This window comes from Sarcophilus harrisii, chromosome 6, assembly GCF_902635505.1.
Source record: "Sarcophilus harrisii chromosome 6, mSarHar1.11, whole genome shotgun sequence".
Classification (NCBI taxonomy): Eukaryota; Metazoa; Chordata; class Mammalia; order Dasyuromorphia; family Dasyuridae; genus Sarcophilus; species Sarcophilus harrisii.
This window is the reverse complement of record NC_045431.1, coordinates 209,538,518-209,826,875: the sequence shown is the minus strand read 5'-3', so window position 1 is coordinate 209,826,875 and position 288,358 is coordinate 209,538,518.

Sequence of the window (288,358 nt, the reverse complement as noted above, 5' to 3'; positions counted from 1 at the left end):
CTGCCCTCTTCTTTCAGCCATTCCCCCTTCTCTTTTTCTTTTCCTTTCCACTCCAGCTTTCATACAGGGTAAGATAGATTTCTCTACCAAACTAAGTATGCATGTTATTCCTTCTTGAGTCAAATTCAATAAGGTAAGGTTCAAACAATATTCACACTCTCTCTCCTTTCTCTCTATTGTAACTGGTCTTTCATGCCTCTTTATGTAATTTACTCCATGCTGCCCTCCCTCCTTTTTTCTTCTTTTAGTACAATCCTTTTTTTAACCCTTTAATTAATTTTTTATTATTAATTTATTTTATTATCACATCAAAGTCAAATTATATTCACATTTTCTGTCCAAGTATATACTCCTTCTAATTGTCCTAATAAAGATACAGTTGTTGAGTTACATGTATCATCTTTCCATGTAGGAATTTAATGGATACCATTTTTTCTTTTTTTCTTTCCTTTTTGCCTTTTTATCTTCTCTTGAATCTTGTATATTCAGCTCTGGTCTTTTCATTAGGAAAGTCTAAAAGTCCCTTATTTCACTAAATGCTCACTTTCCCCCCTGAAAGATTATGCTCAGTTTTGCTGAATAGTTAAGTCTTGTTTGTAATCCCAGTGCTTTTGCTTTCTGGAATATCATATCCCAAGTCCTTTGCTCCTTTAACATAGAAGCTGCTAAATCTTATGTAATCCTGATTGTGACTCCTTGATATTTGAATTATTTCTTCCTATCTGCTTGCAATATTTTCTCCATGATCTGATAATTCAAAATTTGGTTGCAATATTATTTGGAATTTTCATTTTGAGATCTCTTGGGTAGGAGATGATTCATGATTTTTTTCTCTTTTTTATCCTCTGGTTCTAGGATATCAGGACAATTTTCCTTAATAATTTCTTGAAAGATGCTGTAGACAGGCTCCTTTTTTGATCATGGCTTCAGGTAGTTCAATAATTTGTAAATCATGTCTCCTGGATCTGTTTTCCAGGTTTATTGTTTTTCTGTTGAGATGTTTTACATCTTCATCTATTTTTTCATTCTTTTGACATTGAGGGATTCTTGAGGTTTCTTAGAATTATTACCTTCTGCTTGTCCAATTCTACTTTTCAAGGAATTATTTTTTTATTATTATTACAGCTTTTTATTTACAAGATATATGCATAGGTAATTTTTCAGCATTGACAGTTGCAAATCCTTTTGTTCCAACTTTTTCCCTCCTTCCTCCCACCCCTTCCCCCAGATGGCAGGTTGACCAATACATGTTAAATAAGGATTACATATTTTGTGATCAGATAGCCAGAGACAAAATGTAGTTGATATACTTTTAGCTCTCTTAGTAGTAATCAACATCCTCACTCAAGAGTCTTTTAAAAGGATCTCTCAGAAAGTCAAAAATTCCTTCTTCTTTTACTCATTTCCACTGGGAATCTTTAACCATTATTTTTAACTGGGTATGAGTTGTTGAATTTCCTTCACTTCCCCTACTCTGATATAAGTCCTGTGACCCCATCATCTACTATTGAATCTTTTTGAGGTGAGGAAAAAGATAAAACTTGAACTCCCTTCCATTTCACTTTTAGATATTTATTGTTCCTTCTTCAATTAATTCCCCTTGACCTCCCCCTACTCCTCCTTGTCTAGGGTCAGGCTATGGAAATTACTCCGAAGGTCAGAGATGTGAAAAATAACCAAAAATGTTTAAGAAGAACTAAGCTACTGGTGCTTTTCATTAATCCTGCTGCATGGTAAAGGTCCCCATCCCTATTTCATTCATCCATCAGTGAAAGGAATTTGCAGTTGTCAATTGGAAGGGTTAGAGGCTGCATGTGTGACTTCACTGACACAGGGAACTCACAGGTAAGGAAACTCTTCCAATGAATATTAGTACCTTATGTGCAGCTTATAGGCTTAAAGGATTGTCTAGAACCCTTAGAAAATAAATGACTTGGCCAGGACCAGGCAGTTAGTATGTGTCAGAGTTGGACTTAAATCTCATGATTTCCTTTATCCCAAAGCTGGCACTTTATTTATTTTATTTGGCTGTTGCTTCTTGTCACTTGTAATGGGGAGATGCCATCAATGAAAGCTTGATATAATATTGCTAGAAAGAACTGCATTGAGGTGATGTATAATCAGAGAAGGAAATGGACTAGTAATCTTTTTTTCCCCCTAGGTTTGAACCCAGCCTTATCATTTACTAAATATGTGACTTTGATTAAGGCATTTAATCTTTTTGAGACTCAGTTCCTCTTTCAGCTTCCTTGTCATGTAACTGATGTATAATGTTAATATATGAAAATCCTATCTTTTCATCAGTGTGAGAACTCTCTGTCCCTATCTATCTATAATTTAGTAGATAAATCAAAGGAAGGTATTGTAAAAACTGTCTTTCTCAGGATTACAGAGCAAGGATGTGTCAATGGTAGCATTTGAATCAAGACCTTACTAACTCAGGCTTGATGTAGCTTATGTGATAGCTCTCTAAATATCTTAGGAAAATGTCAGCCTTTCTGCTTCCTGAAGAACCATTGGTTAATACAAATGCTCTGGAAAGAGTCATATAGTTGGTATTTTGTCCCTTCCAGGTCACCTTTAAAACTTCCTAATAATGGTAATGTGGGACGAGAAATTCTGGACGGCAAAGCCATCCATTATTCCCCTGGACATATTGCCATGGCTGCCTCTAATGATCCCTGAGCACGGCTATTAAAGGCAAGATATTACTCTGCAAAGTTTATGGTTGCAGTCTTGCTGAAACAAGCAAATACCTTCTATTACATTAATGCTCTATTTAAATAACAAATGGCTGACCTCTTTGTGGATTTTCTTCTCCCACATGTGTTTGGGTAGTTGGGGATGTGTGCGTGTGAATATTTTTAGGCTCCTCTAAGCACCTGGGACAACACAGTTAACAAAAGATCATTCTGACAGTCCCCTTTAGATTCTATCACTTGCCTCCTATTCTGGAAGCTTTGCAGAAGCAATGTTTATCATTGTTCTGTGTAATACAGTAATAAAGATTTGCTGTTCTCTTTGCTGTGGAAGCCTCATCTATAAAAAAAGGAAAATGGAAGTGAATTAGGTCAAGAATACTTTCAGGTCCGCTTGTGAAATGCTGGATGCAATGGTGACATTTCAACCTGTACTTGGAGCTGAAACCCATCAATTGAGCTGATGATGTGTTTCTATAGAGAAGCAAGGATGCAGAACTAGTCAAATGCCTTTCTGAGCAGTTTGCCTTAAAGCAGTCTATTTGACCAAGCACCCAATCAAGACCATTCATGTGCCTGTGAATCTTGGAAAATGAAATTATCAGTGGAGAGCAATCAGCCCTGAGAACACATTTGCTTCAGAGACAGGCACAATGCAGAGATCTCAAACTCCATCCATTCATGAATGAAAGAACGCATTATCCTGAAGTCAATTCCTTCCTAGTTGAAAGTTCTTTCAATTAAATTTCCTCATTTCTTCTTTGGGATGGAAGAAGGATTCACTAGAGTGGATAAAGGAAAACTCAGAGTATGCATTATAATTGTTAACTAGACACTCAGTGATATCTAATTTGAGAAGAGTCATTTGTTGATTTTATGTGGTCTGGGGGAAAGAACTCTGAGTTTGGGATCAACTCTCTCTGATGATTACTGGTTATGTGACTTTCTGATCCTCCGCACCATTATTTGTAAAATGGAGATAATAATACTATCAGCTTCACAAGGTTTGGGGGAAGATAAATGGAGGGAATGTATGTGTTCTATAAGTTACCAAAAAAATGCTCTTTTAAAATATTTTATTTTATATTTTTTAATTTATGGAATAAAACAAACATTTCCATTATAATATAATAAAAAAAGACTGCACATGAAATTGCAAATATATTATATCTAACTTGCTATTCCCTTTAAATATATGATGAGGTTATTGTGTAAATTTCTTTTTTTTTCCTTCCTTCACCTTCTGTCCCCATTAGACACAATATGTATATATGTGCAAAATCAAGGAATACTCAAAGCTTTAAAAAAAATTCCTGGAATGATCCAATTTTCTGCAGACTTTCACTAGCTTGTCAGAGGTAAGTATAAGGTTTCTGGTCTAATGCAAATAACTAAATTATTCATGTATCTCCACTTTAAGTAAATCCTGTTATCTTGGGTGAAGATGGTTTTGGAAGGACAAGCTGCATTCTAAGCCATCCCCAGTCATGGGAAAATAGCAATGATTAGACATTTGTCTTTATTTAAAGACAGTTTGGTTTTTGACACTCACTTCAAATGATATTGGGAGTTAGAAGCCTTGAATACTGGCACAGCAATGTTACTACTAAGACAACCTTAGAGAAGTCATTTATCCTCTCTCAGGGTTATCTGCCTCACCTGAAAAATTAGAGATTAGGATAAGATGATTTCTAAAGGTCCTTTCAATTTTAAATTTATGAAACTATGATCCTTCATATCTTAAGATATAGAATGGAATTCACAAGCAGAGGGAAAAGGAACTTACATGAACTCCTTCATGAAATACATTTTCCTTGGGGGATCAAGTTTTGGAAGGTCTGATTATGCCTTTGGGTAAGAGTTAGCTTGGGAAGAGAAACTACAACTAGGTGTTCTTTAGTGACATTTCTCTACTAAGTCTCACTTTTCAGAGTGGATGGACCTATGCCATTCCATCCAATGAACTCACTATCTTTCTGTCTCTATAGCTCAGTATATCTTGAGGAGAATCTATATATCGGGATATAAAGATTCTGGTTATCACCTAGATGTAGGGTTACTCATAAAATCTGTCTATTCAAAATAAAAGGAAAGAAAATCACATAACAAATTGGATATTCACCAAATTAGACCTTTGGCCAATATCCAAGGTAGTCCAGAAAGAAGTAGGAAATAAATGGTAAAGTCTTCTAAGCCTCCGTGGCCTGTGCAAATACTGAGTGATTCATTTAATTTTATAAAATGTCCCTGAAGTTTTCCAATTATCTTTGAATTTAGTATAAAATTATTTCAAGATCTGCTTGCCTATCTTGATTATATATTTATTTACTCTTAGGATCCTGTTTAGTATCCTGAAACAGTCTAGTCTAATGCTATTAACCCCAATCAAGTGATTAGACTAGGGTTGATTGTTTGCTGAGTTGGAGATGTGTCAATTCTAAAGGTAGGCTATGAATTTCTGGGACATGAGCTTTGGCAGAATAATAAACATTTATATCATATGGAGAATGTTCTATGATTTTATTGTTGTTCAGTCATTTCAGTCACGCCCAATTTTTTGTATCCCCATTTGAGATTTTCTTGGCAAAGATACTGAATTGGCTTGCCATTTCCTTCTCTAATTCATTTTACGGATTAGGAAACTGAGGCAAATAGAGTTGGGTTACTTGCCCAGAGTCACACAGCTAGTAAGTATCTGAGGCCAGACTTGAATTTAGGTCTTTCTGATTCTAGACCCAGCACTCTATCTATGGTGTCACTTAGCTTCTTTTATGATGCTCCCTATATGATGGGAAACTCAAATTTACAAGAAGCTTACTGTGGTTCCCTAATCTGAGGGATATGATTACTTGTTTGGTTTTTATTTCTTCTTTGACTATAGATCTGAAAAGTAAATTTTTCTTTGTTTTTCCTAATTTATATTATTACCTTTTTTATTTAAGGCCCATATCTCAGTGCTTATCCTAGTCCATGGTTCTTTGTAGATACTTAGTAAATGTTTAATGAATTGAATTGAATAGTGGGACTGATGAGAAACTCATTTTGGGGACATATTCAATATGGAGACTGCACTTAGATGATACAATTACCTCTCATTTGCTTTCACTCTCATTATTCCTTTGAAATCTTGGTTAGTCTTTAGCTTATTAGAGTCCTCAATTCTTTCAATATTGTCTTTATCATATCATAATGATATAAATTATGGTTTTCAGTCACTATATGTCAGTTCATGTAAATCTTCTCAGGTTTCACTGAAATCTTCTTCATACTTTGTGATAACACAATAGTATTCTATCACATTTAACCTGTTTCCCAATTTATGGGGCTTTCTCAGTTTCCCATTCTTTGTCACCTCAAAAAGAGCTACAGATATCATACATCATTATAATTTGTTTTGCTTAGGACTAAAGGCTCCAATTCCTTTCTTCCTCCCCCCTTTCCCTTCTATTTTTCTACCTTTCTTCAGAACACTTATTCAGTTCATTTCAGAAAAATGTTAGAATTTAGCAAATGAAAAGGTCCTTCAATATGATACTGACTTGGTAAAGTTTTTCTCCAAATACTTTCTAACTATGCATCAACTTAACATTCTAGGGAATTGCTCCAGGGAAGAGATGTTTTCTGGGATCATGTCAATGCAAACATGTTGGAAAAAAGAAAGTGCATAGTAACGTTTTGTCTTGTGCAGTTTCTTAGTCCAAAATCTCTTTTTTCTCAATAGTATTTTATTTTTCCAAATACGTGTTTTCAAAAACCATGATAGTTTTCAGCATTTATTTTTGTAAGAATTTATGTTCTGATTTTTCCCCCTCTCTTCCTTACCTGCTCCTTCCTAAGACAATATGATATAAGTTAAACATGTGAAGTCCTTTTAAACGTTTCTATGTTTCTCATGTTGTACAAGAAAAATCAGATCAAAAGGGGAAAAACATGAGAAAGGAAAAAACTAAACAACAAACTAAAAACAAAAAAATAAAGTAAAAATGCTGTGCTTTGATCCAAATTCAGTTATCATAGCTCTTTCTCTGGATGCAGATGAAATTTTCCATCCCAAATCTAAAATAAACAAACACACACATATGTATACATATACACATACATCTAACACCATGACCAAATTACATACACACAATATGTATGTATATATGTATATAAAATATATGTATACATAGATAAATAGATCATGGTAGTATATCTATCTATCTGTCTTTCTATCTATCTATCTATCTAACTACTTATCTATCTATCTGTTATGGTGGTGTGATCTATCCACATGTATTTTAGAGATCAGAGATGAAAGTAGTGGCAAGAAAAAATCCCAAGGTTAAATATGGGATGTTATTTAAAACTCATTGGTATACTTTTTTGTTATAGTTGTGCCAACAAATCCTCAAACAACTGCAAGATTTCCAGCCATGTATTATTGTTTACATGTAAAAAGAAGTCCACGATTGAAATGCTATTTCTAAAGATTCACTCCCCAAGCTAGCTAGTGGTTGAGACTTTTTCTTTATTGCATGATCTATATAATTGCCTTAATTATTCACACTTATAAATATAGGTATGTAGAGCATTTTATAAGACTCCCTTCTATTGCAGCATCATCAACAAATCAATTGCTCATGATCCAGAACGGATAAATCAATGGCTATCTACACTGACCACATTCCAGGCATCTACTACTGAACCTTGCCTTGGTTATGGTTAATTTCAGAGCCATCAGGTACATTCCTAGTGCATCTGCTTTTAGCTAAAGTTGAACTCAAAGATCAAATGGGTGGGGGATAATAAGAAAAATCTGATGGAATCTAAAGGGATTTTCATTGACAATAAAGAGCATTTTCTTCCATTAGCATCACTTAGCACACTGTATATTGGATTTTTAAAAAATTTTTAGATTTGGAGAGCATTTTTTGAAATGACATAGAATTATCAAGAATGGAAAAAAACCCCCATCACAGATCTAATCTTCTATCTAAGTAACACTAATTACCTATAAGGAAGCAAACATGTTCTCCCTCTTGCCTGTCCTTAGCACATCTAATTATACCATTTGGAAACAGATACACATTTTGGAAACTAGCATACATCAAAAGACCATTTTATTTACATTTTTTTTCCTATTAAGCTTTGTTAAGAGCTTTGCACATTAGAAGAAAAAACTGATGTGTTCCACGGGAAAGTTGAGTAAAAAAATATTGCCACTAGAACAGTGCAATTAAATAAATGTGGGTTGCATTATTTTTATTTTAACAGGTACTTAAGGAGGAAGGAAGCATGGCTTAGGAGAAAGATTTTGCAACTGCAGGCAAAAAACCCTGATTGGAGTCTTAGTTCTGATACTTAAGATTGACATTGGATGAATCACTTCCTTTTTTGAGCTGGTGTGCAGGGGTCCTCAAACTATGGCTCGAGGGCCAGATGTGGCAGCTGAGGGGGCATGATTATCCCCCTCATCCAGGGCTATGAAGTTTCTTTATTTAAAGGTCCACAAAACAAAGTTTTTGTTTTTACTGTAGTCCGGCCCTCCAACAGTCTGAGGGACAATGAACTGGCCCCCTATTTAAAAAGTTTGAGGACCCCTGGGAGGGTCAACAATTACTCTTATCTTTCACAAAATAAACAAACATATAATAAAACATAGATAATATTAATTTGTAGTTTTCATTTGGGTTTGATCCTGCTGATCTATAACATGTCTACTAATTGAATACAAAGCATCTGTTTAAAATCCAGTGAGAGGGAGAGGCTCATGAATGAAATAGCATATAGGAAATGTGTTATAAATTTTAAAGATCACTCTATTTTCTTATCTCTGATTGGTAGGAAGTTTTTCCTTGGAATAATGGAGAAAGAGCCCTGGCTCTGGATTCAGAAAAGCTGGGTTCAAATCTTGCCTAAGAAAGACATGTTATGACAGTTAATGCCTGTGTATCATTAACCAAGTCCCTTGACCTCCTTTGAGTTCATTTCCTTTATTCAAAAAATACTAAAGTTGGGTTTAAAAGTCTCTGAAGTCCCTTCCAGCATTACACTTCTAATTCTCATGTTAAATCAAAAGTTACCTGAATACTTCTGTGACCTGATCTTTATCTCCAAAGGAAAGCCAAGCTTCAAGAATTTGAAGACAGCTATTTTCTTTCCTAAGGAACAGTTTTCTCCTTTTATTACTGGGTTAGTGAGGTATATTTTTAATTTTACTGATCATCTAATTTCATCCTTTAATTAATTTTTGTTTCTCATGGTCAAGAGAAATCAATGCTTGATTCAGCCATGTAAAGATATTTGCAAAATCATTTCCCCAAAAAATGAAATTGAAGAGTTGTATATTTTTAATATGAGTTCTTAAAAATCAATAAAAGTGAAAAATGTGATCATGAAAAAGCAGCCTGTGGATGCCAAAAAAAATATGATCTTTGGTGCCATTATTAGAAACATAGTATACAGAATGAAGAAGATAAACAGTCTGTGCTCTTTGCTCCAATCAGACTAATTCTAGGGAGCTGTATCTAGTTCCTGGTGTCCTTAGGAAGCTATTTGCAGCTTTTCCAGGAGAGGCTCACTGTGATGTGGGATGTGTGCTACAAAAATTAGTTAAAGAAAGTGGCAATATATAGCCCAGTGAAGAATTGACTTGTGTGTGTGTGTGTGTGTGTGTGTGTGTGTGTGTGTGTTTGAACTTCTTTTAGGCATCTAGAGGATTTTATCATTTAATGGTCAAGAGAAATCCATGCTTGATTTTTTCAGGTAAATATAGCAAAGATATTTTCTCCAAAATATGAAATTGAAGAATTGTAGAAAAAGCTACAGTTTTCCCCCCTCATTCAGAACCAAAAAGCAGAATTAGGACTTATAAATGGAATTTATAGGCAGGAATATATTGACATAATAATCACTTGACAATCCTATGATATATGTAGCATAAATAGTAATATCTTTATTTTGTAGATAATGAAATTCAGAAATGTGATTCTGGGAAGTTAAATAGTTCATCAATGATCACACCCTTAGTAAATGTAAAAGAGTAAATGTCTACTCTTAGCAAGAATAGATTCCAGTTTGAATGCTGTCCCTATTGTATCAGACTGTGTAGAAAATATCTAATGTGTGAATACATACACAAACATATATGTGTACAAGTATGGATATACACATGTATATGTACACATGTATATGAAGAAACTCAATCACTTGCTGTTCCAACTGCTCATTATCTAATTTGAATACTAGACCTTCTAAAAATAATTGAGAGTTTTCTTTCATGAGAGTTTTTTATGAATGTTTTAGGGCTATTTGTAGGTATAAAAATTAACAAGGTATAAGTTCATTTTATGATTCCAAAAGCAATCATTTAGAGACAATTTTTTTCTGAGTAATTATTTCTAATATGATAATTTCTGACCTCACTGGAAATCCATTGTGAACTTCAAAGAAAGAAACCTTCTTTCATTTTATATTGTGAGTAACTCTGAAGTATGAGATCAATAAAAATTTCAGGTATACAAATAAATTACATGATTTGATAGGACTTCCAGACCTTTTTTTTTTTTTTTTTAGCTTGTTAAGATAATTAATTAAAAAAAACACTACAGATGCATATATGCAGTATTATTAATGAAAACAACACTAAAGAAAAAGCATTACCATCAGCCTTGATGCTGCACATTAAGAGCCATGAATTATTTTCATATTTGACTTACAGCTAAACTTCTGGTATATCATCTTCCCCTTTTATTTTAATATTAATTTCTTGAGATCTTTTCTATTCGTATTCTAAAAGCTTTACACATGGGAAGCACTTTTCAAAGCTAATGTCCTTTTCCTGATCCTGGTACTTCTTGACCTCTTTGCTGTATTCTATGCTTCTGATTATCCATTACCCCTACATACTTTCTCCTTCTAGGATTTCATGATATTACTCTCTTCCTAGTTCTTTTTCTCTCTGTATAGTCACTTATTCTTTTTTTAAAATTTATTTTTAATACACATTGCTATTTGAATCATGTTGAGAGAGAAAAATCACAGCAAAAAGGGAAAAACCAAGGGAGAGATTAAAAAAAGAAAAGAAAAAAAAGAAGTGAACATAGTATATGTTGATTTATATTCAATCTCCATAGTTCTTTTTCTGGCTAGAGATTGCGTTTTCTGTCCAAAGTCTATTGGGATTGCTTTGGATCGCTGAAGTACTGAAAAGAACCAAATCTTTCATAGGCGATCATTGCGAATTCTTGCTGTTATTGTGTACAATTTATTCCTGGTCCTGCTTGTTTGGCCCTGCATCAGTTTGTGTAAATCTTTCCAGACCTTTCTAAAATCAGCTTGTTCATCATTTTTATTGTTCTATAAAAATTTCATTATCTTCATATATCACAGATCATTCAGCTATTCCCCAATTGATGGGCATCTACTCATTTTCCAATTTTTTGTTGGGGCAAAAATAGCTGCTACAAACATTTTTGCACATGTGGGTCCTTTTTCTTCCTTAATGATCTCCTTGGGATGCAGACCCAATAATGACACTGTTGAATCAAAGGGTATGCACAGTTTTATAGTCCTTTGCACACAGTTCCAAATTGCTCTCCAGAATGGTTGGATCATTTCACAACCTCCAACATGCATCATTATCTTTTCCTGGTATCTTAGACAATCTGAGAGGTGTGAAATGGTACCTCAGAGTTGTTTTAATTTGTATTTCTCTAATCAAGAGTGATTTATAGAATTTTTTCATATAACTACAGATGGCTTTAATTTCATCATCTGTACAATCACTTCTAATTCTCTCATTCTGGTTTTTTATCCACCTTACACTTTCTGATTATGTCTATCCCCCAAGTCTTTATGCTTTTCGATATTATTTTGTTTGGTGAACTCATACACTTTCATGGGTTTAATTATCTTTAGGCAGCTAGTCCTTAATCTATACACTTAGCCCTTGTTCTCTTTTAATATTCATTCCTACATTAATAACTGCTTCTTGGACATCTCAAAGGCACCTATTCAAAATAAAAGTAATTCTCTCTCTCCTTGAGCCCTCTTCCTAACTCCTCAGTCACAGTCCGGGGGCCAGCATCCTCCCCAGTCATCTAGACTTGAAATGTCTATGTCATTCTAGATTCCTCACTCTCATTCATCTCAGATGGCCAATATGTTGCTCTTTCTGATTTTACATAATATGTGCTGAAAGTTCTAAATTCAGTAAATTTGCATCACAAATTCGTCACTCAACTTGAGTAAAGAATTCTGAAAGAAATCCATATTCCAAAAAAAAAAAATAAAAAAATAAAAGCACAATCCTGACCTTTGTTAAGCCTGCTCCTACTCCACAGCCTCCTACTCCTCCCCATCCTAAATAAATAAATAAATAAATAAAAACAACCTAACCCTAATCCCTCTAAGTGTAAGATGCATGGACACACCACCAGGATCCCTCTCCCTCCGCAGGATCTGGGCCATGGGTTGAGATCTCTTGACAGTGAGAGAGGGGAGACCTTTTACCTCTCTCCCTTCCTCATGGACCCCCATGAATCTGGCCCCACCCTCGTATTATTCACCTTGATTTCCTTCTCTATCCTTGGCTCCCACGTGTTTTTCAGCTGCTTTTCTTCACCCATCTCCACGGGCTAGACATTTGTCCCTTCATCAGGCAAATTCACGTTTTAGCTAAAAAACCTTATTTAGTAGTCTGTGAAAGGGACTTTGTAATTACTCATCTCTCCTCAGACTACAAAGTCTTCTAACTAACTGGTCTTTCTCCACTCCAATCCATCTTTCAACTAAGGTACCAAGGTTCTTTTATTTTATTTTTATTTATTTATTTTGCTGAGGCAATTGGGGTTGATAAGTAACTTGCCCAAAGTCACACAGCTAATAAGTGTTAAGTGTCTGAGACCTGATTTGAACGCAGGTCTTCCTGACTTCAGGACAGGTGCTCTATCCATTGCACCAACTAGCCGCCCTCAAGGTTTTTTTTTTAAAAGCAGTTTTTTTTTTTTGCAACTCTTTGGGTTCATCACGATACACTCTTAAAACTTTATTGAGGATCCTCAAAATGTTTTTGCTCATGGGAGTTAGCTATTGATATTTCCTAGATTAGAAATTAAAATAGTATTATTATGAAATTTGTTTTACTTAATAGATTTTCAGAACCCCCAATTTTCTATATAAAATTTTGAGAATGCCTTTTCTACAATTCAGGGTTTTTAAAAACTTTTCCAACTCCTGACCATTTTTCGCTGGAGAAATTTTTAAATCACTCTCTATGTAGGTATTCAAACCAAACATTCATTATAAATCATAATTTCCCAACCCCCCCACATTCAGTGATCTCATATGGGGTCCTGATCCACAGTTTAAGAAGTTTTGTTCTAAATTATACATCTGACCTTGTAACATCTAATTTTCTAAAACATTCCTTTGATAGTTTGATTGACATGTAAAAAAATAAATTAATTGGGGTACTATTGTCATTTTTATTAAATTAGCTCAGACCAGCCATGAGCAGTGAATATGCCTTCAGGTTTTTCAGTTATCTTTATTGCACCAAGGAGGATTTTGTTACTGAATCTGTACAAGTATTTTGTATGTACTCTTTGGCAGAAGTTTATCTAAATATTTAATATATTGTAAAATTATTTGGAATGTGATTTTTTTCTCTTTTTGCCTCATATTTTATCATTGCTATTATAATGAAATTCTATTGATTTTTAAGAAAATATCGCTTAATTTGTAGCCCATAACTTTGCTGATACTATTAATTCTAATCCCTTAGCATTTCCCAAATAAGTGATCATTGTATTAGAGAATGGGGCAGTTATCTCCTCTTTGCCATCTTTATACATTTAATTTCCTGCTCTTTTTGTATTGCTATCATTTTAAGAAATTTATGAAATAATAGTTGGGGGGATGTTATATATTGTTATTTTCCTCCTTTACTGGGAAAGCTTTTAGTGTATTCCCAGTACATATGATTCTTGCATATAGATTTACATAGGCATTTTTGCTGATATTAAAAAGTCTCTTAGTGTTTATTTTGTAGGGTTTTTATTAACATAAATGTCTTGTACTTTGTCAGTCCTTTTCTGCATCAATGATAATCATATGATTTTGGATATTTTAGTTTTTTATTTGACTAATAATGTTTATTGTTCTGTTAATGTTGAACATACTTGCCTCCATGGTATAACTCCAATTTGATAATAATGAATGATTTTTTGAATTAATTGCTATAATCTGATTATTTTTTGAATTTCTTGAATGAATATTCATTAATTATATTGATATATAATTCTTTGCTTTATTCTTCCTGGGTTTAGGCACCAAGCGTAAAGTCTTAAAGAAGCAACTTAGTGGAGTGTTTTCTTTCTCAATTTTTGAGAAAAATTTGTGTAATAATTATTCTTTAAAAGTTTGATAGAAAGCTTCTGTGAATCCATCAAAATCAGAAATTTTTGTGTTTGATGGTACATTAAAGTGAATTCAATTTCCTTTTATGAGAGTAAATTATATGAGCTTTCTATTTGACTTACTGTTATTTGGAGTGTTTTGGAAGCTAAAATTCTATTTATTTTGTATTTTCAGTTTGGGAAGCATATGGTTATGCACATTAGATTCTGGTATTTCCATTTCTTCTGGTTTTGTATTTCACCTTGTTTGTCTGCTATTGTGTTGATTTTGTTTTCTATAATCTTTTAAATCAGATTGTCTAAAGGTTTACTACTTTCGTAAGTCTTTTCAAAGAACATTTAGTTTATCATTTTTATGTGTATGCTTTTTATCTACTTTTCCTTTATTTTTTTTAATAACTTCTCTTTGTGCTTATTTTACATTTGTTTATTTGTAGACTTTCTAATTTTTATAATGCATATTCACTTTATTAATCCTATTCTTTCTTATTTTTGTTAATGTATATTTTTAGATATAATTCCTTCCCCAAGGCTGACTTAGTTGCAACTTAGAAATAATGATTTTTTTACCATTATCATTTTTTTCCTGTAATTATTCTTTGGCTTACTCTTCATTTAGAAATTCATTATAAAGTTTCTATTTCAATTTGTGCTTTTGTTTGTGCTTGATGAAACTTATTATTATTTGCACTGTGATCTATCAGGGATATGTTTACCATATCTGCTTTTTCACAACTATTTGAAATCACTCCATGCCTTATTCCATGGTCAAATTTGTAAAAAACCAATGTGGTACTGTGAGGAGTGTGTATTCTTTAGGAGTCCCATTTAAAAAATTACATATTTTTTTTTAGTTCTAGTTCCTCTAGCAATTGGCTCTTTTTTCTATTTTTCCTGTTTATTTTTTGTTAGATTTATCCAAAACAGAGAGAAGAATATTGAAATAGACTGCCACTTTGTGTTATTGAGTCTTAAGTCAATTAATGTTACCTTCATGAATTTAAATATTGATGCTTTTGGAGCATATTCATTTTATATTAAAATTGATTTGTTGTATATAGTTCCTTTCATACTTGTTTACCTCTACTTGTATTTTGAATATTTTGTGTTCATCTGATAGAATACTTGATACATCAGCCTTTTGGATTTACCTGATGGACAGTAAATTTTGTCTCAGGTCCTCCTGCTTTTTTACATTTTTTTCTTTATAGGTGTGTTTCTTATAAGCAATAGATGTGGAGTTTCATTTTCTAATATAATACCCAATTCTATATTTATTAGATTATTTAATTCATATTTTAAAGTTATAATTGCGTTTGTATTTTCCTCCAGTTGTTCTAATAATGATTAGGTTTTTTTTCTGACTTAGGATTTTAAAAATTCCTTTTTCTATTTAAAGACAGTACTTTTTCCTCTTCTATTATTTTTTAATTAATCTATTTGAAGTCAATTGTTTTCCTAAAAGCTCTCTTCTCTTCATTAAGCCCTTTCTCATTTGTTACCATTTTACTTAATTTTAGGGATTTACTTAGCTTATTAATTCATTTGCTTCTATATAATTATCTAATTGTCCCCCTTTTTAAAATCTCAGTTAAATAGTTAATTAAAATCCTCCTTCTTCCATTCAATTTCTTTTTTGTTACTTTTTAATTTTTCTTTGCCTTTTCCCAAAATAAACACAAAAAGATTATTTAATTCTTGTCATTAATTCTATTCCAGACTTTTACTTTGTTTCATGGTCTTTATGCTTATTTATTTTCAGAAGTACAATGGGTTGGTCTATCAGTTACTAGGGCCAAAAAGATTCTGATATTATCAAACACATTTATAGTTACTAATTTGAAGTCATCACTGCAGTCTGTTGGCTAGAATATCTATTCATTTATCTAAGAAACATTTACTGTGTATCTATGGAATCAAGTGCTTTGCTCTGAGCAGTGGTAAAACTTTTGAAAAAATGTGATACTTGCTCTCTTGAAGATTACTGCCTCTAGTAGAATGAGGAAGAAATACAGATGAAGTAACGCTCAATCATTTATAATCAATACATTGGTCTTAATCCTTTTTTTCTTGAGTCAGTCATAGTATATAAACCAAAGCTAAAGAGTTCCTACCTTCAAGGAACTTAAATGCTAATGGGAGAGATACTATGCATATGCTTTCTATAATAAAGATTTATTAAGTATCTACAGTGGGCCAGAGACTGTTTTACTTTCCTGAGATTTAAAGACAAAATGGAAAAATGTCATTCTGTAAAGAGCTTACTTTTGAGTTATGGAAGGGTTACAGGGGCAGCTAGGTAGTGTGGTAGATAGAACACAGGACTTGAAATCAGAGATTCAGGTTTATGAGTTCAGATCTGATCTTTGACACTGACTATGTGACTCCAAATAAGTCACTTATCCCTGTTTGCCTCAGTTTCCTCATTTGTAAAATTAGTTGGAGAAGGAAATGGCAAACTACTTGCCAAGAACGTTCCAAATAGGATCACAAGGAGTCGGACATGACTGAAAATGAGCAATCAAGATGGCACAGTGGATAGGATACTAGTTACTATTCAAAACAGCTACAAGGTAACCTTGTAGGGAAGAGCATTAAGAGTTGGTGTATGTGTGGGGAATGGAGAAAAGCCCCATAGGGAAGGGAGGTGACACACTCTCTTTCTGGCTTCTTAGATGCTCATTATCTTCTACTCTGACTTTTCTTCTAGATGCCCCTTGAATGACCAGGGTCACTAAAAGGGTGATGTGCACTTCATCCCTTGGACTGTGGTAATTACCTGAACACTACTGCAGCTCTGAAGCCATTGCTGAGTAGAGAGAGTCTCTGGGGAGCTTGCTGGCCTTATGTGCCTGTTGGTTGTGGGGATGAATTTGTGAGCCTGACCTGAGGCAGAATTGTCACTATGGGAACTGCTTATGATGATGAACAGTCTGGGCTGACTAGCACGGACCTAAGTGTCTTCTGAGGCATTTCCTTCCCCCCTCATTAAAGTATAGTCTCTGGGGAAGGAAGCAGGTGTTCATAGCTTTTAAAATACTAAAGGGAAATTGTTTTCCTTTGGATTATCTAAGTAATTACCTCAATCTTCAAGACTGCTTTGATTAAACAGATAGGGGGTTATGCCCAGTGCTTTGTATATAGAAGACCAACGTTATTGTAATAATATTTTTTCTCTGGTTTCATTGGTACAGTAAACTCCCCGTTGAAGGGAAATTCCTCTACCAATTCAGTAAAAGTAGCTACTTACAGTTTCTGTGATTTTTGCCTAGGGCATCCTGCCACTGTGAATTAGAACTTATATGTGAAAGTCGATCTCATTTTTCTGAGGCTGGCTTTCTATTGATGGGTTATAGGTATGTTTATCCTCATTTTCAAGTGAGGAACTGAGGTTAAGAGAGATTAAATGACTTGCTTAGGATCCCACAATTTGTAAGGATCAGAGAAGGATGCAGTTTCCCATTTTTGAGTCCAAATCCTGGGTTCTCTGTACTATGCCATTATTGTTTGGTCATGTCTGACTCTTCATGACCCTTTCTTGGCAAAGGTACTAGAGTGATTTTTCATTTCCTTCTCAAGTTCATTTTACAGATAAGGAAACTAAGATAAACAGACTTGCCCAGGGTGATACAACTAGTATCAGAGGTCAGATTTGAAATCATGAACATGAGACTGTCTGATTCCAAGCCCACTGGCTCTATCTAATGCATCACCTAGCTCCCTTTACTATATGATGCTATTTTTTTCTAAAATATTTGCTTGTTGAATGAATGGACAGATGCATAGATGAAATTTAAAATTTAAAGACTGAAGATGTTATCTGGTCTTTTGCTTTTGGCCCCTTATTTCTATCAAATAAGATCCTCTCACCTCGAGATGATGACATGACAAATGTCTCCACTGGACTAAGGAACATCAATGACATACCCTATGAGGCTAATTCAGATTTACTGTAGCTGGTAGATGGAGCAGCTCCTAAGTAAGCAGAAAATGTCAATATCATTGACCTCAACAGGTGATTTGTGACTTAGGCTCAGTGTAGCTCAGCAGCCAGAAGGGACCCAGCAGCACCACGCGCTTATCTCCTGACCAGAATGAGAAGCATTGCTCCATCGATCCAAGTGTAGGCAGCTCCCTGTTAGCTCAGAGACTGAGCAGGAAGTAAGAGCTTGACAAGGAACCAGGAGTCTGGGGTACCAGTCCTGAGCCTCTCGCTGACAGTCAGGCCAAATTGCTTAACCACTTCCAATCTTGGATTCCTCATCTATATAACAGAACGTCAATAATTGTTCTCATGATACTGAAAAACTGCCTTTATTGTTGGCTTAAGAGGTTCTGCTGTAAAAATAGTACTCAGAATTCTTGCTGGTTTGTACAATGCTTTACATATACTATCTCATTTGATAATACTATCGTCTTATAATTGCCCTTAATGAGTAGCATTTATTAAGTGCCTACTGTATGTGAAACATATATAATTAGGTGCTTATTATATAAAGTTAAAACCAAACTGTGTGTGCCCTCAGAGACCTTATGTTTGCCTTCTTTTTGACTCCCATTAAGTTTTATTGAGATATAATCATCTAACAGTTGAGGCAACAACGTTCATAGGTTTTTATGAGACAGTTTCAACTATGACCATTTAACTAATACTGAAATTGTAGTTTGATACACAATTTTTTGGTTTGTTGAGTGAGGTTTCTTTTCTATAAGAGAAGGCAACATACCCACACATACACAAACATAATACAAACACATTTGTATTAAAGACAAAGCAATTTTTTTTCCTTAAGGAGATGTCCTAGTAAATGCACCAGGGGAAGGGCTAAGGAAAAAAATCTCCTGCTAAAAGTGGCATTTGAACTTAGCTTTGAAGACAGGAATTTTTCATAGCTTTTATCTCATTTGCTTCTTGCTGCAAAACTAAGAGTAAAGTATTTTTTTAAAATCAATTTAGAGCTGAGGAAATGAAGTGGGAGGCCAGGTGGTAAATGACTCATTCAAAGGCATAAGGAAAATGAATAATAGGTCTTCACTCTCCTGACTTAGGAGATGGGCTGGGCTGTATATATCTCTCCCATCCTCTTTTTTGGCTGCCTTTTTCTGAGAGCAAACAGCTAAGTGGTGCCAAAGTGCACAAAGTGCCAGACTTGGAGTCAGGAAGGCTCATTATTTCTCGTTCAAATTCAGCCTCATACATTTACTAGCTGTGTTATGTTGGGCAAAGTCACTTAAGTCCATTTGCCTCAGTTTCTTATCTGTAAAATGGTCTGAAGAGGGAAACGACAAACCACTCTGTTATCTTCACCAAGAAAACCACAAACGGGGACATGAAGAATTGGACACAACTGAAAAATGATTGAATGACAACACTCTGGAGGCAGACTTTCTTTTTAACTTAAAACTGATTGTTAGTGCCTTCACTAACAATAATAATAATAATATATCAAAAGTCATTTTGTATTTATTTCATCTATAGTTTATATTTGCTTATTTGTGAATAGGCTCTCTTTTTTAGTTTTAATGCAATGGCTGTGAAGTTTTCAAAATTTATATATTTCATTTGATTCTCATAACAACCTGTGACATAGGTGCTATTATTTTATTATATCCACTTGACAGATTAAGAATTGAGGCTAAGAGATGTTAAATGAGTTGTTCAGGATGACATAAAGACTAAAAAGACTGAGGAGGATTCAGATCAGATCTTTCTAGATACATCAAATAGAAGTTCTTTAGGGGATGACATTTCTCCCTTTTGTCTTTGAATCTCTAGTGAATAGCGTAGTCCCTGGTATGGCATAGATATTTAATAAATGTTTGTTGATTGGTAGAGAGGAATTTCTTCCTTTCCTTCTTCAATAACCCATGGTTGTATCATCTTTTCTTATTCCTCAAAACAGATGAACCCAATTCAGTGAAGGAGAAAGAAACCAGGAATAACAAAAACTAAAAATAGTACTGATTGTGGAGGCAGCTAACTTTGGTTCAAAGAATGCTTTCAAGACTTTCTATGTGACCTTTGAAAATTCACCTAACTTACGTTAACATATATAATCCTCACCTGCAAAATTCTAGAGTTGGGCTAGATGTACTTTGAGTTTTCTTCCAGTGCTAAGTCTCTTCACTTGCAAAATTATAAAGTTGGGTTAGATGTAGTTTGAGTTTCCTTCCAGTGCTAAATCTACAGTTGGTTGAAACTTGATATATACTGTCAAATGCAATTGCCCTTTTGGTTAGTTTTATTTGGCAATTCAATAAAATTGTTTATTTTTATTATTTTTTATATAATGATAATTATAACAAAAAACAATAAAAATAAAAACCAGTCTTTTTTTTAGTCATGGTCCCCTCTTTGTGTGATCCCAATTTGGGTTTTCTTGGCAAAAGTACAAGAGTGGCTTATCATTTCCTTCTCCAGCTTATTTTAAAGATGAATAAACTGAAGCAGAATTAAGTGACTTGGCCAGGGTCACATGCCTAGGAAATATATGAGGCTGGATTTGAACTCAGGAAGATGTTTTCCCGACTTTAGGTCCAGCTCTCTGTTCACTATGACGCTACCTAACTGCTGTGTTATTTTGGCTATTTTATTTTCAGACAAGAGAATGTATGTGTGTGTCTGTGTCTGTGTCAGAAAAAAAAACATTTATATATTTCCTACTATACCAGACATTGTACCAAGTACTTTTTTCCTTTTTTTTTTCTTTACAAATATTATCTTATTTAATCCTCATGGCAACTTTGGAAGGTTACTGTTTGTCCTTTGTTTACAAAGAAGACCAATGATATCATAAATGTCTGTCCTTGGAGACTGATGCTATTATTCTCCCCATTATTCAGTTGAGAAGCTTGAGGCAAACAGAAGTCAAATCACACAGCTCGTGAGTGTCTGAGGTTTGAACTTAAGACTTGCTGACTGTAGGCTGGGCGCTGTATCCATGTTCTAACATCTGCCTCTAGAGAGACAGACAGAGACAGAGATTGAGAAATTACAGCTGTTTTGTGAAAAAGAGAAGGAATCAATGTTATTTTTAACATTGTTATTGTTAACAATGTTATTTAAAAATAATTTAACGAGTATGAATTTATACAACAGAGACCTGTGTTTTCCTTCTGTCCATTTAAACTCATTACAAGGACACTCCTGACTTTCAAAATTTCTTTGTCCATAGAAGAGAAATACAAATGCCAATGGTTTCTCCGATGACTTTATTTCATAAAAGACCAAGGCAGAAGTGCAATTGAGCCAAATTCGGGTCTCCCTTGGGTTAATGGCATCAGTGACATGGATCCCTCAAGCTGGCATCTGAGGGAATGGCTGAAATCCATGAGAGGATAGAGGCTTGGTTACAGAGACCCAGCTTTCCAGTCAAGGGGGAGAGAGCCCATTCATCTCTCAGACTTGCCCTGGGGTAAAACTGCCAGGGATTGGAGAGTTAATAAGTTAATTTTCATTTCATGTCATCTCTCTCTATATCTAGCTTATCTCAGACCATTCTTCCTCATTTCTTGCTATCCACTAGGATTCTAGGGTCTACCAATTTAAACGAGCTTGTCTTCTGCCTCGTTGCTTATTTACCACCTTCCTTACCCAGTGTTAGTCATGTCTGTTTTATGTTTAATAAACCCTAGACCAAAGCTCCCTTTCCTGTCTTTTTGTCTTGTCAAACTTTTATGACCCCATTTAGGGTTTTATTGGCAGAGTTACTGAAGGGGTTTGCCATTTCCTTTTCCAGCTCATTTTACAGAGGAGGAAACTGAGGCAAATTGGATTAAGTGAGTTGCCCAGGATCACACAGCTACTAAGTGTCTGAGGCTGATTTGAACTCACGAAAATGAGTCTTCTGGACTCCAGGTCTGGCACTCTATCTGCTGTGCTACTTTTTTCATTGTCCTGTCTATTCTCCACTGAATATTTTACCTTCTAATAGAATTCACTCTTCTGGAAATTCACATTTGTTTCACTTTTGAATTTCTATTTCCAGTGCCTAGCACCATTCCTGGCACATAATAGCTACTTAGTAAATTCTTGTCTAATGGTTGAATGTGTGGCCCAGATTTTTATGGATTCTTTAGGTCCATAAACTTAGCTTATTTTCATTTTGCCCATAAAGACCCGTTCTTTCTTTTTATAAATAATAACTTTTTATTTTTCAAAATACATGCAAAGATAGTTTTTAACATTCCCTTTTGCAAAACCTTGTGTTGCCCATTTTTCTCGCTCCTTTCTCAATTTCCCCCTTCCCTAGATAGCAAGTAATCTAATATAGATTAAGCATGTGCAATTCTTCTAAACATATTTCTGCATTTATCATGCTACACAAGAAAAATCAGATCAAAAAGATAAAAATGAGAGGAAAAAAAGCAAGCAAATAACAACAACAAAAAAGTGAAAATACTGTGTTATCCATATTTAATCCTCATAACCCTCTGTCTGGATACAAATGACTCTCTCCATCACAAGTCTATTGAAATTATAGGAATTATGTAAGATAAGTTTCTTTATGATTATTTCTGAATGTAACCTCTCCCCCCAATATAAAATCCACGAGGGAAGGAATTATATCTTACATAAACTTTGATAATCTACCCAATGCCTAGTGTAAAGGAGGCAAGTAGATCAAGGAAGCCATAATGAAGAGAAATGTTGTTCAAATTCTGACTCTAATACCTTGCATCTGTTTGGAAAATCATCTAACCTCTCTATAATTCAGTTTCTCATTTTTAAAAATGAGGGATTTGAAATAGATGATCTTTAAAGCCCCTTCTAAACTCTAAATCTATGGACTACCTGTGGAAATTATTTGTATTTCTATGGTATAAATCCACAGCCAAACTTCCTAAATGTTTTGTTTTTTGACCTTAGGATCCCCAGTCAATACTCGGCTTATCCAAGTGTGTCTTCCTTCTGAAAACTGAATATTAGTTTGCTCTTGTGCAATTTTCAAATTTCCCTACTTAGAGAAAATAGGGGAACCAGTCTGATCAAAGAGCTATTCATCTTTATTCCTCACTGTTTATATCTGGTGACAAGACAAATTTATGTAAGTAAAAAGCAAGTACTCCCCTTTGGGCAAGAGGAAAGCGCCTTATCCCCTACAAAGATTTCATTATCCATTGGGTTGGCTCCTATCAAAATCTGTCCTGACTCAGACTACCCAAGCCCCCAACCATGCTAGTCACAGAACTGATTTCCCATGTTGGGCAAGGAATCTGGCTTAGACCATGATTAAAAATGACATTGCTCTTGAACCCGAGGTTCATCATCCCAGGACAAATAGCGATTTTACTATTCTTGGCTTGAATCACTGAACCCCTCCCTTGCTCACTTCCTCCTTGATGTGATTGCAGAGACTATTGGCCGTGTCTGTTCATGTCCATCTGCCACAATGGCATTGTGCCTCCTTGCTTGCTGTTTGGACCCTTGCCTTGGAGATATAGGTGCCAGGCAGTGATAGGCAGGCTGCATAACAATGCAAATGTCAGATCTTCTCAAGGCACTTCTCCTCTCCGGCCATCTTGATGGGCTGCCACCATGTGCCTCCTAAGACACAACTGCACCTGTTGGAAGTCATCTGCCAAATATATGAAGCATTGGGGAGAGGGGTTTGTGGGCTGTGGCTGCCAGGGGGATGACTAGCAGTGTATGGGAAAACTCATCAATGCCATTCGTGGGACTCAAAACTCATGTACAATAGTCACCCAGTGACTCTCAAGTGCTGCCAGTGCCAGAGGGCATTGAATGGGCTGGGATAGCCAGGACCCCACGGGGCACCAGGTGGCTGATTAAAGCACAGAGAAATACAGACAGCATCATAGCCAGCATGACTATAGACCTTCTAAGAAATGGGTTGCTTCCCAGAGACAGCAGCAAGAAAGATTCGGAAGGGATTTTTTGTAATTCATTCCTTGAACTTTATAATGGAGAATATCAGACCGATTTAGGATTTTCCTCTGTGACCCAAAGGCTCCTGAGTGGGAATTTGAACATTAAGATGAATAAGTTTATCAAATGATTCCTTTTCTCTGTTCTCATTGAACACTGGACTTGAGTGTGGGACAAATGGGTTTGAATCCCATCTTTTAGCTAAGGGAAAGCATGGAAACGTTGCTTAGTTTCTCTAAAGCTTAGTTTTCTCCTCTATTAAATGGAGATAATGAAGGCTGTAATACTTTTCTCCCATCGTACCATGAGGCTAAAAGAGAGAGTGAACACGAAGCACTTTGCAAAAGTGTCTCTTACCATCATCATCATCACCGGCCTACAAGATTGTAGATTGTTTGGAAGTGAGTCCATATATATACACACATACATACAAACACACATATATTTATGTATATTCCCCAAACTCCATCAAGGCAGATCAACACTTTCTCTGTAAATGATAGTTTTAGAGAACTGTCTAGGGCCATAAGAAATTAAGGGATTTTCTCAGGGTCTCTCACCCAGTGTGTAATAGAAGAAGGACTTAAATTGAGATCTTTTCTTGCTGTGCCCGTCTCCTTATTGGGCTGCAGTGTTTTTTAAGTCTATAAGTTCTCTTCAGTATAGACTCTCATCATTATTTTCATCATGATTTTGTATTTTGTCACCTGCAATAGCTCATGCTATGCATGAGTCAACCTGTTTCTCCAGTGGGTCATGTCTTTCTGAGGGCTACTTAAGCCAGTTAGAGGAGACCGAGTTAGAAACAGGGAATTCTTACTAGACACCCAATAATCGATACCAGCCCCATCAAATTTCCATGGATCCCTCAGGCATGGGAATAAGGTTATGCTTTCTTCCAGTGACCCACAGAGCCACAGAATTTCCCGGGAAGTGCTGGAGTGATTAATCATTTTCCTAATGCTCAGATCAACTGCCTATAACCTCCCGGGTAGCATTACCCCTTCCCACTCCCCGTTTCTCCTCTGTTCCACTGGTTCTTGTAACCTCAATTCTGATCTACAGTCATTGAATCTCTTCTGACCCCTAGTTACTAGTTGTGAATAAGCAACAAAAATGCACAGCATCTCATTAGAGTCAGTGGTTAAATGAAAAGAGATTTGAACTTGGAATAACTGGACTTCAGCATGACTCGACTGTGCCATTTATTGTTCCGGGCAAGTTCCTTCACCATTCTGGACCTCAGTTTCCTCATCTGGCTCTTTGACAAAATTACTTCAAAGGTTCTTGCAGTTCTAAAGCTGTGATATTATAACATTTCCCTCTTCCGACCCATTGCTATTTTAAAGATCAGTAAACTGAGACTTAGAGAAGTAAATTGACTTGTTCACCATAAAACTAGTCAATGGAAACACTGCTAATTAAGCCCAGATCTCTCCACTTTAATTTCAGTTCAATTCAGTTCAGTTTCACTTTAGGGCACATGCATGTGTGCTGTGGGAGGAGGACATTTTGTTCAGTGGAATCAAAACCAAATAGAATATCAGAATATGTTTTCTTCTTCAGGGTAGTTTAATCATGAATTCTAAAGCAGAGAAGGAGCTCTTAGATCTATGGGATTTCTAGCACTTTAGAAATTACAGATTATGAATATAAAGTAAAAATCAAAGTCTAACATCATAACTTTGAAAGGAAAGTGCAGCTACAGTTTTGAAGATTCATAGTTTAGGATATAAGTATTAATATCTAAATATAGAGATGATTCATAATTGAAAGTATAGGTAATTGTACTTGTTATCATGGAGGGGTAAGGGAATAGAAAAAAAGGAAATTTGCACCATAACTTTGTTGTCTGTTTAGAAGAATAAGCAACTTGTGCATGGTAGATTTGCAGTTTCATGGGCAATCATTCTTTTTTATTGTAGTGTTATTGGAATGCTTGTTTTATTTTGTAAATTAAAAAGAAAATGATTTTTTTAAAAAGGAAAATATAACAAGGCATAAAATTAAAAGTCATGTCTCAACTAGCAGGGTCACACAGCAGAATAAAAAGCTTGACCATGTTAGGGATTTCTTAGAAAAACTTAAAATCCTGGGACTGAAAGTTGTTTTTTAAAACTAAGAATGAATAAGGATATGAATTACAGAATATTGGAGCTGAAAGAAAGAGATCTTAGGGATCATCTAGTTCAACCATCTCATCTTCTGATAGGGAAACTGAGGGCCAGAAAGAAGTGATTTGTCCAATTTACACAGCTTACAGTCTTCCAATGTAAGATTTAAAGGCATGATTCAGAGCCATGTTATTTGTTGCCTAGTTCAGTGATCATAGTTATCTATAAAATATCAGAGAGAGATTTAAATTCTGTGGACACATGACATTTCCCTGGCAGCTTTATATTAAATTTAGGCCTTGGTCATTTTATTTTATCACTGAGTTAGAAATGATCACATTGTAAACAACAGTTTTTTTTTTTGAGCAAACTCCTTACCCAAAAAGAATGATTGATCCCTTGGCTTATTTCAAGTTATTCAGACAATATTCTCTCATATTATTTACATTTTCTCAATAATTAATGAAGCTGTTTTTAATGAAAGGGTTTTATTTTTTTAAATAATATCCTTAATTGAGCTTTGATAAATATTTCCTTCCAGATCTTTTTCTTTTTCTCTCTCTAATTTTAATTGTTTAACAATTAATTTAGTCTACATTTACTGAACACCTATAGGACATGTGGCAGTGTATTCTAGGTATACTGAGATGAATAAAAGTTATTGTAAAGTACGAGTCATCTTCCTTATCTTTAAGGAACTAATCATTTACTTTGCTGTTCCAAAGGATGGATAATATCATTAAATATAAAGAAAAGACTTAGCCAGATAGGTCCCATATCTGTTTCTTAAACATCAATGTTTTCCTCATCTCCTTTATCCCTTGGCTCATATCTCTTCCCAGTCTTGCAGTTCTTCACCCTATCTATTCTTAAGGACCACATTGGATTCCATCAATTCCATGCAATATTTTCTGACTTTCCTAATCCACCTATCCTATCCTATCTAATGTTAAGGACCACATTGGATTCCATCAGTTACATGTAATATTTTCTGACTTTTCTAATCCACCTATTCTATCCTATTGCTTATTTTCCTAAAGTTTTGTTGTTTAGCCATTTCAGTTATGTCTGACTCTCCATGATCCCATTTGGGGTTTCCTTGGCAAATATATTGGAGTGGTTCACCATTTCCTTCTCTAGATTATTTTACCAATGAGAAAAATGGAGGCAAAATGGATGTGATATGTTTAGATCACACAGCTAGTAAGTATCTGAGACCAGATTTGAACAAATGAAGATGAGTTGTCCTGATTCCAGATCCAACACTCTACTATACCACCTTATCATCTTTACTATTCTTTATTTACTAGTTGGCATTGTGTTTGAAAATCCTTCTGTGTAGTCATTGTAGGAAATTTACAGTTTTCTATTTTTTCTACTGATTACCTGTTCTCTACTAGTTTCATGATTTGACTCCTCACACTATAGGTATCTTCGGGTTATATATATTAAGAACATATCCTTCTCTTGGGTGCCTGATTGAGTTGTGCCAGTTGAAGACATTTCAGAGTATTGTATCACAAGAAAAGTGTATTGAGTAGGGGATGGACCTAGGATAATTATCTTTAAAGGAAATTTGATATTTGGATGGTGGCAGTGGGATGTTAAGTATGAGGGGGTATAAATTGACAAGAAGTCATTTGTTTGGGGATTATCCTGTATTCTTCTTGGGAGTGTTTGCATTTAATCAATAAGATCCAAAAATAAAGGGATGAATATTGAATGATGGAATATCAGGTAATAGTTTGGGGAGATAACTTTAGGCAAAGAGAGCCTTCCCAAAGACGAAGAAATCATCAAGTGGGTGTTCATTTCACTAGGTCCCTTTGAAGATTTTCTCCAGGCCTTTCAGTGTTACAGGAGTCACTAAAGTGCCCTCGTTTACAAATTTTTAGTTTGGAGGTATGTCTAGAATGGAATTGAGAGAATTCAACCTCAGGCAAGGAACTAGACCTTATGACCTTTTATAGTGCCTTCGGTACCTGTGGTTCCGTGAAAAATGAGTTGTGTAATTTAAAATGACCGTGTATCTCCTCCTAAGAGAATTCTGCTAAATCAGGGTCAGCCACTGGAAGAAGAACAAGAATACATACTCAGTAAACTGAAACAAAGAACAAAGAACCAGGGAAAACACATATGGGAAAGAGGGACTGAAAAAAGTATTAGGAGCTGGGGAGATTGCCAAGCCTGGAAAAGGAAAGAGGAAGATTTATATTTAGCAGGATTTTTCTTTCCTTTTTTTTTTTTTTAAATCTACCAAGGAAAGTAATTAAAACTCTTAATTTTAATGGGAATTAATTGGATTGGTAGTGGATTGAATTGGGAATGAGAGTATTTCCTGTCAATCCAAATATGTTAATGGATGATGAAAAGGAAGCAGTCAACCATTTATTTGTATATTTGAAAGCAGAGTGTGATAATTCAACTCCGAGATCATCCAGTTTAGCACTCTCTTCTTAAAAGTGAGGAAACTGAGGTACATGGAAAGAAAATGCCTTGTCTGAGACTATGGAGCAAGTCTGGGAGCAGATATGGGATAAGAAACATGTGTTCCAACTTTCAGTCCAGGATTCTTTTAGTACAGCATACATTACTGGGTGCTTTGAGGAAGTGTCATAGAGGACACTGTGTCTGCCCTGGGGGGATAATTTAAATTTATTGTAGGAGCAAGTGTGCTACAGTGGTTAAAGTTTTAACTCAGGTTAGAGGACCTGGATTCTAGTTCTGCTCTAATGTATAATAGATAATTCATAATGCATAATTCTAATGGAATAACTGTGAGTGGAACTGTGAGTGGAAAAAATTAACCACACGGAGGTCTTTTTAACACACTATCTGGCACTGTATCTGCTGCTATAAGTATACCTAGAGAAGAAGTTTTTCATTAGGAGTTTCCTACATGAGCACAGATCCAATGTGTATACACACACATGCACGTAGACAAAATATTGATGTGAGGATATTAATGCAAGGAAGAAGGAGGAAATTGAAAGTGGTATTTAATAAAATGCTTTCCTTCAAAATGAAGGTGTTTTGGTGTGCAAAATGCCTGACAGAGACTAATTTAGCCATCTCACTTGAGTAGTTTTTTTCACTGGTTAATATTATAGGAAGACCTTGAGATTATTATTATTATTAATGTTTGGCCTGTGGTTTTATTCACATGGTTAACTCTGGTTTGTACCCATGGATTACTGATATGAAATTTGAGGACTATGAGTCTTGAGGAGTTTCCTGAGACCCATGGGAGCTTAAATTTATTGTTCAGTACTATTCTCTCTGTCTCCCCATTTCTGTCTCTATCTCTCTGACCCTGTCTTCCTATCTTTCTCTGTCTCTTTCTCTGCCTTTCTATCTAAATGTCTCTTACTTTTTCCTTTCTTTCCTCTTCATTCCTCTTTTCTTTCTATCTTTCTTCTCTGTTTCTTTTTCCCTTTCTACCTCCCCAAATCTGTATACACATACACACACATGCATATATATAGATTTATAGATGTGTGTATCTATACTTGAACCCATCTTCCTGATTTTCAGACTGACTTTTTATTCTATATATCAAGAGAAAAGAACTATTGAGAGTCTCAAATAAAATGAATTTATATATATATATATATATATATATATATATATATATATAGCAAATCTTAAAATGCTATATAAATGTTAGCTAGCATTATTTTTTAAAGTGGAGATTTGTAGGTAAAAATCCTAATGTCAGCAGTCAGATGTGGCTGAACTTCTGAAACCCAGAATGCCCATGTAATATGTTTAAGGTCACAGTAGTAAGTAGAGAGCCAGGATTCAGACTTACGTTTTATCTGAATTCAGAGTTCTTTTTAATGGATTACAAGATCTTCCTAAAGACTGAGATTCACATTAGAAACTCTGTAAAAGGAACAATAGGATAAAAACTGACCATTTGAGAATAGTGGAGGATGAGAAGATTTATGTCAACCATTCTTGGCTTCATCTTTTTGGATAAAGAAATGTTATTGAGATGAAAAAAGTGAAAATTATACCTGAAATCATATTGCTATTGAATGCTTTTTTAAAAAGGATTTTTAAGTATAAATTATACTTAAGTGATCAGAGGAGATAGAGCACTCGAGCTAAGAATAGAATAGCTGGGATAGAGTGGAAACAGTGTGGGAATTGAGACTTGAGTTCTAGTCACTGTTCTGGCATCCTTTATTTAGTCTTGTCTCTAAATTGGATTGCTTCTATATATCCTCCTGTTAGCAGGAGTCTAAACATGAACCAAATGTGCTTATGCCTTTTAATATTTGTGAAGCTTTCTTTGCAATAAATAGATATAGTGAAAAAGCGTGGGTAGTATATCCATTTCATAGAATAGGAATGTGAGCAAAAGCTTAACTTTGGGTTTTGGATCAGACTACTGTTTCTTACCAAAGACAAGCCTAATGTCCTAAGCAGTGTTAGGGGCCTGTGTTTGCCTATGTCCACAAAAAAAATGAATGAAACAATAAACTTTTAAGGGAAATGGCATAGCAGCCCTATTAAACTAGTATCTCAAAAGACAGAATGATGTTATTTATTAAAGAACATCTGGCAGAGGCTTGTGTGTGCTGCCTTTTATATATGATATATAGATTTGTATACAATTTATATATTCATAATATGTATATATATATATATATATATATATATATAAAATACTCCTTTTAGGTATTTGTTAAGGCCCTATAAAATTGTTGGTATCCCCCAAAGAGAAAATTCTCCTTAGATCTGGTCAACATAATAAATGAACCTAGTATCATCAACCAGCAAAATTAGACGAGGTCCTACCTTTAATCGATTGTTTTTCAGCCATGTCTGACTCTTTGTGACCCCATTTGGGAGTTTCTTGATAGAGAAACTGGAATGGTTTCCCGTATCCTTCTTAAATTTATTTTATAGATGAGGAAACATTGAGTGGTTGAACAGAGTCACATTGCTAGTAAATGTCTGAGGCTGGACTTGAACTCAGGAAGATGAATCTTTCTGACTGGCATTCTACCTGCTGTACCACCTATCTGGTCCCAGACCCTAACTGCCGACGTCAGATTTGATTAGTAAATTATTGGTCTACTTGAGATTATGTACTCTTAAAAAATTTACTTGACAATTCCCCTAAGGAAACACACATTCATTCCATGAGTTTTGGGTCTTAAAATTGCTTTATTTCAGTTTCCTAGTGGAAGCAACACCAATGTCATGAGCAGAGTTAGGGGCCTGCATTTGCCTACATCTGCATAACGAGAATTAATGAAACTGTAAACTTTTAAGGGAGATGACATAGCAGGAGGCCGAGTACAGCCCCATTAATCTAGTCTCCCAAAAGACTGAGTGAAGTTATTATTAAACAACATCTGGTGGAGGCCTGTGACTGCTGCACCCCCTTTTAGGTATTCATTAAGGCCCCATGAAATTCTTAGAGAGCTGCGGGAGAAAAAATAATCTCCCCATGCACAAATTAGAGTAGAAAGTGCCAACTTGATGGAATTATACTGATCCCATGCTGGGCTGACTGGCAAAGCTACTGGGTCTGCACATCCTTGGCTATTAATGCTGTGGCCACAACAGCAAAGTTGTGGGTTATATGAGGAAAGTGAAGAGTTCCTTTGCTTTGTCCAGTCAGAAGTGTCTCAATTAAAATCCTGCTTTGCACAGGAAGTCTTTCTCAATCCCTCTTAGTTCTCATGTCTTCCCTTTGTTCATTAACTCCAATCTGTCCTGTATCTAGCTTGCTTGTAAGTATTTATTTGCATGTCATCCCTTCCATTGAACTGTGAGCTCCTGGAGAGCAGGGATTGTATTTTGCTTTTCTTTGTAGCCCCAGTGCTTAGTACAGTGCCTGACATAAAGTAGATGCCTAATAAGTGTTTATTGACTGACTGAAATGCTAATTCTGGTGCTACCTATATCTGACAATAATGTTTGTTATATTCTTGGAAAACTCTTTATATAAGTATACACATGCAAATACATGCATGTGCATATACACGTATACACAACAAATAGTTGAATAAATAAATAAACAAAAATTAAGCAAAAGGAAAGCAGCTAGATCATCAGTCATAAAACTTAGATTCACATCCTGGCATATTTATAAATAACCACGGTAGGGTGATTAAAACTCTGCTTCAGGGTGCCTGAAATTAGACATCTCTGACAAGCTTTGGCGTTCTTCAGGAGGTAGAATAACCAAGTTTTTTATTTTGTTTATATGAAAACATATTTAAAATTGGTACATACCACATAGTGCTCTTTTGCTTTGGCTGCTCTTCAGGAGATCACTTTCTGGTTCATCATTGCCCTGCTTTTCCCCTCACAGCCACTCTGCCTGTGCCCTAAGGTCTTGCACTTCCATTAATGCTTAATATTTATTTCATTGAAATCTGCTATACTAGTGCAGGTCTTTGGACTTTATATGAAATAATAAGCATTGTTCCTCTGAGTCATATTTGTCCCATTGCCACAAAACATCCAATTCAGCAGAACTTGAGCTTCCATCACTTCTATGCTCTGGTCTGACTTCTGTGGCAGAATCCCTTCCTTTGCAAGGCAGGTAGAAGAGTAAACTAAATGCTGATGGATTTAGAGATAGAGGACTTGACTTCTAATCCCACCTGTCCTATTTAACACCTAGGTGCTTTCAGATAACTTTATGTCATATCTCTGGGTCTGTTTTCTCACCTGTAAAATGAGGGTTTGGAATAAATGACCCCTAAGATTATCTCAAGATGCAGCCAGACAGCATAATGGGATAGAGTGCCAGGATAGCCTTGTTTTCCTCAGTTTCCTCATTTGTAAAATAAGCTAGAGAAGGAAATAATAAACCATTTCATTGTCTTTGTCAAGAAAAGCCCAAATGGATTGTAGAGACTGAATGTGGATCACAGTATTTTTACCTTTTTTGTTGTGGTTTGCTTGCTTTTTTTTTTATCATTTTTTCTTTTTGATTTGATTATTTTTCATACAGCATGATAATTGTGGAAATATGTATAGAAGAATTGCACATATTTAACATATATTGAATTACTTGCCATTTAGGGGAGGAGGTTTCCTCTCCCCTAGGGTTTCTTTCCCCTTAAAACATAAGGAAAAAAATTGGAACACAGGATTTGTAAGGGTGAATGTTGAAAACTTTATATATATATATATATATATATATATATATATATATATATTAAAAATAAAAAAGTTATAAAAAAAAACCCAAATGAGGTCATGAAGAAGGATACAACTTTAACAACATAATAACAAGAACAAGAACAAAGATTATTTCATGTCCTAAGTATTTTCTTTGTAATTTAACACCTGGCACATAATAGGTGGTTGATAAATACTTCTTGAATGGATGAATGAATAATTACAGCACTTTTCCTTTTACAAAATACTTTCCTTACAACAACCATCTGAAAAAGGCAGTATAAATATGATTATTCTCATTTTAATGATGGAGGGGGAGGAAATAAGCATTTACATATCCCTTACTCTGTTCCAAATGATGCCAAAAGCTGTGTAAATATTATCTCGTTTGATCCTCAAAATAAATCTTTATGGCAGGTGCCATTATCTTCCTTTCAAAATCTGACAAAACTTAAGATAGGAATTAGGTGACTTGCCAAAGGTTACACAGAAAGTATTTGAGGCAGAATTTGAGTCCAGGTTTCCTGACTCTAGTCTCAGGGCTTTATGTATCATACCACCTAACTGTGAAATGAGTGGCTTACCCAAGATTACAGTGCTGACAAGTCACAGAGTTGGGACCTGAAGCCAAGTCATATATTCTAAGTCCAAAGCTCTTATGAAAATTTCATTTCTATAAAAATCTGAACTTGTTCAACTTTAGGAGAAATGCCTTGGAAATATATAGAAGAATTGCAATGTCTAAAACTTATTGGATGACCTGTGGTCTAGGAGAAGGGATGGGGAGAAAGGGAGGAAGAAAAAAATTTGGAATATAAGGTTTTGCAAGGGTGAATGTTGAAAACTATCTTTGCATCTGTTTTGAACATAAATCTCTCTCTCTCTCTCTCTCTCTCTCTCTCTCTCTTTCTCTCTGTATATATATATATATATATATATATATATATATATATATATACACACACACATACATACATACACATACACGAACAGAGAGAGAAAGAGAGGGAAGGAGAGAGAGATAGAGGGAGAGGAAGAAGAATATAAGGAGAGAAAGGGGAAGTGGGGGGAAGAAGAGAGGGAGAGGGAAGATGAAGGAGGGAAAATGAATACCTTTTTGATGCTTCCAAAGGAAGACTTGCTTTCAGGAATGGAGCTGATAAGCTCATTCACACAGAAGTTTATAATCTGATAATCATCATTGTGAACTCTCCTGGGGCAATGACATTTTAAAGAGGGGATTTAAAAAAATGTCTACATGCAAAATTTCAAGCATCTGGGAACTCTGAAAAGGCTGTTTTTGTTTTTGTTTTCCTTCTTATGTGGGGAAACCATTCTGATACTCTGAGGTCTCGCTATCTATTGTGTCTGGCAGAGAATCCTCAAAGACTGGATGAAGGCTTGGATCCGCACTGTGAGCTGAGCCAGGGAAATCAGGAGAATGAGACTTTCCTTTGAAAGTCCTGATTGCTCTCCCATTTACTTTCTTTAAAAATTGATTTAGTTGGTTTTTATATACCCTTCATTTCTAAATCCATGCTTCCTGCCTCACTACTCAGAGTCATCTCTTATAACAAAGAATAAAAAGAGAAAAACAGCAGTTCATTAAAACTGAATCACACACTATTCAAAGCTGGCAGTATGAGCCAACCAACCAATCAATCCATGGGCACTTCTTTAGCACTTACTATGTGCTAGGGATTGTGTAAGATCTGGGGAATATAAAGAGCGGCAAAATGACACAAAACTAGCACCTATTCACATGGAGCTTGCACACTAAGGGGGAAGTAACATATAAATAAATAACTTTATACAAAATAAACACATGTCAAGAGTTATTTCTCTCTGCAAAAAGGGAACATTTTTCTCGTCTCTAGCATGATACCATACTAGGTTCTAGGCTAGAAATACAAAATAACATGGTCTTTGCCTTCAGAGGGGCTTTAATTCTACTGGGGAACAGGATTTGGTCTGTCTGGAATGCTTACTGTCCACTCTGACTGCTGACCTCCCTGACTTCCTTGAAGTCCAGCCAATTTCCCACTTTTTAAAGGAAGCCTTCCCCAATCTCTCAACTCATGAGCTTTCCCTCTTTTAATTTATTCTGCTTTTAGCTTGAGTTGTATATATTTGTTTTTATGTTGCTTCCCCCATTAGATTGTAAGTTCCTTTCATATATATACCCCATGATTAGTACTTTAGTTTGGTGTCTGATACATAGTAAATCACTTAAATGTTGATTGATTAATTCTATACAAATTAGCAAATTATAATTTAAGGGAAAAAGAGCATTAACAACTGGTACAATAAGGGTAAGGAAAGGCTTTAAAGAGGAGGGAATACTTGGGTTAAATCTTAAAGGAAGCTAGGGATCCCAAGTATTTGAGATTAAAAAAGAGTGAATTCAAGGTATGAGAATGAAGGGGACAGAGATATAGAGATGGGAAATGGGATATGGGATATGCAGTTAGAAAAAAAGCTAGCAGGCTGGCCTTCAAATTCTGTGAAAGGGAATTATGCAGATTGAATTTCAAAAGCCAAATTATGGTTGATGAGTTTGTATTTTATCCTAGAGGCAATAGGGAGCCAGTGAAGACTTTTGAGGAGAGGTGTAGTATCATTAAATTTGTGCTTTAGGAAAAATTGTGTAGAAACAGTTGTTTGGAGAATGAATTGGAGAAGAGATTAGAAGGTGAGAGGAGGCAATTTTAAATGAGAAGTAGTAAGGGCCTGAATTAGGTAATGGCTATATAAATAGAAAGGTGAGTATGAAAGATATTCTGTGAAGGTACAATTAACAACTGATGGAATATGGAACACGAGGAGACAGAAGAGTCATGGATGACTTTAAATTTGGGTCTCTGGATTACCAAAAGAATGGTAGTGTATTAAGGAGAAGTAAATATTTTAGGAGAGATGCATTGTGGATGGGGGAGATGTGTCTTGTTTTGGATTTTTTGAATTTGAGATGCTTAAAGTACAGAAAGTTGGAAATATCATTGACCATAGAGAATCTAAAATTGAGGATTGTAGGACCGTCAAAACAGCAATATCCAAGCTATCATAGCAAAATAAATTATTTCAAAGCAATAGAAAAGGGTGTGTGTGTGTGTGTGCGCACGCGCGCGCGTGTGTGTGTGTGTGTGTGTGTGAATAAGGTAGGGAAAATTGAAAAATTGAGAATCATAATATGTCATGGATAGAGTGCTTCTCTTGAAGTCAGGAACACTTAACAGTTAACTTCTACTGTAGTTCCTCTTTACCAGCTGTAGATTCTGGACAAATCATTTAATATTTCTGTCCCTCAGTTTCTTTATCTGTGAAATATAGCAGTGGGATTTGATGGCTTCTAAATTCCTTCTAGGTCTAAGTCTTTGTTCAGTCTGTGGAAGTGGTCTGACTGTATAGGGACTTTCCAGCATCATGAGTTTGAATTGGGTAGAAGTCTCACTGAACTAATTAAACAGCACTTTTTAATTTGAAACTAAGTTCTTTGTTTAAACACTGACCCAGTGATTGGATCAGAAACAAGAAGTTGTCATACAACAGCTCAACACATTGACTTTATAGAAATAGTAAAGGCAAATTAAGGCAATCCCACTGAACAGATTCAAGCAGTCACAACACAGCTGGAAGCTGGAAACCTTCTTTTACTAACCTGTCTTTCTGCTATGAATTCCTTATCTCCTACAGATGTCTAGGAGGTAGACTGTGATGTGGGAATTGAGTTGTGATAAGAGAGATTAGGAACAAATTTACAGCCATGCTGGTCAGTAGAACACAAGCTCTGGAATCTGAAAAAGGTCTTTAAAAGAAGCAACCTAATTATTGCTGGAGAGGCTACTTGTTGGATCGTTAATCACTAAGTGATGGAAGTTTTCAACTACATAATCGCACAAAGATCATTTTCTAAGGCAATGGGGGTTATATGGTTCCATACTTATGCAATTACTAGTACAGCTGGACAATGTGTGAAAATGCTAGATATTTAATCAGAAAGATTTGAATTCTACACTTCCTAATTCTGGTTTTCTAGTCATCACTTATTTTTCCTAAGCCTTAGTTTTTTCATCTGTAGAATGAAAATAATCATTAACAGCTACCTTAAAAGGTTGTTGTCAAGATCAATAAAATAATATTTGTAAATGACTCTGAAAAACTTAAAATGACATCAAAATCTGGGTGCTATCATAATCACCATCATTCTCATCATCTTGGTGCTCTTGGCGATTGACTCTTAAGTTGCAGAAAAGTCACCATCTTTTATTAGTAGACGAGAATTCTCATCTGAAAGTTTTCTAGTGATATTTCCAATTTAGTCTCAATCCCAATCACTGTTTCTGTCTACTTAAAAAGTTTTTTTCCCCTGTTTTAAGCATAATTTCCTGTAACTACAACTAATTCTGCCTAGAATGTGTCTACCTGGTGTACTCAGTTCTTTCCCATAGATCCCTTGACATTTCACTTTGAAAGATATGAGCATTGCTCTTACTAAATGACCAGAACAACTGCTTTTCTCATCATTCCTTTTTCTGTTGATATCATTTATACTCTCCTGCATAAAGCTCCACTGCCAATATATAGTGCCTATCCAAACTCATCAAATAACTCTCCAATATTTGTTAGTATCCAAAATTTTAAAAGTTTTGAGACTGTAACATTCCTTGATTCATTGGGAGAATGGGAAACTAGCCAAGACATAGATAGTACCAATTACACTCCAATAGCTTGGGGAGGGGGGAAGTCTTAAACGTGGTTCTCCTAGAGTTGAGTCTGACAACTCTATGGAATAAGTGACATCCTTCATGATTTACCTAAATCTGATGACAAGGAAATTGTCAACGATGCGACACTGAGTCTTGAAAATGTGTTCTGTATTGGAGAGATCATAACACACCCATAGAAAATATATGAGACGGATTCTTTACACTGTCATCTATTCTATTCCACTCCAAGCAAGATAATGACATCATGAAATTGGGTTAGATATAGCATCCGTGGAGGAGATACAAATCTTCACATTATAATATGAATAGGTTTATTTGAACCCATTTATCATTCCCATTACAATCATTGTAATGAGGAAAGAGCTCAGTTCTAGTTATAATCTTTGTCACTGTAATATAATGTACAGCATTGTTCAGATGAGCGATTCAGCACAGCCACATATCCCCTGTGATGGGGTGTCTTTTTTTCCTGCTTGCTTGCATTTTCTTGCATCCTCTCATTGCTCTGTGGAGGAGAGTCTGGGCAAATAAAAGAAAAGAATAAAAAGGAAAAAATGAAATCAGCAAGGCAGAAGGGGCTAGAAAATGTGATAAGAGGGATCAACTGATACAGAGTGTTGTGTCAGGAGCTCCTGGGGGACTAGTAGGATGTGAGTCAGTCACATGTAGGCTCCTTCACTGTCCTTGGAAAGTTCCACTTTGGGGGATTTGGTGGTTTTATGAGTGAATGGACTTGTGGCAAAGACTTGGGCTTCAAATGACTTTGTGGATTAGAATACATGTCTGGTAATCAAACTCCCATGATCAAGAAAGAAGCTTTATTAGTTCCCCATCTCCTCTTTGGTAAAATACCAACACCTCTTATGATATTAGCACCTTCTCTCTGAGTTACAATGTACTCTGTATATGTGTGTTTGTGTACCTATTTACCCCTGAACACATTGTCTCTTCATCAGATTCAGACTTGCTCAAGAGCACTAACTCTCCTTTACCTTTTGGTACACTCTCTGTCATGTAGTAAGTGAGCCATAAATGTTTATTGACTGACTAGCATTGAAAATCCTTCTCAACTTCACTCCAGCTTACCTTGGCAGACTTAGTATACAGTATTCTCCTTAAGTCATTCTTTGTCTCCTCAAATTGGTATGCCTTCCTTTTCCTTATGCATGTGTAGGGACTAATCTGATCACATTCCCAAATCCACATTTCTCCTTCAGAGTTTTAGCATTAATCCAAGTGTTTGGGACAGCTCGTACCACCATTCCAGTATTGTTCTCCTCCCACTTAGCTGCCAGTGACTGTTCCTCTAGTTTTATTTATTCAATGAACACCAATTAGGTTTTTACAAATGGATTTTTACTTTAGTTATTTCAAAACTTTCCACTTCTAGAATCAGTGATGCATTATTCTTCCTTATACTATTTTAGTCTCTGAGGAGAATGGACTCAGATTTAAAGAAAAATTTAAATAGCATTGGTCTTTCCAAGTTCATATCCAAATGCAGAAACAAATGCTAGCTGAGTCCTGTCTCATCTGAAAGTAATTGGTTCTCTAATATTGTTGTTCACTTTTTAAAGACTGAGCAAGATGGCTGATTGCAGCCCTGGAGTGTCTTCTCTTGGACATCACATGGTTTACTCTCTTGATCTCTTGACACTCAAAGGTTGTCATCATCTCTGATGTTCCCTCAAAATTAAAACAAACAAACAGTCAAGGTATTGTATTAATTATATTCTGACTAATGAGCCATATTATTAATTTATATTAATTATATGTATACAACTTATGTGTATATGGGACATGTCTGTATCTATATCTAAATGCATACATATATGTTTATAATTTGTATTAATGGATAATGCCTTAGATGAGGAGGACCTAAAGCCCTTCCTCTTATAGTCTTGGCTCTCTGGTTAAGGCAAGAAAAAGTTACCTGGAAGAGAAGGGCTGAAATCAACTTGTGACTTTTGAATAATTTCCTTCCCCCCAATTCTGATTACATAGCTGTAAGTAGTCAAAGAAGCTTCCATTTGCTATATTGTTAGCAGATGGGAACAAATTATGGAATGTCTTTTTGTATTCCAAATCTCTCCAAGTAATATCCATTATCTATTTTCATTGAATTTTCCAGGGTCATCATGACACTCCCCAAAGTAGGCTCCCTAATATTTTCATAGGGGAAATTGCATTAGTAGCCGCTGTGCTCATGCTTATAAGAAATATACTTAGTGGTCACTTTTCATTATGCATGGAAATTCTGTCTCTGGGCCTTGTAAATGCTCTCCTTCTTGCCTAGAAGGCATTACCTTCTTACCATACTTCATAAAATCTCTAGATTTGTTCAAATCTCAGCTCAATAGTTGTCTCCAATAGGAAACATATCCCAATTTCCCAGAGGCTTGTGTAGTCCTTACCGAAAATTACTTTGTGTCTAATTTTATATATTTTAAATTTAATTTTCTGTAAACATGTACATCTTATTTTCATCACTAGAATGAAAAATCCTGGAGGGCAGAGAATGTTTCATATTGTCTTTGTGCATTGAATAATACCCTTACCGTCTATTACACTAACAACAAGGCACTTGACTAAATGCTTGTTGGATGAATATGTGTCTTATTCGAACGTAAAACTCAATAGATCCTAAACTTCATCATTTCTCCACCTTCCCTTCCATCTTATATCTGTTGGTGATAACCATCATTGTCTTATCCTTTGATTCTCCACTTTCCAGTAGTCCTACCATTCCCATCCAACTAGGTACCAATTCCAGTTGATCTTATCTCCTTAATCTTTGCATCCCTCCCTTCTGATAAGTTGACACCCTAGTTTAAATCCCCATAATCCTGCTACTGGATTATTATAAGAAAATCTTTTAATAGGATACTCTTTCTTTCCCTATTTCTCCTACAAAATACTCTTCCAAATGTACCAGACTAACTGTGGTTTCCCTGCTGGAAACCCCCTCGCCTTGTTTTTTTGCCTATCCAATAAAACATAGTCTAGAGAATGGCATTGAATGACCCCCACAATCAGGTTACACTCTTCCTTTGGAGCTTAGTAATAACAGTAGCTTACATTTATAAAATGCTTCAAGGTTTGCAAAGTGGTTTGACATATTATTTCATTTATTTATTTCATTTATTATTCAAAACAATCTTGTGAGGTAGAAGTTACTGTTATCCCCCTTTCTAAAAGGGGAATAGGTATTCTGTGTTCTGTGGATATGCAGGGATTGGTATGATACATGCTTATAAAGTAATACATGTAATAGATCTCTGATCACTCTAGCAGTCAAATAAACAATGCTTTGCATGACATTATGTCTATACAAGTATTGCACGACATATCTACTCTGCATGATAATCTGAGGTCACTATCTGGGATACCGGGTTAATTAATTATCCTGTGTACCATTTTATGTACTAATGCATTTTTGATACTGTGCTATATTGTTACATATGGCAATTGTACTGCTGCTGATGTTGCAAGGAACTGAAAAATTACAAACTCCAGGGAAGTAAGAGCTTCCTAGCATTAATAATATCACTCTCTAAAAGAAGTGGTAGGTTTTCTTATTTATATGGGCTCCACAGGGTTTGATTCCAGAAGGGATGAGACTTAGAAATAGAAGGAAGTTTGCGGATACTGTGAGACAGGCTAAATAGAAAGATGAGAAGTTGTTTGAATAAAATTAGGTGTGTATTGCAGGGACACTGGGATGAGAAAACCACATCCAGAGAGATGCTCAAGCAAGAGTATGTTTTATTTTTTTTCTTCTATTGACTGTGAAAGAAAGAAGCCATTTTCTCTGCTCTCCCTTTTCCCCCTTTATCTCTGCACCTGAATATGACCCAATAACAAGATTGCCTAATTTTGATTTCAGGGAATCCAAAATTCACCATTATTTTCACTAATGTTTGGTTCCCTGTATGATCCTCTGAATTTTGCTCTGCGTATTTAAAAAATATTTTGAGGAGTCCATAGCTTTGCCAGGCTGCCAACTAAACTACTAAAAAAGTGAAGAACTCTCCCTCTCTGGATCTTTGGTAATGTAATGATCTTATTTTGTAAATTTTGATTCATTTAGAGAGTTCATTCTCTACTGCTTCAATGAGTATGACTATAAATATCACCCAGGTTTATAGGAAGTTTGAGAAACTCAGTTTTGAGAAATTTTTACATTTCATCAAATATTTGAGCTCACTCCTGATTTGTTGGTCAAGGAGACCACTTGGAGGCATGTTTTGTGAGTTGTTTATCTTATATGTTTTCCAGTTTAATTTGAAAGGAGAGAACGGGAAGGGAATCTAGAACTTTTTTTTGGTTCCTCAAGACAGGAATCTGGGTTTTTTTAAAATTTCTGGTGGTTGTAAAATCACCATTGCCAAAGGGCTTCTGATGCTGGATTTTTCTTCTTCTTACTCTTCTTACCTCCCCCAGTCTCTGAGAAAGAGAGGGGAAAGGTAGGGATGAAGGGTGCAGAGAAGAAATTCCTCACCTATCTATCCAAGGAGGTTGAAACTAGGTAATCTCATGAGATTTCTGGCCTTTCCCTTTCTAAGAATACAAACACAAAGTCAGTGGCACCTAGGTGATATCCCTGGCATTTAGCATGGTACCTTGATATAGTGAGTGATTCAATTCAATTCAATGAGTAATTACTGAACAACTCATCTGCACTGTTTGGTGCCAGGCATTAAGGCTATAGGACAGAATGATGTGGGGAGGATGTTGGAGCTGGAAACATGAGAGCCTGGGCTTAAATCCTGCCTGTGACACAAACTAGCTTTGTGACTAGGGGCAAGTCACTTAATTACTCTGAGCATCATTCTCCTTGTTTGCAAAATGAAGAGATTGGAATAGATTGTCCCTAAGGTCCCTTCCAGGAGATGATGAAAAATGAATTGATGAAAATAGTCTTTTCCTTAAATGAATTTTCATTTATAAGAGGTACAGAAAATATTACAGCAGGAAAGTATGAGAGACAGAGAGAGATATACACAAACACACAGACAGACAGAGACAGTATAGGAGATGCCATTTTAGCTGTTCTTTGAAGCAATGTAGGATTTGTAAATGGCACAAGTGAAGTAGGAACATGATTCAGCCTGTGAATCAGCCTGTGTGAAGGAATATGGGTAGAAGATGGAATACTACATAGGAGGAACAGCACTTAGACATCAGTGACTGAAATGGAAAGTATCTGGACACAAATAATATTAAATTGGACTAAAAGGCAAGTGGAATCCATATTATTAATGACTTTTAATGTTGGACTGAAGATGTATTTTATCCCAGAAACATCAGAAACCTCTTAAAGTTTTTTTTTAATGGAATATTATATGGTCAGATCTATGTTTTACGAGTGTCAACTTAGCAGCAGTGGAGAGGATGGACTAGAGAAGGAAGAGATTAGAGGTAAGGAGACCAATTAGAAGATTTATAATATTCCAGTTGAGGTATGATGAAAGCTTGAACTAGTGTACTAACCATATGAATTAAAAGAAGAATAGAGATATTGGGGACATAAAATCAATAAGTCTAGGTAACTGATTGGAGATAGAGGATGAGAAAGAGGGAAGAATCAAAGATGCCTCCAAAAATGTATATCTGTGTTACTGGGAATGTGGTGGTGACCTCAAGGAAACCAGAAAGTTCAGGCCAGGTGTAGATTTTGTTTTGGAGGGAAATATATTAATTAATTATGATTTAGACATATTTGGGTTATGTTATGCTTAATAAACTTTTGTTGATTTATATATATATATAATCTATATCTCCTATGTATAAGGTAATATTTATTACATATTTATAGATAATATTTATAAATATTTATTTATAGATATTTAAAGATATAAAGTAATGATACAGATTCATTTTGGTTATCTCCCAGGAAGTTCTCTTATAAAGAAATTAAAGAATGTCCTAAAAACCAGTAAAAGTAACTCTTGGTTGTGAAAGAAAATTGAAAAAAGGGATAAAAGGGAAAGGAATGGAAGGGCTTTATGTTGGTTGAAAGGGTAAAAGATCATCTTTCTTGATCTCTTTGACAGTGCTCTCCCCATTATTTAGTATTTATGTTTTTTTTTTTTTAACAATTTGTTTCCTCTCTAGAGAGAACATGAGGACATATCCCTGCTCCTTGAGAACAGAGATAACTTTTTTATCTTAGTATCCCCAGTGCTTAGCCTCATACCTGGCACCTAGACACTTAATAAATGTGCATTGATACATTGGTTGGTAGATGACTTATAGAAGAACTTGCTTGACCCCTCTGCCCAGGGAGGTAAATTACCTAGCACTTAGAAATGCTTCCCTCAACTTTCTCAAGCTGAGGCAGACAATCAGACTTTCTAAGTTGCACAATTAAAAGTTTCAGTCCCTATATGATAACTTACACCTGCTATGAGATGTGATAGAGGTCAAAATTGGAGTAAAGGGTTGAGGGTTAATAGTATGGACATCATGCAGTTAATCGGATTACTATATCTCAGGCGTTTGTCCCAAAAGGTGGCCTAATCATGGGATATTCTTGCACTGGACATTTCTAAGTAGAACTATGGCTTCTCCTTGGAGAAACAAATAAAGTCATTGGGTTTCATGAATCTAAGGGCAACAAAAACTATAATTTCATGACACGTATTTACAAAATGCTCACCAAGGGAACTGTTAATTGCACATACACCAAAATCTATGTTAGAGATAAGAAAGTAGATAATTTCTAGTAAGAACTTGACAAGATTGACAAAATTAAATCAATTTCTGCTTTGACATTAGGTGATTTTTATGCCAAGGAAGGAGTAGGGGAGAGAAGCAAGGAAAGAATATGAAACTTAAAATTTAACAAATAAATGTTAAAATGTTTGTTTAATTGCAATTGGGAAAAATAAAATACAAAAAAGTTAGCATATAAGATCTTTTCTTCTTCAATAACTATGGAAAGATAGCATCTGTACTATAAAAATATAGTATCCATAAGATGAGGAAGTAGAAATGATGCTAAAGAAAACAAAGATTCAAAAAGCACCTAGACTTAACCACATATACAAGAAAATCTATGGGGGAAGTATCAACGTTTGGAGAGTTTTGTGGGATCAGTTGTTTTCTGAAGGAGACAATGCCAGATATTTAGAAAAATCCTGAACTTTATAATTATCAAAAATATCAATAACTGTTGATCCATATGTATACTTCTCTATCCCTAAAAAATTCATTATGAAAGTAAGCTACACACTTATCAATGACGTCCTTAATGAAGGTATGCTTTATCAAACTGTATTCTGCCTTTAGAATCATTCAAATGCATGAAGAATTTAGAGAACACAAATCAATACAGTTAAAAAGCACCTTAAATACTTCTTTAGCAAAGTCTAAAAAATCCTGAAATCATACACAAAAGATGTAGCTGCAGATATAATTGTGTTTAATTGGCCTCCTATCATTAGCACTGGAGACATAAAATAAAGTGTTACATATGCATTAAAGTCTTTGACATTGTCAGAGGAAATGACCAGTACAGAGTTCACATAGAGGATGAATTCAGTAAAAATGTCAAGGTCCTTCTGATGCTCCTATTTGCAAATGGCATAGTGATGATTATATCAAGCTATAGAATATTGTAGAACTTTTTAAGTAAGATATATAGTTACTCAAATGAAATCTAACCATTTAAAAGAGAAAAGTAAGAGGATGAAAATTATCTATTGTTTGGACTTTGTTGTACATTTTGATGGACAGCAGCATATTGATCTGTTCCATCAGAACATATTGCTTGGGCAGATGCTGCCAATGGAAAATGAACTGATCTCAAAATTAAATATAAGGGAAAGAGCGGTTTTGATTTAATTTGTGAAATTATTTAATATTTTTGATGACTCCAGTTCTTTTCTTGGATAAAGGGAGGGGTGTATGTGTGTGTGTGTGTGTGTGTGTGTGTGTGTGTGTGTGTGAACATCAATATCTTCCAATGGTGTTCTATGCCAGTGAGTCTTGAATAAAACCACCCTTTCTGGGAATTAAAGTTTTGGGGCAATCTAAGGGGCAATGAAAGGGTCTGTTATGTGTGGGGGTGAACTGCAACAGATTACAAATGATGAATTGTATAGGAAAAATGGTAAAAATAATATTTTAGAGAGATATAAAAGGAAAATAATCATGTTTTGAGATTAAGGGATAACTGATAGAAAGCCTTTGTGATCCACTGTTATATGAAGGCAATGTCAACAAAATTAGAGGAAGCCCTCCCCATTTTTTAGTATTGATCCTTTGTGGAGAAATTAGAGAACATAGAAAAGAGTTATCAAACAGGGTGAGAAGTCAGGACTAAGTTATGATCTGTGCTGTTGGAGAGAGCATTCACATCAATGAGATCATGGTTCATAGTATCAGTAATCCCATAGAGAGCTTTCAAAATAAGAGTAATATCAAACTTACTAGTTTCTTGGCTGTAACTCTCCCATTGGAATAGTGTGTATGTGTGTTTGTGTGCATGCATGAGTGTGTGTATGTGTGTGTGTGTGTGTGTGTGTGTATGTGTGTATGTACAAAAGGGAAAAACCAATCATTTCTAGGTTGTTGACAGATAAAAAATCGTGTGCATCCTAGAACATTTAAGAAGAAAACAGATGATAAGTTTTCAGGGGATTTTCTTTGGAGTCTCAATTACATTCTTGATCCTCTTTTTCACTTTCTGCCTATTGACTATATTCTTTGTGTGCCTCTGATGACTAAAACAGCCAATTAACTTACTCAAAACAATTAGTTAAATAACCATTGATCTGAGGAAATCTCAGCTCATCTCTAGTCATGCTTAAAACCCTATTGGCTACAAAGAATATTCTCCAAATCCCTAAGGATCCCTGAACATTGTCATTAGTTCTGCTATAGAAACATTAGAACTTTGGGGATTTTTCACTTGCAACCAGAACCTCTAATAGGTGTTGTCTCTTTTGATTTGAGTATATCTCAATCTCTGAATAGGACCTCGTGCATAGCAAGCTCTAATTTATTCTTTTTATTCACCCATCCATCCATCTATCTAAAAAATGTTTAAATTGGTTGATCATATAGCCTGCCAATTAAAAGCCAGGTGCTAGTCATTTTCTATTCTATCTCTATATCTCAGTTTTAAGGATGCTAGTAAAGTTGGTATACTGTCATTATTCAACAAATCTTATCTCTGCAACCTCATTCTACGTAAATACCTTATAATGCGTGGAAAGTGTCATTTAAATATTCTGCCACATTTTGTGCAACAAATTTGACTCTTGATTTAGTAGCATTTAGTTATAAACTTCAAATATCTTGTGATAAAATGATCAGTTTTGTTCCTTTCTTAACTAAATGATTTCAGGAAAAAAACTTATGATTGTGAACACAAAATTGACTCAGAGTAGATTCAAAAGGAGGCGGAATGTTGCTGACATGGTTGTAGATTGGAAGAGCAATTAAGACAATAAAGGTATACAGAATGTGCCTGTGGGATGAGTGAACAATCACTTAAACATTTTTTAAGGGAGAAAATACACTTACATTGCATGGGTGACTGAAGAAATGGGTAATTATGATTCCCAATGGGAGCTATCAGAAGTCTTCAGGAACTGCCTTCTGCATCTGCCTTCTGCCTTCTGCAGATGCCCCAGCATCTAGGGAAATATATTTTTACATATAATCAGTTACATGGGATTTCTGTAATATATATTTGTAATTGAATCCATTAGCCACCACATTTTTATTAAATACCAATACAGGCTAAGTCCTATAAAAGATCCTGTGGTGTTTTTTTGAACTTATTTTGTATATTCTTATATGAGTATTTTTTTCTTGTTATATGATGTAAAGTCTTGGTGTATATGGACAATTTCATTTGTGACTTTGTATCTCTAGAATCTCAGATAGTGTCTGCATATAGTAAGAGTTTAATAAATACTGTGATTCCTGTCCCCAATATTCTTACAGTTTAGATTAAAGGCATTTAAACACCTCATTTTCCTTATTCAAAAAGATGTCAGACAAAGACTAAGAGACAAGTTAGATTAAAACCTAGCTCTGCCACCAGCTAGTTATATAATTCTAGGAAAAACATTGAAACTCTCTGTGGCTCAGTTGATCTCTGTTTCTATTTTTGATATATACACATGGGATGTGTGTATTTGTGTGTGTACATATGCATGTGTTGAGTAATTTCAGCACAATATTTTGCATCTTACATACTAGGATCCTTCATTTTGGGTCCTAGAAATCCCAATGACTTTTATAGTTTCAGTTATTTCCTTTAATTTTATCTTTCATGTACTTGATATGTGTCTCATCTGTCCCTATTTATTTTACATTGCCTCCCTGAGGGCAGAGAATATTTTTACCTTTCTTTGTTTCTTCACAGTTTAACACAGTGTCTGGCAATACACTTTTTATATATAAATGTATATAAAATATACATTTTTGTTGATCTCCCCTCATAAATGATAAGATTCTTAAAATCAGAAACTGTGTAATATCTTTGAAATTTTTAATTTTTATTTTCAGTTCTAAATTTTAAATTTCCCCCATCCACTGAGAAGACAAGAAATCCAATATCAATTATGCATATGAAGTTATGCAAAACATTTTTCATTAGTGATTTTTTTCTTAAATGTTAGCATTTCTAATATGTCATGCAATGCTCTGAACAAAAAAAAAATGCTTGTTTTGGGGAACTCCAGTGACAGGGAATTTGTTACTTCCTGAGGCATCTATACCATGGCTGAGCAGAAAGATTTTATGTGTATGGAGCCAAATCTTGTCTGATTTCCTATTGATTCTAATTCAGCCCTTTGGAGCATTTAAAATGAACCTAGATTCTTTTACAGTTGTTTTTTGGGGGAGAGTAATGGGCCATAAATTTTGAGCAAGAAGACTTGGAAGTCATCTATACATCTTCTTTGTACAGATGAGGAAATTAAAGGTCAATATATTAAGTAGAAATCCATTTTCATTTGCTAGCCTTTTATAAACTTGAGAAAGATCATGCCTCCTAAAGTTCCAAGCATCATCTGGCCTTTTAACTACTTCTTATATAGTACAGTTCAAATCTCATTATCATCATTTCTCCTTTAAGTAAGAAATGATGAAAATAAAGCAAGGAAGCAGCAAAATACAGTGGAAAATGCTGAATTTGGAGTTAGAAAACCTCATTTTGTGTCCCTGCTCTCCCCATGACTGGTTTTGAGACTTTGGCCAAGTCATTTAAATTCTCTGAGCTTGGTTTCTTTATTTGTCAATTGAGTGGGTTCTAGATGACCTATGAGATGAGTTCATCTTTGAATCTATGATCCTGATCTACCTCGAGGGAATAACAAAGAATTTTCAATGCATTTTGTTGGATTTACCAAAGACCTCAGATTAAATGGAAATCAGGGTGGGGGAAATTTCATCAATGTTGATTCCTGACCAAGTCCAGCCATCTCCAACCTCCACAGGTGAAATAAGAGGTATTCTACATGATGTGATTAAAAGGGGACAAAATTTCACTTGTTCATCATGGTGCAAATGCTGAAATCCCCATTTTATAGTTTCTGAAGTTAGTGATGACTAAAACCTGGAAGGCACAAGTAAGTTCTGTTGGAGATCAAGAAAAGGCTAGAGTATGAAGGATTGCTCAGGGAGAACTTTTAAAAATGGATTGACTAGCATATGAAAGAGAAATAAGGCATTCTTCTTGGCCCAAGAAATCACTGGTAGAAAGGAAGAGTGGAAATGACAGGGAAATTGATTTGAATTTGATAACAATAATAACAATAGCAATTTCCATGTTTATGGAAATTCAATGTTTGCAAACTTCTTTATGTACAGTCTCTCTTTTGTCATTATTCTTCTCAAGAATTGGGGCTATCCTAAAGTAGGATTGTCTACTTTAAAGTAATGAGGCAGCTAAATATTCCTGTAGATAGAATAGTGAGCCTGGAATGAGGGATTAACTGTGTGACTTTGGGCATGCCATTTATGTTCTGCTTACTTGTTTATTCAACTATAAAATGAATAGCAGCATCTAACTCACACTGCTGCAGTGAGGATCAAATAAAATAATACTGTAAAATGCTTAGCACAGTGCCTGGCAAATAGTAGGTGCTACCGAAATGCTTATTCCTTTTCCTCTTTGTCATGATGAATTTACTCTTACTAGAGTTTTTTTGGGGGGGCTGAAACTAGATGTGTATTTGCTAATGATGTTTTAGCAGGGAGTAGGGGAAAAGGATTTCATGCTATGTTTCTTTAATTCACTGATGCTAAGTATTTCCATTTGAAAATTATGCTTCTCAGATGAAGACTTTACTTTTGTGTTGATTATGACAAAGGACTAACGAAAAAGTTGAAAGTCAGTTGCTTATTACAGACTTCCAAAATTATCATGTTTTCATACATTTCCCCCATTCTTCATGGGACTCATGGCATTCTTTGATTAGAAGTAATTTGGTAGAAGAAACTGAATGGATTTTAATTACCTTGAATTGTGGTTATTACCCAGGACAAGACTTGTCTCACTGTTAATAATTCACGAATAATGCTGTGAAATCTTTGCAGAGGTTTTATAACCTTTTTATTTCTTCCATCAGCTCAATGATATGTTCTGTCTTCCCAAGTACTCACTTAGGATCAATAAATAAAACATATTTTGAATGATTCATCATTTGCCATTGTACTTATTCAGGCCAAGTGGTACTGAAATGGGTGTCTATTATTTATACTTCTTTGGCCTAAAGGAAAAGTTCTTAGCTGTTCATCCCATGTGTTCTTTTTGTCTTTCTATATTAATGTACAAAAAAATTTCTCATCAAAAATCGTGCCAGGATAGTGACATTTTAAGGAGAATCTAGAAACCTTCTTGATGAGGAAAAAATGAGATATGGAAGGCCTAGGGTTATTCTAAAATTTTATTTACAAGAAGTCAATTTGCCCAATGAACCAATCAATCAAACGCCACTTTGAGAATAAAAAACAAGTAAAATAGCAGACTCTTCTATGGAAAGAGAGTGCTGAACGAAGGCATGTTTAAGATTCATTCCATTCAAGCATGTACCCTCTCATTATCCAGCTCTTTTTAATAAGCAACTTTTAGTTGTACCTACAAATCAAGAGAAAAATAAGTATACATCTTAAGCAGTCCAATTGTGGGCAAAGACATTAGCTATGAAGAAAGTCAAAGAGCCATGAAATAGGGTGTAAAGATAGAATGCTGTCAGAGCCTTCTTGTATGTGCTACTCAGGGCTAAACATGGCCTGCAGAGAACATGGAAACCAGTGGAGAGAAGCTGGAAGTCATTGAGAACCTTTGGTGGGGTAATGAAAATAAGGCACTATAAATGTGTAGAGGAAATCACCTTTCTTAGATGGACTCTAATTTTACACAAAGAAATCAAGGAGGAGGTGTGTCAGGGACTGAGCCACAAATCTGAAACTATTATAGGGCAAATGGAAGGCAGTAACAATACTTCAAACCACTGAATTTATCACCTAATCAAGCCCCATCGCTAAGTTTGTCCCTTATTTCTCTCCCTTTTTGTCCCCCACAACCAACCTCCCCAGAAGTTTTCATCTGTGGCCCAAGATTTCCATTTGCATGGAAGCATCTTGACATTAAATTTTGTACTATTTGCTATGGATATTTGAACTATTTAGGAGAATATATTTAGACTTTTGGAGAGAAATAGAGAAATAACTAAATTAAGTCTCATAGGCGTTCTCTGACAGAGCTATGATTTGAATCCAATGTCCTTTCTGTTATCCCACACTGCCTGGGATTGCAGAAAGCAGAAGAAATTTACAGTCAAATCACAATGTCCCAGACAATGTAAGGATAGAGTAAAAACATGGAGAAAAACCTTAGCAGGGAAAGGTAGAAACCAGAGGTATCCTGCAGGTGGAATTATTATGAAGCAAATATAGAGGAATTAAGAGAATCAATCATGACTGAGATAAGCTGTTGAGTGACAGGTAATGATTCAATTTAATAGAAAGCATTGGGGAATGGCCCCAGCCATACTGATATTTTTTTTTAGCCATGCTGATATCTTAAAGAACTCATGCTTCTCTGAACCTGAATCATTACAGAACTCTTTTAAAAAATATTAACCACAGTCACTCAAGTCTACATAAGGAGTTCTTGTGGTGAGGAAAAATAGCTTTAATTAATTAAAACTCTCTTAATACGTAGACATTTGGAAAAAGAAAACAGTCCTTTAATAAGTACTGCTCATGATATATACTTCATCCTAGGGAAATAGGTTATATTTCCATTCTCTATGAGGATTAATCTGAATTTTTTTTCAATTTTTTTCAAAAAAATGTCACATTCTTTCATGCAGTGGTCATCGGAAGTTAGTATTGTCCTTTCTCTTAGTTAAAAGAATGTATGCATGATGATCTCACTCTGAAATATAAGAAAGAAAGGGACTAAAGAGAAGTGCATTTCTCACAACTCAGAAATCTAATGACTTTCTATAAAGAAATAATAACTATACAGTAACATTGGCTAAACAATTTCACTTTGACTTACCTACCCAGTGGTAAAAAACTAATATATGGAGTTTAGTCTATAAGGCAGACAGAAGATCTGTCCCTATTACCAATGTTACAAAAAATAATGGATGCCTTAGGAAAGTCCTCAAAAAGGACAGCACTGGTACTATATTACCTCAGCAAAGGGAAGAATTGCAACTTGATCATTTGATGGCTTTTCTTTTCATTATAATCAAGGAATTATAGAATCTCAGAATGGTAAAGGACATCAAAGTGGGCAGAATTCCCTCTAAAACATTACCAAGAAGTCATCTTTACTTTGTTTTAAGACCTCCAGGGAGGGGCAAATCCACTACTTCTTTTTTTGAGGCAGTCCATTCAACCTTGACATAAATCTCATTGCTAGGAAGTTTTTCTCATGGGATCATAGATTTATAACTGAAAGGGAAATCAAAGGTCAACTGGTTCAATCCCCTCTTTTTACAAATGAGGAAACTAGGACATAGAAACATTATGGGACTTGCCCAAAGTCATTAGCCAGGAAATGACAGATCTGGAGACAAATTGAGGTTCTGTGATTTTAGATCCAATATTTATTACGTTTCTCCACATTTTCTTCTTTCCATTACCTACTTGTTATTAATTATACCCTTGTGAACAAAGAAGAAAACCCAGTGCTTAAAAAAAGAAAAGAAAATATAATACTTAAAAATGAGAAAAAAAAGAAAACCCAGTGCTTAAAGAATTCTTTATAATCAGAGAAGCTAAGTATCTCAGCTTTTCAACTGAATACTTGTATGACCCAGGATAAGACATTTAACTTCTGAATCTCAGTTTCCTCATCTGTAAAATGAATGGATTGGATTAGATGACCTTTATAGAAACTTCTAGCTCTATATTTATAAAGTTGAACTCCTCTTTTATCATACATATTTAAATATTAGACGACAGCTGTCATGTTTCTCTGAAGTTTACTCTTCTCCAGGCTAAAATTCCCCAGGTCCATTAACTGATTCTGATATGGCATGATCTTTTTGGCATTCCTCATATTAGTTGCTTTCCTTTGAATCAGGAATTCTTAACTTTTTGTGTGTGATATGGACCTCTTTGACAGTTTGGTAAAATCTTTGGGATTTTTTTTTTAGAATAATGTTATTTGTTGGGTTTTTTATAATAGCTAGATATTGGAGTATATAGGATGTGGGACCTGAATTATCATTCAATTTCAGAAACTTGCTAAGTATGAGTCACTTAATCTTTGTTTGCCTTAGTTTTGTTATCTAAAAAAAATGGGATAATAATAGCACCTACCTCCTGGAGTAAGGATAAAAAGGATCAAATGAAAAAATACTGTATTTTGTAAATCTTAAGATACTATTGATATTATTACTATTTTTATTATATGTATAATATAAAACACAAGGTATACCAAAAGTTTTACTTCCATTTAAAAGTGCTTAAAATTTGGGGGGCATAGCACACTTCATATGGTAATAATACAAAGCTCCACTCAGAAACCTGAGAAATATACCTCAATCAACAATCTGGTGTTTCTTCAAACACATGCCGACCACCAGATGGCAAATCATTAGCTTTAAATGGCAGACAGCATAATCTGATGACAGTAGTTGATAGATACATCCCTCAGTGCATAGTATAACAAAAAAATAAAAGGTTAGCAAAAATAAAGATGTATTTTTTTCATCCAAGTTCACAAATTCATTGAAATCTATACATAAATTCCAAAAAGGTCTGTGGTTCTGGATTAGAGCCCCTGAATGTGGAGAAAGGTGCGATTACATATCCATCCATCTCCATCTCCTCCTCTTTTTCCTCCTCTCCCTTCCTTTCCTTCTCTTTCTGTGATTCTGTCTCTGTCTCTGTCTCTGTCTCCCTCTGTTTCTCTGTCTCTGTCTGTCTCTCTCTCTCTCTCTCTCTCTCTCTCTCTCTCTCTCTCTCTCTCTCTGTCAGAGTCGCTATCTTTGTCTCTCTGTTTCTATATCAACTATATATCTGTCTGCCTGCTAGCCTGTGTATCTATTAACTTTCAGATAATATCATAGTTCTCTTGGTAATCCTAATCCCTACTCGTCATCTGAGAAATACACTTTATTTAACAATCTAGTGTTTCTTCAAAAGCATGCTGACTACCAGACACACACATATATACCCACACAAGTATATGTGATCACAAAGAGTCCAAAATAACTGAAAAAGAACTAAACGCACTTTCCAAATACTGTGATGTGTTTATAGGAAAGGATTTTAATGGTATTTTTTCTAATTACATATAAAGACAATTTTCTACATTCATTTTTAAAATCAAATTTTGAGTTCCAAATTTTCTCTCTCCCTTCCTTATATCTCCTTCCCTAAGATGGTAAGCAATTTGATAAAAGATATATGTGTACAGTCATGTAAAACATATTTCCACATTAGTCATGTTGTAAAAGAAGCAGAACAAAAGGAAAAAAAAACCTGAAAAAATACAGTTAAAATAGTATGTTTTGATTCACATTCAGATTCCACAGTTCTTTCTCTGGATGTGGATAGCATTTTCCATCATGAGTCTTTTAGAATTATCTTGGATCATTGTATTTCTGAGAAAAGCTAAGTCAAACATAGTTGTTCACCACACAATGTTGCTGTTTCTGAGTGCAGTGTTCTCGGAGTTCTGTTTCCTTGACTCAACATCAGTTCATTTAAGGATTTTCAAATTTTTCTGAAATCTGCCTGCTCTTATTTCTTATAATTAATATTACTAATGTAATAACCATTGCATTCATATTATACAACTTGTTTAGCCATTCCACAATTTATAGGCATCCCCTCAATTTCTAATTCTTTGCCACCACAGAATGGGCTGCTATAAATATTGTTCATGTAGATCTTTTACCCCTTTTTATGGTCTCTGGAATACCAGCCTAGGAGTGGTATTGCTGGAACAAAGGAACATGCAATTTGATTGCCCTTTGGCCATTGTTCCCAGTTTTTCTCCAGATTAGTTCACAATTACATCTACAGTATATTATCAATGTCCCAATTTTCTCAATCTTCTCCACTTATAATTTTCCTTTTTTATCATGTTAGCTAATCTGATGGGTGTGAGTGGTATCTGAGTTGCTTTAATTTTTATTTCCTCTAATCAATTGTGATTTAGAGGGTTTTTTATTTAATTATAGATAGCTTTGATTTCTCCATCTGAATACTGCCTGTTTATATCTGAATATCTTTTGACCATTTATCAATTGGGGAATGACTTATATTCTTATAAATTTGACTCCATTCTCTATATATTTGAGAAATGAGAAATATATTGAGAAATGAGAAATATTTGAGAAACCCCTTTATCAGAGACATTTGATGTGAAAATAATTTATCAATTTTCTTCTTTCCTGCTAATCTTGGTTGCACTGGTTTTTGTGCAAAAACTTTTAAATTTTATATATACAAAATGATCCATTTGGCATCTCCTAATGCTCTCTATGGATATAATTTTTCCCTTCTCCATAGATCTGACCGATAAACTATTACTTGCTCCCCTAATTTGCTTATAGTGTCACCCTTTCTATCTAAATCATGTATCCATTTTGACCTCATCTTGATATACAGTATGAAACATGGTATTATACCTAGTTTCTATCATAACATTTTCCTGTTTTCCCAGCAATTTTTGTCAAATAGTGGGTTCTTATGCCAGAAGCTAGTCTTTGAGTTTATCAAACAGTAGATTACTATGGTCATTTATTACTGTGTCTTGTATACCTAATCTATTCCACTGATCAACCACTTTATTTCCTTAGCTAGCATCAGATGCTTTTGATAATTGCTGTTTTATAATATAGTTTTAGAATTGGTATGGCTAAATTGCTTTATCAGAGTTTCTTAGTGGCTAATTTACTTTGTTGATTAGTTGGGGTGGGACTAAAATCCTACGCTTTTAGAGGTTACTATTAAAATATTCAAATTTACACTACATAGTTCCACTGGACTTGAACTAATTACTGTGTTCATAAATGAAACTTCTTTAAAAAGTGTAAATTCAGATACATGTGACAATTTTTGCCAGATTATTTTCTCTAATTGATCCCTAGCTGTATTAATTTGTCACTTATAATGAATATCTAGCTTAGATTTAAATATATAAAAACAAAAAGAAAGATGTCAATATTCATTACATATCTTCTGGTAGACTTTGTTTCAAATCTTGCTTTGATTGATGGCATATGAGTTGGAAAATCAGGTTTGAGTCTGTAAGCTATTTTTCAGACCTCAACAATGTGTTGTGATTGTACTTAACCCTTACTGAAATAACTTAGAAAATCTCTCAAACTGTTAAAGAAAATCAGAAAGGCAATCCAGTTTATCTGTGGAGGCAAGAAGGCAGCAATTGTTACTCAAAGTCCTAACAAGGTCATCGCTCTCTGCCAGTCTGTGATTGTCTAAAAAATTGGCAGATCATGAGCTCAGTTCCTCTTCAGGCTGGATCATTGTAGCTGATCTGTGCTTTGGAGTTGGGGAATAAAGGAGAGTCACGTAGAACCTCTTTGTGGCCAAGAAGTGCAAGCTCTAAGTTTGTTTACCTGTGTGAGTTTTCCTGCTCATCTTGTTTTTGTATTCTCTTTACTATGTCTATTCCTAGGAAAACCTGGGTAGCTATATAAACTGGTGATGACTTTGGATCACAAAGTCAGCAGCAACAGCTTTCTTGGGGAACACATGAGTGATCTTGGGATTGTGAAAAGTAACAGAAAAAGATCATCTAGACTAACTTCATACTAACAGCCTCACTTTATATACATTACATTTATAAACTTCTCACTACAATACTCAGATTGTACGAGAAGCTTCAGGTCCTGCAGGGACCTATTTCTCAAGGTCTGATTCCACAGAAGAATGAATGACTCTTCTGTTATTCTCTTAACCACATTATAGGAACATTGAAACAGATACTAGTTTTTGGTTTTAATCAATCATTAATTATAATCAGAATAGAGTGGAGGAGGGTTTCCCAGAAAGAGCAATTCCATTGATGGAATACCCCATTCTGGGTAGCTGATAGCTATTTAAAGTAGGATTCCTGGTTGGTTGGGGGTGTTTCCAGAATTCACAAGTGAGATGTGATTACTACCATGCTGTTACCTAGATAGGGAGGATGAACCTTAATCATTTATATAAATATAAATTAATTTCTCTGGATGAAAACTATTTGTAATTGGGGAGAGATTGGATTAATGAAAGTGTTCACAAAGAGCCTGAATAAGAAACATAAGATTAGAAACAACTGAAATCTTTAAAAACACATTTGAACTCCTTCCTTATTCTTTTGGGCTGGCTTGTGTCAGAAATCACAAGACTCTGGCAGTCATTGGTTATAGGTTGCTGGAAAAAATACTTACATAGAAAACATTTGTTCCCACTACTTTGTAGCATTTTTTTTTCATTTCTTAAGATAGCTTGAACTACTTCTTAGAATCATCTATAAAACAGCAAATTTTATAACCCTGATATAAAAATCAGTTCTTGAAATTTATTTGCCATTTAATAGCATTTTCAATAGTGATTTTCTTTTTCTTTAAAAGAAAATTATTTCAAGTTGGGGCATATTTAATATCAGTAAAACAATAATAGGATTATAGGCATGGAACCATAGAGGCTATTTGATCTCAAGCCATAATTTAAAAATGAGGAAACAGAAGCCAGAGATCAAGTTTCTTGCCTAGATTTACAAAGCTAGTAAGTGCTAGACACGGGTGTCATACCAGTGTTTTCTTATTATAAGTCTGGTTGTTTGAATTAACTAGGAATTTTATCTCACATGAATGTTTGTGTCTATATTTATGGCCTATGCGATACATATGCACAAAAATAAATATATGTATGCATATATTCATTCATATATACATATGTAGATGTGCATATATATATTGTATGCATATATATTTTACTTTGTTTCCTTCTCTGACTTTTCCAATGATTTCTTTTCTTACTCAGACTTCTTAAGTCTTTCAAACTTATTTATTTTTATGATGTTGATGTTATAGTATAGATTGTTCTCCCAGGTCTGGTCATAGTGTCTTAGTCCCTACAAATCTACTCAATTTCTTTGAAGAGCTTAATTTCTTGTAGCACAATAGTATTTAATTAACTTCTTGTAACATAATTTGTTTAATTATTTCCTGATTGATGGGTACCTCTTTAGTTTCTAATTCATTGCTACACAAAAGCTGCTATCAGTGCTTTTGTATATAAAGGACTTTTTCCTGTTTTTTTTTAAATCTCATTTATATTTTTATGCCAAATATAAATAATCTTTTGAGCTTAGTTACAAATTGTGTTGAAGAATGACTAGACCAATTCTTAGCTCTACCAGGAGTGTATCAATGTGTCTATTCTCCATCAATCTCTGAAAATTTTATCACTTTCATTTTATATTAACTTTGACAATCTAAAGGGTGGAGTCTAAAAGTTGATGTAATTTTCATTTTCCTAGTTAGTGATTTGAAGTATTTTAAAATGTGAATATAGTTAACTTGGATTTCTTTCTCTTTGACCTGCCTTTTTATATCTTTTGAACATTTATTAATTGGGGAATAGTTTTAATTCTTACAAATTTGAAGTTCTCAAAGGCAAAAAACTGTTTTTGCCTCTTTTGTATCCCCAGCACTTAGCTTACGGTCTAGTATATATTAGGCACTTAATAAATGTTCTTTAATTGATTTTTTGATTGAAACATATCATCATTGTAGACGTTTCCTACTTTCCTTAATTGCTTACTTGTATTTACATTTTTGTATTTATTTTTTTCTCTTTTTTTGTATCTGAATTTTCTTTTCAACTCTTACTCCTCCCCAATCAGGAATGCTTGGAAGACTTTTATTTCATTCAAAATCCATTTTCCCCTGTCTGATAGTATTATTACTTTGTTTTATGAGGTAAGATATTCTTGGTTGTGAGCCTTGTCTTTTACCTTTAGGAATATCACATTTCATATTCTACATTCATTTATGATAGTAACTCCTAAATCTTGTGCCACTCCTTAGTAATTGAATTGTTTTTTCCTGACTACTTGGCTATTATCATCCTTTGAGTTTTCATTTTTGGATTTTTTTCAGATGACTATTGAATTCTTCCTAATTTTAGTTTATCTCTGAATCTAAGAATTCATATAATAGATTCTTTTAAAATTTTTTAAATAAAGCTTTTTATTTTTAAAATGCATACATGGATAATTTTCAGTATTCACCCTTAGAAAACCTTTTGTTCTAATTTTTCCTCTCCCTTTCCCCCATCCCCTTCTCTAGACAGCAAATGAATCTAATATATATTAAACATGTGTAATTCTTCTATACATATTTCCACAGATATCATGCTGCACAAGAAAAATCATATCAAAAATGAAAAAAATGAGAAAGAAAACAAAATGCAAGCAAACAACAAGAAGAATGAAAATACTATGTTGTGTTCCATATTCAGTTCCCACTGTCTTCTCTCTGGGTGCACATGGCTTTCTTCATCACAAAGCCATTGGAACTGGCCTGAATCATATCATTGTTGACGAGAGTCATGGCCATATGATACTCTTTTAAAAACTTATGGCTTTCATGTAATCTAATGATATATAAATTATTGTTCATGATCTGTTTTCCAGGTCAGTTGTTTTTGAGATAATTTTTTCTTTTCTTTCTCAGACTTTTGAATTTGTTTTAATACTTTCTGTTGTCTCAAAGAGTTTTTAACTTTTATTTGATTCATTCTAATTTTCAGTAGAAAGAGTTTAGATGCAGAATTCTAATTCTAATTTCAATGGTTTAGACATTTTTTGTTATCTTTTGTGCTAAACTGTCAATATTGCTTTATTGTTCAAAGTTCATATTTCTTATATAATTCTTTCCTGTATTTATTTTTATTGCTTTAAGTTATATTTTATTTTTTAATCAGCAAAAATCTTCCTTCTATCCCTCTCTTGAAAGAAAAAGAAAACCTCTGTTACCAACCTATATAATCAAACAAAATAGATTTCCACATTGTGTCCAAAGGAGATATGCATGTGTGTGCATATATATGTACATATGTATGCATGTATGTGTATATATTTTATATATACACATATATGTCCACACCTGTTATATCTCTATTATTAGGTGACTTGCTTCATTATTAGTCTGTGGAATAATCAGTATGCTGATCAGACTTCTGAAGTCTTTCAAGTTATTTATTTTTACAACGTTGTTTTCATTGTAGATATTATTCTTTTGATTCTATTCCATTCATTCTGCCAGTCTTTCCAGGCTAATTTTTTTGAACCATCCCCTGATCCATATATTTCTCACTCCTACAGTCCAGAGCGAGAGAGTGAGTCCAAGTTCTGAACTGGGAAAACCTGGGTCGATGGTCTGGTCCCACGACTGAGTACTCTTGGCACCAGATAATGCCAGTCTCTTTCAGAGTTCTGGCAGTGAATCTGTCCTCTGAGATGTCTGCAAGGCCCCTCTGTGATTCTGTGTGGTGGAGTAAGCTCTGAACCACCTCAAGCTGTAGAATTTCTGCACCGATTCTGCATTTCCAACCCCTCTGAAAGGCTTTGAGCTGCTGGCCTGGGCTCAGGCTGGTCATTAATCATTTCTTGGCTTCCTTCATGATGCTAGCTTCTGGGTCAGGGTCCCGGGAGTTGAGTTCTTGATCCCTGTGTCCACATTTCCTCTTCTGGTCACTTTCCTGTAGGTCAGATTTCTGACTGTAAACTGAAAAGATGATTCTCTGTAGTTTCTTTTTAATTTGGCTTATTTTTTACTTCAATTGACTTTCTTTTTATACCATTGTTGTAGTAGTCGCAAGGGGAATTGAGCAGTATTTCTTTCCCCTCTTCTGTCATCTTAATTCAATCTTATATTTTTATATATTATATATATATACATATATATATAAATTCAGTCTTTCCATATTTCATTATTTTCTTAAAAACCTAAAGCTCATGGAGTGTTTGATTATTTGAGGGAGAGGGTTGGCTATTATGGGAAATTTCCTATGCCTATATTTAATTGCAGGTACCTTCTGATATTCTTAGGATATGTTGGTTCTGTTCCACTAGGTAAAGCACTTAACCCTAGAATCCTGCATTGATATGGCAAGGTTGGAAACGAATTCATACAGTTAAACTTCAGGCCCTTCTTTATTTGGGAATCGCTGGTGTCTAGCCCCTGTTTAGACATGCTTGTAATATGTAATTTCTGCTATCTTTCCCTGATGTTTAACCAGGAAAAGAAATGGAGTATAAGTCTCTTTTTTATCCCATATGGACTTTGGCAACTTGTCCTATCACATGAGCACAGCTTCTTATTTGCTCTTGACTAGAGAGGTTCTATTCCTCTATTAGGAAAAGTTGACCAAATATGTAGCTTTGGTAGGGACACTCATGCAGCAGTGAGAGAAGGGAAACCAGCTGAATAAACCCTAGCACTCAATGGAATCACTAATATAGTATTTTAAAGATGGCCTTAAAATCAGGATAACCTGGATTCAAGAAATTCAAGGAATATGAAACATATGGTCTATGTGAGACTGAGAAAGTTACTTATCCTCTTAGTTCCTTAAGGACAACTTCCGAGAAGGCACTCCTCCATTTGTGGAGGAAGTTTTTAATAAAATAAAATTACAAGTATAATCCCTACCCTCTGTTATGCAATATTATATTAAATATTGCAACATTTTAGGAAGGACTTCGATACATGGGATTTTGTTCAGGGAAGAGAAGGGAGGATGATGAAGGGCCTTGAGTTCATTTCATATGAAACCTAGGTGAAGAAAATGATATTTATCCTAGAGAAGAAAACATTTAGAGAATACATGATTGTTATCTTCAAGAACTTAAATGACAGTCATGTGGAAGAAGGATTAGGTTTACTTTGGTTAGCTTTAGAAGAAAGAATCTGGAGGAACAGAAGTTGCTTTAAAAAATTAAGCCTTGACGTCAGTACTAAAGTTTTCTAACAATTAGAGCTATCCAGAGCTGGGTCAGGCTACTTGGAGAGAGACTGTATTCCCTTGTATGATCATATATCATTAATGTCCAAGAGAGGCTATTTCTAGTAAAGATTGTGGTCCCTGATGTCTTTTCTAACTTGGAGATTCTACAATTCTGAATACATATAGTGGAAAGAGTTTAGATACAGAAGACCTGATTTTGAATTCTAGTTCACTCCTTTACTTTGACCTTGTATGAGTAATCCAGATGTTTCACTTCAGCTTTACTGGAATGATTATATTTGCAGTATGTACCTTAAAAGCTTATGAGGATTAAAAGGCATAACATATGTAAAGTGTTTTTCAATATTAAGGGATAGGTTAAGAACTGAGCCTATGATTTCATTGGTGTGAGCTCCAGGTGATATCCTTCTACAATTAGTTCATCTTAACACCTATTCTTATCCCTTTATTTTTATAGAGCTCTCCTAAACACTGAGATTTTAACTGTTTTTTTAAGGGTTTTACAGCCAGTATGTTTCAAAAATGAAACTTGAACTCTGATCTTCTTGAATCCTAGGCTAGTTCTTTAGCATCTACACAACATTGCCTTTCATGTCAGCTTAAAGAAGCACTATACAAATGGGATTCACCTTGGTATAATTGAAAGAACTGTTACCTGGAAATAATTTCTGGTTTCATCATTTACTGGCTTTGTATTCTTGGCTAAGACATTTATTCACTCAAAGCCTTACTCTCTTCATCTTTATTCTTCACAGAGATTATATTTATGCTATCTATTTCAATAGATTATCTTGGGAAAGTGCTTTGTAAAGCTGAATGTGTTACAGGAAAGGACTTTATTATCCTTATTTTATAAGGCAGTTCAGTATAATTTGGACACCTGGAATTATTAAAAATTTTTTTGCTTACATTGTGGCTAAAATTAACTGTTACCTATAATAACTTTAAATATTACTTAATTTGAGTGATTCTAGGTATGCTCTCTTTAACACAAAAAGTATTCATCCTTCTTCTTCTAGATTGGACATATATTATTTATATACTTATATTATCTTGTCATGATCTCAACCTCAGCACATTCAAAGCTGATTTCATTGTCCTCCCAAAGACTGCCTTTGTGAACAGTGCTTAGTTATATGTGTTACATTTTAAGAAAAGCATTGATCAATTGTGTCTTCTGAGGAAGGCAATGGACTTTTAGATTTAGAATCAAAGAAGACTTTAGTTCAACTTGAGACTCAGAAAGGTTAAGTGACTTGCTCATGGTTATATAGCTAGAAAATGTCATAGTGTCTTGAGTAAATTGAACTGAAATAGACCGAGATAAAGATTTCAATCAATATCAACTTATCAGTGACAGGTAAAAAAGTGCATCACATTGACAACCTCAGCAAAGCCAGAAAACCCCACCCCAAGTCCCAACATAATAAAGAAGCAGTCTTAGGGAAGAGGTGATAAATTGTGGGGTTGGGACAGAAATATTGTGATTCCTTATATTGAGAAAAGCTGGCATCATATGGGGCTAATGATAGTCCTCTCTAACAAAAACAAATTAACAAGAATGTTAATATATCTTGAAGATATCTATATTTACAACTTGAAGTCTACAGGATCACAATTCACAAACGGATTTGCTATCTTCTCCAAAGAAATAAAAACTCTCTTAAGTACATAAAGACAGAAAAGGGCAGATGGTGTATCCTTTGGGGATGGTAACTTTGTGGGACTAAAGTAAATAGGTAGCCATGAAATAGCTAAGGGCATACCAACATGAGATACCAACAACCTTTCTTTCAAATTAACTTTGTCAATCAGCTTGATTCCTGAACGCATTTTAAGCCAGGTGGATGCAGACCCAATTATAAAATTAATACAGCATAAAATCAGTTACATTATAGAATTACAGTAGAAATCATTTCAGAAGAAATTAAAGATAATATTTATTTTGATAGACAGGATTTGAACCCTGGTTTTTAAAACTCCAAGTTCAAGACCAAATCTTTGGCATATGCTAACTAGAATAGTGAAGGGACTGGGAACAATTTAATTGATTAAAGATACTATTGCCGTTTAGTCAAGAGAAGAGTAGACTTAGGGGGAATATTCTTTTCCATGTTCTTCATTTCTTTATAATAGTAGCTGCTAAATCTTGTGCTATCCGGTCCTTAGTAGCTCCTTAGCTGATCTCAAGTGATGGAAGAATAGTCAAATTAATAAGCTTTTGCTAAGTACTTACAATGTACTAATCAACAAGCTAAATTCTGGGAATACAAATATAAACAAAAAAATAGAACCTTTCCTCAAGGATCTTACATTCTAAGGAGGGGCACAGCATAGTAGAAAGGAGTGAAAAGCTGTAATGGCAGGGAGAAGTATATGCTTCCAATTGTTAATCAGGGCTTTTTGGTTTTGTTTTTTGTTTTGTATCAGGGAATTTGCTATTGTCTAGAAATGTATGATCTGAAATCCTCTTTGAGCTCTGGATTCCTTATATCCTTTCATCTTCATTTGCTGGATGCTTAGGAGGAATTCAGTATAAATTAATGGTTGAAGTCATCGAGTTAAATCAAATGTGCAGTTACTTTCAAGTCAGTGTACTCCAGTGAGAACATGCCCATTTATCTAATGTTTGATACTCACACTTTAAAAGAGGGAAGATGCTGGTTTGAAAGCTCTGATATTATGATTTATTTTCACTTTGCCTGAAAGAATCTATCATTTTCAGTCCTGCACATGATTATCTTAGAAGAACAAGGCATGATAACTTTTGTTAGAGTAAGAGTTTCTTTTGCACTTTAAAATATGATGCATCAGGTTAATATCTTCAATACTTCAGATGTGGGGAACTTCTGATATTAACATGAAATTATACTCCTTTCTTTGACATAACTTTGGGTGCAAATCTCCTATAATCCAGTTCAAAGGTTGTGTTTGCTTCCCCCCCTCTAGTATCATTTAAAGGAAAACAAATCAGGAAAAAGTAGACATTTGGGTTATTAATCTTGAGGCAGAAACTGACTATGTTGACTTTAGGGATCAGTGCTGCTTTTTTCCAGTTTTTATCTAGGCTTCTATAGAAGTTTTACCATTTCCATAAGAAATTTAGTCATGAAAGAGGTCCAGTGATTCTCATAGATCTATCTTTAAAATGATCAATCATGGAATACATAATGAATCATATTGAAAACAAATACATTTGAATCATGTTGGTGATTAAATGCTAGGTAGGAGATTGATTGGGAAATTACATTATGCTCCTCCCTAATGAGGTCCTCCCCTCTACTCCAATCTTTTAAGACAGCAGTATTAATTTCTTCCTTCATATCTTCAGGCAACATTTATTTATGGATTGCGTGAAAAGAAATCATTGCAATTTTTCTGTCCACCCCTCATTTTAATTATTCATGGCTGCCACTATTTTTATTTTAATATTCCTTTTCAGTTTCTTAATGGTGTTGAAAGTTTTTAAAGCTTGTATCCACTACTTTCCCCTTCATGCTTCTCATGCTCAATGTTATGTAGCCTTTGGTCATTAAGGCATTCTTCTTTCATCTCATTTTGTTTTATCTCCAGGCTTATTACCTTGCATTTCTAGTCACTGAATCTGTCCATTTTGGTACATCAAGACAAGTCATTTTTACTTTTATTCTTCCCTTCTCTATGCTCATCCCTTCAACTTCATGTTGGGTGACTCTCTACTTCAGTCTCGGTCACTGAGCTTAATTATTTTCTTGCTTGAGTGTCCTTTGGATCCATTAATGGACAGAGTGAATGAATCTGGTTTGACTAGAGACCTATTTAGACAAAGAGAATGACATCATCCTTTCAGCTTTTAGGCCACTTCTGAAGTAGTCTTCTTAATCTCCAAATTGACTCATACCATTCCCCTGATCATAAATATTCAATAAATCCCCATTGTCTGTAGCAGGTGTTCCTAACCTTTTGGTGTGTTATGAACTCCTTTGGCAATCTGGTAAAATCTTTGGTTCCCTTCTCAGAAGATTGTTTTTTAATATATAAATTACGATACATGAGATTACAAAGAAAACCAATGAATAGATGGATCATAAAAAACCAAAACAAAATCAACTTAATGAATTTAGGTTAAAAATCTCTGTTTTTATTGTAAAATTCTTAATTTAGCTCTTTATCCTTTTTACATATTATGCAATAGCCAAAATGAACTACTAGCAATTGTTTTCCAAATTGTCATCTCTTACCTTTATGCATTTTCATCTCCAGTAGACTCCCTTCACACTGCTTCCTGGTGAGTTTTTTCTTTCTTCAAAGCCTACCTCAGTATTACCTCCTTCATGACCTTCCTTATACCCCATCTCAGTTAGAATTGCTCTATCTTCTTCAATATATCTTTCTATTTTGGCTATTTTTTCATACTCCCAGTGTTCTTGGTATGTTAGAAACTTGAGAACATGCTTTCTCCATGTCATAAATCTGTAAGTTCTTAGTGAGTACTCTTTCACTCCCCTTCTCAATACAAACATCTTCATTTTTGTATTGCATCTTTCAAATAGTATGGAAGTTCCTTAAATGTGGGTCCGTTTTGTTTTTGTAACCATAATGCCTAGCACAATGCCATGCATATAGCAGGAACTTTTCAAATGTTTCTTGGATTTGGATTGAGTTGGATATTTGTATCCTAAGCACTTAGCCTGGGCCCTTGAACATGGTTGGTCTTTAACATATGTTTGTTAAAATTGAATTGAGTCTGAATTCTCTCTTTAATGCCAGTTTTCAAGTCAGATCCTTATTCTCATACCATAGGGAAAAACAAGATGGAAAAAACCTACTTCCTTGGACTAAATTAATAATAATTGGTTAAACATTTGGCACCTTCTCTTTAATCCATATTGTTTATTCTAATTTAGGCTGTAATTTTCCAAATGTTCTCTGACTATTTTCTTCTTTAAGGACTTCCCTTAATTGTACTCAAAAAGGAAATTAAACTGATATATTTGTTAATTCCAGAAATCCCTTTTTATCTCTTTTTAAATATATATGCAAAAGTTCTACGATTTTGTTATGTGGGCAATTCCAGCATGAGAACTCGTGGCATCAAAACTCATTTATTAGATAAGACTTAAGAAGTTGCCTAAGTGACCTGAAAGTTGCTATGTACTCAGGGACAGATAACTAACAAGTGTTAGAGATGGAATTTAAACCTACATGTTCCTCACTCCAACTGTTCCACATTGATTTTATACATATATTATTCTACGTAATTTAATTTATTACAGTTACATATATGTTTGTGCTTTTGTTATCACATTACTTATTCTTTTTTTTTTTTTGCCAAGGCATTTGGGGTTAAGTGACTTGCTCAGGAAGTGTTAAGTGTCTGAGATCAAATTTGAACTCAGGTCCTCCTGACTTCAGGGCTGATGCTCTATCCACTGTGCCACCTGACTGCCCCACTTATTCTTAATAATATAGCAAAACTTTCCCATGAAGAAAGCCAGGACACTAGTAGAATTTTCCTCTGTAGATAATGTTTGGAGGAATAAGGGATTTCTTGTTAGAGTCTGAATTTTTTCTGCTACATGTAGAAATTGTGATTTAAAAGTCCTATAATGATCCATTCAGACCAATAGTCTTGCTATTACTCAGACACTCCACACAATCTCAGTATCAGTGTCTTTTCACTGGTTATCCTCCATGGTTGCCATTTCAAACTCCACTTCTTAGATTTCTTTCTTTCTTCCAAATGCTGTCTGTGTTCCATCTTCTAGGGAACACTTCATCTTCCAGATGAAGATTTTCTTTATTATCTTCATATGATTTCAGTGTCTCACCACTCAAAAAAAAAAACCAAACCCAAAACACCTTCCATTTATTTTTTTTTCTATTTTGTATACTCTTGTGTACATGTTTTCTTTTTTCAATTAAATGTAGATTTCTTAAAGACAAGAATTATTTCACTTTTTTTAGATTAAGCATTCAGTAGGTGCTTAATAAATGTTTGTTGGTTGATTTTAATCAGCCATAAATAATTAAATTAAGCTTTATTATAGGGAAGTCTTGAGATGGAAAAAAATGTGGCACTAACAATTGGTTGATGACAAGAAAACAGACTGAGCTTAATGGCCAGAGATAATCAAGAAGAGAGAAGTTTCATATATGATAGAAAAATCTCTCCTGCTAAGAACTGCAGGGCATGGTAACAAATTATGTAGAATAAGTTCTACGACTATAGGTTTAATGTCACTGTTCTGTATTTGTTTTTCTCATTGATAAAATAAGGAAGTTGGACTTAAATAACCTTGAAATTACCTTTTGTCTCCCACATCCTGTGTTCTCTATTCAAAAGTCCCTTTCAGTTAAACATACTTTGTCTTAAGGTCTGTGCTTGGCACTTTGCTATATTTTAAACAATGATTTGGCTGGAAGCAAAGATGATGTGCTTATCAAATTTGCAGATGGCACAGCTTGGAAGGATGGCCAACACATTAAATGAGATGAGGATCCAGAACAATTTGATCATTGGACTGAATCTAATAAAAGGAAATATAATAAGGAAAGATGTAAAATCTCCTACTTTGGTTCAAATAATCAATTTCACAAGCACAAATTGAGAGAGATATGACTAAAGCACAAGGAATTAAAAAAATTATTTGGTAGTTATAGTGGATTGTAATCTTAGTGTGAGCCTATGATGCCATATAATAGCCAAATATATTCAATGCATCAAGAGAGGGATAATCTCCAGAATGAATGAGAATACTCCCATTGTATTCTGCTCTGGTTAGAATACATCTGGAAAACTATTTTTGATACTGCACCTTATATTTTGAGAAGAAAATTGATGTTAGAGAGTTTCTAGAGAAAACCAACTCAGAATGAAAGGCCTTGAGATCATATACTGTTTAATATTTTAATCAATAACTTGAAAGAGATTGTATATTATTCATATTTCATGATACTCCCAGAGCTATGAGGAGACATTGCAGACATACCAGCCTATATTGGAATATTTCTTTTATGTAAACACGTAAGAGGTACCTAGTAATAAAAGTAAGAAGAATATCTGAGAAAGGCGGATGTGATATCTGGATTGGGTTAAGAAAATGAAAAATTATTCATACTGGAAAGATAAGCAAAATAAAAAGTCAGATAAAGAGTATTAAAACATGAGAGATTGCTAGTACATAGAACAACAAAAACCAGGACCAAAAAACTATGAGAAGCTAGATCATTAGATGAATTTAACAAGAAGATACAGTAAAAAGAAAGGTAAAGTCTGATGTTTGTGAAGATCTTTTTGATACTATATTATAATATGGGAGAAGGCATGGCTAGAAAAATTACAGGTCTTCCAGAAAATAAACTTGGTATTTTACTGCTTGATATGGCAGCAAAAAAGTTCTTAAGCTATATTAAAAGAGATGTTATCTCTCTGTGTTGAGCTTTCTAATCAAAATTTGGAAGATTATGTTTTCTACTGGGAATCATAATTCAAGAATGATTTGAATGAATGGGGCAGTGTATAGAGGTGGATAGCTAGAATAGTGGAGGGCCTTAAGGAGTAGGGGAAGGATAAGGGCTGTATTCAAGTTTTTAGTTCATATATAAGAGAATATAGATGTTGCTCCTTGGATCTGGAGGATAGAAACAGGAGTGAATGATGGAAGAATAAAGACACCACTTTTGGCATGATGTCAGGAAAAGCAACAACCAAATAAGTAAATAATAAAAATCCCCCTCCCAAGTGAAAAACTAGTCAAATTCAAATGAATCTCAATTTCATGATAATTATATCTGTCTAAAAGTATAATGGATGAAGTATTTCTCCTCCTCAGAGGTCTTTAAACAGAGAATCTGGGAAACCTTTTTGCAGGTTTATTATAGTAGAGATTCCTTCTGGGTACTGATGGATTAGTTGTCTAGTGAGTTGCTTCCAATTCTTAAATCCCATGATTCTTTCATCTAATAATAAATCATAATAGTATTTCTCTAGAGCTTTAAAGTTTGCAAAACAGTTCAATATGTTATCTCATTTGATCCTTGTAACATCCCTGTAAGATAGGTGCTGTTATTACTCACAATTTGAAATGAGAAAACCAAGATTGAGAGAGCCCGGAGTGAGTCTTCTAGGAAGTACTTAAGGCAAGACACAACTCTTGCCTTCCTGACTGAATGTCCAGTCTGTTCTCCACTACTTCACCTAGCTGCCCATGTAGATGAAGAGGGTTTGAAAGAACTGGGGGTCATTTTTTGAGAAGACTTTAGGAATATTTTTGGGGAGACATAATAAAGATTTCCAGGTATTTAAAAGACTCAAAGTTTTTTGTTAAATATACATAATAGTATTTTATTTTTCCAATTACATGTAAAGATAGTTTCAACATTCATTTTTATATGATATTGAATTTGAAACTTTTCTCTTTTCCTCTCTTCCCTTCCCAAGACAGAAAGCAATCTAACATAGGTTATACATATACAATCATGTTAAATGTATTTCCATATTAAGACTCAAATTTTTTACACTTTAAACTTTTTCTGCTTTTCCTTAGAGGTCAAAGATATAATGGATAGAAGGCCCAAAGAAGCACATTTAGCTTCGCCATAAGGAATAATCCGTAATTGCCATCCCAGGATGGAATGAATTGAAAGGAGTTCAGTTCTTTCGATCTCATTGGAGCCCTTTAAGAAAGAGTTGAGTGTAAACATTTCTTGGATCTCTTGTGGGAAGGATTCATGTTCAGATTTATGTCCCACTAAATAGGTGGTACAATGGATGGAATGCCATGCTTGGAGTCTGAGAAACTCATTTTTCTGAATTCAAATCTGGCCTTAGGTGCTTCCCAGCTGTGACCCTGGGCAAGATTATTCCTTCTAACTCTGAAATTCTGATACCTAACATTCTATTTCTGGGACCTTCGAGCACTTTATGGAAGTTAGATTGTATATATGTACAACAGGTGTTCTAATTCACAATATTACACAACCTGGAGAAACTCTGTAATGCTAAAAATCTATTGCAGTCAATTGTAGTACCTTCTGACCTCTCTTTGAATGTGTGCTAGCTTTTATTTGAACCCTTAGGAAAAAGCCTTGGATGGCCCCTGTACTCTGGATGCCTTCCTGGGATCCAGCTGGTCTTTTGAAATAAGCCCTAATCCTCCCAATGCTCTTCATTTACCATGTAACATGGTTCTTCCACTTAACATTTTTGGCTTCTTTTACTTCCCAATTTCTTGGCTTCTTCTCACCCTTTATTCTATAACTGGCGTACACATTCAGCTTGGGTTTTTCCTGCTGTTCTCACATTCTTGCATTAATTATATTAATACAAATGGGATATAATAAAATATAAATAGTGATATAATAAAAATGTGATAGAGTACTTCAGCAAATCTCCAACAGAAGAGTGAAAAAGAGACCAGTGATCTCTTGTCAAGTTAGATATAATTTTAAGAACTGAAGGCTTATTTAAAAAAAATAACTGTTCTAAGAACTCAAAATTTAAGACGAAAGGTGTTTTTCCCCTCTCCTTTCTAATGTGCCAATATTGGAGTGCACTGACATATTATGATGTATGTTTGTAATCTATTCAGGGGGTGAACATCATCTCTCATTAAGACTGTATATACAGTATTGATTTGAAGAAACACAATTTATAAGATGAATGTAGGAAAAAAAATAGATGGGCCAATACTATTAAGAGAAAACCAGAATTCAGAGCAAAGGAGGAGAATGTCAGTACCGATACCTATTGCTAATTAGTGAGTTCTCCAAGAAAACTCATATTCCTGATTCTTCTGACCTCAGAAATTACAAGCCTGCCCTGTTCCATTACTTACTTCTGGACTCCCTTTGTCTCCTGTATTAGTTATAAAGCTAGCCCAGGAATGAACAGTAGAATCAGTTTTCCCACTAGGTGGCAAAAATAGACTATAATGATTTGGACTTTAAATCTGTGCAAAAGAAAAATGAGTAGGAATCTATACCAGCTGTAGTCTGTCTCACAGATATATGTGTATACAAACATATATGTATGCATTGTATTCTACAGATTTAGCCCGTGGGAGTCAAACTGACTGTTAATGATTAAAAACCTGAAAGTCTGAAAGGGTAGGACAATTGAGAAAAGTTTTAAAAATGTAAATGTTTTCAATTTCTCTGCAGGGGGAAAGGGGATAGAAAGTTCTAAATCATTAGCTTTTGTGCATTTTTTTTTGCTTACCACTGAGTGCTGGAACATTTGCTACACTTTTATAATTTAATATAGTAATTCTACAGTCCTCTAAGAAGGTGGAAAGTTGATGTAATGCATTTGAGGTCCTAACTTGATTTTTAGTCGGTTGAAGGTGTTTCAAGTATTCCCAAACTTCAATTGTTTTCTTTTTCTTGTTCAAATATACTTATACCTTAGAAACTCTAGGGTCTTACAGGTAGTGCCAATTTTCTCTTTAAAATAATATTTACACATTTTCTTTTTTCTGTGGCTTTTGTGGGTAATATGGAAAACCTATGGAGGGCTGCCCCCAGACCTAATAATTGGATGGAAAATTTTATTTTTTCCCTTTATAGAAATTACTAATGGATAGATTTTTCCCCACTTTATGGGGAAAATTTTCTTTATCTTTCTTCAGTATAGAAATCTAATCCATAAGAAAAAACAATGTCAGGATTTTAGCAAAATTTATTAATCTCTTGGGTTTTTGTGAAACTCCTTTCTATTCATAATCTAATCAAAATATTGCTATTTTCTCAAGAGGAAACCAAAAATTATAGAGAACTACAGAAACAATGGTGAATGCTGAGACTTGTCTTGACTCTGACTGGAGTCCTATATTCCCTTCCTGATGGTCTTCAGGACTGGTCAGGAAGGGAAATAGATCTGTACCGGCTGGCCTATTTTTTGAACCTCAGTTAAAAAACATGGAACATTGGTACTAGAAATAGATATCCCATTTTCTCTTTCTATCTTTGCCTCTTCATATTCCATCTTCTTAATGAGAATTCATGCTAAGAAAGAAGAATTATACAACCTGTTAGCAGAAACCTCAAAATCCATCTAGTCCAACCTATGCCTGAAAAAAAAATCTGATATCCAACATACTTGAGAAGTAGGTTGATCACCATGATAGGCCTCTTGTAAGTAATCAACCATTCCATCTTTGAAGCAATATCACCTACTGACTTCATATAGGTTGCTACCTAGAATGTGAGGGAGGGTCATGGGACAATAGGTTGAGAATTCAAATTGTGATATCAGGAGAGAGACTTGGACTTGTGATCCCCAGACCTAGGTGCAAATATGTGTTCCATTACTTAGAACCATTTTGCTCTTGCACAATTCTTTTTTTTTTTAACTGATGTCAGTGCTTTCATTTATTTATTTATTTATTTTTAATTTTTATTATTATAGCTTTTTATTTACAAGATATATGCATGGGTAATTTTTCAGCATTGATAATTGCAAAACCTTTTGTTCTAACTTTTCCCCTCTTTCCCCCTGCCCCTTCCCCCAGATGGCAGATTGAATCAATACATGTTAAATATGTGAACATATAAGTTAAATACAAAATAAGTATACATGCCCAAACAGTTATTTTGCTGTATAAAAAGAGTTGGACTTTGAAATAGTGTACAATTAGCCTGGGAAGGAAATCAAAAATGCAGGAGGACAAAAATAGAGGGACTGGGAATTCTATGTAGTGGTTTATAGTCATCTCCCAGAGTTCTTTCGCTGGGTATAGCTGGTTCAATTCATTACTGTTCTATTGGAACTGATTTGGTTCATCTCATTGCAGGAGATGGCCACGTCCATCAGAATTGATCATTATATAGTATTGTTGTTGAAGTATATAATGATCTTCTGGTGCTCTTGCACAATTCTTGGCTGCTTCAGATTTCCAAAAATCTAGGAAAAAAATGAGAAACCTCAGGACTTTCTGCTTAGCAACCACTGTACTGTCACATTAACCTGACATTGGTACAACTGTGGGATCAAAGTCTCCATCTCCATTTTACCCTGGTGATTTATAGGACCATAATCACTCCCTCTAATCTCAGTTTAAATTTCAAGAATCTTTTCCATGATTTGGTTTATTATTTATACTGTTATGACATTTCATGATCATAATGTGCTGCAGAGGGGGATTTATGCTTTTGGTATGGTGGTGCTGGGCATTTGGACATATAAGTGCCCTCTCTATTCTCCATGTCCCCCAAAATGGGAGTAAAGATAGGGACAATGATGTCTCAGACTGGACACATTATGGAGGAGACACATTATGTTGAGTTTGGGGAAAAAGAAGAAGATGAATTCTTTAATTGTTATTTTTTTTCAATGATCAAAACCATTGTGACACAGCAGATAGGAGCAAATGGGGGAATGGTAAGTAAAATGCTGAACTTGAAGTCAGGAAGACTTAAATTTGAACCCCATCACTGAAACTTACTACTTAGGAGATCTTGAACAATTATCTTACCACTTCACCTCTTCACAGGTAAAATGGTCTACCCTAGTAAATAGGATTTTAGAAGAATCAAGTGAGATAATTTACCTTAAAATTATATTTAAATATTAGCTGTTATTATTATTGAGTTGTTAGGACAATAAAACACCAACTGCTGATGATAGGACCTAATAGCACTCAAATTCATTACATCAACTTTCCATCTTCTTGGGGGACTGTAGAATTACTATATTAAATTATAAAAGTGTAGCAAATGTTCTAGCATACTCAGTGGCAAGCAAAAACAATGTTTCAGAAGTTGCTTAGAAGCAGACTGGATTGCTATGTGGCTCAGTGGATAGTGTTGGATCTGGAGTCAGAAATCAGGAAAGATTTCTTGACTTCAATTCCAACCTCAGACACTTATTAGCTGTGTAACCCTGGGCAAGTCTTCACTTGCACTCAGTATCTTTGTTAAGAAAACACTCGTCAGGCTCATGAAAGTCAGAGATGATAGAATATTGCTTAACTGCTTAATTAGCAATTGCTTAATTGCTAAACAGAAGATGTAGGGTCCTGGATTGGTATTCTTTAAGTTGGTTCTTCTGCTATTGCTGTTTGGTTGATTAAATTAAAATTAAGGTGAGTAATTGTGTCAAGTAAGACTGCTTCATGTCAGAACAGGAGGAACAACACTTTACATCTACTGCCTTACCTGCTTTCAACTCCACAGAAGGTAATACTCCTTCCAGGTTCCAGCATGTTGCTTATGCAAGGCTTAATTGACACCCCCTTCTTCAGCCTGCTCTCCCATCTGATTGAACGATGAGGGTAGAATACAAAACTCCTCCCGATGCTTTTCATTATAGATAGTGCAGAATCTTGACTCAGCTCACTCTGCTTTGCACCTGCTGCCCTACCTGGTTTTAATTCCATGGAACAAGATGTTCCCATGCTGGGTTTCCCCTGGTATCCCTTCTTCGCTTTTCCTGCTTCCTTTTGTGTGTTTTCTCTCCCTCTAGAGTTTAAGATCCCTGAAGGCAGGGACTTTTTTTCTTAATTGTATCCCCAGCCTTAGCACAGTGTTTAGTGCATAGTAGATGGTTAATAAATACTTATTGAATTACTTATTGCATTGAGAACAATGAGCTCCAAGGAAACATTTTCTCTTGAGACTTTCTTTTTCTTTTCATATATATTTTCATGTGTTGTGTGCATCTTTGATAAAAGTTTGTGCATTTAAGTTGCTTGAGATTTTAGATACAGCATATATAGTTATCCCTTCTAAATCACAAAGGGTAGGGGCAATCCTTATAATTTTGGAAACTTTGCATAATAAATACTGGACAAGTTTGGATTTTTTCTTTTTCCTTTATGGAGTGTTGCTATTATACAGTTATCATATATGTATATCCGCATATATATGTTGTATATTTCTGAGTTTCTAAACTTTTTCTGTGTAATCTGCTGTCAATTTCTGCAATCCCTTCACAAAAATTTTTTTCCCACTAAATTTCTTTTTTTTTTAATTATAGCTTTTTATGTACAAGATATACACATAGGTAATTTTTCAGCATTGACAGTTGCAAATCCTTTTGTTCCAACTTTTTCCCTCCTTCCCACCACCCTTTCCCCCAGATTTAAGGTTGACCAATACATGTTAAATATGTTAAAGTATAAGTTAAATACAAAATAAGTATGAATGTCCAAACAGTTATCTTGCTGTACAAGAAGAGTCAGACTTTGAAATAGTGTACAGTTATCCTGTGAAGGAAATAAACAATGCAGGCAGACAAAAAGAGAGGGATTGGGAATTCTATGTAGTCCCATTTAATTTCTTATGCTGACTTGTGATACATGAACATCCATGATGAGGAAAGTTGCGATATGGAAAGGGATAACTAATCTTTTAAGTGATTAGATAGTCACTTGTCAAGTGTGTTATAGTGGGTTTTCTTTTGTATATAAATTGGATTAGGCTACTGGCATTCCTTTGGTCTTAAAATTGTGATTTCCAGAACTTTTTTTTGATGTAGCTTTTTCATCCATTTCAATTTATCCCTGCACTTTTATCCTATATAATCCTCTTTTCCTGCACTATTCTCCCATAATTTTTTGAAAAGAATTCATTCAGTATACTACAGGTCTTCCTCTATTTTTACCCTTAGACTGCAACTCCGGAATCCTCACTCTGATAAAACAACCAACTTACTTCCTTTTCTAACATTTATTTTCTGGATAATATTCTTTATGCCACTTTGAGTGTGTAGTTCTTCACTGGAAATATGCTGTGGCTTATTTATGCCCACCAGGCATCTCTCCATTGCCCTTTGAATCACTTGCAATTTTGATTCTTCAGAGATTATGGTGACAGAATCCTCAGAAAATATACTAGTTATGATATTTGAAAAGCCATCATTGCTAGTGCTAGTGAATAGTAGTTTTAGTTTTAGCTTTGTTACTGACTTTAACATTTCAGCACAGAGATAGTATTCATAGCTTCTCATTTTCTTTTGAAAGATATGGGGAAGGGGATTAATCAACATCATGGTCACTGTTTCCCTGTGTATAGTAACCTTATTCATTTTAATTCAGTTTAAATATTTGTTGTAAAATGTGTCTAACACTGTTTTGGGTATTAGGAATACTAGAATAAAGTGAAAAGGAGACTTTGTTTTCAAATCTCATTTTATTATAAGGATACATTATTTTATTAATAAGAATAATGATAGAGACAGTAGATAGTGCAGGAATTGGTCCTGAAGCTGGAGTCAAAAGACTTGAATTCAAATCTTGCCTTAGATACTTTACTAGGTGTGTGACTCTGGGCAAGTCACTTAATCTGTTTGCCTCAGTTTCCTCAGCTGTAAAATGAGAGTAATAATTCTCATACAGTTGTGAGGCTCAAATGAGTGAAGATTTGAAAGCCATTTAGTACAGATCCTTATATATTGTAGGCACAGTGGCAAATTGCTTAAGTGTCTTGTCCAGGTATTATAACTCAAGTCCTGCTGGTTCCCAGACAACTTTCTCACTATACATTGTGTGGAGAAAAATATGACTAACAACATGGAGGACCAGAAGAGTTTTCCTATAGAAAGCAGCCCCTGTACTGTGTATTTAAGATCATTTACCTTCTTTATAATGTAGGCAATAGGGGAGAGGTATTTGGGACAGACTCTACAATGGCATTGAAAGAGGGAAATTCAACATCAGATTTATGGACTAGAACAGTGGTTAGCTTCATTGGGATGAGAGTGTTTGAAAGGGAACTATTTGAACTCAATTGGGCAGAGTGACTGGATCCACTAGATTGAGAGCCCTGCTTTTAAATTCCAAGTTGAGTCTGGGCTTTGTTCTAAAGACAATAGGGATCCACCCACACTTCTTAACATGGGAAAGGCAGGATGACCAAATTTTCTTGTTCATTTAGCAGGTATTTTTCTTAGTAGCATTAATACTTTAGATAACATAAGCTATAAGTAACAAAGGGAAGATGACAGGCAAATTGTTCCACATCTGTCAGTGAAGGCAATTTAAAAAAAAATAAAAGAATTCTCAGACAACCACTTTCAGAGTACTCCCAGCTTAAACCTGTTATGCTTCAATGCATCCTTTCTCTTACTGCCTATAGCCAGTAGTGAAGTTCCTATACAGTGACATTTATAAAACCTTAAGTAGCATTTTATTTCAGTGATCTGATCACACTACGCGGTTTTTGTGCTAGTTAAATACTTTAAGCATCTAGCTGGTGAAGAATCACAACTGTCATGGGGGTAGGATGTATAAGTGAATTTATAGGACAGAATATAAATACAGTATTTGGCACTGAGCTAATATATGGAGTTTCAATCAGGCAAAATGACTTTGCACTCTTTTGCTATGTGCACAATTCAATCAGCTGATTAAACACTACCCAGAACAGCTGGCAGTATACAGGAAAGGTTTCTCTTAGAATAATTTGGATCCCTTAGATTCAAATTGAGAGAGAAAGAAAACATGAATCTTGAACTGGAGCTGAGAAAATATAACATCAATGAACAGAAATTTCTGCTTTCAATTAAGAATGAGCAGTTTGCCTGATGGTTTCCCATCATCCCCTAGTTGTCTCTGATTATCACATTCCATTCTTTCCTACCATCTGTTGGACCTGGTTCATTGGCTAATAAACCCAAGCAGAAGCAAAATTTGATTCAAATGAATGCTTTTGTTTGATCTAATTTAAATGTAGTATCTTTAAAGCAGTGGTGGACAAGAGTACATAAAAGGAAGCTAGACAGTGTGAACAAAATTTAGCCAAACTACGGTGCTCCCAAACATGCTACAATCTTGCAGTGCTTTCTCCACTCCTGTCTACTTGGTTTTTTTCTTTTGTTAGTAATGACTTTTTATTTTCAAAACTATACAAGATAGTTTTCAACATTCACTCTTGCAAAACCTTGTGTTCCAGATTTTTTCTTCCACCTTTCTTTCATCCCCTCCTTTAGGCCTTTATCAGAACTCTTGGATGTAAGAACTTTTTCCTAGTTTTTTTCTTTCATTCTAATCTTTTCTTCATTGGTTTTGTTTGTACAAAAACTTTTCAACTTTTTATAATCAATATTATACATTTTGCATTCCATAATGTACTCCAGTTTTTCTTTGGCCACAGATTCTTTCCTTCTCCACAAATCTGAGAGGTAGACTATCCTTTGTTCTTCTAACTTGCTTATAATATCACTATGTCTAAATCATGAACCTATTTCAACCTTATTTTGGTATAGGGTGTTAGGTGTAGGTCAGTGCCTAGTTTCTGCCATATTATTTTCCAATTTTCCCCAGAATTTTTTGTCAAATAGCAAGTTCTTATCCTAGAATGTGGGGTCTTTGCATTTATAAAACATTAGATTACTATAGTCATTGACTATTTTGTTCTGTGAACCTAACTTATTCCACTGATCAACTACTCTCTTAGCCAGTACCAAATGGCTTTGATGACCACTGCTTTATAAAATAGTTTTAGCTCTGGTGCAACTAGGCCATTTTTATGTGCATTTTTTTCATTAATTCTTTTGAAATTCTTGACCTCTTGTTCTTTCAGATGGACTTTATTACCAATTTTTCTAGCTCTGTAAAGTAATTTCATGGCAGTTTGATTGGTATGGCACTGAATAAGTAGATTACTTAGATAGAATTTTTCATTTTTATTATATTAGCTTGACCCACCTGTGAGCGCGTGATATACTTTCAATTGTTTAGCTCTGACTTTATTTATGTGGAAAGTGTTTTGCAATTGTGTTCATATAGTTCCTGACTTTGTCTTGGCAAGTAGATTCCCAGTATTCCCAAAATAATCTAAATTATTTTAAATGGAATTTCTTTTTGTATCTCTTGTTGTTAGATTTTGCAGGTAACATATAGAAATGCAAATGACTTATGTGTATTTATTTTGTATACTACAACTTTGCTAAAGTTGTTGATTGTTTACTAGTACTTTTTAGTTGATTCTCTAGGATGCTCTAAGTATTTCATCTTATATCTGCAAAGAAGGATGATTTTGTGTATTCATTACCTAATTCTTTAACTTTTTTTTCTTCTCTTATCGCTAAAGCTAACATTTCTAGTACAATATTGAATAGTAATGGCAATAGTTGGCATCTGTGTTTCACTCCTGATCTTATTGGGAATGCTTCTAATTTATCCCTATTACATACGATGCTTGCTGATGTTTTAAATAGATGCTATTGATCATTTTAAGGAAAACTTCATTTATTCCTATGGTTTCTAATGTTTTTTTTTTTTTTAATAGGAATAGGTGTTGGATTTTGTTAAATGCTTTTTTCTGCATCTATTGAGATAATCCTATGATTTTTTAGTTTGCTTATTGATATAGTCAATTGTGCTAATAGTTTTCCTAATATTGAATCAGCCCTGCATTCCAAGTGTATTATCCTGGTAATATAATCACTTGGATACAAGTGATTTTTACAATAATATTCATTAATGAAATTGGTCTATAGTTTTATTTCTCTGTTTTGACCCTATCTGGTTTAGGTATCAGTACCATATCTATTTCATAATAGGAATTTGGTAGGATTCCTTTCTACCTATTTTTCCAAATAGTTTGCATTATATTGGAATTAATTATTCTTTAAGTGTTTGGTAGAATTTCATCTGGCCCTGGAGATTTTTTTCATAGGAACTTGATTAATAGCTTGTTCAGTTTCTTTTTCTAAAATGGAGCTATTTAGGTAATTTATTTCCTCCTCTGTTCTGAAAAACTTATATTTTCATAAGTATTTATTTCACTTAGATTATCAGATTTATTGGTATTTAATTTAGGCAAAATAATTTCTAATTATTGCTTTAATTTCCTCTTCATTGTTGGAAAGTTCACCCTTTTTATTTTTGATACTAATAATTTGATTTTCTTCTTTGCTTTTTAAAAAAATCAAATTAACTAAAGTTTTATCTGTTTTGTTGGTTTTTTTTTCATAAAACTAACTCTTGGTTTTGTTTATTAGTTCAATAGTTTTCTTTCAGTTTTATTAATCTTCCTTTCTTTTTCTACCTTTTTTTAGTTGCATGCTCAGTTAATTGATCTTCTTTTTCTCTATTTTATGCAAGTAAGCATCTAGAAATATAAAATTTCTCCTAAAAACATTTTGGCTGCTTCCCATAAATGTTGGTATGTTGTCTCATTATTGTCATTTTCTTGGATGAAATTATTATTTCTATAATCTGTTGTTTCACTTACTAATTCTTTAAGATTAGATTATTAATTTCCAATTAATTTTTGGCCTGTTTTTCTCTGGCCCTTTATTACATGCAATTTTTATTGCATCATTATCTGAAAGAAATATATTTACTATTTGCATTTGATTTTGAGATGTTTATGTTGTAATACATGGTCAGTTTTTGTGTAGGTTCCATGTACCACTGAGAAAAAATATATTATTTTGTGTTACTATTCAATTTTCTCCAAAGGTCTATCATTCCTAACTTTCTAAAATTCTGTTTATCTCTATAACTACTTTCTTGTTTATTTTGTGGTTCGATTTATTTAGTTCTGCTAGAGCAAGGTTGAGAATCCCCATTAGTATAGGTTTGCTGTCTATTTCTTCTTGCAACTCTCTTATGTACTCTTCTAAGAATCTGGATGCTATAGCGCTTGGTGCATATATATTTAATGTTGATATTACTTCATTGTCCATGCTACCCTTTAGCAAAATATAGTTTCCTTCCTTGTCTCTTTTAATTAGATCTATTTTTGCTTTTGCTTGATCTAAGATCAGGATCACTAGCCCTGATCTTTCTTTCTTTCTTTCTTTCTCTCTTTCTCTCTCTCTTTCTCTCTCTCTTTCTTTCTTTTCTTTCTTTCTTTCTTTCTTTCTTTCTTTCTTTCTTTCTTTCTTTCTTTCTTTCTTTCTTTCTTTCTTTCTCTCTTTCTTTCTTTCTCTCTTTCTTTCTTTCTTTCTTTCTCTCTTTCTCTCTTTCTCTCTTTCTCTCTTTCTCTCTTTCTCTCTTTCTCTCTTTCTCTCTTTCTCTCTTTCTCTCTTTCTCTCTTTCTCTCTTTCTCTCTTTCTCTCTCTCTCTCTCTTTCTTTCTTTCTTTCTTTCTCTCTTTCTTTCTCTCTTTCTTTCTCTCTCTCTTTCTCTCTTTCTTTCTCTCTCTCTTTCTCTCTCTCTTTCTCTCTCTCTTTCTCTCTCTCTTTCTTTCTTTTCTTTCTTTCTTTCTTTCTTTCTTTCTTTCTTTCTTTCTTTCTTTCTTTCTTTCTTTCTTTCTTTCTTTCTTTCTTTCTTTCTTTCTTTCTCTCTCTCTCTCTTTCTTTCTTTCTTTCTTTCTTTCTTTCTTTCTTTCTTTCTTTCTTTCTTTCTTTCTTTCTTTCTTTCTTTCTCTCTTTCTCTCTTTCTCTCTTTCTCTCTTTCTCTTTCTCTCTTTCTTTCTTTTTCTTCTTTCTTTCTTTCTTTTTCTTCTTTCTTTCTTTCCTGTAGCTAAAGCATGATAGATTCTGCTCCAGCCTTTTACCTTTACTCTGTATGTATCACTCTGCTTTAAATGTGTTTCTTGTAAACAACATATTGTAAGATTCTGGTATTTAATCCAGTCTGCTATCTTCTTCTGTTTTATAAGAGATTTCTTCACATTCACATTCACAGTTAAAATGACTAGCTCTGTTTTCCCCGCCATCTTATTTCCTTAAAGTTATACTTTTGTCTTTCCTTTTCCCCTTTCCCTCCTCCCCAGTGTTTTGCTTCTGACCATCTACCTCAAACAGCTCTCCCTTTTTATATCCCCTTTACTTTTCCCCTTCTACTTTTCCCACTAGATTCCCCCTGCCCGCGGAGAACTCTCTACCCAGAGTCTCCCTGTACTGGCTACACCTGTGCTGGGCTGCAACCCTCCCTCCCTTTCCCCTTGCTCCTCATTGAAGCAGACCTTTACTGAAATTTTTCCAAAATACCTTCTACTGGAAATTTGCTACATTCTAAATATTTGTGGGTTCTGTCACTCCCAAACTCATTCGGAGACTTGATCTGGTGTTGATCTGAAGGAAGCCAGAAAGAGCTCAAAGATACATCTACTTTGCACTATCTTGGCTCCCCCTTCCTCCCCTCTACTTGTTTTAAAGGTTTTTCTATTAAACAATGCATTCTAAGTCAGAGGCTCTAGGTTACAATCTCAGCACTGACACTTATCTGACACTGGGAAAGTGACTTTGTCATTTATGTTTTTTAACTATAAAAGGATGAGGTCAACAAAAAATCTGAAGTTCTTTATAAATAAACTCCTGTGACCATAGAGTATTAATTAAAAGTGAATTATTACTATTAATGACAGAGCTAAGTTTAAAAACTAAATCTTCAATTTAGAATCACAGAATTTTGACAGTTGGAAGGATTTCTTGAGTCAACCGATTTAATTCATTCCCCAAAGGATTTGTGATTATAGTATACTTGTTATCATCCTGTTATGACTTGAAGATCACCAAGGATGCTTATCTCTTTCCTCTCAAGAGAGGTAGCCCATTTCACTTTCAAGAACTCTGGTTGTTTGGAAACTTTTCCTGACTTCAAGTCTAATTTGACTTCTTCATGGCTTCCACTCATTTCTGTGCCTTTTGGGACCAAATGCAGTCAGTCTAATAACCTCTTTCACAGCTCCTAAGTGCTACTGGGCATTTACCATATACCATTTTGTCATTACTTCTGTATTTTATCTTCTTAACTAGTTTATAGTTTTGGGGAGGAAGAAAGGCTCTATATAGTCTTTATATCTATGTATTTCTAGTAACCCTAAAAGAAACAACTGCTGGAGCTGTTAATGATGAAGTCTTTTCATAGGTGGATCAAAAGCCACAAAAAGCTCATTATCCAGTAATTGCCATTTTCCATTGGGTAACAAGTCCAAGGTTTAGTGAGAGCAAACCTTAGCAAACCACAATGCTATCCAGAACTAATATGGTCATTTGCTATTCATTCTCAGGTTGCCTTCTGATGGTTTTGGACTTGATTTTTCTTGCTTAGTTTGGAAGCCTTGCATTCAAAGGACGTCTCACCTAAATAATTCTTTCTTCTAATGCAAATAGCATTGGAATTAATAAGTATTTAGCTATGGAGATGGGGTGATGGCAAGGATATGTGAAGGATTTGATCTCTGAGATCTAGAATGGGAAAAAGATCTCAGAAACCATCTAATGCAGAACTTTAAAAATTTTTTTACACTTGTGACCTCTTTTCACCAAGAAATTTTTACCCTGGTGTATTTGACCCTGGGTGTATAGATCTGTAAAATACGTCTACAAATCAAATATTTAGTGATAATAAATCATCATTAAATTTATTGTATTTTATTTTTCTTCTTGCTTTTTAATGATATTTTGTTTCCATATACATACAAATATAGTTTTCAACATTCACCTTTACAAAATCTTATGTTCCAAATTTTTCTCCCCTGTTCCCTCTCCAGCATAGCAAAAAATCTAATATAGGTTAAACAAATGCAGTTCTTCTAAACATATTTCCAGATTTTTCATGCTGCCAAAGAAAAATCAGATCAAAAGGGGAAAAAAAAGGAGGAAAAAATAAGCAAAAGAAAGAACAACAATCAGAAAAAAAGTGACATGTTTTGGTTCACATTCAGTAAACAAATTTATTTTTAAAAATTCTTTAGTATACATATAATTTTACCATTTTTTTACCATGAAAATTTGCATACTAATGAAATAGCCATACTTGTTAACTTTTACACAAAGAATTAAATTTTGGTGGAATAGTTGAGAAGCAAGGTTGCAATGAAGTTGTGCAACGCAAGGCAGATAAGCACTGCCAAAAACACTTTGGATTCATTATGTTTTTGATTTTCAATTAATTTTCAATCATGCATTCAGAAATCTTTTGCTATTGCTAAATTTTTGTGACTCCCACATTGAGTTATATAACCTCTGATGGGATCACAACCCATAATTTAAGAAGTTTTGATCTAGTTCAGCTTTCCTCACTCCATAGATGAGGAAACTGGAGCCCAGGATGGCTGAGAACTATCCTGAAGCCACACAGGTAGTACTAAATTTGGACATAGGTCTTCTGACTGTTTTTTGCTCAGCTCCATGTTGGAATCCATTAGCTTAAATTCACATTATTTGTGAATTTTAAAGCATTACTTCAATATAGATAGATCATTAGTATTTTGGATATAACATCATATATTTAGAGGTAGAAAGGGACTTTGAACGTTAAACCTGGTAATTCTTATTGTACACATAAAAAAGATGAGGTACAAAGAGTTGTCACAAGCTGCCTAAGGTAATACAGATAGTTTAGGACAGAATAGGGAATCAAGCCTCAGCTCTTGGATTCTAAATTGTGAGGAGACTGTGGGTGAGGGTGTGCCTAAAAGAAATATAAGCCCTCAAAGGGTCATGAATCAGATAGTTTATTACTCATGATCATGCAAGTCTGTGGTTGCCCAGTCTTAGAATCTCAGGTACATAAATGATGGCTCAGATACTCTGTGGGATTCATACCATACATACAATTGATATCTCTCTTGGTATCTGCCCTAATATCTGTCTAATTGTTCGTGAACAGGTTCACAGGGAATGAGTGGAAGAGAAATCTTTGGGGAATTAATCATCAAGTATAGTTCTCCCTTCCACATCATGATTTTCCCCATCAGTTTCAATATATCACAGATCAGCATAAGAAATTAAATGGGAATTTGGGGAAAGTTTTGTGGATGCTCCGATGATATGCTAAGGCCAGCAGGTGACATAGAAAAAGTTTAGAAACTCAGAAATGCATAAAATATATGTGTAATATGTCATATTAATACATTTTATCTTTTAATGTCATGATAATTCAGACTTTTTCTCTGATATAAAGGGAAGGTCAAAAAATTCTACATGGATTTTTTATACAATGGGAATGTCATACTGCTAACGCTTATGGTGTGCAAGATTAGTCTGAGCGATGACTCCATTTCCCCACCCTTATTGACCACAAAGGTGTTGTGATTAGGAAAGTTTGCTAAACCTTGCATATGTGGTTTAGATGGAGTTTATTAAACTGACTATAATTAGGAGAACTTTGAATTCCTTGTTCAAATAAAATTAAGCCTGGATATATGAATACTTTCTATTACATAAATGGGTCTATCAGTATCGAAACATAAGAGTTATTTTTGTCATTTAGGCCCAGTTCTCACACAAATCCATTGCTCTTTCCATTATATGATGATTATTCTGGACTTCAAGGTTCACATCTGTTGAAAATATTGGGCATCCTTAGGTATGGAGGAAGAATGAATCTTCTTTTCTTTTAACTTTTAAATACCAAATTGGAGGTTTCAAAGGACATGAAACACTAGCCACATTAATCTTTTTTTGTTGTTGTTGTTAGCAGTTTCCTAAACCTGACATATTCTCTCATGTGCAGGTGTATGTCTAGAAATGCATGTCATTAGCTTTGGGAAGTCATTCACTGGTTCCAACTATAATAGGAAGTTGGGGGAGAATTCTTGTCTGAGACAACTTTTGCCTTAGTGTCAATTGTCATTGTAACTGTTGATTTAGATTTGAGAAGCAGCATAGAGCATGGAAAAGTATCAAGATTAAGAGTCAAGATATCCTGTTTTTGTTTAAAATTTTTAATAATAGCTTTTTATTTTCAAAATATGTATACAGATAGTTTTCGCCATTCACCCTTGCAAAACTTATGTTACATCTTCCCCCTCTTTTTCTCTCACCTCTCACCTTGAAAGTAATCCAATATATATTAAACATGTACAATTCTTCTATATGTATTTCCACATTTATTATGGTAAATAAATTTCTAAATTATTCCATTATTTCTTGTTCTGCAGAAGAAAAATCAACTCAAAAAAGAAAAAATGAGAAAGAAAACAAAATGCAAGCAAATAACAAATAAAAAAGAGACAATACTATGTTGTGATCCATATTCAGTCTCCATAGTATTCTTTCTGGATGCAGATGGCTCTCTCCATCACAAGTCCGCTGGAATTGGCCTGAATCCCCTCATTGTTGAAAACAGCCACGTCCATCAGAGTTGATCATCACATAATCTTGTTGCTGTGTATAATAATCTCCTGGTTCTTTTCATTTCACTTAGCATCAGTTCGTAGAAGTCTCTTCAAGCCTCTCTCAACTCATCCTGCCGATTGTTTCTTATAGAACAATTATATTCCATAACATTCAGTTATTCGGCCATTCCCCAACTGATGGTCATCCATTCAGTTTCCAGTTCCTTGCCACTACAAAAAAGGCTGCCACAAAAATTTATATGCACAGTTAGATAATCCTTTGGGCATAGTTCCAAATTGCTCTCCAGAATGGTTGGATCAGTTCACAGCTCCACAACTTGGTGTCCCATTTTCCCCATATTCTCTCCAATATTCTTCATTATCTCTTCCTGTCATCTTAGCCAATCTGAGAGGTATATACTGGTACTTCATAGTTGTCTTAATTTTTATTCCTCTGAACAGAGAATTCAGATTCCTTTGAATAATGATTTAGAGCATTTTTCATATGACTAGAAATGATTTTAATTTCTTTATCTGAAAATTGTCTGTCTATATCTTTGTTTCAAGTTTGTCTCCCTCTCATCCTTCCTCCATCCACTGAGAAAGCAAGTAATAGTATATCAAAATCATTTTAAAGATGTTTATTAAAAAAGATATTCCAGCATTCTTTATTTGTTAGTTACCCCTCCTCCCAAATTATTTGGTTATGAAAAGCACCCTTAAAAACTCTTCTGACAAAGTGTTACCTAAATGATCAAAATGTTCAAAATTGTGCAAAATTCCTTGATTTAACCACAAAATTAGCTATTTTCAATGATCTTCATATTATTAACATCAGTTGCAGAAGAAAAGAGTGTATGCTCCTCATAAAGTTCTCCTTTCCCATGGAAATGCCTTAGTTCAAATGGAAGAGGGATTCCATTTATATTATTAAATTCTTAAAATAATCATGATTCTACATACATCTTGCCAAAGGTATGAAACCTTTGCACCCAATATTGCCTCTATAGTAAAAACTATAATTAATTTAAAGAGATTTCAGTACACCCAGGGGAAAAATGGGATTAAAAATTGATGTTGCTAAGATTATAATATATATTACCAGCATAGACAATTGAATTAGTCCATCAGTACAAATTTTCTTTTTTCCCCTTTACATTTGTTGATTTATTTAAAACTTAAACACAAATTATAAAGAAAGGGGAGAAATTGCCATTTGCATAGCAGAACATGAGAGCATTCAAAATATAAAACAATAAATTTCCATTTCAAGAAAGTCTATATAATAAATACTACACATTGTATTCAGAGCACTCTATTTCCTTCCTTTTAGGTTTTCTTTTGTTCTCTCCTTTGCACTTTTAACTTGATTCTTTTTCCACTTTCTTCTCTCCCAAAGAAGGTTATAGTAAAATATGTATACACATATATTTACATGTATATCTCTTTATATATAAACACTTATACACATATATGCACATATACTTGCCTACATTACATAAATATCTATAATCATACACATACAATCTTACATATGACAGTATCTGTGAATATAAAACTATACAATGCTTATTTTTACTTATCTTCTGTTTCTCTGAAGATTGATTGCATCTTCCTTCATAATGCACACCAAGTCTTTCTATATTTTTCTAAACCTCCCAGCTTATTATTTCCTCTACCATAACAATGTTCCAAACTTAAACTTTCTAGTTATATAAAAGATCTAAAACAATATTGTTTAATATGACTGACATACTGTAATTTCCCTATTTTCCTCTTTTGATTAAATTCAATTTTAGCTTTAACTTTGTCTAAGATCATATCCCTGCTTTAAAAAAATAAATTTTACTCCTGACTTTGTTTTATGCTTGCATGTATCTCTCATTTTTAACATTTTCTAAAAGCAACATATTGTTAAGTTCAAATTTTTAATCTGCTATCTTTTCCCCATTTTATGGGTTAATTCAATTTACATTTACAATACAATTTACAATACAATTTACATTTTAAGCTATAATTACTTATTATTTATTTTCCTCCTTCCTTGTGGAGGAAAGCTGAAGAGCTTGGAATTTTCTGATCTACTCTACCATCTTCCCAGGATCCTCTCTTGAAAATCTTTTTATGTGACTATTGATAGCTTTGTTTTTGTCTTTCAAAACCATCTCTATTTGTATCCTTTGACTATTTACCAATTTAGGAATGGCTCTTATTTTTATTTGTCTCAATTAAATGTTTGAGAAATAAAGCCTTTATTAGGAAATTTTGCTGTAATTTCCTACCACCCCCCCTCCCCCAGGTTCCCACTTTCCTTTTAATTTCGGTTATTTTTGTTTATGCAAAATCTTTTTGTTTAGTTTTTTCAGGTATCTGATTCATCATATCTCTATTATTGGCAGAGATACTGTAATATTTTGTCATTTCCTTCTCCATCTCATTTTACAGATGGAGAAAATAAGACAAAAATTGTTGAATGACTTATCTAGAGGTCACAATTAGTATCTGAGGCTAAATTTGAACTCAGGTCTTTTTGATTCCAGGTCAGGTGCTCCATTCATTCCAGGTGATTTTCTCTATCCAGTGTATACCTAAGTGTGAAAATTTAAATTTCATATAATTAAAATGATCTCATTTCTTGGCATCTTATTTGTCTCTTGTTTGTTCTTAAATCTTTCCCTTTCCATGCTTCCCTAATTTATTTGCGATATCACCTTTTATGCTGAAATATTTCCATTTTGACTTATTTTGGCATAAGAATGATAAATTGATCCATTGAGTTTCTATTAAATTGTTTCAAAGTTTTCTCAGCAATTTTTGTCAAATGATGAGTTCTTGTCTTCAAAGTTTAGGTCTTTGGGTTTGTCAAATACTTGATTACTATGGACAGCTGGGCAACAAAGTGTCAAGGCTGGAGTCAGGAGGACCTATGTTGAAAACTGGTTTTAGAAAACTAACCAGATATTTTTTTAAACCCCAGGCAACTCTTCTTTATTGGTGGTATATTCACTCTTTTCATTTTTTGATATTAGTAATTTTATTATCATATCTCTTTTAAAAATAAAATTAGCCCATGGTTTATTTAATTAGTTTTCACTTCATAAAACCAGCTCCTATTTTTATTCATGAGTTCAATGTTTTATCAATTTTTCCTTTGGTTTTCAGGATGGTTCTTTTCAAGTTTATTTGGGTATTAAAGTTTCTCTTTCCAGTTTTTTTTTTTACTTGCATGCCTAATTCATTGATAGATTCTTCCTTCCTTCCTTCCTTCCTTCCTTCCTTCCTTCCTTCCTTCCTTCCTTCCTTCCTTCCTTCCTTCCTTCCTTCCTCCCTCCCTCCCTCCCTCCCTCTCTTCCTCCCTTCCTCCCTCCCTCCCTCCCTCTCTTTTGTGCCACTTACCTACTCATTCATCTCTGTAACTTCTTTCTTACTTATTTTTTATGGTTAGAATCATCTAGTTCTAAGAAGGATAAATTGAAGTTCCCCCATTAGTATAGTTTTACAGTATATTTCTTTGTAACTTATATAACTTACCTTTTAAAAATTTGGACTCCATTTGCTGCATTTATGTTTAGTGTTGTCTATGATACTATGACATAGTGATATGTCTATGATATGATATGTTGATGATCTATGAAGAGTTTAGCTTAACTCTTTAAATTATGTTTATCTTTGTTTTTGTTTTGTTTGAAATCATGATTGCTAGTCTTGCTTTTTTATTTTTTTTTTACCTCAGCTAAGGCATAATACATTATATTCTAGCCCCTTATTTTAAGTCTAAATGTCTTTCACTTTCAGATTTTTAAAAATAAACAACAGATCGCAGATTGTAGTTTCTAATCCATTGAACTGTTTGCTTTTAAGGATTAATTCTCCCTATTCCCATTCACAGTTATGATTATTGATTTTCTCCATCCTATTTTTTTTAGTTTATCCTGCTCTCTCTCTTTTTATGCTGTTCCTCCTCAAAAGTCTATTTTGCTTTTAATCACAGTTTCCCTTAATCTGCCTTTCCTTTTATTGCCCTGCTCTTCTTTTATCCTCTTCCCCTCCTACATCCCTACTGGGTGAGGTAGATTTTTATGTTCAACTGAGTGTATGTGTATTATATATATGTCTGCATGTGTGTGTGTGAGTATATATATATATATATATATATGTGTATTTATATATATGTATATATGTGTGTGTGTGCACATATATATATTTTTTTCCCTCTCTTTGAATCAATTCTGATGAGAGTGAAATTTGTCTTGCCCTCCCATTTTTCCCGCCATTGTAAAAAGTTCTTCCTTGCACACTACTTTTATGTGAGATAATTTTCCCTACTCTTTCTTTTTCCTCCCCCTTTTCAAGTACATCTCTTTATTTTGCCCCGTCACTTTTTGATATCACCCCATCATATTTGATTTACACTTGTGCCCTCTCTGTAGACTGCCTAGGAGTTATATGTATCATCTTCTCATATTGGAATATTAGTAGTTTAACCTTACTGGACTTCCTTATGATTTCTTTTTCATGTTTACATTTTTATACCTCTCTTGAGTTTTGTGTTTGAATGCTCAAATTTCTGTTCCTCTCTAGTCTTTTCAACGGAAATGCTCAAAAGTCTTCTATTTCATTAAACATCAGTTCCCGCCTTCCCCCCCAAAAAAAGAATTAAGCTTAATTTTGCTATGTTATTCTTGCTTATAATTCTAATTCCTTTACCTGCCAGAATATATTTCAAGTCATCTTCTTTTTCTTTTTTAATATGGAAACTACAAAGACTTGTGTTATTCTGACTATGATACAACTGTATTTGATAATTTCTTTTTGGATTCTTAATGCATTTTCCCTTTGAAGTAGGAATTCTGGAATCTGGCTGGAATATTCCTGGGACTTTTCATTTTGTGTTTTCTTTCAGGGGGTAATTAGTGGTTTTTATACACTACTTTTTTATTCTAGAATATCAGGGCAGTTTTCTTTGATAATTTCTTAATGTATGACATCTAGGCTCTTTGATCCTGACTTTCAGAGAATTTAATAATTCTTAAATTATTTCTCTTCAATCTACTTTCTAGGTCAGTTGTTTTAAAAATGAGCTATTTAACTTTTTCTTTTCTTTCTTTTTTTCATTCTCTTGACTTTGTTTGGCGTTTCTTCATTTCTCATGAAGTCATTATCTCTCATTTGCTCAATTCTAATTTTTTTTAGCAATTATATTCTTCTGTTGGTTTTGTGTCTGTTTTTCTATTTGGCCAATCCTGTTTTTAAGTTGTTATTTTTTCAACATTTTTTATATCTCTTTAACTAAGCTATTATTTATCTTTACAAAATTTTCTTGCATCACATTCTCATATGTTTTAACAGTTTCTCTTTCATCATTTATTTGATTTTGAAGAGAATTTCTTAGTTATTCCATGAATTATTGTTGGGCATGTATTCAATTCACCTTTTCCCCTTCTTTGAGTCTTTAAGCTGTTTTGACTTCGTTTTCTTTTGAGTTTCTATCTTGATTTACCCCTGTCCCCAATATAATTTTTTAAAATCAGGTTATCTTTTTTCTTTATTTATTCATTTTTCAGCCTATTTCTTGACTTTGAACTTTATGTTAAAGTTGGGTTATGTTCCCGACGTAGGAATGCACTGTCACAAATATCAACCTTTTTCACGCTACTGATTTTAAAGCCACAAATTTTCAGTGTTTCCAAGGTGTGTGATCTGGGGAGAGGTGTGGTCACTGCTCTCCTTGTATGCACTCTTTCCTTATTGAGGAAAAGCTCCTGATCCTTTGCAACCTTTAAGTATACTGATTCTTAGGGCACTTGATCCTAACTGCAAGTGATAATATTCATCAGAGTCCCTGCTAGCAAGAAATACTTTTTCTCAAGGCTCTTGCTCCTTTGTATAGTGCTTCATTCCACCCTAGACTGTAACCTAGAAATAGATATGGGCAATGGAGTTGCCAAAAAGCACCCAGTCCTGCATCCAGTGCTAGCCCAGAAATCTTCTGTGATCTCCTTCTGAGTTGCCAGATATTCTTACAAATATCCTGACAAATACTTCAAAGCTCCCAAAGGTGCTGATGCTACTGCTGTTTCTGCCTATCTCTAGGACCTGAAACTGGTGTTGTTAACACTTGGTTTCTAAATCAGTTCTCCTCCCCTGCAAAAATCATAGATCTCTCCTCCTAACCTCTTAAATGGTTTTGGTCTGGAAAACTATCTGGAAAAAAAATCCCTAACCTTTTGTTTACTTTGCCACTCCACAATCTGATTTGAGACATTATTTAAAATTTGTTTGGACAGAGATGTTGGAAAGCTTGGCTGTTTTCTTTATTCTGCAATTTTAATTTTTTTTTTTAAATTAGGAGTCCCTAGTATTGTGTTAACTTAAAAATACGTTTATAATTATTTTAAAATAATTTTATTATTTATTTTTTATTTACCAACATTATTTTTAAAAGGGATCCATAGATTTCACTATAGAGATTTACTAGCCTAAGTCCCCAAAAGATTAAGAACTCCTGTCTGATAGAAGCTTCTCACAATTCCCCAATTTCAGTTACTATTGTCTCCCCCATTTACCATGTATTCACTTTCTACATATTTTGTTTATATTTTTATATCCATATATTGTTTCCTTCTATAGACTGTAACCTCCTTAAGGACATCTAGGTGGTACAATATATAGAGTGCTGGGCTTAGAATCAAGAAGACATGAGTTCAGATCTGGTCTCAGACACTTGCTTACTTGTAAGACCCTTAACTTACTTGTAAGACCCTTAACTTCTCTTTGCTTCAGGTTCTTCATCTGCAAAATGGTAATAATAATGGTAATTATGTCCCAGGGTTGTTGTGAGAATCAAATAAGATAATTGTAAAGCACTTAGCACAGTGCCTGGCACATAGCAGATACTATATTAATGTTAGCTGTTAATTGTTTCATTTGGAGCTCTGTTTTGCAGTTTGCAGAGTGCCTAGTACCTAATAGGCCCTTACTAGATGATCATCTATAATTAACCAATTAATTAATGATGATTAATTAAATATTTATATAAATTTCATATTTATTTTAAATTATTTTTTTCTTTCCTGGTGCTGTGCATTCATCATTATAAGTTATTTCTTCTATGAGACCGTTCACAACTTGGCCATGGTTTCTTTGTCTATAATAGCTTTTTTGAGGAACTCTTCAAAGTACTGAAAGCCTTCTTGTTATTTAATTACTGCTGAGATGCAGATGTAACAATTTTACAATTCATTTGTTTGTTTGAGATTTTTGCTACATGGCTGTCCTGTCTCTTCTGTTGTTGTTGTTGTTGTTGTTATTCAGAATATGACAATTTTAATGTCTTTTTTTTACATTTATCTTAGATAACACATGGCAGTAAACTTATGCCCACTATGCAGTTTTCTCTTTTCCTTTGGGTTAGCTATCACTTTGACTCTTCCAAGAGCAGTTTGTTCTGTGATTCACAGCCATATAATATCAGCAGGAGAATACTGGTGCTTAACACAAAGTAGGTAATTGATAAATGTTTGTTGAATTCAATTAGGATAACGATGTTTTTCATCATGAGGCAGCTCAAGAGCATTGAACACACTGTACAACTTCTTTACCAATTCAGCATGATCTCCTTCTCCTACTCAATCAATCAATGCACATTTATTAAGCACCTACCAGATAATGTGCTAGTTATTTGAGAAACAAAAATAAATCTGACAGTCTCTGCCCAACAGCATTAACTATGTAGCTAGGAGGAGGAAAGACACAACATATACTTATGTAGCTATACACAATATATTACACATTAATTTTTGAGGGAAAACAACTAGAATCTGGGGAGTTTCAGAAATAATTTCATGAAGGTAGTACTTAAGCTGACTCTTTTTTTCCCTGAAGCAGTTAGGGTTACATGACTTGCCCAGGGTCACACAGCTAGGAAGTATTAAGTGTCTGAAACCAGATTTAAACTCAGGTTCTCCTGACTTCAGGACTGGTGCTCAATCCAGTGCACCACCTACCTGCCCCCTCTTAAGCTGAATATTGTTTTTACATGACCAAACCGTTATTTTGTTGTACAAAAAGAATCAGACTCTGAAATATTGTACAATTAGCCTGTGAAGGAAATCAAAAATGCAGGTGGGCAAAAAATAGGGATTGGGAATTCAATGTAATGGTTTTTAGTCATCACCCAGAGTTCTTTCTCTGGGCGTAGCTGGTTCAGTTCATTACTGCTCCATTGGAAATGATTTGGTTGATCTCCTTGCTGAGGATGGCCAGGTCCATCAGAACTGGTCATCATCTAGTATTGTTGTTGAAGTATATAATGATCTCCTGGTCCTGCTCATTTCACTCAGCATCAGTTCGTGTAAGTCTCTCCAGGCCTTTCTGAAATCATCCTGTTGGTCATTTCTTACAGAACAATAATATTCCATAATTTTCATATACCACAATTTATTCAGCCATTCTCCAACTGATGGACATCCATTCAGTTTCCAGTTTCTAGCCACTACAAAAAGGGCTGCCACAAACATTCGTGCACATACAGGTCCCTTTCCCTTCTTTATAATCTCTTTGGGATATAATCCCAGTAGTAACACTGCTGGATCAAAGGGTATGCACAGTTTGATAACTTTTTGAGCATAGTTCCAAACTACTCTCCAAAATGGTTGGATTCGTTCACAACTCCACCAACAATGAATGAATGTCCCAGTTTTCCCACATCCCCTCCAACAATCATCATTATTTTTTCCTGTCATCTTAGCCAATCTGACAGGTGTGTAGTGGTATCTTAGAGTTGTCTTAATTTGCATTTCTCTGATTAATAATGACTTGGAGCATCTTTTCATATGGCTAGAAATAGTTTCAATTTCTTCATCTGAGAATTGTCTGTTCCATACCTCTTAAGCTGAATCTTAAAAGAAACTAATAATTCTGTGAGGTAAATATGATAAGAGAATGAATTTTAGTCAGAAAGGATATCCTGTACATATATATATATATGATAAGGAATGTTATATATTAGCAACAACAAAAAGGTTAGTTTAACAGAATTTTGAACTATGTGAAAGAAATATATAGTATAACAAAACTGGAAAGACTGAGTTGAAAAGGGCTTTACATGCTAAACAGAGGACATCATATCTGAATAATGAGTTAAGAGAGATCATTTCTTAGATGAATGGTCACTTTTCTTTAGGAAAATCATTTTGACAGAAGAATAGAGTGGGAATTTGAAGCAGGATTCCAAGTAATAAGCTATTGGAATATTCTAAATGTGTGGTATGAGGACCCAAACTAGAGAGATGGCTGTGTGGGTGAAGAGAGAAGGATATTGATGAGGTACCAATGACAATAATAATGATAACAGAATTAATATGGAGTACACTATATACCAGGCATCATTCTAAGTGTTTTCCAAATGTTTTCACATTTTATCCTTGCAGCAAATGTGCTAAGTAGATGTTCTTATTACCATTCTTACTCTGCAGCTGAAGAAACTGAAGTAAACACAGGTTAAGTGACTTGTTCAGGAACATAAAACAACAAAATTTCTGAGATGGGATTTGACTGCAAGTATTCTTGACTTCATGACCAACGCTTTGTCCATTAACTCTTTCCATTATGTCCTTTCACTTCCCCTAGGCAACATATAGCTACTAGATGGCTATGTGGAAAAAAGGGAGAATAAAGAATAAATAATAGCAGCAAGGTTATGAACCTGTGAGAATAAAAGAATAATATGCCCTTGATAGAAATAAGGTATTTCAAAAGAGAGATGTTTGGAGAGGAAGGGGAAGATAAGTTATTGATCCATTATCTTGTTCATCAATAGGGCCTGTTGTAGTAATAGATAATTTTTATCTTTTTAAGCTGATATTGAATGTTATATTTCCTAACAACTTTTCCATTTCACATCACTACTTATTATTTATTCACTTTCTCAAACATACCACTTGTGAAAGTTGACTTTGTCTGTTAAGTGTTCCTTGCAGCATGAAATGACATTGACTGAAACTTTTATTTGGTGGTTTGAAATCTGACAAAAGTAGCTGAGCTCATATTCCCTTCAAGATTATCAAGCTCTTATTCAGACATTTCAGATAGATTCTGAATTGGTTTCAAATTTGTCTAAAACAGTACCATCCCACATTACAATATTCAAACTCTTAATTGCCCCCCACTATCCTCCTGATTAGGCATAGTTGGCAGAGGGGCAACTTGGGTTAGGATTTGACATTGAAATGAGTACAAGTATATTAGCCTGAGCAAGAAATATCTTAGAATTCCAGATGGACTGGAAGACTCAGTTGGGGACTGAAACTTAGAATAAGCACTGAGTCATTTCTAAAAATCAGACAGTGCCTTAGAGATCTGAAGTCAAATCATATAAAAGTCATAAATATCGATGGTTAGGAAGTGACCATCAGAAGAAGAAACAATTACATTTTATTGCATCAGTTAGAAGTAAATGCCTCTAGGAATAGAAGAAGTTAAATGTTATCAGTCATGCTTAATTTAAAGTTATTCCATTAGGAAAAAATTCAAATATTACTTAAGACAATGTAAGGGATCAACTGTTTCATATCTATCTCTATAATAATAGATAATTTTCTATAACTCTTCTTATAGGAACATCAGAAGCTGCTAATTGGTCTCCCATATTCTTTAGTTTGTACATTTTGCTCTTTAAATGTTTTGTTTATACTTTTTATTTTACATTATCTCTTCATCATGGGTAGGTAAAGAGTAAAACAAAACAAACATCTTTAGAAATGGCTGCATTGTTCTTGACTTATGGTTTATCATCTCTTTACTGAGAGGTGAGAAATGTGCTTTATCAACAATCCTCTAAAATCATGATTGACACAAAAAGGGGAAAAGGACCCACATGTGTAAAAATGTTTTGTATTAGCCCTTTTTGGAGTAGCAAGGAACTGAAATTGAATGGATTCCATCAACTGGGGAATGGCTGAATAAATTATGGCATATAATGTTATGGAATATTACTGTTCTATAAGAAATGATCAACAGAATGATTTCAGAAAGGTCTGGAGAGACTTACGTAAGATGATGCTAAGTGAAATGAATAGAACCAAGAGAATATTGGTATATAGCAACAACAAGATCATATGATGATCAATTCTGATGGACATGGTTCTTTTCAACAGTGAGGTGATTTAAGCCAGTTCCAATGGTCTCGTGATGGAGCCATCTGCATTCAGAGAGGGGACTGAGTGTAGATCACGACATAGTATTTTCACCTTTTTTGTTGTTTGTTTGCTTGCATTTTGGCTTTTTTCTCATTTTTTCCTTTTTGATCTGATTTTTCTGGTGCAACATAATAATTGTGAAAATATGTATAAAAGAATTGCACATGTTCAACATGTATTATTTTCTAGAAAAGAGGGTAGGGAGGAAAGAAGGGAGAAAAAATTTGTGATACAAGGTCTTGCAAGAGTGAATGATAAAACTATACATGTGTTTTGAAAATAAAAAGCTTTAAAAATAAAGTAAAATCATGATTGAACATGACATTAATCTAAGTTCTAAAGTTCTTCATTTTTCTTTTTGTTTATACTGTTATGCTCATTTGTAAGTTATCATCTTTGCTGCTTCATTCTGTATCAGTTGAAATAGGTTTTCCTGAGTGATCTGAATTCTTTGTGTTCATCATTTTGTGCATCTAAAGAATATGCTATCATATTCATATATAATGATTTGTTCAATCATTCCCCTAGAAATAGGAAATCAATTTTTCCCATTTCTTTGCTACTAAATGAAGTGCTTCTATACAGTAGCAATACAGTAGAAATGTTCAAAATCATCTACTCTAGTTGTTAAATGTGCTACAACTAGAGTAGATGATTTTGAACATTTCCTTCTTTTTTTAATTAAAAGATTATTTTCTGTAATAATCATGGAACAAAACTAATTATAATGAACAGAAAAGAAATGTAAGCAGTGGAAAAGTTCATTTATTGAGCTTCATATATGTAACTGATGGTAAAAAACAAAAAAATCAATCAAAAAGAAAAACAAAGAAGTAAGAATTAATGGACAGCTAGGTAATACAACTGATAGAGCACCAGATCTAGCGTCAGGAAGGCCTGAGTTCAAATGTAGCCTTCGACCCCTATTAGCTGTAACCCAGGGAAAGTCACTTAAATTGATTTGTCTCAGTTTTCTTATCTGCAGAAGAAGCTGGAGAAGGAAATGGCAAATCACTTTAATATTTTTGCCAAGAAAACCCCAAAAGGGGTCACAAAAAGTTGGATACAACTCAAATGACTGAACAAGAATGAATTAATATTTTAATTATATTAATGTATTTTTAAAAAGGGAAACCATTGATGTTTATATATATATAATTTTCATCATAACATTACACTTTCCATTTTTAAGACAACTGCAAATTTGTCAATGAAATCATCAAATTTGATCTCGACATATTCATGTTCAAAAGATAGTATAGTTAGATTTCTCAATCTATGGTTACTTGAAGAACATTTTTAAAATTTTAATTTATAAAAGTAATTTCAGATAAACAACTGATATGAAAAATAGCTAGAAAACATCTTAAGTATACAATTAATTTTTGCCAAAAATTCATAAAAATTCTATTTCCCAAGTGAATTTAAATAAAATTGAAATATCTCCAAAAATTATAATTTAGATAATTATGAAATCATACTACTAATGCAGTATTTTACTTTCTCTATTCATTCTTTAGTTTCAAAACAACCTACAATTTTAAAATAGAAAACCTTAATTAAAAAAATTCTAATTACATTGATATATCATGTGTAAAATAAAATTTGCATTAGTGAAACAAAAGTATTAGAACTTTCAGTTAACACTCTGTTTCACTCTTAAATTTTAAATTAAATTTAAATAAAAATTTATAGTGGTCAGATAAAGATTACTTGTGTGAAAATTGAAATAATACATTATTTTTCTTATTCTTTACAGCTATTGTACTATCATTATATATTTTACACCTATTTTTTAAACAGAGGAATATATAATGCTAGAAGGTTTAGGAAATAGTAACTGTACCTAAAGAAAACTCCAACAATTCTGAGCTATTATGAAGTTATCCTCAAAAAGAATGTGGGTAGCTGATCATCAGATCAGAGGTTGGCATTGGTCATGCAATAGTTCTTTAGAACTTGGACCAACAAAAGAGTTTTTCAACGAGGAGTATTGTCAACAACATTGCTTAGAATTGCAGAAACATGGCAGTAATAGAAAGTAGATTGACCTTTAGTTAATTTTATTGATGGTTTTAAATTTACTATAGGCAATATATTTCTTATTGCTTGTGTCTAGGATGTATTGCTCCCACTTTCCTGTCCTTTATATACCAGAGCTGATATAGACATTTTTGGATATACAAGACCTTTCCTTCTGTCTCTGACATCTTTGATTTATGTACATAATAATTGCATTAATAAATCAAAGTTTATATACATTTATAGCCTTTTTCAAAAAGTATAATTTGAAATTATTTTTCAAAATGGTTTAACTAATATATAGCTCTACCAATTCATCACTCTACCAACTGCATTGATATGCAAGTCTTCCTATAGCCATTTATATATTTTTCGTCTTGGCCAATTTGATTCATTTGTCTTAATTTTCCTTTCTTTTATTAATAATGATTTGGACTATTCTTTCATATGGTCTTTCTATTTCTTCTATTAAAATTGTTAATTTGCATTACTTTATATTTTAGCTATTAAGAGATAAATTTTAGTTTTATATGATTGTACTACTTCACTATATATTTGAAGGTTAGACCACTCTCAGGAAGATGTACTATAACTGAGAGTTTTGATAACTTCTAAAAGAGAACTTGGAGATGGACTTTCATTTGATTTTATTATTGACCTCTGCTTTCCTTTCTTTTTTCTGCTGCTGAAAAGCCTCGATATTAGACTACATTAAAATTTAAAAAAATATTCAGCAATTTTGACTTTTAGATATTGGGATTCATGGTCTGTGGATGGGATGAAGATGGAGTGAAGAGTATGGTGCCCATTTTCAAAATCACAAACAAATACTTTGCTTTTTTAAAAAAATCACTTCTTGAGACTGACAGGAAGCCTGAGTGAAGGAGAATCGTGGATTAACGATTTGGATCATTGACACATCTATTGAGCACAAATACTTTGAAGGAAGAAGCAAGTTTGAAGTCTGAAAGGGATTCTGGGATGAAGGAGAATTGGGAGCATGATATTCCTAAAAATCACCAGTTTTCGAAAGTCACTATTTAAGGAAATTGTTCAAGTCAACAATAAAATGTCGCATCTTAGTTGGGGTCATTCTAGAATTGGAGAACTGGGATATGAGGTGAATGGATAGGAATGGGAGGTTTCTCTTTTAAATGAGAGCCTCCCCTAATTATTTTTGCCAGATCAAATGATATTCATCAAATTCTTTTGCTAATTTGAGATGTAAGCTACAAAAGCAGTACTGACTGAACTTCAGATTCTATATTAAGCAGATATTACTGACAGGTAGAAAAAAATCTACTTGTTTGCTTGAAAGCTGAAATCCTTTCAGATATAACGTCTCCCTTAGAGTTATTTCTCCATGGACATTTTCTGATTTTCTTTGACTCAGGAAAGGTAAGACAGCAATGGGATTGGCACTGAACAATCTCCATAAGGTGACACTTGCTGACATTGTCTCCATCTGGATAGCGCTGGCCTGGAGTGTAATAATAGCTGACATTTATATAGCATTTTAAAGTTTACAAGGCATTTTGTGTCCAAGATTTCATTTGCTCCTCTTCCACACTATATTGCTTTTATGTACCTACCATAATTTAATTTTTACTCTAGTTCTTAAGTTCATGAATCTAGAGCTGGAAAAGACCTCAAAGGCAATCCAATCCAAACCTCTTTTTTTACAAATAAAAAAAAACAGGGTCTGAGGAGGATTGGTCAAATGCCTAAAGTCACAGAGACAGTAAATGACTGAGGCAAGATGGCTTCTTTGATTTTCTAGCCAGTACTTTTCACATTGTACCTTGGGACTTCTGTGTGTCAGCTCTTTGGGAGTAAACTTTTTTTCCTTTATATTCCCTGTGCTTAGAGACAATAGGTGGTTCTTAAATACTTGTTAATTTCTTGATCTTTGCAATGATCATGTCAAACTCAATTATATAAGGTAATAGTTTTTCATTTTACAGAAAAGGAAAATGAGACTTAGAAGTTGTGATTTATTTAAGGCTCTTCTGTTAGTGTCATTAGGAGGACAAAGTCTAGTATCTCTAATCCAAAGTCTAATGATTTTAAATTTCCCATGCTAATAATAGTATTAAAAACAAGATGCCCAATGAATTCGACCACAGTTCTTTTTATGTAAGTAGTCAGATTAAAAGTTTACTCAATGCCAAACTCTATGTTCTGCTTTGAGAATATTTTTAAAAATAATAGCTTTTGATTTTCAAAATATATGCAAATATAGTTTCAACATTCACCCTTGCAAAATCTTGTCTTCCAAATTTTTCTCCCTCTCTTTTCCCCAACCCGTTCCCTAGACAGCAAGTAATCCAATATATGTTGAGCATGTGCCATTCTTCTATATATATTTTCACATTTATCATGCTGCTCAAAAAAAAAAAACAGATCAAAAAGGAAAAATAATAAGAGAAAAAACAAGCAAATAACAAAAAAGATGAAAATACTAAGTTGTGATCCACACTCAGTCCCTACAGATTCTCTTATCTGGATGCAGATGGCTCGCTGCATCACAAGTGTTTTGGAATTGGCCTGAATCACCTCATTGCTGAAAAGAGCCACATCTATCAGAGATGATCATCACGTAATCTTGTTGTTGCTGTGTACAATGTTCTCTTGGTTCTACTCACTTCACTCAACATCAGTTCATGTTCAGTCTTTTCAGGTTTTTCTAAAATCATCCTGCTGATCATTTTTTATAGAACAATAATATTCCATAATATTCATATACCATAACTTATTCAGCCACTTTCTAACTGATGGACATCCACTCAATTTCTAGTTCTTTGCCACTACAAAAAGGGCTATTTAGAAAGTTTTGCATATGTGAGTTCTTTTCTCTTTTTTAATGATCCTTGAGAATATTTTTAACATCAAGAGGTGTTTCAAGGCCCTCGCTGTACATAATATTCATGCTTATTTTTATGTTTTCTATAAAAAAAGATAGAAAACATTTGGTCTTTGTGCCCCTAGAAGCCCAAAATATGACCAAAAGTCTTAAGGATATGGCATTTAAATAGTTAAGGCAAATTAAAAAAATATTATAGCCATTCAACATTGGAACAGATTGCCCTATGAGATACAGAGTGCTTTGTTACTACAAGGATTCAGATAGAAGGCAGAAGCTAGAGAAGGAATAGTAGAATCACAGAATTGAAAAAGAACTATAAAGATCATTAGTCTGTTATCCATAGAAGTAATTCTATATTATTATCTTTGCTTGGAGGACTCTAGTTTTTTTCTCCCCATCTTCCTATCCATATCCTACTCATCTGTTAAAATTCAAATCAATCTTGTTTTTTTATCTCTTTATCTTGGTTCTCGGTTTACTCAGCACTTGAATGAAGGAGATTGAATTTGTTGATATGAGTCTCTTCCAATTCTACATGTATGATCCTATTAATTATACTGTAGCCTCTGGGAGGGGATGTGACATACTTCTTTTATGTTATTCACAAAACAGCATACAATATCCTCAAATACTTCAATAAGTTATAAAAAGTCATAATTTTTAATTTTCTGGTTACACATGTACATTTGTTTTATTAAAAAAAAACACACCCATTTCCTTATGAATCATGTTGGGAAAGAAAAATCAGAACAAAAAGAAAAAAACACAGAGAAAAAAAAGTAAACATAGTATGTATTGATTTATTTTCAGTGTCCACAAATCTCTCTCTGGATGTAGATGATGTTTTCCATTCATAGTTTATTGGGATTGTCTTGGATTACTGAGAAGAACCAAGTCTTTTACAGTTGATCATTGTACAGTCTTGCTATTTTGCTTGTCTTGCTCAGCATCAGTTCATGTAAATCTTTCCAGACCTTTCTAAAATCAGCTTGTTCATCATTTTTATAGAACAATAATATTTTATTACTTTCATGTGCCATAACTTATTCAGCCATTCCCCATGTACTCATTTTTCAGTTCTTTGCTCCCACAAAAAGAGCTACTACGAAGATTTTTGCACAGGTGGGTCCTTTTCCCTCTTTTATGATTTCTTTCCCAAGGTATTTTAATCAAATATGCATGGCTTTCTTGGGAGTAGAACAGTTTTCTCACAGCACTACTATGATATGTCACACAAGCACACTTTGTTTTTGACAACACCACCTGCAGAGATATACTGTACTGTGCGAGAGTTATTGAAAGCAGTACTACTCAGTTGGTTCATTTCACCTCCAACACCATATGTCAGTAGCTTTACAAATGCATAATGTTCTTGACGGGTGAGTGAAAGAACCTGACATGCATATGAAGGCTAATCAATGGTCATTCCCATCCTCAGTCAACTAGATCATGAGCCTTGGTGAAACTGCGTATCATAGAATTAAGGCATTAGAAAACTTCCTTAACCAAATTGTTTTCCACCTTTATTCCAAAGTGGCCTTTTTAAGTCAGGAGGGAATTGTTGTTAATTGGACCTTAATAAAATATTTTTTGCTGTTTTCACATAAATCCTTTTGCAAAGGATGGCTCATTAGTTGGTTAGTTATGACCTGTCTGTAGGGTGAAAGCACCAATAATAAAGAAAGTCATGACTCATGCAGGATTTCTGGATGGATTCTCTTTAAATAACCTGTATTTATTTGTCATTGTAAATTGCCTGGCTAGGGGCTGGAGTTTTTGCCTTGTGTGAGGCTGTAAAAAATCCATAGCTTTAAAAATTCAATTTATGTGCTTAGATATTTGGAGTACCAAGATTTTGGTTTGAATCCCAACTTCAATACCTATTAATTGTATGGACTTGAACAAGTTACTTAGCCTCTTTAAAGTGTATATTCATTACTAGGGGAAAAAAAGTGGATACAAATAAATAAATAATTATCCTTATCTACCTCATAAGGGCATTGATAAAGGAAAAATCATAATGACTTTAAAATGCTTTGTAAAAGTGAGTTACCATTGGTAGTCCTGCCATCTTCCTTGTCCTAGTTAACTTCATGAATCTACAGGCATTTTATATCCTACAGAACATATATTTTATATTTTATTTTTTAACTTTAAGTAAGTCAGCTCCTTTGTTGGAAGTGATTTAAAGTTAAAGAATAAAATATAAAACCTTTGTTGGGTTGTTGCTGTTGTCCAGTCCTTTCAGTCATGGCTGATTCTTTGGACCCTATGTGAATTTTTGCCAGATAGGGGAGTGCTTTGCAGTTCCTTTTTTCAGTCAGGAGCTGAAGAAAAGGATTAAATGACTTGGCCAGGGTCACACAGCTAGGAAGTATTAAGGGTCTGAGACCAGATTTGAACTCAGGTACCTCCTGACTTCAGGGTCGGTTCTCTATCCATCTCGCTGCCAAGATCAGTCTTTCTAAATCAAAGCCAGGCACTTTTGACTGCATTACCTAGTTGCTAGTATTCTCTTGCTCATCCATAAAAAAATGAGCTTGTACCTGATATTCTCTATTCACTCATATTATATATTATATTCACTCAGATAGCATCTAAAGTCACTTCTGGAATATGTTCAGAGAAGACTAGTACCTCTGGTGTGAGGGTTCCCTTTTCAGAACTGCTTTCCACCATTTGTGTCTATCTGATCCATCCAAGTCTCACCTGTGGCTCCAAGAAGATGTATGCAGCATGTGTAGTGATTATACCCTGGTAAACCATGTTGGTAGATGAGCTAAACTAGCATGAGAGTAATGAGGGATCTCGAACCCTTTAGTGAGTTGGAGGCAGGTGTCTACCCAAAAGTTGTAAAGATTTTCTCTGGTGGATGAAGTGACTGAGAACAATTTGTTCCTATGGCCGTGAAGGTGATTGAAGCAAGTGCTAGAGAGAGCTTAAAGACTGCTCACACATTCAAGATGCAAAGTCATCTATTCCATCCTGGGTCATTCATCTTCTTGACTCTGTCCTGACACTGGACTGTTGACTCTGGAAATGAGAACAAAGTTGATGACTTTGTGCAATTCTTCCTCATTTAAATCAAATTTATGCACAGTTCAAAAAATATCACCCATGTGATTTTATCATTTTTGCCGATCTTAAAGTTCTGTGGGTGACAGGCAAGTGATGAAGCATCAGGTGTGGATACGCTGAGAGCTGTAGTCACAACCCTGCACATAGGTGGCCCAGACCAGAGAATTATCTTCTCACAAGAAGCAGCAGGAGAATTCAGTCCACCCTGGATGTCTGAGCAGTCTTTTAAAGACTAGACCACTCACTTCTTGGTTTGAAAAAGAGTCTAGAAAAGGTGTCCAATTTGTTTGCTTTCCCCTACCTTAACCTATTTACTGTGGCAGACAGGGGTCCTATCTGTGATTGAAACACATACAAAAATTTCTGCAAAGATAACTCCACTCACCATTGGTACATGGAATGGGTACGTATTTATGACCAAACCAAAATCCAGTAGAGCAGATAATTGTGAAAGAACTCAGCAGACATAACATCTAAATAGTAGCTGTCTGTGAGAGTAGGTTGGCAATGAAAGCAAACTTACTAAAGTTAGACCTAGTCTTGTTTTTTTTTTCCTAGAATATCAATAGTTAAGGAATGGTTGGTGTGGTGTTTGCTATTCAATAGTTATGCTAGGAGCGGAGCAGAGGTGTGTACACAAGAAAGTGTTACAATCATCAGTCTGATCAGGGCCTTTAGTACTATCAATAGTGAGGGCTTATGGAAAATTATACCAAGATCTGGTTACCTAGAGAAATAAATCAGAATTGTACATCAGTTTCAGGACAATATATTTGCCTGGATTTTGGATAATGGATGATGCTCTCACAGTTTCCCAGTCACCAGTGGAGTGAAGCAAGGTCGTATAATTGGCTTTTAAGTATAATATTTTCAGCAACATTGTCAAATGGAAACAAAGAGCATCAAGATTAGCTATGCACTGATAGTAAACTGTGTAACATGAAAAGGCTACAAGCCAAGACTAAAGTAGAGGAAAATTTGATGCATGATTTTTCATTTTTTTTGCAGATGATTATGCATTCAAAGTAGACTTTGAAAGTAAAATGCAGCAAAGTTTGGATCCATTCTCTGCAAATTTTGTGCATTTTGGCTTAATAATCAACACTAAAAAACACAGGTGGCTCTACCAGCCAGTAGCACATAATCCATATGTAGAATCATCAATTATAGAAAATGAAGAACTTTTGAATGCTATGGATAAGTTCACTTATTTTGACAATGTACTTTCTAGGGATGAACACAGTGGTAATGAGGTTGAGGTATTCATTTCTGGGCCTGGCTTGATGTTTAGGAGGCTCAGAAGGAAAATGTAGAACTATGGAACTAAGGTTTACAGAGCTGTTCTGCTGACTCCGTTGCTGTATGTTTGGAAAACCGTTCCCTTTGAATTATCTTAGGAAGATTTTGAAGATGGCAGGGTAAGGTACTGGATACTGAGGGCGTTTATTAAACTAAACTGCCAAGCATTCCAACTCTGTTTCAGAGAATACAACTCCAGTGGACTGGCCATGTTGTTGGGATGCCAAATGTACATTTGCCTAAAAGACTATTTTACTGGGAACTCACACAGAGCAAGTACTCATATGGTAGTCAAAATAAGTGATACGAATACATTGTCAAGGTCTCTCTGGAGAACTTTGGAAATGATTATGTGTTATGGGAGACAATGGCAAAGGACCACTCAGCACAGTGTGTCTGCATAAAGAAGGCACTGTGCTTCATGATCAAAGCAGAATTACAAAACAAGAAATACTCAGATTTCTAAAGTCCACCCCAAATATTCCCATGAATGTTTGTGTCTGACCTGTGGTAGAGCCTTCTGAGCTTATATTGGTCTGATAAGGCACAGTGAGACACACTCCCAAGATGCTAAAATAATGATATCATTTTGGTCCTCTTCGAGAAGAAAGGGAAACATTCATGCAAAATCACTCTTAACTTTTTAAGTCTCTGATCCTCAATCTATAGAAGATCTTAATGAAGAGAGGGAAAAGAGAGATGTGACATGTATAGAGATGCATATGAGTGGAAAAGGAGCAAATCATATTCAGAATCAAAAGATCCAAGCATAAAAAAATGGAAGAAAAGACAGATGAAAAAAATGGACACAAAATCAGGAAAATTGTTGGAAGATATAGTCCTGCTTGGGGTGAAACCTATCAAATGTAGTCTATACAAAAATGTATCTGGAGCAGGGAAGTAGCATGACATAGGAAAGAGTTCTGGTCTCAGAATGAAAAGACCAAGGTTCAAATTCTGACCCTAGCACATACTAGCTCTGTTATTTTGTCAAAGTAATTTAACCTCTGAGTTAATCTCTAAGATCATAAATTGCAAAGAATATGATTAGGGGCATTAATACAAAGAGTACTTTGCCAGAACTGCCTACGTCAATGGAATCAAAGATGTGCTAAAAACAAATAAACACACACATATTTGAAAAGTTATCATGGATGACAGGAATAGTATGATAGGTGGCTCTGAAGACAGGAAGATCTGATTGAAGTCCTCCCTCTGACACATACTGGCAATCTGACTTTGCACAAGCCATTTAAACTAGATACTCTGTACAGCTCAAGTTTCAGAGACATCTTCCCATCTGCATCTGATAAACTCATCCCCATCTTTAAGGTCCAGCTGACATATTCCAAATATTCCTTGTCCTTTAAATCCCTATCCAGAAGTAATTGCTCCCATCCTGGAAATTCCTATGGCAATTTTTTTTTATCCTGCTAATAATATTTATCACCTCCTATGTTGCATTATAGAAAAGGAAATGGCAAACCACTCTACTGTCTGCCAAGAAAACCCCAAATGGAGTCATGAAGAGTCAGACATGACTGAAATAATTGAATAATAATAAATGCTGAGTTAAAAAATTAACTTGCACTTGATTTTTCAAAGTTGGAAGTTATTGAAGGACAGGAATTGGCCATCTTCACTCAAGGTCTAATACAATATCTTGTAAAATTGTAGCTTAGTGATATTTTATTGAATGATTGAATGTATGTACATTTTCATATGAATTGGCCAGGTATATTTGATTTCAATGAGGACTATTTGAAAGAAGTATGTGTGTGAGAAAAATTTCATGACAAGGACAAAGGAAGGTCTTAAATCAGAAATGTCAGTCATTGCCCTAGCCCCCTGGCCTGCAAAACTCCAGAGTGCTACCACTCACGTTAAAATGTAATGTTTAACAAAATAAGTGAAAATACAATAGAACATAGATTAAATGTTAATTTGTGGGTTTCTTTGTCAATATGTGGCCTGCAGAAATCCGATGCTATTTGACTTTGACAATACTGATTTTATTCATATATTTTCCACCCAAGAAATCGATCTGTGAACTTTGTTCTTACAACTAATTCATCCCTAATAATAATGATGGAGCTGATTTTATAAATATTTATGAACAAGAACAATAGCAATAGCTAAATTTTATATCTATTTTCTCTTGACCATCACAACCCTGTGAGGTAGATGCTTTTGTTTTCTTTACTTTATAAAAGAAGAAACTGGGACTTAATAAAATTACATGACTGGTTTAGAGTATAATTAGTATGTGACCCAGTCAAGATCTGAATTTGACTCCAAATGTGCTTGACCTTGAGAAGGGTGGAGAGAACAGGAAGATGACATTTGGCTTCATATAATTCACAGTTTAAAAGGAAGATAAAACCTAAATACAAATAACTCTAATATGTTATGTTAATTATAAGTACCAAAAAGAAGAATAAAACAAAATCCTCACTGAGAAGTTGTTATATATAGGAGAATCTGAAAAGGCTTCGTGGAGGCCAGTATATTTGACCATATTGATACTGGTCATGCAGCTTAGATCTTTCTGCTGACTTTGTTAAGTAGGAATTAAGGCAAGGACCATAGAAGATCATGGAGATGTGTTTGCCACCTGGTCAATATATCATTTTACTCTCTAAATCAAATAAAATCCTAGTTTAGTTTGGAAGCTCCCAAGGCACCCAGAAAAAAAATTGGTATTGCTGCCTCATTCGTCAGCCTGATGGTTTTAATTGTGGAATCAGAAGTTCAATTTGCCATGCCTGGATAACAGTCCACTTCCAAGAATGAATCTGTGTAAAATGATCAATGAGGGAAAACAATGAAAAAAATCCTTCTAATGAAACCCTAAATCTTGTTATATCAGAACAATAGAAAAATACCAAACCTCTTGGGGCTTCCTTATATTTTGTTGTTGACTTCCTTTTGTTGACTTCTTATTACATTTTATGTCAGGGTCCATTGAGAACTGAGCTCTCCATCTCTCAAATGATTTCTTGCCCATCATACTTAATAGTAAGGTCATTAATATTTCTAGGCATTTGTTGGCTGACTAAACAAAGGCTGCAATAGGAGTCAGAGTTTATATTCTGTATACAGAGTAGATTAAGATTTGAAATAGGTCATTTCTCTACTTCTTAGAGAATAGTACTGGATCAGATGGACAAAAATATATTCATTTTATATTCCTTTTTCAGATATTGGAGATGTCTGACTTTTCATAACCCCCATGGAGTTTTCTTGGTAAAGAACTGAAGTGGTTTGACAATTCCTTCTCCAGCTCATTTTATAGTTGAGGAAGCCGAGACAATCAGGGTTAAGTGACTTGTCTGAGTGACATGAAGCTGGATTTGAATTTAGGTCTTATTGATCTCTATCTATCTAGCTTCTTCAATAGAGGGAGTGACTAATAAAAATTAGCAATACATATCTATAAATTCTGTGCAACTTAAACACACACACAGCTGCCTGAGCCATTGAAAGGCTAAATGATTTGTCCAGGAATCATACTCACAGTATGTTCTCAAAACAGGACTTGGGCAACCTGCTAATTTTTATACTAAGCTGTCTATTAAGGCTACCATCACCATCATTACCACATTACTACTAGTACCACTACAACAACTATTAGTACTAGTACTTCTAAAACAGCAATAACTACTGCTACTACTAGTACTACTACTCAACTATTCTACTACTACTACATTACAATAAAAAAGAAAACTTTAATGTCTGCAGAATTCTTTTCCCACAAAAGATTTTATAAGGCAAGTAGTACAAGTATTATTTTCATTTAACAGAGAAGAAAAATGAGAAGAATTTTGGTGCCTGGGGCACTTAGGCAAGCAATAAAAAAGCATCCTTTAAGTCAAATTTTAAAACAAATTCATTGAGTTGAATGCTATTCGACACAAAGTAAGAAGATTAAAGCTTTGAAAAATTGTTTAAATCTGATTAAGGTATTAATTCTCTGGAATTCTGTCATCTTTGACAGAATTGTTATCTCCTAAGATATTCATTCTCTTGTCAGAGGACTTGATTTCAACTCCCACTTCTGACACATAGTACTAATGTGATTTTGGGCAAGACACCTCACCTCTAGGGACCTCTGTTTCCTTATCTGCAAAACCAGAGATTGGACTAGATGGCTTCCCAAGTTCATTCCAATTCTGGAACAATGATCTTATGATTCCTTATCTCTAAATTCTTCAATCAGCAAAGATTTCTGTTTCATTTTCTCATCTTTGCTCATCTGCTCTGGGGAGAATTTAGAAACATATCTCACTTGACTCTGTCATTTATATACTTTCTCCCCAATTTTTAGGGGAAATGTTCTAACCAGAGATACTGAGAAATTTTAAATTTTATCATGATGTTCCTTTCAAATATGTTTGCTATGTATAGTCCTGGGGATGGGGCTAATATGTACTTTGTCATCTTTGGTCACAGAGAGAAAACCACCCAATGGTCCTTTCTCACAGATAGCAGCACCTTATTAAATGAAATACAGGAATTTTCCCAGGAACTTGAGATTTTAATTCCTTCTTCCCTCCAAATGAGACTCACAGCTAATAAATTTTATTTTTCTTGGTCCCATAGGAAAGAGAATTAGAGAGAACATCACAACTCCTATATCAAAATCTTGATTTGGCATGGAATACCCTTGTTCTAGTGGAACCATTTTTTAAAAATTTATTTAATAGCCTTTTATTTACAGGTTATATGCATGGGTAACTTTACAGCATTAACAATTGCCAAACCTCTTGTTCCAATTTTTCACCTCTTACCCCCCATCCCCTCGCCCAGATGGCAGGATGACCAGTAGATGTTAAATATATTAAAATATAAATTAGATATACAATAAGTATACATGACCAAACCGTTATTTTGCTGTACAAAAAGAATCAGACTCTGAAATATTGTACAATTAGCTTGTGAAGGAAATCAAAAATGCAGGTGGGCAAAAATAGAGGGATTGGGAATTCAATGTAATGGTTTTTAGTCATCACCCAGAGTTCTTTCTCTGGGCGTAGCTGGTTCAGTTCATTACTGCTCCATTGGAAATGATTTGGTTGATCTCCTTGCTGAGGATGGCCAGGTCCATCAGACCTGGTCATCATATAGTATTGTTGTTGAAGTATATAATGATTTCCTGGTCCTGCTCATTTCACTCAGCATCAGTTCGTGTAAGTCTCTCCAGGCCTTTCTGAAATCATCCTGTTGGTCATTTCTTACAGAACAATAATATTCCATAATATTCATATACCACAATTTATTCAGCCATTCTCCAACTGATGGGCATCCATTCAGTTTCCAGTTTCTAGCCACTACAAAGAGGGCTGCCACAAACATTCGTGCACATACAGGTCCCTTTCCCTTCTTTATAATCTCTTTGGGATATAAGCCCAGTAGTAACACTGCTGGATCAAAGGGTATGCACAGTTTGATAAATTTTTGAGCATAGTTCCAAACTACTCTCCAAAATGGTTGGATTCGTTCACAACTCCACCAACAATGCATCAATGTCCCAGTTTTCCGGCATCCCCTCCAACACTCATCATTATTTTTTCCTGTCATCTTAGCCAATCTGACAGGTGTGTAGTGGTATCTTAGAGTTGTCTTAATTTGCATTTCTCTGATTAATAATGACTTGGAGCATCTTTTCATATGACTAGAAATAGTTTCAATTTCTTCATCTGAGAATTGTCTGTTCATATCCTTTGACCATTTTTCAATTGGAGAATGGCTTGATTTTTTATAAATTAGAGTTAATTCTCTATATATTTTGGAAATGAGGCCTTTATCAGAACGTTTGACTGTAAAAATATTTTCCCAGTTTATTGCTTCCCTTCTAATCTTGTCTGCATTAGTTTTGTTTGTACAAAAACTTTTCAGTTTGGTATAATCGAAATTTTCTATTTTGTGATCAGTAATGATCTCTAGTTCTGCTTTGGTCATAAAGTCCTTCCCCTTCCACAGGTCTGAGAGGAAACTATCCTGTGGAACCATTTTTAAAAAGACAAATCTGGGATAAATTTGCTTGGCTGGATATCATTATCAGGTCTTCTTAATAGTTACTGATTAGACCTGACTGGAAATATCTATCTATCTATCTATCTGAAATATGTAAATATATGTATGTATCTATCTCTATGTATATATACACACATTTATGTGTATATATGTATATATACACACATATATGAATCCTACCTCTGATTATGTGTAGCTTTCTGTCAGTACCTTGAGAATTCTTCCAGATAAATATCCCAAAGCTTGTTGTGCAGTGGGTAGGAGTTGGTATAGACCAAAAGATACTACATTTTTCCTGCTGCTACAACCTGCTCATAAAATTCTACCCTGATAAGAGTACCTACTACAGACTGATCTGCCTGCCACAGCTAGGAAGAGATCAGTAAGGCTACCTAACTTCCCAGCTCATCTTTCATCTGTAGAGTGGTCTTGCCTCAGTCATTTGTGCCCCTTAATTTTAGATTCTTAATATTGAATTGCCAGGGTCTTGGTTAATATGAATCTCAGTCTTATTGAACTTGAAAGATTCTTTGGGAAAATATATTTCCCAAAGGACATACACATATACATATACATGTATTTGTATACATCACTTGGAAATTCTCTTGGAAATTTTATATAAATATGATGGAAATTATTTATATATATAATGGAAATTTTATATATGTGTGTGTGTATACAGATATATATGTGTGTGTGTATATATATATATGTATATATATACAACTTAGAAAATACGTTTTTCCAAAGAATCTTTCAAGTTCAACAAAGCTTGAGACTCATATTAACTAGTGATATATAGATACAGTGATATATATCATTATATGTGTAGTATATGTATATATCTATGTGTGTATATATGTATATATACGCAATAACATACACACACACACACACATATATATATATATATATATATATATATATACACACACACATATGTATTTGTATATATCCCTTGGAAATAATGTGTGTATATGATAGAAATGATATCTGTACATATATGATAGAAATTTTATATATATATATTTAAAACTTGGAAAATATATTTTTCAAAAAAATCTTCCAAGTTCAATAAGATATTATATATTAACTAGTATATGTTAACTATATAGAGGTAGAGATATAGTGACACATATAATCTAATAATATAGATATATGCATACATACTTATTTATATCATATCACATATCATTAGTGTAAATAGAATATTTGGAAAACTTTGTCCTATACTTGTGGCAGTTTTATTAAAGAAATAATAGGTTAGAAATTATGTCAGACACCATCTTGTCTAACTCTTAGCTGAATAAGAATTTCCTCCAGCATACTTGACAGGTAGTCACCTAATTTTTATTTAAATATTTCCAAGGGAAAGAAATTACCACTGCACAAAGCAGATTGTTCAACTTTGGCTTGGCTCTAATTGTTAGGAATTTTTTTCTCCCCTTAAATCAAGCATAAATCTCCATAGAGGTTCTTTATATTGTTTTTCTCCTCCACAGAATGAGTCTAACTTCTCCCTTGTACAGGAAATCTTCAAGACTGCTCTCTTGATCCTCTGAGTCTTCCCTTCTGTTTTCTCTAAATGATCTACATAGGACGTGTTACTTTTACTTTTTTGATTATCATCTTCTGGACGGCTGCAGTTTCTCTGACATAGAGAAGGTGTGCTGTATTGGGGACAGCTCCACAGTGCAGTGAGTAGAATGGTGTGCCTGAAGTTAAGAAATCATGAGCTAAATCTGGATTCAGACACTAACTGCATGATTTGAGTCAAATCATTTAAATTCTGTTTGACTCAGTTTTCTTATTTATAAAATGGAAATAACAATAGTATCCACTTTGCAAGGTTGTTACAAAGATCAAATGAGATAATACATGTAAAAGTATTTAGCACAGTGCTTGGTACATAGTAGGATTATCTAATTGGTAGCTATTCCCTTTCCCCTTCCCTTCCTCCTCCTCCTCCTCTTCCTCCTCTTCTTCCTCTTCCTCCTCCTCCTCTTCCTCCTTCTCGTCTTCCTCCTCTTCCTCCTCTTTCTCTTCCTCCTCTTTCTCTTTTCCTTCTTCATCCTCTAACTCCTTTTTCTCATCCTCATCCTCTTCCTCCCCTCCTCCTCTTCTTCCCACTCTTCCTCCCCTTCTTCCTCCTCCTCTTTTTTTCCCTCTGCTATCCCTATCTTCCTTCCTTTGCTTCTTTTCCCTTTCCTCATCCTCCTCTTTCTCTTCCTCCTCCTTCCCCCCCCCTTCCTTTTCCTCCTCCTCCTCTTCCTTCTTCTTCCCTGGATTCAGGAGTCTGAGATCAAATTGCCTCTGATACATAATAGCTATTTACTGGGTAATTTCTCTGGGGCTCAGTTTTCTTATCTATATAATGGAGATAGTAATGATTCTACTTATAGAGCCCTTGTGAGGATCACATGAGATAATTAATATAAAGTGCTTTGTGGATTTTAAATCTAGCACAAATGCATATTACATGGAACCCAGCACTGAATTTAATATTCCATCCCTATATTTATGCCCACCTGCATTTTTTATTTCCTTCACAAGCTAATTGTACAATATTTCAGAATCTGATTCATTTTGTACAGCAAAATAACGTTTTGGTCATGTATACTTATTGTGTATCTAATTTATATTTTAATATATTTAACATCTACTGGTCATCCTGCCATCTAGGGGAGGGGGGTGGGGTAAGAGGTGAAAAATTGGAACAAGAGGTTTGGCAATTGTTAATGCTGTAAAGTTACCCATACATATAATCTGTAAATAAAAGGCTATTAAATAAAAAAATTAATATTCCAGATATGTTCAAACATTCTTCTCTGTCATTCTAGATATTATACTTCTTTTCCTGAAGTTTAGAATAAAAGTGATGTTTTTGACTGCTTTATCACATTGTCATTTTGTATTGAACTTGTGTTTTACTAAAACCCCTAGTTCTTTTCAAAAAGGAGTTATTGTTTTGTTATACTTTCTACAATCTTCTTTTTTTAAAATTTTTCATTAATTTAAATTGTTAATAAAGATAAATCCATTTTCTCTCCTTTCCCTTTTTCATACTCAAAAACAAAAAATAGGAACAAGGTTCTTATAACAATATACACAGTCAATAAAACTGTATCCAGCATTGGCTATATTCCAAATTACATATTTCATTCTGTACCCCAACTTCATTACCTCTTTGTCAGGAGGTAGAAAACATTTTTCATCATAGTCCTCCAAGATTATATTTACTTATTGCATCGATCAGATTGCTTATGATTTTCAGCATGGTTTGTCTTTATAATGTTGTAATCTATAAATCAGTTCACTTTACTCTTCATCAGTTTAACTAGCTCTTCCAAGGTTTCTCAGAAACTGCTCCTTTCATTATTGGCATTTTTTTTTACATTCACATAGCATATTTCCTCATTATCGATAGGCCCTATCTTAGTTTCCCTTTGTTACTACCAAAAATGGCTGTAAAATTATTTGTGTACACATAAGCTTCCCCCTCCTATCTTTGATTTTTTTGGTGTTCTTTATATGTCTATAATTTCTAGTACTATGTGAAGTAATGATGATAATAATGGACATTCTTAATTTTCCTGTAATCATATAGGAATGACTTCTAACTTTTCTCCATTGCATATAATGTATATTCTTAGTTTAAAAGAGATATTAACTATATTTAGAAAGATCATCTTTTTATCATGCTTTCTAGTGTTTTTTTTTTAAACAGAAACCAAAATTGCAGAGTATTAAAAGATTTTTTTTAGCATGAGATAAATAAAAAGAAGAAAGGTTATTTAAATAATCCAATGTTAGAAAAAAATTGATCCATAAATAAGGTCTGAAAAGGAATCTCCATGACCAGAAGGATTTCTAAATGAATCATATCAAACATTCAAAGAATAATTAATCCAGTATTGCAAAAATGGTTTGCAAGGATAGGAAAAGAAGGAATCCCTACATCTCTTTTCTTTTATCTGTTTGATTACCATATATTTGGGCAGAATAGTTTCCAATTTCTTTTATTTCCTTGTCAATTACATTTTTTCAGTTTTGATTTGAAAATTTTTAATTTTCTTTATAAAATCAGGTTATATAGATCATTATTTATTATTTAGGTCAATGTAAAAACAGATCCTAGCAAATTAATTTTTTGTTTTTAATTATAGCAATCTTTTCTTTAACTTTTAAAATTCCCATTTTGTTGATTTGTTTTTACAATTTTATTAATGTTAGAATTTATTTATTATTTACATAACTAGTTAATTAATTATTTTGATCTTTTATTTTTAATTATTTTTGTTTTCATTAAACATTGCCCAATTACATGTAGAAATTTTTTAAAACTCTTTAAATTTGGAGTTTTAAATTTTCTCCTTCCCTACCACTTAGGAGGTGATCAATTTGATATTGATGACACACATGAAGTCATCATAAATATGTTTTCATATTAGCTATGTTGTGAAAGAAAACACAAACAAAATAAAATAATAAAAATGAGGAAAATTCAAAAAGTGTATGCTTCAATCTCCATTTAGAGTTTGTTAATGCTATCACTGGAAGTAAAGAACATTTTTATCATGAGAATTATCTTGGGTCATTGTCTTGAGCAGTGTAGCTAAATCTTTCATAGATGATTATCCTTACAATATTGCTGTTATGTACATTGTTCTCCTGGTTCTACTAACTTCCCTTTTTTCATACGATTCTTTCCAGGATGGAAACCACCCTGTGGATCATTTCTTTTAATAGCAGAACACTATTGCTTCACAATTATATGCCACAATTTGTTTAGTCATTCCCTAATTGGAGGACATCCTCTAAATTTCTAATACTTTTCACGCCCAAAAAAGAGCTGCTATATTTGTATACAAATAGGTCCTTTCCCTTTTTATTTGATTTCATTGGGATATAGATCTAGTGGTAGTTTTGCTGATTCCAGTATGGGTCTTTGAGCCTTGTTCCAAAAATGTTCTCCAGAATGGTTAGACTATTTTACCACGTCCCAGCCATCATTTGTCATTTTTCTTTTCTGTCACCTTAACTAATCTGATAGGTTTAGGGTCAAATCTCAGAGTTATTTTGATTTGCATCTAATGGATAGTAATTTAGAGGATTTTTATGTGACTATTAATACCTTTGGTTTTTTTCTTATGAAAATTGCAGGCCTGTGAAATCTTTGACAGAATGGAAAAGTCTACAATTAATTCTTATTTCTTTTTAATGGGTGCATTTCAAAGCTTTATTACCTGTTTTCAGGGATTGTGATTCTTTTGGGTTCTGATATCTCGATGTTCCCACAGTCTTCTCTCTTCCTATTGCTTTTGAGTGTGTGTAAAATTCATAACTCTGTGAACAGTTCATTTTTTGGTAACATCTATTTTTCATCTTCCTTTAAAAAAATCTTTGCCAATATGATGGGTGTGAAGTAGAAATGAGCATTGCTCTAATTTCCATTTCTTTAATATTTAGTGATTTGGAACATATTTTTCTATGGCTATTTTTTTAACTTGGGTTTTCTCTTCTGAAAACTACTTATTTTTATCCCTTTACAATTTTTCCATTGACACATTCTTTTAAGTTTAAGTGGAATGGGATCTAGACTGTTGAATCTGGAATAAGGATGGCACAAGTTCATATCTTGCTTCAGACACTTACTACGTCTGGGACCATACAGAATTTGGAAAGTCTATACTCTTCTCTTCTTGAAAATTAGAGTATTTTTCATTTTTAGTAAGCTATCTAAAGCTGGAAAGAACTTTAGAAGCTATTTAATGCAATCCTCTTATTTTACAGAAGAGAAAACTGATGCTTCAAGGAGTCAACTAAGTTGTCCAAGGTCACACAAGTTTCAGAGATAGAATTTGATACAAAATTTAATGTCTTCTGCAGCAATTGCCTCATTTTCCCATATCTTATAGAGATCATTGTTACCTCAGAAATCACAAGTGCCAGTTTTTAAAAAATTATACTAAGTTCATTCATTTTTAATACACATTGCTTTATGAATCATGTTGAGAGAGAAAAATCAGAACAAAAGGGAAAAATCATGGGAGAGAGATTAAAAAAAGAAGTGAACAGAGCATGTATTGATTTACATTTAGTCCCCTTAGTTCTTTTTCTGGAAGCAGATGGCATTTTCTGTGCAAAGTCTATTGTGATTGCTTTGGATCACTGAACTACTGAGAAGAACCAAGCTTTTCCTAGTTGATCATTGTCCATTCTTTCTGTTATTGTGTACAATATATTTCTGCTTCTGCTTGTTTGCTCAGCATCAGTTTATGTAAATCTTTCCAGGCCTTTCTATAATCAGCTTATTCATATTTTTTATAGAACAATAATATTCTATTGTCTTAATGTACCAAAATTTATTCAGCCATTCCTCCGTTGATGGGCAACCACTCCTTTTCCAATTCTTTGCTACCACAAAAAGAGCTACTACAAACATTTTTGCACATTTGGGTCCTTTTCCATCCTTTATGATTTCCTTGGGATACAGACCCAGTAATGGCACTGCTGGGTCTAAGGGTATGCACATTTTGAGGGCCCTTTGAGCAGTTCCAGACTTCTCTCTAGAATAATTGGATTATTTCACAACTCCACCAATAATGCATTAGTGTCCCAGTTTTCCCACAGCCCCTCTAACATTTATCATTATCTTTTCTGGTCACCTTAGCCAATCTGAGAGTTGTGAGATAGTACGTGTCAGTTTTAAAAATTAATTTGTACTCATTTATCTTAAATTTCTACTCCCTGTTGACTATTTAAAAAATTCTTCCCAGGCTTCAGCTTATTCTCTTGTAAACAGAAAACAAAAATTAAAAAATGCCTTCTAGTACTTTACTATGTCAATGTACAATTAACATTGCTAAAAATAAATAGTAGGAGCAGGGGGTAAAGGAAACATCACATCATCAAGAAAAAGAGAATACTTACTAAGAAGTTAATTCCTTCTTGTTTAATGATCACCATTGATCTCAAGATCAGACATAGAACAGGCATATATGTGACAGGTAAACATTAAAAGCCCTCCCAAGTTACTTCCAATTCAGAGATTCTATGTGACCTTTTATAAATTTACAGGGGCAAATTTCTGAAGGAAGCTCTTTAAAAGTACTAAATATGAAAAAAATTCTCATAATGAAAGTTATTAAAGCTAGAATAGGTTTTTGAGGGAAATGATGGAAAAGGCTTCAAAAGGCTATTAAGGAAAAAAAACTAGAAAGGATTCTAATCTGTGTAATTCAAGTTTATTCTTGAGAGGTTGTGTGGGTGAATGTACAGTTTAACCTCTGGATGTCCTATTGAGTCCTAAGATTCTTTGATTGTGAGATAATCTTTAGGAAAATGCATTTAAATATTAACTGTCAGATACCAGTAAGAAAACGTTAGCACTTTGCTACAGTAGTTATTAAGGTCAGTCTTTCTAAAAAGTACTAATATTGTTCATATCTAATCACTCGGTACTAGAACACATCCACTTTTAGATGATTTAACTTAACAATGAGGAGAAAAGAACAATTTAAAAATAAATCACCAAAGGATAAAGAGCTTAATTATATCTGTGTCTCTTATATGTACATGTGCTTGTACATATGGATGTATAGTTATATCCACAATACACATTTAATCCCAGTGGATAGAGTGCTAGGCTTAGACTCAGGAAGGCTCATATTTCTGAACTCAATCTAGCCTTCCTAGTTCTGCTGTCACTTCTACTGGCTCTTCTAAGGAATCGACATTGAGGCTCATTCTATACTTTCAAATACCTTCAAGCCTGTTAACAATATTTGGGTTTCTTGCACTGTTATGATATTACAGGAAAACATAAATGAGTCTTAGAGCATGTAAGAAAAAAGTCTAGCCCACTATAGAGACTTAGATATGAATTATTCCAATGAGTTTTAAAAAATGATATTGATTGAAGTTTCAAATATGCTCAAGTATTTCTTGTACAGATGAATATACAAAGAGAACAAACATCATATGCTTCAAGTTTGAGCAGATGATATAGCCACAGTAAGCTATTGTAACATCTGCCATCATTTCTAACAAGGTTGTTTTAAAGATATAAAATTAAAATTTTATGTGGATTTTCTACATATATAATTATTACAAACAAGAAGTTCTGTTTAAAAACTTTTTTATAAGTATTTAAACTTTCCTAAACAAATTTTCTGGAAGAAATTATGTAATTCCCTGTCACTGTTTTTATTTCTTTATTCTCCATTTGAACAAATGCCTGTCTGGTGTCCTAAAAGAGATACAATTTGTGAACAAACAAATTAAGATCCTACTGTGGTCTGCGCAGTATAACATGGAGAAAAAAATTAAAGAGATACATAATCTGCTCTTGTGAAACTTATAATGAGAAATAGGATAAGTATACAAAAGAGGAAAAATAAGGTACTAAAAATGGAAGATTTGCAAGAAGAGAAACTTTCTGAGCTAGAAGAAAGGGAAGATTGCCTTATTGTAGATTTATTCATCACCACAAGAACATTTCTATACATAAAGAATATAAAAGAGGACTGAGTATTAAGCTTTGAAATTCTCTTATGTATACTTTTAAACTATATAGTCAACTTAATGTGACAATTTGTTGTTTGTATCTTTTTATAAATTTTTTTCTCCTCTGTATTTGTAATATTTTATTGACCCTTTCTGTCTTTTTTTATTCATTTCTCTTTCTACTTAATAACTCACCCTCTCTCTGAGTTCTCTCTTTGTAACAAATAAGCATCAACAAGCAGTGAATTGGATATGTCAAAAACATGTAAAAAAATTGTGTCTCATTCAATACTTCTGATCTACCACCACTCTGTCAAAAAGTGGGACGTTTCTTTTATCATAACTCTTCAGATGTGATTGGTCATTACATTGATCAGAATTCTGAAGTTTTCAAAGTAGAATTTTAATGGAATGAGGAAGTGGGCAGATTTAAAGTTTCCAGCTGAAACTTCTTTGCACTCTGGTTTAAGGAGAAACATAGCTGGAAGACACATCATGTATTAATCTGAAAGAAATGAGTTCTTGAAGAGTTCTTGCTCTGATATTCAGGAAGACAAAAAAGAAAAATATATTTTAAAAGTCCCACAAGGCTGACTTCTTCACTCTGTTATTTTCTGTGAATCCCACTTCTACCTTCTGCTTGGGTGGACATTGACTTAAAGTTTCTTCCTTATATAACTGTTTTACTTATTTAGTTCTTCCCCAAGCTGCTTGTGAACAATTCTGCCAATTAACATTATCTAATTTGTTGTTGTTCAATCATTTCAGTTGTGTTTGACTCTGTAACCCCATTTGGGATTTCTTGGCTAAGATACTGGAGTGGTTTACCATTTCCTTTTCCAGATCATTTTGCAGATGAGGAAAATGAGGCAAACAGAGTTAAGTGACTTGCCCAGCAAATAAATATGTAAAGCCAAATATTAACTCGGAAAGAATATTTTTGACTTCAGTCCTGGCTCTTTCTATGATATCATTTACTTGCCCTTAAATAATCCAGTACCACCCACCGAAACCAAAAGTAGATAAGGAATGATGGGCATGATCTAGTCTTTTTTTTTAAATTTTTTTATTTAATAGCCTTTTATTTACAGGATATATACATGGGTAACTTTACAGCATTAACAATTGCCAAACCTCTTGTTCCAATTTTTCACCTCTTACCCCCCCCCCCCCCCAGATGGCAGGATGACCAGTAGATGTTAAATACATTAAAATATAAGTTAGATATACAATAAGTATACATGACCAAACCGTTATTTTGCTGTACAAAAAGAATCAGACTCTGAAATATTGTACAATTAGCTTGTGAAGGAAATCAAAAATGCAGGTGGGCAAAAATAGAGGGATTGGGAATTCAATGTAATGGTTTTTAGTCATCACCCCAGAGTTCTTTCTCTGGGCGTAGCTGGTTCAGTTCATTACTGCTCCATTGGAAATGATTTGGTTGATCTCCTTGCTGAGGATGGCCAGGTCCATCAGACCTGGTCATCATATAGTATTGTTGTTGAAGTATATAATGATTTCCTGGTCCTGCTCATTTCACTCAGCATCAGTTCGTGTAAGTCTCTCCAGGCCTTTCTGAAATCATCCTGTTGGTCATTTCTTACAGAACAATAATATTCCATAATATTCATATACCACAATTTATTCAGCCATTCTCCAACTGATGGGCATCCATTCAGTTTCCAGTTTCTAGCCACTACAAAGAGGGCTGCCACAAACATTCGTGCACATACAGGTCCCTTTCCCTTCTTTATAATCTCTTTGGGATATAAGCCCAGTAGTAACACTGCTGGATCAAAGGGTATGCACAGTTTGATAAATTTTTGAGCATAGTTCCAAACTACTCTCCAAAATGGTTGGATTCGTTCACAACTCCACCAACAATGCATCAATGTCCCAGTTTTCCGGCATCCCTCAACACTCATCATTATTTTTCCTGTCATCTTAGCCAATCTGACAGGTGTGTAGTGAGTATCTTAGAGTTGTCTTAATTTGCATTTCTCTGATTAATAATGACTTGGAGCATCTTTTCATATGACTAGAAATAGTTTCAATTTCTTCATCTGAGAATTGTCTGTTCATATCCTTTGACCATTTTTCAATTGGAGAATGGCTTGATTTTTTATAAATTAGAGTTAATTCTCTATATATTTTGGAAATGAGGCCTTTATCAGAACGTTTGACTGTAAAAATATTTTCCCAGTTTATTGCTTCCCTTCTAATCTTGTCTGCATTAGTTTTGTTTGTACAAAAACTTTTCAGTTTGGTATAATCGAAATTTTCTATTTTGTGATCAGTAATGATCTCTAGTTCTGCTTTGGTCATAAAGACCTTCCCCTTCCACAGGTCTGAGAGGTAAACTATCCTATGTTCCTCTAATTTATTAATAATTTCATTCTTTATGCCTAGGTCATGAACCCATTTTGACCTTATCTTGGTATACGGCGTTAAGTATGGATCAATGCCTAGTTTCTGCCATATTAGTTTCCAATTTTCCCAGCAATTTTTATCAAACAGTAAGTTCTTATCCCAAAAGCTGGGATCTTTGGGTTTGTCAAAGACTAGGTTGCTATATTTGTTGACTGTTTTATCCCTTGAACCTAACCTATTCCACTGATCAACTAATCTATTCCTTAGCCAATACCAAATGGTTTTGGTAACTGCTGCTCTGTAATATAATTTTAGATCTGGTACAGCTAAGCCACCTTCATTTGATTTTTTTTTCCATTAATTCCCTTGAAATTCTTGACCTTTTGTTTTTCCATATGAACTTTGTTGTTATTTTTTCTAGGTCATTAAAATAGTTTTTTGGGAGTCTGATTGGTATAGCGCTAAATAAATAGATTAGTTTAGGTAATATTGTCATCTTTATTATATTTGCTCGCCCTATCCAAGAGCATTTAATATTTTTCCAATTGGTTAGATCAGACTTAATTTGTGTGAAAAGTGGTCTATAATTTTGCTCATAAAGTTTCTGATTTTCCCTTGGCAGATAGATTCCTAAATATTTTATATTATCAGTAGTTACTTTAAAGGCATGATCTAGTCTTATCCTCAACTACTCTTCCCCTTACTATCATGTATTCCTCCATACTTAAGACTAATTGGATTTCTAGCTTTCTCTTTTATATCTCATTAAAACTGAACTTATGTTTTTGCAGATGTCATTCTCTCTGGCTTGATTTAATTGATATATTGTAATGCTTTTCATCTTTCAAAACTCATATCAAATGTTGCTTCCTTCATGAAACTTTTCTGTTATAAGTTATAGTTTATAAATAGAATAGAATAGCATTGAGCTGTGAGATATAACGGAAAGGTTGTAGAGCTAGAATTGATGGAACTTGGCAACTGTTTCAGAATGAAAAAATCAAGGTTAATTTTGGGACTCCAAATCTAGCCTGGATGGCTGCAAGAATGGTGGTATTCTCTAAATAGTACAATTTAAAGAAGCAGCAATTTTTGTTTTGTGGGTTGGGGGAAGGTATGAAATAATTTCATTTTGGACATATTGACTAGGCAATTCTAATGGATCATCCAGCTGGAGAAATATAGCAATCATTTAGCAATATGCAACTGAAATTCAGGTAGAAAAATAGTATTAGCTATATGGATGTAGGGGTAATTTGCATAGAGATGGTACATGACCCTATTGGAATCAGTTAGATCACTAAGGAGGAAAAACATCAGAAAGGATTACCAAGCACAGACTCTTGGGGAACATTCATGATTAGGAATTTGAGTTAATTCCTGCAGAACTGGGAAGGAGTTGGCTAATAAGTAAGAGAACCACAATGAAGCCGAAGTGGGAGACAATATTGAGGAAGAAGGATTGTTCAATCTCAAAGTAAAGGAGATGAAAGAGAAGAAAGAGTAAGTAAAGCTCTTTGGATTTAACTAGTACAAGGAAGTCTTCAAGGCTAGTTTCCATAGTTCTCTCTTTGGATGTGATTGACATTTTCTATCCCAAATAATAGTAAGTTGCTAACATAGGGATAGAGATGGATCTGTGATTTCATTGATATCAGAGACTTTGAATTAAGGAAACTCTCTATCAATGCAAGGTGACACCTTCTCCAAAAGTTTCCAAGAACATTGAGAGCTTTAACGTTTTGTTTATTTTCACATGGACAATATTTTTCAAAGGTGGTTTTGAACCTACACTTTTCTAACTATGTCACACTAACTTTCTATTAGAAGAATTTTAGACTTCAACTGTACAAGTTGCATGACTTTTTTTTTAAGTTAAGGAGTCATATGTCCATAAATCATATTATTTTGTCTGTTCCCCCTGATGGCATTTTAAATGGTGTACATATCCATTTCTAAACAAGTTTACAGTAGATATTTATTCTCTCTCTGTCTCTGTATCATTCTGTCTCTGCTCTCTCACTCTCCCCTCCACCCTTTCCCTTTCTTCCATTGCCTGTCTCTCTCCTGAAGAAATATTCCTCAGATTGACGTCACCCCACTCCCACGATATATAAAAGCCCTGTTTCTTGTTTTTACCAAACTGCTAAAAGACATGTTTTAGCTAATCAGTAACTATTATATGTTATTTTCTAAAATGTGCATTTCCAACAGGGTCCAAAACCTTGTCATCCCTGGGTTAGAAGATTCAGACAGAAAGAAGAAAAGACCTTGAGCACTAATCAATATCTCCTTTTGAATGGAGTATTTTGGGAAAGCTTTGTTTGGCTCCCTAATAGCAATCCTTCTCCAGAGGCAGAAAAGCAGAAAACTGGAGCTATGCAAGAAAAGAATTTTATTTCTTCTTCTAAATACACTTTTCCAACCAAACAAACAGATTCTAATGTAATGGGTAAAGGAGGATCATACTACTGGTCGAAAAAATACCCCAAAGAAAGTATCACTTTTTATTCATTCTTAAGGAACTTCTGTGTGTGTTTTTAGTCAAACTTTCTTGTGTTTACTTCATTAAAATCACATTATATTTTATTCATTCTTAATTATCTACTTTCCTGTGCATGTTTGGAAAAATATAGAAAAATATCCAATTTGTGGTTGAAATGAATTGCAGAGGAAAAGATTTACAACCACAAAAGCATGGCCTTAGGAGCAGCAGGTTCTTCAGGAAAAAAAAACAAGGGGGAAGAAGCCAGAGCACAAAACAATAAAAAACAGGCCTTTAGTAGGCCTATTTAATTCCTTCGTTCTTCCTAGGAAAGAGTGAGTGCTGATGGATACCATTAATAGGGATGTCACTGTAAGAATGTAAGGAGGCTGTGACCTATAATTCTGCATTCAGAATGTACCTCTGAAGTGCCACAGGTCTGCTGGTTCTGTAGTAAGCCTTATAAAGTTTGTGACTCCTGAATGAAATCACTCAAATCAAGGAAGTTCACAAAAACCTCACTGTCCAATGTTGAGAAAATAGGTTGTTCATAATAGTTTTGGAATTTTATAAGGGCCTTGGAATTGATACACGTGAAATATCTTTTTGTCTCAAAACAATTTAATTTCTCTTCCCACTATATAATTCTCTCTCTCTCTCTCTGATCTCTTTTGTCAAGCCTCTATAGATTAGAGAAGCTCATATTGGAAGACTAAGATCAAGTAGGAAAATGTGTTAATAGGAAGAGAAAAAAAGATTCTCCCCTCACAGAGTACAGAGAACTATTAGACAAATACAGAAAAGGAGGAAAAACCCATTAGCATTTTGTGGGAAAGTTCACCTCATTATTCTTTATAATCTACACTTATTGAAAAAGAAGAATACTTAACAAAAATCTTTTTTGTGTTCAGTGATGGCTCTCTGGGAGAGGTTGAGGGCGAGGTGCAGGGAAAAATTCTAAGTGATATAAAAACACAAGATCTAGGAAAAATCAATTTAAAAAGAAAAGAAAAAGAAGAATACTCCCTGTCTCTTAGTCCTACCTAATTATCTCCAGTCAGTGGGTCAGAACAGATTGTCCATTGAATTAGATATTAAAAGATAATGATGATGAGGGAAATGATATCACATACTTAGCCTTCTCTGGTGCCTTTTCTCCCTTTCTCAAGCCTGGTTAGTTAATAATGGCCTGCCTTCCTTACCCTTTTGTACCTTTGTTAAGTTCTTTTTCAATATTATCTTACATTTCCCTGATATGAAGATCATAAGATGGCAAACCTTCTCACCTTCTCACCCTATGTTCTTTTTTTACCCAATAATCCCATAAATATGATAGTTTTACAAATATTTGTATATGTGATATGTATCACACCATTCCACTAGACTATAGGTGGCTTTGAGACTTGATTACCATAGCATTTCTATATGATCTCTTTACCATAGCTGTATTAGGGTAGAGATTGTGATTTAATCAATCTCAATTTCATAGATTTTAATGGCCAAAATTTTTATCAAGTGACCAGCCTCTCAGTGCTAAGCATGATGCTAAGCACAAAGTAATTGATGTTTAAAAAAATGCTTGTTGAGATCATGATGATTCAACTTGGCAATATAGAGGATACAGTGCTGGCCCTGAAGTCAGGAAAATTTGAGTTTAAAACTAGCCTCAGTGAGACTTACATGAACTGATGCTAAGTGAAATGAGCAGAACCAGGAGATCATTATATACCTCAACAACGATACTATATGAGGATGTATTCTGATGGAAGTGGATTTCTTCGACAAAGAGATCTAATTCAGTTTCGATTGATCAATGATGGATAGAAGCAGCTACACCCAAAGAAAGAACACTGGGAAATGAATGTAAACTGTTTGTATTTTTGTTTTTCTTCCCAGGTTATTTGTATCTTCTGAATCCAATTCTTCCTGTGCAACAAGAGAACTCTTTGGTTCTGCACACATATATTGTACCTAGGATATACTGTGACATATTTAACATGTAGAGGACTGCTTGCCATCTGGGGGAGGGAGGGGAAAAGTCGGAACAGAAGTGAGTGCAAAGGATATTGTAAAGAATTTTTTTTCAAAATAAAAAAAAATAAAAAAATTAAACTAGCCTCAGCTACTAGCTATATCATCTTGGGTTAGTCACATAACTTCTGTCTCTCAGTTTCCACATTTATAGCATGGGGACATTTTTTTCCCTTTTAAAATTTAAAAATGTTTTATTTTTTTAAATTACATGTAAAATACATTTTAAATATTCATTTAAAATTGAGTTCCAATTTCTTTTCCTCCCTTCCTTCCTTACCTCTCCTCTCATTGAAAAGGCAAGCAATTTGATATAGGTTATCCATGTGCAGTTGTGTAAAATGTATTTCCTTATTAGCTATCCTGTGAAAGAAAACACAGACCAAAAAAAAAAAAAAAAAAAAAAAAAGAAACCCCAGAAAAATATAGTTAAAATTAAAAAGTATTATTTAATCAGTATTTAGACCACAGTTCTTTCTATGGAGGTGGATAGAATTTTTTATCATGTTTTTTGAAATTTTCTTTGGTCATTGCATTCTTAAGAACTGCTGTCATTCACAGTTGATCATCTTATAATTTTGTTATTATTGTGTACAATGTTCTCTTGGTTCTGCTCACTTCACTTTGCATAAGTTTGTGTAAGCTTTTCCAGATTTTTCTGAAAGCATTCTGCTCATCATTATTTATCACTCAATTATATTCCATCATAATCATATACCACAACTTGTTCATCCATTACACAATTTCATTTCCCAATTTTCAATTCTTTGCCACCACAAAAAGAGCTGCTATAAATATTTTTCTATATGTAGGTCTTTCTACCCACATTTTTTTAAATTTCTTAGATACAGACCTATTAGTGGTATTCTCAGGTCAAAGTGTTTGGACAGTTTTATACCCTTTTGGTCATAATTCCAAATTGTTTTCCAGAATAATTGGCTCAGTTCAAAACTCCACCAAAAGTGCTTTAGAGTCCCAATTTTCCCATATCCTGTACAACATTTGTCATTTTTTCTGTCACATGAGCTAATCCTAAACATATGAAAGATGTAGCTCAGAGTTAATTTGCATTTCTCTAATCAATAGCTATTTAGAGCATTTTTTCATATGACTATAGCTAGCTTTGATTTATTCATCTGAAAACTGCCTGCTCAAATCCTTTCACCATTTATCAACTGAGAAATGATTTTTCCTTCCCCTTTCTCCCAGTGCATCTCTCTTTCTTACCCTTTAATTTTATATTTTAAGTTATCATCTCATCATAGTCAACTCATACTCATGTCCTCTGTCTAACTGCCACAATTATATTAGAATCACCATTTCTACTGAGGGGAAAAAACAATTTAGCATAGTGTGGAAAAAGCATTGGATCTGGAGTCAGGAGATAGGGATTTAAATTTTGGCTGTGCTGCTCCTATCTTGTCACCTTTTGAAATTCATTTGCTTTCTTCTCAACTCCCTCCCTTACAAAATAAGAGAGGTTAGACTATATGGTTCCCAAGAACCCTACTCACTCAGTTCTAGCATCCTGAGTAATTTGTTCCCACATGTGGCTTATAATATTTGGTTGATTGAGATTTGATCATGTTATTTCTAAACTAACCTCTTTATATAAAATACTGTAATTCTAGACAATTATTTCTATTTTTCAGATGAGAAAACTAAGATACAAAAGAGGACTTGCTCATAGCTATATATCTAGTAAAAAAAAAAGTTCCCAATTAGCTAGTGCGTATGTGCGCTCTCTCTCTCTCTCTCTCTCTCTCTAATGTATTGTGTATTTTTAGCACTCATTTAAAATTTTTTGAAATACAAATTTTGTCTCTTCCCCTAATCCTTTTCCCATATATTGAAAGGCCAAATATTATGATGCCAAAAAATGTGTGAAATCCTACAAAAAATATTTATTTTTATATTAGCCATGTTGCAAAACAAAAAAGCAACAAGAAAAATAAAAAAATGAAAAAATATACTCCAATTTGTGTTTCGAGTTCAGCATTTCTTTATGAAAGTAAATAGCATTTTAACTATGAGTGCTCCAGAATTAGCTTGGATCATTTTATTGATCAGAATTACTAAGTCTTGGATCATTTTTACAATGAACTGATTCTTCTCTTTGCATTTGTATCAGTTCATATAAGTCTTTCCAGGTTTTTCCTGAAGCCATACTGCTCATCATTGTTTATAGAACAAATGTATTTCATCACAAGTATATATCACAACTTGTTCATCCATTTCCCAACTGATGGACACCTCCTCAAATTTCTAATTCTTGCCACCATAAAAACAGCTGCCGTAATATCAGTCCTTTTTCTTTTTCTTTGATCTCTTTTATCTTATACCCTTTTGAAACTTAGCTGGACATTGCCTTCTGTACCAATCTTAGACACTGTGATTGAGGGGGGAAAAAGCTTAGTCTAATAAACAATCTAGGTTTTTAAGAGAACAGATTTCGTTGGGTTCACTTGTAAGCACTCTAAAAGTGAAATTAGGTAGCTAGTGGCTCAATGAATAGAGCACTAAATCTTGAGTCAGAAAGATCTGAGTTCAAATGTTGCCTCAGAGATTTATTAATAATGATTTCCTTGACAAATCATTTAACCTTTGCCTGCTTCAGTTTTCCCATCAGTGAAATGAATAATTCCTTCTCAGTGCTGTTGAGAGAATAAAATGAGGTGTTAATATATGTAAAATGCTTTGTAGACCATATTATATATATGCATGTGTGTATATATATGATATATGATATACATAACTATATTAATGTGTATTTATATACATGTGTTAGTATGATCAATATGTTAATGTGAGTTAATGTTATCAGTGACATAATTCAAGTAGCCCTGAGTGGCCCACCTAACCAAAAATAATTGTCCTCTCCACTAACCTTGCTTGGGCTGAAGTTCCCTCCCTCAGTCACTTCTTTGAATGAAGACATTAACAGGGTCCCACTAAAATTTGAATGTGTTATCCAAGAGGGAGAACCCAGTAAGTCAGACTAATCAGATTTTGCCAGACTAGTCTTGTTCATTATGTAGTATATGAAATATATATGGTATATGATGCAGCCCCAATGGGACTTTGTTGCTTGCACTTTTCTTACCAGTGTGCTTCCTCCCTAGGTTTTTGGAGAAATAATTGGCAAGTCCTTTTGCCAGATTCGTGGTGTTCATCATTCATACTTGAAAAGAACTGGTGACATTACCATGTTAGGGTCAAGGTCCAATATGGTTAACTAGGGCTTATCAGTCTAATATGAATTTGGAAGGCACAATATGAATTTAGAATGTGAACTCTGGGAGGGCAGGGACCCTACTTTGTATGTCTCCTGGTTACCATCACAGTAATGCACAGGTTGGGCACAAATGGTCCATTTGGACATTTGGGAAGGAGATGTCTCTTGATCTATGCATTTCATGTCTCCTTTGTGCTTCTGCAATTATGCTTTCCTGATAGAATACAGTGCCTTCTTTGATGTGATTCTGGGCAATCCTGTGCTAGCATTTCCTATCAATCCTAGTAGACAATTAATACTAAAGTTCTTCAGAAAGACTTTGAGCATATCCTTGTACCACTTCTTCTGATTTTAATGTGAGCACTTGCCTTGTGTGAGTTCTCTGTAAAGGAGTCTTTTAGAACTTACCTTGTAGGTGATCTTTAGAATCTTCCTAAGACAATTCAAATGGAAGCAGTTTGGTTTTCTGGCATGGCGCAGGTGTACTGTCCAAATTTCATAGGTATTCAACAATGAGCTCAGCACAATAGCTCTGTAGACCTTTAGTTTGGTAGTTAGTCTAATATCTCTGTTCTCCCATGCTTTCTTTCAGAGCCTTGCAAATACTGAGCTAGCTCTGACAAAACATGCTCCAACTTTGTCATGTAAGTGGAGATCCCTAGAAAGTCAAAGTAAGTGAACTCATCCACAGAATTCAGAATTTCTCCAGTGCCTGAAATCAGTGGTTCCCTATGTGGAGGGTATGGCGCTGCTTATTGAAACCAGTTCCATCAATCTGTCCTTCTAATGATTTGCTTGTAGTGGATAGAAATATCATCAGGCCAGCAAAATTGAGCCATAAAAAATAAAAAGAAGTTTGACCATGTGTTGAATTTGAACCATAAAATTAGAGATGGAAAAGACTCTTGAAGTCATTGTACCCACCCCTTCATTTTAGAGATGTGGAGAATGAACTCTGAGAGGATAGATATCTTCTCTGAGATCACACAGGTGACAGGTAGAAGAGCTGAGATTTGAAACTAGATCCTCTACCTCCCAACTCGGTGCTCCATCCCCCAGATACAATCAAATTCTATTATTTACAAAAGGTTGGAATATGGGCTTTTAAATTTCTTACAGAAGCAGGATATAACTTCAATCTAAAAATTCTCCTGTTTCTACTAATTTTCTCAAAATCAGAAAAATTTCATTTTTGTCTTTGTATTATCAGTATCTAGGTGGTATCACATGATACCTTATATCTAGGTGAGTACTTAAGAAATGCTTGTATTGAATAAATGGATAATAACTTTGAATAAACTAAATAAATCAATAATGGTAGTAATTAACATTTGTATAAGACTTTAAGGTTTGCAGAGTATTTTGTATGCATTAACTTATTTTATCCTTACAAAGACCTACAAATGTAGCTGCTTTTATTCTTCCCATTCTATAGATGAAGAAATTGAGGCTGAAAAAGCTTAAGTTTCTTTTCCAGTCACATAAGTATAGGTGTCTGAGACTAGATTTGAATTCATATTGCCATGTATCCAGGTCCAATTATCTGCCATAAATATTGTTTAAAAATAAGTACAGTTGAGTTAATGTAGCTTTCAATGGAACCCTAATCTATTCCTATATTTCTAACACTTTAAAATCCAGGGGTCCTCAAACTACAGCTGGTGGGCCAGATGCAGCAGCTGAGGACCATTATCCCCCTTACCCAGGGCTATGAAGTTTCTTTATTTAAAGGCCCACAAAACAAAGTTTTTGTTTTTACTATAGTCTGGCCCTCCAGCAGTCTGAGAGACAGTGAACTGGCCCCCTATTTAAAAAGTTTGAGGTCCCCTGCAATAAGATAGGCTACTTTGGGAAAGTTCTGACTTCCCTCTCCTTCAATGGTGGTCTTCAAAAGAGTCTGGGTGATGACTTATTATTTGGGTGGGAATTCTTGGCCCGGATTTGATTAGACAAAATGACCTCTGAGACTTTTTCTAGTTTTGAGATTTTGTGATTCTGTGTATGACCTCCCTCCTGTCGCTCGCTGAATTCCTATTTCTTCCTCAAAGCTCAACTTTACTGACACCTGCTTCGGGAAGCCTTATTTTGGTATTCAATCTACTTAGCCACCTTCTTTATTATTCCTCACATAGATGGCACTTTTTTATTCCTCTGACACGTTTATTATGCAGTATTGTGCATTATGATGACTTGTGTGTTTGTCATACTTTCCCTATTAGAATGTGAACTCTAGGAGGGCAGGGACCCTACTTTGTATGTCTCCTGGTTACCATCACAGTGTACCTGCTAAAAATGTTTAGTACCGGCCAAAGTATTTGTTCAGTTTCTAAATGACAAACAAATAAAACAGATGATGCCACCAGGAAAAATTCATTTGTCAGATTATCTTAGTTCAGAGAATTGTGATTTCAGGGAATAGAGCACAGAGTTGATAAACTGAAAAGAAAAGATTTGGAAATCTCTATTTTATCATTACTTATTTCCCTTAGAACCAGAATTCAGATACTCTGACTCTGAATATATGAATTATGTAAAAAACTGGGGGCATGAGAAAGGTCAACATTGAGATATTTAACCTGAGGGTGGATGGCTGAAAGGAAACTGGAAGAATGAATGTAGGAGCAGACAGATTTTGGTCTATTGTGAGTATACCTGAGTTTCAGTCCTGATTAGAAATTTAATAGATGTGGCGCCATGGGAAAGGTTCTTACCATCTCCAAGATGCCAAATTCTCCTCTATAAACTTCTCTGTCAAAGCTCCTTCCCCCACCATGTCTTTTTTCCTCCCTCTCTCCCTTTTCCCCTTCTTTTTCTTTCCTTCCTCCTTCCCTTCTTTCCTCTATCCCTTCTTCCCTTGTTCTCTCTCTCCCTTACTTCTTTTCTTACTTTCTCTCTTTTTCTTTCTCACTTTCTTTTCTTTTTATCTCTCTTTCATTCTCTCTTCCTTCTCTTTTCTCTCTTTTTCTCCTTTTTCTTGTATCTTTTTTGTTTTTTTCCTTCATTTTTTCTCTTTTTCCTTCTCTCTTTTTCTTTCATTCCTCCCCTTTCTCTTTTTCTTCTCTCTTTCTTTTCTTTTTTCTCCCATTCTTCCACCCTTGCATCCTTATATCCTTGCATCATTCATTTGTTCCTTCCTTCCTTTCTCCCTCCCTCCATCCTTCCTTCCTTCCTTCTTTCCTTCCTTCCTTCCTTCCTTCCTATTCAAGGCAGGGAAAGTTTTTATCAGCATTTGAGGGAAGGGTAGACCTGATCTGTTATTGTGGGTGAGAAGAGCATATCACAAGCCCTTTATGGGTCTTGAATTGTGTTATATCTCTGGAAATTCTATTCCTTTCCTGCATACTCTATGGGCAGATGTATTTCACTAGATCCTTTCAGAGCTAAAATACTAACATCCATAGGAGAAGGGACACAGTTCACTCTGATTTATTGATCCCTCAGGACAGTCGGGTCGAATAGTACAAGATTCAAACACAATTTGCATTTTCCCTTCACACCTGTCTTAAGCCACTGGTTTCTGCATACTGACAGTCACATCACCTTTCTCTTCTTTGTCCATAAGTCATGCCTTCAAAATCAGGCTTTCTAGTTTCTGGTTTTCAGGGAATTGGGTATGATGATATCATAGGGTGGCAGATTCAGAATTATTTTAGCGTATAATCCCAACTCTGTCATTCTGTAGGGGAGGAAAGTGACATCCAGAAGATTTAAATGACATGTCTAGAGTCACATAATACCAGTAAATATCTGAGGCAGGATTTGAATTTGGCTTTTTCTTGATTCCATGTCTTACACTCAACTCATATAGATTCATGAGACCTCTGGTGAACATCTGTCACTACTAACTAGACACAGGCTTCTAATAGGTAGGTCCCCCTTCCTCGGAGCTCCAAAAGATGTACAAGCAAGCCTTTATAGCGGGGCCATTATAGATTAGCAACAAGGAGACTAATGTTTAGGGAGTTTAGTCAAGTTGCTTTCATTCTGAATACGTGAAAATGAGCAAGATACAGCCCTCATTCTGGGGACAAACTGCTCTCCATCTCTATATGCTGCCCTGGTGACATATTTTCAGTAAATCACAGTCTTTATGCTGTCCTTGGGTCTTTTGCAATCTCAGCTGCCATGGCTGTATAATGTACATTGATTTCTGCTTGGTATTCAATGGGAAGAAAAGCTGTTTAATCATTGGACTTCTGACTAGTTAATAAAGAATCTGTCTCATTTAATAAGTTTATTTTAGATAAAACCACCATCTTTGCCATGATTGACATCCTTTTCTCCCTTCCCCCCGTTTTTTAAAGGTAACAGATGAGGCTTCAGAATAGACAATGGGACTGTAATCTCTTCCCACTATTTCCCTTGAACATCTCTGTGATTTGCAGTAGGAGGGGGTGTTCGACAGTTCTGCAAGAACAAGCCAATTAATCATCTGCCATTTGAATTGTAAATAACACGTCCCCTTTCTGTGCTGGAGAGACCAGTACTCAGAAGAAGAAATGCTCCTGCTGAAGCTCCCTGAATCACCCCTCATCTGCGGCACACCCAGCATCCTAGCAAGAGCAATTTTCCACCCGATCACATCTCATTAGTATACAGTTCGATAAAACCACATGACATAAAAGTCACTAATAAGCTGAAGCATTTTGTCGAGTATTGGCAAAAAAAATGAAATCAGATCCAACCACATTAATGTTCTGTGATGGGAGGTTGCTAATAGGATTAAAAGCAGCAGAGAGGTTAGAAGAAAACCAGCCAAGAAAGTGACCTCCGATTTTAAAAGAATCAATTAGCCATACTCATTTGGGGTTGGGAGGGGGGGGGAAGGAGAAGAAGATGTGGGAATTAACAGGGAGGTTTCTGCATGTTGGAGAAAGGGAAAAGGATACAGTCAGATTCATTTTGGCAGTTTCCCTGGACTTCAATTGAGCTATGTGGATTGGAATAGGAATATACCTTTTTTTCTTGATAGCAAGGATTTTTTTTCAGTAGTATTTTATTTTTTTCCAAATACATGTAAAGATACTTTTTAACATTCATTTTTGAAAAGCTTTGCGTTCTAAATTTTTCTTACTCCCTCCCTTACCTCTCCCCTCCCCAAAACAGCAAGCAATCTGATATAGGTTAAATAAGTACAATCCTTTAAAACATATTTCCATATTTGTCATGTTATGCAAGAGAAATCAGACCAAAAGAGGAAAAAAAAACAAGAGAAAGAAAAACAAACAATGGTGAAAATATTAAGCTCTAATTCACACTAAGTCTCCATAGTTCTCTTTCTGGATGCGTATGGCTTTTTTTTTGGTTTAAAATCTATTGAAATTATCTAAAATCCCCATATTAGTGAGAATTGTCAAATCCATCACAATTGATCATTGTATAATCTTGCCTTTTCTGTGTACAATGTTCTCATGGTTCTGCTTACTTCACTCAGCATCAGTTCATGTTAAGTCTCCCCAGGCTTTTCTGAAGTCAGCCTGCTCATCATTTCTTATAGAGCAATAATATGGAATAGGAATATACTTAACTTTGATTGATGAACCACAATATTAGGGAAGGTTGTAATATGTGCATTTTCCACCTTTTTCCTTCCCTAAGTCCTTCAGAATGATTTAGAGAGCCTGAAAAGTCTTAGTTCTATTCTAAAATGCTCCTCTGCCCAATAGGATTTTGGAGTTTGCAAAGTCATATATATATATATATATATATATATGTATATGTATTATGTTATTTGATCATCACAAAAATCCTGTGAGGTAGAAAGCTCTATCATTTTCCTCATTTCTTTTTTTGAGCCAGTTGAAGTTAAGACTTATCCAGAGTTACACAGCTAGTAACTTGGATTTTGAATTTGAAATCAAATCCTCTTGACTCCAGAGGAGTCTTGACTTCTAATAAATTTCCCCTTCCTTAGATTTTCAAAATATGCACAAGCAAGCCATCATAGTAGGATCATTACATATTATATAGGTTTTTTGTCATTGCAAATTTAATGAATATATCTTTATTGTCTTTTGCTTTCAGGTTACCTGAGTTCATTCCCAACTCAGAAACTTACTAGTTCTGTTTTAATGGGTAAAGTATTGATCTCTTAGGAGACTCAGTATCTACCTGTAAAAGGGGGCTGGGTTTCTGACTTTACAAACTTCAGTAACCTGTCTGTGCTTTGGTTTTCCCCTGGAAGCTCCCTTAATGCCCTGGGCCTCTTTACCTTGGAATTTCCAAAAATCATGTCTATCTCCTTTCTCCTATTGGGGAGTTCCATTTGTGGGTCAGCAGAGGGGCCCTCACCAGTTAGCCTTCATTTTCTCTCTGGGTCTGCTTCTCACCTTGTGGACTTGAATATCACATGTGAGAAAGAATAACTTCATTCTCTCCAACCCCTTTTCATCTACTTTTTATGTTTTATTTTCCCTTTAAAATTTGAGAATATCTTTCTTTTTGTATCCTCAATGCTTAGCACAATGTCTGGTAAATATAAAGTGCTTTAAAATGCTTGTTGTTTTGCCCTGTCTTTCACTCTATATCTACCTCCTCATGTTGTGAAGGGGCCTTTCACAAATTTTAAGGCACTATATAAAAGTGAGTTATTATTTGATCAATTGATTGATGAAACTTTGAACAGAGATAGGTCAAGATCAGAGTTCTATAACAAATTACTGGGGACTACCCTTCAAGTTAATTTTGACTCCTTGCTTATTTTTTGGGTGCAATTGTTTCATAAGTTATAACTCCACTTAACTATATTGTTGAAAAGCTGATGTTACTTACTTTTGGCCTCATAGGCATGATAAAAAAGTTCACAAATAACTTACTGAAATCAATATAAGTTAAGCCTACCCACTAATCTAGTAACTCTTTTAGGGAAAAAACCCTCTAAGAAATCATTTCTGTATACCTTATGAACCAGTGTTATATTCTTGTGATAATCACTCTTTTTTTCCTAAGTGATCACAAATTTTCTTTTTCAAATAATCTCTTTTAGAATTTTGACATGAATAAACATTATAGTTTAAATTTGTTCCCTTTTTAATAAAATATTTCCCTATTTGTAATTTTTGGTACCTCTCCCATTTTTCTATAATCACATAATCACATCTACAATGTCCTTCAGTAGCCTGAACTATTCTTCAGGACCTGAAGACTTGAACTTATTTAAAGATGAAAAACAATTGAACAAAAAGTGAAATTTAATAGAGACATATTTTAGCTTGACATAAGAGAATATTTTCTACTAATTAAAATTGTACATGTCATGAACTGCTTTGGGGAGTATCCATTTGAGGGGGAAGAACCAAGATGATGGAGAGTAGACAGGTCTTTTTCTGAACTCTTCCTGACTTCCTTCAGATCAACACCAGATCAAGCCTCTGAAATGTTTTTGGAGTGACATAACACACAAATATTTAGAGTATAACAAATTCTAGCAGTAGATATTTTGGAAAAAGTTCAGAAAAAGGTCTGTTCAATTGGGCATGGGCGTAGGGGGGAAGGTGGCCAAGCTTGGGGACACTAGAAAGTGTGGTGTCCATCCACCAAGGGAATCTACTCAGCCAAAACACAGCAGCATTGGCTACTCTGTCCTGTTTCAAAACATCACTTTAACTGTGGGTCATCCAATGCAACTACAAAAGGCAAATAGTGAGGCTCTGAACCCCGGAATAATGCAGGACTTGGCCATGTCCAGCCAGCACAGGAAGGAAGTCAGCAGCACTGGCCCCAGGGCAGCATGAAGCTGCTATTGCCTGTAGAGCAAGCTTGGGACAATCTCTCCTTTGTCCTAAGAGCAGACTTCAACCTTAAAAAATGAGCAAAAAAACCCAAAAAGAACTCTGACCCTAGATAGGTTTTATGCAGACAGAAGACCCTGTCTTCTCAAACCCTGAAGACACTAAAGGCAAACTGTCTCCAGATGAAGCCCCAAAGGCTGATATGAGTTGATCCCCATTGAACAAATGGAAGTGAATGACTCAATAAGACATCAAGAATCAGGCAAATAAAACCAAAAAAAGAAAAAAGAAAAAATTAGAATAAAATATCAAATACCTCCTTGGAAAAACAACTGATCTTGCAAATAGATTCATGAGAGACTATCTAAGAATTATTGGACTTCCTGAAAACCATGATGAAAAAAAGCCTAGACATCATCTTTCAGGAAATCATCAAAGAAACTGCTCTATCTTAGAACCAGAGAATAAAATAGCCATTGAAAGAATTCACTGATCACTTCCTAAAAGAGGCCCCAGAATGAAAACTTCAAAGAATATCATAGCTAGATTTTATAATTATCAGATCAAAGAGAAAATATTGCAAGCAGCTGGAAGGAAACACTTCAAATATCAAGGAGCCAAAATCTTAATTGATTACATGTGACTTAGCAGCTTCCACTTACAGGACCAAAGGGCCCAAAATAATGCAAAGGAACTTAGATTGCAGCCAAGAATCAGCTATTCAGCAAAATTAAGCATTATCCTTCAGCAGTAGAAAAAGATGGATATTCAGTGAGACAGGTGAATTTCATTTGTTTGTGGTGAAAAGACCAGAGCCGGACACAAAATTTGATCTTCAAGTATAGAACTCAAGAGAAGAATAAAAAAGTCAAAAGGAAAGGAAAAAACTGTTTCTTTTAAAAGTTAAGAAGTTTAAATCACTATATGGAAAGATGATATGCTTAACTCGTGAGAACTGTATCTCTGTTATGAATATACTTAGAGGGTAAAGGTATAATTTCATTTTATTGTGGTGATATAAAAAAGAAACTAGAGGTAGAAGGGGGATTATAATGGAAGAAGAGGAAAAAGGAAGTAAAATGGGGTAAATTACTTCTCATTAAGAGACAAAAAATCCTATTACAATTGAGGGGAAAAAAGGGAGAGGGAATGAGCATTGTATGAACCTTACTGTCATTGGATTTGGCTCAAAGACAGAATATCAGACATATTTAGCTCACATATTTAGAAACTTGTCTCACCCTATAGGGAAATATGAGAGGAAAGAAGAAAGGAAAAGAAGAGGCTAATAAAAGGGAAAACAGTAATAGAATGGAATAAACCCCTCAAAATCAAAAGCAGAAAGGCAGAAATAGTAAATGAAGCTTTTTTTTCCAATCATGATGTAATAAAAATTACATATAGTAAAAGGCCAGGGGAAAATAGACCAAAAATCAATTGGAAACAATATTCTAATCTCCAAAAATGAGTGGTTGAAACAACAAATCATAGTCATAATTGATAATTTTATTCAAGAGAATGATTATGAGACAACATACAAAAATTTATAGGATGTAGTCAAAGCAGTTCTTAAGGAAAGTTTTATATCTCTAGATGCTTATTTGAATAAAATAGAAAAAATGAATAAATCATGTAACTAAAAAATCTAGAAAAAGAACAAATCAAAACCTACCAATTAAATATGAAATTTGAAATTCTGAAAATAAGGAATATTAATATAATTTAAAGTAAGAAAACTATTGAACTAATAAACAAAGCTAAGAGTTGTTTTTTTAAAAAAAATATTATTATAGTTTTTTATTGAGAAAACATGAATGGATAATTTTTCAACATTGACCCTTGCAAAAACTTCACTTCCAACTTTTTCTCCCCTAGATGACAGGCAGTCCCATATATGTTAAACATGTTAAAGTGTATGTTAAATACAATATATCTATACATATTTATACAGTTATCTTGTTGCACAAGAAAAATTGTATTTAGAAAAAAGGTAAAAATAACCTGCGAAGAAAAACAAAAATGCAAACAAAGAACAACAGAAATAGTACAAATGCTATGTTGTGGTCCACACTCAATTCCCAGTGTTCTTTTGCTGGGCATAGCTTGTTCTGTTCATCACTGATCAATTGGAATTGATTTGGATCCTCTCATTGCTGAAGATAGCCACTTCCATCAGAATTGATCCTCATATAGTATTGTTGTTGAAGTGTATAATGTACACACATAATGAAGTGTATAATGATATATACACTATAATGAAGTGTATAATGGTTCTGCTCATTGCATTTAGCATCAGTTCACATAAGTCTCTCCAAGCCTCTCTGTATTCATCCTGCTGGTCATTTCTTATAGAAGAGTAACATTCCATAACATTCATGTACCATAATTTACTCAGCCATTCTCCAAATGATGGGTATCCATTCAATTTCCAGCTTCTAGCCACTACAAACAGGGCTGCCACAAACATTTTGGCACATACAGGTCCCTTTCCCTTCTTTAGTATTTCTTTGGGATATAAGCCCAGTAGTAACACTTCTGGATCAAAGGGTATGTACAGTTCGATAACTTTTTGAGTATAGTTAAGAGTTAGTTTTATGAAAAAAACAACAAAATAGATAAATTTTTAGTTAATTTAGTTAGAAAAAGAAAAGAAAATCAAATTGTTAGTATCAAAAATGAAAAGGGTGAACTTTCCACCAATGAAGAGGAAATTAGAGCAATAAATAGGAGTTATTTTGCCCAACTCTATGTCAATAAATCTGATAATCTAAGTGAAATGGAGGAATACTTACAAAAATAAAGATTGCCCAGATAAACAGAGGTGGAAATAAATTACTTAAATAGTCCCATTTTAGAACAAAAATGAACAAATTATTAATCAACTCACTAAGAAAAATATCTCCAGGACTAGATGGATTTACATGTGAATTCTACCAAACATTTAAAGAACAATTAATTCCAATATTATTCAAGTATTTGGAAAAATTGGGAAATAAGTCCTACCAAATTCCTTTCATGATATCTATTATACCTAAACCAGGTAGGGTGTAGGTAGATGATATAATATCATTCTTAGAGAATGCTAGAGAATCATTTGAAAAACTACAAGAAGCAATACACAACTTTAGCAAATTTGCAGGATACAAAATATATCCACATAAATTGTCAGCATTTTTATATATTGCTAACAAAATCTAGCAGCAAGAGATACAAATCTAAATTCCATTTAAAATAACTGTAGATAATATGCAGTACTTGGGAGTCTACTAGCCAAGACAAAATGAGGAAATATATGAACATAATTACAAAACACTTTCTACACAAATAAAGTCAGATCTAATCAACTGGAAAAATATCAAGTGCTCATGACAAAAAGAGTGAAAATTGCATTTTGTTTTCTTTTTTCATTTTTTGCTTTTTGCTTTGATTTTTCTTGTGCAGCATGATAAATTACACACTCCCTCCATCCCTCTCTCTATCCCTCTCTCCCTCCCTTGCTTCCTTCCTTCCTTCCTTCCCTCTCTCCCTCCCTCCTTTCCTTCCTTTCTTCCTCTTATTCTTGCTTTCCTTTTTTCTGTTTTCCCTTTCCTTTTTTCCCCTATTTCATTTTCTTTGTGTTCCTACCAGGCATCATAATATTGTGCATACATTGTGTACTCCATTAAACATTTATGGGGTTGAATTATTAGACATAGATCCTTGTATCTTTAAAGTAGTCCAAATACTGAGAAGTCCTGATCATAATGTCATAGAGTAAGGGAAATCGAGATCAAAAGATCTAGAGTTAGACAGCATTTATGAATTTATCGATTCTAAGGGTTCTTAGCCTATTTGTGCATCCTAGACTTCTCTATCAGTGTAGTGAAGCCTAGGGTCTTTTTCTCTGAATAATGTTTTTAAACAGATAAAATAAGATGCTCAGGGTTACAAAGGAAACCAATTATATATATAAATATATATAATGTTTATTATATATATATACATATTCATGTATATATAGTTTTATATATATATATATCCATTATATCCATTTACATCCATTATACATTACATCCATTATATATATAGTTGTTATACCCAACCCAAGTTTATGAACCTTAGGACCCCTGATTTATTCTACCTCTTAAAATCCCACCAATTTTACAGGTGAAGAAATTGTGGCCTAGAGAGTTTGTGACCTGGCAGGTTCTCACAATTAGTGAAGTAAGAAAATTGGATTTGAACTCAGATCCTGTCATTCCAAATTCACTATTCCTCCTGAGCCTTCCTCTCAGGCAGGTGATAGATGCTATGACCAATAATTTGATCCTTTTAAAAATTTGCTTCAGTTATCACTGGTTTGGATGAGAAGACATCCCTAAAAGCTGCAGCAAATTGGGCTGCTCAAACCTTCTCAGACCTACAGGTGCCTTTACGCCCGGCTATAGGAAAAACAACGAGAAGCACAAAAGCTCGGTAGTAACGAGATGACTGTAATACTGGAGTCCCAGATGGACACTCCTTTAGCTGCTTATGATGCTCTGACACTCCTCAGCGAATTCCTCACATCTTAGAAATAATCATTTTATACCACTCTCGCCCAGGGTATATGACCTAATAATGCTCCACTTTTGTTGGTATGATGCACCTGCATGGCCAGGCTTGATTGAAACCTGTAAAGGGGAGCTTTTGGTGCTGTCTTGTGGGGAGTAAATTTGTGCTGCCAATTGAATTTCAGAGACGGAGTGTTTTCTGAGAAATGTCATAATGCATTTCATATTTATAGTTTAGGCAAGATAGCATCAGAAGGCCTATAAACATATTTTGTATTTCTCAGTTGGGTATTTACAGCTCGGTCTATTTGACACTGTGAAAAATTGCCAAATTCATATAAAGTTTTGAAAGGGCCTGGTGACAAAAGAACAAGGCTAGGAAGAAATAAAGGGGGTATGTGTGGATTTGGAGAAACACGTCAGAATGGAAAGCTACTAAAAAGAGGAATAGGACAGAAATTCTTATACTGTTTTATAGATGAATGACCTTCAGACAGTGGCTGATGTGTCAGGTAAAGACAATATAATACATAGCACTAATTCAGACTTTGTAATTCATACTGGAGCTGATTATCCTCAGGGGTCTCTGGTCCAGCTCAGCATGGCTTCACAAATTGGCTCAGTGCATTATGGGAATGTTTTCTTTCCTTCAGGGACTGTGGTATTGGCTGGATATTCAACTGCAGTGATTTTCATTAGGAATCTGATGCTTGTCTTATCTTGCTGAAATTTCTTTATTTCACAGAAGCCTTCAGGAAAGTAGGGTGAAGGGAGGTAGAGATGGAGAGACATTTCCATTTTCCCTGGCAATATTTAACCGTCAATAAGCATTGGTATCTTTAAGAATGCTCCAGGATGGTAGCCCAAGAAAATGTACACCAATTTATTCTAATCCAGTAACCATCACTCAACATGTATTTATTAAACACCTACCTGGTGCTAGATACTGTGTTAGGCACTGGGCAATATGAATATTTGACTAGGGCTGGGGAAGGAAGGTAAATAACAAACAAAGGGGACAAATGAATCTTAATTAGAAACAGTATTCTGCAGGGAATAGAACCATCCTTGGCTTGCAGAAAGAACATGATTCGAATCCCATTTCTGACACATATAGGCTATGTGTTCCTGGCCATGTAATTTAATCTCTCAGTGTTCCCTGAATATTCTATTAAAATGCAGAACAGATGCCAATCTGCATTAGTAGAGGGAGTTTTCTCACCAGAAATGACATCCCCAAAGTCAATCAATCCTCCTCCCTCCCATCTCCAAAATAAAAACCTTAAAGAAAAATAATCTGTAATCTGGAAGTGAAGATGTTTTAATGACATCAATCCAAAGACTATCTGGCTTTAAGTGCTGCTTCAGACACATAGAAGAATTCAGAGTCCAATTAACCAACAGCAAAAAACAGATTTGCCGAAATAGAGCTCATCACTGAGAGTTCCTTATCAATGTATTCATAAGTCTGGTAAATAAGCAATTGTATGTGTATCTTATCCTTAAAATATGATTCTATCTGTGTCTTATCCTTAAAATATAAACTCCCTGAGCACAGGATTTCTATCCCTTTCCAGTCCCCAGCTTTCCAAAATGTTTCCTCAATATTTTAAATATAACTCTGTTATAAAAACTCTATCTTCATTTCCATCATCAATGCCATTACAACTTGTGCTGCTCTATTATTGTTTTTATGTAATATTTACTCAAAAGCTTCATTCAATTTCTAATAACAGTTCATGATACTATACAACTTTTCACCTAATTTTTCGAAGCCTCAGTTTCATTTCTTGGTACAACCTATGTGGCCTTGAGAGAATGATTTAATCTTTTGGGGGGTCTTTAGTTGTCTCATTTATAGAGTAAGGGAATTGGAATTGATCACCTTGAATCACTCTTACAGTTCGAAGCCTCTGTAACTAGGATCTGTACATAGGAAGAAGACTATTTGTTTCTCTAACCTTGTGGGAATGCAAAGAAAGTACAATATTAAAATGTGAATTATGAAATATTATCTTCTTCTTTCCTGCCTTACTCTTGGGGAGGTAACTGAAACATGCAGCCAAATATTGGATCTTCATTAAAGGCTGAGTGCCCTTTGAAACAGAAATAACTTGACTTGCTGCTATAGGCAAGACAGTCTATAAGTAAATGGCATTTACAAGCAAACATATTCAGTCTTTGGACAGCTGAATCACGCAGTTATACATGATTGATTCCTTTTTCAGATCTTGTGACAAATAAAAATGACTGCCTTGAGGAAGAAGGTAAACAGTGTTCCTATGGCTCATAGACTTGAAATCCTTATCAGCAAAGGAAAGAAACCCCCCTGCCAGGTTTCTATTATATCTACCCAAAGCTTGAAAGTTTAAAAATATCATAGGAACTTTTTGAAAACTTGCACATGCAAGAAACAGATCTTTGTTTTGTTTTTTTTTTAATTTCTAAAAATTTCCCATTTTCTTTAGGAAGTTCCTCACGTGTTCTCTCTGCCATGTAACAACTAGGTGAACTCAGTGAATAGAATGTTGGGCTTAAAATCAGTAAGATCTGAATTCAAATCTATCCTCAAACATTTCCTATCTCTATGACTCTGGGTAAGTTAGCCTTAGTTTTCTCAACTGGAAAATGGGGATAATAATAGCACCCACCTTCATTGTTGTGAGGATCAAATTAAGATAATATTTGTAAAGCGTTTAGCATAGTACTTGATAAATAGTGGGAACTTGATATTTATTTTCTAATCCTTTCTTCTTGTTTTCTTCCTTTCCACCCATTTTCTCTTTCTTTCTTCCTCTCTCCTACTGCTAGTTTCTTCTCGGTGAGATTACCTTCCATTTCCATGTTGTATGGACTAATTTCTTTGCACAGTCTTTAAACTGGGAATGTGAACTTACTGAGGACAGGACCACTTTTTATTCTTTAAGTACTTAGTACAGTGTCTGAAACATAGTAATTGCTTAATAAATGCTTGTTAAACGACTCATAGAAACATTGCTCAAAATTACAGTGACTTGGAGTTAAATCTGAGACTTAAATCCCTGGTCCCCTGATTCCTGCTCCAGTGTTATTTCTATTCTAACTTGCTACCTTTCTCTTTGTCAAATATGCGTTTTTTGGAGGGGAAGTGGAAACCTGTTTCTAGGCCCAATGATCTAGTCATTGCTAAAAAAAATTCATCTAAATTTAGAAAACACCAACTATATAGGGCATTTGCATATGCATAGTAGTGGGAGAAAAGAGAGTTGTAATGAGATTGCTAGATGGTGGAGTGGATAGAGTGCAGGGCCTGGAATCTTTGTGAGTTAAAATCTGGCTTTAGACAACTTACTAGCTGTGTGACTCTGTGAAAGTCACTGAACCCTGCTTGCATCTATAAAATAAGCTGGAGGAAGAATTAGCAAACCACTCCAATATTTTTGCCAAGAAAACCCCAAATGGAGTCATAAGTAGTCAGTCATAAATGAAAATGATTTAACAACCATTAAGAAATGAAACTACACATCTCTATTATGTATAACTATAATAAGCTTATAAGTAGCTTTTCCCTTTTTTCTATGGCTTTTTTGGCCTTCATTCTATTCTTTTCTCCCTATTATCTGGCCCAGTTTTTTTTTTCCTGAATATTATCTCCAAGGAATCATAAAATGTTAAAAATTAGCAGGGACCCTTTTGTTTGAATAAATTCTCCTAAATTCTCATGACTTGTTAAATATAGTGAGATTTGAATCCAAATCTTCTGATTAAAACCATGGTTTTCCCCACACATTATACATGAAGAATTTTTATTCACCCATTATGTTTCTTTTGGGTTAGAAGCCAGTGAAAATAAAATGTACCCTTACCAGAAAGAATCTTTTTTTTTATGATACCTTGCTAAGGAATATTCAGGACATAGTATATAATTTTCTAGGGTTTGAAAATAAATGTTATAGATCTTTATCAAAAGTCCTCAAAGTTGGAAAGTAATTCAGTGATTTAGTCCAACCCAGACCCTACCCAAGAATCCCATTTGTAACATTCTAAATTCTGTATCATCACACTTGTCCTTGAGACCCAAATGAGGGGGATTCTATTACTTCCTGAGGTAAGTAATTCCACTCTTGGATAGTCTTACTGGCTTGGAATTTTTTTCCTCAGTTAAAATAGAAATTTATTCCTTTATAATTTCCATGTGTTGGTCCTAGTTTTGTTTTCTGAAGTTTAACAGATGAAAGGCAGTCCCTGTTCCATGTGACATAATTCAAATGTTTGAAGTCAGATACTGTGTCTTCCTTTCTCCAGCACAAACATTCCTATTCCCCATCTTTTCTCTGGATTATTATTGTATATATAGTAAAAATCAATGGAAGAGAAAATGATGGAAGGTTACTTAAACAATGAAAAATTTTAATACTCTCTTATTTAAATGTATAAGACATATGTCCCAATTCCCTAATATGGTGATCTGTTGATCAATGGCAGATTATTTCAAAGAGTTCTGCTTTTTTAATTAAAGTATGATGTAATATGATTGTTTTTCTTAAATATTTAGCAAATTTCCTACCTTCGTTCACCAACATCCAATGCAGGAATTTCTTTTGTATACTTCTTTGTATACTTCTTTTGTAAGAGAAATCATGATAATTGATTTCTAGAATCAGCTCTGTGATGAAACAACTGTATAAATACGAGCAAGTCAATATATATCTTTCCCTATTTTCTTCATTTGTAAAACAAAGCTCACACATTGCACTTTCATTCTATGATTTTCTAACTTATCTGGGAGAAGCGGATCTTCATTTTTGGGGTATTCACTTCAACACTCTTAGTGTACCCTTTCTATAGTTGATCTATTTTAGTTCTGTAATTTTTACTTATTTCTTACCAGAATCTTTTGAGACCAATAAAATTTTGGAGCAAATTCCTGTAATTTTGGAGCAAAAAATGGAGATATGAAAATTAAATGACTGATTGAAATCCTGATATGAAACTGTACAAAGGAAGGATTGGAAGAACTCCATTCACCTTGCTCTGTACCTCTTTCACTGGACCGTGCACCATTTATCCCATCATTGCTGATGAGAACTAGTTAATGGAATAGCACATAGCTCTAAATGTCTTTTCTACATTTAAATACATCCAATGTCATTTTTCTCCCTAATGTCCCTTGGCAATGAGCTCCACTGGAGAGTTTGGGAATGGATGAATACATCATGTTACACGTTCCTTAAAAAGGCAAAAGTTCCTGAGGAAAAGTGATTGGGAGGAAACCCCTAAAGCCGAATTTGGTTTTAATAGTGATTATGGGCCTCCCAAACTGCCAAATGTGAATTAAAATGCCATCCAAATGACTGTGTTTTGGAACCCTATCTATCCATGCTTTATTCATTTGGTGACACTGCCCAATCACATATTGCTGTTGAAATCATCATCCATTAACAGTAATTGGGAATCTGCCATGAAGCCTCATCCAGAAGAGATGAGTGAATCTGGCTCCATGAAGAGTTCCTGTCACTGCCTTTATTTAGCAACAAAGATACCAGCCTGAGCCTCTGACTTTGTGCTATCATTAGAGGCTCTGTAGAGGTTTAGTCTCTCTAGTACTACCTATGGTCTTTAATGAGCTCATTTAAAAAATATTCTAATGGTCTGTACTGCCATTTGTGAAAAAGCATAAGGGATTTAAAATGGGAATCTGAGGAAAAATGTGTCCATTGGCTCAATGGAGTTTTATCTAGGTTGGAGCAATAAGTGCTTTCCACCAAGATGCCATTTTTAGGTTTCTAATTTTACTAATAGGGCAGCTAAGTGGCACAGTGGATAGATTTCTGGGCCTGGATTCAGGAAATCTCCTCTTTTTGTGTTCAAATCTGTCCAAGGACATTTAGTAGTTGTGTGACCTGGGCAAGTCACTTAACCCCATGTGCCTTAGTTTTCTCATCTGTAAAATGAGCTGGAGAAGGAAATGGCAATCCACTCCAGTATCTTTGCCAAGAAAACTCCAAATGGGATCACAAAGAATCAAATAACATTGAAAAGCAACTGAACTACCCACACAAAAATTGACCATATATTGGGGTACAAAACCTCATAATCAGTTGCAAAAAGGCAGAAATAGTAAATGCTTCCTTTTCAGACCATAATGCAATAAAATTATATTCAATAAAGGGCCAAGGAAAGATAGACAAAAAACCAATTGGAAATTGAATAATATAATTCCAAAGAATGAGTAGGTCAAACAACAAATCACAGAAACAATCTGTAATTTCATCCAAGGAAATAATGAGACAACACACCAAGATCTATGGGATGCAGCCAAAGTAGTCCTTAGGGGAAATTTTATATCTCTAAATAGTTATAAAAATAAAATAACGAGGAGAGCAATATATTTGGCATACAACTAAAAAAGCTAGAAAAAAGACAAATTAAAAACCCCAATTTAAATACCAAATTAGAAATTATGAAACTTACAGGAGAGATTTAATAAAATAGAAACTAAGAAAACTATTGAACTAATAAAACTAAGAGTTGGTTTTATGAAATAAACTTAACAAATTATGTAAACCTTTGGTTAATTTGATCAGAAAAAGGAAAGGAAAAAAAAACATATCACCAGCATCAAAAATGAAAAGGGTGAACTTACCACCAATGAAAAAGAAATTAAAGCAATAATTAGAAGCCATTTTGCACAACTCTATGGCAGCAAGTCTGACAATCTAACAGAAATGGATGAATATTCACAAAAATATAAAATGCCCAGATTAACAGAAGTGAAATAAAAAATGTAAATAGTCCCATTTTAGAAAAAAATTGAACAAGAAAAAATTTCCTGGGCCAGATGGATTCACAAGTGAATTCTACCAAACATGTAAAAAATAATTAATTCCAATAATATGTAAACTATTAGCAAAAGTAGGTAAAGAAGGAGTATTGTATGACAATAATAGGGTCCTGATACCTAAACCAGAAAAGCCAAAACAGGGAAAGAAAATTACAGACTAATCTCCCTAATGAATATTGATGCAAAATTTTAAAATAAATTATTAACAAAGATATTACATCAACTTATCAGCAGGATAATACACTATGACCAAGTAGGATTTATATCAGGAATACAGAACTGGTTCAACATCAGGAAAATTATTACCATAATTGACCACATCAATAACAAAACCAACAAAAATCATATAATCTTTTTTCCAGATCCCATTTTTAAAAAATTATAGCCTTTTATTGATAGAACATATGCATGGGTAATTTTTACAACACTATCCCTTGCACTCACTTCTGTTCCAACTTTTCCCTTCCCTCCCTCCATCCCCTCCCCTAGATGGCAGGCAGTCTTATACATGTTAAACATGTTAAAGTATATCTTAGATAATCAATATATGTATGCAGATCCATACAGTTCTCTTGTTGCACAAGAAAAATTCGATTTTGAAGGTAAAAATAACCTGGGAAGAAAAACAAAAATACAAGTAGTCCACATTCATTTCCCAGTGTTCCTTCTCTGGGTGTAGCTGATTCTATCCAACATTGATCAATTGTAACTGAATTGGATCTTCTCTTTGTCGAAGATATCCATTTCCATCAGAATACATCTTTATACAGTATCATTGTTGAAGTATATAATGATCTCCTGGTTCTACTCATTTCACTCAGCATCAGTTCCTGTAAGTCTCTCCAAGCCTCTCCATCCTGCTGGTCACTTCTTACAGAACAATAATATTCCATAACATTCATATACCACAGTTTACCCAACCATTCTCCAATTGATGGGAATCCATTCATTTTCCAGTTTCTAGCCACTACACAAAGGGCTGCCGCAAACATTTTGGCACATACAGGTCCCTTTCCCTTCTTTATGATCTCTTTGGGATATAAGCCCAGTAGAAACACTGCTGGATCAAAGGGTATGCACAGTTTGATAACTTTTGGGGCAAAATTTCAGATTGCTCTCCAGAATGGTTGGATCCGTTCACAACTCCACCAACAATGCATCAGTGTTCCAATTTCCTGCATCCCCTCCAACATTCGTCATTATTTTTTCCTGTCATCTTAGCCAATCTGACAGGTGTGTAGTAGTATCTTAGAGTTGTCTTAATTTGCATTTCTCTTATCAATAGTGATTTGGAACACCCTTTCATGTGAGTAGAAATAGTTTCAATTTCATCATCTAAAAATTATCTGTTCATATCCTTTGACCATTTATCAATTGGAGAATGGCTTGAAGACATCATATAATCTTAATAGATGGAGAAAAAGCTTTTGACAAAATACAATTCCTATTCCTATTAAAACTCTAGAGAGGATAGGGATAAAGAGAGCTTTCCTTAAAATAATAAGCAGAATCTATCTAAAACCTACTGCAAGCATTATTTGTAATGGAGAGAAACTGGATGCATCCCTAATAAGATCAGGGTGAAACAAGGGTGCCCATTATCACTATTATTCAGCATTGTACTAGAAATGTTGGGTTTAACAATAAGAAAAGAAAAAGAAATTAAATGATTTAGAATAGGCAATGAGGAAATAAAACTATCCCTTTTTGCAGATGATATGATGATATACTTAGAGAATTCTAGAAAATCATCCAAAAACCTACTGGAAACAACACACAGCTTTAGCAAAGTTGCAGTATATAAAATAAACCCACACAAATCATCATCATTTCTTTATATTACTGCCAAAGCCCATCAGCAAGAGATAAAAAAAGAAATTCAATTTAAAACTATTGTAGACAAAATAAAATACTTGATGGATCTACCTGCCAAGACAAACCCAAGAACTGTATGAACACAATTATAAAACATTCTCACACAAATAAAATTCGATCTAAACATTGAAAAAATATCAATTGTTCATAGGTTAGGCCAAGTTAATATAATAAAAATGACAATTCTGCCTAAATTAGTCTACTTGTTTAGTGCCATACCAGTCAAACTACCAAAACATTATTTTATAGAACTAGAAAAATAATAATAAAATTCATCTGGAAGAACAAAAGGTCAAGAATATCAAGGGAATTAATGAAAAAAAATACAAAGAACAGTGACTTAGCACTACTAAATCTAAAACTATATTATAAAGCACCAGTAATAAAAAGCTTTTGGTACTGGCTAAGAAATAGAGTGATGGATCAATGGAATAGAGTAGATCACAGGACACAATAATGAAGGCCTGTAACAATCTAATATTTAATAAACCTTCAACTCCAGCTTCTGGAATAAGAACTCACTATTTGACAATAATTACTAGGAAAACTGAAAAGTACTATGTCAGAAAGTCGTCATAGACCTACATCTCACACCCCATATCAAAATAAATGGTAATAACATTACATGATTCAGACATAAAGGATGATACCATAAGCAAATTAGTGGAACAAGGGATAATTTATCTGTCATATCTTTGGAGAACAGAGGAATTTATGACTAAAGAAGAACTAGAGAACATTCTATTCTGAAAGGCAAAATGGACAACTTGGATTACATTAAATTAAAAAGTTTTTGCATAAACAAAACCAATAGAAACAAGATTAAAAGGGAAGTACATTGTACACAGCAAGAATGTATGATGATCAACTTTGAAAAAAGTGGTTCTGCTCAGCAATTTGGTGACCTAAAACAATCCCAATAGAATTTAGACAGAAAATGCCATCTGCATCCAGAAAAAAAAAATCTAAGGAAACTGAATGAAAATCATGTTCTTTTTTTTCTCTCCCATTTTTTCCCTTTTGCTCTGATTTTTCTCTCTCAACACGATTCATAAAGCAATATGTATTAAAATAAATTTACTACAATTTAAAAAAGAAAAATAATTGAACTGAAAATTTTCTGACAAGAAGTACAGTCATTCAGCAGGATAGTAAATAACAAAGCTGAACATCTAGTGACAACAACTGGTTAAAATAGGAAATTAGGGGACAGTCAGAATGATCCAGTGTAAAAAAGGTCTAGATAGAGAGTAAGAAAGAACTATTTTCACATCCAAGTTCTGACATATATTATTTGAGTACTCTGGGCAAATAATTTAATCTCTTAGATCTGAAGGTAATTATTTAAGATTATTGGTTGCAGAGAAGCAAGTCAGTAGAAGTTCCTCCTTGAGAGCTCTCTATCCCATTGAAATTAAAGGTCTAGTCACAAAAGAAAAAGAAGCCACTAGATAATGTACTGTGACCTTCTTTCTTATAATAATCTTACATAGGTGACCCATGCATAAGTAATTGTCTATTCAAATTGAGTTTTGACTTCTTGCTCCCCTTTTTTGAACAGAAGGTTTTCCTCATGTCACTTGCCCCAAGTGCAAAAAATTCCCAGTTACCACTCTGATTTTAAGGAATTGAAAAAAGAATCTTTTATGGTTTTCTTTGGGGTGAAAGATTCATCCTCTTTTGAGACCCAGCATATCTTCTCACATTCATGGTCCTGAACATGAAAAAAAAGGAGATTTATATTTTCCTTTCTTGAAAGACAAAAGGTTGAGATAGAGGGAAAGCTACCTAGATGAATATATGATGAATTCTCTCTTGTAACAAAAAATAGTGTAATTTAGTAATATCTAACAATTCTGATTAATAACAATAATTTCATGTTATATCACAGATTTTTATTATGCCATATTATATCATATTATGTGAAGTTGTCATATCATATCACTATATCATATATTATTATTTAGTGTTATATAACAATATTGTTAAGTAGCAATAACAGTTTATATTTATTTAATGTTTTAAAATTTACATGAATCTTTTATTACAACAGCCCTGTCAGGAAAATAGTATAATGATTAACATTAAATGTTAAATAAGTATGTTGAAAATCATAATTATTTCCAGATGAGAACTTCTATTATAGCCTGATTGTGAGGTGTGATCAAAGCATGGGCAATGGCCTTGCGATTGTAAAGGTTGTATAAGTAGAATAACTGAATGTAATAAGAAATATAATAGGGATAACTTTAAGGATAAAAAAATGGGATGGGACAGTGGACTCACAAGCCCAGATGGACTGCACATTAAGGTTGTAGTAAAGAGAGCCACTGTGATCTTGAACTGTATCAAGAATATGTTGATCACAGTGTAGGGATTCTTTGCCGTGTGTGTGTGTATGTGTGTGTGTGTGTATGTGTGTTTTGGATCTTATTTGCATTCTGATAAGTCTCTTTCTTGGAATAATATTTTTAGTGACGGGAAGAAATGCTAAATTTCAATTTAGGCTAGTGAAAATAATGATGTATTTTGTTCCTATCCAAATTTACCCATCTCTTGAAATCTATCCATCTTTTTCTTGAGGATTACAGACTAAGAATACTTCCTGTAAGAGAAATAAAAAGTGATAATTCCATTGGAATTTGTCCTGGTCAGAATGCATCTGGAATAGGATGATCAGTTCTGGGCAGTGGATTTTAGGTAATATGGTAATAAATGGAGAATATCCAGAGGAGAAGGATCAGAATATTGACAAGTCTCAAATATACCCTATATACCTACACATACACATACATACAGTTAAGGGAACTGCAGAGAGAAGTTTGGTGTGGAGAAATGAGAGAAGCCTTCAAGTATTTTCAGCAGAAGAGGGATTAGATATGATCTGCTTGGATCCAGAGGTCTACATTGGGAAATCATGTATACTCCCTCAGAGAAAGTCGTCAACCCCTATTTAATCATTTAGGGGGAATGTTTTGGAGGGAATTATTATTAATTTTATTATTTGTCAAGTGTTCAATCTATTGTAAAGCTCAGTGGTAACTTTCAATTCTTGGCTTCTGTGATCTTGCACTAAATGCTTATCTAAAGCCTCCTAGGCCAGTGTTCTTTCTTTCTTCTTTTCCCTGTATTATTTCCATTAAAATACAATCCTTTCCACAAGAAAGATTGATATAAATATATTTACCAGCTAAACACAGCAAACACACACTCATCTGTTGAGAGCAAAAATCTCTTCAACATTTTTAAAAGGTCTTAAATTGGATAATAAGTGAAATACTTTCTCCTCAAACCCTTAATTCAGTATGTGAAATTATTAGGCTTTCCTTTGTAGTACTCAGATCTGACAATTTCAAGTGCTACATTCCATGGGAGTCTCTGTTTCCTGAATAGATTTTTAAACAGAGTTCAATCCTTGATTGATCAGATTATACTTAGAGTCATATTCAGGAATCTCCTTTGTTCTTATCCACATATCATGACCTGAAACCTCTCTTGCAATGAAGTAATTTTGGTTTTCAGTGAGATCTCCCACTATGCCAATTGAGACTTCCTTATGTAAGAGTCAGTGAATTGTAATTAACCTTTTTTTGGAAGGCAAAGAATAACATTGAAGTTCTTTTTGTTAGTCTTTATAAAAATCAGTGGATGATTTGGAGGAGCCATTTTTTTTTACCATGGATATAAAGAAAACTAAAGTATACCAGGAAAGAGAAAAGAGAGAGGGAATACATTTTCTGCTTATTGCTTCCTACCTCTCTCCCAAAGAAAGGAGGTATGTTTTATCTTTTCTCTGAGAAGCGTTTTGTGTGAATATATTGTGAGTATTTTGTCTCCTTGAGCTAACTTTGTTTTAGTGGCTTGGCTGGATTTTTATAAATCTTTCAGTGCTATCCAAAGAAGGGTTTAGGAGAAGCCTTGGATGTGGGGATTAGGAGATGGCCTCAGATTTAGGAATTTTAATTTCATAGATAGTATAGCGATCTGACAACTGAGTAGGATAAGATGAAAGAACTTGCCACTGTCGAGGGACACCAAGCATAGCAGAACTGACCAGAGATGTCCCAGGCTGGGCTTCCACTGTGGGGCAGAAGGAGATAGCACACACATGAGTGCAATAATAGAGGGGCAGGGACCCTGCTGGCTGTGAGCACTTGCAGGAGAGCAGAATCTCTGGTTTCATTTCCAGGGAAGAGATGAGCCACTTCAGGGATTGCAGAAGATAAGATCATTTGCGGGACAACATGACCAGGGGCTCTAGCCATGACACACAAGTGGAAAGGAAATTCCAAGGCTGATTTCCAGGACAGACCACAGAAAATAAAAATAAGAAGGACCCAGATATTGAGATATTATTTGCCATACTTCAATACTAGAACCTGATCACATCAATAGCTGCTAAAAATAAAATAGAAAAAAATAAAGTGAGCAAAGGAGAAGGAACACAAATTTAGATAGCTACTATGGGAATAGAAAAAATCAGAGTTTATATTCAGGAGAAGATAATGGAGCTAAAAAAAAGCCATGCTTTTTTTCAGTGAAAAATGTCAAACAATTCCAAACACACAAAAAAAGATTTCTTAGAAGAAATTTAAAAACAAATAAGTGAGATTGAAGGAAAGTAATGGAAAAAAACAGGAGCACTCTGAGAAATTCAAGAAAATTATGAAAAGAAAGTGAATCAATTTGAAATAGAGAAGCAAAAACTTAGGGAAGAAAATAATTTCTTGAAAACTAGAACTGGATGAAGGGAGCCTAATGATGTTCTAAGACACAAAGAAATAATAAACCAAAATCAAAAGAAGGAAAAAAATATAAGAGAATGAGAAATATTTTATTAGAAAAACAACTGATTTGGAGAACAGATCAAAGAGAAATAATATAAGAATAGTGACACTGACTGAAAATTATGATTAAAAAATCTTGATAAATATTATAAGAAATAATCAAAGAAAGAACTAAAGGGAAAATTGTAGAACCCCCTATCTATATACCACCACTAACCCTTCTGTGTATGTGTGTGTGTGTGTGTGTGTATCTGCTTATGTATCTTTCTCTCTCTCTCTCTCTCTTTGGTTTTCTGTCTCTTCTTTCTCTGTCTCTTTCTAATTGTCTTTCTCTGTCTCCTCTCTCTTTGTCTCTCAGTCTCCATTCTCTGTCTCTGTTTCAGTTTCTCTTTCTCTTCCTCTTTATCTCCTTCCCTCCTTCCCGCTTCTCTCTCCCCTAAATTCAAAAAAAAAAAAAAAAGAGGGCAAGGGGATAGAGGGGAGGAAGAGCATAAGGGAGTGAGTCTTTTAAGTTTAAAAGAAATAAGAAGGTAAGGGAATAAGATAAAGAAGAGAAGAGAAGGGTGTGTAAATTAATGAGATGGAATAAAGAGGAAACAACATATATTTGGAAAAGTATAAAACTCTAAATTCAGATAGAAACAGGCAGGGAGATAATGTTGGGGGAGAGAATAAAGAAGAGATTCTTGGAGGAGAGCAGGTTAAATAATAGGAGGGCAAGATGTCAGGATAGGAATAAGGTAAGGAGAATAGTGAGGATAAATAAGAAGGAAAATAAAGAACAATTAATTATAATTGATATTTGATGAATTCACCCATAAAATGAAAACAGATTAAACATTTGAACTCAACAATATATTGTTTTCAGGAAATGTTATAAAAACGAGAAATACACACAAGCATAAAATAAAGATCAGGATTAGAATTTATTATGTAAAAAATGGAGTAGTAATCATGATCTCAGACAAAGTTAAAGCTAAAATAGATATAATTAAAAGGGGAAAATAAGAAAACTACACAATATGTCATTCATATTAATCAATATTGTTTTAGACTATTTAAAATAACTAGACACTTTAAGACTGGAATATTACTGCAGTAAAGGAAATGATGAATTGATCGATTTAGAAAAATAATTGAAAAACTTGGACTTATGAAGAAACAGAGAATAAATGGAAATAAGCATAGAATTTGTGGACTCTAGGTTCCTGGTTGTTGTTACTTACCCTTAGTTACTGAAGAGGACCATGACATCAGGGAGGTGAAGCCATGACTTGTGAGTGAATTGGATTTAAGTGAGAGAGGGATGTGCAAAGTCACCTGCCTCACTTTCCCCTCCATAGCCATCTGGGTCCAGCGGCATTAGATTGCTTTCCTCAGGACCATGCCTTAAATCAGAACCAATCTGAGTCTTATTGACCATCAATAGGTCCTAGACCCATTGATCATTATTTTGGTCCCGATTTACTCAGATTGAATCTAAACAACATCTAACAGTGATCTAAACAATAATCATTTCTGCTTTGGCCAGAAACCCTGAGGGTCTTCTGCTCTTAGATTCATTCATTCTTTCATTTATTTATTCATTCATTTAGATTTCTTTGGATTAAATGAAAGAGAAGATTCTTTGTCTCAGTTGCTTTCTTTGTCTCAGTTGCTACCTAGTCTTAATCACTGAATAAGTGTTGCCTCAGTCAAACTGAGATCTGTGGAAGACCTTAGCAATCCAAAGTCTCCCATTGCATCTGGGCCATCTCCAGCTTCCTGGTATAATAGAGGCAGTCAGAGAACCTGGATTTAAATCCTACCTTTGATACTCGCTACTCTGTGATTTAGGGTAAATTACATGTATTTGAGCCTTATCTGATATTTTCCTCACTTATAGCATCAAAGAATTTGGATTAGATGCAAATATGGTTCCTTCCAGCTCTAGCTTTGATGCTTTTTCCATAACTGGAAGATCATAGAGCCTGAAGCACCCTGGCTATATCTTAATTCTATTTGTTATGTTCTTCCTGTTCTAACTTTGATTGTTTCTTCTAGTTCCAGTGAGAGAGGACAGCAGGATGCCTTAATTAGTTTCATTCACATCTGACAGTTTGAAGTTCTATGATCCTTGGGAGTTTCTGTTTTCCGAATAGATTTTTAACAGAAGTTCAAACTTTTACTGATCAGAATATGAAGATTCTCTGCCTGTGTCCTGTGGATATCTCCAGTTAAGTCACCTGCCCTTTACTTAAAAGAATCAAAGGGTCTGTTGTTTTCAACATTGACTGGGTCCACTAATTCTTGTATTCTTCTCTTTTTTACATTAGTAATGGATGTCAAAACACTTTTAAATTAATCTTTCTGATCACTTTTGCTTTTAGATCATACTCTCTCTCTCTATATATATGCCTACTTGACCATCACTTTGGTGGAGTGATTCCATCATATACACAACATTCCATATTTATAACCCTTACTTCTTTTCAGAAAATAGGGAATTGCCTATCAGCACCTGTTCTTCAGGATAGGGGTCATTCATTCCATTTGTTCAGAGTTCAATAGTCTTTTTTATATTTTAATCATATTCTGTTACTGACATTTATCCATTTGCCTATTGTAGACTCCTGGTTTTGTTTATTTTACTCTTATTCAGTTCTTATAGCTTTGTCCTGTTCCTCTGAAAACGTAATCTGACTCCCAATCAAATACTCAAATAGTTTTGTGATTTAATTGATTCAAGAATTTCCTCCAGTGACAGAGATTGTATCCCAATCATACCCATCCATCTTGTGTAACTCTCATCCATATCCTACCTCTGTGCTACAGAGGCAAATTTACTGGATTCCTTTCTAAATTTCTTTTGAAAATGGCAAGATATTGCTAGAATATACTTACCATCTGTTTCACTTGTTCTTATCACATGACCAGTTCATTTTCTCTTTCTGTCTTGCCATTCTTCTTTACTACTCCTTTTTAGAGTCCCTGGTTGCTTTACATTGGAGCTTGCTGACATCCACTTTTTATGTTTCCATTGTCTTTTAAGTAATGTCATTAGAGGTAGTAGCTTCCAGGTCTTCATTATGTACTACAATACCAGTGCCATGCTTGTATTCAAAAGATGGACTTTTGCTATTATGGAAATAATGAAATGCTTTGTTAATTCATGATGTTAATCTGACTGTCTTTTTATTTTTCAAATCTGCATCCTTCTCATTTCCATCTCTGTTTCTAACTCCATATATGCTTACAATAAACTGAGGCTTTAGGACATTTGTTACAATGCATGTTAAAATATGGGCAATGATAATTTGGTCCTTCCTATGTGAATGGCCAACAAACACCAAAGTTTTTGAATGATTACAAATCTCTTCATTATGTTCTTCAGTGACTTCAAGCTTGATAAAATTACGATAATGCTATCTACAAATTGGAACATCTGGAGGAACTGTGCATCCACAGGAACTACCTCATTGACTGGGATTTTGCATGGAAACTCCTCTTTCACAGTGGCAAATGTTTTTGTTAATATACATCTTCCTTTTTAGCATGATGTTTATTATACATGGCTGATCTTGATATATTTTCTGGTTTATAGTGAATGGGAAACATCTTGTTTTAAAAGATCATATTAGGTGCTATTCTATTGAGCTGATTGATTTTTTATGATGAACAAACAGTAAGTATGAGAGGATCTTCTGCTTTCTTTGTACTTCAGTCAAGTTTTGAAAATGTAAATATATGGTCAGTTGTTCAATGTCATTTGTGAAAACCTACTTATTCGCTTTTTAATATATTCAATAAGAATCACCTCGATTTTATATAGATAATATTTTGAATTTTTGTGTGGAAAGTCTAGTTTTTTCCATATGTTGGATATATTACTTGTCTTTTGATACCCTTTGATTCCCTTAAAAGTCTGTCTAACTAGCAGAATTCTCTTTTATATTCACTTGATCTAATCTAACTGCTTTTTTAGGTTTTAATTTTAGTATTGTTTCTGTTTCCTCTATAATAATCTTATTATTGTGATGTTAGGGTTCATGCATGGCAGTTCCATTAAGCCTTGGTGGGAGAAATAGTTTTTTGATAATTTAAAAAATATTTTCCATTTTTAAATTTTGTAGTCTTTTTTACATTCTTGAATGCCCTTGGATTACTTTTACTAATTTGACATCTTCCTAAACTTTATTTAGAATGGTTTTTGCCCATTAGTGCTTTTCTTTGCTTCTTCAGATGATATTGCTCATAATGGTTCATTATCTCCGTTCATAAGATTTCACAAATATGCTAATAGCATAAAAGGATGGTTGCTATCCATGGCAGCCATCACTCTCTGTTTGACAAGAAAGTCAAATGTTTGATGAATTCAGCACTTTCTGAGATTTTTTTGTTTTTACTGCTTTTAGTATTTCATTTACAATTGATTTAATTTCTGGTTGAAAATATTATATTCAATATTAATGTCATTTCTCTTATCCATTTGCAGTCTTGATTTTTAATAACTTGTTTAATTCTAGATTAAATCTTCATAACTGTGCTCTATATCTTTTTTTCTCCTTAGTATTGTAAGGCTCTGACAAGTGAACAGATAGCTGACTTGGGATAATTCCTTTCTGTTGAAATGTAGTTGTTTTTATTAATTGAAAGGTTCTTTAGTGCTTACCATTTCCAACACTTGCCATTTTTTGGGAAAGAAAGCATTCATGATAGAGAATCATGAAGTTTCTATATAGTTTATAAGTCTTTTATGGAATTATATTTTTCCATATATTTCTACTTATTCTCATCATTTCATTGAGGTCACTAATCAGAATGAATGTTGATTTGATTTAGAGGGTTTTAAGAAGTTCTTCATAAAACTCTATCCCTTTTGCCTTTATTGGTATATGTTACAGTTATTATCATAGAGACCTTTTTCTGTAATACCATTAGTATACAGCATGTGATGATCAACTGTTTTATGAAATTGTTTCTTGTCACTTTTGAGAGTATAGTACTGCTATACTGCCAACTCCTTTCTTTGCCTTTCCAGGAAGAGTCTTTGAGTCATTCTTCAATTTGCTGGCAACTTCTTTTTCTTCTATTATAATAAAATTATTATGATTGATATAATAATTTAGCTCTTCTAGAAATTTATCTACTAATTGGTCATTGGATTAGAATTTCTCGTTTAGAGTATCTGTGGCCAAAATAAAATTCATCGATGGTTTAAAAATTATGAGACTCTTGGAATCTTCTGCTTACATTTATACAAATCTGCCACAGTTCCTAAAGAAGCAAAAAAGAGTGCAAAGAAGTCTGGGCCAGTTAATTTTTTTTTCCTATATCATGGTTTGCGGTGGTAAAAAATATTTCTTACAAAGGGCCAAACTACTGGTGATATCCTTCCCCTTTGAATATCAAGCTGGCCCTTAGAAAATAGACTAGTTCCATTCCAGGATTTGTATTTAAGCCTTTTCAGAATGGCCAAATCTTCCATAGCTTGTGCTTATCTGGCATAGCCTTCAAGAAGATATGCTCATCTCCATGTCATGATCAAGTACTGAAGTACACCATTTGCTTTTTATAATATTTCATAATATTTGTGTACTGCATTTCTATAGCTAGTTCTTAGTTGATGGGGGAAAATTATATCCTCTCTATTTTTTTCTAACAAAAATTTGTTTCTATGAATGAATATATTAACATAATGTTTGATTATTCAATAAAAGCAACTTGGAAAACTAAAATTAATGTGATAGAAATAAGCTAAGATCAAAATCTCATATTATGCCCCAAAAGGCCCAGGTAGATATATGACTTGAGTATAAAAGTAGGTGGATACGTGACTTGAGTATAGGAGTAAAGTTCATAAACAGATAAAAGATAAAGAGGATCATAGAAGATAGAAATGAAAAATCTTGATTATATAAAACTGGAAAGATTTACTCATGCAAAAATCAAAGCAATTAAATTTAGAAATATAAATTAATTAACTAGGAAAAATCTTTATACCAAGTTTTGCTGTTAAAATTATGATATTTAAGATATATAAGAAAATGATTTAAATAGATAAGAATTCTGCTTTGGATAAATGATTAAAATGTATGAACAGGAAGTTCCCAAAGGGGAAAAAAAAAGAAATTCAAGCTATGAAGTTCCATATGCAATAAAATAGTCCAAGTAATTAGAAAAATTCTAATTAAAATAACTCTAAGATTATGTCTTAGACCTCTTAGATTGTCAAAGATGACAAAACAAAAAGAAAAAAAGGCAATTGTTGGAGGGGCTACAGGCAGACAGACATCTTGCTGAATTACAAATGAGGTTGTGGGTTGGTCTGGCCATTCTGGAAAACAAATTCAAATTATGTCCCCAAAGGCACTAAACTCCATGTACCCGTTTAGTCAATAATAGTATTACCAGACAAATTGTCCCAAATGATCAAATAAAGTGGAAAATGCTATACATACAAAAATGTTTTTAGCAGCTTTTTTTTTGTTATAGTAATAGGGAAATGGCAAAACATTTTAAAGTAAATGAGAACAATGGAACCATTAGAACTTATGAAAGAAATAATTTCAGGGAACTCTGGGAAGGATTTGTATGAACTGATTCATGATAAAATATGTAGAACCAATGTAATAATTTTCATTGTAACAATAACATTGTAAAGAACAAAAAACTTTGAAAGGCTTATGAACTAATCAGTTCAATGATCAATAGTAGCACTAGAAGCCTGATTATAGAGCTTGCTCCCCTCTTCCGACATATAGGTGGTGGAATTGGGGTGCAAAATAACACATGCATTGTTAGAAATGGTAGAATTTGTTAGAAAAGGTGAATATGTTTTTCTTAACTATGCAGATTTCCCACAAGGTGTGTTTTTCTTTATTAGTAATAAGATTTAAGAAAGGAGAGAGAAGCTATTGATGTTATTGCCCCAAAAGGGTAATTAAAGCAATAAAAATAAACACAATGAAATTCAGAAGGAAAGACAATAGGACAACTTTGAAAATAATGTTTATTTTATCATATATTTTTAAAAAGGAAGTTGTATTGATAGTGGTTTTATTTTGCGTATAGATCTTCTTTTTCTTTTCCCTTTGCATATAGAAATGTTCTTTTTGTGTGTTCATAAGTTCAGAATAAAAATAGAACAAAATATAAAATGTGATGTATTTTTGTGTAGATAATGGGGCATAGTAGTAGTAGTAGTAGAAATAGTAGTGAGAGAAGAAGGAAGAAGTGAAGGAGTCATATTAGTAGTAGAACAGTAGAAAACTGGATGCCAGGAATTAGAAAAATATTCTCTAAGGATCAGGTAACAATATAATAGATTAATAGATAATTTTTGATTTTTTTTCAATTTGTCTCTGTCTCAGTCTCTCTGTCTTTGAATGTCTCTGTCTCTGTCTCCCTCTCTCCCCTATACTAAGCACAGTACCTGACACATAATGGATGCTTGTAAATGTTTGTTGAATCGAAGTCAACTGTGCAGGATTGATCCGTGGTGCTCATCTATGTGGCTGAGGAACTCTCGCCAGAGGATATGGAATCCATAGATAATCACAGAAAGTTCTCTCTAATTAGGGAAGAATGTGGCCTTTGAGCCCATTGATAAAATGTTCTAAGACCTTACAAATCTCCAAGGTACCAGACCCTCTGGTATGAACAACCTAATCCTTCTCTAACCCTGGCAATGAAAGCATTTCTCAGTTTAGTTAACTTTTTTTACGTGTCTTCTTGAAGGTCTCCCATGCTCATGACCCAGCTCTAGATAATACATGCTCTCCACTCTGAAGAAAGACCATTGAATTGGGGTTTGAGGGGGCAATAGAAGGGAGGAATCTTTTTTTTTCAGGGCCAGATATGTAATTCACTAATTTCCATTTATTCTGAGCATAATATGCCTACAGAAAGGAACATATAAGAACTCCTGAAATCACAAATCTTGAGTTGTAGTGTTAATTTGCTTTATTTGCTGAGTGACCTTGGGAAAATAACATGCACTCTGGATTTCAATTTCCTTAATTTCCTTAATTAATGGACATAATACCATCTCCAATATATCTCTTGGGGGTGGAGCATTGGGAAAGTCAAATAATTTAACAGATTAGAAAAGGGAATTTTAATAATTTTAACATGGTATACACATTTTTAAAAAATATGATTATTTACAAGCAAGCCAGAGCCTTCTAAAACAGGATGCCATAAAATAGCATTTAAAAATACTCTGTTTATATTGAATCCTTAAATCGAAAAAGTACTGTGCTTTATTTTTTCTTTATTCCCTCTAGATAAATAAGCCAAATCAGAGTGAACAATGATGTTGGGTTTTTCTCTATTGGCTTAATTCATCCAGCCAAATACAGTGACAGCTCTGATGAGTTGTCCATATCTCCAGCTAGGAATGTCATCTATCTTCCCTGTCTTTTAACTGGCAAAATACTTTAATCAGGCTCAGGGTTTTTGCAAAAGGGCATTTGCCCAGAAAGGAACAATGTTTTTTTCCCTGCTGTGCAAAGGGTCCCTATTTCATGTTCTGAACTCATCATGTGTCCAGAGCTCAAAGTGATATTTATATGTTTTATTTTCAAACTCTGTCTGATTAGTGAGAGTCTGCCTTCAGAAAAACAATCAGTGACTATGCAAACTGAATGGAAAATTTGTAGCCTGTCTTGCTTGTTTTAGTTCCTTTTAGAAATAACATTAAAGATGAAAGACTACTTTTTAAAAAATTATGATAAAGCTTTTACTTACATATTTTCTTGTAGTATATCCTTTCCCCAATATGTTTTGTTGGACATTTATGAATTTTTTTAAACATTTACACATTTGTCATGTTGTGAAAGAAGAACAAAAGGGGAAAGCTACAAAAAACCCAAACATTGAAAATAGTATGCTTCAAACTGCATTCAGACTCCTCAATTTTTTATCTAGACAGGGATAGCATTTTCCACCACAAGTCTTGGAATTTCTTGGATCATTGTGTTGCTGAGAAGAGCTAAGTCAGTCATAGTTAATCATTGCACAATGTTGCTGCTACTGTGTACAATGTTTTCCTGGATCTGCCTATTTCATCAGCATAAGTTCGTATAAATCTTTCCAGATTTTTCTGAAATTTACTTGCTCATTATTTCTTATATCACAATAGTATTCCATTGCATTCATATACTACAATGTGTTCAGTTGTGCTCCAATTGATGGACAGTTCCTCTGTTTCCAATTCTTTGGAAACCATAGAAAGAAAGAACTGCTATAAATATTTTTGTACATGTGGTTCCCCTTTTCCTATTTTTATGATCTCTTTGGGATACAGGCTTTATAGTGGTATTGCTGAATCAAAGGGCATGCACACTTTGATTCCCCAACACATTTTGAGTAGAAAACAAATAGACATCATCCTTGTGCAACTATCTTATCTATCTATCTATCTATCTTATCTATATACCTGTCTACCTGTTTACTTGTCTACCTGCCTACTTACCTATTTACCTATGTATTTAATCAACCTACATTTAACTTTGAAATATCAAGTAGAACTACCATTTAGAGTCTTCACTAAATGGTATGAACTTGATTTTAGACAGGATGAACACTCCAGTATTCCAAATTTCTTTTATAAGAAAGAGTTTTCATAAGAAGAGGTTTATAAGAAAGGTTCCTAGAAGGTCAGTATGGGCATGGGCAGCTGCTGTCATTGGCTGGGATATGGATAAGAGAAGTCTTATCTGAAATCATTGCTCTGACCTATTTCTCTTTCCCCTCCACCACATATCCTTCCTAAATCTTCTCATCTGTAAAATAAAGAGTTTGCACCAAACATCCCCTGAGGTTTGTTTCCAGCTCTAAATCTATGATTTTTGAGACTATAATGCTCTGGACTGTTATATGACAACTACTTCTAAACTAGCAGGGATTTTTCTTTAGTAGAAAACAGGAACTAGAGCTCCAACACCAACTGGTCCTAGTTCACTTGTCTTAAAAGTATAAAGACCCAAACACCACATTTAAAAAGGAAGCAAATCCCGCATGTAAACACAGCTTTTAAACCACTTAATAGTCAATATTTCCTTAAGCAGAGAAGATTTCTGCAAGCATGGTTTAGGAAAGTATGTGGTATGACTAAATCATCAAACCTCTTTTCATAATATTGCAAAAAGAAAGATAGTGGAGGAAATGAGGAAGGCCACTCAAATACATATACCATACTATTTCTTTTGTCATAAATATGTTTGCTAAATCAGGGGAAATACTGTGCAGTATAGGAAATGATTATATGAGATTAATACAGTTATAAAATGAAAATGGAGAAAAGAAAATAACATGAAAACATAAGTAATTGCATTCATTTTTGCTATATGTTTCACTTAGGATATAGAAAAGGAATGATATCAAGAACTGTGGAAATAGAATAAATATAGTTGAACCAATAATTGTATAAGGATGTTTGGGAGGTAAAAGAGATACAGATAACTTAGAGCCTTTGAACCTAAATGACTGATGGATAATGGCACTATCAACAAAGTAGAGATGTTTGGACAAGGAATTGATTTTGGGAGGATTATAGCTTTTTGGAAGTCTTGAACGTTTTAGTTTTTAGATGCCCATGGAATATCCAGATGGTGAAAGCCCGATTAGGGCAGGATATATAGATCTGAAAGTCACCTGCAAAAAGATGATAAAGGAACTCCTAAGAGCTGATGACATCTAGGAACACAAGATCACTCCTAAAGACCAAAAGAGACCTAATTGCCCTTGAAAAACAGAGTACTGTACTTGGAGTCTGGAAGTTCTAGATTTGAATCCTACCTCAGACAATTATTAGCTGTATGCTACCAGGAAAATCATTTAACCTCATCTGCCTTTTGTTTCATAATTTGTAAAATGGAGATAATAGCACCTACTTCACAGGTCTCTTGTGAAGATCAGATGAGATAAAGTTCTTTCCAGAACTAAAAATGTTAGCTATTATGATTTTGCTTCTGTTATGTATAATTTATATATATGCATATATTTCTATATGTGCAGATTCTACCAGAATATGTAAAATATGAGAGCAGGAATTTTCTTCTTTCCTTTTCTTTCCTTCCTTCCTTTCTTCCTTCCTTCCTTCCTTCTTTTCTTCCTTCCTTCCTTCCTTCCTTCCTTCTTTTCTTCCTTCCTTCTTTTCTTCCTTCCTTCCTTCCTTCCTTCCTTCCTTCCTTCCTTCCTTCCTTCCTTCCTTCCTTCCTTCCTTCCTTCCTTCCTTCCCTGTCCTCCACTCTGTTTTTCTCCTCTTCCCTTCCCTCCTTTCTCCTCTTCCCTTCCCTCCCTTTCCTTTATCTTCCTTATTAAAATAGGATGTTAATGCATAAAGAGTAGGCTTAAAGGAAGACATCAGAAAGATGATGATGATAATAAACATTTATATTTTTTCACAGTATTTTAAGGTTTGCAAAACCCTTTATATGTGTTATAGTATCTTATTTTTGTTACACTATCTTATCTTCACAACCACTGGGTGTGGCAGGTTTAAAAAGACTGCAAAGGTCAGAGGAAGCTAAGTTATAGAGAACTTTGAATACAGGAGCAGATTAGGAAGATATTGCAAAAGGTGAAATTGATAGACTTTGGCAATGGATTGGATATGAGGGATAAGAGGAATCAATGATGACATCTATAGTCACTTCAGTAGGAATTTTTAGAGGTAGGATTTGAAGTCATGTCACCCTAATGCTGAGTGCAATACTAATCCTATAGATGCTAGTGAACATAGGCATTTCATCCTAAATTACCCCTAACCAATTGATGGAGGCTGGGGCAATTTCCTGGACCAACTTACTGTTTTTATTTATCTGTCATTTATAAGTTTTCCTGTCAACAGTAATCACATTTTTAATAAAGAGTTACAAATCCATGACTCTCTGAAATCTCCTCTCTTCCCTCCAGAACCTTATTCTTTTCTGTTCCAAATCCCCCTTGCCATTTTCTCTCTTTCCATCAATGCCTTTAACATCAGGTTTTTTCCCTTAAGCACACTGCAGACTCTACACTGGCAAAAGCAGGACTAGAAAGACAACAGATTTTCAAATCCAACATTTCACACTTATTCCAGCCTTGCTGTGAATGCTATCGACTTCAGACATCACCATAGTTCTCTTTGAAAAGTCATATGTCATCTTCTTTATCTCCTTTTTGTGTGAACATGGCACAGATAATGGTATAGACGTATAACAGTACTAACTTATTAACCTCAAACCCACATCCCACATGTGACTGCCTTTACCATTACCTACTTAGGATTGGTATTGCAAGGCAATGGAGAATTTAAGACTTTTAGCCTATTACCTCAGCTGTAAAATAGGAATCATAATAGCACCTACCACCCAAAGTTGTGAGGAACAATATCTTGAGATAATATTTGTTTTTTTTAAATGTGTAAACATATTTATACAATTCTTTTGCTGAACAAGAAAAATCAGATTAAAAGGAAAGTAAATGAGTAAGAAAATAAAATGCAAGTGAACAACAACAAAAAGAGTGAGAATGTTATGTTGTGATCCCCATTCAGTTCCCACAGTCCTTTCTCTGATTGTAGATGGCTCTTTTTGATCACAAGATCATTGGAATTGGCATCAGTCAAGAGATAATATTTGTAAAGTACTTAGCAGAATGCTTGGAACAGAGTAGGTATTATAGAAAAGGATATATTCCATTTCCCTCCTTCCCTGTCTCTCTTCCTGCAAAATCCTTCTAACTCTCCCCAAATCCTTCTTTCTTATTATTCCTACCCAAATGGTCCACATGATACATTTTAAAGTCAGCTCCCTTATCCCAAGGTTCCACCTTCCCTTTTATTGTATTTTTTTGGTGACACAACTCTATGTTGTAGTAATTTTTTCCTTACTTCCTCCTCTTTTGTTTTCTATTCCATATCAATTTTCAGATGACCAGATATCAATACTAAGATTTTTGCTAAATTTCCTGCCAATCAAAGGTTCAGGAAGAAACTGAATAGTAGCTTTCAGTTTCATCAGTTCCATAATGAGACTTTGTGGCCTTAATTCCAAGTTGCTTTTTGGCTAAAGCTAGCCCATTCAGCCATTTGCCATGTTAGTGCAAATATATACCATTTTCTTGAGGAAGGGAAAGGTGATTTCATTTCAGACCTATCCACTATAACATGGCTTATGAGCAACTTAACTGAGACTAGACCTAGGACTCCTAAATCTTAGTTCAGTACTTTTTCTACCTTGAAATGGAAAATTTGAGAGAGTGGCAGAGATCTTTCAAAATTCCATTAGATTCAATAGAATGAGGAAATAAATCCTAGCAGTTCCCAGGCCAGAGTTTGTACTAATCCCAGTCCTAAATACATTGCCTTCCCAATATCATGAGACATAATGGGAAAGAAACGAATAAAATTTTAATGAGAAAAGGCATCATAGATAATGTTGGCAGAAGATCAAGGTAGATATAGATGGAAAGGAGATACTTAAAAATTTTCTGTGAAGAGCTCCATGAAGACTTCTATGAAAACTATTGAAAGAATTCAGATCCAAATCCCAGAGAAATTGGAATAATGTTCATATGCTTTGAGGCATTGTGAGAAAGAGGAACACTACAAGGGAACTTGCCTTCCAAACAAGGAAGGGAATATGTTGATGTGAAAGAGTACAACTATAAGAATATAATATTGGCCCAGTTAAAGAAGGTACACATCCCATTTACAGTTCCATTCTAGGATTCAGGCCTTGAAAAATCAGTATTTTGTATGTACTTTGCAGGGTATTGGTGATAGATTGGAATAGACAATTTTTGGAAAGAAAGGATGAATCCCTTAGTATATACGTAGTAGTATAATGGAACTCACATATGTAGAGAGTTCCACATGTGTCAAGGGGTCTTTTGTATGGCTTGAAGGGAGGCAGAATGGACATTGTTAGCTTCTTCTCTTTCCACCCTTATTCAGGGAAAACTTTCATTCTTGTCTAGAGGGGAAGTAGGAGGAGGAGGAGGCCAGATGTTATCATTATATTCTTCCCAGGGAGAGGAGCTCTCAATCTGGAAGCATATCTGTCTGTTCCTTTAAATATTCTTAATCTAGAGGATATGATTGAGTTTAAGCTAACTCTTGATCATTTTTTCATTTGGAGGAAAGGAATACCCCAAGCTCTGTATCCAAGGCTTGACCCCTTACCTATCTACTATCACTTCCATAATGAACACACAGAACAAATAGCAAAGCAGAGCATTTATCCAAATTATAGCCAAAAAAAAAAAAAACTAAACAAAAAAGAAAAACAGAGAAAGTATAGGTAGGAGAATATATACCAGATAACACAAAGTGAAAAAGCTCTCTCTTTGGGAGTGAGATAACTCAGTTCAGCAAGAGAAGGAGTACTTGGATTTCACTCAAGGAGAAACTCTCACAAGTTTCTGGAGTAGTAAACTGGACATAGGGACATTATGGAGACTTTCAGCTCCTCTCATGGCTTCACAGAGTCTTTTCCTGCCATGGGATTGGCCTCTTCCATTTTCTCCATCAAAGCTGGTATCCGGGAGCACCTAAAAGGGACTTGACACCCAAAGAAGCGTCTTCCTCATAGAGACTTTGAAGGAGAGCATAAAGGGACTTGGAAAAGGCTAAGCTCTCCTTTCTCTTGCCAGCTCTTCCTTGTTCCTCATGCAAGGCATAAAGGAGAGATTTCCGTGCCAATGGCTTTGGGGAAGGGATTACTTATACTTGTAATTCACATGAATTTAATCTTCTTTTTAAGCAAAAGGTTTTTAGTGCCAGTCTGACACAGTGGAAAGATTAGTGGGCTTGGAATCAACAAAATATGAATGAAAACCCAGATTCTATTAGCTGTGTGACCTTCAACAAGGGACATGACTTCTCTGAGTCTCAATTTCCTTATTTGTAAAATGAGTATAATCACATTAGCATTAACTATTTTATGGGATCCCAATGAGGAAAGCATTTTCTGAACTTTAAATTGTTATGTAAATATAGGTATTATTTCCCTTGGGACATCATATTTATCACTTAATGCCCAAGCTAGATTGCAGCGGATTTAGAAGATATTAAGAGAGGAGGAACTAAAGACACTGAATATAGTCAACTCTTTCAAGCAGTTTGCCTAAGAAGAGAAAAAACTTAGGAAAATAGTTACGGGGGTAGTAAAAGATGATGAGAATTTTTGATTTTTGAAGATGGAAGTTTTGTGTGTGTTTAGAGGCAAACAGCAAATGAAGATGAGAGCTGGAGATACAGAGACAGAAAGATGGAGAAAAGAAAGGGAGAGGTGAATAGTATCATGAGATCTCCTAATTCTATTTAAAAAGTAATTCCCATTTTCCTTATATGTACAGGTTTCTTTATTTTTCTAACATACTTACAGATGTGAGTTTCACTCTTCTTAGTGAGTCTTACTTTATAATCCAGTTAAACCATCACCATCCATCACTTTTCTGTTCCATCACAGCCAGATGTTTCATCTTATGTCCTCTGGGGACATCCTCATTGCACATTTCATTGATCAGAGTTTTTAAGTCTTTTGAAATTGTTATAGCTTTTCTACAGGCAGCTAGATGGTGAATGGAATAGATCAGGGCTTCTTAAACTTTCCCTACTCATGGCCTTTTCTCCTGAGAAGTTTTTTTGTGATCCTGGATATGTAAGTATATAAAATAGGGTATACAAATCAAACATTTACTGGTAATAAATCATAATTTCACAATGCCCACTTATTACAAGACCTCATAAGGGGTTATAAGCCACATTTGTAAAAAGATTAGAATTACAGTACTGCACTTGAAATCAGGAAGTCCTGAGTTTGAATCCTTTCTCAATCACTCTTTAGCTATATACTCCTGGGCATGTCATTTAACTCCTCTCAGCCTCAGTTTCCTCCTCCATACAAAAAGGAAATAATAATAATAGCCCTCCCTCACAGGGGTGTTGTGAGGATCAGATTGCATTCCTTAAAGCACTTTGTAAATACAAAGTAGTTTTCATTTTCCTGGTTTTGCTTCTTTCATTCAGTGTGTCCTTTAGCCATTCTTGAAAAGAAAGTGTTTTTCTCTCTGAAAGGGACATAGCACAAAAATCCATAAATGAGTGCAGATTGCTAAGCCTTGTGCTCAGCCAAAGTGAAATTTTTTTAACAATTAGGACTAATGTGAAACAGAAAAGGTTGTTATGTAAAGCTCTAAGTTCCCCATTATTGGATGCATTCAAGCAGAGGGTGAATAGGTTTCTATCTGTCTGGGACATTGCTGAGTACTGAATTGCGGGGAAGTACTATATTCAATACATACAGTGATATGTACCCTCAGGCAGGTGCATCTCCGGCTACTTTGATTGCATCTATGATTGTCTACCCAATGTCAGTTCTCAAATGATTGTAGATGGACATGTAAATATCTCAGCTTCTCAGAATGACTCTTTACAATGTGTTAGCAAACAAAATAGTTATTTCAAAGCATGGAAAGTGCAGGGAAATCAAAGTGTGCTTCCATAGATGGGGATGCTTTTTTGTTATTGTCAACAATTGTTTCCTGAAACAGTTACCTTACTGGGGCATAAGTTATCTGACATACGATGCTGTAAAAAGTGGTTTGGAAAAATGGATGCGAACGAATCTACTTTCAGTTATGTGGGACATTTGTAGCAGAGCCATGGGTTAATTTCTGAGATACATCCTCAGTGTTTCTGCTAGGTCCCAATGATGAGATGGCGATCAATTCTTGTCCATCACAGAATTTCTGCTGTTTGTTTGACTAAACTTAGGCTTTCATTTATTGGACTGTGACCAGAGGATGGAAAGATCAGACATGACATTCAATCAAGTGCTCGAGAGACTCCTGGGTTACTTGTCCTATGGAGCTTGTCCACAGGATGTCCATACATCATGATTCTTTGATGCCTCTCTACCCCCCCAATCTTACTCTCCGAGTTGGTATTTAGTGACATTTAGTTAGAATGCTTAAGGTGGTGGCCCCTCACATTGTTTCCTTCAGTCCCTGATCACAGGATCATAGATTTTAAGCTGGAAGGGATCCTCCGAGAAGACTTCTACTCCAGCCTTCTTATGTTGAAGTTACACAACTTGCCTAACATCGCCTTGGTAGTGAATGGAAGAGGCCGGATTTGAAACCTAGTCCTTTGGCTCCTAATTCAGCATCCTTTATGCTGAAATCACGAAAGTTTCTTCCTTTAAAGAGCTGTCTTGAGATTTGCTCTTTAATCAATCATTAAGTATTTATTGAGTGCCTGCCATGTGCTCAGCCCATTCCAGATACTCTAGGGGACACAGAAAGAAGTAAAAAGCATGGTATCCGCCTTAAAGGGAGACAGGACTAAGACACAGGAAGCAAGAGTATGTGAAACAAGGCAGTGCATTACCCACATAGATGGAATTAATGTCCTGGAGGAATTCATGAAAAGGAATAGCTGGCTAACCTTAGAATAAATAGATGAAGGAAGGGTACAGAAGGAAACTGCAGGTTAGGGAAACAATGAAATATTTCAAATTAACACATGAAGTTATAGTAATAAACCATTTTACATATAATATCTCATTTGATCCTTACATCAAATTTTGGATTCCAAAAACACTTGGTAAACCAGATTTTCACATTAACTGAACATTATGAAAATTAAATTATAAATTTAATATAAATTATATTAAATATATATATTTATAAATATATATAAAAATATATATATAAAATATAAATTATAAATTATAAAAAATAAAAAAAATTATTATTTCCATCTTTCTGAGAGGGAATCAGAAACTCCAGATGATTATTACATGGTTTTCCCATGATCCAATAGATCAATCAATCAATCACTCTATCAATAAACACTTATTAAGTGCTTCCTATATGTGAGGCTGTGTTAAATACTGGAGGCACTATCTTAAGCACAGAAAATAACTGACTAAACCAATACTTGAACTTAGGTCTCCTAACTTCTAGGTTCATATCATTTTCCTTTTTTTGGTCTGTCATTTTCTGCTCACATTAGGCTTTTCATGACACCATTTGGGGTTTTCTTGGCAAAGATACTGGCATAGTTTCCTATTTCCTTCTCCAGCTCATTTTACAAATGAAGAAATGGAGACAAACAGTGTGAAGTGACTTGTCCAGGGTCTTACAGCTAGTAAACATCAAAAGTTAAATTTGAATTCAGGTCTTCCTGACACCAGGTTTAGTACTCTATTCACTGTATCAGCTCACTGCCCTGACCCTTTCATTACACAATAGCAGATCAATAATAAATAGGTGTATATATTTAGAAGTCCTCTGACCTAACATACTCATTTTAATGATTTCAGACACTTCATAAGCAATATATATGTATATATAAATTAAGAAGCTTAATGAGGTTAAATGTTTTGCTAAGGCCACAAGGAACTCAGAAATAGAAGGGGATTTGAACTCAGGTGCTCTCCCTCCAAACTCCTGTCTCTTTTTTCTGTGTCACAGAGCCCACCCTGCTCTTTTTAAAATTCTGAATCCTGAGAGTTGCCCTGAGGGGTATGGAGAATTTAAGAGACTTCTCCTTAGCAGGTGTGTCACAGACAGGACTTGAGCCCACTTACATCTGAGGGTCATTTATGTATGCATTGAACTTTATTCATACTCTCCATGGCTTGCCCAAAGTAAGTACTTAATAAATGTTTCATGAAGTGAATTGAGTTTGTTGACCTTATCAAAAGGAAATAGGAATGCACTGAGAATTCTTCATCGGGGCATAGCATGATAAAACTTCTTTCAACTTTTCTCATCAATGTAGTGCGCATGCTGATGAAATCATGCTCAGGAATGGGCGGTTGAGATTCCTTAAATCTCATACACCCCCCAAAAATGTTTCTTTTGGAGCAAAAATGGTCTGATTCATAGCCCCTGTGTGACAGGCCAGCAATGAGTCCTCATGACCTGTCTAGGTGAGCAGATTGCTCAGTTCTTCCCCTTTGGAAGAGCAGCTCAATAGGAACACACTATTGTCCTCTTAGCCTGGAAATGATACCTCTAACACATATGCTTTGTTCCCTCTTTATTTGATGATTCATATTTACACGTTCCACAGAAAAAGTAATATCCATTTCTGAACCCCTGATGTATACTTATTCCATTCCCTGTGGATACTGGTGGGGAAGAGAAGCATCTCCTAGACCAATGTGGATCTATCTCGTTATGTAACACAATGTCTTTGCTGAACTTTTTTTCATGTTTCTCACTGCCTTGAACTTCTCAGTTTCTGCTTTTGGGTTCTTGGCATTTTAATTAGTGAAAAGAAGAGGTGATATCTCTGCTTCCTATTTCTTGATCTCTGCCTTGGGCTTTTTAGACTTTTAATTGGTCATGGATTTGCTCTCAGGATATGGCCTTGAAATTTGTTACACATTTCCTATGCTAAATATATTCTCTGGACCTTCATGGCCTTCATAGAAGCTCTAATCTTGGCTCTTCTCATAAAGATTAGAAATTTCTCCAAGCAGTAACACTAAAGCTCAAAGAATCCTTGGCTTCCTTCAGGATTTATCTCAAATAGTCTTTTTGTTTTTCCAGTCTTTCCCTGAAATCAGGCTATTTTCCATTGACTCTGTATGCATCTTGTCTGAAACCATTTCTCTACATGGTTTCTCCCCCAATAGAATGCAAAGTTTTTGATGGCAGGTGCTATTTTTGCTTTTTTCTTTATGTAACAAAGATAATGGGAGTATGTGGTCTTTTTCAGTGCCTCCACATTATAATTAAACCAGTATGTTACAGTGGGTATAATTACACAATATGGAGTAAAATCATGTTCATAATGTTACACTTGAGGCCTAAGACCTCTCATTTATGTGTTTGAAATAAAGGATGCACAAAAATGGGTATAGCTCTTTTTGAGGCGGTAAAGAATGGAAATTCTGGGAAATGGTTGAATCCATTTTAGAATGTGCATGGGACAGAATACTATTGTGCTATAGAAATGATGAAGGGTATGGTTTCAGAGAAACCTAGGAAACCTTACGTGAACTGATGCAGAGTAAAATGAACTGAAACAATGTAAATTAATATATTGACAACAATATGGTTAAGACAAACAATTTTGAAAGAATTAGGAACTCTGATCAGCTTAATGACTAACCAGTCATGTTTTTAGAGTACTTATTGTTGAAAAATGAAATGTGCTATTTACCTCCTGGCTGGGAGATGAAGGATTCAGAGTGAAGAATGAGATTGTTTTTTAACCTGATCGGTAAGGAAATTCATTTTACTTAACTGTATCTCTTTATAATTGGAGTTTTGTTTTTCTTCCCTTCTCAATTTAGTGGAGGGAGCTGATTTCAGTTGACTGAAAAAATACAATAAAGAAAGGAACTGGGCTATTAATTCCTTACTAATCAATCTTCTTCATTAATCCTCACCTCTAGTTGATTGATTAGTTAAAGGCCCATATATATATAGGTGAAAGGTATAAGAGTCTATTGAAAGAGCATTTGACTTAGGTCTGGATACAAATTTTGACTCTCTGTTAATTAACCATGACATCTAAGGAAGTCATTTAAAGTATCAGAGTTTTGATTTTTTTAATCTGTAAAATGGGTTCAGCTATACTCAAATTATATAACTCACTATAATTATATAACTCACAAATTACATAACACTATATAATGTTATGAAGATCAAATGAGACATTGTAAACTGATTTGAAAACATAAAATGGAATATAAGTGCTAGTCATTGTAAGAAAACCTTTTCTTGGAAATGACATAGTCTTTAAAATATTTGAATACAAGTATCATGTCTTCCCTTAATTTTTGCTTCTCTGGGCTAAACACTTGTAGTCATTGTGATTGATTTTCATATAAAATGATCTCAGAGCACATATTCATCCTCACCTTTTTCTGGATCATTGATTTAGCACTGGAAGGGACCTTAGATGATATTAAAATGTACCTCCTCATTTTACTGATGAAGAAACTGAGATCCCTAGAAATTAAATTTTCTTGGGACAACTGGTAGCTCAATGGATAGAGATAGCTGGGTGACCCTGGGAGAATCACTTAATTCTATTTACCTCTATTTCCTCACTATAAATTTGGGGAAATAATAGTACTTACTTCTCAGGATTATTTTGAGGATCAAAAGAGGAAAAATTTTCAAAGTGCTTTGCATAGTGCCTCGTTCATAGTAGGTACTTAATAAATGCTTATTCCCTTCCCCATTAAGGTCACAAAATTAATGAAGACTCTGAAACAAATTTCGAATTGGAAATATGTCACTCAGGACTGGACAGTACTCCAGAGAATTTCTTATGATGGGGGGAATACAGTGGGATAATTGTTTCTCTAATCCTGGACATCATGCTTTTCTTAATCTGTTCTAAGATTTTCTAGGGACTTTCTGACTTCCATCTCAAACTATTGGTTTGCATTGAATTTGTAGTTAACTAAAACCTCAAGACCTCATTTATACAAACTGATATCTAGTTAGACCTCCCCAATCATGCACTTATGAAATTTGATTTTTTTTTATAATTCAAGTGAAGATAGCATCTACCATTAATAAATTCCATCTCATTAGATTCTGCCTCATGCTTTAGCCTGTCAAAATCATTTTGGACCCTGACTCTGTCAGCCAGTATATTAGTTATTCCTCCCAGATACGTGTCAACTACAAATTTGATAATCATTCATCAATTCAATTTATTTTTTAATTTTAATTTCAAATAAATATTTCAATTTAATTTCTTAAAACACAAATTCCCAACCACTTTCACTTGGGTCACTTCACTGGAAGCCACTCCAAATTAACCCTGGACTAGTACTATTTGTTAGTTCTGATCATTCAGTTAGTTCCAAATACAATCACCTAACTAATACCAGATAACCCATGTCTCTTCATCTTTAGAAATTACTTATTATTATTAGAAATATAGATTAATAGAGTAATCTAATGCTTTATTAAAATCTTGGTGACTTTCAGATCTCTATAACATTCCACTGATCTGTCAATTTAGTGGAGGTATTGAGGTGGCAAAATAGATAGAGCATTGTATTTGGAATTAGGAAAACCTGAGCTCAAATTCAGCTTTAGACATTTATTAACTATGTGAACATGGGCCCATTTAACTTCTGTTTGTCTCAGTTTTCTTAAATAAAAAATGGAGGAAAATTATAACACCTACTTCTTGAGGCAAGGATTTCTCTGGGGATCAAACGAGATAATATTTGTCAAGTATTAGCAAAGTGCCTGAAACACAGTAGAAACTATCTAAATATTAGCTATTATTATTATTTTCTTTATCCAAAAAGAAACCTGGCCTGACTCTTTTATGATCAAGCTTTAAATCACAAAAAACTTATTTTTGTGATTGCTTTTCCTTATTTAGTTGTTTATTAGACACTCCTATAATAATATATTTGGGAATTTTGCCAGGAATCACAATCAAGTCATCATTTTTCTGATGGTAAATTATGTTCCCTTTTTCATTTTTTGTTTAAATTGAGAAAATTGAGGCATTTGCCCTTCTAAAATTTGAGAGTGCCTCTCATTTTCTCTATAATTCATTAAAAATTGGTGAAAATGGCTCAGTGATCACATTAGTCAGTTCATTCAATTGACAAGAATGTAATTTGTCTGGAACTTGAGATATAAAGTGATAGCCCACCTTCACTTCTTAGAATTCTTTGTTACTTGGAAGACTCAGTTCAGAAACCATCTTCTGCAAGAGCTCTTTCCTGAATCCCCTACTAGTGCTTTTCGCTTCTAAATTTACCTTATAGATATGAACTTATTTATTATGCTATCTTATGTAAGAAGTTTTTAGATCCTGGAACATAGGAACAATTTAAAAGTTTTATTTTGTTTTTCATTTGTGGAATAAAAGCATTTCTATAACATAGTATATATAATAAAAAAGGATTGTACATGAAATTTTAAATATTTAAATATATAATAAAATTATGTAAATTTCTTTTTATTCTTTTTTTCCTTCCTTCTATCCTTCCCCACCCTGGATGGCTACCTTTAGACAAAAAATTGTTGTATGTATGTGTGTATGTGTGTGTGTATAAAATTATTTTTATATACTTCTTTATCAGTTCTTTCTCTGAATGAAGATAACATCTTTTTTCATATATTCTTAATAGTTGATTTGGATATTCCTAATGGTCAAAATTACTTATTAGCTCAAATTCATATTGTTTTTGCTGTTCTTTATATTCCTATCACTTTGTGCAATGCCTGGCATATAGTAAGTACTTAATAAATACTTGTTCACTGGGCAGTTGGGTGAAAGCAGGTGGGAACTGTCTTGCTATTTTCCTGCTTATCTTGAATAATAATTGCTTATTAGACATTTGTTTTCTCCTTTTCGTTCTAAAGGGCATTCTCATTGACAGAGAAAATAGAAAAAAATACATTATGAATAGCTCTGTCTTTCTTCCATTATTATTTTGCTGTTTATCAGGCACTGCGATTTTCCTATCACTTCTTTGATCCTCTTCTTTTCCATGAAATAGATTTAAAAACCCTATCTTTTGTTGGCGTTAGCTTTCCTTGTCAGCTTCAGCTCATTTTGAGCTTTAACATTCCCAGCACTGTTCTTATTGGATCATACCATCCATTTGTATTCATCCTTTACAAACTACCTTGTAAATTTCTTTTAAAAAAATCAAAGTTGTTTTATGAATTTCCTATGCACTCCCAAAGGTCTGTGTAGATAACTCCCCTTTTTCTAGTTGTGAGAATTATTTGTTTGGTATGTTAACAATTTAATTTTGGGGAACTTCCTCTCACTCAAGGAAGGTAGGAAGGGAGAGAGGAAGAGAGGGAGAAAGGAATAAAGGGAAATAAAAAGAAAAGAAAGAAGAAAAAAGGGGAAAGCAAAGGGAGAATGGAAAAAAGGGGGGAAAAAGGAGAAAAACACATTTATTCAGTGTATAATTTGTGCCTGGTACTATAGAAATATTCTCTTTTGATTTTTAAACCAACTTTGGGAGGTAAGTGCTATTATTATCTCTATCCAGATGAGTAGGTTGAGGCAAACAGAGCTTAATTACTGTACCTGAGACCACACAACTAGAAAGTATCTGAGGCTAGATTTGAACTGAAATATCCATGACTCTAATCCTAGTGTTTCATCCCATCAGTTGCCTAATTTGCGTTGTAGAAATCTACAGTGAACACTTTGAATCTGTTCTCTCAAAAAATCTAGGCTACAGACTAGGTCCAGCTTATTTTTACTTGACCACTTCCAAGTTTTTCAAGATTTCAATCCCCCAAAATCACTTCCTTTTTGTGGATAAGATCCTGAATAGAAATTAATTCAATGGTTCCATCACCATCTTAATGGATAAGAATATCTTAGAACCAATTCAAGAAATTATTAGCTGAAGAAATAGAGTAGTTGATCAGCGGAATAGGTTAGGTTTACAGGATAAAATAGTCAATTACTATAGTATTCTAGTCTTTGATAAACCTAAAGACCCCAGCTTCTGGGATAAGAACTCACTATTTGATAAAAATTGCTGAGAAAATTGGAAAGTACTATGGCAAGAATTAGATATTGACCCTCACCTAATACCCTATACTAAGATAAGGTTGACATGAATTCATGATTTTAGATATAAAGAGTGATATTATAAACAAATTAGGAGAACAAAGGATAGTCTACCACTCAAATCTGTGGAGAAGGAAGGAATTTGTGGCCAAATGTAGAGGGCCACAGACAGTAGGGGAACTCTAGGTGATGTATAAGGCCCTTCAGCCCAGAGAGAACCTGCTGACAATGTGTGGTTTGGTTCCCCATCTCCCCTAAGGGCTCTCAGCCTTCCTGAGAAGTCAGGGGGCAGTGACAACTTGTGTTGTGATTGAAGCAGAGGGATAGCAGGTGGCAAAGTATGTACAATAGCAAGTTGTTCATATGGTCCCACGTGTACAGTATATACTTAGCGCATGTGCAGTGTTGTTTTGGTTACATAAGAGTATTAGCGTATAAAAAGGGAAAGAACTGGGAATAAATGGACTCCTCAAGAGTCTAATCTCCTCACTTCTTCATTAAGATGTTATATTTTAATCACCCCAGAGTGGGGGCTCTAGAAAGCAGGAAACAACAGCCAAAGAAGAACTATACATTATAGAATGCAAAAATGGGATAATTTTGATTATATTAAGTTAAAAAGTTTTTGTGCAAACAGAACCATGCAAATAAGATTAGAAGGGAAGCAGTAAACAGAAAAAAATTTACATCAAAGGGTTCTGATAAAGGCCTCATTTCTAAAATATAGAGAGAATTATCTCAAATTTATAAGAATACAAGCCATTCTCCAATTGATCAATTGTCAAAGAATATGAACAGACAATTTTCAGATTAAGAAATTAAAACAATTTCTAGTCATATGAAAAAATGTTCTAAATCACTGTTGATCAGAGAAATGGAAATTGAGACAACTCTAATGTAGTGCTACGCACTTCTCAGATTGTCTAAAATGACAAGAAAAGATAATGATGAATATTGGAGGAGATGTGGGAAAACTGGGACACTGATGCATTGTTGGTGGAACTGTGAACTGATCCAATCATTCTAGAGAGCAATATGGAACTATACTCAAAAGGCAATCAAACTGTACATACCCTTTGACCCAGCAGTGTTACTGCTAGACTTATATACTAAAGAGATCTTAAAGGAGGGAAAGGGACCAACATGTGCGAAAATGTTTGTAGCATCCCTTTTTATAGTAGAAAAGATCTGGAAACTAAGTGGAGGATCATCAGCTGGAGGATGGCTGAACTTATATTATATGGATGTTATGGAGTATTATTGTTTTATGAGAAACAACAGTTAGATGATTTCAGAGAGACTTACATGAACTTGTGCAAAGCGAAGTGAACAGAACCAATAGAACATTGTACACAGCAACAAGAAGAATATATGATGATTAATTCTGATGGATGTAGCTCTTTTCAACAATGAGGTGATTCAAGCCAGTTCCATTGGTCTTGTGGTGGAGAGAGCCATCTATACTCAGAGAGGACTGTAGGGACTGAGTATGGATAACAATATAGTATTTTCACTTTTTTGTTTGTTTGCTTGCATTTTGTTTTTACATTTTTTTCTTTTTGATCTGATTTTTCTTGTGTAGCATGATAATTGTGGAAATATGTGCATGAGAATTGCATGTGTTTAAAATATATTGGATTACTTGCCATCTATGGGAGGGGTTGGGGAGGGAAAGGAGAAAAATATTTGGAATACAAAGTTTTGCAAAGATGCATGTTGAAAACTATCTAAACATATATTTCAAAAAAGAAAAAGCTTTTAAAAAAGAAATTATTAGCTCTTTTTAGGGGGAGGAAGCAGGCTCCAGCAACTGTGAAGATAATTCAGGTCTCCCATCACCACTTTTTAATTCTGACTTTTCAAGCACATGATTTTTTCCATAATACTCATTTATTTCCTTTATTCATCAAGGTGATTGTTACATATTCTAATGCCAATATAAAGTTTGTTTTTTCCTCTATTGATCTTCTCCCAGAGGCTATCCACAATGATTCTGTTCTCTGGATTTTTATCACATGATTATATTTTCTTGATAAACAAATATTACTTGCTCTTCTTACCCCATAGTTTATAGTATTTCTTTTATATTGAATAAACACTTTCAGAACTATATTCCAGCAATAAGTCCAGTCACACCAAATTCTGGTGATACTTATGTTGTCAAATTGGCTTCCTTGTGTTAGATTGTCTAGTATATTTTGTTCATTACCCAAACTTTATATTTTCAAATAAAAATATTGGAGTCTATGGATTTTATTGCTGATTCCTTTTTTTCATTCTATTGTCTGTGAATTTCTGAACATCTTTACTGATATTCTTCTTTGTACTTGTAACTATTACATGGTATCTAAAGGTGTGGATATATGTAAGTAGTTTTTACCCTTCCTCTTCATTTTCAGGTTGAAGCTTTTTGGTTCTATTTATTGAATCCATGGCAAATTATATCCCTACATGACCTTCTTAGATGGATGTCATCCCTGGCTAGGAGCCTCTTATTTCTACGCTTTAAACTAGGAAACAGAAAACCATGTTTCGTTCTCCAAATGCCACCTTCATTACCTCCTTGTGGCACCAAAGTTGGGGTCAAATATAGAGAAAATATCTAGTAAAGTTGTCAGTCTGTGGCCAAAACCATCAAAATGGGCTTTTCTTTTCTTTTTGTCTTTTTTTTTTGATATCCTAATGAAGTAAAATTTGTGGAAAGCAAGTCTCATCTAGTAGCTATTTCTCATTTTAATTTAAAGTGATTAGTAGACATCATGGGATTTGGTCAAAGGAGAGGTCCCTTTTAGGGAAACAGAAAGGAGAGAGATATTATACAGAGTGCCAGGAGATTTCCTATCACATTTTGCAATGAATGAATTCTGTTGTTACAACTATGCCCTGTTATACCTCAGAACTAAAATAAGTCTTGAAAACCCCAATGAAATGTTTCACTTCAGGAATCTGAATGCACCAAATGTTTGGAAAGAACCTGTTCTTTACATAAGATCCAAGAGTGAGTTATTATTTGCAAATATATCAGAGGATGCTTTGCCTTTCTTAAGCAGACATAGTAAAGCAAGCATCCCCTCCAAAAAAAGAAATAACAGAATCTTAGAAAAGTAAATGGGCTCAAAGATAATCTAGTTTACCCTATCCTCATCATATGTTTAATTCTTTTCACAAGATCCCCAGTCATCAAACTTCTAATTAAATACTGTAAGTGTTGAGGAAATCAGTATCCCTCAGGGTAAACCACTTTTACCTAGAAATACTACTAATTGTTTGGGAGTATTCTCTTTGGGTGAGTCTGGAAACAGTCTCCTTGCAATTTTTGCTCATTGTTGTAGTTTTGCTCTTCAGGGATAGACAGAACAAACTTAATCCCCTTGCTTCTTCATGTAACAGGCTTTGACATATTGAAAGATCATTATTGTATTCTCCCTCTGAAGAAAAAAATGGAAAATTTCTTCAGTATATTTGCCAAGAAAACTCGAAATGAGGTCATAAAGGGCAGGGTAGGACTTAAATAATTGGACAATAATTATCATATTCTCCCTGGTTCATCTTTTCTCTAGATCAAACATATCAGCTGTTTCAGTTGATCCAATCTTTTCTAAAATGCAGCACCCAGAACTCAATTCCGTACTGGAGATGTATGAGGTCTAAGCAAGGCAGAGTGTAAACATATTTTATGATCTCCCTGGTTTTGGACATTATATTAAATAGAACTTAATAATTCATTAACTCTTGACTACTATGGTTCTCTGTAGCACACCATCAGAGTAAGTGTTGAAGTCATCCATGCTCACTTCTTTACTGGACCCACTCCTGTCTCATTCTCTACTTTTGTCTCAGCAGCCTTCTCACCCTGGGGATGCCTCTATTCATCAGCTAATTTCATCAGATGATTAATTACTTGCAGGAACACCATTTATATTGCTTATGCTTATGCCATCCATATTCCCTTCTCTCCTACCTTTGCCCATCTTCCAATTGATGAAATGTTGCCGTTGCAGCTTCCTGTTTATATTGTTTATTTTGTTTATATTATTTATTGTTTATATTGTTATTCTACAATTAGAATCAAAGCTCCTCAAAGCTAGGGGTTGTCTTTTTTGTTTGTTTGTTTGTATTCTTAGTACTTAGCATATAACAAGTGTAAAAAACCTAGTCTCTATCATCTACCATTATTATCTATCTATCATTTATCTATCTCTGTGTCTGTCTGTTCTCTCTCTACTTCAGTTTCCCTCTCTCTATCTCTCTCTTTCTCTCTGTCCCCCTCCCTTAATTGCATCCTTACCCATACTTGCCATCTTGCCATAAGGATGCCTTCTGTAGCTCTTTTTGGAGAGTTAAAACTTTGGAGAGATACACAGTGAAAACCAGTAAATATAAGAAATATCTCTTAGAATTCAGAATCCTGGGAGTATGCTCTTTGAATATTTTTCTAGGAGAGGTTTCGATTATTAAAATTTTGTACAATTTAAATTTAAGAAATGCAAATACTAGCCAAAAAGTTTTGCAGACCATAGTGGGAACATCTAAAGGAATACAAAATGTTTAGCTTTGAAGAGAGAAGTCTTAAGAGAGAAATGATTCCTTCTATTGAGTATTTAAAGAATTGTTAAGTGAAAAATAGATAACACATTCTAGATATCTCTAAAGGAAGTGCTAGGTCCTATGGGAAGAAATTATGGGGATGTAGAAGTCATTTCATTAGTTGTCCCACTGGAATAGGATGCCTCAGGAGGTAGAGAGTTTGCTCTCCCTGAGAGTATTAGCTAGGGACAGCTAGGTATACAATTTTTAGGACAGTTTGGAGTCAGGAGGACCTGAATTCAAATCCAGCCTCAGACACCTTCTAGCTGTGTGACCCTGGGTTAGTCACTTAACCCTAATTGTCCCCCCCAAAAAAATAAAACCACAAAAGAGTTGGTTGGTAATGTAGAATCATAGATTCTGAACTGAAAGATATTTTAGATGTTCTCTAGTCTAGAACGAGTAATAATGACTTGTAATAAAAAAATGACTTGTCTAAGATTTTAAGGAAGAAATTATTTGAGTACAGGTCAACTGAGTCTAAGTCCAGAAGCATTTCTATTTTACTGACATAGATTGATCAGAGATGACATAGAACAGTGGTGTCAAATTCAAATAGAAACAGAAGCCACTAAACTGGATACAAAGACCCCTGTAGGCCACATATTGACAGAGAACCCTATATTAAAATTATATTGTGTTGTATATTTATTTCATTACATTTTTCCTAATTATATTTTAATGTAATTTATGTTAGACTCTTATGGGCTACGTGGGCCATATGACTGACATCTCTGTTGTAAAAGTTACTTTTGTTTGGTATAGGTTGAACTAGATAGCTGAAGATGTGCTTTTCAATTCTGAGAGGCTATAGTTGTGTGTATTCTTACTTTTTTTTAATTAAAGCTTTTTATTTTCAAAACATATGCATGGATAATCTTTCAACATTGACCCTTGCAAAACCTTGTGTTCCAAATTACCCCTTTCTTTCCACCTCCCTTTCCCTAGATGGCAAGTAATCCGATATATGTTAAACATGTTAAAATATATGTTAAATCCAAAATAATTTTTGCACATTTGTGTATGGGACTTTACTTTCCTATTCTAAGACAAAAGACTGACAAAAAAAGACAAAAGACAAAAGAGGTCTGGTCTCTGAAAAAAAAGCTTGTTCAGTCTTGCAACTCACAAGCTTTCCTAGTCTCAATTTCTTTATTTGTAAAGTTATTAGCATTATGAATTAAATAAAATAATAGGACCAAAATGCTTTGTAAACTACAAGATACTATATACATAGCAGCGTTTTTAGTAATAGTAAGGGCCTAGGAACCAATTCTGGGTTTTTTTCCCTTTCTTTTTGTATTTTTCCTCCATCCCTGTAGCTCAAGGTCTGTAATTTTGACTGACACTCTGACATTCTGAATGGTTTTAGAAGAGACTCAAATTCTCTTACATTTGGAATGTGCTTTCTACTGTCAGCTTGGTCTTCTTAATTATTACACATTTCACCGCTGAAACCCCATAGTCCATAAAAAGGTGAATGTGTTGACATTTTTTGTCTGTTTCTCTCTTCACACTGTATTATCAATTAGTCATTATCACCTTTAGGAATGGGAATGAAAGCTTTAGAGTAAGATTCAGAATGATAGAACAGGAGACTATGTTAATCCTTATTGTGTGCAGAGCATTGAAGTGAGTCATTAGATGGCCACTTCGAAATGTCATGTTCCTATAAAGGAGATGTATTTATCTTTTCTCTGGCCATTGGAGCTGTTGCTATTGTCATGCAGCAATGGGGGCAACATTAGGTCTCAGTAAAATGGAAGTATGGGATTGTGCCAAAACAAGAAGCAGCCCATAATTTGACGCTCTGAATTTAATCATAGTGCAGGATAAAGCTTGTATTTCTCAATTATTTTGTAAAAAAATAACAACACAAGTTGATTATCAACAATACGTCCTTATCATTTTCACTCACAGTGGACGGGTCTTGCCATAAATATTCATGGAAAATGGTTTCTTTTGCTCATTTGGAATCCTTAGTTAGTAGTTTGGAGTTTGATTTCCAGTTCTGTTCAATGTCAAGGGCATTGCAGTTAACTCTGAGCAAACCTTCATGGCTAACTGCAAAAATGCAGCTGCATCTTGGGCTTCTCTGCTGTGAATCTCCAGAGCAAACAGGTTACAGAAATGGGGATGTTGACAGGCAACACACACACATACACACACACCCCCTCCAGATATTTCTCCATCCTAAGATCTGTGATCATAATACTGATTTTGTCTCTTTCTGTTCCTCTTATATATGTGCATAAAGGAAGTCTTAACATATGCATCTCACAAGTAATTATGACTTTGGACATACAGATGTATCTTAAAAGGGTGCACACTTTTTTCAAAACCTGAGAAGTATTAAATAAGTGACACTTCAATTATACTGACTGACAATTTATTATCTGAATGCCTAACATGCCTTTTGCTTTGGGATAATTAGTTGTCAGTTTCGAAAACCAATTACATTTTCAGTGTTATTTCAAGTCTTCAAAGGCCAATAGGAAATGTATATATGTTTTTTCCTTAAATTTTGGGGCTGGATTTGCACTCAGACATAATAGATGCTTTGAGAAAAACATTGTGACTTCTGAAAGGGAGCCAGTAGCCAACAGAAGTAGCATCCAGATTTCTACCAGAGCATTTAGGAAAAGGGAAAGAAAAAGGAGATGTTAAGGTCACTGTGTTATAACATTATGTTCTAAGGTCCCTTCCACCTTCTAACATTCTATATTTTATATTCTATTTCTTTAAGTTCTACGATCTCTTAAAAATCCAATGTTTTTATTCTGTGTTCTCTTTATGTTCTACCATATTTTGACAATCTAATATTTTTTATTCTGTGCTCTCTTATTCTATGTTTGAAGGTCTCTTCTACATATGTCATTCTATACTTTCCATCCTGACATTTTGTATATTCTTATTCTCATTATTCTTTGACTATGTTTTTGGAACCTGTCATCATGATGAATATTATGATCTATATAGGTGGTGCAATGAATGGAATGCTGGCCCTGGAGTCAGGAAAATATGAGTTCAAATCTGATACTTACTAGCAGTATGAACTTAGGCAAATCACTCAACCCTTTTTAACCTTTTTTTCTCATCTGTAAAATAGGTAGAGTAATAGCACCTACCTCCCAAGATTGCTGTGTAGACCAAATGAGATAATACTCATAAAGTTCATAGAATATATAACCTGCTTTGAAAGGATCTTCCAAGAATCCAATGAAATAATATATATGAAGGCCATTATAAAAGTAAAACTACAGCATCATGTAGATATCAGCTATTATTGTCATCTTGGCTAAGATTTTCAATAAAAATGAAGCTATTAATTTATTGAAGCTAAAGGAGTTAACATTCTCAGAGATATTTATATTTCATAGGAGCCTTATAAAGATCAAAAAGTCTTCACAACTTAAAGAAATGAAGCTGTAATAGGTAAAATATTCTTTCTTGGATAGGACTTTTTGTTTTTTAATAACCTTCTCAAATTATATCCTATCTAATCTACACATAAGCCTGACCTTTTCTAACATAATCCATTTGACAAAATGACTTCTACTGTCTTCATTTCATTTTCCCCTACCTTTAATACTAAAAAAGATGGTGAGTTGAACAAGGGTTTTTATAGTAACTCCATCTAGAGAATGATGCTATAAAAATAAATAGCCAACATATAGTACCTACTACGTGCTGGCTATAATACAAAACCAAAGTGGGATAGTGTCAAGAAGCTTTAGATTCTATATGAATTTTATAATAAAACCAAAATGAAGTAGAGCAAGTATTAATAATTGGAAAGGAAGGATCTCATGTAAGAAATGGCACTTGACTTTAATCTTAAAAGGAACCAGGGATTCAAAGAGGGAGAGCTGAGGTGTAAGAAAAAAACAACAACAAAACAATAACAAATGAGTAGGAATTGTGTAGGAGTTTAATACATTTAATACAACAGGCAGAAGAAGTACAATTAACAGAATTTCATGATTAATTGGATGTGTGGCTGATGGAGAGAGGGCTGAGATATATAATTCAAATTTCTGGTTTGGGAGACTTGAAGAATAGTGGAGCCGTATTCAGAAAGGGAATCAGAAGTAAGGGAAGGTTTGGGGTCAAAGGCATGACTTTTGGATACACTCATTGAAGAGGAAATGACCAACCATTCTAGAATACTTGTCAAAAAAAAGTCCATTGGAAAATACAATGCACAGAATCATAAAGAGTAGGGCACAAATGAATGATTGAAAAACAACGTGGATTGTCATTCTAGAATAAAAAAATATGGGAAAACAAGCTCATTCCAAGAGAAAAGTTAATTTTTCTCCTTCAATCACAGACCAGTTGACAGACTAGCAATGGACTTCTAGGATATTTATGGTGGTTAATTATACTGCTGTTTGGGGATATTAGAGCTTTAGGGCAAAATATTCTCCTAATTCTTCTGTCTAGTTTTCAATATAGAAGAATTGACTAGCCCCCTGCACTCACCTCTTACTAACATCCTTTTGGGTACTCAGTAGCCTTCCTCATCACTTTAGAATGTTCCAGTCATTCATATCTTTGTGAACCTTCATATCCTTCCCTACCCCTTGGAATTTTATTCATAGATCACCTCCTTCAAGAAGCCTTCCCTGATCGAGACCATTTTATATTTTCATTCTTCATCTGTATGTCTCATTTGTATTTGTGTGGTACAAAACAAACATTTTCATACCAACTTGTCGAGATGTATTTGGTGATGGCTCTGAGTGAATTTAAAGAAGGAATTCTGGTTTACACACCTCATCATTCGCCTGATTGAGTTCTTCCATTTTTCTACTGATTATGTTGGACATAGAGCTGCGATGTCTTTCAGTGAATTCCTGTGTACCTAGCTTTCTTTCCTAGTGGTACTGAAGAATTCCAGTCAGCATGTAACATTGTAGGAAGTGTTTACTATGTCCCAGGGGGTATATGGAAAGTTAAAGGAGGACTAGCATCTCTAGTGTGAGGGCTTGTTGAGATTCCTCTTCGGGATTGTTCATCTGCCTTTGGTGTGTAACCAAAGTCACCGAACTCTCACCTGTAGCTCCAAGAAGCTGAAGGGAAGTGACTCCATCCAGTTATATGGGCTAATCTGCGTTGAGGGTAGCCAATAGCCTCAAACCTGTCGGTGAGTAAGGGAGTATTTACCCTAAGCAATTGAAGACTTTCCTGGAAGAATGATGAGAACAATTATTCTAATACACATGAATATGGCTGATGCAGGTGCTATGAAGTGCTTAGGGTTTGGTTAGACATCAGAGTGCTAAGGAAATCCTGCACCATCATTAATCATTCTGATTTTTGTCCTCTGGATTTCGATGGCTTTGGAAGAGAGAGCAAGGCTGATGACTTTGTGCAGATCTATCTCACTTAAATGCATTTCACATGCAAGTTATCACTCTTTGTTGTCATTGTTCCTTTTCAGAAAAATGAAGGATCAATAGCAATGGCAACAACCATGTGCCATGCATTGTGCTAAAAGGTGGGAATACAAATAAAAACCGAGAATCCCTGCCTTCAAGGAGCATATTATAGAGGAAGACAACCCAAAGAAGTCAGCTGGAAAAGTAAGAAGGAAGTGACATAGGATCATGGGGGGAAAGCATAGAATATAATATGTGGAGAAATAAAGACACCATTGACTTGGGTGTCCCCTTTTGATAATAAAGCTTTAGGGAAGTGCCATTCCATCAGAAGGAGGGGTCCTATGGACATGATGGTACTCCTAGTATATGAATTTGAGGAATAGAATGAGCTTCTTGAAGAAAGGTGTTTCTGGGACATGGTAGGACAGTCCAGAAAGCAAACTGGAGGGGAACAAACTTAGAATGGTAGCAGTAGAGCTACAGTTCATCTAGAGTAAACATCTCATTTTGCAAATGAGGTCACTGAGGTTCACTAAGAGGTGGGTTGCTCAAGATCCCACATGGTATAAATGGCTGAGCCAGAATTTAAACTTCCATTTTCTTTCTCCCAAGGCCAGATCTCTAATCATTTTGCCAGCTACATAAATCGGGCATTTGTGACTCATAGTTCAGGATTTATTGCATTATACCCATAATCCAATTCAACTCTCCTTGAAAGTAAAGTATCTCTTTCCTGCTGCTTCTTTCTTCCTTTCCTTTCTCTTTTCCCAGTTCCCAATTCTTAGTTAAAAAAAACAAAAAAAAAGTTTTGTGTAGATTTTTATACTTTTATTCCAACAAACATGGGATCTCATTGCAAAGGACACATTCTGATAATACATATACCTATACATATCATGGAATATTTATCCATTTTATCCTGTAAATCAATCCCAAGATATCATAACATTCTGTGTGTTCATCTATGAAAAGCTGATATATACTATCACTTACCTCTTAAGGCTGTGAAGTTCCTATGAGAGAATCTTTGTAAAAATACTTAGCATGGTACCTGGCATCTAGTAGGCACTTAATAAATGCTTGTTTAATTCCTTCCTTCCTCGTGGACCACAGTGGAGAACATAAACTGTCCTTTGATTGTCTTTTTTCTTTTATGGGATCAGCCTATTTTTTTCTACTCTTTCTTTTCTCTGATGATATACTTTACCCTACTCTTTATGCCTCCATTTCTAGCACTTCTGGTTGTTCTTACTCACCAGTGCTTCTCCATCACCCTCAACTTCAATATTGCAAAGATTGTGATATTCTATACCTCAAAAACGATAGACTTTTGTTCCTGGTAGAATCTTGTAATAGGAGGTGATCAGTAAGTGTCACTGATTATCAGTCAAGTGTTCTAAGTCAAGGATCAAGGTCAGTCAGTATTCTAAGTCAAGGATCAAGGTCAGTCAGTGTTCTAAGCCCAGTAGGATGATTCAATTAGTGACATAGATTGGGGGAAAACGTCTTTGGGTAAATCTTATAAGCTCTCTGCCTATGGGCTGTGTTGGAAGCAGACTCTTAAAGTACTATTTATGGCTCATCTTGGCAAATGATGAATCTAACTGTTTTCCTACCTTACAAATGCCTTCTGTAATTGGCCTCAAACAGTAATGTATGCCATTTGTTGGTCAATTACCACCTAAATTATATATGTCTATGTGATTAGAAGCCCTATTTTTCTTTTCCTTGCCCAGGGCTTGTTTTCTAAGTGTTTGTTTAATCTCCTTCATAATGATTTCTCCAATCTGTGTGCCACATTGATGCAGGCTACCAGTTCTATCAAGAGCAAGAACATATTCCTCCACTGAGAAATAAAAGAAGAAATCTACCCTTTTTGTGTGTATACAGACTTCTTTCATCAGCAAAATGACCTATCAGTCACTAAATTAATCAATAAGCATTTACTAAATGTTCAATATGTGTCAAAAACTGGGCTCAGCAGCCAAGTACTGTGACAGAAAATAAAAACAAAAAATCTTCCTGCCCTCAAGGAGCTCATATTCTAATAGGGAATGTAATGCACATGTAATTACAAGCTACAAAGGAGATATATGGTAACCTTAGGGGAAGGACTCTTAACATGCTGTGAACTTATTAAACTAAGTTATCTTTTCCCCTCCCACAATCATCAATTGGAATTCAGGAGATGGAGAAAGTATTATAATTTTATCAAAATAAAAACAAAACATTATAAATTCTACTCTATGTGTATGTGACTGCTTTTCAGAGCTCAATTACCCATGACTTTTTGAGATTTATCAAGTACTAAGAATCTTTACAAAATATGCAAATGGATTGGGAAATCAGTCGTGGGTACCTTGGTTCCACATTTATTAACCATCTTCTTCATAAGATCTTAAAGAATGAAAAATAAAACATGGACTCCATATTGCAATACAATAATTTTCTCATCAAAGTTGTAATTTATATTAAATTTATATAGAGTACCAGAGAGAGAGAAGAATGAACTGCAAGATTAAGAGAAATCTGCTTTTGCCTCCATTCTCTGCTCCCTTTCCAGAGGAAATAAAGATCACATCAAGAAGTCATGTATTTACACGCTGTCTGCCCAGCTCCCTGCCTCCTCCCTCCCCTTAATCCTACTGTAATGTCCTTCAGAGACACTGTGCAGTAGTTTCTATCACAGCCACTTTACACCTTCCAATTTATGCTGGAATCCATCAAAACCTGCCTAATACATGCTATGGTTCAGGGTCACTTGGTATTATGTGTTTTTTCTCACTCTATCAAGCATTAGGCACATCAGGACATACACTGTCACCTGGATAAAGCTTTCTTGGAGATGAGCTTTCTGACAAACCCTTGCATTCCCTTCTGCTCTTCTTCCTCCTCTGTCTTTTCCAGATTGTCAAAAAAGGATATGCCGCTTAACTAAAGATTGTGAAGAAAATAGTGGTTCTATTGTACATTGTTATGCATCTTATCTCGATGAACAATCAATCTTTATTTATACTATAAATTTCAGGGGCTTTTATTGAACTCTGCTTCTTTCTATCTCTTTCCCTTTTCTTCTTCTTTTTTTTTCTGATCTATTCATCGCCTTGTCCTGTCTCTTTCTCCTCTCCTATTTCAACTTTTTCTACTTTCTTCTTGTCTCTCTCCTTTTCCTTTTCACATCTGGAAAGTTGGGGGACCCATAGGGCCCAAATAAATGTGCTTATGAAGACAATTCTCTCAATATGAGTTTGGGGAAAAGAGCTCTGGTAATATGGAATTTATTTCATTACGTTTAGGTAAATTGTTTCAGAGTCAGCAAAAAAAGATTAAGTGTCATCCTTATCCCTGTAGCATTGCATGACCTATGTGCCCAGAATGCTGCTAGGGAAAAGTGTATATTTTTGGTCATCGCCTTAGATCCCAATTAGCCAATGTGTCTTGCTCTTGTCTTCTTAAGAGCCCACCATCCCTTTGGGGCAGAAGGTAGTCAGAGAAGGTTTAGTGGAGGACATGAGAAATGAACAGGTTCTTTAAGTATAGTTAGGTATTAGAGAAGCAAGGAAAGCAGGTGGAGAAAATAGTATGAGCAATGATGGGAAGGCAGGTCTGGGGGAAAATGTTTGACAGACATAAAAGTAATTCCCAGATTTCCATAAAGATATAAGGTCCTACAAATACCAATTCTCTCTTGGAACAGAAAGATTATTTCTTTTTGAAATCTCTAAAATCCATTAAAATCATCCCCCCAAGTTTGCCATATATAGTTTTTAAAGGCTACTTGAATGAATTACAGTATTTGGCAGGCGCTGTCAAATTTGAAAAGCTTAGAATCATTCAAGGACTCACTCCTTAGGTTTTGATAGATTCACCAATGGAGCAGGGTATTGTTCACAGGAACTTTTGAAGATCATTAACTAAGTTATAGAAGGTTTGTGAATGCAATCTTTAATATGGAAATAATAGATTCTCAAAGTATTACTTGATTTCAAATACTTACACAGATGTTTCATGAGGATCACTGCCTTCCATATTTGATTCCATTATTTGAGAGAGAACAATAACTATAGATAGGTAAGAAATGGGAGTAGAAAAGCATCATGGGATTTTGTATTAAGTTATTTCACTTCCAAATCCAAGGAAGTTTGTTTTCTGTAACATTAAATTTGCATATCCCACTTATAATCACCATATTTCTGTTATCTTTTGGATCACCTGAAAATTTTATGTTTCATCAGTGCCCAGGATTGACAGCCATATAGCAACATAGGGAGATTACTAATATCCTTCTGGGTAGTGAACAAGTTAAGAACATTTAGAACATGGCGGTTCCTCAAATTCATATCTACCTAATTGACTACAATATCTGTTCAAAATAAGGGAAATCCCCATGATCTTAATGTAGATTTAAAACTTATAAGGTTTTGGGGACAGTATGTATTTTAAGAGATGAACCAATTTAATGGACTACCAATTCACTTACATGAATATTTGTCCAATATGCCTTTTTACTTTTCTTTGAAGATATATAGGCAGATCTCTTTTGAGTGAACTTATATCTTATTGGGAAATCCTTGTAGTGTTCTGTAACTTAGCTGAAATTTAGAAAAGTTGAATTCAAGTCTCATTTCTAATGTTTAATAGTGGTATGGCTACAATCAATTGTTTATTTTTTCTATGCTTCATTTTTCTTATCTATAAAATGAGGACATTGATTCCAAAGGTCTTTTCCAGATCTACATATGTGATGCTATAGTCTTGTGAGCAAAATATCATCTGCAGACTAGAATATATAGAGAAGCTTGAAATCATTGGTTTTGCATTGAGCATCCTTCAACACATGTGCCAACATTTTTCCTGAGAATATTTCTCTGTCTTCTGCTTCCATGGATGTCAATATTTAGGAAATTGTTGGTTGGAAAAGAGTATGGCTACTTCTGTTTTTGTATCTTTCTTGGCAAAGAAAATTAGTTGGGTTGGTTATAGATGAAGAATTACAAAATAGAACAAATGAGAGGAAAAATGAAGGTGAAATTTTAGGGTGAAAATGAAAGAAATAGAACAAATGAGATGAAGAGTTACAAAAAAGCAGAAAGACTGCCTGTAACATTACAATGCTATCCACAAAATTAATGAATATGCGAATTTAAAAACCATTTCTGAGGCCTTTGTTATATGTTAGATATAGCACTAAAGTATTAAAAGAACCAAAGGAAAGCTTCTTTGTTTTTTTTTTTTTTAATTAAAGCATTAATGAATGACTTCAGTACAAAGGGAGAAGAATAGCAGTATCATATATGGGATCTGTGAAGGTTGTACCCAAGCCAATGAGATCATGGACCAGTTGGCACATGAAGTACATTTGTACTACCTTTTACACTTTTCCAAATACTAGTTATCTAGCTCTTTAGTCCCTCAACTTTGAAAACTATTACTGCCATAAAATCTTAGAATTTAAGAGCTGGAAGAGACCTAGCTAACTATCTGGTTCAAGCTTTACATGAAAGCAATGCCCACTATAACATACTTGACAACGGGGCATCTCACTTCTGTTGAAGTCCCCCGAGGAGGTAAGACCTAGCACCTCCAAAGCTAGCCCATTCCACTTCTTGACAGCTCCAGCTGTTAGGAGTTTGTGATGATGTCACGCTTAAATTTGCCTCCTGGAAACTTCTATCCATTGGTCCTGATTCCTGTTTCCTGTTTTCTGATGCTACATAGAATAAGTCTTATCCTATTTCCACATGACAACCCTAAAAAGGCGTAAATCCAGGTATGGTGTCCCCTGTTGTTATTCTCTTCTCCAGGTAAAATAATAAATTATAATAAAACATGACAATAATAGTACTTATATAGTGGTTTAAAAAGTTATTTATGGGCACTGTGGAAAAAGTACCAGTCCTGGAGTCAGAAGGATCTTGAGTTAGAATCTGGTTTCAGGAACTTAACACTTACTAGCTGGGTGACCCTAAGCAAGTCACTTAGCCCCAATTGCTTGGCAAAGAAAAATCAATTATTGATGTATGTTGTCTCATATGATCATCATATCAACTTTTTGTGGATGCTATTACCTGCATTTTGCAGATGAGTAAACTGAGACAGATTGTGAGACTGGTCAGGGAAACAAACCCAGTGAGTGGCTAAGGGAGAACTTGAACTCAGATCTTCTTGATTTCATGTCTAACATTCTATACACTAGAATTCTAAGGAAAGAGTTGATTATTTCCATTTTATAAGGAACTTCAGAATGATATCATTACTGCATAAAGTAAAAGAGGTAATATTAGAATTCCCATCTCACACCTGTTTTCAGGATTAGAACCTTTTCATTATACTTAATTGAAACTTCTATGTTCTGGGCAGAAAGTGATTTATTCAACATTCCAGTGTATCCCTATTCTCCTACTTACTATCACTTTAGTCTACTATTTCTCAATCTTAAAAAGTCTGAGGGGGAAGTTGTTTTCTGGTTTTGTCTCTCAGATCTGATTCTATCTATTCTCAAGAAGAGTTTCAGGGCTCAAAAGAGACCATTTTGTGTGCAATTTTCTTTGTGCAAATACCCTCTCCATTATCATTTCAAACAGGGGACTGAATATCAAACAATCAACTGCAATTGGAAGGCCTACTAGGCCACTGGAACGAATTGTTTGCTGACCCTAATTTCAGAAAGGGAACAAATATTAATCATTTTTATTAAGTTCATCTCTCTCTAATGCTTTTTGTTGGTTCTTTGTTTCCCTGCAGAGATGGGTAATTAAAACACTCAAAGAGAGGGAAGACTCCATCTGAGAACATGGCTACCCTATGCTATGATCCCATTATGTTGATTTGAGATCCTCCCTTGAATAGAGCATGTCTGCTTAGACAATGTATTGGTTTATTTTTTTCTTTTCTTTTGTGAATCTAGTATCTTCATCAAGAAAGCTTTTTCCATCAACCAAGAAAATGAAGAAACACAGACAGAATATATCTGGAGACCAGATTTTGAACAGAAAATAAAGAAAAAGGAAAATAGTAGCAGAGTAACTTAACTCTATATCTTTGTTCTTGATGAAGATGAAATGTGAGTGTGATGAAGCAGTATAGTAGAATGGGCAAAGACCTAGTTATAAAGTCTTGGGTTCAAGTCCTATATCAGGCACTTAACCTTCTCCCCTTAGCAAGTACTTAACTCTTTTGGGCTTTAGCATCCTCATCTATAAAATTAGAGAATTGAAGATGGACTTGTCTAAGAAGAAATTTAGCTGGAATTGAAAAAGAATAATCTCCTCACCTCAGAAAGTACACAAACAAAGGTTGGAAGACCATTGTTTAGGAATGTTGTAGAATGGATTTAAACATAGAGGGGAAGGTTGTAACAGATAACCTTTAAGTACTTCCTTTTTACCATCTCTTGAAGTCTTCAATTCTGCCATCTTTTACAAAGGTAAGAAATGTCACTGGAAGTGGTGTACAACAGAGGTGTCAAAGTATACTCATGGGCAGCCCACAACACTCTGGAATATTATCAGAACCAGATTAAAATGTTATTTGGAAATACTGGACAAAGTAAATAAAAGTACAGTACAACATGGATCATGTTAATTTGTGGTTTTCTAAGTCTATTGACTTAGACTTATTGCTTCTGGCAGAAATCTATTTCAATTTGAGTTTGACATCAATATTCTAATGTATTCCAAAAAAGTGTTTCTTTAGGGAAATACTTAAAGGAATCATCATTACTTTCCTCCAATCTAAAAGTTCTGAAAGTGAAAATATGTTTAACAGAGTTAACACACACCTGAATGGACTGATTTGTAAGCCTCTCATGGTATCTTACACTGTCATGATACTCACTCTTCTAGATAAAAGCTATTAATTTAAATGAATTAGCTGTTGGGTTAGAAGAACAAGGAATTGCCTGAAGACACTCAAGAAGTCAATTGGAGAAATACTCTGCCCTGATCAAAAGCATGATATAATTATACACAGATGAGTTCCCTTTATTTTGTGTGTGGATGTTATTTTCATTTAGCAGTTCTTTTTTTCTTCTTATATATGACAGATATGATTGGGAACCATAAGATTTTTGGTCCAAGTTTTGGTTTTTCCATTAATTTCAGGAAATTGTTTCCTCTCTTTGGGCTAAGTTTCTTTATTTCCTAAACTCTAAAATTATTTTTGGCCTAAGATTCCTTTTTCCAACAGGTTGTTTTCCTGTTCTGATGTCTCACATTGGATCAAAGGTACGCAAGATGTAGGACTGGAAGTCCTTAACAATTATTTGTTCACGTCTAACTTCTTCATTTTATACATAGAGCAAATAAACTTCAAAGGGGGAAGTTTATTTGCTAAGAGTCAAATAGCCATAGGTGGAGACAGAAAAAATTGTTAATCAGGGATCTGAGATTTGGAAACATATATACTGTTGTACATTTAATCATTTTGAAAAAGAAATTGCTATTTTATAGTCAACTTTGTTGGCACATACCTGTTTCATAAATTAAGGGATATCTCCATTATTATGAGACTCTAGTATTTTTTTAAATTAATTTTTTAATTAAAGCTTTTTTTCAAAAAATATGCATAGATAATTTTTGAACATTGACTCTTGAAAAACTTTATGTTCCAAATTTCTCCCCCTTCCCCTCACCCTCCAGATGGCAATGTGAAAATCCAATATGAGAAAAATCTCTCAGTGTTGAAGAGAGCCATATCCATCAGAACTGATTATTATATAATCTTGTTGTTGCTGTGTACAATGGTCTCCTGGTCCTGCTCATTTCACTCAGCATCAGTTCATGTGAGTCTTTCCAGGCCTTTCTTTCATCCTCCTGATCTTTTCTTAAAGAACAGTAATATTCCATAACATTCATATGCTGTAACTTATTCAGCCATTTCCAACTGATGGGCAGCCATTGAGTTTCCAGTTCCTTGCCACCATGAAAAGGGCTGCCACAAACATTTTTGCACATGTGGGACCCTTTTCCTCCTTTATGATCTCTTTGGGATACAAGCCCAGTAGAAACCTGCTGGATCAAAGGATATGTACAGTTTGATAGTTCTTTGGGCATAGTTCCAAATTGCTCTCCAGAATGGCTGAAACAATTCACAACTCCATCAGCAACGTATGAGTGTCCCACATTCCCTCCAACATTGAATATATATTCTTGCTGGTGATATTTTGTCCTCTCATTCTTCTCATTTCATCTGTATTCATTAGTGGGATTGATGTGCTAAAAATTTTAAGAATAATTTTTAAAATTGCCCACATTTTAATTCAACTTACCCTCCTAATTTTAGTTTTTAGAAATTTTTATCTAACTGAAATTTACTAAATTAAAAATGTTAAATGTAGGGAGAATGAAAAAAATTAAGTTTGTATTTTGTGTTCCTCTCCTGGATTCACTCTACTCTAGTATATTACTACATGTCTCCATACTTTTCTTCTCCAAAACCAATTTTTTCAACTCTTTTTTTATGTAATGTCTTCCCCCAGCTTGAAGGCAAGCTCCTTCAGGGCAGAGACTTGTCTTACTTTGGTTTGCATTTGTATTCTCAGACTTTTGTTATTATGCAATCATTTCCAACTCTTTGTGACCCCATTTAGAATTTTCTTGGTGAAGATAGTGGAGTGGTTTGCCATCTCCTTTTCTAGCTCATTTTGTAGATGAGGAAATGGAGAAAAACAAGGTTCAGTGACTGTCCAAAGTCACACAGTTAGTCTGAGGTCAGCTTTACATTCAGGAAGATGAGTTCTCCTGACTTCAGACCCAGCACTTTATCCACTGTACCAACCAGGCTCAACCTCCCATTAGTTTAAAGTTGCAGCCATCAGCAGGATCACTTTCATCATGACATTTCCCTCTTTAATTCCCTTTTTTTTTCTCTATAAAATTAGAAAGTCGGAATGAATAAGCTCCGATGTCCTTTCCATCTCCTAGTATCTGTAGTTCTGAAATCCACCTCTAAAGAAAGAACACAACTATCAATTATAATGCTGACATCTTTTCTTTCAATGTCCTTTTCTCCTTTGACTGATTTCTAGGAGCAGAGGTCTGATAATTATAGCCTTCATTAATCTGACTTTGTTACTTAACTCCCATAAGAAGTCTAAGGGACTTTCTTGTGGTCTATTTGCCTCAAATCTCTTTCCCTTCTAATCTACTCTCCACAGAGCTGCCAAAGGGCTATTCTGAAAGCACAGATCTAATTGTGTTACTGTCCATTTTGAAAAGTTCCAATGGTACCTTATTGTCTCTAGGATGAAAATCAAATGCCTTTGTTTGGCATTTAAAGCCCTTCACAATCTGGCTTCAAGTTTATTACATAGTAATCCTTTCTATGAACTTTAAATTACAGCCAGATTCACCCACTCCATATTCCTTGAAAACATGGATAATAGTAGGTAACAGTAACAAGAGTGACATTTCTCATCTTTGTACCGTTGGACAGGCTGTCCTCTGTGCTTGGAATATTCCCCCTTCTGTCTGTCTCCTAGAAGCTTTATTTTCTCTAAAATATTGGTTTATGTGCTATTTTTAAGAAGATTTTTTCTAACCTCCCCACCCCCCAGTTGCTGGTACAGTATTTCCCTTTAATTATTTTATATTTACTTATGTGTGAACATATAGTTTCCCAAATAGAACATAAAATCCTTGGAGGAAGACTTTGCTTTTTTTTTTTTTTTTGCTCACTGCCTTCCTAGGTTTTGACATAACAGCTAGAACATGCCAGCAGTTTAATAGATACTTGCTAAATGTTGAATATGAGAGAGAGATTAAATTTTTGTACAGAATTACAAATGTAGCAAATCAGAAAATTAAAGTATAAAATACTTTGGTGCAATGTACGCAAGAACAATTACAGAATCCCAGGGGCATATGATCCAGAACTGAAAGGGACTTTAAAGCTCATTACTTCATTGTCCTTTTTCTTGAAGAAGGAAAATTTAAATCTAGAACATTTAGTGGCCAACTAGGTTTTAGATTCTTCTTCATAGAGATGAAAACCAAACTCATGAGAAGTGATGAGATCACAAAATATAATAACATGGAGGGAAAAGAGAGGGATGTCTAGAATGGTTACCAGGCTTGATTTGAATGAAAATCCAGCAAAATAGACTGAGGAGGGGTGCTCAGACAGATTGAAGGAGAATCAGGAGAAATAAAAGTATTATTAAAAACTAGAGAGGAAAATGTTATCAAGTAACAAAGCGATATTAAGAGAATCAAAGGCTGCAAAAATGTCAAGAAGGATGAGGACTGAGAAAAGATCATTAATAACTTTGCAAAGATCTGTTTCAGATGAATTATGAGGTTGAAAGCCAGAATTCAGAGTTAAGTGAGAGGAAAGGAAATCTCACTCTCAAGGAATTTATTCATAAAAAGTAGGAGAAATATAGAATATGTGAGGATTGATGACTCAAATGAAAGTAGGTTGTTTTGCTTTTTTAGTTTTTTTTGGTTTGTGTTTTACTTTGGATGGGGGCAATGCAGTCATGTTTGCAGACCCCCTTCAAGTGACTGAAATGATTGAAAATTTGTGAGAAAAGAGATTGGTGAGAAAATAGGTATAGTGGGCATATGTGTGACATAAAAGCAATTTTGGTATTTGGGACAAGTAATTTGAAGATTCTTAGAGACCCTGGGATACCATGAGGTCACTGCTGAGAAGGTTATTATAAATATTAGAAGGACCCAAGGGGCTCCCTTGTGGTCCCATTTGCTAAGAGGAATCCAATCATTTGGTAGCTTCTTATTTTCCCCATTATTGTTCAGTCACATCTGACTCTCTATAATACAATTTAGGATTTTCTTGGGAAAGATACTGGAATGGTTTTCCATTTCATTCTCAAGTTCATTTCACAAATGAGGAAACTGAGGCAAACAGAATTAAGTAACATGCCCAAGGTCCACAGCTAGTAAGTATCTGAGATCAGATTTGAACTGGATAAAATTAACCTTTCTGACTCCCAGCTCAGCATTGTACCCACCCAGCCCTAGCTAAATATCTTATAAATGCTGATTGGATTGAATTGAATCTAAGCACTCATTATTATGCAATCTGTCCTAGCTACTGATCTTGTTGTCATGGCCCCACAGAACTGGAATGGAACTCTAGGACAAGTGATATGTAAGCTATTGTTCAAAATCCCTAAGGATAGAGATTCAATAAACTCCCATTGTGTCTAAGTCTTAATGGTGATTCCATTTGGGGTTTTCTTGGCAAAGATATTGGAACTGTTTGTTATTTCCTTTCTAAGTCATTTTACAGTTGAGGAAAACATGGTTAATTGACTTGACCAGAGTCTGAACAAGTGGCTGAATCTGGATTTGAACTCATGTAGATAAGTCTTCCTAATTCCAAGGATAGTGAGCTATGCACTGCACCACCTAGTTGCCCTATTGACATATTATTGTTTATTTTCAAGAACTAACTGAAGCTTAGTTTTTTTGTGTGTGGTTAATATCCTTTTGTGTTCCCTTTTTAAAGTATAAATACTTCTGGAAAAGGAAATATATCAAGTCTTGAATAAATAATTAGAGATTTACTGAGGACACCAGTATTATCTGTGAACAAGGGTAAGGGCAATGTGACAGCTCAGAGTAATGGTATAAAATGTGTGTGTGTGTGTGTGTGTGTGTGTGTGTGTGTGTCTGTGTGCATGTGTGTACTTGGAAGGAACATATGATGGGCCACTGGAAAGGTTGCACAAAGATCCCAAGATTGTTAATGTCACAGTTTTGCCATGCTTCATCCAGCTTGACAAATAAGAAGACAGTGGGGGAAATAATGAACCTTAAATTGCACAGACCATCACATCCTTCAGAGTTACCTGAAGCCCTTTCCTTATGCTTATTGCTGGGTACACAATTCTGCGATTTATTTTAGATGATGAAAAGACAGAGAAATACATTATACCATTGGACCCTACCAGACTATGAGAAGATTATTCGGCTTAGTATTTTCTACCTGCCAAATGCTGGATGTGTATTCCTATGCATAATTCCATTTGTGAGCATTAAAAAACCAGATCCCTAAGGATCTGTACTAACAATGACGTGTAAATTGCTAACAAATAACCTTAAATATCTCATTGGAAAAAAATGCCATGAGATTAAAAATAGTCACCTATCCCTCTTGCTTTTGGCTGTGAAGGAAAAATGCAATTTTTTTCTGATTGTAATTTTTACTCTTTAGTGTCAATTTCAGATATGGTCATGAATGCATTTCATTTTTAAAAATCTTCCTATATATATATATATATATATATATATATATATATATATATATAACAAAATAGTCATATGAGCACTCATGAACCACTCCCCCAAGCAATAAAAACAAAATGTGCACCTAGTAATTGTGGAAAAGTGGAACAAATTTTAGTGTGCAAATTTAATGGAAGATTATTTACCATGATAAATAATGATTGTAAAAAATTTTAAGAAACATGAAGACATTTTTTTTCCTCTGGGAACATTATGCACAATGAATATAATAATGTAAAGCAAACAAAATTTATAGGAAGTTGGAATCCAATTAATCATAATGAGTAAGCACAGTTCCAGAGAACAGAGAATAAAACCTATGTTCCTTTTTACAGTAATGTGATGGGCTATTCTATGTGCATATGGTTGTATGCATATGACATACATTTCATTGTTGCCTGATTTTGCTAAGCTGTTTTCCTTTGTGACAAGGGAAGATTTAATGGAGTTGGGAGTGAGGGGAAGACAGCATATATAGAAATGACTAAAGTTTCTCAAAAGACATTAAAAAGAGAGAAAAATCCATCTAACAAAGGTTAGATTTTGCCTTGTGGCTACAATTGATTTCAACATGCATCTATTTTGTTTTTTGAAAAGAAAGCAGTTTTTCATTGCTGAATAAATGAAATTCCATATTCTACTATGAAGTCTTAGAATCACATAATCATATAATCGCCAACCCAGTCTTCTGACCAGGGTAGGAGTAATCTCCCCTATCTCTGGCTGACTTACTTCTCCCTACCATCATCTCCCTGCACCCCCACTTTATCCATTCCCTACTATAACTCTGTAAGTTATAATCAGAACTATTTCACAGAAGATTCTGACTTCCAACATATCAGGGACTCAACTTGACACAAGGTGTGTCCCATGTTTTCCATACATGTGCGACTGTTTGCTTCACAGGATTTTTGAATTTGGTGATTTTTGTTATTTTTACCACCACAGTCTTGTATTATATATCCTACCTTGGTAGACAACTATCAGTCAACATTTATTCCTTTGTTGTACTAAAAGTTATTACACTGGAATAAAAGAATCCTAGTTTTGTAGGACTGTAAATTTGAAACCAGGAGAAACCTTAAAGATAACCCATCTTTCATATTTTAAAGAGGGAATTAAAATCCAGAAGAGATTTGTTCAAGATGTCTTTAAAAAGTCAGGAAATTTTTATTTTTTCATAATCTTTGTCTCTAGATTCTGTTCTACCTATCTTTAGCAGTAGAGGATAAAATTTGAACTTTATCCTATCGGCAAGGTGGAGAATGAGATGTGTTTGTGATAACGTAATAATAACAACAATATATAAATATGTGTTTATGTTTGTGATAATCTAATATGTATGTAATAATGTAATAATATATTTGTGATCATGTATTAATAATATAAATAATAATAAATAATGTGATAATAATAAAGTTCTTATGATAATCTATCCAATATCTTAGATGTCATAATGTTACCTGGACATGTGTGTATCTGCCTTACTGTTTAAAATAAATCCAACTTGCTCTTACAGTGGAAGGTCTAGAACATGACTAGAGAAAGTCTACAAATTCTACTTAGTTACAATCACATTCAGCATCTTAGGGAAAGTCTTGTTGAAGGAAACACAGTACCCTCCCGCTCATCACTCTAGCTTTTAAGTTTCCATTAGTGCCATTCCAATAATGAAATGCTAGATTTTAAGTATAATTAATTACTTAACAATAAAGCACAATATCATCACTGAACCCATATAGTAAAGCAAATGTGTGAATAACAAATAAATCAGGATTTATGTCATCAGTATACTTAGTGTTTGTAAAAGAGACTGAACCCGAATGTTTAGAAACCTGCCAGGGTGGAAATACGCCTAACAATCCTATGTTCTCAGGATATTTTGCAACTTTAAAAAATATATATTTATTGATATTTTATTTTTCACAATTACACATAAAATGATTTTTAACATTTAAAAAATTTTAATTTCCAAATTCTCTCCTCCCTCCCTTTTACTCTCCCTTCATTTAGAAGTAAAACAATTTGACATTGTCTGTACAAGTACAGTCATGCAAAATCTATTATGGTATCTAGAGAGCACAGTGGATACAATGCAGAGGCAAGAGTTAGGAATACCTGAGTTCAAATCCAGTCTCAGGCACTAGCAATGTGACCGTGGGCAAGTCACTTCACTCTGCCTCAGTTTCTTCATCTGGAAAATGAGCTGGAGAAGAAAATGGCAAACCAGATCATTTGGTCTTTGCCAAGAAAACCTAAAATGGAGTCATATAGAGTTGGACATGACTGAAAAACAACTGAACTGAAGGTCAGGTTGTAAAAGAAAAAAAAAAACTGCCCCCTCCAAAAACAAAACCCAAGAAAAAATTTTAAAATGTTATTCTTTTTAAATGCTTCAACTTGTATACATTCTACTTTAATTCTTTCCCTGGAAATGAATATCATTTTTCCTCATTAGACTTTTGAAATTGTATTGCTGAGAACAGCTAAATATTGCTCTAACTATGTGCACAGATCTCCTGGTTCTGCTCACTTCACTTTGCATCAGTTTGCATAAGTTTTTCTAGTTTTTTTTTTTAAAGCATTCTGCTCAACATTTCTTATAATAGCAAAATTGTGTCCCATCACAATCCTTTATCACAATTTGGGCAGTCATTCCCCTTATTGGCATTTCCTTAATTTCCATTTTTTTGGCCACTATTCAAGGGCCTGTTATAAATATTTTTGTATGTATGTATGTATACATACATACATACAAAAATATTTATATCTTTGCCTTTTTTTCCTAAATCTTTTTGGGATACATACATAGTAGTGGTCAAAGGGTAAGCATGAATTTTATAGCTCTTTGGGCATTGTTTCAAATTGCTATCCAAAATGATTGAATTAGTTCACAATTTTGCCAGTAGTGCTTTAGTGTCTCAATTTCTCCACATTACTCCTAATATTTATAATTTCCCTTTTCTGCCAATTTAATAGTTGAGACACTGTATCAGAATTGTTTTAATTTTCATTTTTTAATCAGCAATGATTTAGAGCAGTTTTTCATATGCTAATGGGAAGCTTTGATTATTTTGTCTGAAGACTTCCTTTTCATATCTTTTGGCCATTTATCATTTAGAAAATGAATTGTATTCTTATAAATTGGACTCAGTTCTCTGTATATTTGAGAAATTTGGTCTTAATGATACTGTAAAAATTTTTTTGCATTTATAAATACTAACTATATTTTTCTTCATCCTGTTTTTCCCCATTTGTCTCATTATCACTCTATTTTTGCCCTGACCATTCTCAAATGTATTTTGCTGATTGCCATCTCTCTTCCAGTGAACTCTCCCTTCTATTAGATCTATCCATTCAGTTCTTGCCATTCCATCTTTTATTCCTTTCCTCTCTTAAATTTCCTGTAGGTAAGATAGATTTCTAAATCCAAGTGATCACAGATGCTATTCCATCTTTGTGCAAATTTTGAACAGAATAAGGTTCAAACAATGCCCACTTTCCCCATCTTCTCCTCTAATTTAAAAGCTTTTTCATGCCTCTTTTAACTGAAATATTTTACCACATTCTACCTCTTTCTTTCCCTTTATCCCAGTATGTTTTTTTTCCATCCCTTAATTTTACTCTTTTTAAAGATGATTAGTTAATATTGAACTTAAATCAGTGCCCTATTTCTATGTTCCTTCTTCCCTAATAATAAGAAAGTTTTAAAATTACATATATCAAAAAGAAAAAAAGAAATTAAAGGAATTTGGATAAACAATAAATAAAACTATCACTATTTGCAAATGATATGATGATATACTTAGAGAATCTTAGAAAATCATACAAAAATCTAATAGCTTTAGCAAAGTTGCAGGATATAAAATAAACCCACACAAATCATTAGCATTTCTATATAATACTGACAAAACCCATCAGCAAGAGATAGGAAAGAGAAATTCCATTTAAAATTACTGTAGACAAAATAAAATATTTGGGTGTCTATCCACCAAACAAACCCAAGAACTATATGAACACAATTACAAAACCCTTCTCACACAAATAAAGTCATATCTCAACAATTGGGAATATATCAGTTATCATGGGTAGGCTGAGCCGATACAATAAAAATGACAATTCTGCGTAAATTGATCTACTTGTTCTTTGCCATACCAATCAAACTGGAAAAATAATTTTATAGAACTGTAAAAAATAATAATAAAATTCATCTGGAAGAACAAATGGTCAAGAATATTGAGAAAATTAATAAAAAACCCCAAGGGATGTTTGGGGTTTAGCCATCCCAAAGCTAAAACTATAAAGCAGCAGTCATCAAAATCACCTCGTACTAGCTAAGAAATAGAATGCTGAATCAGTGGAATAGATTAGATCATATGCCACAATAATCAAAACCCATAGTGATATAGTATTTGATAAACCCCCAAACTCCAGGTTCTGGAATAAGTACTCATTATTTGACAAAAATTGCTGAGAAAACTGGAAGACAATATGTCAGAAATTCATCATGGACTTGCATCTCACACTTCATACCAAAAATTCGCTCTACTTCGCTTATTTGGTGTTTCAATTTCATTGAATATCCATTTTCTCCCTGAAAGACTGTTTTCAATTTTTCTGAGTAGATGATTCTTGGTTATAATCCCAGCTCTTTTGCCCCCTTGAATAACATATTCTTAGCCCCCTGATCCTTTAATGTTGAAGCTCTGAAATCTTGTGTTATTCGGACTGTGGCTCAATCATATTTGAATTGTTCTTTTTGGCAGCTTGAAACATTTTCTTCTTGACCTGGTAGCTCTGAAATTTGCCTAAAATATTCTTGAGAGTTTTTATTTTGCACTCTTTATCAGGGGTAATGAATTTTTTCAATTTCTATTTTATCCTTTGGTTTTAGAATATAAAAGTAATTTTTCTCTACACTTGATTGAAATATGATGTCTATAGTCTCTCTCTCTCTTTTTTTTTATCATACCTTTCAGATATCTCAATAATCCTTAAATTATCTCTCCTTGATGTATTTTCTAGGTCAGTTGTTTTTCCCAATGAGATATTTTGTATTTTCTTCTATTTTTCATTCTTTTGATTTTGTTTTATTGTTTCTTGATGTCATTATCTTCCACTTGTCCAATTTTAATCTTTAAAGAATTATTTTCTTTGAGTTTTTGTATCTTTTTTTCCATTTATGCAATTCTACTTTTTAAGGAGTTGTTTTCTTCAGTGAACTTTTGTACATCTTTTTCTATGTGACTGATTCTTCTTTTTAAGACATTCTTTTCTTCATTAGATTTTTGTTCCTCTTTCACCATTTTGACCTATTTTTTAATGTATTATTTTCTTCAGTATTTTTGAACTTCCTTTACCAAGCTGGTAACTCTTTTTTTCATGATTTTTCTTTCATCTGTGTCATTTCTTTTCCATGTTTTTGCTCTACTTCTCTTATTTGATGTTTCAAATTCTTGTAGAACTTTTTCAGAAATTTTTTTTGGGCCTAAGACAAATTTACTTTTTTTATTTGAGGATTTGATAATAGTAGTTTTGAGTTTATTAGCTTCTTCTGAAATTGTGTTTTGATCTTCCCTGTCACTATAGCATCTTTCTATAATCAAATTTATTTTTAGTTGTTTGTTTATTTTCTAGACTATTTCTTGACTTTTAATTTTATATTAAAGTTGTGCCCTACTCCCAGGGTAGAGGGACCATTTTCCCAAGCTTTGTTTTTTGTTTTTCTTGTTTTCCCAAGGTTTTTTTTTTTGTTGTTGTTGTTTCTCTCTCTCTCTCTCTCTCTCTCTCTCTCTCTTTCTCTCTCTCTCCATGCAGTTGTTTTCAGAGTTAATTCTGAAGGTCTATATGTTTTCAGTTTTTCCAAGATTGTATGTATGTGTGGAACAGCAGGCTGATGAAGGAAGTGAGTTAGAAGATTAAAGGAACCTTTTGGAACTATCTCTGTCCAGGAACAAGCACGATTAGAAACTGCTTGGGGTGATGGGTGGTTGGGGGAGGCAGTATTATTGAAGCAGTCAGAAACTACTGGTCACACTAGGATAAGAGTCCAGAGTTTTCTAGGAGTTAACACAACTCATCATTTAAGGGACAATGCATTATAAATGCCATAATTAATAGAGTAATAAAGTATCTGAATTATAAGGAAACCTTCAAGATCACCTAGTCAAATCCCTTTGTCTCCTATATAAGGAAAATGAAATCAAGAAAAATTACCTGATCTGCTCAGAGAAAAAGGAGGGGTCAGCACAATATCTCTTGAAAAGGAACTGGGTACTGGCACTCTGCCAAATATTCTGTCTCCACATCCAGCACCTGATAGAGTGCCATGATGACGTGGAGTCGAGAAGCCTTGGTTTTATATACTGCTTCCACCCATTGTGTAACCTGAAGCACATTTAGTATTTTCTGAACATGAGTTGCCTCTTTTATAAAATAGAGGTGATAATACTAGTAGTAGTTCTTCAAAACAATTCTGTGAGAATAAAGGAAGGTAATGCACTTAAAGAGTTTCACAAACCCTAAAACATCATAAATATCAGATATAATTATTATATTGTGTTACTTCCCTAATTAATGATGCATAATGCATTAGGTTTTTAGTTTACAATCAGAAAATATTGTTACATAATCTATGTCACAACTAAGTCTAGCAAAACACTAATTTCAAAATGAATTCATTTTGGACCTTAACCAACCAATCTCAACATTAGGGACAATTGTTGTCACCTGGATTTAGGAACGTTTATATTTGCTTAATTAGATCAGTCAGGCAGTATTTAATGTTATTATTAAGTAAGTAAGGTATAGGATAGGAACTTCTTTAATATTTTATATGGTTTTAGTTAATGAGCATGTTAGCAGGCTGATCCTGACATTAAAGAGTTCTGCATTTAGGCATAATGAATGTGAGCCATCATCCTAGATGGTGTCTAGTTCCTCTTCTGATAGCGAGTCCTTATCCTACGTGATTTGAATATAACTTCTGAAAATCGATTCTGTAAGTTAGAACTGAAACTATGGCAATGAATTCCCCAGATGAATTCAAATTCTAACTCTCAAAAATGAGGATGCTATTTCAGAATTGGATAAAAGGTAACTTTAGTACAATCCAGACTTTCCAGGAGCAGATGATCAAAGTCCTCATTTTTTTTTATAGTGATAAACACAGAGCAGCCTTATTGCTTTCCTTTATCTTTAAACACAATTTATCATTATGAACACCAATTAACTTCTTGCTGCTGTTATCTATGGGTATCTATTTTTGGAACTTTGCCTTAGTAAATCTTTACATGCGGTGGCTCATTTGAAAAATATAAAGTCCCTTATTTCATCATCCACCTCCCCCATCCTTTTTGAGAGGGGGATTAAATAAAAAGAAAACATTGGGTAGGGTCCTTGCCATAAAAATATAGCATAGAGATAGATGCAAATCCATAAGGAACATGTGTTTGTCTTTCCATTTGTTTACAACATGAAAATTCTAAATTGCATAGATTCCTCTATGTAGAAAGACTCCCACATATTGAAGATGATATTCTCCATTAGACCATCAACAACTTTTAATTTCTACATTGCTTTCTGAGTATGTGGGTTTCTCAGTGCTAATACAAATAATGAGTCAGCAACTTTAACAGGTTTCAGTGACATTCAATTACAGATGCTGTATTAGCTCAAATGGGCATTTTTATGAAGATGGTGTTGCTATTACAGATGCTATCAGTCTTTCTATTAACGCTTCCATAAAATACTCATTATTCTTTACCAGTACAACATCTTTCTATGCATTACTAACCACAGCTTTTAATCTCTTTAGATATGATCTAATATCTGACTCCTAATTGTATTTGCCCTGGTCAATGAATCTTGGCTACAAATAAGATATCAACCTACTATGTAAATTGTAATTACAATTCATGTGATGGGTAGAGATTTCTTTGTTTGTGGGAGTGTATTTTGGCAGAAAACATTCAGTCCTGAATAATACTAACTTAATGATAGCTTACATAAGGTTAGTACTTTACAATTTACAAAAATACATTTTTTTACAACGATCCTTGAAGGAAAGTAAGACAAAAAAAGTATTATCATTCCTATTCAATAGAGAAAGAAATTTAGTGAACAAAAGGTATTTTTTTTGCTTATGAACAAAACTAGCAGATAGTAGAATCAAGCCTTCACTTTGTAGTTCCCATAGCAGATCTCTAATTTCTCTATCTATGATCCTATGAAATATAGGAATTTTCTGAAGAGACCACTGTGGATGTAGAGAACTCAATGTTCAGTGTAGATTATAATGGATTATGCACAGGAAATAGAAGTTGGGGGAAGTAATAGAGGATGATGATCATGTAATATATTGTAAGAATAGTGTAAGATGGGTCAAAATTTAGAATAGCTGTAATAATGATGAATGACAGTATGGAAAAGACATAGCTTCACAATTCTTAAATTCTTTCTTCTCTTCCAAAGAGAATCACTTTTGGACTGGAAAGGAGTGAATAAAAAATAACTAATAAGTTTATATCAAAGACAACATAGGAAAGAGTAAGAATACACATAGATGATCACAGAAAATGTCATCTTGAAGAATGAGTCAATTTTTGATACTTAACACCTCAATCTATTTGCAGCACTGGAGGGTAGAGCAATAAACTCTTATCCAAAGCCTTCATTTATTGGGGTCTCAGGACTCTGGATAAACAAGTCTATTTTCCATCAGCAACTCTGCTTGTTTTTGACTCTACAGAACACTATATATAGTTCTTGCTGTTTCCAGTCCTCTTCCCTGCCTCTTTTCAGTTTTCTTTTGTGTATTTTCTTCCCTCTTTACATTTTAAGTTCCTTGAGGGCAGGAGTAATTTTTTTTCTTATTTGTATGTCCAGCATTTACTAGTTATTACAATAAATAAAGGACTGGACCTGGAGTCAGGAAGTCCTGAGTCTGAATCCTGCTTCAGAGACTTACTAGCTTGCTAACTAAGCAAGTCATTTCTTCCTGTTTGTCTGTTTTTTCATCTTTAAAATGAGCTGGAAATGGAAATAGCAAATCACTTCAGTATTTTTGCCAGTTCCAAATAGGGTCACAAAGAATCAGACATGACTCAACAACAAGAAAAAAGCACTTAGCAGAGTGCTTGGTATGTAGGTATTAATGAATGTTTGTTGAATTGAAATAATGATTTCAAGTCACTGAGACCAGGTAAGCTAGAAAGAACTGGCAAAGATGATTCCAAGGCTACCATCAATGATTTTTTAAAGTCATGTAGAAAGGGAAAAGTATCACAAAATTGGATAAGGGCATATATTACAATTAAAAGGAAAAGAGATGGAATATATAAAGTACCCCATTCCAGTGAGTTTGAATTACATCAATAGCAAAGTACTAGAAATATGATTAAAAAGTGGTTAGTGAATATCTAATAAAGAAAGAAAAAGATTAAAAATAACCACATTCTCTTTATCAAGAATACATAAAGACAAGCTAATATTTCTTTCTATTTTTTGGCAAGGTTACTAAAATTATAGGGGAATACTATAGATTTAATTTGTCTAGATTTTAAGAAATCATCTCATAGAAGGTGTTAAGTAAATACTTCATGACTTATTGATGTCTTCTCTCTCAGCTCCCTCTGAAATACACACTGCATAGATCTGTTATGAAAAAATGTTAAGGGTTATACAATAGATGATAGTACAATTAGATTTGATTCAGACTTAGCTAAGTGGCTCAAAGGTTCGTGTTTAATAGTTCAGTGTCTACTTAGAAAAGTGTATATAATACAGGGGCACAATTTAACAATTTTTATTAATGGTTTGAAAAAAATCATAGCATTCTTTTCAAATCTGCAGATGATAAAAAGGCACATTTGATGAAAGAGTCAAAGGCCAAAGTAATCTTGACTAGCTAGAATCAAATAAAATGAAGTTTAATATGGATCAGTAAACCCAATATAACACTTGGGTTCTAAACATCTGTTTTAAAAATCTAAGATGTAGACAGCATGGTAGATAGAAGTTTTTCCAAAAAAAGATAAGGGGGTTTTAGAGCATGTAGTGAAATAACAGACAAAATGTTATTATAATTTTTAATAGAGGCAGAGTTTACAGGATTGAGGTGAGGGTCTTAGTGTCCTAAGTTCCATTCAGATTACACTATGTTCATTTTTTGGGTATTACATTTTAGGAAGGCTGCTGATAAATTGGAGAAAATACAGCGAAAGGAAACCAGGAGAGAGAGTTTTCATGTCTATAGAGCAATAGGATTAGTTAGTTGAAATGTGTTTAATCTGAAGAAGAGAAGACTGGGGGAAACAGGATAGCTGTTTTGAAGTATTTGAGAGGCTATGAAAATCAAGTGATAAGAGTAAACCACTCTTTGGTTTCAAAAATGCAGAATTTGATTTAATGTGAGCTATCAAAAAAGGACAATTTATGCTTGAACATAGACTGCTATGGGAGGCAGTAGGAAGCCCCTTTCCTTCTCTTATTGGATATCTTGAAGCAAAAGCTAAAAGACAATATTTTTCAAAGCATTAGAATGAAGATCCCTTATCAGGTATATTTGACTATATGGCATTTAAACATAACCTTAATCTGAAATCTTGTAACTGTAAAAATTATGCAATTATATGAAATCCCTTAATTTTATGACATATTATATATAATATGTTAAATATAATTATATTTATATAATTATGAACTGTCATAATTTATCCCAGTGCTAGGCACATGAGGTTAAAAACAATAAAATTTAAGAAAGTCGTAAGAAATCAGAATTTGATTTGTGAATAGTAATGCTTTTTCTTGCCTATACTTATCTATGAACATAGAAATAATAGCAAATAACAATAATAGCTAGCATTTATATAGTATTTTAAGGTTTGGAATGCATCTTCCATTTGCAATCTCAATTGACCTTCACAACAAATCTGGAAAGTAGGTGTTATTGTTACTCCACTTTTACAGATTAGGAACCTGAAGCAGAAATAATTTGCAGAGGGCCACAGAACCATGTATTATCTGAACCTAAATTTGAATTTAAACCGAACCTTACTCCAGTTACTTAATAGTAAAATAGTACTAAAGCTTTCTTTGAGAAGGCAATATGGTTTGGGGCCAAGATTAAAAAGTCTTAAAGACTTGGCTAGCCCTGTTTCATACTAGGTGTCTTTTTAGTCTCTTATACTTTCTATCTCCAAGATGAAAGACCACCCCCAATATATGAATCACAAATCTAAGATCTATATAAGTTTCTGTGACACTCTTAGATTCTTAAAATTGGAAAGAACATCCAAGGTCAGAAGATATTTTGGGGAACAAACAGGTCAGGTAGAAGAGAGACAGAGACAGAGACAGAGACTGACAGAAACAAATAAGTTAGATGACACACAAATACATGGATGGATGGATGGATGGATGGATAAGTGAATAAATGGATGGATGGATGGACATATACATAAATGGATAGATATCTAGATATATAGATAAGTGGATGGATAAATGGATAAATGGATGGATAGATGAATAAATAAATAGAAGTTTTGAGAGTTGCTTTTCCAGCTTAATTTGATTTTTCCAGTTGCAGGCTATTAGAGCTTTCAAAACAACCCTTTTACTCCACATAGTGGCTCTACCTATTATAATCATTTCTTTTCTTAAAAGCAGCAGTGAAAAGTACGTGTCCTGCCTGACATATATTTTTATACATTATTCCCTTCAATTAGGCTGAGTGTTCAAACATTTAGACATGAGCCAGTATTTCTAAGTCTTTTTTCTTCTTTATTCTATTAAATTATAAGTTACTTTTCTCCCCAATAGGAGAGTTATCCAAGGGAGGGATTTTCTTGTTTTTAGTTATATGAGGCAATCATCTGAGGGGAAGCTAATCAAATCCTTTTCTCATATATTAAATTTTTAGCCTGTTTTTCTCTTAAGACAAATACTCTAAGGAAAGGTCATTTTGGCTGTGTTCTCATAATAGATAAGAGACCACTCTATTTTCTGGAATGGTAAGGTTAATAAGAAGCAAAAATTAATGGTTATTAGCAAGCACATGTACATTAATTTATGCATATGTGTGCATATATTTACAATTTCTGGACAGAATAAGCATTTTACATGTTTTTTGATTCATTCTTTTATCAACTTGTATAAATGAATGATGATATTGCCTATTTTTCTATCTCTGGGTATATGTATATACTTTTACTTAGGGTAGGTAGATGGTGTTGTCAATAGAATGCTGGGCTTGGAGTCAGAAAGTTTTATTTTCCTGGATTCAAATGCACCATCAGACACTTATTATTTATGACCTTGAACAAGGCATTAATCCTATTTAATCTAAGTTTACTCATCTGTAAAATGAGTCAGAAAAAGAAAAAGCAAACTACTCCAGTGTCTTGGACAAGAAAACCCCAAATAGTGGTTAAAAAAATTGGAAATGACTGAATAAGAATTTTACTTAAAGAATTGTTTCTTTTCTTTAAAAAAAATACATCTCCTTTTTTAGTGTAGTATATAAAGTGCCAGACTTGCCAGTAAGACCTAAGTTCGAATCCCACCTCAGATATGCTATTGGTATGACTCTGGGTAAGTCACTAAATTTGTGTGTAAAACAAGAATATTAATATCACTTGTCTCATAGACTTTTTCCAGGAGCAAAGAAGATAATATATGTAAAGCAGAGATGTCAAATACACACTTCCTCCAAGAATGGTCCAAATAAGATTATGAAGTAATTGGGAAATATTTAACAAAATAAATAAAAACATTGGAGAACATAAATCATGTTAATGTGGTTTTCTAAGTCAAGATATAGCTCACGTAGATCTTTCATTTCAATTTGAATTTGACACACTGCTGTAAATTGCTTTGGCCAGAAAGGAGGGTTACACAAGGAAGACTTGAATTTGAATCCTGCTGCAGACATTAACCTTGAGCCAATCAATTAACCTCTTTCACTCTGTTTCCCCAGATATAAAGTGAGTATAGTGATGACAGTTTACATTGATTATGAGGATTGAGTGATAGACCATGTAAAATACTTTAATAACTTGGCAGCTGCAATAATCTATCATTACTTTCTTCTTTAAAAATTTTAATAGCTTTTTATTTACAAGTTATATGCATAGATGATTTTACAGCATTGACAGTTGCCAAACCTTTTGTTCCGATTTTTCCCCTCTTTTCCCCATCCCCTCCCCCAGATGGCAGAATGACCAATACATGTTAAATATGTTAAAGTATAAATTAAATCCAAAATAAGTTTACATGTCCAAACCGTTATTTTGCTGTATAAAAAGAATTGGACTTTGAAATATTGTACAATTAGACTGTAAAGAAATCAAAAATGCAGGCGGGCAAAAATATAGGGATTATCATTACTTTCCTTCTAATTCTCAAATTTAGTGATTCTATGAATTTTGATTAATTTCATGAAAATATATTGGTTCCAAAATACAGAAAACACAGCCTTCCATCAAGAGTACAGACTAATGCATTTATTATCATATTTGAGGACTAAGTCAGTTTTGTTTGTTTGCTACTAACCTATATTTTCAGAATGATTTACTCTTCACAAGCTTGATGTTCTAGCCAGGATGGACTATTGTTTTGGCCTAAAATAAAATATTTTACCTTCTGTGACTATGACATTTTATGTGTTTTTGCCCAAGTCCCCTTCACCCAACACTGCAGAAATGTCCTGACTCCTTCCATGTATCATCTACTATGAAACCTTCCCTATCTTGCTGCTCTACATTCATTCGTTCACAATTTTCTCTTCGTTTGTGGAGGAAATCTGGAGATCCTGGAAACTTCTGACTCTACTCTGCCATCTTCTCAGAACGTTCTTGCCCAGCCAAATTGCCCCCTAATCATTATGCATATAATTTGCATTTTCTAACCTGTGAAGTTTTCAATGAAAAGACTAAAATACTTGAAGGCAGACTATTTTTTTTTCTTTTCATATTCTTCATGACACATAACAAGTAGGCCCTTAATAAACATAGGTTGTCCCCAAAATCTTTTAAACCATTAAAGTTTTTGGGATACCCTGTATTTGTTCAATTGAATTAAATGTAAATAAAGAATAAGTCTGTTTCCCCCTCCTTTTTTAATACCCCAAACATCTGTGAATATTTTTTCTGTAGGAAATCCTAGTGAAAAAAATCCTTCCATCAAGATGATCATAATCATAATTAAGCTATAGTTACCTAGTCTCAGAGGAGGTAATAACTGTGAATCCAAGGCAAGTTTTAAACATAGGTTTTCTTGACACTAAGTCCAGCACTTCTACCATTACGCCACTGCTGACTCTCATTCATCCCTCAATAAAACTAATTTTGTGGTGTAATTTTGCAAATATAGCACTTTATACTGATAGCATGAAACATTACAGTTGGCAGTTCCAATCTGTTTATTAGCAGAGCACAGGGGCTGCAGGTATTTAGTGTCTACCGCACATGCAAACACAACATATTATGGAAATAAATTGCTTTTTTACTCCTTCCTTCTTTCTCCTTCCTAAGTGGCAGGACTGTAACAATTCTGTCAAAACAAGACTCTTAATTATGGAACCTTGGCATTAGGAGTTTATTAATGTAGATGAAATCGTTGACATATTACAATTGCCACGGAATGAACAGTTGAATCAGCACTGGAACAGAGAATGAGTACTTTCCAAATATGATAGGCCATCATGAACAAAAGGGGATTAGCATAATTGTGAAAATGACATCTTTTAAATTTTATTTATTTATTTTTTCTGGGAATACTACCACACAAGATGTTATGTCCCTGAACTGTGCCATTAAAGGTAACGGGCTACAAACAATGGATCTGAGCAGCCTACTTCTTAGATCTTATGCTTGTTTAGGGGCTGATGGAGAGCCTGCAAAATATACAATAAGGTTTTTTCAGAAGGGCAGATTCAAAGGGAGATTCCTATACTAGAGAATCACAAGGGTATGTACTTAGTTGGTGCTTAATATATGTTTATTAAATTGCAATTGTCGAGTCTAAATGCAGTGGTTATGGGGAGAAAACCCATCCAATTCAACTGAAAATCTGCCAAATCCTCTTTGTGTATGAACTCCTTTCTTTTTTTCTCTTCCTTTTTTAAATTAAAGCTTTTTATTTACAAAGCATATGTATGAGTGATTTTTCAACATTGACCCTTGCAAAACTTTCTGTTCCAAATATTCTCTTCTTTCCCCCCATCCCCTCCCCAGATGGCAGGTAAACCAACGTATGTTAAATATAATGAACTCCTTTCAAAGATACCATGTGAATTGCACAAATTTGTCAAATCTGATATTTCTCTCAGTCTTTTTCCTAGACTGTTAGTGAACTGTTTCTTCTTCCCCACCTGTTTTTATATCGCATCCATCCCTTTAAGGCCAAGTTCAAATCTTGCCAACTCTATCAAATCTCTGCTTATTTCAGTCTCTTCTATAATTTCATTTGCAGTTATTCAGAGCATATCACTAGAATGCTAGCACTAACCCCAACTTTATTTTTTGCATATTGAGAAGCAGGACAATATAGAGAATGTCCCTGGATTTAGTGAGTCAGTAAGCATTTATTAAGTGTTTACTGTGTGTCAAGTCTTGTGTTAAGTACTGGAGATACAAAGAAAGGAAAAAAAATACATCCTTGCTCCCAAGGAACTTTCAGGTCTAATGAAGGAGAGAAAATGCACACAATTATATACAAACAAGTTATATAAAAGATAAATTGGAGACAATGAATAGAAAGCACCAGCTGTAAGGGGGATAGGGAAAGGCTTTCTGAAGAATCTGGATTTTAGCTGACTTGAAATAATCCAGAGCAGTTAAATTAGAAGGCAGAGGTGAGGAGGGGATGTCTTTCAGGTATAAGGGAAAATCCCTGAAAATGTTGGAAATTGAGAGGTAGAGAGTCATTTGAGGAACAGCAAGACAGTTTCACTGGATTGTAGAGTATGTCGTGTGGAGTGTAAGTAAGAAGTAATTCTTATAATAAGTAAGAAGATTAGAAAGGTAGCAAGGGGTCAGATTATGAATGTCTTTGAATCTCCATCAGAAAATTTGATATTTGACTGGAAGTGATAGGAAACCATTGGAGGGTTTTGATAGTAAAGTGAAAGGTGGACTGAAGTAAGGAGAGACTTGGGCAGGAAGAAAGTGTTGCATAAAAAGTTTTAGAGATATAACTTCTGGGCAAATAATAACTAATTAATAATTAAAATAATGAAAGGGGTCAAGGGCATTCTCAAATAGCAAAGACTCCTCATAAAACTCACTCAGTGTTTATATGCCCTCAGAAGAGAGTGATAGATTGATTAACAATTAATGAGAAAAATGAATATTATAATGAGAGGTAAATCTAGTGTAATGCAGAGTTGAAAGGACTTTGCTTACTCTCATTTCCAAACCATCCCTGAGCAGTCTAGACAAAGGATTTTCTCTCCAACCAAGCAATGATTCTCTCTACTTGGGTGGAGTAAGATTGAGGAGAAAGTTAATCTGCTCTCCTTATCAGCAATATCTTTCAGATATTAACTTGAGACTGTAGAGAATGAGGAGATAAGAAGTGAAAAAATCCTAGATTTCCCCAATAATTGGTTATTTAATAATCATTTCTCTCAGAAACTTATCAGAAGGCTATGGTAATAAAGTGTAAAATGATAAGATCCTGTACCAAGGTAGTATCAGTGTCAAAGGAGAAAAGGATATACATGTCAGAAATATAATGGAGGTACAATCATCAGGAGTTAGCAAAAATGAATGAGGAGGGCAAGAAGAACACCAACTTTTTGAATCTGGGTGCCTGGGAAACTACAAATCTCATCTTTGACACTTTTTGTGTTCCAGGGAAAGTCCCTTAATTTTATCCAGTTCCAGTCTCTACCTCTGTCAAAATAGGATTGATGCTACTTCAAATAATTATTCCATAGGGTTAACTGAGGGCTTGTATTAAAATAAATGCTATATAACTATTGATTATAAATATTATTTTTATACTCTCTTGTTCTTCATTGTCCTTGGTATTTTTTTCAAGTAAATTTAAACTTCTTGTGGTCAGGAAGCCAATCTTTATGTCTTTTTAGTGACTTTATAGTATAGTGAAGAGTACACTTATAAAAGTGTCCATTAAAGATCAGTTTATGTATATTTCCTTTCTCAGCTCTCTCTGAAATATAAAATGAATAATCCATAAATTTTCTTTCCATAACTTCCATCTTTGGGGCTCATTTCTATTTTATATTCTCCCCTACAATTTGCTTTTCCTTCTCATCCTTTCCTTAGACTTGTAAAGGATTATAGAGGATTTCTAGTCCCAGCTTCTTAAACTTTTTCCACTTGTGATCTCTTTTCACTCAATAAGTTATCTTCCTCCTCCTCCTTCTCCCCCTCTTCCCCTTCTCTTCTTCTTCCTTCTTCTACTGTTGTTTCTCCTCCCCTTTTGTCTTCTCCTTCTCCTCTCCCTCCCTCTCCTCCTTTTCCTCCCCTTCTCCTCCTCTTCCTTTTCTTTTCCTCCCCCTGCTCCCCTTCTCTTCTTGTTTCTCCCCTTCCTTCTCCCCTTTCTACTGCTGCTGCTTCTTGTCTTCCTCATTCTCTTCCTCCTTCTTTTCCTTCACCTCCTCCTCCTCCATCTTCCTCTTCCTCTTTCTTCTCCTTCTCCTTCTCCCTCTCTTTCCCCTTCTCCTCCCTTGACCACATAATCAATAGCTATCTAAAATATAATCTGAAATCAATTTCAATCCTGAGCTCTGGGTCCCATGCTCTATTATATTATATTGTCTTCAAGAATATAGATCTTCTGATTCTTCACCTAAAAATCTCCCCCAGTCCAGTCAAGAGGCTCATAGCTTGTTTATTAAGCCTTTGCATTTTAATTATATCTTTGGATTGTCCAGTTCCTCTTCTCTTCCCTATTAGCTTCAAATAACAGTAAATTATTATTGTATTAAACAGAGCTGGTAGTTTGCTAGTAGAATATGAACATTTTCTATATTCATGGAAAGCGATAAAAAAGAGACCATAATTTCTCATTTTCCAAAAAAGATAATGTATACTCTATTGGAGAACATCTGAGTAGAATCCAGAATGACAGCATGTTGGTAGAGATCTTATGTGGAAATATATTTTATATTTAAAGTCTATACCTTATATTCTACCTTGAGCATCAATCACTTTATGCATTATACCTTTATTTAGCTTTCTGCTCTCAAGGTTAATGATTTAAGAAAGATCTTTTACTTTTATAACATGTATTAAGTAATTAGCATATGAAATTCATTTGCAATTCATATCAGTCTAGTCAGCCTTTCAGCTTCTTGAAAGCTCAAATCAGTGCTTGCTTAAACAAACAGAAAGCAAAGACAAGAAATAATATTTTTCTGAACAAAACAATCCATAAATTTATTGTCATTCCCCCCCTCATTTTGGACATTAGTCAGAGTTCAAACTTGAGCCTTAAAAGCAAGCTAATTTATGTGACATTCTAGTATCTAGATGATAGTGAGAAGGGAAAGGCCTTTTTTTTTTTCTTCCTCCCCTTACCCCCCAGATATGATGAGAAAAAATGGTAATTCTCCATTCAATTACAAAGAATTACAACAACCAGACCAGGTAAACAAGAGCTTATTGTATAATATGTGCTTCCAACCATTCCCCTTTCCAGATTTTAGGCTCACACATGAATCCTGCTGAGATGGGGCAGGCGTGTTCAGCGGGCATCTCAGCTGTGTCACACCTGCTGACAGGTACAGTTTGCTACTGAAAGACACCGGCAGCTTGCCTCACCACAGTGGGAGGCAAGTGGAAACTCTTCAGAGATGGATTAGTAACCTCAAACTGCCTTATTAGTTTCCATCTCTACAATGAACAGATTGCTCCCAATTTAAAAAAGATTAAGATTTTTCAAAGAATTTCTCTGGAGCTCCTGTCCTTTGGAGCTTAGCAGTTTGCTTGTGTGACAAGTCAACTTGGTCTTCCATTCCCATTCAGGCAATTCAGATGTCGTGCTGAGTTGGGATAAGCTTCTACAGTATGAAATCACATTTTAGACTCCAGTGAACTACGCTGCCTAATCTTTTCTATTGACTGACATTTCTGATGGAAATAATAATAATAATAATATTCTACATATAGTACTAGTTATGTCAAAATACATAAAGATGACTATTTTGGAATAGGATGAGCTGGAAAATAATTGACTTTAACTGTTCCACAATTCTTGTCTAGCCTTCTAGATAAAGAAAAATCTTTTAACAGAAGAAAAAAAGATGCTCATAGGTAGCTACATAAAATAGTGTGCTGTAGTAATAAGTTGATATTATTGTATCTGGTTTCAAGTCTTGGATCTATTATTTATCATCACCTTGAGTAAATTAGTCAAAGAAGCACTTATTAAACATCTATCTGTGTCTGGCACTTTGCTAAGCAATAAGCATGCAAATACAAAGATATTTCCCAGCCCTCAAGGAGTTTGCAATCTAATTTAATTGTGTTGGGGGAAGAGGGGAGAAGAGAAGAGCTGTATAAAAGGAAGCTGGAAGAGAAGAGGGAAAAGGTACTCTGGGAGTTCCAGAGAAATCAGGAAGTTGATGGGAAATGGGGAGAAAAAAGGTGCCGAGCTCTGTCTTTAGATAGAAGTTCAGGAGACCATGGCCTTATCTTCTAGCCAGAGGGTCTAATAAGGAGGCAGAGGAGACTGATTAAATGTGGATACCAGCAAAATAGTCTTGCAACGTAATGAGATTTTCCAATGATGAGTTTGAGGAGAAATTATTATTATATATACAAATGTATATATATAAATTACAATTATACAATTGTATATAGATACAAATTTATTATTATACAATTATATATATACACAAATATATAATACACAAAGTGTATATATATAAATTATACAATTGTATGTAGATATACATTTATTATTGTATAATTATATAAATAACTTATTATTAAATAGTGATTCAGGTTTTTCTCCTATTTCCTAATTAAGATCCAGCTCTTGTTAAAGTCAGTCTTGAAAGGATGTGACTAATGAGATTACTCTTAGCCCTCTTAGGAATATGCTCTTCAATCTTTGGTAGGACTTTTATTTAAAGTATAAGTAGAATCCAGTTTGGGCGAGTCCTTTCCCTGGGAAAAAGGGTCTCTATTCTTGTATCTCTTCCATTAGTGTTTAAGGTGACCCAAGTCATTAAGGGAAAACCAACTATAATTTAGATGTTTAGATTGCTGAAGGGGCTGAAAATGCTTGTTCTTATCTGGAAGGGTTGAAAATATTTAGCCTACTTCCTCATTACATGCCCACTAATCAGTGTTGATTTTTACTTTCAAGGGAATTATTTTTCAGTTATTTAAAACTTTCCTGGACTCCATTAAGGTGTCTTTTATTACCAAGAGGAACCAGCCATAATTTTATTGATTGCCAGCTACTCTAATCCATTACCCAGAATCTCTGACTTGCAGGGTTTTTCATTCATCAGTTTCCTGAGGAAGGAAGGCATGTTGAAGAAAGGGAAGTTCAAAAGCCATGTGGATGGATTAACTTTAAGACCCTCAGATTTCTAGTCTGTAAAATGTCAGCCAGATGAAACCAGCCTCTAGCCAGTGGGTGGCCAGAACCAAGGCAGGCTAAAGACAGGAGAGTGGGGAATCAAACAGAAATTCAATTTCAAAGTGAGAGAAATAGCTTGCAAGAAAGAACATGTTTTACAGTCCCACCTTTGGGGGTGGAATGGACACTGGGGCAGTGATCTCAGGAGTGATACTTAAAGCTATGAAGTGAATTGTAGCTCTGACAATAAGGAATAACAGTAGCAGGGTGACAAATTTGATTTATAGCAGGGCTTTATGATCAGAAACAATTCTGGGATTTTGCTGTAACTGAGATCATCCAGAGAGTGAGCACAAAGGATTGTAATTATGTCAAGCTCAGAGCACAGTCTGCTTGCTGGGTCTTAGCTCTGAAAAAAAGGGTGTCTCCTAATATCTTGAGATTTCCCCCTTTTGGCCAAAGAGGAGGTGTGTAAAAGAAGTCTTACCTTTATGGACAAAAAAAGGAAGGCAGGTATAAACTAAGATTCCATAAGTGGTTAATAAGGCCAGCATAAGATGCTGCCCAGGGGTTTAGTTCCTGAGGGGACCTTTGATAAAGTGGGTTCCAGGTATCAATGCTAGTCTCTGCTTACCTATAGGCAGAAAAGAGAAGGTGGACCAAGAATGTAAAAGGAGAAAATGCCAAATCAGGGCCTTTGTGGTTGAGCACACAATAAAGAAAAGAGGGAAAAACAAAACAAAACAAAACCTAGGACAGCTTACTTAGCCCTTGTCTGGAATCTTAGGACAGCTTTTTTGTCTGGGTCTCAGCTGCTTCAGTACTAGATGGAATTTGCGTTCCTGGAGGTTTTTGCTGTCCACTCAAGAGCAGAGGCACTCTTCAGATGATCCAGGAGTCCACACTCACACATTTGGCAGAAATATTTCCTCCCTAAGTCCTACTGCATCCCAGTTATGCAAATATCATGTTACAAATGGAAGAATTAAGTCATGATTACTATACATGATGTTTTTTTTCCTTATAAATGTTTGGAACCTAAATCTTTTAGAAATTTTAAAATATTATTTGGACTATTTGAGCATATTCTGAAACCAGGAGTTTTGGGAAAGATACTTTCTCCCTACACCCATCTCCCAACCTCAGAAAGGAATAAAAGAGAATAATACAAAGAAAAATAATTCCCAAGTACTTATCCACACACAAACTTCAGAAGGATCCCTGTCACTTTAGAAAACTCACAATTTGGGGTAATTCAGTTCCATAGACCTCCTTAGTAGAAAAAACCCCGCCTCCCCAGCTTCTTTCTGGGGATGTTTGGTCTTGGTATCATCTTCCCTTAGCTTCAAATCTCATAATCTGAATGATGTATCAAAGCTTTAAAGTCTTATTGGCAGAATATTGAAGTTCAGAGTGATTTTTCTCCTTCAAGATTGCCATTTTTCCTTATCTGGACTTAAATTTCTTTGCAAATTCTTTTCCTCACTTGAAATTTTTAGTTTGGCCTACATGTATGACTTGATCCTGAATCCCTCTACCCTTCAGTTATTTCTGTTTCATCACTGCAACTGGAATTCTCTTTGTGGGGCTCATATGTTGTTGAGTTGTTTTTAATCATGTCTGATTCTTTGTGACCCCTTTTGGGGTTTTTCTGGTAAAGAAACTGGAGTAGTTGGCCATTTCCTTCTTCAACTCATTTTGCAGATGAATAAATTGAGGCAGACTGGGGTGAAGTGGCTTGGCCAAGGTCACACAGCTGGTAAGAATTTGAAACCAGATTTTTACTCACAAAGATAAGCCTTCTTGAATACAGATCTGGCTCTATCTATTCCACTACCTAGCTGTCCTAAGATTTGAATGTCACTTCAAATATGTACCAGCTTTGTCCATCACAGACAAGTTATTTTATATAATGGAGCATCACTTTCTTTCCCTTTCTGGACATTAACTCCAAACTATATATTCTTTCTGTCTCTCTCTCTTTCTCTCTCTCTCTCTTTCTCTCTCATCTTTCTCTGTTTCTGTTCTTCTTCCTCACTTATGAAATTATAATAGTCATGCCTTACTATCTACCTCCCAGGTTGGCTGAAAATAAATTGCTTTACAAATGTTAAAGCATATGTAAATGTGAGATATTATTAATGGTGACATTTGCTATACTTTATACTGGTTCATATCGCATATGACTTTTAGCGGTTTGTGAAGAATAAAGCTTGAGGCAGCAGGAATATGCTTTTGTATTACAATCAAGAAAAAGCTGGCTCAGTGTTCTTTAGTCTGTTATCTATTTCCTTTTTTTTTTAAGCTTTTAGATACTCGCCATAGTTAATAGTTAGACTTTGAGAGCCGCTGTATCAAATGTCCATCCTCAGAACTAGAGTTAAAACTGAACGATACATATCTTTTAAATTTCACACTGCCCAACGATCCCCTTCCTATGCTTAGTATTTTACTGTTACCTGCAATGAAAATACTCAATTCTTCTAATTCCCACAAAATTCTTCACTCAGTGCCTCATCATATTATGGAGGTAGCCTAGGATTCTTGATAGCTAATCCAGTGGAATAAGTGCTTTACCAGTTTATACAAACTAGGAAAGGTTTGGGATATGGTCCCAGTGCCTTCTAGCATCCTTCCTCCAGTTCATTGCTCTGCAGGACAATCCAACTAAATTGTCTTATTCCTTATTGGAAAGTTGCTCCAACTTTCACTTCTCTGTGGTTTTGTAGTAGTGGCCCCCATGTTTGTAATAAACCTCCCTCTTATTTCTGCCTCTTAGAATCTCTAGTTTCCAACAAAGTTCAGTTTGAATGCTTTTCCTATATGAACTCTCTCCTGATCCCCTGAGTTAGTTGAAACTCAGCCCCCAGTATTACATTTATTTATTTTGCTTACTTTCTTGAAGAGTGTATAAACTCCTTGAGGGCAAGAGATACTTTATCTTCATAACTTTAACACTTTTCTGTGATCCTGACATATAATATTAATTAGATAGATAAATACAGATATATAGCTAGATGAAGGTACAGATATAGATATAGATTGATGTAGACAGTATATAGCTATAACAGATATAATATTGATAACTGTTGATAAATATATGTATATTGATTGAACAATTGAATGAGATGCCTCTCACTGGAAGGTAGGCTGCTAGAGGATGAATTCTTCCACCATTAATAAAAGCAGATGAAAGTACAGAATGGTCTTTCATCCCATTTGGCCCCTCTGCTTCAATTATTAACAAAAATATGGCAATATAGTCAAAAAGAGGATGAAGTTGCTAAGAACTACACAAATTTTATTTTATTCTATTTTTATGAGTTCTATTGAACCTTTACATAGAAAATAAAATAATAGGATAACAAAGAAACTTAAATTATTTTGAATTAGTTATTAAAATATTAGCAATACCAGGTTCATGGGCTTTACAATCTCAGATTAAGAACCCTTGAGGTATAGGAAAAGGTATACTGATAGTTAATTTCAAAGTTCAAATTTCAAAGTGGGTGGAGAAGTATGCAGAACTTTTTATTTTAGTATTACAAAGTAGTCCTTACCCAAACTATTTGAGACTAGTTTTTTAATAATGGTTTTTAATTTTCAAAATTCATGCAAAGATAATTTTCAATATTCACTCTTGTAAAAAACCTGTGTTCCAAGTTTTTCTCCCTCCCTTTCCCCCACCATCTCCCTTAGATAGCAAGTAATGCAATACAGGTTAAATAAATGCAATTCTTCCAAACACATTTCCACATTTATTATGCTGCACAAGAAAAATCATATGAAAAGGGAAAAAATGAGAAAAAGAGTAAAAAAGAAAACCAATAAAAAGGTACAAATACTATGCTGTGATCCACATTCAGTCCCCGCAGTGCTCTCTCTGGGTACAGATGGCTCTCTCCATCACAAATCCATTGGAATCAGCCTGAATCACCTCATTGTTGAAAAGAGCCAAGTCCATCACAGTTGATCATCACATTGCACACAGTTGCTGTGTACTGTGTGTACAATGTGTACAATATGTACAATGCTCTCTTGACTCTACTCAGTTCATTTAGCATCAATTCATATAATTGATAATTTCTTACAGAACAATAATATTCCATAACATTCATATGCCATAACTTATTCAGCCATTCTCCTACTCAGGAGCATCCATTCATTTTCCAGTTTCTAGCCACTACAAAGAGGGCTGCCACAAACATTCTTGCACATACAAGTCCCTTTCCCTTCTTTAAGATCCCTTTAGAGTATAAGCCCAGTAGTAACACTGCTGGATCAAAGGGTATGCATAGTTTGATAACTTTTTGAGCATAGTTTCAAACTACTCTCCAAAATGGTTGGATTCGTTCACAACTCCACCAACAATCTATCAGTATCCCAGTTTTCCTACATCCCCTCCAACATTTATCATTATCTTTTCCTGTCATCTTAGCCAATCTGAGAGGTATGAGATGGTACTTCAGAGTTGTTTTAATTTGCATTTCTCTGATCAATGGTGATTTAGAGCATTTTTTTTCATATGCCTAGAAATGGTTTTAATTTTTTCATCTGAAAATGGCCTGTTCATATCCTCTAACCATTTATCAATTGGAAAATGGCTTGTAGAATTATACAAACTTTATGCCACTCACTAAAATTTTAGTTCTAAAAGAACAGTCTTTGTCTAGTGACCAGTTGGACAAGTGATCCTCTCCTGGGAAGATTGAACCGTATTGACACTGCCATTCTCAGCATACATGAATATTGAATCATAATAATTTATATAGTATTTGAATGTTGACAAAATATTTTCCTTACAATAACTTTGTATTAGAAGTACAAGTAATATTATCCCCATTTTAAAAATAAGTAAGCTGAAATTCTAGATTAAATATTTGCCCACATAACACAATAAAATTCAGAGGCATAATGCAAACCTAGGTCTTCTGGTTCCAAATTCTTTTATGCCTTACCACACTGTGACTAATTTAAATCACACTTAGCTATAACTATAAAGAAATTCCTGTTATAAAACATTGGTGACTATATTAATATATAAAACAACAGGAGGGACCTGATTATTTTTTCATGCATATTTATTCATATAATTGTTTTCCTACTTATTAGTATTTTAAAATTCATCAGATGTTATAATTTACCAACTCATGATTTCCAGTAGTTAAATCTTGATTTTTAAAGTTCCCTTTGAATTAATCACTTGTTTTTCATTGATATTCTTCTAATGAAATTTTATTGATGCTGAAGAAGAAAATGGTAAGCTACTTCTGTATCTTTGCCAAGAAAACCCCAAATGGGGTCATGAACAGTTGATCACAATGGAAACAACTGAATAACAAATATGAGTTCCCAATCTAAAGAGGCAGAACTGGAATAATACCAAAGACAATGGAGAAATGAAGGGAGATTGTGAGGATTGCAATATATTGCCAACGGGATTACAAGAAGGAGCTTGCTGTATTGTATGGAGGACTAGAATTGGAACATGAAGATGTGAGATCAAAATCTGCTTTTGACCCTTGCCAGTTCATGACTCTGGGGCAAGTTAGTAAGTCAGATAATTAGTTATCAATCATTTATTAAAGGGCTTATTATATATCCTAGCACTGTACTAAACTCTAGAAATATAAAAAAAGAAAATAAAAGAGTCTCAGCTCTCAAGGAGCTCATACTTTAAAGAGGAAGACAAATATGAAAATAAGTTTTTAGGGAAGGCAGTAAGCATTTTTAAGCATTTGCTACATGATAAATATTGTGCTAAGCCCTTATTTGATTCTTGTAACAAACCCGGGAAGTAGTTGCTATTATTATCATCTTTTTACAGTTGGGGAAACTGAGGCAGACAGGTTTTTTTTTAAGTGACTTGCTGAATATCACATATCTAAGTATATTTCTGTAATGGGCTGAGGCTTGAGTTGATGCACTGAGGTCCCAAGCACATGAGGCTAAACAGTAATTGGACTATACTCTATTAATATACATGATTGGATAAAGAATGGTCCCTGACCACTCTCTGTGCAAGTCCTGATGTGTTGTATAGGAAATGACGATTTTGGTGGGTGGAGGCAGAGAGACAGAAAGAGAGGCTGGGAGAGATTGAGCCTGGGTTCTATGCTTATAGCTGCTGGTCGTGTGGCTGCTGGTCGTGTGGCTGCTGGTCTAGCTAGCTTCTTGACTCAGCTGCGCACATTGCTATCGCCCATTCTCTTCCACCTGTGATCTTTCTTCACTGAGAATAAAGACTGACGATTTTCCCCTAACCTGAATTCCTGACTCCGGCTGATTTTAAAATACATGGCCTTCACATATTTCTAAAGCTGGTTTTGAATTTGGGTTTTCCTGACTTCAGGACCAATGCTTTCTCCTCTGGACAACCTATCTTCTTCTTGATATGTACAAGATATGTTGATCATTGTCTTTCATTCTTGAGGAAGACCAAAATGACATCACTCTGTTGGGGTTAAGGTACAATCTGTCCGACTGTGACTGATTAGACTAATATGAAATCAGAAGGCTCGACCACTGGTCAGGCATAAATGGTCCATATTTGAGACATTTACAAAGTAGCCAGAAGGCAATCTAAGATAAGGGTCTCTTTCAGATAGCAAGATTTGCGTTGAGTCTTGAAAGAAGACAAGGAAACACAGAGACAAAAGTAAGGGAAGAAAGCATCCTTATTAAAGGTTAGTCAATGAATATTTATGATTTACTATATATCAAGGACTGAGTTAAGTGCTGAAAGTACAAAGAGAGGAAAAGCAAAATAAAACATCTTCTGCTCTCAAGGAGAATCATTTGTGGAGATAAGAAATAACAAACTACTATTAAATATATAATTTATATCTAGTAAGTGTTATGAAAGTGAAGGCCTTCCTAAAATTGGGGGAAACTTCCTATTAAAGGTAGGATTTGAGTCGTGAAGGAAGTCAGGGAAACTGAGAAGTTGCAATGAGAAAGGAAAATCATTCTGGGATAGGTGAACAGTCAGTGAAAAAGCATAGAGATAAACAAAATATGGAATGTCATGTATGAGAAACAGTAGACTAGTGTAGTTGGAAAGTGTGACTAAGACTAAAATGTTAGAATATTGGCAAAGGAGGAAGATGCAGAGTTATGAAGAGCTTTAAATGCTAAACCCATGATTTTGTATTTGATTCTGCAAGTAACAGGTAGTCAATGAGTCAGTAAACATTTAATTAAGTACCTACTGTGTTTCAGGATTTGTGCTAATCACTGGGGCATGGAGTAACTAGAAGTATTCATGAGGGTGACATGACCAGATCTACACTTTAGAAAAATCACCTTGGCAACTGAGCACTTCTTGGAGTAGTTGAGAGACTGAAACTGGGGAATCACTTCTAAAGCTATTGCAATAATCTAGACAAAGGTCTGTAGTGTGGTGGTAGTTGTGAAAATGGAGGAAATGGGATCTGTGTTAAAGGTGATGTGAGAATAGTAATGAAAAGATTTTTCAATGGATTGAATATGTGGGATGGGAGTGAGGAATTGAGGATGACATGAAATTTGCAAACCAAAGTGACTGGGAAAATCATGGTACCCTTATTAGTAAAAGGGAAGTTGGGAAGAAAGGAAGGAGAAAAAATGAATTCTGTTTTGGGAATGTTGGATTTGAGATACCTATGGGACATCCAATGTGATATTTCTAGTTAGAGATAGATAACCATAGAATATATCGGAAAGACTGTGGCTTGTTATATATAAATCAGTGAATCATTCATTTATTTTTTAAATAATAACTTTATTTTTAAAATATATGCATAGATAATTTTCAGCAATCACCCTTGCAAAGCCTTTTGTTCCAAATTTTTTCTCCCTCCCTTCCCCCAATCTCTCCCCTAGACAGCAAATAATCCAATATATATATTAAACATGTGCAAATCTTCTATACGTATTTCCACAATTTTCATGCCGTGAAAGAAAAACCAGATCAAAAAGGGAAAAAAATGAGAAAGAAAGCGAAATTCAAGGAAAAAACAACAAAAAGGTAAAAATACTATGTTGTGATCCACATTCAGTCCCCATAGTCCTTTCTCTGGTGCAGATGGCGCTCTCCATTGCAAGTCTATTAGAAGTGACCTGAATCACTTCACTGTTGAAAAGATCCATGTCCATCAAAGTTGATCATTATATATTCTTGTTGCTGTGTACACTGTACTCTTGGTTCTATTTATTTCACTTAGCATCAGTTCATGTAAGTCTCTCCAGACCTTTCTGAAATAATTTTGCTGATTAATAGAACAATAATATTCTGTAACATTCATATACCCTAACTTATTCAGCCATTCCCCAACTGATGGGTATCCATTCAGCTTCCTGTTCCTTGCCACTACAAAAAGGGCTGCCACAAACATTTTTACACATGTGGGTCTTTTTTTCCCCCTTTTTATAATTTCTTTGGGATACAGATCCAGTAGAAACACTGCTGGATCAAAGAGTATACACATTTTGATAGCCCTTTCGGCATAATTCCAAATTGCCCTCCAGAATGTTTGAAACACTTCACAACTCTGCCAACAATGTATTGATGTCCCAGTTTTCCCACATTCCTTCTAAATTTATCATAATCTTTTCCTGTCATCTTAGCCAATCTGAGAGGTGTAAAGTGGTACCTCATATTTTTCTTGATAGTGATTTAGAGCATTTTTTCATATGACTAGAAATGATTATAATTTTTTCATCAGAAAATTGTCTGTTCATTTCCTTTGACAATTTATCAATTGGAGAATGGCTTATATTCTTATAAATTTGAGTCAATTCTCTGCATATTTTAGAAATGAAACCTTTATCAGAACCCTTGAACATAAACAATTTTTTGCCAGTTTTCTGCTTCTCTTCTAATGTTTGCATTGGTTTTGTTTGTACAAAAATCTTAATTTAGTATAATCGAAATTATCCATTTTGCATTTTATACTCTAGCTCTTTTTTGGCCATAAAATCCTTCCTTCTCCACAGATCTAAGATGTAGAGTATCCTATGTTCTTCTAAATTGCTTATGGTATCTCTTTATGTCTAAATCATAAACTCATTTTGACTTTTTCTTCATATAATGTGCAGGGAATCTGCACTTTTATTTATAGAAATTATTTATAGAAAAATTTATTTTTCTATTTATTTATTTATAGAAAAATTATAATTGAACCAGTAAAAGTAGGTGAAATTAAATAGAAATCTCCTGTTTAAGTATAGGTGTCCCTTAGAGTTCTGTCTTGGATTCTCTTCTCTTTCATACTCCTTCCATTAGTTATCTTATCAACTCTACTATATCCAGGCTGATTGATAATTTTCATACTGCTCTAGCCTTTCTGCTAACATTCAATCTTTTAGACATCTCAGATTGGATACCCAGCAGACATCTTAAACAAACATGTCCAAAACAGAACTTAATATTTTTTCCCCTTAACTCTCTCTTACTCCTACGTTCCCTGTTGCTGTAGAGTATAAAACCATCCTCCCGATCTCTCATTCTCAAAATTTAGAAGTTTTCCTCAACTCTTATCTCTCCCTTCCCAATCCCCATATCCAATCTGTGGTCAAAGCCCATCCTTTCTACCCTTACAAATCCCTCAAATATGTCCCCTTCTCTCCCCTGATATTGTCACTACTATTGCCATCACTTCTCACCTGGACTATTCTAAGAGACTGCTGGCTACTCTGCCTGCCTTAACTTTCTCTCCATTCCAATTTACCTTCATTCAGCCAGCAAAGCGATTTTCCCAAAGTGTAGGTATAACCATATTATTCTCTTTATTCAATAACCTCCAGTGGCTCCTTATAACCTCCAAGATCAAATACAAAATTCTCTGTTTGGGATTTAAAGCCATTCATAACCTGCCTCCCTCCTACAACTTACTACGTACTTTGATCCACTGATGCTGTCCTCCTGGCTGTTCCATGAGCAACATGTTTTACATCTTGTATCTGGACATTTTCTGAAATATCTCCCATGCCTGAAATGCTCTCTCACTCCCCAATTCCATCTATGACTTCCCTAGCTTCCTCTGAGTCCTTACAGCAATTCCATCTTTTCCTAGAAACTACCCAATCTATCTTAATTCTGGTATCTTCCCTCTTTTATCATTTCTTACTTATCCTCTAAGTAATTTGGTTTGTTTTCATGTTGTCTCCTCCATAAGACTGCAAACTCCGTGAAGACAGGGACTGTTTTTACCTCTCCTTTTATCACTAGGACTTGGCACAATGCCTTCCTCACATTATGTGGTTAACATTAGGTTGATTATGTCCACAGGAAAACCCCTCTGACATCCAAGCCCCAGCATCTTTTCTGTAAGATTACCTCCTATATATTCTGTCTATAGCTATATGTGAAGAATTATTAACATATTGTTGTCCTCCAATAAATCTAAGTTCCTTGATGCAGGGAGAGTGTTTTTTCCCTTTGAACTTATCAAATTATCTGACATATGGTAAGCACTTAATAAAAGCTTGTTAGCTGATTTCTTTTTTAATCATAAGGCTAAATCTGAATGCTAAAGCAATTTGCTCATCCTCAGCTATTTTTTTTTCTCCAAGTCCAGTGATTTTATTGATATAGGGATTTCCCATAGTAGAAACTGTCTTTTCCAAAGTTTTGTATAAGTTAGTCTTAGAAAACTGCCAAGGGTAAAACAGCCAGTACTTTCAGAGCCAGGCACTGAACTTATTTCCTCCTGTCCCTGAGAACAACTCTTTAGCTATTTTTATTCAATGCTATTTTTATATTCTTTTTACGCTGGTGAAAACCAGTCCTGAATTCCTATTCCAGAAACTTTCAAAATCTGACCATTGGAAATATTTCAGGGGTATCAATCCTATCTAAATATCAGGATGAAAAAAAATTGATTTTCTCTCAGAAATCTTAACCTGACACTTTGGTCACCAACAATAGACAAGATACCAATTAGTTGGAATCTTTGTCATAGTTTGTCTTTTTTTCCTCTTAATAAATTTATAATTGCAAAAGATGAAATGGGAAGCTGATATTAGTTTTTTATTCAATTTTCAGGGTATCTGGGGTCAGAAGACATTTTCCCAATCTTGAATTCCATCCATTTATCTATCCATCTATCTATCTATATCCATCCATCTATCTATCTATCTATCTATCTATATCTATCCATCAATCAGTCTACCTGTTTATATAGACACATCATTCCTGGATGAAAAGAAATAAAGTTTGGGGTGACAACTCTGGTCCTCCTCACTCTATTCTGTGATCTAGCCATTGTGCCATCTAACAGCCCCATCGGTGACAACTTGAATCCCTAAAAGAGTATCTCTTTTGAAACAAGATTCAATTATGTTTGTTTCCGTCTACTTATTAAAGTAGGGTTGACAACTCAGTGGTTTTGAAATATTTTCAGAAAGGAATAAAACTGAAAGCATTTTCAGGATGTTCTTTGGAGAATCATAAAACTTCATTAACCATCATCCCTCAGCATTCAACATTCTGGTTAATGAAGATTTTATTGAATTTAATAAATATGCAATTCACTGTGACCTTTTCATTCCTGTGTAGTTTTGTGCTAAGACTAAATCAAATGTTATACATGTTTCATGACTGATCGTGATGTTTCTTTTTAGACCTTTAGGCAGGCTATATCATCTCATCAGTGTGTCATGATGGAAAGAACTAGTCTGAGAATGAGGAAACAAGAGCCTCTGCCAAAAGATTGCATCTCCAAGAACTCTTAGACAAGAAGGCTTATCTTTTTGTCCCTCAGTTTCCCATTTTTTGAATAATGAACAAGAAGCAGAGTTTTTTTGCCTGGAGTGAATTTAAAAAAAAATTAAATTTTAAAATTTAATTAAAAAAATAAAAAATATATTTTAATATAACTGTTTCCTTTGCAATCCTATTTGTCTTATTTTCTATGTTTTAGAACTTTATTCTAAGGAGTTAGATATTTCACCAGAGGTATTGCATCATAATGCAAGGGGAAAAAAAATACCTACTACCATTTACCAAAAAGCCCTCAGAGATAACATGCTATCATTTCAGGAAACTGAATAAAGACATCCTCTTAGCTATCTAACTTGGTGACCAAATAATAATAGTGAATATTTATATAGGGCCTTAACATTTCAAAAAGTACTTTAAAATGTTATCTCATTTTATTCTTGCAATAGTTCTAGACCCATTATGTCACATAGGGCCTTAAAGTACAATCAATTATTTATCTGAACAGTCATGAAATGTAGCATCCTAATCCTGAATATTTAGCTTTGGTAGATGGAAGACAAAATATCTCTTATTCATTTTTTTTACTTCTATCTCTCTCCTCCTTTCTGTCCCTTTGTCTCTCTTTCTCTCTGTCTCTCTCTCTCTTTTCTCTCTCTCTCTCTTTTTCTATTTCTCTGTCATTTACTTACTAAGACTAGACAGCAAGATAGCAGACAAGGATCCTATCCTGACTTTTACTAGCCATACAACCTGAGGCAAATGACTGTACTTCTTTAGGCTTCAGTTTCCTTATTGATACAAGACAGAGACAGACAGACAGACAGACAGAATTCAGTCTCTGATCTAACCCTTTCATTTGGCAATTGGGGAAACAACCTTCATAAGGTTAAATGACTTGCCTATAGTCACATAACTTGGAGCAGAGCCAGGATTAGATGCTAGTTTCCCCTGATTCCAAATCTAGCACATTTTCCTCTGCCCCATTTTTATTATCCAACCTGTTTTACCTACTTCACAGACTTTTTTTGTGAAGATCAAGTGTATGGTAAACTATTTCACCTAATCTTTTGGAAATCCAGAAATGGGGCATATGGTATGTAGCAAAACACTCTTCCCTATATTGGGAACCCCATTGTCCAGGCATGAAAACTCAGATACAAAAAAATTAGGACCTTCATGTAGGAAATCCAGTTCTTATGGGGATTCACTGTCAGGCTTTGTTATAGGTTAATAAGACTTTTCTACTAGGAAAAAAAGGATGTAAAGGGGGATTATCAGCAAGATGAACTCAGGGCTGAGTGCTAGTTACTGACCTGTGGCTACTATAGCATGATCAGTTTAACCAAAAAGTTAGCGTTGATTCTACTATTATCACCCTACCCAATCCCCATGCAGAGTTTCGGGGTCTGATGAAGCAGGGGATCTCACAGCTCTGGGACTCAGTTTCCTCGTCTGTAAGTTGAGAGGGTGGGACTGGGATGACTCTATGGTCCCTTCTAGTTCTATCAGCTTGGTTGGGTATGGTTTCTTTCCCCCGTGGCAAGAGAGCTCTCAGTTTTATCATCTTATTATTTTGTATATAAATCCAGCCCAGGTTATTTTCACAATAATAACAATGATAATAATAACTGGAAATTATATGCTATTTTGATGTTTGCAAAGTACTCTCTACCAGAATAGAGAACTCAGTGGAAATATATAAATATACAAGACTAGAATGGAACATTAAGGATTATCTTGGGGAAAGATATATATGGAGGTAGTACTGAAGGATTCATATTTTATCAGTCTGATAAAGTCTTAACCTGAGGTCTATGACTTTTTTTAAAAAAGTAATAATTTGTAAAATAATTGGTCTTATTTGTAATTGTATATATTTAATTTTAAGGTGCAGCTAGCTGGCAAGATGAATAGGGTGGCAGGCCTGAAGTCAGGAAAACTCATCTTCCTGAGAACAAATCTAGCCTTAAACATTTACCATGGTGTGATCCTGAGCAAGTCACTTAACCTTATTTACTTCATTTTCCTCATCTCTATAATGAGTTGGAGAGGGATATGTCAAATAATCCCAATATCTTTGCCAACAAAACCCCAATTGAGTTCATGAAGAGTCAAACTTTATTGAAAATGAACAAAATAATTTCATGGGCTTAAAAACATTATTTTGAGACAGGGTTTGTAGGTTTCACCAGATAGCTGAAGGTGAATTTCTAATCAATTTTGGATAGCAAAACCTTTTCTGACCACAATTTTTTTAGGATTCAGTAGCTAAACACCTTCTCCTTACTATTGACATGTTGTTATTAAGCATCCACAGACATGGCTGAATGCTTTATAAGACATATTCCCTGCCCTTTAGGAGCTGACAGTCTCCATTTTTCTCCCTAGGTTCAGTTACTGGGATTTGTTCATTTACCAGAACAATCACAATTACTGTCACTATCTTTGTTATGATTTCTATCACTCTCCCCCCGTTTTGGTTGTTGCCTCATTCTTCTAGCCGGAGGTTCCTTTCTGTCACATATAGTACAAATTCCAATAGACAAAATACTTGGAGAATGATTATGATTAATTGAATTTATTAGTTACCTGAGGTTTGTTTTTATTTCAAACTTCATCACTGAAAAATCTTTTTAAAGCTTAGGACAATTCTATCTCTCCACACAAAGAAGTGGACTTCCTAAGTCAAAGTCACAAATCATTTTGTCTTCCCTCCTTTATAATATCCTAGGATATTAATTGGAATCAGGTTTTCATCTTTTTCATTCTCCAATCCATACTTGATTCAGATGCCAACATTCCTGCCTCTTAAAAACAAATCTGAACATGTTACTCCCCTTATCAAAACCTTTGGTACTTCCTTATTATCTCTATAACAACATACAAACACTCCAAGCTTAATATCTCAAGTCTTTCCCAGTTTGGCTCTAGTCTATATCTGCATTTACAGGCTTACTGAACCTCACTCCCCTCACCCTCCATATTCTCCAAACTTGACTTTTTTCCTTCTTCCTCTGTGAATTTGAACAATTTTCTCTTCCATCTTCACCTCCTTTCTTAATGGGGAGACAGTATGATATGGAGGAAAAGATGCTGGCTTGCTCTGGAGTCACAAGACCTGGGTTTTCATCTAAGCCTTGCTTTTGATAGCTGAGTGATCATAATTTTTCTCTAGGCATTTTTTTCTTCTATAAGAGAAAAAAGTTGGCTCAATAATTGGCTGAGGTCTGTTCTGGGTCCAAATATATATTCCTCCTCTTTGAATTCCAAGTTTCTTTCAAAGTCTCAACTTCTGTACTATGTCTTTTATGGGAAGTCTTTCCTGAGTTCTTCAGGTGTTAGTTTGTACTCTTTCCATTACTTATTATCTTTTATATTTATATTTTAAAACAGCTTCCTGGTGAATATAAGCACTCTGAAGGCAGGAATGTTTTACCATTTCCCTTTGAAGCCCTAATCCTGAGTCACTTGAATTATACATAATCTTATAGGTGATTAATAAAGCCTTTTTGGGTTGGATTGGCGTCACAGTTAATACAGCATTGTGTGAGAATTTTATACAAATGGTACCTTAGAGAGTTATGGCAAAGCCCCAACCAGTGAGCAGGAAACGTGTTGGAGATCAGCCATCTGTTTCAGCCCACTCATTTCTCAGATGAGATCATGAAAGCCAAATAGAAATGAAATGACTACTCTCAAATGACCCAGCACTTAAGATAAAGGATATTGTAAGCTTATCATTTGCTTTTTAAGCAGTTTAGTGGTATAATAAAATGCTGAATCAGGAAGCATTTCCTGATCAGGAATCAGGAAGACCTGAGTTCAAATTATTATTTCTGACACATACTAGTTGCCTGATTCTGGGAAAATCATTTGACCTCTGTCTGCCTCAGTTTCCTCATCTGTAAAAATGAAGATAATGATACCACCCATATCACAGGGTTGTTGTGAGGACTAACAGAATGCTTTACTAATTTTAAACTGCTTATCAGTTATCATCATCATTATCATCCTTATTTTATTTAAAATTTGAAGTCCAGACATTAACTTGTCTTTTTAAAAGTTGTAAATTCCAGTTAATTGAGGAGTCCTGGGAATTTAGCTGTGGCTAATTGAGAACTCATTCTCTCATTACTCTTCAGTATCAGCATTGTTTATAAGAAGTCAATTTAAGAATTATTTTCATTTGAAAGGAGCAAGTGAGAAATTTGGCCTTCTCTTCAAGTATAAATAAACATGAAGTACTTGGTACAGAAAGGAGCTTCTTTCTCCCTATATGGAGCTTGTGGGGAAATTGTGAGGGTTGCTTAGAAGGCTGAGATGACTTCTTAACATTTGAGACAGTCTCTGAATCTGTCTTTTGATGAAAATAAAAAGAAAATTGCTAATGTTCTTAATCCTAAACGATGCCATGCTTGTGGGTGTCATGTCCCAAGCTACTTTATCTTTCCAAATTTATCATAGATTATTGAGCTTTTACCACTCTCTGGTAAACCAGATTCATTTTATTGCCATTTTTTTTTTTTACCTATGCCATTCAGTTTTCCATCTCTGTCTTTAAATTGATCTCCAGATAGCTATATACCTCTATGAATATATATATATATATATATACATATACAAACAAATCTGTCTAAATCTATATCTATCCCTACACATACTTATTTTTGACTTGTTGTTTTTAAAAAATAATTCTCAATTATATGTTTTTAAAACTTTTTAAACATTCTTTTAAAATTTTTCAAGTCTCAAATTCTCTTCTTCCACTTTCCACTCCTTGGGAAAGCAAGGAATTTCTTAAAGATTATATATGTGTAGTCATTAAAACATTTCCACATTAGCCATGTGGCAAATTAAAACACAAACAAAAAACCCACAAATAATAAGAAAATAGTTTCATTGTTGGTGAAGCTGTGAAGTAGTGGAGAGCAATTTGGAACTATACCCAAAGGTCTATCAAACTGTGTGTACACTTTGATCCATCAGTGTCACTGTATCCCAAAGAGATCATAAAAAGGGGAAAGGACCCACATGTGCAAAAATGTTTGCAGCAGCCCTCTTTGTAGTGGCAAAGAATTGGAAATTGAGTGGATGCCCATCAATTGGGGAATGGCTGAATGTTATGATATGTGATTGTGATGCAATATTTTGTGCTATAAGAAATGATGAGTAGGATGATTTCAGAAAAGCCTGGAAAGACTTACATAAACTGATGGTAAGTGAAGTAAGCAGAACCAAGAGAACATTGTACCCAGTAATGGTAAGATTATGTGATAACCAACTGAGATGAACTTGGCTTTTTTTTTAATTTAATAGCCTTTTATTTACAGGTTATATGTATGGGTAACTTTACAGCATTGACAATTGCCAAACCTCTTGTTCCAATTTTTCACCTCTTACCCCCCATCCCCTCCCCCAGATGGCAGGATGACCAGTAGATGTTAAATATATTAAAATATAAATTAGATACACAATAAGTATACATGACCAAACCCTTATTTTGCTGTACAAAAAGAATCAGACTCTGAATTATTGTACAATTAGCTTGTGAAGGAAATCAAAAATGCAGGTGGGCATAAATATAGGGATTGGGAATTCAATGTAATGGTTTTTAGTCATCTCCCAGAGTTCTTTCTCTGGGCGTAGCTGGTTCAGTTCATTACTGCTCCATTGGAAATGATTTGGTTGATCTCATTGCTGAGTATGGCCAGGTCCATCAGAATTGGTCATCATATAGTATTGTTGTTGAAGTATATAATGATCTCCTGGTCCTGCTCATTTCACTCAGCATCAGTTCGTGTAAGTCTCTCCAGGCCTTTCTGAAATCATCCTGTTGGTCATTTCTTACAGAACAATAATATTCCATAATATTCATATAACTTGGCTTTTTTTCAAAAGTGAGGTGATTTAAGGCAGTTCTGATTACTTGTGTTGGAGTGTGCCATCCACATCCAGAGAGAGAACTATGGAGACTGAATGTGAATCAAAGTGTAGTATTTTTGTCTTTTTTTTGTTGTGTGTTTGTTTTTTTTCTTGTGTTTTTTCTTTTTTTGACCTTACTTTTCTTGTGCATAATGAAGAATATGGAAATATGTTTAGAATAATTGGACATGTTTAACTTTTATCAGATTACTTGTTGTATTGGAGAGACGGGGGGAGAGAAGAAGAAAAATTTGGAACACAAGGTTTTGCAAAGGTGAATGTTAAAAACTATCTTTGCATGTATTTGGAAAAGTAAAATATTATTTTTTTTAAAAAAGAAAATAGTATTCTTCAATCTGCAATCAGTCTCTATCAGTCCTTTCTCTGGATGTGGACATCGTTTTTCATCATGTTTTTTTTATTGTCTTGGGTCATTGTATTGTTAAGAATAGCTAAATCATTCATGATCGATCATTGTACTATATTGCTACTACTATGTACAGTGTTCTCCAGCTTCTGCTCACTTCAGTTTGCATCAATTCATGTAAATCTTCCCAGTTTTTTTTTTTCTGAAGCCATTCTCCAATTGATGGGCATTTTAATTCTATGCCAAATAAAAAGAGCTGATATAAATGCTTTTCCTTTTATAAAAAATTCTCTTTGACATACGAATCTAGTGGTATTGCTAGGCCAAAGGCAATGCACAGTTTTATAGCTCTTTGAGCATAGTTCCAAATTGCTCTTCAGAATAGTTGGATAAGTTCACAATTTTACCAACATTATATTATACATACATATACATAAACTAATGAAATCACAGGCTCATTTGGAAATATATATGTATTAATATATGTTGAATATATATGTATATATTCAACTATATATATTCAAATAAGCCTGTGGTTTCATTAGTTTAGAAAACTTTCAAAAATGGAAACTTTACTCTGCCCATTAAGACATCCTCCTCTGTAAATTGTAGTCTCAAAGAGTTGTCTGGGAGAACTGAAAAGTTAAGTGATCACAGGGTCAGTATATCAAAGATGAATCTTGGACCCCAATCTTCTCATTTTTGAGACTTAAACTCTTCTCATTTCTGCCTTTCTGCTATATAAACATATTATTTATATTATACTTTAAAATTACTTACATAACCTTTTGGTCAATGGTCAATGTGTCATTCAATAAATATTTATTAAGGTCTTACTATGTGTCAAACATTTGCTTGTGCCCTAGCGATACAAAGGAAAATAAAAAGAAATAGTCCTTGTCTTTAAGGAGTATATAATCTATTGAGGGGAATATATTCCATACATAATTTCATTTCAGTCTCATAACAACTCACTGAAATAGGGATGGGTCAGAAATTTTTCTTCCCATTTGAAAACTGGATGAAATGAGGCTGATGGCCCCTCATTGACAAGGCTGAAACTAGAATCCAGGTGTCCTGACACCTGGATTCAAGTTCAATATGAGCACAGATCTAGACTTGTGAAATGATGGTCATGAATCATTTTCCCATTTTCTTTTTTTGTCAGGTATTTGTAAACACACACATACATACCATCTCTGGATTGAACAGGGAACTCTGGTTTAATTTTGTTTTTTTTAATAAAGCAACATAGAAAATTATTAAGAGGATGCCCCAGACTGTGGGTACATTCTCTGATAATACTATTTTAAGCTGTTCTGATTGTCCTTTAAGACCAGATGCTTATATTCGGTATAAGACCTCAACCCTGTCAAAATCTTTGCCTTTGTCTCTTTATAAATTTCATTCTGCTGGCCTGGTCTGATACTACAAGGCATTTAGCTGTGCTGATTAAAGACTCCAGCCAAACAAGATGCTCAGAGTGGGCCTGCCAAAGGCATTCCCCTTTTTGAAAGAGCCAGATTGATTTAGGGGTCTTTAACCAAATGCTCTCTAAGTCCCATGGCCAACAGCTTGGTGCTAAAGAACAAGTTGGAGGCTGGAAATTTAGAGCAGAACTAGCTACTCACCATATGGAAGAGCAAGGTGATCTCAGTGGGAATGGAGCTTTAAAACCTTCAGCTTGATGGATAGGAAGCCTCCGACATTAAGTTTCTTTCTTGAAAAATATAGTGAATTAACTATCAAAAGGCCATGGAGAAGTAGCAACGGAATTAATTGATAAATGGTTTTGGACCTTTCATAATCTGGTAAAGGTAGTCTCCAAGGTTCCCTTCTTTCTAGCTCAAAGTCTACATTTGCTAATAACTGCCAGCAGAGAACTACAAGTAAATTAGTTCAGTATATGTTTAAACTAAGGAAGCTAGAAGAGATGAGATCAAATCTATGTCAAACATGTACTAATGTAGCATTGAGCAGATCATAAACTCTCTGAACCTCAGTTTCCCCATATGTCAAATAAGAAAAATAATATCACTTACCTCACAGGGTTGTTGGGAAGATCATATAAGATACCATATATAAAATACCTTGCAAACTTATTATGTTGATGCTAATTATTATTATCCTCATTATTATTAATAACTACCTTGTTTTTGTTTCTAGCTTCATTCTTGCTTTATTCATCTTTAGTTTTAATCTAATATAATAAATATTTATTAATCAACTACTCCATTCCAGGTACTTTGGTTAGCACTGGGGATATAGCCAATAAAAAGAAAGACAGTCCTTGCCCTAAAGAAGCTTACAATCTAATTTGGGGAAACTACATATAAGGGAGGAAAGACCCTTTAGTACTTTTTCAGGAGGAGGAGGGGAGCACAAGGGAGAATCTTGTTACAAGCAATTGAAACCAGGCAGGACAGCAGATGCACAAGGGAGTGAACTGAGTCCGGTATCTGCCCTTGTAGACTCTAGGGAGAAAAGGAGCCTGAGGGAGGTTGTATCACCCAAGATTGGAGTAAGCAGCAGGGTGGTGAGTTCTGAAGTGCTGAGCCTGTTCTGGGAGGAAGGAGCCATCTCCTTCTTTGCAAACACTTTCTTCTCTATGTGAAACATTTACAGGTCCTAGGTTGCACTCCTGAGGATCTGCCCTAGTCTCTCAGTTATTCCAAATATATAATAACATCTAGGTCTGAAGAAAATATAAAATCGAGATCTGAAGTAAATAATCATCTGCTTAGTTGAGGATGCGATAGGATGATGGTTTTCTTTTCTCAGGATATTATATCTCTTTTGGTGCAGCCTAAAATCACATTGCATTTTGACCGTCAGATCACGTGGAAAACTTATATCGACATTATTCCACACTAAGAGATTTAGGATTTATTTCAGATGAGCTATGTCAGCCATCCTAGATCTGTGTAGTTTTAGTCTGATCCCAGGTGCAAGAATTTATTTGCAAACCCATTGAGTTTTGCTGTTTTCACTTTAACTAACTTTTTTTAATAGCCCTAATCTTTACTGCCTCTTACAAAATAATAACACATGGGAAGATCCTTAATTATAGTTAACATTCTCATTCTTAAGATTTACAGCAAGAATCAAGACAATCAATATCTAACTCTCTTGATACTTGCAAAAAACCACATCAGCCTTAGTGCCATAGATTCCTTATTAGTAATCACCAATGCCCTATCTAAATGCTCATAAACAAACCCTTTTAATAGTATTTTCTATAACTTTTTCAGGAATCAGAGTCAGGCTCGTTAGCCAAATCTTTGCAAATTGAAGTTTGCAACTCATTTTTCTGTTTTGGTCTCAAGTTTTTAAACTTTAAAAAGAATAAGTCAGAATAGATAAATTCTAAAAAATATATTTTTTTAACAATTTTATTCTAAATCCATGATTTTACACCCAACTTCTGATCTAAAAATAGAACTTACATCTCGATTCATTAGTCTGCTACTTGTGCTTCTTAGCCACAAGCATATCAGGAATATTGAAATTTAGAATTTGATTGGACTCTCAATGTATCCCAACAAATATGCACACACATGTGTTTCTATATGTGTGTATGTCTCTATACATCTATATCTATATAATATAATAAGAAAGGGGAGAGGAGAGAGGGAGACAGAAAGAAGAAGGAAAAGGGGGAGGGGAAAGGAAGGGAAAGGAAGAAAAGAGAGGAGAAAGGACAAGGGAAAGAGGAAAAGAGAAGAGAGGAGGAGAAGGAGCAATAGGAAGAAGGACAGGCAAGGTAAAGGAGAGGAGGAAGGAGTGCCAAGATGAGGTTTAAAGAAAGATTGAAAAAAAAGATAATCTTATTCTCTGGGAGACTGGAATGATAAAACATAAACAAAGCAAGGAAGAAATACTCAAAAATTATATTTTGCTTTCTGTGGCAAGGAAAATACTTTTTGAACTGTGAGAGATATAACACAGAAGTCAATCAGATTACAAATATTTATCAGGTATTAAATATTTACCTGACACTAAGGATACAAAAAAGGTAAAAACATAGTCTCTGCCCTGAAAGAGTTCTGATTTTCATGGCAGAGACAATCTACAAATATTTATTTATATAGGCTATGTAGTGGAAATTATAAGGCAATCTCATAGGGAAAGGAAAATTCATAAGTAAGGAGTTTAAAAACCCGAATCCTATACTGAAAACCTACTATAAACCAGACATTATGCCGAGCAGTAGAGATATGAAGAACAAATGAAATCATCTTTACCTTTAGAAGCTCACCTTGTATTTGAAGAGCTTGTGTTTATTAAACTCAACTGAGAATTTAGATGATCTTCAAAGAATTAAAATCATTACACTTCAATGAATTATCAATTAGGGTACCAAAATCATGAAAAAAAAAGCCCACAAAAATCCTGATTATGTGATTCCTCAACTTTAATCAGCTATCCTTTGAAAATTGTAGAAAACAGTACAGATGTGACAGTATTGGAAACAGGCAAATAAAGTCTTGATTTTTAGAAAAGAGAAGAGGATTAAGTTTGCAAAGATTTTACTAGGGAGCCTGACTCTGATTCCTGACAAAGTTATAGAATATGCTATTAAAGGGGATTGTTTGTGAGCATTTAGACAGGGAATTAGCGATTACTAATTCAGTGTGGCTTCACCAAGTTATTCATGAGCCTGTTTGTGCACAACTAATCTTATTTTTTTGACAGGCTTACTAGCCTGGTAGATTAAAAGAATATTATGGGTATAGTTATATTTGGATTTTAGCAAACTATGTGACAAAGTTTCTCTGGCTATTTTTTGAACAACATGGGGAGATGTGGGTGAGATAATAGTATAGTTAGTTGTCTCTGAAAGTTGTCAAATGTTTGATCTCAAAGGGTAATTATTAATGAAATGATGTAAACTTGGAAAGACAGCTCTAGTAAGGTGTTTCTGGAATCCATAGATTCTCTTTCCCTGGGAAAAGCACATTTGAATCTTCCTGTTTGCTTCAACTCGCCCTATTTTAGAAAGTCTGTCCATAGGAGAATATTAACAGAATTGGAAGCCATGTTTTGAGGACCACTTGAAAGACCTGGGGGGGTGTTAAAGACTAAAGATTTAGGGGTTCTTGATAGTTTTCCAAATATTTGAAGTATTGTTACATGAAAGAAAGAATAGAATCCTGCTCTGTCCTAGAGGATAAAGCTGAAAACAATGGGTAGAAACTGAAGATAAGGCACATTTCAGCTTCTTAATCAAAGGAAGGAATCATCTAGGGCTAGTGTGTTCCCTTCTCAGTGGAAGCTGATTAGTGATTAAATGAAACTGGTGAGGGAAATTGTAAAAGGATTCCTAGTCAGCTAAGAATAAAATAAATGAACTCTGAGGTTGGTCATTCCAAGTTTGTGATTCTGCCCTACCCTGTCCTTTGTCTTTATTGCTGTGTATATGTTGTTGTGTAAAACTCATTCTTTTACTACCAGATTAACTATATGATCACCATCTCTAGCAGTTAGCATATAAAACTTAAAACTGTATGTGATATCATAGGAATGAGAGAGGAAGGCAAGCCATATTCTGGTCTCTATGAACTTGGGGCAGAGATAGTGGGGGAGAAGAATGGAAAAACTGATTGATCCCACAACTACCAGCTGGAAGATAATGAGAACAGAGCCTTCTGGCTTTCATGTGTACTAAATCATTCTTCTGGACAAGTTTACTGTTGCTACAGAAACCTATTCTCAGGATCCATGATGTTCTAGTAACACAGCCATATAGGCCAGAGCTGAGATAATTTTTTTGTTCTTACAGGCCCTTAAATATTTAATAGAAACACAGATTCATCCTGCCATTGTGGTCTTGTATGGGCTTTGGAGCTATGTGACGTCAATTTGGGCCCTAAGTGCTCTTTCTCTTTGTGAAGGCTGGTTGTTCTTCGTTCTTGAAGAAGACTAGAATGGTATCTTCATGTTAGAGGCAAGTTAGTGTGGCTGATCCTATGAGCTTGGAATGCTCTGTCATAGATTAGATACAAATAATCCCTAGGAACATTTGGGGCAAATTGTCTAAATTTGTGCATCTTGCATTTTGTTGAGACAGAAAGTTCCCCAAATACATAAAAACAGAAGGAAAAACACAGAAATTTAAAAGAAAAAAAAAGTTATAGCATATTGTATGTGGCCACTGCAGGAATTACTTCTTGGTAATTTAAAGCCTTTTAAAGTCTGCTTAAACATCATAGTTATTTCTGGATACATACCTTCATCTCTTCAAGCCTTAAGCTTTCTTGGTAAAAAGAAAAAGCAAAAGACAGACAAATTCAGTAACTGCACCTGGAAGGCTACTGTAATACTGTAATAAAAATCAGCTTACATGGGGGAGATTTGCTTCATTAACTGTTCCTTAGAACTAAGCTTATTCACAATTGCTCAGAATTGGATCTTCACTTATTTTAATTTACACTATTGTAGTATATTTATTATTCTGTTGGTCTGCTTATTTGACTCTGCATCAGTTCATATAGATCTTCATATTTCTCTAAATTGTTCATATTGTTCATTTTTTTTCTTATTTTTTCCTCATTTTTGGGAGGGTGGCAAGGTCCTGTGATTTTAATGATTTAGGAATCCTGGACATGTTAAACTCCCTTTACAAGTAGATCACTGACTGCTCAAACAATAAACATCTATTAAATGCCTACTATATACCAGACACCGTGTTAAGTCCTGGGGATACAAAAAAACCCCCAAATCCCTGTTTTCCAGGAGTTTATAGTCAAATGAAGGAAGCAACATACAAACACGTATACATAAAGCAATCTTTACACAGGATAGATAGGACATAATTAATTAGAATTAAGAAGGGTTGCTTTCCAGTGTACTGTGAGATTTTAATTGGGATTTAATGGAGAAGATAAGTAATCAGGGAAGAGGAAAGAGAATATTTCAGGTGTGGGGGACAGTCCGAGGAAATTCCCAAAGTCATGAGATACGTTTGGCTTGTGGAACAGTGAGGAGGCCAGTGGAGTAAGTTATAAGAAGACTGAAAAGGAGAGAGCTAAGTGACGAAAGTCTTTGAATGCCAAACAAAGCATTTTATATTCGATCCTGGAGACAATAGGTCACTGGGGTTTATTGAGTAAAGAGTTGGTGGGGAAAGGGACCTATGATCAGACCTGTGATTTAAGAGAATCACTTTAGTGGATAGTTCTTCAGTTTATAGCTGCCTAGGAACATTGAGAGATTGTGATTGCCCAGGGGCACAAAGTATCAGAAGTATGACACCCAGGTCTTCTGTATAGCTAGGCAGGCTTTCTATCTGCTACACCAATATAATCCCTTCATTTTAAGGAATCAGGACACTGAAGTCTTATGCATCTTATCCAGCTAGTTATAGGCAGAGCCTTATAGATACTTAGATTTCTTAACTCTTAGTCCTAAGCCTTTTTCTCTATACTATGAGGTCCCCCATACATCATACCATTCCCAATGCTACTGACATTAATATGATAGAACTAGACTTTGATTTACTATTTCAAATAAATGTAATCTTGTTTGTAATATCTAGAGAGAAGAAACTTAGAGGCTAAAGGGTCTGATTTTCCTAGCTTTATCAATTGGAAGAAAACTGAATCCAAGAAAAATTAAGTGACTTACTTAGGATCAGAAAGATAGTAAAGCTCTAAGGAAGGTTTTGGATTCAGGTACCTCTTCTTTATTTTACAAAGGAACACTGAAATCTACTGGAAAAAATTATTTGGTCAAGATCACATGAGAGAATTTCTTGGTCAAGGTCACAAATGTAATACCCCCTCTTCATTTCCAGTAGAGTAACCTTCTTGAGAAAAAGGGATATTTAAGTTTTGCATTTGTTTGCCCAATGCCTAACTATTGATTTGCAATTAATTAATAGATACTCTGGAAATGTTGATTAAATTGATTATGTGAGTAAATGGCAGCACTGTGCTTGACATCAGGTTTTCTGAGTTCAAATCTGGTATCTTTGCTATTGTCTCATATGTTTGTCCACACAAGAAGATCATTAAAATGAAATCATTCTCAGTGATTTGTTTCTGCAGAACTCCAAAGCCTAAAATTCACATGTAGTGTCTAAGTTTCAGCATTTTTTACAGTACCTTATACAGCTGAATTAGTAGCTTTTTTGCATTGGTATGAGATTTAAAATGGCACAAATATGAGTTTCCCTTTCCTTCCCTTACCCTTTTCCTTTGGGGATCTGTGCAATGCATTTGATACGGATGATTATAACATTCTATTGGATAAATTAGCCTCCTAGGGTTTGATGCTTCAACTTTGAAATGGATCACTTCATATGCAAATTGAATATGCTGAGGAAGCTAGTTTTTTGGAGGAATTTTCCATTCCTCTTGGTGAGTTATGGAAAAAGGGGAGACCGTCACACAGTCTCAGTCCAATAAGATTTTTATATGTCGAGACACAATATCCTACAAGTAATTGAAACATAATATCTGGGTGCCTAATGTGCCCAAAACTGAGCTTGTTGATTCCAAAGTCATTTCTATATAAACCTATTTATATCCAGTCCTCATTCCAACAGCATCTGGGAGCCCGGCATTACTTAAAATACACAATTAAATTTGAATACCTCATACCGGAATCTTATTATGAACTTGTTATTTTCCTTTCTTTAATTCCATCCTATTACTCCTAATTATAGTTTCTCAACATAAACACTTCTTCAATTTTTTTTTTCAGTGAATTTACAATCAGATCTCTGCCTCCTTCCCCCAAACCTCAGCTATCCATCCAGATTTAAATAGTCCACGTGTATCCCGGTTAGAGACCAAGTAAAAAGCAAATAATGCAACTTTCCACTAATTACTCTATCTCATTCCTAGGAAGAATTCTTTATAGCCAAAAGATCAGTTCTGGAAAACTGTTTAGAATTGTGCAAGAAAAGGTAGTGATTCCACCACTAGGATTATGCACCAAGGATATCAATGACAGAAAATAAAACTACATAGATATGAAAATGTTTAATGAATGATTATTTTTGAAAACAAAACAAAACAAATGTGCAAAAATGATTGGGGAAAGACTAAACAAACGAAATTCTCTGAACTTAGTGGAATTTGACTAAACTAAATGTTGCATAAAAACTCCAAGAAATATGGGGAGATTTATATGTAAAGGAAAGAGCTCTGCTTCTGGTATTAGAGGAACTCAGAGAAAACCCTGCCTTTGCGTCTTGCCTGTGCTTCATTTATTTTAGCTATAAAATGAAGGAATTGGGTTAGAGGAAAGGAAATGAAAATTTGCTATATGCCAGCCCCTCCTGCTAAGTAGTTTACAAATATCTCATTTGATCCCCATTGCAACTCTCAATAGTGGGTGCTATTATTATTGTCCCCATTTTACAGGATTAAGTAACTTGCGTACAGTTATACAGCTAGTAAGTGTGTGAAAGTATATTCAGGTCTTCCTGACTCCAGACCCAGTGCTCTATCAACTGGACCACTTGAGTTGTCTTCTGGCTATGTGTCTGTGGTCCTCTAAGGAATGAAATAAGTGAGAAGTTTTTTCCTAAAAGCTTGCCCAAGGAACAAAAGTTTATTGCCCCAATTTCAAGCTTCCTTATCACCACTCCAGAGTTAGATATAGTGATTGCAAATGTTAGTGTTCGTTTCCCATTTGATAATTATCCAATATGTGATTCTACTGAGATAGCAGTCCCCAGTCACTCAATACAGAACTCCCATTTTCTTTAATCATCTCTCTTAAATATTAAGGAATTTCTATCAGAAATTAGATGGGAACAGTCAAGTTAGCTTATATGAAAGATGACAGGCACTCCACTCTCCCCACCCAGTCCCTTTTCATTCCCTCACTCAGAGACACCATTCAGTTTAAGAGTGGAGATAATTGAAATTGCAGCATTTGGGCATTACATATATGACATGTGCTTTTCTTTTTGGCCACCATAAGAGCCCAATTATTAGATAAACAAGGCATACTTTTGCAGAGAAAGAAAATGAATTGCAGAGAATAAGTGACTTGGTCCAAATCATACAACTAGAAAGTGAGAAAGCTGCTTTCTCCTAGGTCTTCTGACAAGTCTAATCAACTTTATAACAGGCTTCTCCTTCTTTCTCTTTCCTTCCCTCCATCTCATCCTCCCTTTCCCGAGATTCTTCATCTTGATATTGTTTTTGTCAGGTCGAAGAATTGCTGTCTCAGTAGCCCTTAGTGGGGAAAAATCAAGTCCCAGAATTCTTTCTTTTTTCCCCCTAAACATTACAGGATGGCCTCTGACCCAAAGAAGCTTATGGCTTTGCACTATTATTCTTTATAGCTCTCAAATTTGCTTCCTTCCCTCTGATGGTCCAGTTTCCCACTTTACAGGAAAAATCTAATATCTACCATTTGCTTAAATGAAAGGTGACTTTTCTAGGTCACATATTTCTACTCTCCAACCTCTGACATAGGCAAAGATGCCTGTCGGTCTCTATTTTACGTATCTCTTTTATAATCCCCTCATTTATTTTGCATTTTGTTTTGTCTTGATAAAATTCTTGCTCTCCTTCTTAAGACTGACATTTGTAGATTTGGACTTTCAGGAACATTGACCTAAAGGCGTGATGAAAAGCAGAGTTAAATTGAGAGTCGGAAATGATGTTGGAGGTCAACTTTTCCTCCTATTTGGGGATGGGATAACTGAGATCAAGTTAAATAATGTTAACAAGGTCATACTTGTACAGATTGGGGATCATACAAGTGCTGTGACTTAAAGTCCAGCATCCTTTCAATCATACCAAGCAGCCTTCTGTGATTTTGCCTCTGCTGATTTTAATCCATAAAATGTTATTGGGCCATTGCTCTTCTGAGGCTTTGTAGCTATTTTAAATGATTTAATTAAAAATACTTTCAGATAGTTTTGTTTTTGGTGTTCCTATTTAAATTACAAAAAAAAACTCTTGGTAATTGGGGGAATGTTCTTTTGTAAAACAGAAGCCCTTCTTATTTTAGGGAGGAAAATGAGACTCAAAGGATGTGATTAACTTGCCCAGAGTTTCCCAGACAGCTTGTGGAACCTCTAGAATTAGCTCAGTCCTTCTCTATCAGAGCCATACCTTTCCTACTCAAAAAAACACAAAATCTCAAGGTTTGGGTAATGACTGGGATAAAGAGACTTTTCATGGATATTTCTTCTCCTGTACTCTATACAAATATCATTATATGTTAAATCCACTAAATATTTTTTAAGAAAATTAGATTAAAACCAACTAGAGGCAGCTAAGTATGGAGCACTATTTCAATCACAATCTCTCTCCCTTAGTTTCTGCAAATGTAAAATGGAGATTACAAGAGGAACTTCCTCTCAAGGTTTTTGTGATGCCCAAAGGAAGTATTTGGAAATGTGTGATACGGTGTCTGTAACATAGATGGCACTTTATGAATATTTATTTACTTCATTCCTTTTAGATAATATATTTGTGCTACATATTATATCCATGACTTTAAATATTTTATCATGGTCCAAAGAGATGTTTGGTCCAGCTTTCCATCTATTGTTTGGTTATTCATCTGATTTTCTACAAGTTAGTATTTAAATAAATTTTGTTTCTCAGCATTAAGATAGACTATAAAATTAAATTCTCTTGGGGCAGAATTATGTTCATTATGGGATTATGCATACAAAGCTATAACATAACATAAATTCAATATACTTTTTATGCAGTTCTCCCTATTGTTTCTTCTTATATTAGGCAAAGGTGTGCTTTCTGCATCCCACTGTCAAGTCAAAGGGATAAAGGGCCAATCTGTTACAATAGGCACAAATACCAAAAACTTTACCAAAACCAGAAAAACCTGAAACTCTATGGAAAATAAATGTCATGAAAGAGGGAAAAATGACTTAGAAGGTTGTTTGAATCAGTGATGTCCAATGCAGTTCAGTCTGTGAACATTCATGGAAGATGAGCCATGGAAATGATAATATGCTAGAAAATAACTAAAGATACTTAAAAATTGAGTCAGTTTTTTATACAAGCTACAATCTCTAAGTCAAAGGGTTCCTTACTCTTCCTATTTATAAATTGTGATTTTGAGGCACTAAGATTATCACAAATCAGTTTGTAATGGCACATGATAAATGTTTTTGAATGAATGCCAATGATGGGTAAATTTAAGACTTTTACCTCATTTTTTATCTTTAATAATAACTTTTTTAATTTTTCCAAATATATACAAAAATAGTTAAACATTCACTTGTGTTTCAAATTTTTCTCCCTTTCTCCCCATTCTTCCCTCTTCTAGACAGCAATCACATAGGGTAAATAGGTGCAGTTATTGCACATATTTCCATATTCATGTCACATAAGAAAAATCAGATCAAAAGGGAGAAAAAGATGAGAAAGAAAAAAAAAACAAGCAAACAAACAACAACTCCCTCCCCCCCCAAAAAAGGTAAAAATACTAGACTTTGAGCCATATTCTGTCCTTATAGTTCTTTCTCTGGATGCAGATGGCTCTTTCCATATTGGAATTGCCTCGAATTACCTCATTTTTGAAAAGAGCAAAGTCCATCACAGTTGAACACACCATAATCTTGTACTCTGTACAGTGTTCTCTTGGTTCTGCTCAATTCACTTAGCATCAGTTCATTGAAGTCTTTCCAAGCTTTGCTGAAATCAGCCTGGTTGTCATTTCTTATAGAACAATAAGATTTCATAATATTCATATACCATAACTTATCCAGCCATTCCCCAACTGATGGGCATCCCCTCAATTTCCACTTCCTTGCCACTACAAAAAGGGCTGCTACAAACATTTTTGCCCATGTGGGGCTTTTCCTCTTTTTATGGTCTCTTTGAGATAAAGCTGCAGTAGAGACACTGTTAGATCAAAATATATGCACTGTTTGATAGTCCTTTGGGAACAAGTCCGAATTGCTCTCCAGAATGGTTAGATCAGATCACAACTCTACCACCAATGTATTAGTGTCCCAGTTTTCCCACATCCTCCACAACATTCATCATTATTTTTTCCTGTTATCTTAGCCAATTTGAGAAGTGCAAAGGATGGGAAGCAATGGTTGTTCACTGACAATACAGTTCTTTTTTTTTTAAGGTCAGACTGGATTAACTAACCTCTTTTCCTTTTTTCTCTTTTTTTTTTGATTTTCTCAAGTGTCAGATAAGGAGAATGTCACAAATATCACATACTTGGTTCCAACAAATCCTTCAATGAGTTCTGTTGTGTTAGTATTGACAAGAAGGAGGGATGTGGTATAACTGATAGTGTAGTTAGGCTCATTCAGAACTATTCAGATATTAGTGATTATTGATTCTGTTATCTGAAAGAGAAGTTACTAGTAGACTGTCCCAAAGAATAAGCTTTGTGCTGGTGTGTATTTTTTAAAACAGTGGTTTAAATAAAGAATAGACAATTTATAGATTACACAGATCTGGAAGCTTATAAGACAAAAGCTTGTAAAACCATGAGATTCTTGACCAGCTGGATTAATCAATATATCATGAAGAAAATTTAATAGAGATTAATTAATTCAGTCATTAATTTATTCAATAATTAATTGAGATTAAATTTAATAGAGATTACTGTAAAGTCCTAAATATAAGCTTTCCCCCCCAAAAAAATCAACATTTACAGTACATAGTGGGCCTAGAATAACTAGACAATATCTGGGTAACAATAATCTTGAGGTTTCATTTGACTTTGTCAACTTCATCATGAGTCAGCAATGACATGGCAGCCCACAATGCTCAGAGTTTTTTATTTTTGGCTATCATAGACACCTAAAATGGAAGGTGGCAATTGCTGTCCTGTGCTGTCTTCAGACAACATTTAGAGAATTGTAATTGGTTATATGTGCCCTTTTTTGTGAAGGATGGTTTAAAGGGCTAGTGTTCAGGGAGTGATTACTAGGATGCAGAGAGTAATAAGACTGAATCATATGAGGATATGTTGACAGAGCTGAGAATTCTTAATCAAGGACAATTGGATGAAATGATCTCTGAAGTCCCATTTTATTCTGTGATTTTGTGATTCTGTGCTTTTGTAAATTCTGTAGCACTTGTTTTTGTATTTCTTCCCAGACAAGAGATCCATTTGTTAATGAGAAGAATGCATTGCAGGACAAACCTAGCTGAACCAAAAGAGCCAGAGTCTTCCCTTCTTTCTCATTTGAGAAACAGGCTCAGTCACATCTGGGAAATCTTAGTCTTTTTGTCAATGTGAATGATTTCAGTCTACACCACATATAGTATTTACACATTCATTTATACCTTTTTAATTTCCTCTTTCCAGCCTGCACATCAGTTTAAGAGATCTAATTATTTAGTAAGTTCAGAGTGTTAATAGTTACTGAACTTAGACCAATTAGAACTAATTTGCTGTTCAGAAAGTCTCTGATCCCAGCAGTTCTCCCTGAAAAAAAAATAAAAACCTTCCATCATTTGATGTACTCTAAAGATATATCCAACAAAAACCCAAGTCTGATATAATTTAAGAGGCCACTCAGAAAGCCTCAGATTCTTGATAAGTGATGTACTTTTGAAATTAAGACTCAAAACATCCATTGTACTTTCCCACAACTGTTCTTCTGTAACTAGGCTGTAAAGCATGGTGTGGATAACCTCCCAAAGTCATCATATCAGTCCTTTGCTCAAAAGTATCACAGACTCCTTCATTGAGTAGAGGACAAAGTCCAAACTTTCATTTTCTTTGCCAGCTACTCTTCCTGCCAGGACTAGAAACCCATCCCTGAAAGACTCATTCTTTCCAGTACTAGAACCGCTGACATAAAGTTCTGCCATTATGAATGATGGTAGCTTTTCCCTCTTTATGCAGATGTGGCTTTTTCTGCTCTTCACTTTATTTCCAGGTATCTCTTTCTTAGGTGAATTTGCTTAACCTCTGATTCCCATCTCTGTCCCCACAATTCACTTCTTTCTAGTTCTGGAACTGTAGTCAAGTCAACTCTGTCAATATTTCTTAAACCATTTTTGTGTGTCTATTTTTCTTTTCCTCCACTTACCATCCCTGTCACTTACTGAGCCAAAGATCTCTCTCTGGCTATCATTCTCCTATGTTGAACTTCTCTTTTTAGAATATAAGCTCTTTGAATGGAGAGATTCTCTGCTTTTGTATTTATATCCTCAGTATAGTTTGGTATATACATATTTAATAAATGCTTTTAAAAACCGAGTTTTAACTGTTCATACCCTTTGTTCCATCAGTGTTTCTACTGGGTTTATATCCCAAAGAGATCATAAAGGAGGGAAAGGGACCCACATGTGCAAAAATGTTTGTGGCAGGTCTCTTTGTAGTGTCAAGAAACTGGAACCTGAGTGGATGCCCATCAGTTGGAGAATGGCTGAATAAATTATGGAATGTTATGGAATATTATTGCTCTGTAAGAAATGACCAGCAGGATTATTTCAGAGAGGCCTGGAGAGACTGACATGAACTGATGTTAAATGAAGTAAGCAGAACCAGGAGATCTTTATACATGGCAACAAGATTATAAAATGATCAGTTCTGATAGAGATGGCTTTTTTCAACAATGAGATGATTCAAACTAGTTCCAATGATCTTGTGATGATGAGAACCATCTACACCCACAGACAGGACTGTGGGAACTGAGGGTAGAATGCAACATAATATTTTACTCTTTTTTGTGATGATTTGCTTGAATTTTATTTTCTTTCTCATTTTTAAATTTTTTGAACTGATTTTTCTTGTGCAGCAAGATAACTGTATAAATATGTATGCCTATTTTGGATTTAACATATATTTTTATAATGTTTAACATTAATTAAGTATACCAGGTTTTTCAAGGGTCAAGTTGAAAAAATTATCTTTGTATATGTTTTAAAAATAAAAAACTTCAATAAAAAGAAACCTATCAAATAAAAATAAAAACCAAGTTTATTATTATAAGTACTTGCCAGTCTTACAAAGTTCTTTCCTCAACATGACAGTGTAAGATGGGTAAAAGATGTCATTATTCCAATTTTACAGAGAAATAAATTGAAACAGCTTTTGTGACTTACTGAAGCTTACAAAGCTTGGATTTAGTTGGACTAAGTTTCAAATGCCTGTCAATTGCTTCTTACAGCTTCTGACACTCAGGACTGTATGTTTTCCACTGTATTACATCCCCTCTTAAGACCTTTGGGACTTTTACTACAATGTGCTTATTTTTTATTCTAATTCTACTAACTTTCTCATCTAAATCCACCTTTTCATCCAGAAAAATTCCTTTAATGCCCCTCCCCTTTCATCCATTCTCAATTCTCAAATTTTGTCTCTGTATCACTTGGAATCTTCCAACAGCCTCTTTGTTCAACTTCTATCCATCTTTCAAGCCTTAACTCCAGATCCTTCTCTGTCACAAGACTTTCTCTAACATTCCTAGCTCATATCAACCTTCATTTTCTATTAGAACTGAATATCTGTCTCATTCTGTGAAGACAATCTACCTTCTGCCTCTGTTACTCAGGTTGTAGGTCCTGTTTTTCCACTTAGCCTCTACAATAAAGGGCAGGGCATATATATCCTTCATTTCTTAGTTTTTCTCCCCAGCTCCTAAAACAGTGCTTTGAAAGAGAAGGCAATAAACATTTGTTAACTGAATGATTGAATTAACACATTTATTTTTAAAGTATGTTGTGATCCTTCATTATTGAAGAAGACCAAAATAATCTCAATTGTGTTAACATCAGTATACAATTTGTCTGGTTGTGACTGTTCAGACCAATGTGAGTTTGGAATGCTTTACCATAGCTTGGGCAATAGTCCATATGAACATTTGAAGTGCAGATGTCTCTAAATTTACACATCTCATGTTTCTTTTGAGCTACTTTCAATTCCACTTTACTCCATATAGCATCTTCCTTGATACAGGTACCTGTGCTCGGTGGTTCTCTGCCAGTATCTTCTATGTCTCACGATTGATTCCAAAGTTCTTCAAGGGAAACCTTGAGAGTGTCTTTATATTACTTTTTCTGCTCTTGACTGAGTGCTTGCCTTGTATGAGAGCTCTCCAAAATAATCTTTTAGGCATTTGAACAATGGATCCAGCTCATCAAAGCTGCATTTTCTTTTTTAAATTTTATTTATTTTTAACACACATTGCTTTATGAATCATATTGAGAGAGAAAAACCAGAGCAAAAGGGAAAACATGGTAGATATTAAAAAATAGAATAAAGAAGTGAACATAGCATGTGTTGATTTACATTCAATCTCCTCTGTTATTTTTCTGGAAGCAGGTGGCATTTTTTGTCCAAAGTCTGTTGGGTTTGCATTGGATCACTGAACCACTGAGAAGAACCAAGCTTTTCATAGCTGATCATTACCCATTCTTGCTGTTATTGTATGCAATGTATTCCTGCTTCTGCTTGTTTTGCTCAGCATCAGTTTGTGTATTCCTTCCAGGCCTTTCAAAAATCAGCTTGTTCATCATTTTTATAGAACAATAATATTCCATTACCTTCGTATACCACAAATTTTCAACCATTCCCCAAGTGATGGGCATCTACTCATTTTCCAATTCTTTCCTATCACAAAAAGGGCTGCCACAAACATTTTTTACATGTGGGTCCTTTTCCCTCCTTTATGATTTCCTTGGGATACAGACCCAGTAAGGTCCCTATTGGGTCAAAGGGTATGTATAGTGTTATAGTCCTTTGGGCATAATTCCAGATTGCTCTCCAGAATGGCTAGACCATTTCACAATTCCACCAGCAATGCATTAGTGCAGAATTGCATATTCTCCACTAGTTTAAATGGTTGGCAGTTTAGCTTAAGAAAGGACCTTGTGTCCAGTATTTTTTCTTGCCAATTTGAATTATCTTAGGAAGATTTCAAAGCTCATCTGGCAAGATAAAGTAAGGGACTAAATTAAATGCTTTGCTGTGTATGCTAGAGGTCTAATTCGAATTTAAAATCACAATTCTATTCAAGAGGCTGTGTGTTATAACAGTGAGCTGACCTCAGAAGCAGAAAACCTAATAGTTCATCATCCATTTCTGACACATCCTAGCTGGATGACCCTGGACAAGACTGTGTTGAGCAGTTATCCCTCTGGATTGGCACAGTGAGTTTCTTCTTTGGGAGTGCCCAGTCCAGTGAAATAACAGTTCTGAGGAGGGGAATCTATAATGTATTTGTATTACAGAAATTGATGTGGGCCAATTGAATAGAAAGTTGTGTAAATGAAGAAAGAATTTTCCATTGTTGTTTTAACTATCGAGTATAGTTTAGGAATAAACTTTGTTTCCAGAACAAGTCAATCGTTTGGAGCTTAGACTAGTCTTCTCAAAGAATCCATGCTTTGAGGTAAATTTGGGTTAATAGAATACCCCTTCTTAAACCATTTAATCTAGAATTATTATGCTAGTGTGGAGAGGAAAGGGCCAGAAAAGTTTCTCAACTAATACTTATGGGAGAGATGTATTTTCCCTGGAATACTAAATTCTGTTCACAACAGGAGGGGAGGAGTTTTGGTGCTGACAGGATATGGAACCTGGAGTAAAAAAGGGCTAGGAACTCTAATGAAAAACCAATATGAAGTATTTAACATGTATTGATCAACTTGCCATCGGGGGGAGGGGATGGAGACAAGGAGGGGAAAAGTTGGAACAAAAGGTTTGGCAATTGTCAGTGCTGTAAAATTACCCGTGCATATAACTTGTAAATAAAAAGCTATAATAAAAAAAAAGAAAAGAAAAAAAATTTAAACTAAAAAAAAAAGTGATATGAAGGTTGGGACACTGGTAAGCAGGATTTCTGAAGGGGCTGTAGTCCCAATGGGAGGCATCCTGGGTTATACAGGGATCAAAGATAGTCCAGAAGTCTAATCCAGACCTATCATATCATAGATGTGACAAATAACTTGCAGAGAAACTAAGATTAAGACAGACTTAGCCAGTCTCCTAGACAGTAAACAGGAGAGGCAGGGTTTAATGCAGGGTCATTTCATTTTTCATCATTGCACATGGTTGTCAGATGCTGTTCAGTATTTCCTGCACACAGTCGTGATAGGTCCCACTACACCAGTCCCAAACCTTTGCCCTGACAAGAGGAAAGGAATCACTTTTGGGGAAGAGCTGCCTGGGGCTCGGGAGGCATTTAGCAACAGGAGCAGAGCTCTCTACTTTTGGAAATAAATGGTCCTCAATGTCCTGAAAAATCAGATGCCCTCATTAGGATGAGACTTTCTGTGGCTGAGCCCCCAGTACACACACGCACACACACATACACACCCAAATGGCCTTGAAAGATTGACAGTGAAAAAGCAAAGAATGAAACAAGATGGCTACAGTTCAGACTGATGGACTGTCTGGAATTTCAAGTGACTGATGGGCTGGCTCCTCACTGAAAAGGAAAGGACAAGAACCTGTTGTGGGAAAGACATCGCCCTCCCCTATCCACAAACTCTCCCCTCTCAGCTATACACACATACAGCTTTTTGAATCTCCTGCCTGGGAGGTTCAGCAGACTTTGGGACAGGGCTCTGGAAGGCTTTTGGGTCTCCCCCTTTCTTCCCTTCCAGTTTCTCAGAGAGTAGCCTTAAATCCCCCAATCAGAATGCTTCCCAAGGAGCCAGGTGGGTGCTGCTCCTGGTAATGAGCTGCTCTGAGACCAAGCCTGCACACTGCTTCTGCTGCTGGTTCCTTGTCAACCACACACTTTTGCTCTCCCCCCCGGGCGAGGCTGCCAGTGTGAAATTCAGCTCTGGTCTGATTAGGACCAATTTAACAAACTGTTGACAACTCGTGAAAATGTCTGGGCCCCAGGGTGATTGTATCTAGGTGGGGTGGACCAAGGGAGGGCTCCTTCGAACACTGATAGAGAAGTGAGCTGCTCCCTGACTCCCCTCCCCATCCATTGCCTGAGTGGGAGCTAATGAAATTAAGAGCAAATGACAGGAGAGGGGAAAAAAACAGGGAAGATTGACTGATTCCCACCCCCCCCCCTTGCCTTTTCTCTCAGTAGCTTCTTTTTCTTCACCTCACTTTCTCTTCCTTTTGCCTTTACCCTTTTAGAGCCCATCAATCAGCATTTGCTGAGCCACACTCCCAGGGGCACATGTTGGCAGGACGGATGGATCAAGCAGTTACAGCCGGAAAGGTCCTTGGAGGTGGGTGGAAAGATCTAGGCCTCCCAGTTCTGCCACCATAACTTTTATGGCTTTGGACAAAGCAAAACAAATCAACCAAGACAAATTTATTAAGACTTATTATGGACCAAGTATTGGTCTAAGTGTTTGAAATACAAAGAAAGGTAAATAAAATCCCCAACCCCCAAACCCTGAGAAACTCATAAATTATGGGTGAGGGGAGACAGCATGTAGAAAAGTATTTTAAAATTTTAATACACAAATTTCCATGCATACATGTATATACATACACATGCAGACACATATACATGTATTTACACATATTTATACATACATGTGCAATAAATACATACACACCTATAATTATAGGTATGCATATATAAATGCATATATACATACATGTGTATATACAAATTTATGTATGTATATATGTATACATACATTATGTATAAATATACACACACAATTTACTCAGGGTTGGAGGAAATGGCAAACCACTCCAGGATCTTTGGCAAGAAAAGGCCAAATGGAGTCATGAAGAGTCAGGCACGAGTGAGCAACAACAATTATCAGCATATCCTAAAGCTGCCAGAGAAAGCCTGATGATGGAAGGAGAGCATGAGGCAGCCTTTCAGATGATCTGGAATACAAAACATCAGGAATATATATATATATATATATATATATATATATATATATATATCTTATTGGAAAAGAGAGGAGCTCATCATGAATAGAGAGGATAGGGTAATAATATATGAACAGCCTAAGGCTTCACTATATCTATGAAATATTCACAAAGCAGTGCAAAGCCTTCAGCATATTGGGTAAATCTAACATATAGTATTTGCAAAAAGATAGACAAAAATAATACAGGATAAAAAAGTAGAAATAGGTTGTAGTCAGCTCTGGTAGAAAGAGTACCCACATCAATATGGCCACAAATGCATTTAAATGTTTGTTTTTTGTACATACATATATATTTATATTAATGGAGTATTATATACTCATTACGTCAACATGGGATTTTTATCTTTATCCTTATTTTCTATAGAGTGATATCATACTCAAGTAGGAATAGGGACCACAAAATTGAACACAAGGATCCCTGTTCCTAGAAAACTACATATTAACTTTACTTATGTTTTATTGAAATTTGATTTATATGAAAACACATTTCACAAATATGTTTTAATCTGCTTGGAGCTGCATTAAAAGGAGTGTTGTAGATTACATGGAACTGTCAGGCAATGTGATCATTTCTTCTTTTATAAGATTTAGTTGAGCCTCAGAAAATTAAATTAAGTATGTAGGATAAAATTTAGAGCTAAAGGAATCTTAGAGGTTAATAAATGCCATCTACTCTTTCATTCTGCAGACAGGGCAACTGAGGCACAGAGAAGTTAAAACACTTGCTCAGGGTTATCCAATTAATAAGAATCTGAGGTGTAGTTTGAAGCTAGATTCACTATACTATGCTACATCTCTTGTGGCCCGAGTAATTTTGCAGTTGGAACATAATTTAAGGTCTAAGTCTCTAACAGAAAATTTTTCCAGTCTTTCTATATTAACCTATTGACCCATGGCATAATTTAGAGATTTCCAAATTTTGGAAACTTCTGTTTTAGAACTAAATATGTCCTATATAAACTGTTATATATGATGAATTCTCAACTCTGGTAACTGAGTCTTGAATCCAAGATTTTAAAAACTATAGTTAAATAAATTAAAATTAGAAATAAAAACCTCCTTCTCTCTATCCTACTTCTCTAAGTTCTTCCAGCTCCAAATGATATATCTTTTTGCTTCCTCCACAAGAAACCCTTCTTTTGAATTTTAAAACAACTTCTGCCTTAATTCTCTTTCTTCATTTCTCAGATTCCAAAATATAGAATTAGGGATGGAGGACAGTAAATACCTTGTCTCTTCCATCAATTAAAATGCTAGCAAGTAAAATGTAAAATCAAGAATTAAAGAGAACTTAAAGGAATACTATAACCTCTGGGAGAATCTGGGTTTCTTTTGGATACAAGGAAGAGTCAAAAGTTCCTACCATTTCTTGGTAGTTTCTTCTCACTTATTTGCATTCACTCTGATAGGATCAGTAATGAGCCTGAAGCTAGCAATATTGATGCAGCCTCTTACTACCTTTTGTCCTGAGTGCCCCATTTCTTTCAGTTAATTGTGTTCCTGAATCTTTCTATGGAACCAATAGACATCCAACTGAACTACAATATTTCATTTCAATAGGTTTATATTAATATTTTTTTTATTTTAATTATTTTTTTGAGATTTTTTAAAAATTTTTTATTTAATAGTCTTTTATTTACAGGATATATGCATGGGTAACTTTACAGCATTAACAATTGCCAAACCTCTTGTTCCAATTTTTCACCTCTTACCCTCCCACCCCCTCCCCTAGATGGCAGGATGACCAGTAGATGTTAATTATATTAAAATATAAATTAGATACACAATAAGTATACATGACCAAAACATTATTTTGCTGTACAAAAAGAATCAGACTCTGAAATATCGTACAATTAGCTTGTGAAGGAAATCAAAAATGCAGGTGGGCATAAATATAGGGATTGGGAATTCAATGTAATGGTTTTTAGTCATCTCTCAGAGGTCTTTTTCTGGGCTGGTTCAGTTCATTACTGCTCTGTTGGAAATGATTTGGTTGATCTCGTTGCTGAGGATGGCCTGGTCTATCAGAACTGGTCATCATATAGTATTGTTGTTGAAGTATATAATGATCTCCTGGTCCTGCTCATTTCACTCAGCATCAGTTCGTGTAAGTCTCTCCAGGCCTTTCTGAAATCATCCTGTTGGTCATTTCTTACAGAACAGTAATATTCCATAATTTTCATATACCACAATTTATTCAGCCATTCTCCAACTGATGGGCATCCATTCAGTTTCCAGTTTTATATTCAGTTTTATTTATATCCAGTTTTATATTTATATAAGAAAGTATATTCCCTTCTATCTCCATTCAATTTTCTCCAAAGATCCAACATACCTAATTTTTCTAATATTCTATTTACTTCTTTAATTTCTTTCTTATTTGTTTTGTGGTTTGATTTGTCTAATTCTGAGAGTGCAAGGTTGAGATCTCCTACTATTGCAGTTTTGTTGTCTATTTCTTCTTGCAACTCTCTTAACTTCTCCTTTAGGAAGTTGGATGCCATACCACTTGGTGCATATATGTTTAATATTGATATTGCTTTGTTGTTTATGCTACCCTTTAGCAGGATGTAGTTTCCTTCCTTATCTCTTTTAATTAGATCAATTTTTACTTTTGCTTGATCCGAGATAAGGATGGCTACCCCTGCTTTTTTGACTTCACCTGAAGCATAATAGATTTTGCTCCAGCCTTTTACCTTTACTCTATATGTATCTCCCTGCTTTAAATGTGTTTCTTGTAAACAACATATTGTAGGGTTCTGACTTTTGATCCAGTCTGCTATCTGCCTCCTCTTTATGGGGGAGTTCATCCCATTCACATTTACGGTTAGAATTACTAAATCTGTATTTCCTGCCATCCTAATAACCCCAGATTATGCTTTACTTATTCTTGCCTCCCCCAACCTTCTCTCCCCCTTTTAAACTTATGTACCCAACTTGTAATACAATGCTTACCCTCTTTATAATCCCTCCTTCCCCCCCTTTGAGTCTTTTCCCCTTCCTTCCCTTATTACTCTTTTTCTTTTCCCTTTTCCTCTCCCCCGTTTTTAATGAGGCGAGAGAGAATTTTCTCTAAAACAAATGTCAATTATTTTTTCTTTGAGCCAACTCTGATGAGAGTAAGATTCACACAATGTTCCTCCCCCTCTCTAAATTCCCTCAGATATGATAAGTTTCCTTTGCCTCTTTGTGGGATGTGGTTTCCCTCTTTTTATCCCTCCTTCCCACCTTATTCTGCCATCATCCCTTTTCCATATCTACTTCCCTTTTTTATGTTATATCAGTACAATCAAATTGTACATGTATTCTTTTTGTATATCCACAACAGAAATAGAATTCTCAAGAGTTATTTTTACCTTTTCTGCATCTCTTGAATTCTATGGTTGGAGATCAAATTTTTTGTTTAGTTCTGGTTTTTTCTTCAGAAACAAATGGAATTCATTTGTTTCATTAAATGTCCATCTTCTTCCCTGGAAGAAAATGCTCAGCTTAGCTGGGTAGTTTATTCTTGGCTGCATCCCAAGTTCTTGTGCCTTTCGGAATATCAGATTCCAGGCCCTTCTTTCCTTTAATGTAGAGGCAGCCAGATCTTGGGTGATCCTTATTGTGGCACCTCGGTATTTAAATGTTTTTTTTTTTTTTTTTGGCTGCTTGTAAATTTTTTTCCTTAATCTGATAGTTCTGAAATTTGGCCACAATATTCTTTGGGATTTTTATTTTAGGGTTTCTTTCAGAAGGTGTTCGATGAATTCTTTCAATGCCTATTTTACCTTCTGATTCTATTACATCTGGGCAGTTCTCTTTGATGATTTCTTGTAAAATAGTATCTAGGCTCTTTTTTTCATCATAGTTTTCAGAAAGTCCAATAATCATCAGATTATCTCTCCTAGATCTATTTTCCAAGTCTGTCGTTTTTGCAAGTAAATAATTCATGGTTTTTGCAGTTTGTCATTTTTTTGTTTTTGCTTGACTGATTCTTGCTGTCTCAGTGAATCATTAGTTTCTATTTGTTCAGTTCTAATTTTTAAAGAATTATTTTCTTCATTAGCTTTTTTTACTTCTTTCTGTATATGTCCAATTGAGTTTTTAAATGTATTGTTTTGGTCTGTGGAATTTTTTTCCATTTCACTAATTTTTTTTTTAGTGAATTATTTTCTTTTTCTAATTCACAGATCCTACTTTCTTGCGTGTTCTTTGTCTTTTCCAATTCACAGATGCTACTTTCTTGCGAGTTCTTTGTCTTTTCCAATTCGCAAATCCTACTTTCTAGTGAATTCTTTATTTTTTCCAATTCACCAATTTTGTTTCCCTGCACTTCCTAGGAATTTTTTAACTTTTCCAATTTGCATTTCAGGAAGTTGTTCCTCTCTTGTAAGGCTTCTCTTTACTTTCCCCATTTATCTTCTAACTCTCTTTTGAGACTTTTAATGGTCTCTTCTATGAGAGCATCATGTAAAGGAGGACAGTCTGATGTATGTTTGCTGTTTGAGGTCTCTTCAGGTTTGCTGACCTGCTCTTTTTCTGCATAGAAGCTGTGGATCGTTCTTTTCATCTTTTTATTCATGTTTTAAAGCCTTTAGGGTTTGTCTCCTAGGCAAGGGGGTTACCAGCTTCCTCTGCAGAGCAGTGAAAGATGTAAACCGATTTCCGCTCCGAGGTATGGGAGTGCTCTGGGTGAGAGTTTTCCCTTCCCCCAACAGGAAGTGGATTCAGCACTGGCCGAGCTATCGAAGTGCCCAGTTGGGCTGAGTGGGTTAGCGATTGCCCTCGGCTAGAGACTAAGGGGTGAAAGTGTCACTGCCCCAGGCCGGAGCCTCTTGTGGGACTGTGAGTATTAGCAGTTGACTGCAGACCGCAGACCGCCACAAACTCTGCCCAGCGTCTCTGCCTGATGCGAATCGGCCCTGGAAAAGCTCTATGGCCCCAAGCCGAGCCCCCCACTGCGCAGATTGGAGGCTAACCCGGGCTGCGTCCTCCTGCTGTGCAGGATCACAACTGCCCCAAGGAAAAGCTCCGTACTGCCGTACTGCTGGTTGGGGCTGCGCGCTTGTGCTGAGATCTGTGCTTTCCCTTTCGGTTTGAGGCTCTCCTCAGAACCTAATTTCTCTCCCCGTCTGCGCTGATCTGCCCCCTGGCCCTGGAACCAACCTTTTTTTGGCGAGACTGCAGATTTTCTTCGGCCGGTGAGTTGTTCTACTTCTTATCTTTACAAATTGTAGCAGTCAAGACTATTTTTGAGGCTCGATATAATATTGATAAAGAGGGTAAGAGAAGAGCTTAGAAAGTCGCCTGTGTCTTCTCCGCCATCTTGGCTCCGCCCCCCGGTTTATATTAATATATAAAAGTTTTGTGCCTAAGCAGTCTTTAATCTTTCCAGTGTGGCTGCAAATTTAAAAATAAATGACTCATTTAGAAAATATTTGCTACTAAATAGTAGGAAAGATCAATAATCTCCTGAACACCTTCTAATTCAGGGTTCATTGCCTTTCCTATTATAGTCAGTATTTTGCTATGTGCATATAAACAAGATATGATCAATATTCTCATTGGAAATTATATCTTCAAGAAGCTCCTTCAGGTGTTCAGCAGGTAAAGATGGTATCCTAGTGAGGGCACTTATTAGGAAACATTTTTACAGTGGTTTAAAAAATGTGACAGAGGTTTCACAAAATGACACAGGCTAGAGTCCAGTGATGCAAAGCCAAAGTGGAACAAAAAGAACAGGAAGAAGAAGAAAAAGGAAAAGAAGAAGGAGAAGGAGAAGGAATAGGAGAAGAAGAAGAAGGAATAGGAGAAGAAGGAGAAGGAATAGGAGAAGAAGAAGAAGGAACAGGAGAAGAAAGAAGAAGAAGAAGAAGAAGAAGAAGAAGAAGAAGAAAAGGAGGAGGAGGAGGAAGAAGAAGGAGGAGGAAAAAGAGGAGAAGGAGGAGGAAGAAGAGGAATAGAAGGAGGAGGAGGAAGAGAAGGAGGAGGAAGAGAAAAATAAAAATAAAGGGAGCACCTTCTAGACTATGCCCAAGAAAAGGCTACCCTGTTATATTCCTGAAAAACCAGCATTCAGGCTCTCTAAAGTCCTCTATATTTCCTTCATTTGTCTGCCACAAAACATCAAACAAATACAAATGGATCCTTTCATGGTATATCAACTTAAGAAACCAAAATTTAATATTATGTTGCACGGTATCTTATGTTTTAAAATGTTTTTCAATTGAATTTTACTCTGGTTCAAACACTGACGAGTATGGTGGTCTGGGCTTGCAGGCTGCATGTTTGACATCTGTAATCTTTCATTTCTCCCAAGACGCTGAAGTTTCTGCATTCTCATGCTAAGAAATGGCCTCCAATTATTGAAGCTTCAACATTATCTCGTGAGGAAAATATTTAATATTTACTATATACTTTACCTTTCAATGCTGTACTAAAAATCTTGGTAGGGAGTAAAGACACGAGTGAAGAACAGAGCTGTTATAGTCACTTGTAGATCCTCACTGTGTGTCCTCTTTCCTTGGGCTGAACAGAAAATGAGTTTAGGAGAGGATTTACAACCTTCATTTTTTAGGCCTACGAGAAGTCAGTGTTGGCCAATGGCTGAAGAAAGGGCTGGCTACTTGATATATTTTCTTATTTTTTTTTTGCATTTGATTTAAATAAATTTACTTAGCTTTTCTAAGATACTACATGTTTTTTTCTGGATTGGCTAAGGAAAGTCATTTGGACAAGAGGTTCATGAGTTCTTAATTAAGTTTATCACTCCTTGAGAGCCAAAATATTTGTAACCTGAGAGAACTATGAGAACTAAATGTGGATCACAATATAATATTTTCACCTTTTTTGTTGTTGTTGTTTTCTTGTTTTCTCTTTCTCATTTTTCCTCTTTTTATCTGATTTTTCTTGTCCAGCATGATACATGTGGAAATTTGTTGGGAAGAATTGCACATGTTTAACCTAAAAAATAGATTTATCATTCCTTGATTGTCTGAGAACTGGGTGTAGCCAGTAATCAAAAATTGGAGGATATACTGTGTTTCTTATTTATTTGCTCCATCAAATACTACCTGTTCATGGTATAATAGATAGTATCCTGAACCTGGAATTAAGAAGACTCATACTTGCTATGGGATCCTGAATAAGTCCCTTCATTTTTTGAAGCATATTTTTTCTGTCTGAAAAAAGGTGATAATAATACTGTAGCTCTTGCCTCTTGTTGTGAGAATCAAATCAAATAACATTTGTCAGTTATTCCACAAATCTTTTTTTTTTTAAATCTATATAAAGAGATATAATTATTGTAAACTGCTGGATAAAGCGGGGCATGGAGACTGTATTTAGTTACCATTCATCATCCTACATGAAAACAACTGCTTTGTAACTGGTTTTGAACTTGATGAGAATTAGAATTTTTGTAAAAAATAGATTTTTTTCAGCAGGATATCCCTTAGGGTCCAGTAAACTCCAATATACCATAGAGAATCCAAGTTTAGAGACGTGAGAGGAAAGAGACTGGTTTAAATCTACTTTCCTTCCGGCATACTTGAGTCAGTTTATTCCACATGGACTTGAAATGCTAATCTAATAAATAAGAAGCCAGTAGTCTATTTAATCCTTGCTGCTACTTTGTTAATTATAGATAAGGCTGATCATGTATAATTCTTGAGGGTAATTGTAAAGGGGTTCAGTTTAACAGCATTACTGAGTCCAGGATGGAAGGTCCAATCCTGACAGAAGATTAGACCCATTAAGATCACTGGGAAATGGTACACAGAGGCCAAACACAGTATAAATTAAATTTAAGAATTGCTAGTATTTTATAAGTGAGGGTTTGGGGTAGGTTGGGGAGCTAACCCCAATGTTCTAATGTCTTTAGGCTTTCCTAACAAAATGCCAAATATTTCCCCCCTCACAGACCTATTTTCTTTACAACTCTCCCAAGTAACAGAGCCCTGAAGTGGATTAAGCAGGAATCAAAAGTCCAGGGTTGACATTTTACCAGGCTATTAACAGTCAGAGTCTATTCCCCCTTTCTCCCACCTATTAGCCAAACTCCACTCCACCTATTAGCCAAACAAAAAATTACGTTATGGCTTTTGTTAAAGCTTTTTGATTCCCTGAAAGGTTACTCAGAAGAACATAGCCTTTTTTCTCTCTGGTTTGAGCTCAGATGTCAGGCCTTCACATACATCAGCTGAAGAGACAGCTTCATTTTTCTTTTGATTAAGCCCATCTTGTGACATGCGAGAGAGTCCTTGGTGGAGGGACCCCTCCTGGACTTTAAGTTTATAGATGAAACAAAAGAAATAAGGTGACAGAGCCACAAAGAGGAAGAATTGCAATGGATGTGCACTGAAAAAACCAAAATGTCATGGCAAAGGTGGAAGCCTTCAGCAGTGAGTGATAGCACCTATTAGTATAAAAGTGTTGCCCTTTGATTGTAAAGATTTAAGTCTTGATGTGAGGTTTATTACTTGGGTGGCTTGAGGTCAAAAATAACAATATTTGGATGCTCAATATCCCAGTCTATAAACTAATATAACACTTGGAAAAAGTCAGGATTGACATAGAAGAGAGAGACCTGGATTTATAATTAGGGAAGACTGTTATCAAATCCTCCTTTACAAATTTACTAAACTGTGGAAATATCACATAACCTTTTTGATTGGGCTTTTGTAATATGGGAATAACGGCATCTCCCTCACAAGATTATTGTAAGATAATTAATTAGTTTTCAAAACATTAAGGCACTAAGTCAATAAAAAGCATGCAAGGGAGAATAGCTGGGGTCAAAGAGAAGAATTTTTAAGATTCATAAATCCATGTGTGTTTATGTGTATATGTGTGTAGATATATTTATTTTTGTTTTCACATCAGACAATTCTTCTTAGTATCAGGACAATCTCTGTCTTGTCAACTGTTATACAACTTAAAATTTCCTTGATCACTGAGAGATTCAGTGATTTGTTTGGGGTGACAGAGCCTGAATGGGTCAGAGATGAAACTTTGAATCCAAGTCTTGCTGAGACCAAGGCTGCTTGTCCATCCACTTGGCTCAATCAATAAGTTATTGGGCAAGAAGGACTGACTTATGATTTCACTAGAACAAGTAACTAATTGGTGAGGAAATCCTTTCTCTAAAGAGAGGTCAGAACATTCCCTTAAACATTGAGAGTTGAAGATTTTATTTGTCCATGATCATGATATATCTAGGATGTGGCAGAATTTTGAATTCTAGTCTTTCATTTGTGAAGATCTACTTTCTTTCTACTACACTTTGGTATCTTTAAATAAGATTTTATGTCATATCTGACTATTAAAGTGCTATATGTAATCATATTATCTAACACCACACTTTCTGAATGAAAAAAATGGGCATTTTTGCTTCTACCTGACTCATCATTTAAATTATTTTTTCAGTCCTGAATGATTTTCTATGATCTCATTTCAGGTGGAACAGATACTAGAATGGTTCACCATATCATCTCATTCATTTTACAAAAAAGACAACTGAGACAAACAAGATTATGGAACTTTCCTAGGGTCACACAGTAAGTGCCTGAGACCAGATTTAAACTCAAGAAGATGAGTCTTCTTACATTCTTACTATCTATCTTACTACCTAATAAATGCTTTTTTCATTGACATATGAATGTAGAATATTTGGAAAGTACACAGTCCATTTAAATCATGCTTTCTCAGTCTTTGTTGCTTTTATCTATTGTCACCTTCCTGTTTTCCTCAATGACTTCAGCATCTGACTCATTGTCTCCTCAGTGGACCATAATATTCATACTGATGATCCTTCTTATCACATGACTACATAATCCTTTAGGTTTGTCAACTCACATAACCTCACAAGGCACATATTGACTTGCTTATACTTTATATCTTAAGTTTCTCTTAGAACTGAACTACTTCCAAGATTTGAAAGAATCTCAGGTTTGGAAGGGCCTTCTTGGCTATTTTGACATTTTTATATAGTTTAGCTTAAAAGTATCAGACACATGATCCAACTTTCCCAATTGCTACCCAAAGCAGATTAAAGTGTGATTTGGAAATGTTTAGCAAGATATATGAAAACACAACAAAACACGGGTAGAATATATGGTTTTCTAAATCAATTTGCAGTCAAAATATATGGCTTAATGGCTCTATTTTTATTTGAATTTGATGCTATTGATTTGTCTAACACCCTCATTTTACAAATGAGAAACCTGGAGAGAAATGAAGGGACTTCCTGAAAGTTACATTTATGGAAAGGCCAAGATTTGATACAATTCCTCTGGCTCTAGATTTATTTTCCTTTATCATACTACAAAGCCTGAACCCACCTCTAGTGGCCTAGTCTTTCAGAACTAAGCATCTCATCTGCTCCCAGGATTTAAGAAAAACAAGATTCTTCTAAGGTAGAATCCTTTTTAAAAATGATAATGGTATTTTATTTTATCCAAATATATACAAAGATAGTTTTTAACATTTACCTTCCCCAAACCTTGTATTCTTCCTCCCGAATCCCTCCCCAAGACAGTAAACAATCTGTTATAAGTTAAATGTTAGAAGTTAAATTCTTCTAAGGATATTTCCATATTCGTCATATTAAGCAAAAAACAATCAAAAGGAGAAAAATATGAGAAAGGAAAAACAAACAAAAACAACAAAATAGGTGAAAATACTGTGCTTTGATCCACAATCAGTCTCCATAGCTCTCTCTCTCTCTCTGGATACAGATGGCTCTTTCCATCACAAGTCAATTGAAAATACCTTGAGTCACCTCATTGTTGAAAAGAGCCAAGTCCATCACAATTGATCATCTTGTTGTTACTGTGTACAGTGTTCTTTTGGTTCTGCTCATTTCACTTAGCATCAGTTCATGTAAGTAGAAAACATTCCTAATTTGAAGGATGGCTTAAGCCAAGCAGAAAATATAATTATAATATAATCATATAATCATGATCATTGCAACATTTATGTAGCTCTTATTATGTGCCTTAACTACATGCTTTATGAACATGATTTCATTTGATCCTCATAACAACCCTATAAGGGAGAGGCTATTATTATCATTAGTTTATTCATGGGGAAACTGGGACAGACAAGTGGTTGTGACTTGACTAAAGTGAAGTGTCTGAGGTCACATTTCAACTCAGATCTTCCTGAGTCCAGGTCCAGCTCTTTATCCTTAGTGTCACAGGTAGGAAGTAGCTGGTGTAGAGATATCAGCCAGTAATTCCTGCTATAGGAGGAGGAGACTGGGGGGGGGGCGGTAAAGGGTTGAGCTCAGGAGTTCTGAATTATAGTTGGGCTAAAGCTAATCAGATATCTTCACTGAATCTGACAACACTACAGTGAGCCCTCAGGTTCAGGGAAAAGGGGTTCACCAGGCTGTCTAAAGAGGGGCAGACCAAGGAAGTCATAAACAGAGCAGGTCATCTATGGCAGTCAGTAATGGGATCAGATTTGTGGGTAGTTGCTGTACTTCTAGACTAAATGAGATACAAAGACTCGGTCTTCCTCTTTCTTTTACCCCAGTATATGGCAGAGCTACAGTTAAACCAAGGTCTTCTTACTGAAATCTCCACAATTTTCTTTGTACCACGTGGCTTCCAACCACAGTTATATTTGGGAGATGTTACTTCTTTTGGAAAGATTCCAGGAGTATCCCAGAAAAGTCATGTTTGGTCTTCTGAAATTCCTCTTTCTATAAAAAAATCCACCATATTAATTTTTTTGCAGTGATACACATTGTCACATTTGGAATTACAAAATGTAATAAAACATTTGCCAAATTACAATAAGAATTGCTGATGGGTCTATATTCATACTTCATCTTGTTTGCCTGTGTTGGAATATATTTTTCTATTGGGTCTTTTTTTCCTGTTGCCTCTGCTTCTGTCTGATTTTTGTGCAGATATGGGGTATATGAAGTCATTGATTGCTTGATCAATATTCGATCTTTTGCCTTATTTGACATTCAAAGTCCTTCATAATTTAGCCTCCTATATTTTCAGTCTCGTTATTCCTTACTCCCTGACATATACTCTTCAGTCGAGTGATATTGGTCTTCTGGCTGTTCCATGAGCAAGACACTCTTGTTCATGAATAAGATATAGAAAACTCTCTCTTATGTTCTTACTACTAACATCCTTGGCTTCCTTTAAGTCCCAATTAAAATCTGACCTTCTCTGGGATGCTTTCCCCAAAACCTCTTAATTCTAGTGCCTTTCCTCTGTTAATTATTTCCTATCTGTACAGCACACAGCTTAATTTGTTTATTTATGTGTATTTGCATGTCATTTCTTCCATTAAAATTTTAGTTCCTTGAGGACAGAGACTGTCTTTCCTCTCTTTTTGCATCTCCAATGCTTAGCACAAGGCCTGGTACTTGGTAGGTGTTTAATAAATGTTTATTTATTGATTGACAATATATTTATTGTTTTTGCTGGAGTGGATGCTGGAGTGGGAGTTGGAATCTGTTCCCATTCAAGTAGCCATCTTAGTCAGAAGTCATAGAGAGAGATAGAGTGAGAGATAGATAGAGATCTAGATCTAGCTCTGTTTATCTACTTACCTGTCTGTCTGTGTATTTTGATTTCTATCACAGTCTAGGAGATAATAAGCAATTTACCATAACCCAAGATTTTCATCATTTCTACCCCAGAAAATTTTTTATATGTTAGTGAGAAATAGAAATGAAACCATTTCTATACTTTATTTCATCGACCTGTTAAAGAATGAAATTATTTTCAAGAGAAGTCAAGAAGTTGCTGGCTATTTTATTTTTCACAGAGAAAGGACTCTGGCTGATGATTCTGGATGAGTGAAATTCCCCATAATACAACATAATACCTTTTTGACAGGCTTCATTTTAGTTTTTTTGGACTTTTCATCAATAAGCCTTTTTCACAAAATGACAAGTAGTATCTATCTAAAACCAAGATCAAACATTATTTTTAATTGGGATATGCTAGAATATTCCCTGTAAGATAAATAGTGAAGAAATAATTTCTATTATAATCACTATTATTCAATATCATACTAGAAATGCTTGCTATGGCAATAAAATAAGGAAAGATATTGAAAGAATAAGAAAATGAGGAAACAAAACTGTGGCTCTTTACAGCCACTATGATGATATATTTAGGGAACCTAAGAGAATTAACTAAAAATTAAAAGTTAAAACAATTAACTGTAGCAAAGTTTCAATATCTAAAATAAACATACATAAATCTTTGGTATTTCCATATATTAGCAGCAATATCCAGCAGAAAGAGATTTAAAGAGATATTCCATTTAAAATATGTGCAGATAGTATAAAATACTTGGGAGTCTACCTGCCAGGACAACCCAGGTATTATATGAACATAATTAAAAACCACTTCATAAAGATATCTAAACAATTAGAGAAATACTAATTGCTCATGGTTAGACCAAGACAATATAAGAAAAATGACTATTCTAGCTAAATTAATGTACTTATTTAGTGAAATGCCAGTTGAACTAACAAAGAATTATTTTTTGTTGCTTTTTCAGTCATTTTTCAGCTAAGTTTGACTCTTCATGACCCTTTTTGTGTGAGGTCATGTTGGAACTCAGAAAAATGAATCTTTCTGACATTAGGCCTGGCACTCTATGCACTGCATCACCTAACTACCCATGAATGATTTTTTTGGGGGGACCTAGAAGAAAAATAGATGACAAGAATAATAAGAAAATTCAACTGGAAGGACAAAAATTCAAGAATATCAAGGGAAAAGATGGGGGAAAATGTGAAGAAAGGCAAACTAGCAGTACTAGATTTCAAACTGTATTGCACAGAAGTAATTATGAAAACAATTTAAAAAAATAGAATGGCAGGATAGATTAGGTACATAATATACCTCAATGTAGTAAATGACTAGATAATCTAATATTTGATAAATTTAAAGCTCTAGCCTTTTAGTGAAAGAACTCATTGTTTGACCAAAACTGCTTAGAAACTTGGAAATTATCTTGGTAGAAGCTCAACATGGACTAATATCTCACATTGTATGCCAAGATAAAGTCAAAATGGGCATATGATTTAAGCATAAAGGTTTATATCAAAAACAAATTGGGGGATCATGTCAGATATGTTATCTGTCTATCTATCAGATATCAGATATCTATGAATAAAGGAAGATTGATAACTAAAGAAGAAAGAGAGGATCACCAGGATTAAAGTTTTAAGTACACAAAGTTAAAAGTTTTTTGCATGAGCAAAAAAACAATGTAGTCAAAATTGGAAGGAAAACAGGAAACTAGGGGAAATTTTCACAAATCAGGTTTCTCTGATAAATGCCCATTTTTCAATTTAGGTAACTGAGCCAAATTTATAAAAAATAAAATTTATTTCCCCATTGATAGGCAAAAGATATGAGTTTTTAGAAGAAAAAAAATCAAAGTTATTGACATTGATATAAAATGCTTTAAATCACTTTTGATTAGAAAAATACAAATTAAAACCATTCTGAAATGTCATTTTATACATATAAGATTGATTAACATGACATAAAGGGAAAATGATAAATACTAAAGGAGATTTGGAAAAATAGTAACATTAGTGCCCTGGTAGTGGAGTTGTAAACTGATCTAGTCATTTCAGTTGGAACTATGCCAAAAACTGCATAAAACTCTGAATAATCTTTGACTCAACAATACCATTTCCAGGTCTGTTTTGCAAAGAGATCTGTGAATAAGGAAAAGGGTCCATATGTACAAAAATAGTTATAACAATTCTTTATGTGGTAGTAAAAAGAATTGGACATTCCCATTAATTGGGAAATGTCTGGATAACCTGTGATACATGATGGTGATGGAATACTCTTATGCTATAAAAATTTATTAGGGAGGTAGTTTCAGAAAAACCTGGAAAGATTTCTGTGTACTATTTTAAATTGAACAAAATCAGAATATTGTGCACAGTCTCAGTAACACTATAACAATGATCAATGTGAAAGACTCAGCTACTGTAATCAATACAGTGATCCAATTCAGTTCTAAAGGACTGATAAAGAAAAATGCTATCCACCCCCAAAGAGAGAACTGCAAAATCCTGAGTGCAACTTGAAACCTAGTTTTTCATTTATTTTTCTTAATATTTTTGACAACATAGCTAATATGGAAATATGCTTTTTATGGCTTCATATGGCTACTTGGTATCATATTGCTTGTTTTTTCTATGGGTAAAAGGGTGGTTGGAGGTACAGAGAAAATTGGGAATTCATTTTTAATGGATTTTAAAATAAAGTAAATTTAAAAAAAGAAAGAAAAAGATTGAGGCAGTAAAACCAGAAGAAATATAGTAATAATGGGGAAGAAAAATGGGACTATTCTGAAAGGACAAATGTAGTTATATAGAGTATTCACCTGTCAACTTTAATTTTAAAAAGATAGATTTAAGAGATGGAAAGGGAAGTAACAGAGGAAAAACACAAATTTGTTTCATGGTACTATTAAAAATTGTGTCAGGAGTACAAACAAGAAGAATGCCCCAGAGGAGGACATATGTTCAGTTTTTGTAAAGGAAGACTATAAAGTCTTCAAATTATAGGCCAACAAGTTTGACTTTGAATCCTGGGGAAATTTTGGAGTATATCACAGATTCTGAGAGAGAGAGATGAAACTGAGTGACATGTGTTTTACTCCTTTATTGTCCCAAAGTCCATGACTTCTGACACAAATCATTTTAAGTTTTTTATTTCTGGCCTGGGAATATCCTTATCTCAATTTCTTTGTAGAGTAACTGGGATAAATATGCACCAAATCCAGTGATTCATCAGCTTTTTGGGGACTTTGTTTACCATCTCCAGGTTCTTCTTCATGTCCTTCTTGATAGTCCTTTCAGGTACTTCCTTACATATACAATAATAATAGGATGGGGTCATTTGTGTTCACACAAAGAGGGAAAAATATATACCTTCAATATGACATAGATTTTATTTTAACCTGTCAATGTTCATTCTGATCCTTTGCTATAACAGGTTATCTGTATACAGACAGTTGATTTGAAAATGGCTCCTACATGAATAACCAGTTGGCTGTTGGCTGTTAAGATATAATCATTTCCCTTTTGTGATATTATTCAGGGCTTGTCAGGTGCAATACTTCCCAATTATCTTTTTGAAGAAAATACTCATGATTTATAGATGTAATACATCTGTGTTATCTTTATGCCTTTGACTTCTTTCATTTCTTGATCCTAAGTGAAAATTTCCACTATATATTTCACTGTCCTTTCCTGGGCTACCTTTACCTTGAAGTCACCAAATATTAAGCTATATGATGATTAAAGATGGAAGGTCTTATCATATATTTTTATGAAGCTTTATCCTGCCTTGGCCTTGGCAACAAATATTTCTACTTTCAGTCATTTTCAGTCTTGTCCAAGCCTTTGTCACCCCACTTGGGGTTTTTTGGGCAAAGATTCTGGAGCTGTTTGACATTCCCTTTTCTACCACATTTTACAAGTGAGTAAACTGAGACAAATAGAGTTAAGTGACTTGCCCAGAATCACATAGCTAATAAGTGCGTGAGGACATATTTAAACTCCCAAAGATGAGTTTTCCTGATTCCAAGCTCAATGCTCTATCCACTGAGTCACCTAACTGCCCATAGATATTGCTACACAAATACCCAGAATGGTACCACGATTACGAAAACAAAATTACAATGATAATTTTGATCATTATAAGGATTATAATTAATAGTTGATAGATTAGTTTAGCTGTTATATTAATATTTTCATACTTATAAGCAATTATATATTATAAGCAATATTTTCTCATCTCCCATGACCCCTACCCTGAATCATTTCATCACAATGGTCATATAGTTTGCAAAATACATTCTTATTTCTCACAATTTCATTTAATCCATACAAAACCATTTTTTAAAATTCAGGTAATTGATCAAGTGTTTTCTAGACATAGAAACTTGGCACTTAAAAAGATCTCATAGCCCACCAGTTCAAAATTTTCCCTTTGAAAGTTGGATAAACTGAAGCATAGAAAAATGAAGTCCTTTGTTCCTGGAAGTATTTGGTGGAAGATCTGAAGATAGTACTGCATTTTTATGTTACGTTTCAACCTCAGACATAAATGATCAATAAAGATTTGTTGAATGGACGAATAAATAAATGACTAACAATACTTTAAATAAAACTTTTAAGACTATAAAGCCTTCAAGATCTTAAGGCAGTATGGTCGTGTTGGGGAGTAGAGAAGAGGAAAAACCATCTGAAAACAAAGGATCAACCATTATAAAGAACAATTTGAAATTATGCCCAAAAGGCTGTAAAACTGTGGATATCCTTTGATCCAGAAGTTTCAATCTTGGATATCCCAAAGAGATCACAAAAGAGGGAAAATCATCCACATGTGCAAAAAATGTTTGTAGCAGCTGATTTTGTAGTGGTAAGAAATTGGAAATTGAGTAGATCCCCATCATTTGAGGAATGGTTGAATAAGTTGTGGTATATATGAAGGTAATGAAATATTATTGTTTTATAAGAAATGATAAGCAAGTTGATCTCAAAAAACTCTGGAAAGAGGTACATGAACTAATGCTGAGTGAAGTGAGCAGAACCCAGGAGAGCATTGTAAAAAGAAACAGTGAGATTAAATAATGATCAATTATGATAGCCTCAGCTCTTCTCAGCCATATGATAATCCAAGACAGTTCTAACAGACTTGGGATGGAAAATGCCATCTGCATCCAGAGAGAGAGAACTTTGGAGACTGAATGTAGGTCAAAGTAAAGTATTTTTCCTTTTGGTCTGATTTTTCTTGTACAACACGTCAAATTTGGAAATATGTTTAGAAAAATTGTATATATTTAACCTATATTGGATTGCTCATTGTCTTGGGAAGGGAAGAGCAATAGGGGAAAGGAAGGAGAAAAATTTTGGAACACAAAATCTTACAGAAATGAATGTTGAAAACTATCTTTACATGTATTTGGAAAAATAAAATACGATAGAGAAAAAAAGAGAGAAAGCAGAGAATCTAGTTAAAAATCTAAATATCTGTGGAATGTTACTGAAATCACTTAAAATTCTTCAGACCTTATATCCTTCCTTTGTAAAATTATGGGTCTATATGATTTTTCTTTTGATATTTACATCTGTTATACTGTCAATGTAGCTAAACACTGTAACTGTAAATAAGGGACAGAGAAACAGAGAAGAACAGGGCAGAATGGTAAGAATGCTGGACTTGTAGGCAAAATGACCTGGTTTGGATTCTGCCACTGCTTCTCATTTATGTTTGACCACCAGCAAGTCCATCCAATTCTTGAAACGAATTTCCCTTAATATGAATCTGGGATTAATAAGACCAAACTCACTTTGTTGATAAGTGGCTTAAATGAAATAATGCAAGAAAAGAACTTAACAAATTTCAAAGAATTAAATAAATGTCAATTATCACAATTGCTGATATTTGTTACTCAAGTATCTTGGAATCCCTGAATTTCCTTCAAGACACATCTCAAATCAACCTTCTGCAGGAAGTCTTTTTTGATGCTCTAATTGCTGATGTGTTCACTCCCACAATTACTTGGCATTCATTTAGTATTTTGTTTATATATGTATGTTCATATATGTAATATATTTCATATATAAGCATGCTACTTGTTAAGTTTCTATTGGATCTTGCAGAAAAGATACACACACAAACTTATTCTCTTTATTGAAATATAAGGTCTTTGAAGGCAAATCTTTTGAATTTTTGTCTTTGCATAACCAGTGCTTAGTAGTTTCTGGAATACATTAGTGCATAATAAATATTTGCTAATTAATTTGTAACACTCTTTAAATTACTTCATGTTGGTGACCTCATACATGCCAAAGACCTTTGCTCAAAACCTAATACATTTATGTTGGATGACACTGGTCTCTTCTTCCATGTTTATAACTCTCCAGTTTTGTAGCTGAACTCTGTTATGAAATAGCTATTGAAGTTGAAGTTTCACCCACATTATAAGGGTAATAAGTGTTCCGGGTTATAGGACTAGATTGCCATTATCCATCACTAGGTACAGTGGGACCCTCTTTGACCTTTAAATAAATAATAGTCTCAAGAGCAGATCATATTTCAAACTGGATGCAACTGCAAATTTCCCATCTTCACATTTAAGTCTTTGCTGAGGTAAGCTCTAATACTTCATGTTTCCTAGATCCATAAGGAAAAATTCAAGGGATGAATATACTAATAATAGATGTATCTGATGTTAAGAGTAGACTCAAATCAACACAGTGTAATTCCTGTTATCACACACACACACACACACACACACACACTGACTGATAACCAATCATAAATTCTTTTTCATTCTGAGCTGAAATAGACCCACATGGATTCAATACTTGAGCATTCCAAGAACATGAACATGAACATGAACATGAACAAGAACATGTAATGAAACCATTACTTTTGTCCCTTATACAAATTGTACTCCTATCTTGGTAGATAGCTTCATAAATTATTGTTAAAACAAAATAAAAACTCTGGGTGACAGATCTCTCTGAAATTCCCTAGACCAGTTGTACAACAGCAAACTCACACATTGGGCCCGTATTTCAACTTTTCCCTCAAACATTTTTTTTTCTTTGTGGAAACTATCTTTGAAAGTTGGAAGACCTCTATGTGAGATCTTACTGCTCTAATCTCACAAAGGATTATGGTGAGAATCAAATGAAGATCGATATCTGTCAGGCTTATACAGATAAGTCAATCTATCATGTGCTAAGTACAAAGATAACATAAAAAGAAAACAATAGTTTTTGCTCACAATTTGCTCAACTAATATAGGGGGAAGTGGGTGCATATAAATATACTTTCTCTTTCTCTCTCCACATATTCACATACATAGATACACACACACATAATATATACACACACATATATACATACATGCATATATAAACATAAGCATACATGTATATGTGCTACAAAAAAATCAAGGTATAGCAAGTTCTATTAACCTAGAAAATCCTTTGTGAATGTGTCTACCTACTGTATATATCTGTCATTCAATGACTAATCTAGCTAAGTTTCCTTTTTAGTAGGTTTAACACATAAATCAAATGTGCCCTGGTTCACTATCCCGGAATAAGGCACTCTATCTGCCCTTAAAGATTTTAATGTGTCCTGAGAGGTATTTGAGTGTCTATCTTTTGCTGCCATCAATTCAATCCCCCTTCCATTTATATCATGAAATTTAAAATTTTTCTTTCTTTTTTAGGAGAAAGTTATGAGATGTCATATTAGCTGACTTTTCTGGAGAATGATTTATGTCTGCCCCAGTGGGAGAAGTATACATTCCTATGAAATCACAGATCTTTCCAAACATTGGACTATTTCTTTTCTTTCCTAAGAGGTACAAAGTAAAAGCAGCTTTGAATTTCATTTTCTCTAACATGTTTCATATAGTGCACATAAGAACAGAAAGCCCATTAATCCTTGCCATAATGGATGAACTCATATATTTCCCCAAAGACACTTGTCTATCATTTTCTTTCACTGTTGCACCAGTATAACAAAGTATTATGAATGGAATGGTCTGTGGGTAGCAGGTGATGGAGAAACAAAAGCACTGTGTGTTACTGAGGGACTTTGACAGGGTTCAAGTTAAGAGGATTATCACTGCATAAGAGGAGCTAAATGTCATTTTTATAACTGCTGGTAATTGGAATAGTTCTTCTGTGTGGTCAGAAGCCATATTAGTGCCTAAAGAAAAATGGGACAGATTGATATAAAGCTTAGGATATGTTTAGAACCAAATACAGAAATTGGAATATTGAATATCAAAGAAAGCTGCCAGGATGAAGCCCCTATAAATTTTAAGGAATTTTAATCTGGTTAAACAACTAAGTGTGATTGACTCAACATGGAAATCCTACTGCCTGGATGTAAGAATGCTACATACCATTGACTTTTCTCGAGAAGTTTAGAGACTAAATTAAAGGGAGACAGATTATCTCCTATCTTGAGAAAGCCAGATGTTCTGTAGCAGTGCTTTAAGGAGCCCATTTAAGTGTGAAGGAATCAAGGAAGAAACCTTGAGATTGAGTATCTTCTCAAAATTTGAATTAAAAAGTGGCTATTTTTCTTACAATAAATACACATACACACACACAAAAGGCCCGATATCACTTCTGCTTTAGCTAAGCAGATAATCTATGATGGTTAATACTTCTGTATGCCTATGTCAGTCCCTTCATTCTCTTGGAATTCTCAGTAGAAATATATATGATCACTAGCAGAGTAATTTTGATCAGAGATAATTTTCACATAAAACATATTATGGACAATTAAAAATATAAAGTCATTCTAGCTCAAAGGCAGATAAGCTACTAAGCCATAAAACCAATGATCTGTGAACCAACAGACTCAAAAAATAATTATTTCCTAGCCACTAAGCCAGTATTTAAAGCTATTAATAGTTCTTGCGTAGCCTCCCTTAGCTGATTTCCCTGAGCTGCATACATATCCAACTTAATGTAGCAGAAGCTAGTTAAATCAACAAATTACTAAAGACACTTTCTCGCTGCCCTAGTTAAGATTTGGTCCCTGTTTATAGCATAATCTTTTAGAGTGAATATTAAAGAAGGTTTACTGTATTTGAAAATTCTATTTTTCACAAATATTTTTATGAGGTCCCTTTCTAATAAACATGTTCACATTAGAATTATAATGCTTTGTCTTTTGGAGTAACAGGACTGTGAATATGGACAGACATCATGCCAAGAAAATTACTTCAACCCATTAGCCTCATGTACATTTTTAAATCTTTGATAGATCCTGAATTGACAGGGATGGTTCAGCATTAGTTCTTCCCATAATAGGAATTTGTGTGACTAGACTAAGATTCTTGAAGACATCTCAACTTTCTTATTTTTGTGACAGAGTTCAAAGTGCTCTAAGCAACTTGAGGATAACTTTGCTGATCATGTGGAATAAACAAAGATATAGGAAGAACTAATTACCTCATGGAGGACCAAGGTTGGGGATGAGAAACAGTTTGATTTTGTTTAGCATTCTCTCAGCTACCTTGACATTTGGACTTATTTCTATAAATCGCTCCCATCCTACTCCCTGAAAATGAATCCTTCCTTGTAACAAAGAAAAAGGAGTTGAGCAAACAAAATATTTGATAGTGATTGCCTGGCTGTATATGAGTTATTTGGTCCTACTTTATTATGAGAGGAAGGGAGTTCATTTTATTACCTGTGCTTCAAGATCAATATTGTTTTTAAAAATGTCAGTATATATTCCATTTAGTTATATTTTCAAGTACATTGTTGTCAATATTTATATTGCCTTTCTGATCCTAATTACTCTGAATCAATTCTTACAAATTTTCCCATGTTTCTGAATTCTTACTATTTATCATTATTCTACATAGTTATAATCCATTATATTTATACACAATAATATGTCCAGTCATTCCCTAAAAATGGGTACTTAGTTTGCTGCCAAAAGGAATGATTTATGAATAATCCTTAAACTTCCTGAAGTAGCCTTTCACCTTTTCCTTGCCTGATGTCCTCCCAGGACACACTAACTTACTGATTCCTTGGTTTCACCAGCCTTCCAGTTATCCCTGTTTTATTCATTCATTCAACACATTTATGAAACAACTGAACTGTGTATAGCACATTACTAACTGTTATGGGGAGTTACAAAAACGTAGGAAAGCTTATCTTATCCTCCTGAAGTCTGCAATACAATTTGGGAAGCAAGGTAGATACAGAAGAAATGTTTGAATATTATAAAACAATACATAATTAAATGTCAAAAATAATTGACTAGATATTGAGTACTAAAAGAGGAAACAGAAAGAGAACATCAACAGGGGCAGACCTTTAGGCAGACCATACAAGAGAAGTAAGAAATGACTTGAACTTTAAAGGGAGATGGGATTTCACTAAGTGGATGAGGAAGAGATTTATAGATAAAGAAACAGCATACATGTCC